At 40.7% G+C, this 288,358-nt stretch overlaps 7 protein-coding genes and 1 long non-coding RNA gene across 21 annotated transcripts; 2 read left to right on the plus strand and 6 right to left on the minus strand.

Annotated features, from left to right (window-relative positions):
• The first annotated feature begins 2,763 nt into the window (after positions 1-2,763).
• Positions 2,764-40,669, plus strand: pdgfrl (platelet derived growth factor receptor like). The gene is given in 6 exon segments (NM_001030415.2): positions 2,764-2,853; positions 11,200-11,491; positions 31,729-31,880; positions 35,904-36,197; positions 36,444-36,583; positions 40,038-40,669. Coding segments are annotated over 6 exon segments (1,122 nt in total). The 5' UTR covers positions 2,764-2,798; the 3' UTR covers positions 40,227-40,669.
• Positions 22,287-25,038, minus strand: LOC116408463. Its single transcript, XR_004220950.1, has 2 exons — positions 24,914-25,038; positions 22,287-23,114 (listed from the first exon to the last, which is right to left on the minus strand). It is a non-coding gene; the product is annotated as an uncharacterized LOC116408463 (long non-coding RNA).
• Positions 40,670-43,331: 2,662 nt separating the features above from the next.
• mtus1 (microtubule associated scaffold protein 1) lies at positions 43,332-158,504 on the minus strand. Of its 6 annotated transcripts, none has more exons than XM_012969443.3 (15): positions 158,381-158,504; positions 125,084-127,411; positions 117,332-117,527; positions 106,796-106,966; positions 101,719-101,859; positions 100,738-100,842; positions 77,881-78,089; positions 61,271-61,337; positions 50,602-50,816; positions 49,687-49,792; positions 49,206-49,279; positions 49,021-49,119; positions 47,748-47,864; positions 46,637-46,734; positions 43,332-45,074 (listed from the first exon to the last, which is right to left on the minus strand). In XM_012969443.3, the coding sequence occupies exons 2-15, from the start codon at positions 127,280-127,282 to the stop codon at positions 44,858-44,860; spliced, it is 4,014 nt and encodes a 1,337-aa protein (XP_012824897.2). In that variant the 5' UTR covers positions 127,283-127,411; positions 158,381-158,504; the 3' UTR covers positions 43,332-44,857.
• An 11,488-nt stretch (positions 158,505-169,992) lies between these two features.
• On the minus strand, positions 169,993-189,746 carry fgl1 (fibrinogen like 1). Its single transcript, XM_002940450.5, has 8 exons — positions 189,643-189,746; positions 183,458-183,533; positions 180,441-180,621; positions 179,414-179,573; positions 176,178-176,275; positions 174,526-174,614; positions 172,166-172,353; positions 169,993-171,038 (listed from the first exon to the last, which is right to left on the minus strand). The coding sequence occupies exons 2-8, from the start codon at positions 183,521-183,523 to the stop codon at positions 170,879-170,881; spliced, it is 942 nt and encodes a 313-aa protein (XP_002940496.2). The 5' UTR covers positions 183,524-183,533; positions 189,643-189,746; the 3' UTR covers positions 169,993-170,878.
• Positions 189,747-200,296: 10,550 nt separating this feature from the next.
• pcm1 (pericentriolar material 1) lies at positions 200,297-251,562 on the plus strand. Of its 6 annotated transcripts, none has more exons than XM_012955659.3 (39): positions 200,297-200,437; positions 206,829-206,957; positions 207,347-207,586; positions 207,685-207,954; positions 209,537-209,707; positions 209,832-209,948; positions 215,633-215,810; positions 215,905-216,014; positions 217,156-217,372; positions 218,073-218,256; positions 219,234-219,410; positions 220,925-221,082; positions 221,465-221,676; positions 221,765-221,919; positions 222,002-222,131; positions 222,797-222,946; positions 223,232-223,413; positions 223,875-224,090; positions 224,553-224,775; positions 225,781-225,926; positions 226,009-226,205; positions 235,592-235,766; positions 237,749-238,104; positions 238,452-238,595; positions 239,472-239,644; positions 240,694-240,828; positions 241,287-241,407; positions 241,498-241,629; positions 242,296-242,432; positions 243,174-243,308; positions 244,562-244,768; positions 244,895-244,957; positions 245,476-245,593; positions 248,394-248,551; positions 248,634-248,700; positions 248,838-249,034; positions 249,930-250,025; positions 250,111-250,240; positions 251,291-251,562. In XM_012955659.3, exons 2-39 carry the CDS (start codon positions 206,862-206,864, stop codon positions 251,320-251,322), a joined length of 6,105 nt encoding a protein of 2,034 aa, XP_012811113.2. In that variant the 5' UTR covers positions 200,297-200,437; positions 206,829-206,861; the 3' UTR covers positions 251,323-251,562. The 6 variants fall into 6 exon arrangements, with proteins under 6 accessions (XP_012811113.2, XP_017951126.2, XP_012811115.2 ...); XM_012955660.3 differs by lacking the exon at positions 200,297-200,437 and adding an exon at positions 205,614-205,742; XM_018095637.2 differs by lacking the exon at positions 238,452-238,595.
• A 1,592-nt stretch (positions 251,563-253,154) lies between these two features.
• Positions 253,155-259,407, minus strand: gtf2e1.2 (general transcription factor IIE, polypeptide 1, alpha 56kDa, gene 2). 3 transcript variants are annotated; one of them, XM_031901750.1, is made up of 5 exons: positions 258,399-259,407; positions 256,173-256,768; positions 255,177-255,378; positions 254,254-254,480; positions 253,155-253,901 (listed from the first exon to the last, which is right to left on the minus strand). In XM_031901750.1, the coding sequence occupies exons 2-5, from the start codon at positions 256,618-256,620 to the stop codon at positions 253,513-253,515; spliced, it is 1,266 nt and encodes a 421-aa protein (XP_031757610.1). In that variant the 5' UTR covers positions 256,621-256,768; positions 258,399-259,407; the 3' UTR covers positions 253,155-253,512.
• Positions 259,408-259,500: 93 nt separating this feature from the next.
• Positions 259,501-268,458, minus strand: asah1 (N-acylsphingosine amidohydrolase (acid ceramidase) 1). Its single transcript, XM_002940448.5, has 14 exons — positions 268,266-268,458; positions 267,132-267,178; positions 266,628-266,718; positions 265,875-265,961; positions 264,984-265,062; positions 264,115-264,189; positions 263,978-264,023; positions 263,010-263,154; positions 262,775-262,829; positions 262,607-262,688; positions 262,026-262,157; positions 261,818-261,941; positions 260,919-260,975; positions 259,501-260,339 (listed from the first exon to the last, which is right to left on the minus strand). The coding sequence occupies exons 1-14, from the start codon at positions 268,347-268,349 to the stop codon at positions 260,250-260,252; spliced, it is 1,194 nt and encodes a 397-aa protein (XP_002940494.1). The 5' UTR covers positions 268,350-268,458; the 3' UTR covers positions 259,501-260,249.
• A 6,177-nt stretch (positions 268,459-274,635) lies between these two features.
• On the minus strand, positions 274,636-281,445 carry frg1 (FSHD region gene 1). Of its 2 annotated transcripts, none has more exons than XM_012960210.2 (10): positions 281,276-281,385; positions 280,708-280,849; positions 279,205-279,272; positions 278,899-279,021; positions 278,618-278,675; positions 277,466-277,580; positions 276,943-277,047; positions 276,085-276,176; positions 275,298-275,408; positions 274,636-274,780 (listed from the first exon to the last, which is right to left on the minus strand). In XM_012960210.2, the coding sequence occupies exons 2-10, from the start codon at positions 280,767-280,769 to the stop codon at positions 274,744-274,746; spliced, it is 771 nt and encodes a 256-aa protein (XP_012815664.1). In that variant the 5' UTR covers positions 280,770-280,849; positions 281,276-281,385; the 3' UTR covers positions 274,636-274,743.
• Between the last annotated feature and the right edge of the window lie 6,913 nt (positions 281,446-288,358).

The raw sequence follows: 288,358 nt of genomic DNA on the forward strand, positions 1-288,358 counted from the left end.
AGTAGATCTGTGCTATAACACATTCCACCTGAATGATAGTCACCTTTTTAAAGGTCTTTTTTTAGGTGTATTTCTACTGGTTGAGAAATCCTAAAATCTCCTATGTTGCCTATTTGTGACTTAAATTGCTCCCACCACCTGTCACTGCTCATACAGGTGCACTTTGGCCTACAAAAGTGGATTTTCAGGACAGAATCCTCTGGTATAAACACCAAGAGGACAGCTGCCAAGGCAGGTGGTGAGAGAAATATCTGGTGTGGCATTGTCCTTAGGGGTAATGTGATATAAGGTGTAAAGTTTCATTCCAGTCCAATCTACTGTAGCAACCTATCAGCAGGTATCATTTACTGGTTATCTGTATAAGAGAAAATTGCTTATTAGTTGCTATGGGTTATTGCCCTGGGCAAACTTTGTGCCTTATTGCATATGAGGGCAAGGCTATGGGCACACAAGGTGTTTTCTGCCTGTGTAGAAAAGGCTAAATCAGCACAGTACAGCTTTAGTGTGTAAACGGCACACTGAGTGGATCTGGTGCAAAGATTCTTTAGTGTTTTCTGTACCAGTCAGCTGCATTCAGATCAGGCAGTGAAAGGGAGCAGATTGGCCTTCTCTCACATATGGAAAAAAAAAACCTCATGTGCCCATAGCCTAATAGTCCTGCCTAAGTGGCTTATTGTCTGGCTGGCCAAATTGTCTCTTATCACCTCCCATAGCCCTTCTGGTTATTACACTTTAGCTCACAAGGGCCATAGCTTTGTTATCAATGTGGTGTGTGAAGATGTAGGTTTAGAATTAGCAAGAACAACCACTAAGTGTATAGAGGTATAACAGCAAAAGTATGCCAACATATGCATCCAAATGCTTTTGCACAAGAATATGTGTATAGTAACTCATTACCCTGCTGCCTTCGCTTTCCCAATTTCATTCTAGCCCGAGTCACTAATACTCCAAAAAAACCCCAAATATATATATATATATAGACAGACAGAGTACCGCACACATAGGGACTTTATAGAAAAAACAAAAAAATTTATTGAAAATAATCCGACGTTTCGAGCACCAAACTGTGCTCTTCCTCAGGGACAAACCAAAAGACAAAGTGCTCCTCATTTATTTTAGGTTTTTCCGTATACACCTTTTTTATTTTTTATTTTTATTTTTACCTGTCCTGCAGCCTCTCTTCATTTGAGGTGCGCTAGCCCCCCTACTCGGTTACGCTTCAGCCGTTGCCATGGTGACGGCGCCGTATCTGACTCCAAATGATGACGTCCCTAATCATTGGGCTACCGATATTGTATTGGGCGGCAGTAACTCCTTCACACAGCAGCGATCTCCTTTCTCTAAGAATGACTGATCTTTCTACCGCTTCCTAGTAGCTATCAATTGACCTATCTTTCCGTTTATTCCTACTGGTAAGTTACATGTGCTTTTGGTGTGAGCTTTCTTATTTCACTGCTCTGCAACACTGTATCTGACTTAACCTGATACCTTGACTGTGAACATCGGCTACACGTATCTTATTTGTTTCATTCCCTTCTGTTTGCTTTTTTAATCACAGTAGTAACCAGGTTTTTATGTCAATACGCCCATTTGATTTCTCACTTTTGCATTTCATTTCTGTATTACTTTATGCTATTTGTTTATAGAGGTTGCTATGGTGACGGCCTACACTTTTTGGCGCCGTTTTTGTATACCAGGGTATTTAAGGGGTTTGTATGCACTTTGTCTTTTGGTTTGTCCCTGAGGAAGAGCACAGTTTGGTGCTCGAAACGTCGGATTTTTTTCAATAAATTTTTTTGTTTTTTCTATAAAGTCCCTATGTGTGCGGTACTCTGTCTGTCTATTGAATTGTTTGACCAGCACCAAGGGCATTTGCTTCATTTAAAGGGTGTGCTCCTTTTTGTTTCTGTATATATATATATATATTTGTGGAGACTGAAAATAACTCAAAAAGGAGGTAGAATCACCATTTATATCTTGAAATTATAACGATACTAGCATGGGGCCTTGTCTCCAACAACCTGAGCCTCCACATCGGAGCTTGTCCTTGCTGTCATTTGCCATTGAGTCTATGAGTTCTCTCTGAGGTCAGGAACTCATCTAACTGGACTTCATGCCTTCTGTATAATGGATCCATTATTAAGTGATCTGTTGATGACTAAAGTCAAGTCTAATAGGGTCAAAGAGGTGGGTACTGTCCTTGGGAGATGTTGTCCCTTATAGCCACAGGTAAGACAACAGAAGGGTTTTTTTTACCTCTCTCAGTGTAGGCAATTTTTTCCTTTCTGAAAATATCTGCTAATTTTAAAGGAGATCATACATTTTCAGTAAAAAATTGCATGTAAATAGAATTTAGCATCATCGCTGCATGAAAATAAGAAGCCTCCCCTGTATTTTTGCACTACTAGGGAACTACAACGTCATTCATGCAGTTGGGCCTTCCGCTAATAATGCACCGAGCGCGTGAAAGCCAATGTAACCACTGATAATGAATAGCCCAAAGCATGTGAGGATCTGATTCCTGTAGTTAAAAGCAGATAAAGTCCATTTTTCTTCTAACCAGCAGAGAGCAGACATGTTTCACATATTTTTAAGATTTTTTTTCTTTCCATGTATTTCTTGAAACCTGATCCGTTAGAAGCTTGTCTTCATGCTTTTGGAAAATACAAATCAGCCGTCCACATTCCTAGCTGCCTTTTTACCTCATCTTTTCACTGACAGCAGCCAGAGACTCTGCTTTTCCCCCTCAGTCTGTTTGGGCTGCAGACTGCATTGGGGACCACCAGCCGACTGACAACATGAAATTGTGGGTCATTTTCAGCTTGATCCTTGTGCACGAAGCTCTACAAAATGGTGAGTTAATTCTCAGAGCCTCCTGAATGTCACATCTATGGACCCTTGTGAATAGAGCAGCCTTTGGTAGATACCAGGCTCAGCTACTGGCATAATAATCTTTCTCAGCACCCAAAAATAGAGCCATGGAATCATAGGCAGGGAATGTGCATTAAGTGAGCACTCTGCTAGCTTACACTTGACTAACACTTATTTTGCAGTGAATACATTCTGACAAGTCAGAGGGAAATGTTCACACTTAGGGGGGAGATTTACTAAGGGTGGAAAAGTCACTTGGGTGAATTATTCTCCTGAGCTGATTTATCTTCTGAAAAAATCACCAAAGGAGAATAATTTGACATGGGAAATTTTCTATCACTGTATCCCCAAGGGGCATTTTATTTTACCTTTTAATTTGACTACTTGCATACCGTTGGGGATGAAGGTAATGTACATTGGTAGGGAAGTAATGAGAACAAATTACAGCCTTGGTTACACCTGTGCTTCTGCATGAGAAGGAGGTTTAATATAAGGTGAAAAATAACTCCAAAAATGTATATTTACTACTTCCTTTATTGCACAGTGCTCTGATTATTCTTATTACCTGTGGCTCTCCTGTTGTTGATACACCAACTCCCATCATGCCACTTAGGGTTCCCATAACTACATTCTAAGAATAGTCTGTAGTACCAAAGATCCTTTGTGTCTGGTTTAACGTTATTATTTCTTATTCTTTTCATTGTGCAACAGTTTTATTCATGGCTTTGCACAGCATGTTAACCATTCCATCATGCAACATGGTACAAATTAGTACTGAATTAGTATTTAATCAGATATCAAGAAGGTGGAGGTCTGTGTATATTTATAATGCTTCAAGGATCCATGGTGAGTTCAGCCAACTCTGTGCCATTGGAGTTGATTAAACCACAACAGGCAAAGCAGCAAGTGCACATCCTTAGAGAGGCCACATACTGACCTTGTAATGTTTCCCATTGCCTTTTATGTTTATACTTGAGAAGTGTAGTGAAAAAAACAAATAATGAAAAATAGGGTTTATTTGACCTTTAATGCCGTTACCTAAATTTGCTAGGATATTTGCAGAGGCTGGGAAGAAAGTAATATAAACATTGCAGAGAAAAAGAAATTCAGAATTGCTTCTTTGCAAAACACAGTGGAAACCCCAAAACAATAAAAATAGCTATAATTAACTATAAATCTCATATCTAGGCCTGTGCCCCAACACCACCCTTGTTACACCCCTGCCTTTTATAGGACTACCCCAGACTTAGTATTACATGGCAGCTCAAACCCCCCCACATGAAGCTAAAGAAATGGATAGTTAAGCATGAGGTGAAACAAAAATGTCATGGAACAGGTATGGGATCCATTATCTGGTAACCTGTTATCCAAATAAACTAAAAGTTATCTCCAAAAGGCTCTATCTATTATTTTAATGAATTAAAATAATAATTTTACATTTTCTCTGTAATAATAAAGGAGATAAAGAAAACTTTCCCCAGCTCAATAAAGGATCCTGGAAAGAAACTCTTTATTAAATAATTAAGACAGATATCTCAGTGAGAGACAGGTACATACATACTACGCTTCTCAGTCATGTTTCTCTAGCACCCCACAGGCTGTATCCAAGTGACCCCAATGTGAGCACAGAGTGTAAACTTGAACATCTCCATGTCAGTGAGTGCAAAGCCATTCTGGAAGGCCATCTTCATCCTATATTAAAGGAATAACATTAAAGGAATAACTTGTTGGTGTTAATGGCATAAAATACAAATGTAGCTTTTAATAGGTCCATAAAATAATTACATTGGGTGCATCCGTACTCACCCTTCTGAAAAAAAAAGCTAATACTGACAGCATTTCCTTATGGATGCAACAGAAACAAAGTCCATGCTACTGGCAATTAGGAGTGAGCGTTAGTATTTTTTCAGCTGTAATGTGATTAGTCTCAGGGGAGGAAATTAAAAATAACTGACTGACCCAGCATGGAGGCTAATTAGGGTGTCCCAGGTCTGGGGAACTTGAGAGTCAAGTAGAAAGGACAATCTGATATTGTTTTCCCATAGCTTAAAACACCATGAGGTGGGGTTATATCAGATATTTGGTAAAGGTACCTTGCATAGCCCCAATTCCAAACAGTTGGGGTATCTTTTATCATTTATATCTAATTACAGGGGGTTGTGGGAGCACACATTCTTGTATGCAAGTGGGCATATTGTCAAAAAAAAAGACTTATTGTTTAACTATATTTTAATTATCACTGCAGTGCTCCCAAAACTGTGTATTTTGCAGTAGTGTTTGTCAGGATTACAGACCAAATTTCCCTTGGTTTGTAGTATCTCTATATCCATCCCCTATAACAGGCTCCCCTGTGCTATAGCAGAGGATGGTCAGGCTGTAAGATCAAGTATATATCAGGTGATATAGTTAGATACAGTGGTGCTTTCCTAAAATATGACCAGGGGTCAACGGAAAGGAGCAGGGATTTTCCCTAATGTGGTAAGATGGCAACTTTATGGCCATAAAAACTCTCAGGCTTGAGTCTGTCGGGGAGTTCTAATCGGCTATCCCTCTGGGTTGTACCAATACTGCCCATCGGCAGACCTGTTAACACAGCTATACGTTGGCTTGATTGGTTTTGCCTGTACAGGCTGTATAAACTGGTCACCCATAATTCAGTCATTAATCATTTAACTGTATAATCCCTGGTACATGTACAGTCTGGCAAACTAAAAGACTGACCAAAAAAATAGGAAACCAGGCTCACACTTTGCTCATGTTTGGGGACAAATGTTGCTATGGAACTAGAGGAACATGTTCTTTTCTGCAATGCGGCTGCTATAGAAAAAACCTAAATTAGTCTTTGTGTTAAAGGACAAGTATAATTTATCATTTTTGCTTGATATTGCTGTAAGTTTCTTTCAATTTTCAGTAGAACACATGGTGACTTGTTCCAAACAGATTTGTTTATTAATATTAATTTTACTTAAAACACATAAAATCAGTGGTGGAAGTTGCAGTAGGCAGTAGAGTCGCCTGCCTAGTACAACTATTTCTACAAAAGGGGTGGTTTTGGTTCCAGAAAATATGTCCCTTCTCAGCTTTCCTGTGGCACCTGGTCTGTGTCCAACACTATCTGTGCCAGACAGCAGGTAATGGGGTGGTGGGACCGTGAGGTAAGTGGGGGCAGATAGCCACCCTCGCCTTTGGTGCCAAAGCTCTGTGCCCCACCTTCGTTTAACATATAGCAATTATATTCTTAAACCTAAACTGATCAATATAAAGTGATTTTAAATGGTCACTATTATCTTTCCTCCTGAATTATGCTTATTTCAGTTAAAAATGTGTTTTCCTGTGGGGTCAGGAAATATCAATATAGCATTTACAAAAGAGGCCATTTTCCTGAATTTTTGGGTCCCCAAAATGATTTTGCTGTGGGCCCAGTAGCTTACAGTTATGTCACTACAGGTAGCACTGAGGCTAAACACCGAGTGCCCTTAAATAGCAACATTTATACCATAAAACACAGATGTCACAAGAGAAGATGTATTACTCTGTCAGTATTTACCTAGTTGAATAGATAATCCGGGTTGAAAAAAAAAAGTCAAGTTCTACGTCTGTAAATGACCCCCAGCGCACATGTATCTAGAGTCAGACTTACCCTATCCAGGGCCACAGATGCATTTTTATACATTGCCAGACAGCTTTTTTTTCTCCATATTTCCTCATTTTTCTTTGCCCTTGGGATAGCTGTGTTTTTGTAACCAACACCATTCTGTGTTTAAATTGGTGGTAGTGAACCTTGACTGTGAGACTGTGACCCAGCAATTGGACTCGGGGGTCTTAAAGATACCAGTCAGTGTGAGCATACGCCATTCACTTGTGTATTTTGTATTTTCCAAAAATCCTGCAAGTACTTAAATCTTTATCCAGGGGGTAGATCACTATTTTTGCATGATGTAGACAGTCTCATTCCAAGACAAATAAATATTTTTATTTTTATATTTTTTTACTTTTTTTAATATTTTTTACTGTTATATTTTTTTTTTATAGTAACATAAATAAGAATTGTTATCGAAATAACATGCAGAAAACATGTTCCTAAGAAGCCATTAATGGGTTTAATTAACACACAGGTACACTGCCTATTTCATTCAGTATCACATATCCTTTGGCTGAAGCTTATTTATTACTCTTTATTACAATATAAATGATTATTATTTATGAATACTGAAAGCAGTAACAATTTCCCTTTTAGAAGAGAAAAACATTTGGTGGTAAATTTATTCAGAAAAATGTGTCTAACCTCCTTTTAGAGAATATGGGAATAAACATTCCAGATGGAACCTTGTCAGTATCTCTGTGTCTGTGTAGAATTTCATGGCACATACGTAGGGTGGGAGCAATACTGCAGCATTTACACCTTATCATTATGCAGATAGCAACTATAGGTATGGGATCTGTTATCTGGAAATTCGTTATCCAGAAACTCCAAATTGTGGGAAGACTATCTCCCATAGACTTCATTTTAATTAAATAACTCATATTTTAAAAACGAATTTATTTTTTTCTGTATTATTAAAATAGTACCTTGTATTTGTACCCAACTAATTAATCCTTATTGAAGGCAAAACAATCCTATTGTGTAAATGAGTTTTTGGTAGAATCAAGTTATAGAGATCCATATTATGATATTATGAAAAGATCCCTTATCCGTAAACCCCCAGATCCTGAGCATTCTGGATAACAGGTCCCATAGCTGTACTATAAATGTAAAGTGGTGTACCATGGATGCTAATCATTTTTGTAGTAATAGCTGAACTTAGCTTTAGGGAACACCCCACTGATACAGAGAATAGGAGACTTGTAAACTGACATGGTCATGATAAAGTCTGTAATGACGACAGTAACAGTGTCAATCACAGTCACTAACACAGCTTCTCTAGTTCTCTGTAGTACACAAAATTCCCAATGATAATATTATTAAACAAAGTATAAGTATCCACAGGCCACTTGGTCCTCTACTACTGTGTATCTTCCTGATACACTTCCGTCAGATCAGGTGACTTTACAGTTCCCAGGTTAGGCTTGTGTCTAGAGATGCCCTCTATCTGTCAATGGAACCTTGCCAATCCTAAGCTCCCTATACACTGGATCCCTGACTGGCGAGGCACTGCTGGGGTACTGACACCTTTCTCACTCCTTGTTGGAGCCATAGCTGCTCAACTAGCTGGTCTTATACCTCACAACTTCCACCAAGCACCACAAATCTGACCAACTACTATATAAGTCTATGAAGATTTTCATTCATCCAGGTCATGGTATATCTAGTATAAATAAATTTGAAGCAACTGGACTTGTTTAGTAATCATTGAAGACGTTTCACTACTCATCCGAGCAGCTTCTTCAGTTCAACTGACTGGTATGGGAAGTCCTAGCATATATACTCTTCCACTAATCCAATCACAATGGCACTATGTAACTCTTCAGAAAGGTGACATCTGAAACTCACAGAGGTGTGAATGCTGTGGAGTTACTTTGAAAGGATTACCCAAGTATCATGCAACTCTTCAAACAGGTGTTACTTGTTAGAGTTGCATGAATGGATGTGTGAAGAGTTCTGAAACTGCCGGGGTACAGATGTTAGAACAGCATTGTATGTAGCAGACAGATGGTGTCGAAGTCCCCCGCCTCTGTTAAGGGATGGTTTCTCCACTTTGACATGAATGGCCTCTTTTACACCTCTTTCAAACCAGCGGTCTTCTTTGTCCAAAATTTGGACATTGCTATTTTCAAAGGAGTGTCCCTTGTCTTTTAGGTGTAGAAAGACAGCAGAGTCCTGGCCTGTAGTGGAGTAGTCCTGGCCAGAGTAGAACTGAAGAAGCTGCTCGGATGAGTAGTGAAACGTCTTCAATGATTACTAAACAAGTCCAGTTGCTTCAAATTTATTTATACTAGATAACTACTATATAACTTAACTATATGGCTCTACTTGGCACCTCTCAGCAGGGACAGACCTCACACTATGCTTAATAAATTATATCAGCCCCTTAATATTCCCACCTATTTAGCATAACAACATCTTCATGCTAATTAACAATGGTACATAACCAGTCTCGCATGAACTCCCGTAGAAACAGTATAATATGGAAAATCTGTAAAATATATCCTTATAAATGAGACAAATACATCAATGACTGAATTGTTTGTACTGGTAAATTTTTTGTTGGGAGGGTTCTACTGGTCTATCTTTTAGTTTTAATTATGAAGGTTTCTCAGCATTTTGAAAGCATTTCTTGACTTTCTGAAACTTTCATGACTTTCCTTGAGAATCAGATTTAATGATCTGGAGCATTTACCAAGGCATTTACTCACTTTTTCTATTGTTTCTATTTTTTTTACTCCATATAGTGTTAAAACATGTTTTATGCAATTTCTATCAGACAACTAAGGTTCAAATTTGTTCACATGGCTGAAATTTCTATCACAGTGTAAGTCTATCAGACCTACACATAGGGGCTGATTTACTAAGACACGAATTCGAATCCGAATTGGAAAAATTCTGATTGGAAAACGAACATTTTGCGACTTTTTCGTATTTTTTGCGATTTTTTCGGCGCCTTTACGACTTTTTGGAAATTGTCGCGACTTTTTTATTACCAGTACGATTTGCGAGAAAAAACGCGAGTTTTTCGTAGCCATTACGATTTGCCAGATTTTGCACAACATTCGGAATGGCAACGAAAAAGTCGCGATAATTTTCCGAAAAATCAACAAATACCGATCATTACGAAAAAAACGCAATCGGACGCATTCGGCCCGTTCGTGGGTTAGTAAATGTGCCCCATAGTTTCAGGAAAAATTCTAGGAAAGAAGGACAAATTGTTCATGATGTTGATTTATGGTGATAAAATTGCAAAAAGTATTAATTTGTCACATGATACATTTACATATGGATTTTAAGCAATGTTCCCTCTTATTCCTTACTGGCTATTATATATGGTATTCTCTTACCTGTCTTGATTGTACTATTTTTTATTTTATAATGTGGCCCTAGGAAAGGTCCACTCGTTTGGTGACCTTGCCAAATGAGCTTATCTTATAATGTTTGACCAGTTTTACTGAGGGATCCTACCAAACTGGCCATCAAGTGTCAGCATTCATTTGATTTAAAAATATACAGGCTTCCTGCACCCTCAGTGAGTGTGAGATGATATTAAAGTTGATGATATTAAATGTAACTGTAACAAGCAATGTTAGTTAACAGCAGTAAGTCAGAGCAAGATATTGTTCTATATTAAAGGAGTATAACTACCCAGTCGGTGGGAATTCTTGCCCTTTATAAAGGACTGGTAAGTATTGGTGAATATGCCATGAAAACAACAGTAAAGAAGTTGCCCTTAAAGAGAATTCTAATCTCCAGTTCTGTTCTACCACATAAAATAAATATAAATTGTACAGATTTAGCCATGCTAGAAAATATGTGTTGGCTTGGTTAGTCCCAGATGTGTTTGCTGAGCTATAGAAGACCGCCAGAATCTCAGAAGCACTCGTTTTCACAATAAATCTGCTTTCTATTTCCTGCTGTCTCTGGTTGGGTTTGTGTTAGCAATTTAATAAGCATCACACCCATGCAAGAGAATTCAGACAGTTACTTGTCTGCAAAACTAAAAAGACTGTCAATGGTGAATGTGATCTGTTTTTGCGTGGACAAAAATGTATGAAATGCTTTTAGAATGATAAGAATTTTTGCTGCATTCCAAAGGGTTTTTTCTGACTATATTTTCAATTATACTAATTATGAGCTAAGGAAATGCAGCAAATATCTAACAGCATTGTGAGTGAATTGTAATTTGAATCCCCATACCTTAAGTCTGCTAAAAAATATTTGAGCATTAATTAATCCAAATAAGATTACTTTGCCCCCAATAAGCATTAATTTTATCTTAGGATCAAGTACAAAGTACTATTTTATTATTACATAGAAAAAAGAAAATCAATTTTAAAATGCTGAATTATTTGATTAAAATTGAGTCTATAGGAAATGGCCTTCTCAGAATTTGGAGCTTTCTGGATAATGGGTTTCCAGGTAAGAGACCCCATGCCTGTATCATAAAAAACATTATTAAGTAAAATTAACTCTCTTGTTGATGCCATATAGCTAGAAATGGCTACATAGAGCTTGGGGCCTACATGAGTGTCAATATGTGGGCATGCCAGAGGAAGAGAGAGACAAAATGAAGGATGGTACAGCTTTCTATCTGTACAAAGATTAATTGTTTTATATTTATTTGTAAATATAATGTGCCAGTAATGTGTCATTTTTTTTTTATTGGATCCTTCTTTTAGTTCTTGGCCAACCAGCTGCCAAGGGTAAACGACCCAAAGAACCAGGGGAAAATAAAATCAAACCGGCCATCAAAAAAGTAAAGCCTAAAGTCACCAAGCTGAAGGAGTCAACGGAAACAGTGGCAAAAGTACAGTCTATTATGACTCAAGTAATGGACAAAGGACGATTCCAAAAGCCACCGGCCATGCTGAGTATGAGTGCTGGTCACAATATGGAACTGAGATGCAAGGGAGAGAAGATCTCATGGAGTTATCCCGCGTATCTGGATACATACAGGGACTCTAGGCTCAGGTATGAAAATTATAATGCATTATGTATCAGTCATATATAAAAGTTTCTACTGCTTGTAATTTTGAAAGCCTAACAATAGAACTGACAGAAATTATCCAATGCAAGTTCTCTTTGTTATTTGCTTTTATTTGGTAAGCATTTAAACTTTATCTTTATTATTATCATCTGCCTCTTCTATTCATAATATAGGGAGAGATAGTGCCTATAGTAGCAATGGGATAATAGCCTCTGGGAAGGGACTGTGGCTGTGGGATAGCAGGTATAGTAGGGAGAGATGGTGCCTATAGTAGCAGTGGGGGGATAATAGCCTCTGGGAAGGGGCTGTGGCTGTGGGATAGCAGGTATAGTAGGGAGAGATGGTGCCTATAGTAGCAGTGGGGGTATAATAGCCTCTGGGAATGGACTGTGGCTGTGGGATAGCAGGTATAGTAGGGAGAGATGGTGCCTATAGTAGCAGTGGGGGGATAATAGCCTCTGGGAAGGGGCTGTGGCTGTGGGATAGCAGGTATAGTAGGGAGAGATGGTGCCTATAGTAGCAGTGGGGGGGATAATAGCCTCTGGGAAGGGACTGTGGCTGTGGGATAGCAGGTATAGTAGGGAGAGATGGTGCCTACAGTAGCAGTGGGATAATAGCCTCTGGGAAGGGACTGTGGCTGTGGGATAGCAGGTATAGTAGGGAGAGATGGTGCCTATAGTAGCAGTGGGGTAATAGCCTCTGGGAAAGGACTGTGGGATAGCAGGTATAGTAGGGAGAGATGGTGCCTATAGTAGCAGTGGGGGGATAATAGCCTCTGGGAAGGGACTGTGGGATAGCAGGTATAGTAGGGAGAGATGGTGCCTATAGTAACAGTGAGATAATAGCCTCTGGGAAGGGACTGTGGATTTGGGATAGCAGGTGTAGTAGGAAATGTCAATGCCAGAAACATACAGAAAGGGATGAAGTTAGTTGGAATTTGCAGAGAGAAGTAACCTAAAGAGAACCTTTATGTTCGGATGTCCCACTTAATCCAGCTCTGCTCCAGTCACAATGTAGCTAATAGTTAAATTCACAGTAAGTGGAATGCTGGGTGGGGAATTTATTTCTCTATTTTCAAATACTGTTTCTTAATGGATAAGCGGAATAATCTGGTTTTCCATGCAATTTCAAATCTTCACATTTCTGGCATTCCATTCTGTCACAGGGTTCCTCCAGTCATTCATTCCTTGTGTTGAATGTAACTTTATTCTTGGCCTGTGCTTTCAGGTTGTTTTTGTATCTTCCCATGTAACACTGGGTCAGCAGTGCAGAAATGACATCAATTGAAGACAGGCAGCAGGGAATAATTCCTTGTAGGTTCATCAGAGTTGCTCCAGAAATGGACCTCCACCCAAGAATAACTTGAATGAATTAAAGCAGTATATGCCTTTATTGTGCTCCTTGGCAGTTATCAAAAGCCTCCTGGCACATCTGCATTTGTTCTGAGAGGACTGAGTGCCAACGGTGTGTCCCTTTTCTATCTCACCTGCAGGCCTACTGGATTGTATATGGTTAATTCAGTTCTTTTGGTGAGGCAGGGGGCAGGTCATGAGCTAGAGCAGCCTACCTGGCTTTGCAACTGCCCCAGTGTCTCTAGTAACTTACACAATATTGTGCATCCCTGAACATCCCTGTCATGGAGGCACTGAGATGTAATAGTCTTTACTGTCCCCCACAGGACATGTGGTAATTACTGGCCAGTGCCCACCAGTGCTTCCTAACTTACAAGTCTAAATGATGCACAATTTACGGGATGGGAGGGGGGGCAACAAACTTCTGCCTACTACTCATGAATAAGGTGCTGCCAAATGCAGGAAGTGCTGTATTCACAGGTTATGTGCAAAGTGAAGAACAGAGGCCTGTGCAGGGTGCATGGGAACCAAATACATGGCAGTTTGTAGTTATTTTTTTGCTCCTTGCCCTGCAATCTTTTATTCATTATTCTTAACATTTTCCTCTGTGCTCAGTGCTATATGTTTTATCATGTACAGAAACCATTTGGACTAAAAGCGATAGCCCTCCCATCTATTATTGGTATCCTTTATTTATATAGCGCCAACATACTCCACATCACTGCTGCCCTAAGGTGGCCCAGTCCATGCTGCCTCCCTGCCCAGTATTTTTGTGTCGGAGCAGGTTTGGGGGGTGGGGGGCACAATATTGCTCTCTGCACTAGAAGAGCCAAAACTCTGATTCAAAGATTGGAATTCAAGCTCTTGAAGTTACCCGGGTGGCATTTTGCTACCATAGGTAACTTGTAGGGATTTGCTCCCTGGGGCAAACAAATTAGTACCGGCACACAAAGTGATGCAAGTGAGAGGGTGATTTTTATTGAGTCACACAAGTAACCACAAGGTTTCAGGGGGCATGCCCCTTTGTCAGGTGCCCCTGTTTACATCAGTCTTTGCCCCAGTTGAGCTTACAATCTAAGTCACAGAAATATAGCCCTGTACTAACCACCAGCATTGATCCAGTGTAAAGTACAACGCAAGGTGTGTGCAAGCACGAGCTGTCCGTTACATTATAAGCTTTACTTGTGGTCATTCATTGCTCACTGTAAATCCTTCACTTCCAGCAAAAACATTTGCATCACATGAGTACAGTTTTACTGGAATGGTGGAATGGGTAAATAACATGGCACTTTATTCTATTTTATGCTATTTTCTATACATAGTAAATGATCCCTCTTGTATTTGGTAAGAATTTTAGAATGTGGCCATTTGCTGAGTATCACTAATTCTAACTGTCAGTTTTCTCCCTTTAGTTTGTGGCTTCTTTTGATCTTTATTCTGATGTTAAATTGTGGGTTGAGCAATTGATTTTTTGCTGTTTAGGCTGGCACCTTTCCAAACGTATATTAAAAGACCTCCATAATATAAATAAAAGGAATAAGCCTGCACCTAATATAGAAGAGCTTCGTGAAGGAATGTGCCTTTCTGCTGGCAGCACGTTACAGAAATCAGGCAGGCCAAGGTAGGAATCTGGGCAGCCTTTATTAGATTACACTGATTTACTTTTTTGGAATACACTTTCCATTTACACAGTCTGTAAAGAATGCGTTCATAGTATTCATCTGGCGAAGGCTGCTCAGTCCTTTGTACAGGACAGGTGGCTACAGGGCTATCTTGCCCTGCCCTCAGTGCTACTGTGTGAGAATTACTATACCTGCTCTCTATACATACGCAGATGGCTGTGCCACAATACATTGCACTGAAGGATCACACATCAGTAATGATGTTACAGCACTCACCTCCCATTTCCAGCCCCAGCAAAAGGGGTAAATTACCTTCTATCCATAGACAGATACACCAGATACAAAACTGGGTGGCCTAATTGCCCCTGTTGCCCCAGCCCTTGACTACAACTGAGTTTTTTAAAGATAAAATAGCTTTTATAGATTTCATGTGCAATTGATTTAAACACATCTTGCAAAAGAGATATACAAGCTTACATCCAGTTATCAGCATTTCTAGAAGGATGCTTAGTCTTTTGTGGGGCAAAGATTTGAAGTCATTTTAGTAAATGCAGGGTAATGCTTTGGGGCTCCCAACCTTAAGAAGGAAATAAATATACATTTCATTTACTTCTTTCCCTTATGCTTCACCTTCTACTTTCATTCCTTACATTTTGACCCCTTCTTACCCTTCTTGCCGTGCTCCCCATATCCAAGCTTGCCACAAACTTTTCCTTGTGCAAAAACTGTTTTCTGATTGCACAGAAGCTTCAACTTGGAACCTTCTGTATCCAACCCAGCTGGAGTGCAGTTTTTGCCCCCCAAAAAGTTTGCTGCTTAAAGGATGCAGAACTGGAGAGTGCAGCCTGGACAATTTGTGGCCATTAAATGCAGGCCCTTTGCGTCAAGCATGTGTCTTATTCTCGGCGATCAGGCCTTGTATGCAGGGAAGGGAATAAGGGTAGATTAGTACAAGCAGAAGGGTTATATTGGTTGTGGGTTTGGATATTGCTTCTCTCTTGCACCTCACAAGTCAAAATTATAACCAGTTCTACTAATTGCAAAGCAACCAGTAGGGGATCCCTGAATTAATCTGACCAAGGACATCAGGCATATTACACCAGACTGCTTTATGTGTCAAATGGTTCCCACTGGTAGTTCCAATCTATTTTAACAAATTAGTACACTAAGACACTAGCAGTTTGTAACTGCTAATATAATGAATATGAATGAAACATTACCAAACTAAACAGCAGGTGGCGATGTTGCCTTAGACTTAATTCTACTAGATAATGTATGTATGACCTGGATGAATGAAACTAAAATCATATTGTCATATTGTTGTGGAGAAAATAAAGCCATTCATCCATGCCCCAATTCTATGGTACCGTCAAGCAACTGTAGTAAAGCCTCCGCTATGCTCCCAGGGAACCTAGTAATCTAGACTTTTACTTATAGCAAGCTGCCTGGGACACTGTGACAAAGTATATAGAGTGCCCCCCCCTCCCCACAACTGTTGCTTGTGCCCTAATAATATAACAAATCAGTGTAAAATAATTGGAATGATATTTTCTCCTGTTTATTTAAAAATTGCCCTGAATCTTTCAGCTACATTCGCTACAATTTCCCCTTTGTGTGTAAAGGAAAAGACTTCCAAACATTTTTGGAACATATGTACTGCATCTGCCAAAACAGCCTCTCTAGGTAACAAATTCCACATGTCCAGTTCCCAATTGCTAAAGAAGTTCCATGGTATAATCCAAACCTTCTTTCCTTTAAAGGGCACTTTCTAATTTGCCCCTGAAATCATATAATTGGGCAAGCAAGTGTCTGTTCTTTCTTTATAGTAGAGCTGCCTGCGTCCAGGTTTTATTGGCCCCTCATAATCATATAATGTAGGATAGCCCAAACTTTGGCCCTTCACATTTTGGTGAAGAACAACTTTAACTTGTGCTTGAAGCTGTAACACACTCCTAGAGAGATTTACATTGGTTATAGTTGCTTTCCTGGACTTTCCTATCTACAACTGCTTTTCTGGGGTCTTCATAACTCTGCAATTGTATATATGGCCCTTTATGCGGAAAAACCATACCATTGCTTTCCCCAACACTGCTGTTCTGTAGTTCTCCAGTTCATTATTAATAGCTGTAACAGAGTACTAGACTTAGTTCTGAGGGTTTTATTTTCTGCTTGAGATTATAAACACAGAGTCTGCTTTTGCTGCCATGAAGAGTGTTGTATCTGTGGATAATTAAAGGGGTGGTTCACCTTTTGTATGTCATAGAACGCCCTGTTCCGATCAGCTTTGCAATTGGTCTTCATTGTTTATTTTTTTATAGTTTTTTTTTAATTATTTGCATTCCTCTTCTACATCTTTCCAGCTTTCAAATGGGGGTCACTGACCCCAGCAGCTAAAAAACTATTGCTATCTGTGAGCTTACAGATTTCTTATTATTGTATTATTATTGTGATAAAGCATGCCTTACTGCCCCCTGCAACTCCTAATCTGGTTTTGTATCTGGAACTCCTTGTGAAAATGAAGAGGTTGCCTTGGTCTGGGCATTGGCCTTTCTCCCAAACTTTTGGTTTGCCAGGTTAATAATTGAGTATTTATAACAGCAGCGTAAAAGCAGTATAATGGCATGACACCGGATTAAAGGAAACATTAAGACGGGACTGTGCAACTGGCAGCCCGCGGCCCCCCTCTGTGTGGCCCCCAACTGTCTGGCTGATGTGACTGTTTACCTTTGTGTAAACTTTAAATGGTATCAGTACTAAGATTAACTGGCCCCCTGCATTGCTCACACCTCAGATTCAGGCTGTAATCCCCCTGTATTGTTTAAACGTGTAATCCCCTGTACTGTTCACGCTTTTTAATCCCGGCATGGTTCACCCCCTGCATTGTTCACACCTCAGGTTCCGACTGTAAACCCCCACATTGTTCACCTCTTCGCAGCTCAGACAGACTGTAGGAACTGTGCCAGCATTGTGTCACTGTATGTACTGCCTGCCCTATGCTGCCTGTGTGAGCCATACTCTGCCTGCCCTATGCTGCGTGTGTCATACTCTGCCTGCCCTATGCTGCCTGTGTGCCATACTCTGTCTGTCCTATGCTGCCAGTGTTTGCCATACTCTGCCTGCCCTTTGCTGCCTGTGTGTACCATACTCTGCCTGCCCTATGCTGCCTGTGTGTGCCATACTCTGCCTGCCCTATGCTGCGTGTGTCATACTCTGCCTGCCCTATGCCGCGTGTGTCATACTCTGCCTGCCCTATGCTGCCTGTGTGTGCCATACTCTGCCTGCCCTATGCTGCGTGTGTCATACTCTGCCTGCCCTATGCCGCGTGTGTCATACTCTGCCTGCCCTATGCTGCCTGTGTGTGCCATACTCTGGCTGCCCTATGCTGCGTGTGTCATACTCTGCCTGTCCTATGCTGCCAGTGTTTGCCATACTCTGCCTGCCCTTTGCTGCCTGTGTGTACCATACTCTGCCTGCCCTATGCTGCCTGTGTGTGCCATACTCTGCCTGCCCTATGCTGCATGTGTTATACTCTGCCTGCCCTATGCTGCGTGTGTCATACTCTGCCTGCCCTATGCTGCTTGTGTGCTATACTCTGCCTGTCCTATGCTGCCAGTGTTTGCCATACTCTGCCTGCCCTTTGCTGCCTGAGTGTGCCATACTCTGCTTGCCCTATGCTGCCTGTGTGTGCCATACTCTCCCTACCCTACCTGGTTGTGCCATACACTGCCTGCCCTATGCTGCCTGTTTGTGTCATACTCTCCTTACCCTACCCTGCCTGTGTGTGCCATACACTGCTTGCCCTATGCTGCCTGTGTGTGCCATACACTGCCTGCCCTATGCTGCTTGTGTGTGCCCTATGCTGCCTGTGTGTGCCATACTCTCCCTATCTTGCCTGTGTGTGCCATACTCTGCCTACCCTATGCTACCTGCGTGTGCCATACTCTGCCTGCCCTATGCTGCATGTGTGTGCCATACTCTGCCTGCCCTACCCTGCCTGTGTGTGCCATACTCTGCCTGCCCTACCCTGTCTGTGTGTGCCATATTCTGCCTGCCCTACCCTGCCTGTGTGTGCCATACTCTGCCTGATCTATGCTGCCTGTGTGTGCCATACTCTGCCTGATCTATGCTGCCTGTATGTGCCATACTCTGCTTGTCCTATGTTGCCTGTGTGCCATACTCTGCCTGCTCTATGCTGCCTGTGTGTGTCATACTCTGCCTGCCCTATCCTGCCTGTGTGTGCCAAACTCTGCCTGCCCTATGCTGCCTGTGTGTTCCATACTCTGCCTGCCCTATGCTGCCTGTGTGTGCCATACTCTGCCTGCCCTATGCTGCCTGTGTGCCATACTCTGCCTGCCCTATGCTGCCTGTGTGTGCCATACTCTGCCTGCCCTATGCTGCCTATGGGAGGTGAAACTGGCAGGGGTTTGTTCTGTGAGTTTGTTAGCATTTGGAAATAGCCATTAAATAGTCCCTAAGGTGTGTAATTATATGCTGGGGGTTGCTGTGCTATCCACAGGGGAGGAGGAGGCATATGGATTTAAGGGTGTGTCTTAATATGACATAATATAATTCTTTCACATATGAATGAAGGGTGACACAGTAACCCATAGCTACCAATCAGCAGGTAGAATTGCAACACTGTAGAAATCACTGTAAGGCCCATATTCAGGAAATATACACGCAGAACAGTAGTTTTAACATGTTCAAAATGACATTATATTTTTTGACATTACCCTTTCATTAAACTTTATTCCCTGCTTTTAGGCAAAAGCACACTTTACCCCTTTATACTCGGTTGATGTTAAGAACATTGCCTGGTATGTATCTTGGCATGTAATCAGCTTTTAAAGGGATACTGATGAGTTTACTTTTTATTTTCTGCTATTTTATCCCCAGGTTCTACTATACCAGGAATGGCACTTTTCAGTTTGATCTATTTTACTGTCAGTATCCCTTTAAGTTTGGTTATTAGATAGAACTGCCCTTGCCCTGTGTATTGCATTGCTGCATACATAAAGCTTTGCTGCCACCTATTGCCAGAAGTAGTTATTGCAGCTCAGTAAATTGGTGGATTTATTTAGCACCAACAGTTAATATAGCAGAGCCGATACGAGACAGTGGGACTCAATAAAAATGACTTTTTTTTAATTGTACTTAAAATATATAAAGTAAATAGCACCTAGTTTTTGGAGCATTAGTGCTAGCACAGGAGTCAGAGCATCCCCCTGGCAATGCAGGAGGACTGGCGTGTATCTAAACTAATACTATTGGCTGCAGCTCACTGTGCCTTTACAGGGGTGCTCTTTTGCCTTACAGTACGGGAGGCTAGGGCTGCCAGCTAGCGGGAAGTGGCCATTTTACACAGTGCAGATAAAGGCTGGGACTGCAAGGCAAATATTATCAAATTCTAGTCATGACCACATTCAAGAGAGCAAGATGGGACTCTGCAGGCCCCCATTTTGATCCGATTGTTTCTGTAGGGGCCTGCCTGTAAGACCTAACGAATTGGTGGCCTTATAATAAAACCAAACCATTTTATTGGTTACTGTGACTTACTGGACTGAGGCTTCCTTAGCCTGTTCCTGCAGAACAACAACAGAACAAAAGCTTGAGGGGAGTAACAAGGCCTCAGAGAACGGAATCATAACTATAATAAAAGAGTATTTATTAGTACTCATGGCGATTAACTGAATCTGCTTGCCACCCTCAAACTTCACACTTATGATAAGGCAGAGAGGATGTGCTTGTTACAGAACAGGGAGCGTTCATGTTTAAACCTTAAAGCTCCACTGACATAGCTGCACATCTTGTCACTATTATACATGATTATATTATATATATTATAAACAGCTGCCCACAGTATATTTCTTTAATCCACCCCGTATCTGCAGTTCTCTCCTCAAAAAGATTTGGTTTCATAGTTACATAGTTACATAGTTACATAGGGTTGAAAAAAGACCATTGTCCATCAAGTTCAACCCATCCGAGTAAACCCAGCACACAACCTATACTAACCAATCTATACACTCACATACATAAACTATATATATATACAACCAGTAATACTAACTGTAGATATTAGTATCACAATAGCCTTGGATATTCTGCTTGTTCAAAAACTCATCCAGGCCCCTCTTAAAGGCATTAACAGAGTCTGCCATTACCACATCACTAGGAAGGGCATTCCCCAACCTCACTGCCCTCACCGTGAAAACCCACCTACGCTGCTTCAAATGGAAGCTCCTTTCCTCTAATCTAAAGGGGGGGCCTCTGGTGCGCTGATTGTTTTTATGGGAAAAAAGAACATCCCCCAACTGCCTATAATCCCCTCTAATGTACTTGTACAGAGTAATCATGTCCCCTCGCAAGCGCCTCTTTTCCAGAGAAAACAACCCCAACCTCGACAGTCTCACCTCATAGCTTAAATCTTCCATCCCCTTTACCAGTTTAAGTTGCAGTCTCTGCACTCTCTCCAGCTCATTAATATCCTTCTTAAGGACTGGAGCCCAAAACTGCACTGCATACTCAAGGTGAGGCCTTACCAGGGACCTATAAAGGGGCAAAATTATGTTTTCATCTCTTGAGTCAATGCCCTTTTTTATACAAGACAGCACTTTATTTGCTTTAGTAGCCACAGAATGACACTGCCTGGAATTGGACAACTTGTTATCTACAAAAACCCCTAGATCCTTCTCCATTAAGGAAACCCCCAACACACTACCATTCAGTAGATAGTTTGCGTTTATATTATTTCTACCAAAGTGCATAACTTTGCACTTATCAACATTGAACCTCATTTTCCAGTTTGCTGCCCAGTTTTCCAATTTTTTCAAATCGCTCTGCAAAGCGGCAGCATCCTGCATGGAACTTATAGTTTTGCACAATTTAGTGTCATCAGCAAAAATAGAAACAGTACTCTCTATGCCCACCTCCAGGTCATTAATAAACAAGTTAAAAAGCAAAGGACCAAGGACTGACCCCTGCGGTACTCCACTAACCACACTGGTCCAATTAGAAAATGTTCCATTTACCACCACTCTTTGTACTCTATCCTTCAGCCAGTTCTCTATCCAATTACAAAAGGGAAAATTGTATCATACTTACCGTGATTTTCCTTTCCTGGGAGTACTCCATATCAGCACTATCCGGGATATCCCCGCCCCCATGCCCCATCAGAAGGATCCTCCCCAAAGCTTTAAAAGCCACCCCCACCCCCTCTATGGCGTCTTTGTTACGAGCTTTAAGACTACCATTGCATAAGGGATGGGAACATGCTGATATGGAGTACTCCCAGGAAAGGAAAATCACGGTAAGTATGATACAATTTTCCCTTTTCCCTGGTCGTACTCCATATCAGCACTATCTGGGACATAGCAAGCTAATACCCAGTTGGGAGGGAAACTAGGCTCTGGCAGACTTCTGGATGGTACTGCAATAACTTTGCTGAACGTCATAGTAACCTATCCATTGTCATGCTAACAACTTCAGGAAAAGAACCTAGCAATGTATTGAAGACTTCTAATAGGATTGGCTGATCTCAAACCAAACCAGGAGAAAGAATGAACAGTGATACTAAGGAAAGAAGATCCTGCTAGGACCCAGACCTACACAGAGAAACACACACAGTGAGTGTGACCCCAAACTGACCATCTCATCGCCACTTGGTTAGAGGTGGACAGTGCCTGACACACCATAAGAACAAACTCCCAGAATTTCACAAAACTATTTAGAGACATACCATTTGACAGCTGTGAAATTCACCGCAAGTGGAAAATACCTGCTAAACCATAGCAGAGAATCCGGTCTCTATACATATCAGTATCTGGAACTAATGCAACATGAACATTACAAGGTAGAAGATATGCATCATGAAGGAAGTACTATAGGCAGAAACCATGTGAGCCCTGTCAGACCTTTATGAGTCCTATATGTGCTTATGCTGACCTCTTGACCGCTAGTAGCACTCTATCCCATAATCTTTAAAGGTTGCTCTCATGCCGAGGTCACATACTAGAATGATAACCCTCCACAAGAGTAACCTAATTCCAGGAATCTCAGGTACTGCAATGACAAAACAGTCCCTAATTTTTGGGCTATATGCTGTCCCTTTATGGGGACTAGCATAAAATGAGACAAGCAGGGCAACCCATGACAGAAGACATGAACGGCAATGCCACTACATATGATATACCCTGGACGGGAAGGCATACTCATAGCCACCATGCCGCTAAACTAATATATAGCATAGGAACAGGAAGACAATCCCAGCCAATGTAGACAACTGGGTAGGAATAAGGAATGTCTTTCAAGTATGAGTTAAGGTTAGAGCTTCTAGACCTAACCAGTGTGTATGCCCTGTATCCGGACTAATTTGATGGAAGTCAAAAACACCCTGTTTCAAGCTTCCCAGCTGGAGGCACCCTCACCCAAGGGAGAATACTTCAGGGCAAGTAATTTACTGTTGCGCAGGCAATACTATGGGCCAGATAACTGGGCCCTAGGCAGGGAGATGTAGGTAGAACTTACCTCTAGAGACTATGATGGCACAGTCCATAAATTGGAAAGCATAGGTCATCCCAAGCAGTGCGAATGTGACATCCCTTGAGAGACCAGGTCATTCCCTGCCATATGCCCTGCAATCAGAACAGTGTATAACAGAAAACCCAAAGAGCAAACACGTGTCCTCTTGGGGGAACTAGGTATGGAATGGCAGCTACCCCAAAACATTTACTTACAGCATGTAATTGGAAGCCAGGTGAACCTTTATATATTCTCAAGCCCTGTAGAATGTATACAATATGCCTAAACAGCTGTAATCCCACAGCCAATTCAATGCAAGGGTTAGACCCTCCGAACCCAACAGAAGTGACAATGATAGCTTAGCAAGGTAATGCATAGTCTATTTAACGGCTGCTTGCTGGGCAAAAAACACCTAACCCCTGTCAACAAAAAACAGCTTCGAAAACAAGCGTTTAGCTGTGAAGCTATTCAAGGCAGAGAAGATACCCAGCAACGTAATTAAGATGTAATGTACATGCCATCTTATTACCCTGCTTGAGCTACTGCGATCCCGCAGATGCCATGAGATTGGCTGCAACCTGCCAGCCTTTAGCTCCCAAGAGGCAATACCAACAAGTGTACCGGCACCTTTCAAAAATGGTTTTATGCCAGGCTCAATAATTACTACAGGCCCAATGGCCCCACAGTTGAACTACAGCATGTGAGCATAACCCTTTTGGTTCAGATGTAGTTATAACCGTAATGCATTCCGCTTGCATACCCACAGGGCCCAATGAAACCTGCAGCTTGGCCCATACATACTACCTGGTCTTAGAAGTACTGCAAAAAAGGCCTACAAAACCCAGAACTGGCAACAGCTTATGAAGCTTATCAATAATAGGACACAGTGAACCATGAATTGTGCTGCAGCTTTAGGCATGCTAATAGCACAGATAAAAGAAATGCTGGAGATAGTACTCTGTTTGGGCTGCAGATTCATAAACATGCACATTGCCCAGTACAGCAAACATTCAGTCAGCTAAAGCTCTAGGTATGCTTACTGCCCAAACTGGTACCAGACTCTGGTTGCTGCAGAAACTAATGAATATTATTTTGTACCCCGGCATTTGCAGTTTAAGCATGCATAATACAGGAACCATGAATTGTGCTGCAGCTTTAGGCATGCTAATAGCACATATTTGGAGATGCTAGAGATGCACTCTGTTTGGGCTGCAGATTCATGAACATGCACATTGCCCAGTACAGCAAACATTCAGTCAGCTAAAGCTTTAGGTATGCTTACTGCCCAAATTGTTACCAGCCAATGGTTGCTGAAAAACTAATGAATATTATCTGGTACCCAGACATTTGCAGTTTAAGCATGCATAATACAGGGTTCTACAGGGTTGCTGAAGAACTAATGAATATTATCTGGTACCCAGACATTTGCAGTTTAAGCATACATAATACAGGGTTCTAAACCTTAGAAAAGTGAAAAAAAAAAAAAAAAAATCTGCTGGTGATTATTGTACAGAGAAACATACAGCATAAGTATAGGAACACTTAATGGCAATGTGCCCATGCATAGCCTGAAAGAAAACTACATGGCAATACACTATTAACACATATGCAGATAATGCTAATCACAAATCAATAATTGTGTTAGTTTACTGGTAGCAACACAAGCCTGGCCTGGGGACCCCAAAGCACGGCCAATAATTGCTGCTAGCTGACAAGGTAGGATTACAGCCCTCTGCAGTGTGCTACAAAACACCTTTAAGTGATCAGAATAAAGGGCTCTCGATTTCTATAATACTATAGCTCTCTAAGCCAATAGTTATGGCCTACCTTAGGCATCAAAAACTGGAAAGAGGTTCCTAAAGGAGGACTGATATAGGAAACCAGCAAACAAAATCAGTATACAGAACCTTACCTTCCCAGCCTATGGTGCTATACTCTGGGAACTCAGGACTGGAATGAGAGCCACAACACCTTTGGCTAATTACATAATTACCTTCAGCAGAGGTACTCTGGTTACACCCCAATTAGCCAGTAGGGTTATACTACAGACCCTTATACAGAGTTTTAAACATAATTAGCCAGGCTACTACTAGCGAGGCACCTGAACAACTTCAGCCCTAATGCAGCAATACAATCTGGCTACAATCGTGATGGCAAAGTACTGGATCCATGTGCATACACATAATTATACCCAGCTAATGCAGATACAGATCTCAGAGTTACTTCAACTCTATAATGCCCTGACTACTATAAACACCTTCCACAGTAAGTGAAATATTAGTGCATTACCTGGTGTAGTAGCAGTAGCCATAACACAGAACTGGTGCAACTCTCTGGGAAGCTCAGCTGGAGTGTAGCTGATCACGTAATCACATTCACCTGAGGCTACTCAGGAATGCATCTAATTAGCCAGTTCTTAGTAGTAACTACACTACAGTGCCCTAGCAACCATAACACAATGCGGGCAGCTGAAAGGAGTTGACGCATTACCCCATGTATCAGCAAGTAGCCATGACACAGGACTGCTGCAATCTCTGGAAAGCTCAGGTAGAGTGTAGCTTAGCACATAATCACATTCACCTGAGGCTACTCAGGAATGCATTTCATTAGGCAGTTCCCAAGGTTACTACATGGCTCTGCCCTAGCAACTGTAACACAATCCAGAGCAACTGAAAGGTTCAATGAATCACCCAATCTGTCTGCAAGTAACCATAATATTTGACTGGTTACATTCAGCTAAAGCTATCCAGGTATGTAGCAACTAGCAGGCAAACTAACCCATTTGTAGTACATAATGCAGCCCAATGTTTAAAGACAGTGGGGTGTCAGGCCCTTTTTTTTTTTTTTTTTTTTTTTAAACACCTCTTAATACAAAACCTTAGGAAAGACTTTGTGAGGGAGGCAGTAGGCTTTGAACTCTGGCTCTATTAAAAAAAAAAATCTCTCCACACAGTAGAACAAAAAGGAATATGGAGATCGCCAGACTCAGGCCACTAACTAAATGTTGAGGACTGCTAACTTCCACCTCCCTCGCCCATCCGCAAAAATATTAAGTGTGTCGGGCCACACACCATTGCCACCAGACACTCACGGCCTGGGAGGGCATACGGATGGGGGGACTAGCACTTGCCATTGGATGCCATTATGACAAACCAGAAAGGCACATGGGATCAAATATACCAACAGCATTGTCCTACCTTATCAAGCAGAACAGAGCCGAAGATCCCAGGATATGAGGTAATGTGCAGGGGAAAAGATCTCATGGACCAAAAAACCCCAGTCCCTAGGTGCCATTTCCGGTCACCTAATGCTTTCCCAAGGCTAAAAAGCAAAAACGTTGCTTCCAATGGAGCAAGGAAAGCAGAAGGAAAAAAAGACGCCATAGAGGGGGTGGGGGTGGCTTTTAAAGCTTTGGGGAGGATCCTTCTGATGGGGCATGGGGGCGGGGATATCCCGGATAGTGCTGATATGGAGTACGACCAGGGAAATATTATGTTCTAGCCCAATATTACTCAATTTGATCATTAACCTTCTGTGAGGTACTGTATCAAACGCTTTAGCAAAATCTAAGTAGATGACATCAACTGCCATTCCAGCATCGAGGTTCCTGCTCACCTCCTCATAAAAGGCGACTAAATTAGTCTGGCAAGATCTGTTACGCATAAAACCATGCTGGCACAAACTAATAGTATTGTGAACTGCAATGTATTCAACTATCCTATCCCTTATTACCCCTTCCAGAAGTTTTCCTACTACTGATGTCAGACTAACAGGCCTATAGTTTTCAGGCTAAGAACGGGATCCCTTTTTAAATAATGGCACCACATTAGCAATCCGCCAGTCTCTCTGCACCATGCCAGACCTCAACGAATCCTGAAAAATTAAGTGAAGAGGTTTGGCAATCACAGCGCTCAGCTCATTTAATACCCTGGGATGAATCCCATCTGGTCCTGGACCTTTGTTTACCTTTACATGTTCAAGTCTCTTTTGAATTTCCTCCCGAGTGACCCATGCGTCAGTAGCTAAATTACTAGAACTGGGCATATTACAAGGGAAGCCTTCATTATCTGGCTCCTCAGATGTATCGACAGATGAAAAATAAGAGTTCAAAATTTCTGCTTTTTCCCCGTTCTCATCAACCAACTTACCCCCCCGTGATAATAAAGTTCCCACCCCTTCTTGCTTCATTTTTTTACTATTCACATAATTAAAAAATAATTTAGGATTCTTTTTACTCCTAGCTGCAATATCCCTTTCCATCTCTATTTTAGCTTGCCTGATAGCTTTTTTGCATGCTTTATTTGCTTCCTTGTACCTGATGAAGGTTTCTGCTGTCCCAGCTAACTTGAATGCTTTAAAAGCACGTTTTTTATTACCAACCTCGACCCTAACTCTTTTATTCAGCCATAAAGGTTTTGCTTTGCGATGCCTCTCCTTGCTTACTAGGGGGATATACTGTTGTGTATACCTACAAAGCAATGTTTTAAAGATGTTCCATTTTCCTTCTGTGACTAACCCCATGAAAAGCCTTTCCCAGTTGACACATTGCAGAGATGCCCTTATACTGGCAAAGTCTGCACGTCTAAAATTGAGCGTTTTAGTTACTCCCTTATAGAGCTGTCTCTGCAGCATTATCTCAAAGGAGACCATGTTGTGATCACTGTTCCCCAAATGCTCACCCACACAAATGTTAGAGATGAGTTCATTATTATTAGATATTACCAGGTCCAAAATAGACTCATTCCGAGTAGGTTCTTGAACCACCTGAAATAAAAAGTTGTCATTTAGCATATTTACAAACCTACTAGCTTTTTCTGACTTAGCCACCCCATTACTCCAGTCAATGTCCGGATAATTAAAGTCCCCCATAATAACAACTTGACCCAATTTTGAAGCCTCCTCCATTTGCAAAAGTAGCTGGGCCTCATCCCCCTCATCTATACGGGGTGGTTTATAGCATACACCAATGATCATTTTCTTTGTGACCTTCAGCCCTACTGAAATTTCTACCCAAAGAGATTCAACGTTTTCATTGGTAATGTCTTTATTACATGGCTTTAAATCTGACTTTACATAAAGACAAACCCCTCCACCCTTTTTAATCCCTCTGTCCCTCCTAAAAAGCGTATACCCATTTAAATTCACAGCCCAGTCGCATTTATCATCCCACCAGGTCTCAGTGATACCAATTAAATCATAATTTTCAATACATGCAATAGCTTGCAGCTCCCCTAATTTACCCGACAAGCTACGCGCATTAGCCAGCATGCAGCGGAGATTACTACTTCTTCCTCTGATGCTTACATTAGCTAAAGGACAGTTAGAGCTAAGGGGAAAATTAGTCTGTTTCCCTTGTAACAATGGAAGCTCCTTATCTGATAAACTATATGCCCCCCTCACTCCTCCCCCACAACCCTTTACTGGTCCCACTGCCCCATCTACACTAGCTCTCCCATAAGAATCTAGCTTACCAACCCCCCCCCCTTGTCTAGTTTAAACACTCCTCCAGCCTCTTAACCATTCTCTCCCCTAGCACAGTAGACCCCCTTCCATTGAGGTGCAATCCGTCAGGGCTGTATAGATTGTACCCCAAGGAAAAGTCAGCCCAGTGCTCTAGGAACCCAAACCCTTCCTTCCTACACCAAGACTTTAGCCACGCATTTAGCTCCCTAAGCTCCCGCTGTCTCCCTAAACTAGCACGCGGCACCGGCAAAATTTCCAAAAAAATGACATTGGAGGACCTTTGCTTAATTTTAGAGCCTAGATCCCTGAACTCACTCTTTAAGGTCCCCCACCTACCGTTCATTTTGTCGTTAGTACCGATATGTACCAAGACAGTCGGGTCATGCCCAGCCCCTCCCAATAATGTGTCGGCCCGATCAACCACATGCTGAACCCTGGCACCAGGAAAACAGCAAACTGTCCGTTTGAAGCGATCCGCTCGACAGATTACCCTGTCCACTTTCCTAATGATCGAATCCCCTATAACCACCATCTGTTTAGGCCTAGCTCTGCTCTCCTCCCCACCATTACTAGAGAAACTGGTCTCCCGGCTGAGAGATCAGCCTCATCTAGAACCGCCAGTCCAGAGTTTCATAAAGTTATTTCTAAGCAATGTAATGTGCAAGCCCCCAAATTAACTGCATTACTGACCAGCTATGAATCAAGTGCATTTTATGGGCATCTGTGTAAAAATATGGATTCTGGCAACCAAACCCAGAAATGACTTGGCAGCCTAAGCTTTTATATTAAACGTCTAGTAAAACCAGCTGATTGCGTTAGATGTGCTTAGAAGTTGAGCCCTGTTGAACTGATATTCTGGCATTCTTCCAGCCCTCTATTTAGTATTCCCCTTTACCTGGGTATGATTATGGAAAATGCCTCGCAGCCACCAGGTTAGATCAGCTCTACTTCATTAGTATCCCAGTGGCAAGATTGGAAGGGACTCAAAAAACTAAGGCAACCAAACAGTACTCTGGGTTTCATAAAAATTACTAATAACTTCAAATTTTGGTTGCTATAGGACAGTGGTCCCCAACCAGTGGCTCGTGAGCAACATGTTGCTCCCCAACCCTTTGGATGTTGCTCCCAGTGGCCTCAAATAAAGTGCTTATTTTTGAATTCTTGGCTTGGTGGCAAGTTTTGGAGGCATAAAAACCAGGTGTACTGCCAAACAGAGTGTCCTATAGGCTGGCAGTCCATATAGGGGCTGCCAAATAGCCAATAACAGTCCTTATTTGGCACCCCAGGTACATGTTTCATGCTCGTGTTGCTCCCCAAGTCTTTTTACACTTAAATGTGGCACACGGGGTAAAAAAGGTTGGGGATCCCTGCTATAGGATATTAATAACCATATGGCTTGCAGGGTGGGGGTGGGACGGACTGTGCGGCTGGGGCAAAGGATTTCAAGTAGGGATGCACTGAAAGCAGGATTTGCTTTGGGATTTGGCCAATATTCTGCCATATCCTTATTTACATATGCACATAAGGATTCACATTCGGTTCGGTATTCGGCCAAAGCTTTCACAAAGGACCCAGGGTTCAGCCACATCCTAAAATGTGGATTCGGTGCATCTCTAAATTACCATAATATAGTTTTCACATAAGAAGTATAAATGTGTAATTATTCATCTGGTAATTCAGTTCTAAATGACAAAATAACCAGCTGAAAGGGAAATAATTTCGGATAGCAGAATAGGCATAACAGTTTAAAACTGAAAACACCACAATCTAATGTATAGATGCGTAAAGGTGCCCATACACGGGCCGATCCGCTCGTTTGGCCATGTCTCCCAGGGACCCCATCAAGGAGCCGATGTGGTCCCCGATCCGACTAGATTTTTTAACTTGCCTGATTTGCCCGATTTCAGGCCAGATGTCGGGCAGGCCCGTCGGTAGTGCCCATACACGGGTCTAAGGGACCGATATCGGCAGCTAGAATCGGCCCGTGTATGGGGAAATTAAGACAGCAATCCAAGCATAAGTAATGGTAATAGAGCTAAATCAAGCATGAGCCATATAAATAGGCTTCCATTTGTAATAGTAAATTAACAGATAAACACTGAACCACAAAGCCTGAACTCATTAGGTACCACGTCTCCCCATCAACAAAGAAATCAGCCCACACTGACCAACACTTTCCAACTTACTTCCACAGAAAGGCCTTTATATACAATATTTACCTAGCTCTATTTGGGGCTGACTGTACTTATAATGATAATGTCACACAAGTCTATGAATATATGAAGCTGTCCTGGAGACTAGTGTATCTAACATGACAATAGGAACCTGCTGAAAAATCCAAAGCTCACCGTACATAAACTTTCAATACAGTACAGAGCAGTGTATTTTAAGATACTTTTTAATTATGCTTTTATCCAACTGATTTTGAACGGTTCTTATGTTCTTATTTATCTTGTCCATTTCCAGCCAGCAACTGAAAAAGTATAGTGGTTGGTTAGGTCACTGACCCCATCAACCAATCAATCACAAGGATTCTGTTTTATTGTTATTTAGATTTTGTATTGCTTATGGTTTCCCATTGACATAAACAGTGAGCTCAGCAAGTTGCCCAGCAGTTTGTATGCATTAATCAGATATTGGGAATGTCCTGCAGTGCTTTCTGTTTATGTCAATGAGGACCTACCCATGGCAGCTAGTGGCAATTTTGATCCTTGCTACAAGCAGGGCCACTGAACCATCTTTTGCTTTAGTCACTACTGCAATGAAACCACTAAGTGGCAGAATCTGAAAGCCAGCAATGAGACAGCATAAATAGGTAATTAGTACGGTTTTTATTATTCATCTGAGGGTTTGTGGGAAACATATGTAAAACACATAAATAAGCCCTAATCCCCGCAGAAGAGATATAATGGGGCTTTTTCAGTTCAACATTCCTCCTCTCTTCTTAATCTTGAAAAAGACTTCATATAATTCGCATCAGTCCCTGCCCCAGTGTAGCTTACTGGGCAGGAACTCTATCACACCCACAATGTAAGCCATAAGCCTTATTTTAAACAGTGGCATAGCTAGAAGTTACTGGACCTGAAAGGAAACATTTAAGTACACCCCCAAATCTGGGGAAAGATGATCTGCTCAGTGCCAGTTCCTGATGCTGTCAGTGGAGTAGCAGGGGGTTCATTCCAGGACAGGCCAGTTAATAGCGTTACACATGGAACCATCTCCGGGGAAGGCTCACAACTGATATGTGCTTTGCTTTCTCTCTAGCATTAAACAACATGACAGATACGGGCAGCTGATCCTTATGAACTCCTCTGCAGCCGACACCGGCGAGTTTGCTTGTTGGGCCCAGCTCTGTGACAGCCGTGGCTGCAGGAAGGACGAGTCCAAGGCTGGCTCAACCTATGTGTTTTTCTCAGGTAATGCATTGGCAATAATCCACTCACTGACTCCCTGATGAGTATGTTTTGAGTATGAGTATGTATTTACCATACACAGATTTATTTTTTCATCAGAATCCCTCTTATTGTCATGTACTGGGTACAGATCAACTGCAGTAATTTAATGGTTACGTTTCAAAAAGAAAACTAGAACCGACTGCCCGCAAACTCTGGTCACTGGCGTTTGCCAATACACAAATCCCACCAACATCTAGCAAAAAGCCTTCCTAGAAGAGCTGAGGGTAAAGGGTGTTTTATCCCTATTATTCACATAAATACCCCTGGTTGTGGAATGAGATGCTGGACAGGCAGGAGCCCACATACTAAAGGCCATATAGTGTATATTATGGGCACAAAGAGTGTCCACGAGGGTCTCTGGGGCTCTCTGCCTATATTATGCACATTTTGTAGGCAATTTTTTGAATAATTGTTGCTGATTTCTTTAGATTAAATTATAAATTATAACTTTTTTAGCATGGAATATGAAACTTTAGTTGCTAATGGCAGCATTACATTTCTGACATTATACATTATCATATAAACCAGTTTGTCACTGGTTGTTATTTTCTTGTTCTATAAATATACTAGTCTCTAACATTTTCACAGGCAGCTTCTCTCTGTTTTCCCAAGTGCCAGGGGACTGGTCAGAGGGCACAACTTCCTCTTGGGCTCAGCCCTAACAGATCCCATGAATGCTGCGTGCTATTCTTAGCCAGACGCACATTTCTCTTAAATAACCTTATAGTGTACAGAAGCTACGTGAGGCTGCATGTACAGCGAAGCCTTGGGAGTTCCCAGTGAGACATTGTGAATTTTGTGTACATGACATTCAGAGGTCACTGACTAAGTTTGGCCGACCTTTTTCTTTAGCCACTACAAAAGAAAATACATTTACAAAGCATTGTATAGCATACAAACATTCAGAACTGTTTCCCAAGTGAATGGGCAGTAACAATGCAAGTAATGCATCTTTTATTAATGCATAATATAGTATTATTTGCCTTTGTCTGGGACCCAGACCCACAGGTAAGCCAGCACCACGCTTCTCGCAAGGGAATGTATTCAGTTCACTGGTTCTGTACTGAAATAGTGTGGCTTATTTTAGTACTTAGCTTGCTATTACCCACGTTTGGCCCAGTGCTCACCTTGCCCTGTACTAATGTCAGTTATTACACCTGCCCCACTCCCCTTCTGTAAAGCAAAATTTGTGACAAATTACGTTTCAAGTACTTATATTGTAATGTCACCCACTGTGACCTACAGCACTTATATTTGCCTATTTGTGTCTGTAAGTTACCCTCCCATATAGATTGTAAGCTCTACGGGGCAGGGACCTCCATCCTGTTTGTATTAATGTATTCTACTGTAGAGCGCTGCGTACATAAGTAGCGCTTTATAAATAAAGATATACATACATACATACATTAGAACAGATACTGCCATTGTTTAGCCCCTTTTTCATTTTGTATATGAGCTTCATTGTTCCATATTGTCTCCTAAACTTCATATTTCATCTGTATAATTTTAAATGTGCAGTAGTGTGTTTGTTCTGCCTCAGCCAGTACCCTTATTTCTTCAACTAAAATTAGATAAAGGCATCACCAGGCAGCAGTGCAGTACATTTAAACTTTTCAGATAAAGGGTATTTGATCCTGCATTGTGTCTGATGAGACAAGTGCTCTGATCCTGAGTGCAAGCTAGAATCTCTGCCATAAAGCAAGACAAAACTGCTGATTTGTTTCTACTAAAGTAAATTAATTTGCTGGCACTCCTCTTCTGTAACATACACATGGGAATTTAGCTTTACTTGTTCTTTAATCAGTCATGGTGCTTGTACAGTAATACAATATGGTTATTCTCATACATTAGTCATACTGGTTCCACATAGTATTTCTACTTTCCAGAAATGCCATTTATAGACTAATAAAATCAATAAAAATGATGCTGCTCTCTGATTTCACTTTGTGTGATAGAACTGAACCCTTTCTGGGCTCTAGACTCATCTGCTGTTTCTATGTTGGTTAGCACAGTGGTACAGAATGGGAGGGCAGGATCCCTACACTTAGGGGGAGATTGATAAACTTTTGAGGTTGGTTTTACTTTTCACGATTCAAGTTTTTTTTTGCAAATTATGCAATTGCAATTATGGTTCAAAAACGCAAATGTCTGGTATTTATTAAGTGAAAAAACCCCAAAAAACTCGATTGTAATACTTTGCCATCTTAAAGCCTGAGAGTTTCTATAGTTAATGGGAGTTGTCTTTGGCAAAGTTAAGCCATAATTTTAGTTTGAGATATTCAAAAAAAAATTGAAATTTCGAGGTATTTGAGTTTTTCACATGAGTTTACCAAATTAACAAATAAGCCAGCATTCAATATGCGAGTTTATTTAATTTAGAAAAACAAGCTCAAATTCACAAACTGCTGAATAAGTCCATTATGTTATACACATAGCAGTCCCATGGCAACAGAGTTTGGATAATGCAATAACAGTGGCAGGAAAGGATCATACAGAACACATTTCCTGAACGAGACTAGAGCTGAGGATGCCATTGTTAAAGCATGGACAGTATGACTTACAGAAGCTCTAAAGCTACTCTTGGATAGTGAGGTGATTTATTATCAGGAAGAGCACTGAGCCCATTACATACGCCACCCAATGTCCTTCAGTGTTTATAGAAACATTATCATTCAGAACAGCCCATCAAGCTCTTCTAAACCAAAATATTGCAATGGAAAAGCTTTGCCTCTTTTGAAAATTCAAGCCACCTCCCTCCCCACCCTATATGGGGTATGTTATAAAGATCTGCCATACGATTACTCAGACTTAAGGGCTTATTTACTTACGCTGTGGGCACATGTGCAAGAACACTAACAGGCACAAATTTGTGCTCATTTATCCAGCTCTTGCACCTGGGGAATTTCTGAATTCCGCACACCAGATTACATGTCCAGTGCAAGGTGCAGAGCACAGCGCTGAAGGAATGCAGGCCCGGACTGGCAATATGTGGGTTCTGGCAAATGCCAGAGGGGCTGCTGTAAGATGCCATAGACAGTCACTAAATATTGCCCTGGTTTGGGTCTCTGTGTACTTGAACTGCCAGGGCAGTTTTTGAATCCCAGTCCGGGTCTGCGGCCCTCTAATAGAAAGGTAGGTGCCAGGGAAGGTTTCTGCTGCACTTTGTGCCTGCTAGTACTCCCAAACTTGCACATCTGAATGGGGCACAAATGGGGCGAAGCCGGTGACAAAGGGGAGATCCCCCCCAGTCCATTCATGGGAGAAGCACAGGTCTTCAGGAGCACAAAGACCTGCATCCAGGGTGCAAAGCTTGAGCAGGGTGCAAAAGTGAAAAAAGACATGGGGGTATTGCTAATATGTTTTACACTTTACACCCTGCCCTGGACTGCTTAAATGAGCCCTATAATCTGCTCACAATTTATTACGGAGGTAAATTGCAATCAGTAGGAAAAGCTCTGCAGATCAGATTTAGGGCCCAGGCTCCACTGCTGTGGGCTGCACAAGTGCAAAGTTTTCTATAACTTTGTTTGAAAGCAAATGTGACAGGATGGACTGAAAGTTATGGGTTACTAGAACTATGCAAACTTAGCAACATTAATTACATTTCCTCCAATGTGTCCTGACAAACTGACTTTTCTCAGCATCCATATAAAGCAGAACATCTGCCAGTCCATATACAATATCTTTACCCTATCGCATAGAGATCAGCTAATTACTGAAAAATACAACCTTTATTACTATATATACGCTCTACAGTATTTATCACTGTAATGAGGATCTCCATGAATCTCTTAAGTACAGGAAATACTTCTGGATTAGTAGGCAAAGGGTTGGCAAGAGGTATGGTTCTGCATTTCTGCTGCCCATAAACCAGTAATGTTTTCTAATGAATACAATTCAATGAATGTCAATCATTGTCTTATTGATTTGTTTTTAGAAATATAAACTTTTTGCAATTTTCTTTCTTTTCATTTGTTGTTATAGATAAGGGAGAGATATTTGTTCCCTCTTCCAGCTATTTTGAGATTGTCTACCTCCACCCTGACAAGCCTGCAGTTATTCCATGTAGGGTGACTGTCCCTTCAGCCAAAGTCACGCTCCACAGAGAGTTCCCAGCAGAGGAGCTTAAAGTCGATGGAACCAATATCATTTATGATGTGAAAAAAGGCTTTGTCTACCAGCATCCCCATTCCAACCATAGCGGAGTTGTATACTGTCGGGCAGAAGCCCGGGGAGCACCACAGATTTCCATTAAATACCAGTTACTCTACGTGGAAGGTAAGTAAAACAGTCATTGTGGACTTGGTACATAAAATAAACCTTAATATTGTTTTGCTTCATGCAACATACAGCCATCAGTTCTTATGAAAATGAGAAAATATTGGGCATGTTCAGCTGGTGGCCCTTAAAAATACAACACAACATTACATTTTTACCATACCTGATGTGATGTTAGCAACAAATCTAAAAGAAACAGTTATGTCCTCTACAGTAAATCCTGTTCATTGTGTTTCGTGTGTTCAGTTCCCAGCGGGCCACCTTCTGCAACAATCACAGCTTCTTCTAACAAGGTCAGAAGTGGAGACGACTTCAGTGTCTTCTGTACTGTTCTTGGGGAACCAGACGTAGAAGTAGAATTTACATGGATTTTCCCAGGCCAAGAAGTAAGATTATCCTCTAAACAGAATGAGTGGAATTTGCACCTGAACATTGTCCCTCAACTCATGTTGCCTTTGGTGGTTTGAGTGTTGAGGGTTGATTGGTTGATCAGTGGTCTCAGCTGTTTATGAATAAGAAAGCTTTCATTCAATAGGCACATATAAGTGCAATAAACACATAAGCTCATGAATGTATTTGAGCGGCCTAGCTGGCAAATCATCAGCAAGGGCCAGTGCTGGAAAATTTGTAAATGTGGCATCCCTGCCTAAAAATCTCTCTCTTACTATAGTTTATATAAACAAAGCTGTTCTGTAGCCATAGCGGTAGACATTCAAACTGAAATGGGCTAAATGGCACAGGCTACATAGCAGATAAGCTCTGTAAAACAGCATTGTATTCTACAGTGCTTATCTGTTATCTGCTATGTAACCTGTGCCTTTTCTCCTTTTTTCCAGCTTGAATGGCTGCCCCCATGGCTACACAGCAGCTTATTTATTTAACTATAGTAGTATTTCTGAAACACACAACTTACCAGTGCAGGGCAACAGTACATTATATTTTAATTACTTTACCCTTTCAAACTTTGGAGTTACTATTCCTTTAACACAATATATAGAGTATCTATTTCCAAGGCCCTGTGCCTTGGAAAAAGATACTGTATACATTGTGTAAACATTATATTTACTTTATTGTTCAGCAGTTATGGGACCTACTATCTGGAATGCTGATGCTTCGTATGTTCAAACACGAGTCTTTTTTCATAAAGCACTTAAACGTTAAATAAATCTAATCCTACTCATTCATATTCTAATCCGGCACACCCAAAGGAGTCCTGGCATGAAAGAGAATCCTTTTCCATTACTGGGCTTTCACCTATTGTGACACGTCTTCCTATTGAAAATGTTTTCAACCTAACAGAAAGTTATGCTAAAAGACATGAAGAGCTTGAAGGGAAAATGTGTACAATAAGCGTCACATTGTCTGTTTGTATTGGCAAACAGAAAAATATTATCGCTCTTCGCAGGCAACAGGGAGCTGAACTAACACTAAACGTCATTGTTCATTGAGAATTTTCAGCCCGTGGTCAGAACATGCTCGATAAGATATAATCGCTTTGGATACTATTCAGCTTGCAAGATGAAAGCCCATCTTCACAGGGAAAAAGCATGGAAATTGACTCTATATTTCAGTATAGTCACTGAAGTTATTTTCTAAAGTGGACATTTAACCTGCCATATAATATAATGATATAATGCAATGTACAATTGCTCAGTGTGTTCTGAGCACTTTTGCAATTTTATGTTTAGATTTCATATTAGCAGAATGTACACTGCAAATATCATGAGAAAGTAACCTCAGTGTTCCCAGCCATTTAGCCCGGCCACGGCACATTATTTTACTGAAGCAAACAGCTTCTTGTGATGCTTCCCTGCTCGGTTCTATCGGTCCTGTAACAGAGTTATAGAACTAATCAGAGATACTTCAAGCCTCAGTTCAATAAGCTTTTGCTATTGTGCCAGACAGCAGGGGGCGCTAAGGTTACACCTTTGATATATTAACAGTGTAAAATTGCTAATATTATAAAAATTGTAGTACTCACAACCACACCGAGCAATTTTACATTGTTATTCTGGGTAAAGATCCCCTTAAAAGATTGTCAAGTTATATAATAGAATATAAAAGAATGAAGGTTAACAATCAGAACCAAAGGCAACATTGTATTTATTGATCAATGTGGTTTAAGAGCTATGGAGTAGCCCCTGCCGACCTCTTTCAACTCGGAGCCACATTCCGGAGTTGATTTCCGTGTACGCTCGGCAGATAGGGATTGTCTGGAAGTGCCAAGGAACCTTCATTAACAGGAAGGATTAGAGCTGCCTTGTAATAGGAGGGAAATGACTCACTTGCCACATGGGAATTAGATATCACAGCTGCTCCAGATGTAAAAGGGTAGAGGCTGCCAAATGTTTCTAATTATCCCTTTTTAACAGGAGATTCTTGTGCACCAAAATGCCAGTCTAGCAGTGAGCACATGTGAGCAGCTCCATCAGTATTCAAAGAATGTGATTTATTGCTTTGTTGTTAGATAAGGTGTGTGGAGGGTGAGAACCTGAGCAACAGATTCTATCAATAGTAATAATTCATTCCTAGCGAGATGGAAAATGTATGCTTCCAGCAATCCAAGGCTGATAATTGAAGGGGGACTCCACCCAAACACAACTTAAGCATTTTGAAAAGAAAACATAATTTCAAGCAACTTCATAGTATACATTAATTGAAAAATATGCAGCCTTTTCATGATCTTTAACGTAATAATATGTTTTGGAACAGTTCCCTAAGCCCCGCCCCCTGTTCTCCTACTGATCTGGCTGGCTACTATTACATTTTATTTGAGTCTCAAAGTAGTCGACTGTCCTTAGCCTGCATCCTCCAAATCCCACAATTCCCTGCACACGTGATGTCAATAAGGAAATGAACATCACAGTGCAATGCATTGTGGGTTATGTAGCTCCTGCATGCTGTCTGTACACGGTTGGGGAGTTGTTACAATTTGTAACAGTGTTTCAGTCCCTTCTCCCCTGCCAGAATTTCAAATGATGCAGAAAGAGAACTGTTTTGCAGTTGAATATCAGCATATAAAAATGGTATTTATTCATACTTTTTGAGGAAACAGATTACAGCGATAGGTATATTAGGGATTGTGTGGGGCTCTTTAACTAATTTTGGTTCAGAAGCCGGAGTTCCCCTTTAAGCAGTACCATACAAGAGAAGCACTGAATCCAGGTTTTGGCTAAATCCATTCCTAGCACTTTTTGAATGATTTACATTGGTCTGATATATTTATTTACAATACTGGAGGAGAAAGTTTAAGAAATAAGTGCCAAATACAGTTCTATTTGTACTGTGGACACATGCTGACAGTGAAACACAGTTAGGTGCTTGCTGGGACTTCAAATTTTAATATAGAAGGTGGGCAAAAGCTTTCTGATTTTGCAAGGCCAAGATAGGAAAGGAAGATAGAAGGGTAGCTACTGACAAGGCTTGAACACCAATTACATATAGAGTATGTGATGAAGGGTCACTAACAGGATTAAACCTTGGCTTTGCAAAATCTACTTCTTCTGGGATGTTTTCCACCGATCTAGGGAACTCATTGGTTGTTGGGGTTGTCTAGTCTTGAACTGGGAGGTAAGAAAATACTTTTCTGAAAAAAAGATTTTGCAAAAACAACGGAAACTGAAATAGAAAGGACAGGTGATAAATATTTATTTGCAGGAAATCATGAAATTGCAATTAAAAAAGGTAGAATTCCATGAGAAACCAGTTACAGAGGCCAATGGAGAGTTTGAAGGAGCAGAAGAGAGGGTAATTAGCTTTGCCAAAACTGTATATCCAATAGCTTTAGTAAAGAAAAATAGGTTTCTTCCAACACTCATGTTTATACAATCAAACCCACAGTATGGAAGGCCTGTCGGCATTCAAGACTCCTGGAGACTCGTAAACAGAGGCATTGGACACACCACCAGAATCTCAAAGAGTATCATTTCAGTGGAAGATTTTGAAACTATTGATGCTGGTTACTATATTTGCAAAGCTCAGAACCTGCGAGGACAGACAACGCTAGCTACAAGAGTGGACAGGGGCTAAATAACTCTTCATCCACACCTACTATGCTTTGATGGCAAAGCTCAACAGACAGATTCCTAGCAGCCAAGCTCCACTGGTCCCGCATACCTACAATTCCCATACCAGCAGGATAACAGCAGTGTCTCCCAATCAGACCCACATGCACAGCGGATTAGATAAACCTCTCCAGATGTAAACACGTTGGACTGGGAAGATCTTTTTGATAAAAGGACTTGTGCTTCTTCCCTGGGGTGTACTCAGTAGCCACTTGTGTTTACTTTGGCAAGAGATTCACATAATGGAATGCTTAAAACTAAGAAAAGTTTTCCTTTTCTTCATTGTCAAATACTTTATGACTAAAATGTATTTCATTTAACCATTTTACATATTAAAAAGGCAAATGTAGTTTTTTTTTGTATAGTTATATTTGAACATATTAAGAAATAAACCTATATTTCAATACACTGACTGACTGAAATGTAAGAAACATATATGAGAAGCGGGGAATTTGATGACAAGTAAAGACCTGCCCGTGATCCTATTACTGTTTTCTTTATAAAAGAGCATTTTCTGCAGCACTATATCCCCCTTGTATGATGCACTGAAGGAGAGGGAAAATGAACAATGAAAGCCACCAAGATCGATCCTACTCAACGCCCATTAAGGGATTTCCACTGCCCCCTTTTTTAACAGACATTTTTATATGAATTATTGGAAGATGTATCACCCAGTAGGAGTAGAACCACAAAGTTCAGTACCTTTTTTTTTTTTTGTTGTTCCTGGTTGTCATGGTGGTTTTCCCTGTAGATCTCCTATAAATTCTCAGTCTTTACCACAATTCACAGAATATGTAATGTAGATTGTACACATTTATAACAATTACTCATTGGTTATTTTCAATTGTATTATATTTAGGATATGGTTTATACGCTGGATATGTCAAACATTTTTGCTCAAATTAACATTTTTACATACTGGGCTGAATGGTGTTCACTTCTTACAGACAGAACAGAAGTCTGTGGAAGAATGGAAGAGATTTGCTTAATGTGAAGGTGTTCTTTAATATAAGCCTCTCCTTTTCTACTCTATTTTCTCATACAGACATAGGAAATGACAATGGCATAGCCATAAAAGGCCAAATGATGGGTGAGCAGTAGAACCAATTTACACCTGGGCCCACCAAGTTATCCTAGTGGACCAGTTCAACAGTGTGTGGCTTTAGGCTAATGCCCCACAGAGAGATTAGTCACCCATGATAAATCTCTTCCTGCAGGAGGAAACTTTGTGTGACTTTGGAAAGCTGAAGCGATGCATAGGTCTTTCCACCAGCGAATTCCTTTGTGGTCAGTGGAAAGGCATTTGGAATAGTTGCCTGCGCTAGCAGAGATAAATTGCGGGTGACTAATCTCTCAGTGGGGCAGAGGCGGGCGCCGCACGAACGAACACACACTGTAGAGGGCGGGAGCACAACGCACCAGCACGCGCAGTCATTGGCACAGAGGTACCTGCCTAGCGTCCCCTCACTGTTGCGCCCTAGGCAGGTGCCTCTTCTGCCTACCCCTTGTTAAAAATAAGGCTAATGCCCCACTGCAGGGCTGGAACGAAATACAGCTCTGGAGATAAGCTAGTCCCATAAAGGTAAGTGATCATTAAACACAGATGATATCATTGAATAGAAAACTACTAGTACTGTGCCTCTTATATAAAAGCAAACCACAACTAAAGCTGGATATACACGTGGCGATCTGACGATGTTTCGTGCAACCATCGGTCGAACGAAACATCGTCAGATCCGCCACACACCGTCAGGGCTGAAACAGCAGATAAGGAGGTAGAAACAATAGGATTTCTACCTCCTTCTGCTGATTCAGCCCTGACGGCAGATTTTGGTCAGGCGCCTTCTATGGCGCCCGATCAAAATTTTCTAACCTGGCCGATCGGCGAGTCGTCCGATATCAGCAGCTTCCTGCGATATCGGTCGACTTGCCGACATGCCATACACGCACCGAATATCGTACGAAACGAGGTTTCGTACGATAGTATTGGTGCGTGTATGGCCAGCATTAGTCATCTTTTCTACATTTTGTTACCCAGTGCCGTACGATCATTGGGCCCTAAAGATACAGCAACATATGACAGATATGGTCTATGACCTAATGTTCATGGTATGTTATCCCTGGAAATGTCAGTCAGTTTATAAGTGCATGTTCCGCAGCAGCCACTTCCCACTGGACGAAATTAAATAGAGCAGATAGAGCAGTAGTATTGAACAGACTTATACTAGTCCTTGTGGGTATGGATTTAACTAAAATAAAATCTAATTTATCATACCTGCTCTCTATGAGAGGTCAATGTTTACACAGTAGGAAGTTTTATTTTCTTTCAGGGCAACCATACCATAAATAAAAAAGATTCGTTATCCATAAACATGCAAAGAGGCCCCCACAACCTGTGGCCCGTAGAGTGTTGCTAACAAGGTAAATGTGCTAATATTAGAACATTGCAAATAATGTATTCTGTATACTTAATAGGGAGTGTAAAGGGCAATAAAGTGCTCGATTTCCATTGGAAAACTACTTGGCTTAAGGTGGCATAAGGTCCCGTGGGCCGATTCGGCAGCTTATCGGGCCGTGTAGGGGCAGGAACGAGGGGCATGCCCGACCGATATCTGGCCAGATATCGATCGTGCAGGTTAAAAGATTTAGTCGGATTGATGCGGTCCCCGAATCGATTGTCCCATTGCCAACCGAATAATTAATTGTTTCACTTGCAAAGACTAATGCAAAATGTTAACAGTAAAAGTTGTGGGTTGAGAACAGTATAAGAAAGGGTTGAATGCATTTTCTGCAAATGAGAAAATTCAATGTTATTGATTCTCTGGATTCGCTGTTGATCTGGGAACTAATCCAATTGCCCTTTTGGAATCAGAAACTGTGGTTCACCTAAGGTTACCTTATTGCTAGGGAGGGTTTAATTTGACAAAAGGATGAACATGATGGATGTGTTTCTTTTCCACCTTCGTTACAACACATGGCCTTCTAATGGGTCTTTATACACTAATTATACTATATCTCGGCCAATACTTTCCTATTAAGTGAAGTAAAGAATACACTGGAACTCTTCACGGACTGTATGAAGTAAATTATTGCACCAATAAATTTATTTTCTTATTACAGATCAGCATATATTTTATCATTACAAACCAAGCAACTACAGCTTTATAATTTCTTTTATACATCCATATTTTTTCTAAGCTACAAACATTTGTATGACACAGATGAAAATGAAAGGGAAAAAAAAAAAAAAACACAACATTTGACTCTTCTGTGCCCACATTTACCATTTCAACTTCAGTGCCTCAGATAATCCTATGATAAAGACGACAATGCACAAAAAGACATAGGTTGATAAACTCAAGGCAATAAAATCTGTAATAATTTATCAAATGTTCAAAAAAATCTTTGGAATTCCTTCTCTGAAAGTGAAAATTAACAAAATGGAGAAAAAAGATATACGTTTTTTCAGCACTGGATTCAAGAAGAGAACAGATAGATTAAAGGCAGTAAATATCTGTGCTGTGGAAGTAAAAGAACTACTAGTTCTGCTGGAGGAGACATGATGGGAGTCACAACTCCGACAGGTGGAGCACCAAATCCTGCATAAATCACTGCCAAAGAGACATGGGGTATAAGCCAGGCCTGGCAAGCACTGTGGGCTTCTGCTGGAAGATGCATCCAGGTTGCCTTTCTTGGCTTAGTTTGCCTGTAACCTTGACGTTTGTGCGGATAAGCTTCTGATCTCCAACTAACCACAGTGCTGCAATAACTACAGGAACACAACTGCATTCATAGCATAGATAATGACTGAAATAAAGTTAAACACCCCAAGTAAACAGGAGTGCCCCTTGCATAGTCCAAAATAATGGATCATTGCTGGAAAAAAAAGTCAGAATTGTAAGTCCTTGTTGTAGCAGGCATGAGAAGTGTTGGTTAGGAATTTGATGTGAGCAGGAAGTCTCTCTGCTAAATTCATGAAGGCAAAGTGAGGAAGGGTAAGAAACCCCTTGGAATATTGTTCTAGTGTTAAAAGGAGTCATTCATAGACACTGAAGTGGCGACCAACAGGAATGGCAGTCTTACCTTGTTCTAAGTTTCATTTAAAATGGGAGTTCTATCCATCAGAAATAACTTTATTGTCCTTTAGAACAAAGAAGGCAGCATGAAGCACACATCATAAAACATCCGTTACATTGACATCACACGCACCCTATCGTAAAGGGGGAAAAAACAATACTACAGGTGAAAATCTATATAAAGGTTGTGATCTTTTATCTACAAACCCTGAGCTTTTTCCCCTATATACTCGCTGTAGGTGAAAAAAGGCAAAATGCAAGAACAGATGTATCTTGCTAGGTAAGTGCTTTGTGCAACAAAGTTTTTTTTGTTATTTTTTTTCTTTTGTTTTTAAGTATAAATGTCTTTTCTTTAAAGGAGGAACATCGCCCCCTTTATTTCCAGTAACCATTACCCATATCCCAAATTCCAGTCATCATAACGTAGCTAATATAGCCTTGACTTCAATGGTTAGTGTCCAGATATATCCCAGAACTCTCCTGAAATGTCTGCTTGAAGTGTTGAAGCATTGGAAAAGTGTCATCTGGGGGACACTGTTGGACTTGAGAAAGTTCCTGAATTCCGTGAAGAATGGAAGGGAATTCCAGGTGAAGATGGAGACAGTTTTTTGGGGCTGCATAGGTCACCGTTGTGGAGTTTCCACAGAAGCTCTTCATTTTCCATTGACAGACGTTTGTTGGCTTTGGATTCTTTATCCAGTGATCGCTGCAGCACCTCCTGCTCAGTAGAAAGTTGCCTGTGGATGTATCAGAAGATCAGTGAGTTCCTTGTAGCAATATTTAGACATATAGTGCTATCTTTACCTTGCCCAGGCATACAGAGGAAGTTAAACAGAGCTGCTTCTATATCAATTTTTCGTTACAGCTGTCTTGTTTAAAAAGTACAGCTATCCTAAAGCAGGACTGGCAATGTGATGCTCTTCTGTTGGGCTCTAAGTGGAGTAACCCATGCCGTAACCTATGAAGTTAGACAAAGGGCCATATTTATATTAAGGCACCCAAGGGCCTGTTCTAGGGCAGCAGGTTTTGGGGGATGGCCCTCGGATGCATTTATATTAGTTTTTAAATTTTACATCACTACCGCAACGTAGGTGGTGACATAACGCGCATGATGTAGGGGTGTATTAGGGTCCAGTGGCAAGGGTGGCATTGGACCCAAATACAGCACATGTTTGATAAATATGCCTGTCTAAATATACAACAAACATTTCAATACATTGACTTTTCCCTTTGAGGGTACCTTTTTAATAGTTATGCTATGCCTTTTATGCCCAACTCCACCCCCCCCCCCCCATGCCTTTTGAGATAGTGTAGAACCTTAAGCTTAAGAAATTATCTTTCAGAGCTTCTGTTTTGGCTTGCTGGCCCTAACCCTTTAGAACAGTACAGCAATGTCAGTAGAGAGAGAGAGAGTGACTGCATGCTGAAATGTGGAAAGAGTCTCTTGGTCTGCTACCCAAGTTTCCCAAAATCAAATTTCTTAATAGGGCCTACTCCTTTCCATTGGGCAGTCTGTATTTTGAAGGGGTCTTGGCCATGTGCCATTTAATGTCTTTAAGCAGTGTTTGTATACCGACAACTTCCTAAGTGACATAATACATGTTTTGTGGAGGAGACTCTTTCCTCTCCAAATATAAAATTACCCACACTTGATAGCCTTTTGGTTATTGCGGAAAACCATCCTATCAATTCACATGCTGGACTGTTATCAACATCTATGATACAAATGACAAAATGCTATTTAAATGACCTGGATGCAATTCCATGCTTCCTACTTTTTGGGGAATCAATTGGGGGGGGGGGGGGGCTTTAGTACAATAATGCTCCTCACAGAAAGCAGGGTCCATACAGGATGGAGTTCCAGACATGCATAACACTTGACTGGCTTGATCAAAGCCATAAACTTAACCCTTCCGTATTCCTGTGGGATGCATTAGCTCAGTATGAGATGGGGGCCAATCTCACAAAATCAGTTATCAGCCTCATCAATAATCTTAAATGGTTAAATAAAAGCAAATCCCACCAACATCCAGTGGAAAGCCTTCCCATTACAGTAGAAGCAAACTGAGGACCAACTTCACAGGTATACCTTTGTAGATATCCCTTGTACATTCTCATGAAGAGCAAACTTTTTACTGTCTGTAAAAAGACGTGCTAGTTTGGTGGCCGCTGAGTGTACCTACTGACACAGAGTACATATTCACTTCTCAGTAATGTGCCCTATGAATTTCTCTTTGACATAAACCCAGAAAACAAAGAGGAATGGAAGCATTTGTTTATATTAGGAGAATAAGTTTACCGTGACAAAGCTACATGATTCGCCATTCGAGCTTTCAGATCCTCATTCTCTTGCTGGCATTTGTTCAGTTTTTCCACAAGGGTTGTATTGGTTTCCACCTTGACAAAAGAATAATCTATATTTAATGTCCACATTGAAAAGAAGCAATAGAAAAATATCTAGGTTTCACTATCAGAAATGATAATTGTGAATGCGTGAGCATGGATATCCTCAGTCATGTCAGAAATATACTTTTTTTTTTATACTGGGTGAGAAAAAACAAACAGTATTAATATAACATGTAACATTAATGTAACAATCTTCTAACACTAGGTACTGTATGTGGCCAAACAAATGCTTACACCTAGCTGTATTGCAAAAGAACGGAACATTTTGTAGATTGTAAGCTCTTTTGGGCAGGGCCCTCTTCACCTCTATCGGTTATTGATTGCTTTATATGTTACTCTGTATGTCCAATGTATGTAACCCACTTATTGTACAGCGCTGCGGAATATGTTGGAGCTTTATAAATAAATGTTAATGTAATGTAAAACATTAATCTTAAAACAGAATGCAGAACAGCATGTAGTAGAACCTTACACTGGAATGAGATGGTTTAAATGCAACATGAAACTCATATCAGAAGTTCCCAGCGAGAATAAAAAGCAAGCTAAGCAGCATTAGCAGAGTATGCTCCTAATGTAATGCACAAGCAGCCAATCACTGGAAGCCTACTAGAAAGATGTATCAGACACACACAAATTGGTTATTTCCTACCAACAGTGCTTGTTCCCATAACCATCTAATATTGCCACATAAAAGAATGCTATTAAAGGCATTAACTTTTTCTCTTTTATGAGAGCAAAAAAAACCTATAATTTTTAAGGTTTATAGACCATGAATATTTTACCTTTGTTTTTGCAATTATTTAGCCAGGAAAAACACTTGGTCTCCTCCATTCTCCCTTTGAAGTTTACCGAGATGAGGTGACCCAAACCCTGGGACCAGAGCCAGTTCTAATTGATAAGGTTTTTGAGGGCATTCAGCCAAATGTATGTGATGCAGGTGACTTGGTTAAACCACAAAGGCTGCTATTATTCCATATTCCTAAGCCAAATGTTGGAAAGCTTACCAGCTTCTCGATTTGCATGAGCTTCTTATCTTGTTGGTGTAACTTCTCATTTTTAATTTCTAACACTGCTTTTAGGCTCTCCAGCTCCTGCTCCAGGTACATGACCTGAGGATTCTTCTGTAAGGGAAGGAATAGTTCAGACACATCAATAACAATGCTAAACATGTCAAGCAGAGATTCAGTGCAAGCCCTGTACTGCTCCCGGCAGTAGGGTGTATGCTGGAATGCCCTCAGCACTGCAGTAATGTAATTAGATGATCGAGTGCCCCTGACAGCACAGTCTGAGCTCACACACTATGTATGAGTCACACTATGCGAGAGTTAAATCAACACCACAATTAACCTAATTTTACAATAATTGTAAATATATATATTAAAAAAATGAATTAGCACTCAGATCAGAACTAATCACAATTAAAAAGCTATAATGTAAAATAAACACTACTAATACAAATAATTTCTGCCCCTAGCTTGGTACAGGAGAGAAGGAACATGAAAAAGCTTAAAAAATGCACATCCCTCAGGGGTTAGAAATAATCAGCCACTTATTTATATGCCTCGCCCCCAACATGAAAGAATAATCTGCTGGCAGTGTTCCATAACCCACTGAACACCAAATGTTATTTCCCTTTCATTTCTATCTGGGTTGTATTAAACATTTTGCATTATTTGTATACATCATGCAATCGCAGTATATAGCATAAAATCAAAATATGTTTAACAAAATATTAGTGTTCTCGGGCACATATACTGCTGCCTGTTGATTGCTCACTGTTGGGGCACTATTAGTGACTGAAACACTTTTAAAGGGGAACTCTATACAAAAACAGATGTTTGCATAATGAAAAAAGCTGGAATTCTAGGCAATTTTTCAATATGCATTATTTATTCAGTTTTTGTTTTTCTTCTTCTAGTCTCTGGCTCTGCCTTCTGAAGCAGCGTAGTCAGTAATGTTTCTGCTACAATGTTTCAGGAGTAAAAAGTGCAGAGTGTGCCAGCCAGAAGAAAGAAAGAAAAAAAAACAATTCTATTTAAAAGAACAATAATACATGCTTTGGACAAAAGCATCAGTCTGTCAGACAAATCATTTTCATTTCTTGGTGTTTCTTGCCCACACCAAACACTATAATATATGTATCAAAGCTGCCATCTATGCCTCTGGCACTGGGTGAAAGAAGTTCTCAGATTCTTCCCTTCTAAGTAGAAAGTAACACCTGCTGGTCCCTTTTCCTCGTGAATAGCCTTGGACTGGATGCAACAAGGAGCTACTTGCCTGGACAGATTTTTCTTTGGATAGTTTTCTTTGTTCTTCCTCATACTTTAGCTTCTCCTTTAAAGATTCATTCTCGTCTTTAAGCTCAAATATCTTTTTCTGGGGGGTCAGAAGAGAAGGCTGTTATTTTATCAGTCACAATGAATGTTAAATGTTCTCAAATAAATAAAATGGCAAACACTTGCCTCCACTTCTGCTTGCTTCTCTTTCAAAGAATCTTCCAATATCTTATTTTCTCTCTCATTGGCATTCTTTAGTTCTATAGAGAAATATGTAAAATGTAAAAGTTACACATTTAAGTTCTCCTTTGAGCTCTAACAAGTGATTTCCCCCCAACCTCCACCTCCCTGAGCTCCAACATGTGGTCTGGTCACCCTTATGTCATAAAAAAGATAAATAAATGCATTGCTGTCCTGGCCTTTCAGCCATAGTTTGAGGAATGTCTAGGACAGCTCAAACCTGACCATTACGGACTTTCAAGCTGGGGTGTCAGAAGTTATAGGCATTCTACCTAAGTCTCACACTGCATGACCTTCATGGTGGGCCTAGCCAATGCTCTTAACCCCCCCCCCCCCACACACACCTTCCCTTGGGGAACCAGTCTCAAACTGTATATAAACTGTATATTGTCCATTGCTATAAAATGTGATTTGCTTCTGAAAATACCTGTTAAAGATTTTTCATAGTCTTCCTTAAGTATATTTATTGTTTCTGCATGACTGGTGTCTGCCTCCAGCCTGTAAGTTTCATGTGTAGCATTGAGGTCATCAACCTAGAAGAGCGAATGAGCAAAAAAATTTTATTTTTGTACACTGTACTACTTTTGAGTAATGGAGTGAAAAGCTAAAAATGAGTAAATCTTTGGGCTGTAAAAACTACTCCTCTTTAGGAGAAAAAACTAACAGCACAATTAGAGGGACAAGGTGTATAAAGCAAGATGTGCATTTGCAAATCACTATTTAGGCTATACTGGAACCAGACACACAAAGGCCATTTTGTGGACTGCTACTTAAAGTGCAGCTTTTGCAGTTCCGGGTCTAATGGAAATCATAAACCACACTGAAGGCCCTCCTGTGAGATTACAACTTGCTAAAACACGCCTTGGGTTAAGACAGTTGACCAGTTAGGAGGCACAAGACTCTTCCGCTCAACACAAACTACTACCTAAAATTAGTGTTTTTGACTTATAAAGGTTTACCTTGCAGAGTCATTGTGGGAAAAGTGTACGTTTAATCTGACCCATTTTCAGGGCCAGGCTATGTGCAATGCCACACAGACAGGGTCGGACTGGGGGGTGCAGGGCCCACCGGGGCTCCCGCCCCAGGGGCCCTGCAGGTGCCCCAGCCGCGTCCCCTAACCCCCCCGAAGGGCCCCCCTAACCCCCCCGAAGGGCCCCCGCCTGACGTCCTCCCCGAGCGTGTATAAATTGAACGCGTCGGGGAGGAACAGTCAGTAGCGGGGAGCGCCGGCAAAGGTCGGAGGGGCCCACTAGGGCCGGGGCCCACCGGGATTTTTCCCGGTGTCCCGGCGGCCCAGTCCGACCCTGCACACAGAGCACCAATTCATGTCATTACCACTCACCTTTTCTTGGAGTTCATTCTTGTATTTCTCAGCCTCCTCAATAAATATGCTCTGCAGTTTCTCACACTCTCCTGTGTAGAACTGTTTTAGCTTCTCCTCAATATCTGAAAGCTCCGCATGGTGTTCCTCTTTCACCTTTTGTAGGATGCCTTCATAAGCTATCAGCAGATCATTCTTCTCCTTTTCCAATTTCTCGCATGTACTGCTTGCACACACTGCAGAACAACAAATACATTGATAAAGCAATGTTGCTTTCTATAACTCAAATAGTCATGCAAAGCTATAAAAGCACTGAAAACACTTATGCTAACTTTATGCTATGGTCAACAAGGCTTTAGACTTCCCAAATTATTGCTGGTCAAAAAAGAACAAATGTTCTACATGTTTATGAATTCACTCACTGAGTGAAGTACAGAAGCCTACAGTTCCTGATTGACCAATGACCACTCATATGCACCAAACTGCTCATCAGCTAGCACAATGTTAATTTTAAGCCACTGATCTACCCATAGGTAGAACAGCCAAATTTTAGGAGCTATGCAGAGGATGAGAGGTTTGCCTGAAATAAAAGTGTGTAGCACAGAAGCACACTTGATCATTGGCTTCTCAATGGAACTCGCTACAATATCAAGGGATACACAAGGTCACCTGGCTGGCCTGGGAGCCTAAAATAGTTATTAAGATTTCCACCTAAATTAAGCAACTGAAGCATTACCTCTGGGGATGGACTATACCAACAGGTAACAATATACAAGAATTAAGGCAAGTTGACTTTCTCAGAAGCAAAGAAATTTTCCATAGCCGGCTGCTCCCATACTTGGTTACAGTAGCCACAAGCACATGAACCAACCATATTACCATATATATGGTATTACCATACATGCTCAACCCTAGTAATGATGGCAACAAGGTACAGGGTATACAGTACTGCGTGGATGCCCGCAATTAACATAAATTAGTGTTGCTATATGAAATGAATACAGTTAAGATAGGGATGCACTGAATACACTATATTGTGATCCGCCCGAACCCTGAATCCTTCGTGAAAGATTTGGCTGAATACCAAACCGAATTCTGATTTGCAAATGCAAACTAAGGCATGGAAGGCATAAAAAGAACTATGCGCCCAGCAAAAAATTTTCAACTTCTGCATTTATGTGGCGAAAAGTCATATGATTTTAAGGATTTGGTTTGGCCAGGACCATGGATTCAGTTGATTCCCGAACCGAATCCTGGATTTGGTGAATCCCTAATTTAAGATAATGGCGCAAACAGTTTAAATGTATGTGTATATAATATATAGTGAGAGATTACGGCTTGCAGGGTGCACATCTGTACCAGTCAGATTTACATTGAATGTCAAATCAGATAGGAGCTGTTAGAGGTCAGTGCAAATAGCTGGAGTCCATAGAGCTTAATTAGAGCGCAACATACACTTGCATTGAATTCAAACTTATTTTATTTCCTGGTATTTTAAGGTAAAGCCTACATATTTTCTATGGCATACACATTTTTGCAAGAAACAAGAGACCACCAATTTCATCATGCTGCATAAATCTGTACAGAAAACCACAAAACCTTGCTTATGAATAAAACCTAATCTCGCATAAATGTCTACAATGAGAAATAAGTAGGCTAAAAAAAAAAGAAATCCACTTACATAACGTCATTGAATCAATATGTGCAATGGCTATTGGTTTACTGATTGGCGAAAAGAGCAGTCTTGTGTTACGCTATACATAACGTGACTGATAACCATGAGCTGGGAAATTAGAAATCAGCCAGATAATTATAGCCAACACAGCCATTGGGAATGGTAGAATGGTGGTTTTCCCCAATGGAATAACAAATTTAATACCTACAGAAAGTACTCCTGACCTCAAGCCAGCAGTGCTAAAAGGGTTTGTTTGTACATATACTCAGTGTAACGGCAAACTAGCTACCGTGCAGGGCTGTCCAACGGTAAGCAAGTGGGCCAAATGTGGCACTCCGAATGATTCCTGTGGCACACAGGCTGCTCAAGAGATCCACTTAGCTTTATGGAGGATTTCCCACTATAATCTGGCCTTGGAGCATGTAGTATAGTGAATAACTGGGCCACTATATGAAAACAGTCAAAAGAGAAAGTGCCACAGGAATACTGCTGACAACACTTAAGTTTCTCAAGAAAGATTCATCTTTGACTTCTCACTCAAATCCTGTAGAGACATGTCTCCCGACTGACACACGTGGCATTCAGACATGTCAGGCCATTTAAGAAATTGGTAGAAATCTGGAACATCTGGAGTGGCCAGCGGGCAGAAGTTGTGTTAATCCTATGACACTACCCAAGTAAATAATATCCAAAGAATCATTTAGGGGATTTCCTATATATATTTCAGTGTCAAAAAAAAAAAAAAAAGTATTGTAGGAATCTAGAAATAATAGCGGATGTGATTAAAGTGGTCAATTCTATAGTAACACTCACTATTTTGGTATGTAGAAGTAATGAATGTACTAGTATACAGACTTGAGATAAATTAGCGCCTGTTATGTGAGTGCAGTGCCCGCTTTGTACAGTATTTGCAGCCTGTAAGCAAACCATTGCTAATATGGATTCCAACTGAATCTTACAAAATGTGTCCCCAAATGGACATTTGAAACCAGGTGGAATATTAAAAAAAAAAAAAAAAAAAAAAACTTATAATTTATTTTAATGAAAATAATAGTAGCCTCTAACAAATGAAACTGAATAAATTTCAAGTGGTAGTCAAGTTATTTTTATTTTGTAAATGGAAGTATTTGTTTTGAAAAGAAAGGTGGTCACTGCCTGTGGTTGGTCCTGGTGTATGAGCACAGCTATTTTTTCATGTGTGGTCACGGCCCAGACTAATTGCCCGGCTCTTTTTACCCACACAACACAGCCTGCCATTTACAAAAGAATATAGTTCTGTCTGTGTCACCTGCTACTCAATACAATGGGCTCTTAAAATCTGAACCTGCAAAACTCATAGCAGACATTAACAGAACCCCGTTTAGTAGTAACCCATGCAAATAAATCATGGAGCAATTGCGAACTCAGTCAAGGAAAGCAATATATACCTTTATTTTCATTAATCATAGCTGATCTAATTAGACTTAGCAGCCTGGACTGTGTCATGGAAAAGTTCTCCTAATTATCTTGTTTGCCTATTAATCTTTATGAATGAATTTTAGCCATTAGACAAACATCAGACAAAAGAGGTATTGCACTAATGGCAAACATTTAGTGGATTTGCAAGAGGATGGCACTTAGCTCTAACACTTTGCCACAGCTGCAAACCTCCTAACAAAAACTTGGATAACAAACAAAAGAAAAGGAAATACATCTATTGACAGCAGAGTTGGATTAGGCCTCAAGGACAATGAGTTTAAATAAAATGTATCAAATAGGTCCTCAAAAATGATAAAGTGGAACTATGTAGAGCATGAGTAGGGCACTTCAGCAGGTAATGTACTAAAGTGCAACATTTCTCACGCACTACATAATTAGTGTGTGCCAGTAAAGAGGTACAGTAAGATGAAAGGAGATCCAGTCGTTCAACAAACAAATTCTTTAAAGCTCCAAAGGTCACCAGAATGCACCCTCCGTTATACACAGTGCCACGGGTATAAATATAGTGCATGGTCTTGGAATCTGAGAGGACAGATTACAGTTTGTAAACTTGCCCAGGATCTGCTTTACAACACCACACGCACTAACACCTACACTGGCGGCAAGAACCCACTCCAACATTGCCTTGCAATGGGGTTTGGCTCAATGCCCCTTTTCTAACACTCCATATCACTTACACATCTCATTCCCTCTTTAACACTTGCCCACTATATCATTTCCAATCCTTTACATCATATTGCAGACACATGCGCTACCATGTTCCTTATTCGGTCAGGTATCCTCAGGGGAAAGAACCAAATGTACAGGGGGGCTGAAGACACTTTATAAAGATGCGATGATAAAAAAACTGCAACAATTTAACAGAGGGCCACAGGCCAGATCGGTCAGGATTATATAAAAATATATATAAATATTTACCAGTTATTTAATTGTGCAATTATTAGCAGGGAAATTTCCTACGACAGGGTTTACTCTATGGCAGGGGACCTGTATCAGATATTCACTTTCCTCCAGCCGTAAAGGCTGCCTGATAAAAGAAATAGTGTCCACCTTTAACTTTGATGCCTTATTCTAGGTATATCTGTGACTTGCCCCGTCTCTGAGATATTACTAAAAGCAAGAGCTAAAACTGAAATGAAAGGTTTGGAGGGAAGGTTACAATTATCACAATTAGGGCAATTTGTAGCTGCCCACAAAACACAGCTGCTACATTATCTGTTATGTGAAACTGCAACACTCACATAGTGGTCTGACTGCTGGCAGGGCTTTTGACAGTGTCTAGCTGAAAGTCTGGCCCTTGCTCAAAGTCCAAGTCAGTGAGCTTGTTGTGGTCTCTATGTTTAGATGGGATGACCCACTAAAGCAGACCTTGGAACTAGTCTGGGACTGCCTCAAATAACCATGGGAAGTGTGGGTAAAATGTTTCTACTGCAAAAGCAAAGACATCTTAGGGCAAACATAACCTCGTAGACATAAGACATTTTTCTTAACCAAAGTGGATCTTTGCCTGATATGGTCATCAAAATGCTGGGTTGAATCAAGTAGATTACATTTTTTGGTCCCCAGACCAATGATCTTATACTACAGGCCAATGGTGACCAGTGGTCCTTCTCCAATGGCATTATCTAGGCAGCTGGACTTACCCACAGGGTAATAAGCTGCTGACTAGGTGTCGAGGGGCCAAGTAGCCAGGTTTTAACGTCTCATGTATAGTTTCTTCTACATTTGTGCTTGGGGAGTGTTCCAAACTAGCAATTAGTAGGTTAGATCTAATGCTTGTAGGCGCATGTGGAGTAAGCAGTCTGTCAGATTGCTGCCCAACTGGTCTGATTACACTTGCACCCATCCAACCCGGTGCTTAGTGCACTAGGAATTTATTAGAATACCCACTGAAGACAAAGATTCAAATCGGTACTAACAGCCTTAGATGCCTACAGCCCTCTCCAAGGAGAAAAGGAATATAAGATAAATCAATGGCTACTAATGTGCTCTGCCCCCAAACGGGACCTGAAATTAAGGCTGAGAGCCTTTCGACAGTTTAGCTATTCTTGGCCAAACCCGTAATGATGTGGAACATAAGCAAGAGAAGAATTATAGAATCATAATGTTAAACGTTTTCCATTACTTAAAAACCATACTGTGCTCACATACATCATTAGGTCTCCAGTATCTGCTGTTAAGCACATCATTCTCACAGAGTCACGTTGATTTCTTTCAGGTTAGTTAATTCCATCTCTCTGCCCATTTCCCATAAGCACTTTTACCTTGCTGTTTTGACACCTAAAACAGACTCTGGCATTAGGGTTCTTTAGAAACTGGTTAATCAGTTTCTACTACCACAGGTCTGTGTGTACATATGGATTTGGGAATGGATTGGGGTTCAGTAACAATGCCATCCCACTATTAAGTAAATATGAAGGAAGGTTTTTGTCCAACATTCAGTGCATCATAGCAAACCCTGGGTGAGAAAAATGTTGCCAAATGCACAGAGGCCATATCATGATTAATAATAGTTAGATATACATCTGCCTAACTTGTGGTCCAGCAGATGGTGTCAATCTACTACTGTAAGGGTTAAATCCTGTAATCTCTGTTCGTAACACCTGTAGCACGAACTGTTAGGGTAAATCTCTGTAACTCTGTCTGTGCACCTGTAGCACTGTCCCTATAAGCAGTCACGGACCGGTCCGATTTAATCTGTGCGTCGGCGAAACATCTGATATCGTCTGCGCATGTGCGCTGATCAGGGAACTTGTACAAACGATACAACCAATATGTGTATTGCAAACAAGTACCAATTTATTTTGTTTTGATATTACTTATATAGTAGATAGAAAAACACATCCCATTATGCTTACGTATCATGGGTGGGTACATTGCAATTATTAGTAGAAATACAGAAATTATTTAATTAGCTGCTGAAGCTTTATTATGATCTCTTAGCCTTGAATATTAGCTGAGATAATCAAGGCCAAGAGCAACTTGGACAAAGACAAGATAATGAGGATAATCATAACAATTGAAGTAACACATTCACAGGCCTTCATGCTTGAAAACAAAATTGTGTAAATTCAGCATTAAGCAATTTAAACCCTATAAATCCTATCAATCCTATCAACTACTCAAAAGAAGAGAAAGAGAGATGATGGTTGGTGAAGGATGTTGGCTATTGTCATGCAATAAGAGCTGAAAGCATAACTTGGGCATGAAAGGATTACTTGTAACTTAAGACTGAGCCACCCAGTAGTAGACCAACACCACCTAGTGCCACAGGGATAACAGAGGCCCCTGGTTATGGAAAGCAAGTCCTTTAGGGCCAGTTTCATATTGACTCCAGCACCACATAGATCACCAAATATCAGGTTGGCAAAAGGTTATATGGAAAGAAAAAGAATTAAAAAAAAAACTAAGAAATAAAGCTCTGACAAGGCACAACCTACAGTACAAAGTCAATGTAACCTTAAGGTCCCCAAACACCCCCATCGGTCCCTTAGACCGATTCGGCAGCTACTCAGCCCGGGTATGGGCACTACCAACGGACCTGCCTGACCGATATCTGGCCTAAAATCGGTCAGATATCGATCGGGCAGGTTAAAAAATCTAGTTGGATCGGGGACCGCATTGGCTCGTTGATGTGGTCCCCAGACCGACTTTGCCTATACCAGTCGTTGGATTCTCCCGATATCGCCCACCCGTAGGTGGGGGATATCGGGAGACGATCCGCTCGCTTGGCAACATCGCCAAGCGAGTGGATCTGAAGGTGTATGGGCACCTTTAGGCATCCTATGCACCAGCTAAGATCAGCAGCAGAGTAAAACAAAAAAAACAAAAAAACAAACGAACAGTATATGTACCAATGCCCCCACTAATACTAAGCCCTAAGCAAAAGCCCTCTCTGCCTTTCCCTTATTTTATACATACACTGTACAATTGCTGCCTGACTGTACAGTCACACTAATAGCAGCAATGAATTCCAGACTTTGCTATGTCCTTGGCACATTTATATGGCACCAGGAGAAGCCTGTAAAGTTTCTGTGCAACTAAAATAATAGGGAATATAGAAGTATAATCTATTTAATGGTGCTCTGTGTTTCAAGTTAACCTTGGCTACTGCTGTTGTTGAGGAGAGGCCAAACTCCTGATAGCCACATGACGTGCCAACATCCAAGTGACCTGATGTAAGGTCAGGCATCGTGACCCAAGCAAACAGAGCAGATCCTAGAGAAGTCACAGGCTTTCTATTGTTTATAATTACATTAATATGGCAAGGCCAGTCATTTACTAATAAAATTCCCCTGCCAGCAAGATTTAGTTAGCAAAGGCAACTATTTATATAGTCTATCTTCCACCTAGACAAATTCAGGCAAACTAGTAATTGATAATATCACCAGAGAACAATTAAAAGACTGATGGAAAGGACTCCAAAATGTTATAATTTTAATGGTATATAAACCATCTTAAAACCAGTCTGAAAATGAATCTACCCTTTAAATTAGGTTTAGTTGTAAACTCTATTTGAGACCAATGCATAACAGAACATATATACAGTGCCAAAAGCTGCTGTTTGCTGTAGGAGAATATCTAGGGGTCTGCAGAGTCCCTGAGAGTCCTAAGGGAAATAGTATACAGTTATGACTGGCACTGGGTGCCACTGGGTGATTTTCATTCTGGTTAACCAGAAGCTTTCTTTGTCATCACTGTGACAACCAGCAGCTATCTCGAGCTCCCCATAAGACCCCCTCAAATTAAAAAAACATTACGGTCTGCATTATAATCCATATATTCACATTACTGACAAATGTAAACGTGCAATTCATCTCTCAAAGCAAGGCCCCCCCATGGAAGAGAAAACAGCCTGCAACTAGAATGTGATTATCTTGGAAAGCAAACTCATTTTCCTACCTACCCAAGTGCTAATAGTACAGAGCAAGGTCATTACAAGGCTAGCTGGCTCTAAACGTAAATACCAACACAGTGATAAGGTAAGGGCTCAACCACTTGCATCCTTCTAATGTGTATTTAAAGCAGCTGGGACACTTCAAGAGCAGATAAACTGCCCACCCCAGAGAGGCCTGCCTGCCTGCCTGCCAGGAGTGAGGGCACTATATGATTCAGTGCAGGGACCACAACATGCTGCTGGTGAGCAACACGTTTCCTACAGAGTTTAGCAACACAAACAAGTTTCAAATGCACAGTGTATAGTATTTAATTTTTAATTCAGCATTGAACCGAGTGGAGGCTTCTATTAGGCATCTATGAGGAGTCCAGAACCAGGCTCCCAGCTAAGTGCCAACTTATGCATTTAGGTTACAATGGGGCTTCATTTGCTCTAAGTTATAGAAAATATGAGACTTAGTTTTAGGATAACCAGAGAGGGCACTTGCCCTGCTGCCCCAGTATTTGAGTAGCACTGTGGGAGGTATATACTAACCCAAGTACCAAGGACATATTGGTGTGACAGTTGTTGGTTATTTTTAGTATATATTGGGGATGTTCAACCTGCTGGCCCCTGGATTTTGTTTCAACTTCAACTCTCACCACCTAGCAGTAGCAACAGATGGAGGGTATTACAACCCTGATTGGGGCACCCAGTCTTCCTTTAAGGCCAGAGATCCTCTATGCCCAAACTGCAGAGCTGACAAAGGAACAAGAATGGCAGAGTCTTAGTGACTTTTAGTGAATGGACAGAATAGGCTCTGTTAGTGGGATGACATTTTCAAGTTATTGAGAATAATTTAACATTGGTTTCCACCGACTGTGGGACAGTCTCCTTCTGGGGGCTCAAAGCAGTGGCTACAGGGGCATCTTGGGGTCACCTCAGTTGAAATTTGGGAAGGTTGACAGTCCTGCCTGAAGGTTAAAATGTAGGAAAATATGGGGCCAACATCGTATGGGTATATATAGGTATTGCAAAAACATTTGTTTGTTGTACTGTGTATTCTAAGTACAATGCTTTGTATGACCCTTTGCAATAAAGAGGAGGGTGATGATCAAATGTTGAAGGTCTTGAAGCCAAACAGCACAGGCTTAACCCAAGGGCCTGTGTGAGTATTTCTGATTTGTTTTGCAGGTTACTCCTACACAACCTCACAGAATGGTTTTACGAGCAGCCTTGAAGTAAATTTAATTTGCAGGGCAATCTGCTTGCCTGAAAATGAACAGAGAAAAGCATTATGTCCTTTTCCCCCAATATCTGAGCTAGAGAAGGGTGTGGGGAGGCAGCCACTTATTCCTTATGCTGAAATAAAAAGCATCTGGCACAGAATCTAACTATGCAGCTATGAAAAGTACTGGAAAAAAACACATGATGCCATTTGCTTTCCATTATAATCAATAACAATCACCACAAGAGCACAATGATTCCTTATAACTGTCCCCACCCATAATTCCAACCGATAATCTTGCCATACTCACAGGAAATCCATGTCACTTCTCAGTGTTTCCTCTTAAATACGTTCCACCAAGAAGTCACTGATATAAAGCGGCCACATGTGACATTATCCTATATATAACTATCTACAGGGCTATGTATCATGTTATGCTAAGGCACAGTAAGTGCAAACCTGTAAAACTGCTCTCAATCTGCTCATTCCAGAGGTGCACTGTTGACCTATAAACCTGGTAATTCCTCCTCATACCAGAAGCAATGCTGAGGATTCCAGTAAACTATCCAACATAAAACATATCTGTAGAAGAATTCTTATTTATTGGGACAAAGTTTGCAGAGACTGGTAATCATTCATATCCGTCCCTGTCCCACAGGGACAGGTTTACACACTAGGGTAGATTTCTTTAGGAGATAATTAACCTGCCTGCATGTGCGATGAAGCCAGGGAACATGGAGAAACCCTCAGCATATTGAGAGAACTGTAGTAACGGAGTATTGTCTTACTACACAACACTCCATTGTTTACCCTCACATGAAGACAAACACTGACTTTACAGTTTGCAGGAACTTAGAAAAGGTACATTTTCCATAATGAATGTAGATGGCATATTAAATACGCAGGCTAGCAGGATCAAGCAATAGCCTGTACAGCAACGGAGCACATATCCATGCACCTTTACTTCCAAGCAGGCCAAACATTGTCTTTTATAAAAACATATTTGGTTTTGAAGCAAACAGAACAGAAACCTCCCAAAGCCACAAAACCTACCTACTTACTAGGTATTATATGAACTAACCAATTTTGGGGGATTATTTTTATTATCAGTATAACAAGCAGTAAAAGGCAGTTTGTTGCTGAGCCTTGGCTGCGAGTAGCATTGCTAGGGAAGCTTGGCTGAATTTTATGGTATTTGGCCGTCCAGGCCCGGCTCCCCGAGGCTGCGCTGTTTAAGCATGAGACAGATAACTGCCAGGAATTAGATGAACTCAGGGTCAGCTAACAGGCTTTAGAGAAATTCAGCCTTAAGGGAAAAGCGACTAAAAAGCAAGACTGTCTTCTGAAAATTCCCAATTCCACAAGTAGGCCTTAAATTAACTATTAGCATCCCAGAAGGCTAGACAATGAATGAATGGCTGTGCCTCCTTACCCAAATCCCCACGTAAGCCGAGAAGTTCTTGAGATAGGGCTTTGCGTTTCTTGAGGGTATCTTCACGCTGTGGGAACACAAATGCAGAGGAGAGGTTATCGATCTTTAAAACTATTGCTTAAAAATGCAAAATTGGTTTGATTTTAGTTACAGTGAAATAATGCTAGCAATGACCATGTGTTACAAGTCTGAGGCACCCTGTCTGTGAAAATTCTGTTGTAGTAGAACTACAACTAAACTCTGGGGATTCTGGGAGTTGTTGTTGAACAGTGTAGGGTCACCCATATCACACAGCCCAGAGTTTAGCAGCTATAGATATTTAGTATACAGCGTTTGGCCATAATTATTTTATTTTGACTTAAAACTGTCAATCAAAATATATATCATGAATAATGCACCATGCATATGAGAGGTGCAGTTCTTTTATCTATTCCCTGCTGTAGGCAATGCAAATGCAACCTGGGACTTACAAGGTCTTTACAAATTCCAGCACATTATAGGAGGAGCCACCTCACCCTTCTAAAGCCAGACATGTATTAAACCCACATACTCTATATAGAAGTCAACAAATGCATATGCACACTCCAGACTACACTGATTTCTGTGCAGCCATTCACTTAATTGCAGCTAATTTTAGAGGAATAAAGTGAGGCTTGGTGGTTGTGGTGGGCCAGTGTGTGTGCCACAGGTTGTACGTGGGTGCTACTAAACAGTATGACTGATCTTTAATACTGGGTTTTTATTATTAATACTTATTTATAAAGCGCCAACATATTCCACAGCGCTGTACAATAAGTGGGTTTCATACATTGGACATACAGAGTAACATATAAAGCAATCAATAACCGATACAAGAGGTGAAGAGAGACCTGCCCAAAAGAGCTTACAATCTACAAGGAGAAAGGGTTTAGACACAAGGTGTGGGTTTCAGATGGACTACTCGGGCTTGTGGCAGCAATAAACACTACTCCTTTAAAACATTTAAATTACAGTTCCTAAGTAACTATCCCATTCCCTGTGTAGCTGTGAGAAATCCCATCCCAACTTTCAGCCCATGCAGCTGAGTGTATGGTTTGCATAAGAGCAAACAGGTTGCAAACATATGGGGAAAAACAAACAATAAAAATGCAGGGGAATGATTTATTCCAAGGCAGAAAGCTCAAAGAGATGCAATAACGTAGGAGAAATGTGTTAAATTATAGCCTTTGGGTGGATTCCAATACAAATTGCAGAGCAACCTGGTGCCAAGTAGTGAATCTCCCCAACCTATAACAAACCTGCACCATAACAGGCTAGAGACATGGTGCTTGCACTGCCCTTGTGCCTCCTGCTTGTTCTGCACACCCACTCCCCATCCCGGCAGCAATTTCTATTAGTGTAATTGAACAGACACTGAACCTTCCCTGAAGGGGGTTAATTCCATTAGATCTGCAGGGACAGGCAAGTTTGCCTCATATAAACCAAAACATGGACTTTAGCTGATTTTACTGCATCGAGCAGCATCTGCTGGTAAATAAACACACAAACCTGCATTTTAAGCTTTACCTCTGCATTAAGGCGAGAGCCAAAATCATAAGAAAACAAAGCATATTGCGTGCAGAAAGCTGAATATGAACAGTCTCACCACTTTATAGTAAATATCCTGCTGGAGACACTCCTAGATGTACACAGTACTGCAAAAGTAGCTCAAGTAACTGCTCCCTGCACCGATCTTCTCCATGCAAGCGTCCTACCCTGGCTCGCTGGGTTTGCTGCATAAAAACAACTATTCCATGACAAAAAAAAAAAGGATAAAAAACACAAAGTGCTTTAATTACCCTGGTGGTGGCGGTGCATGGCGAGTAAAGGCACATTTTGCTGCTAGAGCAGCCCATTTCCCAGCCTGATGGAGCAGTCCCAAGGCAGATAATCCAGGTGGAGGCTGCAGCCACATTTAAAGAGCTGCCGAGAGGAGTTCCATAGGACACTGCCTGCTCGCTCTGTCTCTCACTTGCAGCCCTTACTGTACTCTTTGTACTGATCCCTCCCAGCAGCAGCAGCACATACTGCAGTCCCTACTTCTGGCACCAGCAGCCAGTGATTACTTCAAGCCACAACCCCTTTGGAATATGAAAAACGAGAGGCAGACATCAGCCTGATCGATGGCCACTTACTCAAATATCAGCTGGGAGGGGGGGGCTGACCTCAGTGCTGAGAGACGCTTATATTTAGCCGGCAAAGCACAGCTCCCAGTTAAAAGCCAACTTAATAAAGTTACTGGCCACTTACAGTTCAGGGTTTCATTTGCACAAAATGTGTGTGGTGGAGGCTCACGTCTGACTGGCACATTTATTGGCATCCTAAAAGCTCTCTCTGTACTCTCATAATTCATCTGACTAAGAAGCGCTGTGTATTCATTTTACTTTACAGTTACACAGGCATCTGAGTTGGGGGCTTTCCTTGCTATAACTGCCCCTTCACACTTAGCTGGGTTTTTCACACTCATATGCTCACTATTCAAGCTGGATACAATCACCTCTCTTCTCTCGCTTCATAAAACTGGGTCCATCCATCTGTGCTATGGAATTTTTAAGTTTGAAATCAGAAATGTCCACTGCCTCTGGTCTTCCAGTTCCAACCTTAAGCTTTCCAGCTGTACTTTGTAAACTACAGCTCCCAGTATCCACCAGTAACTAAGCTGTCAGTGGGCTGCTTGGAGTTGTAGCAAAGGATAGCATGAATGCCGTAGCTGGGTACCATGGCCCACACTATGTCTGAAGAACTGCATAGCCTTTGTATGGTTTGTTCATTTGGACCCTGAACCTGTGTACACAGCAGGATATAATTGTAAGACATAGAGTGCTGGACATCTGTGTGCCAAGCCATAGTCTTACTGCCCTAAATGTAAACTGGTTCTTCCCCACAGTATTCCATTGGCAGTGATAATGTGTATTTATTGGGTAGGATGTACCATGCTGCCAGTCTGCAGGGAGAACGGTTACATAACACACAATGTTTGTTCTAGCTAATCACGTTCACGGATATTTGAACCATTTTTGTGGGTAAAGCTGCATTATAGCACAGGTCTAAATATACAAACGGTGCCCAAAATGATCCGCCTCAATATAGCGCAGAAGACGGAACTTTGTGATGTAAATTTCTAGTAGATCATTACTAATTCATCCACCTCTGGCTATCTATGTAGCCCCCTAACAGTGGCTGTAACAGGAGACTCGGGACTCATCTATCCTGTACTGGTGTAACAGAACACCGAGTATTATGCTGGCACACACCACAGCACATACATAGAGCCGCAGTGAAAGATGGACACGCTGTATACAAAGCATGCATTTGCACAAAGTAACCGACAGTGATGTGTGCAAGTCACAAAATAAACAAATATTTTTTAAATGAGTCAGGAGCAAAGGTTATTTATCTGGCAAGCAGCTCCTCTATTCAAATAAATATGCTAATCTCTGCTTACAGAAAGCCAGATACACACATAAACAAGCACTAATTGTAAAGAGGATTCACACTGATTTTACTACACTAGAGGTGTTTAGATAGTGGCACTTTCTTACCCTTATTTTTGTTGTTAATATGAATTGGAGCTACCATACTGATCCTGTGCAGAGCTAACCATAGCCGCCTTGTGTTTCCATATAACAAATATCTTGCAAAGTAAAAGGGCCACACCCTCCAGACAAGCTGGTCACACTGGTTTTCATAGCCATAGGCCAGTGAGTAATACTGATAACAGATATCTGGGCATAAGACAAGAGCCATGACATTCTCAGGGACACAGCAAGTCAGACTATCCATGGTAATAAGTGTGTTGACCACCTGTATAAACCTCATCCATAGATTCCAGGGAAATCGTGCCCTCTGGTGACCAAGTTGCCTTGGAAATTGCTTTGTTTTCCCAAAGAGTAAATTTTGGCTATTGTATTTTAGTCAGTAGATACACCACAGTGCATGGATTTCAAGCATAAAAACTTTATAAATGTTAATTATCCAGTGAGAAAATAATAATAATGTAATAAAAACACAAAAGCACTTATAGCTTGGATAAAAGGGGCACACTTCCCAATAAGAAAAATACCTAAAGCAGGCCATACCAGTGAAGAAGATCAACCTGTTTGGAGAGGTTGCCAAACTAGTGGATGCAGGCAGTAAGACTGAGGAACATATGTACATGCAGATGTGGTCCTCAATCTGACAGGAAAATGCAACCTGTCCAATCGACTTCAGGATGCTTCTTGGCAAGATATTGGTCAGGGTAAGCCCGTTGAGGACCCCCCACACACACAGTTAAGATGCTGAATCGATCTAAAGGGGCTGAATCAGCAGCTTAAGGTGTGACTGTGACAAGCTCATGTCTATGCAATGGGTAGTAATAAAGAAACCATATCCAAACCCCGGGGAGCACACAATAGCTGGCGCAGGATGAGAGCAGGGTACATATTAAGTACAGATTGATACTTTACTGCCACTGGCTACCAATGCTAGACAATGCAAGATGGAATCAACTTGTTAGCCCAGTTCTGTGGCCCTAAATATCTGGCCATAATATCACTGAGCTACTTCCATGCACTTAGTCAAGTTTTACAACTAGGTGCAACTAGTGACTACATTTTAGTTCTAAGCTTATGCCTACACACAGATAAGAAGCTACTCTGGCACATTCCATGCTATCTATCAAGCTGCAAATGGCTGTCACTAATCCCTCAGGGTGACATATACACAACTGGGAGCAGAAATCACAACAGCAAGGGCACAAGGGTACAGCACTGGCAAACAGGCAACTGCCCCAGCACAAACAGAATCTGAATAACTGGGAGGTTTAAAGAATCCAGTGACCTGACCTCAACTGCCCTTGAGGTAACCACTCCAACTAACAAAATTCATCATTGATTCTCGGGCCTTAAATTATTTGATTTGACAGCCTCTGCTAGGCAACAAGCTGCCATCAGTCTGCTGTGTAGGGCAGCCCAGAAGCTTTCACATATATCTGCCATCCAGCACTGCAGCCCCCACAGAAATATATCAGAAACCTAAATGAACATTGTGGAGCTGGGAGTCCGTGCATTCCTTTTTCAAAACTGCAAGGTTTGACTCTTACCACTAAACATTGCTAGCAAGTCCCAACAGCGAAAAAAAAAAAAAGAGTTATATATTAATATATACACATATACATACACACGTGTGTTGAAATGAATGCACCTATATATCCTGTGAAACTGCGAATGAGCCAACCTTTAGGTAGTCAGACTGAGATCTTGCATTGATTTTCTCTATGGCAAAATTGGTATTTTTCACAAAAAGTCAAGGTGGAAAAATGAAAAGAATTACTCCCCACTGTTTTACATGGGAATTTATGATTAATGGGGAATGGGGGGGTTATTTACATAATACTTGTGTGGCAGTGATTTAGGCAGAGAACTACTCCCCACTTTGGAGCTGTAGCCTAGATATCAAGGTGGTATACAAAGATTCCGCTGGGGCTTGGCTAGCTAAAGGTGGCCATACACGCGCAGATCCGCTCGCTTGGCGATGTCGCCAAGCGAGCGGATCTTCCCCCGATATCCCCACCTACGGGTGGGCGATATCGGGGACCATTTAGGTAAAAAAAATAATAATCCGATCGTTTGGCCCTGGGGCCAGACGATCGGATTATGTGGGCGGCAATGGGGCAGTCGGATCGGGGACCGCATCAACGAGCCGATGCGGTCCCCGATCCGACCAGATTTTCTAACCTGGCCGATCGAGATCTGGCCAATTTCAGGCCAGATATCAGTCGGCCAGGCCGATCTGCTCTCCCCATACACGGGCCGATTAGCTGCCGAATCGGTCCAAGGGACCGATATCGGCAGCTATAGTCGGCCCGTGTATGGCCACCTTTAGAATCCAGTTATGGCAGATAGAATGAGAATTAAGCCTTAAGAGGAAAACTAAAAGCTCATTAAAGAACAAAGCTAAAAATGTTATGTTTTGAGTTTCTGTACCCAAGACCTCCACAGCACTTTAACAGAGATCTGTGCCCCTAAAGATGCCCAAGTAGCTCCCCATCTTCTTTTCTGCTGATTCACTGCACATGCTCTATGCTGTTGTCACTTCCCTGAGCTTAGGGATCAATGCAAAATATACAGAATAAAATTCACTATGCAAGGCTGATTAGTCATTCAGATCACATTACACAGCAGCATAGAAACCACCACTTTCATCAGAATTACAAATCAGCCCTGTATCAACTTCTATGAAGTACGAAGCCTTATTTTCTGCAAATGGTTTGCTGATTTTTGATGACCCCTAAACTTCACTTCTCAATAGCAGCCCACTGAGCATGAGAGTACAGTGACACAAAGAAATAGTCTAACCAGATCAGAAGAGAAGGGGGGCTACTGTGAAATCTTCTGTGAACATTAGTTATAGAGCTGCTGAACCTCTGGGTATGGTGTTTAGTATATAAAATGGGATAGCCAACCCCTTGGATGTTGCTCCTAGGGGCCTCAAAGTAGGTGCTTATTTTTACATTCTTGGCTTGAAGGCAAGTTTTAGATGCATAAAAAAACAGGTGTACTGCCAAAAAGAACCTCATCTAGGCTGTCAGTCCACATGGGGGCACCCCCAGAAAGAAGCAGAGGTGGAGAGAGTCAGCTGCTTCAGATTCCTGGGCATCAATATCATTGAGGATCTGAGTTGGTCTCACCACATTGGTGTGATCACAAAAGCTGCAAGACAGCGGCTCTTCTTTCTGCGGCACCTGAGGAGCTTTAAATCCTCACTGCACATTTCATTTACTTCATTTATTTCATTTCAAATACTTCATTACATTTTTTTTACTGTAAATACAGTAAATACTGTAAAAAATTTTTCGTCTATGTAAAGTTGGGAGGAACACGGGTCAAAAAATTTCATAACGGTAATGATGCTTCATTGTTATTTGTATATGACAATGAAACTTGAAACTTATGTGGCACCCCCAGAAACACTTATGCTTGGTGGTACTCCCCAGCTCTTTATAAATTTGAATGTGGCTTATTTAGGGCAAGGTCACATGGGGCAGATTGTAAGCCTGTGGATGAGCGCAGGCCGACAATTGGCCCGTAAACTTAAATTCTAGTTCTGTGCCTATCCGCAGGCTAACAATCTGCCCTGAGTGACTGTGCCCTTAAGTGAGAAAAATTTTATGATTTACTGAGAGACCAAACCATTAAAGTCCCAGGAACAGAAAGCAGAGCATTATGCTTTAAAATGATAGTCTGAAATCCCTGATGGCTCCTTGTGAGAGAGTGCCTTACTGGAAGCTCCAACTGTCAATAGCCAGTCAATAGATTGTTATGGTAAACATGTAGCTGCAATTTGTGGCAGAGATAATCACAAGGGTGGAAAAACAGAAATGTCCCATTGGCTAGTGTAGGAAACAAAAGCCACGCATGATTAAGCTGTGACGGAGGCTGAAACAATACTCAAATGATTATTTCTCTTTGCAATGGAACAAGCCTGGCAAGCTTTCTGGCACTTCAGGTCAATCTGACATCTCTTTGTTAGGGTAATATTTACCAGGCCCCTAGACGGACACATAAAGTGAACACCTAATCCAGCTGATAAGGAAACCTTATTTATTTAGCTTTTCTGTGGTTAAGAAAATACATGGGAAATGTGATAAAGCCAGGAGGACATTCTTTCAGTGCAAGGAGATAATGGCAGCATTCTAACTAGTGCTGACAGCGAGAACAGAAGAATGATGACACCAGAGCCCAAACAGGCCTCACTTTATATATATCTTATCAGGAACAAGGAATTTTATGTTGCCTTCCCACACAATTAGACCTTAAAGGACATGTAAACCACCACACAAAAATGTAATCAGCGAACAGCCTCTTTGAAATCTTTAAATACCTGCCACTCCAGTTGTTAGAAGGTTAATAAGGCTGCTGCATCCCCTTAATCACTTGGGATTCCCTCAACCCCACTAACCCACTCGGTACCCTCCCTTAGGGCTCTGGCACACGGGGAGATTAGTCGCCCGCTAGACTGGAGGGTATGTTTGGTAACCTGAGTTGAGAAAAACTGAGCATGCTCAGTTAGTCAAGAGACCAAGTCAGTTCTTAAGGGCAATGTAAGTCGCCGGTGGGATGGCAGACGCGGCGGGGCGATTTGCGCGAAATCGCGCCGCCGCATCTGCCATCCCGCTGGCGACTTACATGTTCGCCGGTGGGATGGCAGGGGAAGGCAACTCGGGGGGATTAGTCGCCCGCGAACAGGGAGTTTTGCCGCGGGCGACTAATCTCCCCGTGTGCCAGAGCCCTTAAGAACTGACTTGGTCTCTTGACTAACTGAGCATGCTCAGTTTTTCTCAACTCAGGTTACCAAACATACCCTCCAGTCTAGCAGCCAATGTAGAGATTGCACAACAATGAGAGCAGAGTTTCTATAGGAACCAGTGCCCTCTGCTGGAGAAACATGTTTTTTCTTCTAACCGCAATCCAAGTACGATTTTTTTTTTTTTAATCAAAGTAAGTTCTGCCTGTGTAAGCCTGCATTCTTCTTAGATAGCCTTAGCCACTGGTCAAGCAACAAAGATTTATTCAAGTTTTAAACCAGTGAAGGAGGGAAATTTTTATACATCGACATATTAATGTATTCATTAGGCAAATGCCACTGGGTTGTACTGTCCCTTAAAGGGTTCAGTGATTGAAAAAAAAAAAAATGCAAGACTATAATAAACATTGAATAACCCTGTTTTACTATTTATTTATTTATTCAAATATTTTTTGAGATGTTTGATTTTAGAGGATTATTGCAGCAGTAATAGTTGCCCTTTACATAGTATGTGAGTAGAAATGTGGGGAAGAGTGGTGTAACAAGTTCCAGAGACAGAGCAGCTGCACCGGCCCGGGAAAGGATTCCAACATTTATTAACAGAAATCAATGGGCGCACGCATGCTGGGGAAAGCAAAATTCCAAGAGAAAACAATGCTCTTACTGTCAACATATGTTTACATGTTAATGTCACATGCGCGGACCATGAGCCAAAAAGATACATGACTTTATATGGGGAAAGCTTCACAAAGACAGACTAGAGCTTTGAAAATATGTGAAAAGCCTAGCCTCACTTCTGTTAGGAAGGAGTCAGGCTAGGCTCGATCGCCGCATAGTTGATGCATATCCTGATACTTTCCCCGGCATCGCCGTATCGCCTTTGTTCAAATGACAGGAAGCCAAGTTTAACAGGTATTTTCTTCTAAAGCATTCAAAATAACAAATGGTTTTCAGGTTAGGGCAATTATTGGGGGAGGGTAGAATAGATTTTTTAGTTAAAAATTTTTTGTGTTACTTTTCCTTTAATAGTTACAACTTGGCTCTCTGCAAAAAGCTACTTATTTCATTAAATGTGAGAAACAATGTTTCCAAGTGCAGGTGATGCTCGTTAAGATTTCTGGGCTCTCTTCAAAAAGATTCTTTTAAATTAAATTTGTATCTTTTTTGGCTTCAGTGCAGGAGATCAAAAGGGAAATGAGGGACTTTTCAGAAAGAATCTGGGACTGCGGGTTAAGCTGTCAAAAGAGGGACTGTCCCGTGAAAATCGGGACAGTTTGGAGCTATGACAACGTAAATATTTTAAGAACCTATTCTATATGCTTTACTAGTTGGGGTTTTAGCTCTAGACTAGTATGAAGCATATACGTGTACTGTAGCATTCACAGATTTCATTTTCATACACCTGCCAACCTAGGCTGATAAACAGTTTTCTAAAAAGACTACAGGCTGCAATCCCGCCTGCAATAGAAAGGAGTCCGAAAGGTTTTAGCCTGGCCCTCAGCTCCTACTTATGCACTCCTTGGCATAGCATTTATTGGAGGGCAGCGCCACCCGGTGGGTTTCGTCTGTTTGAATAGTGAAGCTGCATACAATCCATCTCTGTGTTCGTTTTGTGATCAGGTTGTAAATAAAGTATAAAGTCACCCAGAGATCTGTAAAGTTTCCATTGTGCATTCCTGTGACACATGAGGATACTGTAGATCTAAATGAAAACACAATGTGCAGTGCTCTGGGCAGAAGTTACTTTTATAGCCAAGGTTCCTCTCCTTTTATCCAGAGTAAGAACAATACACAGACCTCTAGTGTGCTTAAACACTAACACATGAGCAAAGTCAACAAAACATTTAATACTTTTCACTGTTCCAGGAAACACACACCCATCAGCAAATATATTCTGCACAGGCGGATATTTGCCCACAGATGGGACATCTCCAGAAAAACTATTTTTTTTTTTTTTTTTTGCACTAAGAGCTATGGTACACTTGTTATTTTGTATCTTGAGACCTGTGACTACTAAAAATGTGCTAATGCATAAGGATGATACACTGCAGTTTCAAATACCTGAGGCATCACAGTCCAAATGTTTGTTAGTGCACCAGTTGAGGCAATATCTCTTGTAAATCAGTTGTTCTGAGTGGAACAGTGTATATAGAAAAAGCTCAAGGTTAATTTCCATCCTTACCAAGCTGCATAATACATGCCCCCTGTCCCTGAAACAGACAGAAAATGCCTTTGGACAGAACACTGTTTTAGGTTGTGAATATTCATATTTTACCACTAGGGGGCAGTAAAGAAGAGATAGATTAGGATGAACCCTGGTTGCCACTATCCACAACCAGCTGATAACAGCATCATAAAACCCAAATATATATTAGCAGTCTGCAACTCCTGGTATCACTGAGATGGCCTTTTTGGATGCTGCTCCTCCCCAGCTTCAGAGTGGGGCAAACGGGGGGCGGGGGGGGGGGGGAATTTTCTCTCTTAAAGATACCAGGACCAGCTTTTTGCTGCCCCAGCTGCAGAAGCCTGAGCCAAAATTCTCTCCTTACCTCATAGTAGCAGCACAACTCAGATTCCAACTGTCATGTGTCTTTTTCCTTAGAATCACCATTTACATGTACGCGGTTTGGCCCACCAAAGAACATCTGTTAGGGTTACCAGCTCACATGAAAATTCAGAGACGTATAGAAAATACAGCTAGAAGGGCTGCATATCTTGCAATTTCATTAAAATAATTTGTGCAACCCAGTAACATGCATTAATTAGGGGTGTCTCTGCATTTATAGGTGCGCTGAGGACACAGTGCCTTGTGAGTGTAGTACAGCTGTGGGACCCGTTATCTGAAATGCTTGGGACCTGGGGTTTTCTGGATACGGGGTCTTTATGCATATTTGATCTTTGTACCTTAAGTCTACTAAAAAAATCTAATGAACCCAGTAATATTGTTTTGCCTCTAATAAGGAGGAAGACGATTGATTATATCTTAGTTATGATTAGGTACAAGATACTGCTTTAATAATCACAGTGAAAAAAGGAATGCATTTTTAAAATCTTTAATTAAAACAGAATCTATGGGAGATGGCCTTTCGGTAATCCTGGGCTTTCTGGATAACGACCCCATACCAGTACAAACAGACAGAAAAGTTCCTGTAATAACATGGGTATGGTTTAAAAAAGGGAGTGGTCAAAACTGGCTGCCATTATTGGCACTCCACCACATACATCAGGAACATTCCAGCACTCTGTATCACAAAAGCTGGACAGCACTGGCTTAAATAAAATATGTTATTTCCTACCTGCTCTAATAAGATAGAGTAAGTTCTTGAGAATGCTTGCAGGAATGCAGAGGCCAAGGGCAGAAACACCCTTTCTAAAATCAGTAAACAAGAAACTAGAGAGAGTGACAAGAGTAAGTTGCTGGAAGGCAGTTGCGTGCAAACATGGTGAAGATCATCTGACAGCCAAGTGGCCTTTGTACTGAAATATGCAGAGGCATTTGGGAAAGCAAATTATGTTGCAGAAAAGGGCAAAGTGGCAAGAAAGTGCTTTTAACCTAGGAATGAGCTTTAGGCCACTATAGTTAAGGACTGATAAAGTATATATTTCCCTATAAGACCAACCCTAATAAAAGCACAGAAGCTAAGGCAATCACTGCTAAAGTAACATGCAAGGCTCATTCTCTCTAATGCAAAAAAGGAAAGGGACAGTCAGTTGAGCTCAATCCTTACTTTTTAGTGAAAATACTCTAAGAAAATCAGTTAAAGGGGAATATACAGTAAACATCTCATGAACACTGAATAGAATTTACTTGTATTGGTAAAATGTAAAACTCCTGGTCAATGTATATGGCTAATGACCCAATAGCATTACAGTAGAGCTCATTCAAGCATTGTGGTAGATTGGTACAATTGTTCTACATATACAAGAAAGTTTATGTCTTACATTATTTGTGATGGGAAATATATAATATTTACTTATAGTAGCTTCCTTTTATAGTTTAAGAAAAGAGGAAATCATATTGCAAAAGCATAAACCAGCCCTTGCAATTATGGAGAAACCCCATAAACAAGATATTTTAAAGGAGACATATGTCAAAATTAAGAATGTACCAGTGAATTATACTCCTCTAAACACTGAAGGATTGTGCTTAAAAAAAAAGAAGTTGTGTTTCGGACTGATTTATTGAGAAATTCCCCTCAAACCCCACTAGTCCTGTCCATATGTTAAACTTCCTGCTGGCTAAATTCTCTGGATGTGCAGGGGCGCCAGCAGCACTTAGCACTGTAGGATAGGAACCAATCAGCAGTTAGGCTGACCTGATAGGGAGCTGAAGCCTGTCTTTGTATGACTGCAGGGCTGTGATTGGCTATCCCCCTCCTCTGCTTCTGGCAGAGACTGTTAGGACACGCCCACCCTTCCTTTGAAACATTGACAGAGACCTGAGAGGATCTATTGGGAGCTCCAATAAAGGGGCCATTTTTGCAGACATTATTCAATTTTAGCCCAAAGTGAAACCAGCGCCATATATTATTCATAATTGCCTACAAAATTAGTTTTTTTTTCCATTTATCCAATATGTCTCCTTTAATGCCAAATGTTACAATCTACATAGCTCAGGGTGTTCTTATTTCCCATTATATTTCTGAAAGGCTTTACAGCTTTAACTGTGACTACGATAAATAAGGCAATCTTTTAATGTTAGGGTACAGGAGAAAATGAACTTTACAAGGGCAACAGCCTACTGCTCTTGTAGGTTTACAGTGCCAAAACAATAACACTGGGGGGCTCTCTCAGTGCAGTTTCTGCTTCAACAGGGACTTTACCAAGGCAGTAAAAAAAGTCAACCAAGGCACCATCTCTCTCTACTATACCTGCTATCCCACAGTCACAGTCCCTTCCCAGGGGCTATTATCCCCCCACTGCTACTATAGGCACCATCTCTCCCTACTATACCTGCTATCCCACAGCCACAGTCCCTTCCCAGAGGCTATTATCCCCACTGCTACTATAGGCACTATCTCTCCCTACTATACCTGCTATCCCACAGTCACAGTCCCTTCCCAGAGGCTATTATCACCCCCACTGCTACTATAGGCACCATCTCTCCCTACTAGCAATAAAGGAAAGGAAAAGAAAAGCTGTTCCTAAAGCAGCATGGAGAGTGACTCTGACTCTGTGGAAATGGACGCCGGTGTTGGAGTGACTGCAGGGAGCTGCGGAGCTACAACAGAGGCAGACCAGAAGGTGAGAGCAGAGTCTGATGGCTGCAAAATGGCTGCTGGCAGTGAGGAGCATGGAAGCCATGGAGGTTGCAGAAAGCGCTCTGAGTGACCAGGAGATGGTTGCTGCCAGTGAGGAGCATGGAAGCTGTGTGGCCCAGGAGAGTGAGCAGGTAATGGCTGCCGGCCCCCTGGGGAAGGCAGGGGAAGGGCACAAAGGGACTGAGACTGTGATTCAATATGATACAATTATTAATGCGTTGAAGGAATTGAGATGTTTGGAGGAGAAACAAAGCAATTTAAACAGAGACATTGATAGACTCATAAAGAATCAGAAGTTGCTGAGAGGAGAGCGCAGTACATCAGGGAGTTGGCTTTCCTCAATAAGGAGCTGGAAGAGACTGAGATTTACATTAAAGACATTCTGGCTGTTATAGAGCCATGGAAGGAACCGCGGTTTGAGCAGATGAAGGAAGGCAATGTGACTGCTGAGAGACTGCTTAAAGTTGCTGAACTACTGAAAAAGACTGAGTACTCTAAAATTGTTGCAGAATGTAACATTGCTACAGATATTGTGCATAGTAACGGTCTTTCCAATGCTGATAGTGTGTGTGCAGCTGCCGTGAGTGGGGTGAGTGCTGGGGTTCAGGTACATGCAGGTAATGCAATGTGTGTGACTGAAGGGGGTGGGGCAGCGAGTGCTGGGGCAGCTGAGGTGCAAGCGGCTGAGAGTGGTGCAGCTGAGGTGCAGGTGATTGCAGGTAATGCAATGTGTGTGACTGAGGGGGGAGGGGAAGGAAAAAATGTTGTTTATTCTGCTGGGGAAAGCAATGTGCAAGGGGGGACTGAGAGTGTTGCTGGGGCTGCGGGGGGCAGTGTTTGGGAGGGAAGGAGATTCTTTGCACGTGAGCAGGATGATGAGTTTGATAAGAGGAGGAATGTTGTGAAAATTAAGTGGGTGAAAGAGAGGGAGGATTTCCCGGGGCGCAGGTTTGTGGGCAGAAACATCATTAAGTAGTTGCTGGGTTTTACCCCACAGGACATTTATGCCTTGCTGAGTGTCACAGACATGGAGTTTGATGTAAGCTATAAGTTATCCCAAGGGTTAGAGGAGTTCTGGAGGCAGTACCATGTAAGTAAAGAGGCCAAGGTGTGGGAGGGGTTTAGGGTAATACCTGTATCCAAACCCGAAACCAAACTGGTCACCATTATCATGAAGAAAGAGACAGTGCATGAGCAAGACATCCTCATATGGCTCCGGCGCCAGTGCACTGTCCTATCCCCCCTGGAGCCGGTGTTTGATGAGGAGGGATTCTGGGTAGGGGGGTATAAAGTCCAAGTTAAACTGCATGTGGATCAGAATGTTCAGAGGCATCTCCCAAATTCTTTTTTCATTGGGAAAGCAAGGGGTGTCTGTTTCTATGTGGGTCAGCCCAGGCTATGCTATAAATGTGGGTCCAACAGGCATTATGCTGTAAAGTGTAACATACAGAAACGTGCTTTGTGTGGGGAGACTGGGCACCCAAGCAAGGAGTGTGTAAAGGCAATAAAGTGCAACCTGTGTATGCAATCCGGCCATGCTTATAGAGCCTGCCCCGACGAAAGTGTGATGGAGAGTCAGGGGGCAGGTGTGCGAATACAGGTTAAAAGGTCTGCTGGGAAAACTTTGGACAAGTCTCAAAATAAGAAACAAAGATGCCTCCTGATATGTGTTTTATAACCATCTGTAAGAAATAAGATGCTTTGGAGGGAGGTACGCTTTGTTTTTTTTTGATGCAATATTGATTTATATGTATTTTTTGCTTGATTGAAATGTAATTATATTTTTATTGTATTTGTTTAATATATTTTAATAAAATTCTCTCCCTGCTATCCCACAGCCACAGTCGCTTCCCAGAGGCTATTATCCCACTGCTACTATAGGCACCATCTCTCCCTACTATACCTCCTATCCCACAGCCCCTTCCCAGGGGCTATTATCCCACTGCTACTATAGGCACCATCTCTCCCTACTATACCTGCTATCCCACAGTCCCTTCCCAGAGGCTATTATCCCCCCACTGCTACTATAGGCACCATCTCTCCCTACTATACCTGCTATCCCACAGCCATAGTCCCTTCCCAGAGGCTATTATCCCCCCACTGCTGCTATAGGCACCATCTCTCCCAACTATACCTGCTATCCCACAGCCACAGTCCTTTCCCAGAGGCTATTATCCCCCCCCCAACTGCTACTATAGGCACCATCTCTCCCTACTATACCTGCACATTCAAGTTTATATTGTGTGAAACTTGTGATCTCACACATTTAGTTAGTAATTTTGCTGTGTGGGGCCCATGGCGCGGAAACATGCTTGGACCTCCTGTAAAAACAGCTAAGTTATGTAATTTTCACAAAGGTCCTTCAGCACTTGTACTTTTTTTTTTGCATGAACTGTTAACATTTGTAGAATAGAATTAGTCTGTTCTCCTGCACCGGCAGTATTTTAATGATTAAGCCTTTTCATTTTAAACACTACAAAATACCAATGAGAATGGTTTTCACATTCCCTTTGAAGAATATGTAAGCTGGCAATCAGTTTGTTTAAACAATCCTGGTATAGTGCAGTGCCACAGGGGAGAGGAGGAGGGGGAACTATTTTTGGCATCTGCAGCTTACAATTCAGTAGATCTGATATTCTCTTTTGTATCCATTTTCTTCCCTCAGAAAAAGTTTCTCTTAAAGTGTCCTTATGTATTGTAGGCTAGCTTCCCTGCTCTTCAAAACAAAGCATGCATTTTAGTTCTAGTTTTACTTCAACCAAATAACAGTACCAAAATAGCACAAACACAGCCTATTCCTCAAATGGAAAGGAAACCATGCCACTCTGATGAACCATTTCCCAAACCTCTTTGTAATGTAACATCTCCCTTGCATTATGATGGATTCTGGGACTTAAAGTTCCTCTGATTTTCATAGTGGATGTGCACAGATTCTCAGGAAAGCAGAAGGAATGTCAGGTCCCAGAATCCATTTCTTCACAATAGAACAACTATTATAAAATGGTATTGTGATCAACAAAGTCCCACTGTTTAGATTGCACCTACCTGGATTATAAGTTGTTGGACCACCACAGTCAGTGCCTCAAACTTTTGGTTACTGCTGGTGAGGAGATTTTTCAGGTTCTCGATAACCCCTTTCTGCTGCTCACACACGGCTTTGCAGTGGGTTAGTTCAGCTGATTTAGGATCAACTGGAGGTGTCTGTGCTTGTATAACTGGACCTCTTGGGCTCGTCTTCGGCTTATTTTTTTCGACTAAAGAAAAAAAAATCAGCTTTTGAAATATACCACCTAAGTTCCCCTTTTATATAAACGTTTACTTTCGTATACAAAATTACGGTCCATGTCACATGGCCATTTTCTCCACCATTGGGGAAAAAAACCCACAAATCTGCTCCAAGTTAGCACCCTGCTCAGTACATTTGGTCAGGAACAGCATACATATTCGGGGCTAAATGTGCCAAAGTGGACAGGCAGGTGGATGCCATAAGAGTACATGCCATGCATTTCACAGGCTTTAAGGCATTGCCACATCCAGGGATTCCAGGAATTTGCTGGATTCCAGGAATTTGTTTGAGTGTTTAATAGCTTTGTCAGCAAGAATTAAACCGCCGGAATAACTTCCCATTCATCTCAATAGCAATTTCATGCACTCGCACTTAAACACTTCCAAATTTTTAAATGGCCACAATCTCAATGGTGAGGGCACTGCACACGTCCAGGAGATTGGCATTAAGATTGGAAGGGATTCTGGATATTCTGTTGCCAGACAGCAAGCTACTAAACACTCTGGCAGAACGGCTGCTCTTGTTCTTTGTTAATTTAGAGGTTCAGATTTAATTTATTTATATAGTTATCTCTTCACCAATGCACCTTAAGGGCAAAGACAGACTGATTTTTTTAAAAAAACCCATCACAACCACATGGTACAAGTCGCCATTACGGTTAGCTGTGGCGATTAGTCGCTGCATCTGGATTTTAAAAATTGTGGTGGCTATTTGCCTCATCTGTCTTTGCCTTAACTCTCACTGTAACACAGGCTACATGCATTCAAACCAGCAGTGTAGATGTTTATGAGCCATTTAGATATAAGATAGCAGGAAAAGAAAACCTCTGTTTCCAAAGCACTAAGTTATACAATATTTCATACTGTTTGCAGACAAAACTAAACATTCAATTACAAGAACAGTATTTCTTAAAGTTTTGTGTTACATAAATATATGACATGTCTTTCTTGTACAGCAGGTTACCACAGATAGATTTTGCACTAAAAATTCCACTTGATTATATTCTGTTACAAAAGGAATAGATTTGGGTTTGGTCACACTACAAACACCTCAGATATTTGCCAGCAACTTGGCATAGCAGAGCACAGTATTAAAGCTAGTAGCTGCTTAGGTTTGGGTTACATGGGCATTTCTCAGCAAGAGAATTGCACAAAAACTGCTGGGAGTGAAGGATGGAGGAAAATATTGGTATCATTGAGACCTCACTGCTGATAAAAGCTGCCATAATTTTTTTCCTTGCAGGCAATATAAACTCTTACTACAAATACAGAATATAATGCACACACCTACATATTTATACAAGGACGCTTTATCTTTGGTCAAAGCTCATCTTTATCATGAAACCGGATCAAGTCTATAGCCATGAAGGAGGCCACCCTGAAAATAAATAAAAGCTAGGAATTTCCATCTGACACACAAGGATTTTTTTTTAAATCTGCTTCAGAGACACTAATCACAAATTCATATCTATAAATTAGATATGATAATTTCTAAACTTTATAGAAATTACTAGGACTGTGGATTGCAGGATAAGGCTACTGATTATAACCAGGCACTGCTAGGGGTAAGCATTTCTGCCTCACAGCACTAGGGTGCTGGATTTTTAAGTTCTCCCCATGCCCATGTCTCCCACTGCCCATACTAGCAGGTTAATTAGCTTTTAATGTAGCTCCACTAGGCCAGGGACTGACATGAACTATTTATCAACCTCTGTGAAAGAAACCTTGTAATATGTGAGAATTATATTAATATAATAAGTAAAATACCGCCAGCACGTGTAGATCACCCCAGCATAGAAGTACAAACTGTGCACAGTAAGCACCCTACTGTAAGCAATATATATATGTCAAACTAGACTGAGAACTGGGCAAGCCAACCTCTTCTGCCCTCTGCACATTAACTGCCAATTCCCTTCACTCCTAATGAATAAGAAGGGAATCTGACACAAAGTGCCAGACCCAGTCTGTGCTAGTGGAAAAAGTACCTGCTGAAAGTAACCCAGCCAGAGCAGTGTCACATTCCTCTGCAGGTATCATTATGTTCTGGCCTGGACTGGGATTCAAAACAGGCCCCACCAGCACAGTAAATGGTGACTGTCTATGGCATCTGACAATAGCCCCTCTGGCATTTGCCAGAACCCATGAAATGCCAGTCCAGGCCTGATAAGGTTTATCACAAAACACAAAATGGACAAAATGGCTTGTCCACAATGAAATTTTACCTGTATAAATAAATAATAAGAAGAATCCCTAGTGAACATTAAAATCAAATTTATGCACTAGTTACACATTTATCTTGCTATCAACATGTTTTACTGGTAAGTCATTAATCAGCACATAAGGGCTTTGGAAGCCCTATCCCTCTGCCTGATTCAGCACATTATACTGCCTAGCTCTATTTAGGCTACACACAAGGCAGTTACAGATCAGGTTGCCCAACAGCAAACAAATACTGTATGACACGTGCATTTCATTCCTTGCCGTTTACTGCCCTCTTGCGCACTCTTGTACATTAATGTTCAGCAAGCACAGCCACCCAAACTCCTCCACACAATTTAATGGAACATTGGAAGTAATTTTATAAAAAGTCTCATTTAGGTGTGACCGAAAATGGCCCAGGTTTTTACATTGAGAATAGTGGGAGGTATGACCTTCCCTGAGACACAGTTTGGGAGTGACAAAACTAACAGGCAGTATATTACAGGAGTGATGTCTGCATTACCAACTTCTGTCATGTACACCTCCCATGTTCTTCTTCAACGTGTAAAGTAATCACACACATTTAATATTAGCGTATATTCTAAAGATGGCTATTGCAGGAAGAAGCAAACCCTTCCCACCATTCATTCACTCATTGCCTTTTAGGCCCAACTGTTTCTTCTATACATACAGCAGATGCTGAGAGGCTGCACCCAACTAATACTATTTTGTGAGCTGTCTGGCTTCTTTTGCATTTGAGGACAATTATCTTCTTAAAACAATTGAAAAAAAAAACAATTAAAAGCAGTAAGCAATATTTAGATCTTCCTATTGCAGTAACAAGATCGAGATTCCAGGATCAATCACTGGCATGCGTTTTTCTGTTTCAACTATCACAGATTTGCCAAAACATGAATATTTAAGAATAAGCTCGACATCCCATTGCTCCCTATCAAAAATCAAATTCCAGCAATAACAAGCCTCAGATAAAAATAAACATAAAATCTTTTTTCTTGCCTTCAGGACAGAGTGGGGATCTAGGCCCAGTCAGTCACATGCTGGGAAAGAGGGATTGTTTTTTCCTGTGATCTCACAGCAACTGGCCGACCACAAACTGCAGGCAGTATCCACAGCAATAAAAACACAAGTGCTGGGCCACTGGCAGGCCCTGTTTGTGTAGCCTAACTCCTAAGGCTAATGCCACATAAGCTCCTACCTGTGCCTCCACCTGATTGAATAGAATACCCTCAGGTGCAGGCACATGTAGCCGAAAGCCGCATAAAAACACGAGATATTGGCTACATGTGCCTGCACCCGATATCTCATGTTTTTATGTGGCTTTCGGCTACATGTGCCAGCACCCGAGCGTATTCCATTCATTCAGGTGCAGGCACAGGTAGGAGCGTATGGCGCGTACTTTCGGCAAGTGTTTTTCGGGTTGCCGAAAATATACGCCACATACAACGTGTGGCATTAGCCTAAACATTACCACTCAAATAATAATACAATCAGAACACGTGTGGGCTCTGTTAAAGGCACCTACAACAAAGCAAATTATATTGTCCTCCTTCCCACAAAGGCCATCAGCTTATGCTGCAATAAACACAGACATGTTAAATCTACTTAGGGTTGTCAGTCCTGGGGCTCCCAACCTGGGCCCTCCCTAGGGTCCACTTTTATTGATATGGTAAATAACTCCTAGCAAGCAGACAGCTGATGAAAATTCTAGCCTGAGAGGTGTAGAACAAAATTAAAAACATAAAACCCACACTCTAAAAACCTAAGACGAGCTATAAAAAGCCTTAAAACAGAGATGCTAAAATGTCTTTGCTTTCACTGCATTTTGGGGTTACCAGCCATGCAGCTGCAATCCTGAGCCACAACACTATGGTCTATAGTTTACTTACTGCACACTCAAACACAACCACCATGGTTTCTTTTTTACCGACAATGAAGCATTTTTCCCCCAGAATTTCAGAGTTGATGCAGTTGACAAACAAAAAAAGTTGTTTGTTTCCCTCAGAATTTGAACTTAACTCTTTATGTTAGCAGTCAGTCACGTTGCATTTGTCACTATGGGAGGTGTTTCCTGTGTCTAATCTTTGAGGAAAGGTTTCATGGAAAATGCAGGCTTTAATTAGCAGAGACAATTAAGAAGCACAAAGTAACATGCACCTGCTCCCTTTCCAGTTTCAGTCCTTGCCACTGGGGGGACACAGAGGCTGGGAAGTGTCAGGAACAATAGAAAGTGAAAGGCATAACAGATGGTTCATCAATCTGAGCAGTGAGCTGAAAATAGCTGTGAAAGCAGCAGCTGGACAAAAAACAATTGTTTTGATAAATATTTAGGAAAAAGCCAGTGTTTAATACAGCAGAGAAGAAAGCCAGGAAGGGGGAGATACACCTTTCTCGCTCACAGAAAACGTATCTGTCTGGCTGTTTCTTTTCTACATTCCTGAAACAATATAGTAGAATGTAGCTAATTAACAGACGAGGAGAATTGGCTTGTGCTATACAGTTTTATTTAAAAATAACTTTAAAACCACTGAAAATGTTTAATGAAGTTACTTAGAGCTCTATTTTCTTTCATTAGGCAAAACACGGCTTTGGGTGGCCATTCCTTTTCATATGACAATTACAGCCTCACTGACAGTGTGGCATCTGTCAGACTTAGAAGCTCGTAGAGGAGTGGCAGTAACAAGCCTTCCTCCATTCACTGCCAGCTTCCCTTGGAACGATACAGATTCTGACTTGCCGATCAACAGGTGCAGACACAAAGAAGCATCGTGGGCAAAATGATAAGCAAACATGCACACGTAAGCCATACTATCTATTTTAATCCTTGGCAAATACGCGCTGACTACAGTTTTCATGAGGAGCAGTCTAGAGCGTCACAGCTCACAGCAGAAGAACAGAAGATGTTTATAGTAGGGCTCTGACTGATTCAGTAGGAGTACGGTATGTCGGGCCCTACTGAAAGAGAAATATGGAGACTGCCACTGCGTGTTTCAATGTTAACCAAAGCCCTATCCTAAGGAGAATGTTAGCAGTGATTGCTTAGTTACAAGTAAGGTTATATCAGCTTTTTATTCTTTGACAAAGGCTTCTAACCGAGAACTCGTCTTACATGACAACTTCTAAACATGAACTGCTGGGTCAAAGAAATACATGCCCTGCATATTTGACTAATTATTTTCCTGCAGAGAAAAATATAAAGGCCATGAAACAGATTTAGCTCCCTAAAGCCCTAGAAACAAACACTGGAATTAATAATTGTAGTTTGTGAAACTAAAGGCTACTGCCACACAAGGCAGTTATTAGGCCTGCTTCTGAGTGGTGGCTGAGAAAATGCCCATCCGCTCCTACCTGCTCTTCATTGTGTCTACAACCATAGTCACTGTGACACCCTGGGTGCAGACACACAGAGTTGATTTTGCCACTGAAACACAAAAACCCGCTCCATCTGTCTGCACCCACCCGACTCTGGGTGCAGACACAACAAAGAGCAGATAGCGAAAAGGGGCAGTTTCTCAGCCAGTGCTCATACATAGGCCACACAACTGCCCCACGTAGCCTAGAGAAACATCAGTACAGGCGAGGATAAATTTACTTATGAAGGGACAAGGTTTAAAGGGTGCAAAGTGTAATAAAACAGACACAATCAGCCATGTTTATTGCACTTTGTCCCTGTCCTGCCATCAGCACCTCTGGCCACAGGTCCTTCTTTTCAAAGACCCACATTCCCCCTATGAACACAATAGGGATGAGGTGTTGTCCAAAACAAAAAGGAATTCTTATTTCTTGCATCATTGTTTTGTGGTGTGATGAGTACCTTCCACAAGTATAAGTACATATGTGACTTATGGAGACAAACTACTTGTTCCTGAAAAAGTAAATTAAATCATGAATAAAAGTAGCAAATATGTATACGTGTATAGGAAACAACCAGATTTGTGATTAACATATAAAATAAAATGCAACCGAAGCTAAAAGGTATTAGATTCCTAATACCATGCAATTTGAAGCATCTATCGGAAAAATGATTCAATATTCATAATGAATAAGCCATCATTAAAAGTTAAATGGAGATAGTTAAGTAACTCAATGTGGACTCTTTTCAGCTACGGCTATTAGAAAATTAAAGTACAAATATTTTATGACAGTTGCCTGAGGCACTGAAAGTTACATATTTACTAGTAATTCTTCTGGGACTGAGAATAAAGAAAACATTTTCTTTCAAGTAATGTCATTTCCTCCCAACAGTTCAGTTTCATTAAAGGAACAGTATATGCCCTTGTTCAGCATAAGTGCAATGGACAGGGACATACTTTTCACCCAACAGGTAGGTCAAGGTTGGTCCTTGTGCGATATATAATCAGGATACCATTATCCGATCCCTTTCTTTCTCCATTTGTTTGGGGAAGACTACCTGTGCCCATGTAATCTAATTATTTACCTTACAAGGACTGAACATGGTGTAGCTACACTTCCAGAGTATGGCTATCAAATGGAAATCAAGCGTAGCACCTTGCATTTAAAAGAGTCTCTGAATTTCATAACATTTGATTTGTAGGAAATACTGGAATCAATTCATAGTTACCCTGGCTCAATGACTGTACCTATATTGCCAATGCAGGAAAGCAAACTATAGTGGTGAACGTTAAGAACTGGTACAGAAGGTTAATGAGTGGGAAATACCTATCAATTTATGGCCTCTCTTAATAAATGAAATAAGTTCTCACTTAAAAAATATAAATAGGTAGGATGCAAGATTGGCAAAGGTGTCCTGTTCTCTTCCCAACACATTTGTTCCTCTTTCCTTTCTTTTTACTAACTATCACTTTATAATCCCTCTCCCATTCTGATTTCTCCTGGTTGTACACTGTTAAGCGATATAGGCAGCTGCCCTCAAGTTATGATTTCTAGTGTGCTGTAAATCTACAATTAAACTCTTTTCTGCCAAAATTATCTTATGTATCTAATGTAACTTGTACTTCATCTTGTACTTTAATAGTACTTGGTATGCTATCCATGAATAAAAAAATCCCACAATACGCTTACACTTTTAAAGAAATATACAGCACTACCAGAGACAGATGAAATAGCTCCAATGCACAACAGGGCACATATTAGTGGTAGAGCGTTAAAGCGCTGGCTTAATGGCAAACACCAAGTTTAAGCTTGACTTAATTCTGCATTAGGGTGCCCTTATAAGTTATAGGTATATAAGGGTAAAGCATATTATGAAGTACAACGTAATTGTCCATGCAGTAAAAAGCAAGATAGTCAGAGGATGCTGGAATTTCCAGCTTAATTCCTCAACTGTTAAGGATTTATAGAAATTATATCAATTACTTCTTTAAATCTATAAAATCTTCTATAAAGTGCCAGAGTACCATAACATATTGCACATTATATTTAACATGCTTAAGTTTAATATTTCCCCAACATATTTTTGAATTCTACCCAGTGTCAGGCAGATAAATTATACATCAGTAATAAGTGAATGCCTGCACTGATGCCATCCCTAAATGTTGACTTGATTATTACGACAAGCCAGTTTAGTGAGTTACAATTGCTTTGCCAAGGCTGTGTGAGGCTAACCCAAAGCTAACTACTACACTAAGCATAAGACAATTATTCAATTTAAAAAAAAAAAAAGTGTCACTAGATTCTAAAAAAAATATTTGATTCCCAATAGCTACAATAAAAGTACAGCATGTAGAAAACAAATCTATTTCCACAAAGTTATAGGCATCCACTCATTAACCTTCAAAATCCTGAAAGGTTATCTAAAAAGGGACAATGGCCATACAATTCCACTTTGACAACAAAGCTCTTTGTCTCCGCAAGATTGATTTGCCATGTATGCCAAAAGCACAGGTTATGCTGACATTTGACATGATCTGGCTTGGGCTTAATTACAGGCCACTAGATTGCGTGTGGCTGGGAGTAGGGATGGGGAAGCACATATCCAAGGCAAAATTTGGAGGAATAAACTGCCAGAAGTGTACCTACTAAGATCAATGGAATGCTTCAGTAGGAACTCACAGCACTTTTAAAGCCTCTGTTGAAAAGAGTTGAAAGATTTATTTTCTGTGAGATATAAATAGTAAGGAAAGTATAAACAAATCCACACAGTGTGCGTAAGGCACTCAAATTCATATTTAGCTTCCCGTTCCATCTACATAATCTCTTAATGATAATTCCTGGCAATGCAATTCCCTGGTAATATACCCCCCATTGATTTCAAACAACCCCTAAGCCATCAAATTAAGGGGCAGGGAAACATTGCATCATCTTTAGGCTACAACTGAAATATTTAAAAACTTTATAGTATAAATACAGAATAAAAGATTAAAAAAAAAAAATAAAAAAAAAAAAAGGAAAACATTTGTAAAAATTAGAATTATTTGCTTATAATGGAGTCTATGGGAGATAGGCTTACCGTATTTTTGGAACTTTCTGGATAACAGGTTGCCAGATAACAGATCCCATACCTGTACTGTACATACATTTGGTCTATGGCAGTTTGAACAGAGTGCACCTACATTTACCTTTCTATAGTTATTCTAGGTTCTGTACCTATCAGAGGAAAGATGGAGCACATAAATCTTTACAGTTAACACACCCCTAGTAAACTTCGTAAAAGCCATGATTCATACACAGTTTTTTTTTCTGCATATGTGGAAGCCAGTACATTCCAGTGAAGTGCATCAGAACCAGAGGTACCTTGATACAATTCCTTGTGTTATTCCTTGTGGATCCCCATAACTCTACCTTATCACTCGAATCATAGATGAATAGGAACTGTAGGATATAAATACTTCGTTCTATTACCCTGAGTTACTTTAAAAGTAGAAGGAACGGTGGAATCATTGGGGGGTGCCAAAATGCTAGTGATTAAGATCGCTTACCTGATACCCCAAGGCTGGTGCTCCTACTAGTGCGGCTTTTTACTCTACTGTGCGTGTGGCATGAAGACAGAAGACATAAGGGCTCTGGCACACGGGGAGATTATTCGCCCGTGACAAATCTCCCTTTTCGCGGGTGACTAATCTCCCCAAATTGCCGTCCCACCGGCAAAAATCGCTGGTGGGATGGCATACGCAGCGCCGCGATTTCAATGGCAATCCGGGGAGATTAGTCGCCTGCAACAAGGGAGATTTGTCGTGGGCTACTAAACTCCCTCGTGTGCCAGAGCCCTAAGGGGATGGCTGGCTTGGATGAAACCTGGGCCAGTGCGTTTTTTGCTAACAGGAGCACTAGCCTGGGGTATCAGGTGAGTGAATACAATCACTGGGGGGTGGCAAACATTTTGACACCCCCCAGTGATTCCACCTTTTTTCTTCTCCTTTAAAATAATCACTTATGAAATGTGTGTCATATTTGGTTTGATTTATAAATATCAGAAACAAAAACCCACATGTGCAATTGGCCTTGATTTATACAGTCTAGTTTTACAGTCTTCTGTGGGTCATTAACGGAAACAAATTCCCATCTTCCCACTGTGTAAAGGAAACAATCCAACTCAGGTTAGTTATTACTCTAAAGAGATAAACTCTGAAAAAACAATTCTCTGAGCCACTTCATAGCAACTTTTCAAATGGTTTTCATAATTGTAATAGGTTTTGAATAATTTGCCTTCCGGCTCTGGCTCTTTCCAGCTTTTAAATGGGGGTCACTGACCCCAGCAGTCAAAAAATGATTTTTGAGGCTACAATTTTATAGTTCTTATCTCAGGGTCCTATTTAAACCACTGCCTGCTTGCTAGCAAAAATAAGACACTAACAACCAGATAGTTGCTAAAAAAAAACTGAGAGCTGCTGAACAAAAAGCTAATTTAAAAAACAAAATGAAAAAAAAATAAAGAGCAATTGCAAATCGACTCAGAATGTCATTCTCTACAACAGTGCTGTCCAACTTCTGTTGTACCGAGGGCCGGAATTTTTCCGACCTATGTGGTGGAGGGCCGATAATGGAAGCCAGTTTTGACCACTCCCCTTTTTGAATCCGCACCCACTTGAAACCACACCCATGTTATCACATGACCATACCCATATTAATGGTTGTAGTACAGCAAAAACCTGCCATACTCTGCCTGCCCTACCCTGCCTTTGTGTGTGCCATACTCTGCCTTCCCTACCCTGCCTGTGTGTGCCATACTCTGCCTGCCCTACCCTGCCTGCGTGCCATACTTTCACTGTGTGTGCCATTCTTGGCTGGTTTGTGCCATACTTGGCCTGTTAGTGCCATACTCTGCCTTCCCTACCCTGCCTGTGTGTGCCATACTCTGCCTTCCCTACCCTGCCTGTGTGTGCCATACTCTGCCTTCCCTACCCTGCCTGCGTGTGCCATACTTTCACTGTGTGTGCCATTCTTGGCTGGTTTGTGCCAAACTTGGCCTGTGTGTGCCATACTCTGCCTTCCCTACCCTGCCTGTGTGTGCCATACTCTGCTTGCCCTATGCTGCCTGTGTGTATGGCACACACAGGCAGCCTACAGTGACACAATGCTGGCACTGCTCCTACAGTCTGCACAATAAATATATATTAAAAAACTTTTTAATTGCAGTACCACCTCAGTATATGTTCTTTTTGCAGTGTGTAGGGATTATTTGTGGGTTTCTACTGCTCCTGAGGTGTGAACAGGGGAACAATGGGAGTGATTACAGTCTGAGCCTGAGGTGTGAACACTGCAGGGGGTGAACAATGCAGAGATTAAAAGGTGTGAACAACACAGGGGATTACATATTTAAACAATACAGCCTGATTACAGCCTGAATCTGAGGTGAGAACCATGCAGGGGGGGCAGTTAATCACAGTACTGATACCATTTAAAGCTTACACAAGAGTAAGCCATCAAAGCAGCCAGACAGGTGGGGGGCCACACAGAGGGGGGTCGCGGGCCGCCAGTTGGACAGCACTGCTCTACAACATACCTAAAGTTACTTTAAATGTGAACAACCCATGTAAGCCTGTACCCCCTGCTTCCCAGACCAGGATTGGATGCACATACACTACACTACAAAGCAGTGGATGGGGAAAAGGACACAGACTGATGGTCAGTTATGTCAATAATAGAGTTAAATGCTTATTTTCTGTCCTCCTGCGAGAGCAGCCAGGTTGGGATCTGGGGTAGACTGGTCACATTTCTATTCTATATACCATAACAATGCTGGGGGAAGATATTTTTAGCAGAATAACAAGATTTTCATGCAAATGTAAGGTGGCCTTAACCAAATACCAGTAAATTGCCGGTAGGATGGCATACAAGGTCTTCACCCTTAACCTATGGCTGGTTAGGAAGGCATACCACACAACATTTTGAAAATGGAAAGAGGGTCAAAAAAAAAAAATGCCGCACGCAGTGCAGCAATTTTTTGACCACACCCATTTTTGCAACCACACCCCCTAAATACCACTCCCATTTGACTAAATTTGCCAGGTTATTTAAAGTTTGAACACATTTCCGGGAGTTTTGGGGTCCTGTTTTATGTGCTATTACAGTTTTGCTGAAAAAGGTGAAATTGGCCTTTAAGCTGCTAGTCTCCGTTCCCCCAAGAGACCAGTTTAGCTTATTAGTTACAATTGCGGGGGGGAAGGAACTTTTTACCTTTCTGGGCTCTCTGCCAAAAGCCCACTTATTTTTAAATTTGTATCTTTTTTGGCTTCAGTGCAGGAGATCAAAAGGGAAATGAGGGACTTTTCAGTAAGAATCTGGGACTGCGGGTTGAGCTGTCAAAAGAGGGACTGTCCCGCGAAAATCTGGACAGTTGGGAGGTATGGGAAGGGTTACCATGATCCCACAGAAGTCATATTTTCTCCTACACCAGAACTCATTAGCGCCTGCAAACATTCTAAACCAACCTTTGTGTTGTGAAGCTGGTTGCCCAACTTGATTCGAAAATGTAAGTTGCCGGTGGGATGGCACACGCGGTGGCGCGATTTCGAGCAAATCGCCGAAAAAGCCTCGCGAGGCAACTTCGGCGATTTGCGCGAAATCACGCCGCCGCATGTGCCATCCCACCGGCGACTTACATTTTCGCCGGTGGGATGGCAGGGGAAGGCAACTCGGGGAGATTAGTCGCCCGCGAACAGGGAGTTTTGTCGCGGGCGACTAATCTGCCCGTGTGCCAGAGCCCTTAAGAAACACCAGCCTAGACATAAGAAGAGCAGAATGGAGGAGGGACATTAGCACTTGAAATAGCAGAACACAAAGGGCCCACCCACACACTGCAGATAAATGCAGAGCACACAGAAAATGACAGGAGAACGATGCACTGCTGTCAGTTTCCATGACAGACCTTTCACTAGTTGTTAATAATGCAGAGAGAAAAAGGCGGGTGATTGGTAGGGTAAGCGTGTCGTTACTTCTGGTTTACATGCTTCTATATATATTCTCATAACAAACATCAGAGAAGATAAACAATATTTATAAAGAAGCTTAAAAAGGACAGTTTTTGGACATTTTCATATAATAAAGTACAAAAAAAATATAAAAAATGAAGAACAATTACACATAACTGCAATGTACCAAGCCAAAACCACCTTCCATATCCTCCCGATTCCTGTTCTAACTCTAGATTCCATTCTGAATAGTTGCCACAGGAAAAGCATATCAGAAGCGTGAGGTAACATTAAGCAGGGATGAGAATATTTTCCCACATACAGTCAGCTTACAGTAATGTGTGCGCAAGCAAGGCCTCACAGGCAGTGTACAACTACCAGAAACATGCAGAAAACCATCATGGTATTGTGGTTCTAGAGCAGGGGTGGCCAAAACGTTGATCGCGGTCCACCAGCCGATCCCCTGTGGATTTCTGGTGGACCACGTTGAAGCCAGGAAATGCGGAAATGTGGCGGTTCAGTGTGTTTATTGGTTATGTACGTATGCTGCGCCGCGTACATACATGGGGAGGAGCCAAAAGTCGTTCGCCGGGGAAAAAAGTCTGGGTACCCCTGTTCTAGGGCATGCCAGGGAATTCCAATGCTGTGGGCTTGGGGGAGGGTCCAACCTAAAGGCACACAAGGGTGAAATTTGGCAACATTATCTACCTAAGGGGGTTTGAACCCAAAAAATTCCAAACTCGTCTGTCCGAGCACAGCTAGCTAATGGAATTCTGCAAGAGCCCATATCACAACACAAAGTGCATAGTCTTCATCCATATGTGCAATTTTGCTAGCTAGCATCTGTAATCATCTATACAGGTACAGGATCTATTACCTGGAATGCCTGGGACCTGGAGTTTTCTGCATAAGGGATTTTTTTGTAATTTGCATCGTTAAGTCTAACAAAAAAAAAACATTTAAACCCAACAGGATTGTTTTGCCGCCAGTATGGATGCATGCAGCTTAGTTACCATCAAATACAAGCTACTATTTTATTAGCATCAGCTCTCTGGGAGATTGTGGATAAGAGATCCCATACCTGCAATACACTGCAGCAGAAACATAGGCTCTTGACAAAAAAAAAAAAATCTTTAAGCACTTGCTTAAAGCTGATGAATTCTAATCCTTATTCATGCATTATTTCAATAACGCAAAGTAATAAAAAGGGTAGGTGCCTGCGGAACTCTTTTGCACATCCAACTCTTCCATCCTCAGTGGGACACCAGCACAATAGTTCAGAAATGACCCTGCACTCTTAATACATTAATCAATACACAAAGCTGGTATGCTTTTGCAGTTAAGAGTTTAATTCCCCTTGACAAAGGCTTGTGCCAAAATGTTGGAGTAATTCTAATTTACCCACAAGTACCCCCACTTTCTGGTAATCCTTTATTCCTGTTGCTGGATAGAATGTATTATACACATCTCTTATGTAACATTTTGCAAACTGCAGTACTATTGCAATACAATACTATTGTATTGCTATAAACTTTTAGAAAATGGAGTGTTTAACTGCAAAAGCATACCAGACTGCAGAGTATTTTATAAACAATTGTGTAATTTTTCACCTCTTAATTGGGGAGGTGGTGTTTACTCCAGCACCTTATTTATCTATTTAAGCTAAAACAGAGGCAGGATGGATTCTGCATCTGAGTGCCGTCCCCTCATCGTATTAAAACATAAATCCTGTCCCACAAGACCCTTAAAGCACAAGAAATTGACCAGCAGCACTAGGTTATGTAGGCCTGGTTACCCCACAGATTCTGGGTGAGACCCAGACAAAGGAAGTTTCATAAAATGGTATTGTCCCCTCATGAATTAAACCTAAACAACCTGCTGACACAGCAAGAAAATTTTAATGTAAAACAACCAACTCAGATTCAGAACACTGCTGTCTTCAAGGAATAGAGTGATGTCAGTGATACCATGAAATGGTTAAACACTGATGGTTTATAAATAAGGCCAGTGGCACACAGGCAGTTTACATTGCTACAGTACTTCTTCAGGAACATCTCTACATAAGATTTTATAGGTCCTTTTATATGTACATTAATGGAACTATAGTTTATATTAAGATACTGATTCAGCATACCGCCTGCAGTTATGGAAGGGAGTATTTTGAAGAAAAAATTATTATTTACCACTATGCAGTGCAAAGAATATGTGCTCTGCTCAACGTTTATTATGGTCTGATACTACACAGGGAAAGTACTGTGATTTGCCATTAACAATATGTAATTATGGGAAATTATTCAATAAACAAGGAAAGGCACTATGACACAGAATCTTGTAATATAGCAAGAAAACACCATATCCATGGAAACTACTAAGCTCTTCAGGAGTTATTTTGGCCCCTATTGTTCTCTTTAGCAATGTTATAAATATAGGCATCCTGTCTATTTACTGTGCAGCACCAAGGAGCAAGGTTTCCTGTGCTGGGATTTCCTGTCATATTACAGCAATGCAACGAAAGGGTACATTTGGGCTATGCCAGGAGGTGGAACTTAATAATTACTATGACACAATGTTTGGGTAAAGAAGAAAATAGGCCTTTGGAGTGCTACTAACAACTGACTACAATATATGAGCCAAATCTGAGGCTCTGGAATATGTTCATGATTAGTTGGACATAATTATATTGGCCACAGAAGAGCACCACATTTGCTTAGGCAGGAAATAAGCATTAAATAATAATAAACCATTCAACCATTACAACATTCTGTATAATGAATAGGATATCCTGCAACTTTCTCTAATGTATTTTTTTTTTGGGGGGGGGGTTGGTTGAATATTAGAATTACTTTCTATTTTATGCAAACTGAAATTCATCTTCTAAACTGGTTGCTAGAGTCAGAGTTCCAACATTCCAAGATACTGCCTGAATGCTATTGGACTCCACAAATTGCTTTTGACTGTTCTTCTACATGCCCTGGCACTACCTTCCTTCCTCCAGGCCCACTTCATACCCAGTGACAGCAGTCACTTATACTTGCCCTAGGAGATGCAGGTGTATAACCCTGAAGCAAAAGGCAGTAAATCCAAAAAAAGGTGACAATAAGCATAAGGCTGTTGTGACTCTTGCGGTCCACACAGGTAGAGTTTCACAATGCAGCCAGAGTATACTGCCTTACACTGTGTGGAAACAATTTTCTCTATGCAACATAAATGCAGAAAAATAAACCAAAAAAAAGAGACAAAAGATAAAGGCGAGATCCATTCTGGTGGGATCTCAGGTAATGACAATTTTTATTTTTTTAGCATGAAAGAACAAAACAGGAAATATAGCTCTCCTGGAAACTGCAACAAAAAATACATGATGGATAGTGTATTCTTTTAAGACATTTGGGACCAGTGTCTTATGTTAAAGGTCCCAAGGCTTATGACTCCTATACCTTAGTCTAACCATAGTACAGGGATAAAATGAAAAACTCTCACATGGGGAAGATGTACAATAATTGGCATCCACAGTATAGTAATACTTGGAGGCTCTGAACAGGATAAAATACAGCAGAGCAAGTGGCTTCAGAAGGGGTTCTGGAGTATAAAGGAATGGTTGGCATTTTATATGAAGCCTAATTTGAAAATTTGTGCACAACACATTTTTCCCCCAGCAGTTCTTAACTATACTATGTATATTACACGATAAGCAGGAAACTAGATTTTTGTCATAAAGTAGTACTTTCTGGTGTATCTAGCATAGCAACCAAGGCTTTCCAATGACATCTCACCCTTACTGGCCATAAGGCTGAGGCCCCCTAGAAACCACTGTACTAGATTAATTACAGTTTATTGGGGTTGTTTTGTTTTGTTTACAAAAAAAAAGTATGGCCTTGCTGAAAAGTGAGGTTAGGTCAACTGCAACTGCTGAACAGAGTGAACACCAAGCTGACTGAAGGATGTGTAGATATGATGATGATGATGATGATGATGATGATGATGATGATGAACACTCTTGCAGTGCCATCTGCAGGATCACTGCAGACACAGCTCTCATTACCCAATGTCCATGGTAAAATTAAGTATGTATACAGATATAAATGGGATACTGCTATATGGGTGTATAATGCAGGCATAGATTAGATTAGATTCAGTGACTGCATGTGCCTTGGTTAGTTTATATCCGTCATGTGTGTGTAACTCTGCTCTGAATTTATTTTAATCCATTAGGAGTATTTTGATCTTGCAGAGGGTATTTTGGTATAGCATATTAATAACTACTGTTCTCCTGCCAGTTTCCGATTAGACCATATATCATAGCACCAGCAGATAGCGCATAGATCTTCATTTATATGTATACGAAATACAGTGAGTTTCATACATTACCTATCCATTACCTAAGAAAAACACTGTAAATATGCCTGGCACATGAAGGCTTAAGCAACACATGAATGCGTAATTCTCTGGCCCTATAAAAGACAGCTGAGGGGAGTATTTGGTGATGCATAAAAGGTTGTAGCACTGGTGGCAATGCGATTACATGCAACCAAGCGTTAAAATTCCCAAGTGAATTTAATACAGGGACTGGCAGGCTCTAGAATATAATTGGACACTTGGAACCATTTCTGGAGCCCCATCTGAAGAGATTTATGTCTATAATATCTTAATCTAGGATGATTGGGCAATAAATGCACATAAATTAGGAGGCAGGCAAAAGGGAGAATTGAGGTGAAATCAGGAGCCCTAATCATCAGTCCTTACTGACAGCCGGCATGAAATATTAATGAAAAGAAAAACAAAAATCATCCAGAAGGTTTTCCATTAAAAGATCTTAGCTTTGCAAGTGGTCTGTTCAGATATAAACACACAATCAACCAACCTCGGTATTTATTGATGAGAATAATTATAATAGCAATGATAATAATGTGCTCGTTCAAACAGTCTGCAAACGTAAAACCAAGAAAAGGCGACTTGTGTGCCTTGTAGTAAGGTAAGAAATGTGGCACTGCCCACCATGTTAATAAAACACAGCCCCGCGCTTAAAGGGATTAGATTTCTCCCCGGATTAAATGGTAATGTTTGCACTAACAGGTCACAACATGTAAAATGAGGAAGACTGTTACCACTTTATATCATCTCCACATATTTTTGGCCATCTGTAATGTATAATCACTTGCAAATACCTTAATAAGCATGCAAATATTGTACGACTTCATGAAATGTTAGTTTTTAGTATAAGACATCTATCACCTAAACTGGGATGAAGATACACTTCACACACAAATATATTTATACACACACCTACCTATAAACAGCCCTCAACCTACACATATATATATGTTTGTCTGCCTCTATATTGAAACACAGTAGCATACACACACACACACATACATACATATACACATATAAATATACACATATAAATATATATATATATATATATAAATATACACATATAAATATATATATATATATATATATATATATATATATATATATATATATATATATATATATATATATATATATATATATAACCCCAGACACCTAGCCTGGCATGTATCAGTTTCCAGCTGGAGAAGTAAACAAGATGTCCCCCTGCTATTATTGGAAGATGGGAGCGTGCAGACAGCGGAGCCTGTGTGTATAAATGCACTAACCTGTGTGAAATATAACTGGGCTTTTCCTGTATCCAGAAGGCAGCCGTAGATTCCGCAGCAAGCCGCTGGCTGTCAGTCGCACGCGCATATTGGATAAGGAGAATTTGGGAGACCATAACATGTCTTCAGAAGCAGTGGATGAAATTCACGCAAGAAACTGCCTCCATGTACTACCACATGCTATATTTTTAGCTCTCCACTGATGATCCTGGGCCAAGCAGAACACGGGAGGCAGAAGGAAGCAATTGAGAGAGGCAGCTCATTCCATCATCCTGGCTGCCAAGCACACACATAACAGATCCCAGAAAGCAGAAATCCTCTATGCAAATGCGGCCAGAAGCAGCAGCAGCAGCAGCAGCAGCAGCAGCACTCCCCCCCTCCACAACCAGATGTTGCAGAAACAAAGCGGGGCCCTTAGAATGAGCCCTCCTCCTCTCACAGGCAGCAGCAGCCGCTGAATTACATCACACAATGTCCATGCATAACAATCTATTATGCAGGACTGGTTAACCCCTTTCACTGCCTATCATGCGTGCCTTCCAGGAAACTCTATGTATGTACATGAACACAGACTGTCACAGTGTTAAGTATGAATCATTTACATACAAACATATAGAAAAGGGTGGGATGTTAGAATGGTAAGCACTGGTACAAGGGGCAGAAAGGCTGGTGTGCAGTGCAATGTCTGTGCCATTACCAGGAGCTGTGATTAAAATAGAGGGGGGGAGAAAGTGGGTGGCACAGAAGAGGCAAGCTCGGCATCCAATCGTACACTGCCCATTGATCATCACAGAGCCACACAGACAATGACTTTAATAATCCTGCAGGCTGACATAAATGTAATCCTTGACAGCAGAACGCAGGGAATCAAAATGGTGGACTTCCCCCACTAAGGAATTTCTTCCCCACTCTGACCATTCAGTGGGGAAACACAAGCTGAAAATGCTAAAAAAATAAATAAATAATGCTAAATATTTTTTGGATTTATTATTTGTTAAACTGGAATTGGATTTGTTGCAAGTTACAATACAGAATAACTAGTAAATGGCTTGCAAGCATTGTTAACGGTGTTGGTGAGCCTTTAGCATTCTAGTACAGAAATGTCCATCTGCAGATGCTATAAACTACCATTGTTCTAGCCAGTAATTTTATTATGTGCAGTTAAAAAAAAAATAAAAACAAATGAAATGAATATCTATATCTATATAAGTAACATGTACCAGCCCCACAAATTCAGTTTATTCTATTCCTTCTGGTCTAGACATGGCTGAATTTATTGTGTTGTTACAGTTTTAGCCCCACAAGCCAGTAGCAGGGACCTTTCTCATTCACATTTCAGCATTACACCTGCTGAACTGTAGCATGCTTGACCGCACTTAAATACCAAACTATTTCCAGCCCCTGACTTAAAAGCCTATAAGCCCACACCCTATAGGGCAGGTGCCTTGGCTTTATCCCCTTTTTTAAACAGCAACTCTATGAATCACTAAACCTCTCTCAATTGTGATCCAAAGCATTTTATTTTTTAGCTTCTGGAACAGTCTACAACTTATGGAGCTTGTCACAGGAATGTGAGTTCCCACTGGCATGGCATGACAAGTACCCACATAGCTTTGCTTATGTTCTTTCTACTCATAAATCTATACATCCACCATGATGTACGTAAATCAGTCACCTGTACTGTATAAGATATCAAATCATTTCGTTTATTTTGAAAAATAGGGAACACTTCTATGTGTTCCCTATTTTTCAAAATAAACCAAATTATTTGATATCTTGTACAATACAGGTGACTGATCTATTATTCACAGCACTCAGAAACTGCTGTCAGAACACCCCCCATGGCCCCATTAGGTGCCTGTTGCTGCTTGGCACACTCAGTCAGCAAAGCAATAATGCAGCACATAATCCAACATAGCAAAGGGCACAAGCACCCAGAAGTGGGCACCACAGGGAGCATCATATTATGCAGAGGCAATCAATCAGTCAAAAGCAAACACTGGGCTGCTGGATACAGGGGATGGCAAATATGGATATTAAAGTACCTACATCAGTCTTAACCCTGTTTAAAATATTACAAAGATATGGGTCTGTGAAAGAATAAAAAAAAAAAAAAAAAGCATTTACACTGAATACTTCTTCTCCCATTGATTGCTTTTGGTCTGATAATTAATTCCATTACAAACTACAATCCCAGCATCCTCTCAAGAGATTTCCCAAAGAAAAATTGGAAATCTTATTTCTCTCTCTGTGGAAGGTTTGTTATTGACATTTACGGACAATACATATACCTATAATATTGCACAAATCAAAGTTTCTTTAATTTTGCTATGCATATGCTGGCCTGAAAATCTTGACTTATATCTATATGGCTCAGAAGAGCTGCAGCTCCTGCTGCCATAAACAAAAAGAAGAGAAAAGTGGCCAAAACTTGCAAGTAGAAACATTAGCCAAGATTTGGACAATTGCCCCTTATATTGCTTGTCAGCCAGCATGTTCCCCTATAAGACCAAACTGGTTTAGACCTGAGACAAAAGGGAGTGCTATGATATTACCTATTACATACAAACCACACATCCAGTGGGTATTATAAACAGCAACAAGGAAATCATTACCTTTGTTTAAGCATCATTTTAGATCTTCACCAAAGTGCTGCAATTAAGAGATTCTAATACAAATGTATACATTAAAAAAAAAAGCCATTACAACCTAAGAAATGTAATCTCCAACACAAACGAGTCATTATTTAGTGGTGTGGGTTTGTTACAGGATGTAAAGTGACATTTTCAAAGTTCAAACAAGAATGACCTCAAAATGCTGGAGTGTACAATAAGGTCCATTTACAAAAGCGGAGTGACAGAAATTCAGGATTCTATCAATGCCTTTATTATATGTTTGGATTCCATGTGCTTCATTCAGCTTTGGCCTTTGCTAATAAGGCTCTCTAATACAGGAAGAAGATTATAATTAATAAGAAATGGACATTTCTGGACACTACAAACAGTGGTGTAAAAATGCCTGACTTCTAGCAAAATTATGACAAAATGTAAAATGCTCTGCAAGATTAGCTATAATGTTTTGTGTGTAGTTGGAAAAGCAGAAGGGCACCTTGCTAAGTATCTACCCAGAACATTTATAAGCCTTTACAGGACTTTAAGTAACTGCCAATGCCTCCATAGCTTAAGTAGGCTACATGGCCCGTAGAGGTAGTTGTGGAGTATGCAACATATTGACATTGTACAATTTGGTCAGAAACTGAATTATACAAAAAGCCTTTGTATATGGGCATCTTTACACATCCCTATTTAAAGAAGGATAGGTATAATCACTGGGGGTACCTGGAGCAAAACCCAAACTTAGAAGCAAAAAGATGGCTTTTCAGTCTACTGCACATGGCAGCAGCTAAGAAAGAAAGCAGAAGAAAATGGTTTCCTGGTGCTGTGCCCGTGATGTTTTTGCTAAACAGAAACACCTGCCCAGGTTCTCAGGTAAGCAATTATAAATATCACTGAGATTCCCAACATTTTGCACTTTGCCCAAATATTTGTACTTTCTTTTTCCTTTACGGATAGTATCTATCTGTACATGAAGCAGATAAGCTTGTGGTTTAACTTAAAGTTACTGGGCCCCACAGGAAATTCATTTTAGACCCCCCTAAACTTTGGGTGATAAACTTTACCATATATTAAGACAAATGTTTTGTTTCCCTATGGGCCCTTTTTTATCTCCTACTCCCTCCAGCAAATGCTGTAACTTTGGAGAGATGACTTTGTAATTGTGACATTTCGGATTAGGGTCTGCTTCTTCAGTTAGGTGGGGCCCTTTACAGAGACCCTAATCTGCCTGCCATCATTACTTAGTCATTTCATCAAAGTTACAGCATTTGTAGTAAATAATGTAACACCTTTTACTGCAGGGCTAGAACTAAATTGCAGCTTCTATGCTGTGCTATCGATTCCGTGAGAATGCAAATCCCTCAAGGGCCTAGGGCTGTGATGAGTTTCTCACATGAATTCATTTTGGACCAGTGGAACTTCCCATGTAGTGTGTAGGATTAGCGTGAAGAGCAGTTTATTTGTAGTGTGTAGGATTAGTGGGATGAGCAACTTATTTAATCATTTCTCCTCTACAGACATTTGCCTTGCAACACCATATAGGTGATGGTGGATAACAATAGTTACAATTTCCCCATGAGAGCAGGTTGTGTTGAACTAATCACTGACTAGCCAACAGATATTTAATTTCCATGGAAAAAAAAAACCGTTGTATCAACCTTCACGCTATAGTGTTGCCAGTATAGCTTTAGTCATTTAGTTACTGTAAATACAAACATTGTGTCTGCAAGTGCAAGGAAAAAAGCAAAAAGATAGCCCCCGCAGCCACAGCAAACTTAGCATTAATAAGTTGGCCAGAACAATCTGTTTCCTTACCATTCTGAAGTGATTTTGCTTCTAGCTTCTTGGTCAAAGACACTGCTGGCCCAGATGACCGCGGCAAAGCTGGGATACCAGAAGGGCTTTTCTTAGTAACTGTAACTAGAACAGAACAGCAGCTCACTTATTAAGGAGTACGTAACAACTTTTATATCCAGCATATAGCACATAAATGCTTAAAATGCAAAGTCATCACAAAAATACCTGGAATGTACATAAGTAATATTGTAAAATGTAAGGATATTATAAGTTGCAGTGATGGACTGTGGGGCTTGTACATTTTACATTATGCTTTACTAAAGCATAATGTTTACATTTTCTTATTTTGCATTATAGTACTGCAGAGTTTGTCTGCACTCAAGTGCTTATTTACAAGGGAATGCCAAAATTAAAAAGCAGACATTATAATTTACAGGGTATTCATGGCTTTTTGGTGACTTATTATTACTAGGGGGTACATTATTCCTTGTATAACTAAATAATATATTACGATTAATATTATGATTAATGATATCACTTAGGTCCCAATGATCATTCAATTGTATACCCCTGTTGTAAACTATACTCCATGTAACTTGTGCCTGTACATTGCAACTGATCTGCTTAGTAACTTCAAATATATTTTAATACTGGGGGGAAGCCCAAAGCTTTAGGGTCATGTCATATCAGATGTTTTCTCCACTGGTGCATCCACTGTGCGGTAGAAAGAATCAATCCACTTCCTTCTGTCCCGACATCAGTGTGCACTGACAGGCATGTAATCGGTTGGTTAGTGAACTGAAAGGGCATGTTACAGAATGGAAAGCACCCTATCTGTGAACTAACAGGCCATTGCCCTGCCTGCAAGTTTGTACTGATGGAGAAAAGCTAGCAATCACCTGGTATGATATGACTGGCCGCATTCTATGAAAAACAGAAATAAATAGGAAAAAATATTCTGTGCCAGAAAAAAAAAAATCTAGCCCATAGCACCATTACCTGTCTGGGTGACTTTGAGGGACTGAGATCTGCCCCTTGGAATTGAAGTCTTTGCGGTTAGGGCACCTGAGGCAGAGTTTGGTCGTATACATTTTACAGTAGGAACATCCTCAGTTTTGATGCTGCTGGTGGTGGTTGTAGCTGCAGAAGGAAAAACAACAGAGGATCAAAGGATATTCACTTGCAGATAGGCACTATGCAGCCCCACAATCTGGCAGTGCTAAGCAAATAACATGTGGCTCTTCATAAGCAACAAAGTAAACTATGAAAGGACATGAACTACCCACAAGGACATTTTTTCAAAACAAAATAACAATACAAACAACGAGCTTAACTAGTGCACCTTTATTTTAGACTTTATTAATTAAGAGGCCAGCTAGCTTTTAGCCCTCAAGAGAACCTCACTGAATAATATATTCCTTTATTTAGAAGTCATGGACCACTGTTCAGAGCCTGAGCACTACTACTGTTCGTTTCAGGATTTGCCTTATGCAAACAAAAAGTTAAGCAAGACGTCTAGAAAATATATGGTACATAAGCATATTAATAAAATGTAATTGTGCAGTATATTAATGCAATGAATGCACCCCTCCTGCATTAATTGAAGTGAAATGATCTATTTATACCCTCCAATAAAATTGGCTCAATATTAGCTTAGCCAGCCGAGGGCTATGGGAAGTGGAACGTATTCACATCTCCTTGCTTAGTGAGGATACCCGCAGCACCTTAGTTAGTGTATGTAGCAACTGGCACTCAGCATTATGTACCGGTGTCTCACACTCTGCACAGTATTTACTGTAAATTTACTGTCAAATATCCAGTTTATGATGTCACAGGGTTTAAGTGTGTGTATGTATGCGTGACTGTAGGTATATTTATGTTACTGTATGTATATTTATGTTGAATTAAGTGCTACCCTAGTGGCACTAAGTGATTCTAATGTCCACCCCTCAGGGCAGCAAAGAAAGCAGATTAGTTTGTGCTTTCTATCTAAGTGCAAGAGTTAAAATCTAATGAAAGGCACAGTTTCCCAGCCTGCCCTATGCATTCATGTGTCTAACTCACCCAAGCTACCTTCTAGTTGCACTGGAAACTGCTTGGAAGTGACAGTGGAGTCACAGGTCGGATCCAGCAAGCAGTCCACCCAGGGGCTACACATAGTGCCTGAGCACAGATCTGCTGCCTGTGTAGTTCAGTGCATACCTGGCAGGTCACACAATGACAGTGGGGCAAATGACTGGCAAGCCCTCCCACTATCTCACTACAGAAATATCAGCTCACACTACCCTGACAGATTTCTCTTCTTCCCTCCCTTACACATACAGCAAGCAGTTGATTGATGGGCATTCCAGCCAGAGAGCGCAGTCACAGGCAGAGAGAACTGTCCCATCCAGTGCAGGCATGACTGTTTACTCTTAGAAGGGTGTAGTGGTCTCCCATGGTAACCACAGTATGGAAGCAGCACTAACATGGACTAAGATGGGCACACCTATGTCTCAGGCTGGGAAAATTGGGACAGCGCAATAATGGTCATGTAAGAATTTTATATGGTGATATGCAATGTGGCTGAACTAAAGTTCCCAGTATACTCCTTCCCTGTTACAGGCTGATGCCCACCATAGCAACCAATCACATAGCTGCTTTCAAACAACTATCTTGTCTAGTAATTCATACTGATCATATATTTATTACATTACCCCCATAGTCTCTGCTTGCAGTCTAAAGAAGGCCAGTAAATTTCACCCTATCCTCAGTTTATATATAAAAACAAGAAAGCTCATAAAATAAATTCCACAGCGTGAGAGTTTTAGAAAGCTTTGCCTCCCTTCCTAATGCATCCTGGCCACTGGCTCAGCTCCAAACTATTCCAATAGCATTAACTCTTCCCTCTCTTATGGCACACTCAAGGTGTTCTGTTTAAAATGGACATTTTTCTTTTAAAGCTGATCGCCACCTCTGGGTTAGACTCATCATGGACAAGCCATTCTCTGGGTTTCACAGAGAACTCGAGCAGCAAACTTAGTCCTTCCGGTCTCATGCCTGGAGCCCCAAGTACAACTATCAGTGTAAATTCCAATACCAAAACAAAACATGTCACTCTACCAATGTATCATAAGCAACATATAAAAATCTGACATTTTACCAGGCAATGTCCAGTTTCTGTACGGGAAAAGGATTGCAGCCAAGCTTTGAATTAGAGTGGAATTTGACAAGCTGCATCCACACAAGCACATTAATGTACATTAGTGGTTACTTATATATTCTGACCACTCAGTACATTATAAGAACAGGGGAGATTTATTACATTACACACGTGCACTGCTGGCGCAGTAGAAAACCATGCCTGCAACAGACACAGATAAGTGCATGCTGCACCAATCTGCTCCTGAGGGAGGCATAAATTGCTGCGCTGGTGCATTTGTAATGAACACTATACCCTACTTTTCAAGCATTTCTTTGTTAATGCAGTCTTTTATTGTGAAGCACAGTGGTATTAATATAGTATGCTCTATCTGTATATTGGCATTCACTTAAGTGCTGATGCTATTCTGCTTGCTTCAGATAAAATTTACATTGGCAATTGTAAAATCACCATAGATTTAAAATGCAGATGGTGTAGTTGCTGGTCACTTAAGACAAACAACCAATAGAGATATGTAGAGATAATGCTATATACAGCCAATAAACTATGGGACAATACCTACCTAATTAACCTAATAAACCAAGATAACCCTCTACTTATTAACTGGCAATATTCTCCCTATGCAGCATGTCAGTACCAGACATTTTAGGTTATTTTCCTGTTCTGGATCAGATATTTTTTAGGTTAAAGAATTGATTTAATATTGATTGTAAACCATGTTGGCTGCAGTTCATGAAAATGGAGGCATAAACCCACAATCCAATCTGATATATTACTAGAAATGTACACACATTTTTAGGTTACATGCAAATATTACCGATCTTATTCAATAAACAAGGATTGCAAGTGGCTTTACCTAATCAGCAGTTAGATAAAAGGATAATTTAAAGGTGCATTTGGAACTAGTAAAAGGGTGCCAAGCCTAAGGGATGATTTACTCATTGTTATTAATGCAGTTTTATCATTTGGCTGCTAGTATAAATTTATTAGGCCCCGTATATCATTTTTATTTTATAGCCTTACAATAAATCCAATACAATTAATTGTCCATGCAGAAAAAGCTATGCTCATAGGATGTACTAAACAATAACTGCAACATGAATCCCTCTCACTGTGTCCCATGCTGCGAACCTGCTGCAGCAACCTTTAATATCAAAGGGAATCAACTAGTAGCAGAACTTTGATTTACTACACAAGTAGTGGCAATCGGTTAACTTAAGAGTGCAAAAACTCTGAATGCACATATATAATGAGAATTGCAGTATTCTCGCAAAGCATGGCATCCCCCGAAGTACTGCATCCATATTTCTCACCACTCGTCCCTTTGGAAGGATTAGGATAAGATTATTATTAGGCAACAAAATAAAGTAGAAAATGACCTACTTCTTTTCCAAGGGACCGAAGCCAACAAAAGAATTATGGAAAAGCTGCAAGATCCGACAATTAGCAAGGTCAGTATGGCAGCATCATAGAGTGTTCCAGGCTCAACCAGTAGGGTTACTGTAAAATTGCTGGAAAGCTGGAAAGGGAAAGCAGCCTCTGTACAACTGCGGTGCCCGCCTGGTACTGTCATTTACACAGAAAAAGGATCACGGCAAGATGAAAAAGACAGAAAGGCTTCAGCCATGTTCCCCCTCAGTGCTGCTCCTGTCAGCTCTCGATGAATTAGAGTGGAAAGCAATTGCTCTAAGTGACAGGCAGGACAGATTAATCCAGGCTGGAAATCTAACTGGGGAAAAGGCAGCACGGGGTAGGCTGCATAATTTTGGCCACGCGTTTGACAAGGCTTTGTGTAAAAGTTATGGCTAATATAGTAGTGGTTTTGTTTTGTGCAACAGAAAATGAAACAATGAACACATTTATCTAAAAGCTTCTTGTCATAGAGTTGCCTAAATGGCAGGAAAAGTAGCAAAAGGCAGTACATTAATAGTAGAATTTCACAAAATAAAAAATAGTATAGTGAATACACCAATTTAATAAGCAGATCTGTCTTTTAAAGAATTTTTTTTTTATTTTTTAGACATACTGTACATTGTTGTGATCATTACAGTTTGCCATTACCATTTGCCTGAGGCATGGTGCTGCTCCCAGTGGCCTTAAAGCAGGTGCTTATTTTTTAATTCCTAGCTTGGAGGAAAGTTTTGGTTGCATAAAAACCCAACGTAATGCCAAAAAGAGCCATCTGTAGATTGCCAGTCTACATAGGGGCTACCAAATAGCCAATGACAGCCCTCATTTGGCAATGCTTGTGTTGCTTCCAAATAATTTTTCCTTTTTAATGCAGCTCACGTGTATAAAAGTGTGGGACCCCTGGCATAGGGCAAACAATGGCAAAGTTAAGCAGGGATCCTCATTAACAGTCCCTAAGTGAACCCTGCCTGTCACCCCTAGGTAGTATAGTTCCCATTAATATGAGAGGTGAACTGCTTGATGGGCAGGGAGTGCAGTTTAAAACCATTCTCTAAGAAGACCTCAGCACCAAAACCCATGTATATAATTTTCCATAAGCAGCTTGGCAGTCACTAATCATTAAAATCACTAAAAGTTGTGATAGGAGGAAAGGGGTGAAAGAAAAAGAGGACGACAGAATAAAGTAAAAGTCACTAAGCACTCTCAGATTGCAACTGCTAACTAAAAGCCAGAAGTGATGTCCTGGGTGCTACAAGTCTGACATAATTACTGGTAAGTACCATTATGGTGAAACATTACAGAGTATAGCAGTCTATGAAGTTATGGATAGAGTCCTAGTTCAAATGTTCCATATCGGTGCTATCCAACCACCTGACTATCCCACAATAAATACAGCTGCTCAGTAAAACAACGGTGCATGTTGTGATTTGTGAAAGTGTGTAACACAGTAGAAGTGCCATGCAGTACATGCAATGTGCCTGTTACCTGTGACAAAGTGAATACATACACACTACTTACACCTACAACTCAAATTGCTCTGCTCGCTCTGCGTGCTGCACACAGAAGAGACACTAGTTGTTCTCTGGAGTGCGGTTCCTCTACAGGGCAGTCTGGATCTAGGTAAGGATCTCGTCCCATTCGCTGCTGAGGCTTTTAGAGAAATAGGCCTTCCCTTGGGAGAATATAATCCTCCCTCTAGCAAAAATAAAGAGAGATTTAGAATTTCTTTACAACAGGACACCATATACTAAAACAATTCTCACGTAGCTCGCAGCAGCTATATTAAAGCACCAATCATTTACTTTTATCCATGTTTTATGGGAATATATAATAGGGAATTTAGCTTTAAAGGGGTTATTCACGTTTCAGAATTTTTGTATGATGCAGAGAGTAGTATTCTGAGACAATGTACAATTGGTCAGCAGCTCTCCAGTTAGGAGTTTCAACAGTGATCTGTTTGCTGCAACCAGGGAATGGTTTGAAAGAGAGACTGATATATTTATAGCAGAATATATTATATATCATATAATATATATTATATATCAGTGACCCCAATTTGAAAACTGCAAAGAGTTAGAAGAACGCAAATAATTCAAAATGATAAATAAAGACCAATTGAAAAGTTGCAAACAAAAATCACAAGTCAAACAGTTGGTTAAGTCATCCACATTTGTCATAGGGACAATTTAACAGCAGTTACACTGGGAAAAAATGGATGTCTGATAGAAACCCTTCGCCAGCCAACCAACCAACATGACCAGTCAACCAACCATTGCCAGTTCAAGTAAAAGCCAAGAAGGGAATCAAACTCTTCAACCCCTCCCTTCTTTTCCAGATGGCTCCTGTTGTTATGGCTACTTTTATTATCAATGTTCTGTTAAAAGTTTGATTTTCCAAAAAAAAGTTTTACTTAAACTTACTATCGAATGGCAAAGAACTTTGACTTGAAATAATTGCAAAAAAAAGGGGAAATGACGTGGAATTAAGGAATGTGTGTTTAGAAAGGCCAAAAAATGTATCACTCTCTTGTATTAGTCTATTACAGTTCAGGCTGCAAATATTTAGGGAATAGGAAATGCAGGGAAATGACTATGTAGGTTAGATATTTGGAAATAACTCAACATCCCAAATACAGATATTGCTGGTTACCTAAAATTGCTCATACATCCTCTCTAGCAGCTATTTATTAGAAATGGCTACATATCTTGGAAGGCTTCCATTCTAACACACTGACTTACAGATGTGGGAATTTAGTAATTTAGTACACTTAATGGTGAAGACACATGGAGCTCCTATTAGCAGCTACCAAAAAAAACAAAATGCTGATCATTTACTGATAATTGTCTCTACGTGTGTTTTAGCAGAGGCAAGTCTCAGTATTGTCTATGGCAGGGTATTTTCTGGCATTTAGTAGCCTTGAAAAAGTAGCTACTACTAATAGCCCAGTGTGTCTTCACCCTAAAGGCGGTGATTGTTTGCATGAAGGACAATTACACCACTTTGCCCAACATAAATACAATAATTTAGGCTTCTTTTGAACATATTTTTGCACACTGTTTTAATTAAGAAAAGTTTGTCTTTGATATTGCCTGAGCTAAATATGAAAGTGATTATAATTTGTTTCCCAATCCTTTTTTTTTTTTTTGCAAGCAAATGTGGGATAAGAGGGTAATTTATCAGGTTGCCAGTATATGGACAAACTCATGCAGGGTATTGTTTATACAGAGCTAATTATCTCTATTACTAAATCAGATGATTAGGAAGAGGGGCAGGAAAGTTTAAAAACAAGACAATTACGGTATCCATAAGGGCTCTGGCACACAGGGAGATTAGTCGCCCGCGACAAATCTCCCTGTTCGCGGGCGACTAATCTCCCCGAATTGCCATCCCACCAGTGAAAATGTAAGTCGCCGGTGGGATGGCACACGCCGCGCAGGCGATTTAGGCAAATCGCTGAAGTTGCCTCGCAAGGCATTTTCGGCAATTTGGCGAAATCGCGCCACTGCGTGTGCCATCCCACCAGCGACTTACATTTTCGCTGGTGGGATGGCAACTCGGGGAGATTAGTCGCCCGCAACAAGAAAGATTTGTCGCGGGCGACTAATCTCCCCGTGTGCCAGAGCCCTAAGTGTTTTATAAATAAACGTGAAAAAAGAAAGAAATTCACTTTTACTTTAAAAAGAATTGTTGTCATCCTTGTGATACACTATATATTTCCCATTTTTACAGGATTTCAATGTGATGTGCTTAACTCTTTTTGGTTCACTGTAGGTAAACCTAATATGATGGCTACTGCCACACAGGGATCATGCTCAGCATGTGTATAAACGCAGGCCGAGAATCAGCCCCTATGCTGGCATCAGCCAGCTGCACTAGAAGCCTTTGCATTGGCCCAAATACAGGTACACGGAGCAGCTTTCAAAACATGAGGGTATGTGTTTTATGTCAAAATCTGTTCCCTGTGCACCAGGGTGACTCAATTGTTCTGAGAGCAGGCAGAGGGAAAGGCTGATGCAGCCTGAGAATCAGCCCCATGTCGCATTAGTTTTTACATTACTGGCGAATGGGTTGTTTCTAGTCACGTGTGCGTCAAGTAAAACTCGACACACACCTGACCCGAACCCAAAGCGTCCGCTCCCAGCCTGAACCCTACCCGACCTGGCTAGTTCCCTCTATTTATAGACCTGTGCGCGACTTGTGCACCGGTGGCGTCACAAAAGGTGTGGGGGTGGGCACGAGCCTATAAATAAGGGAGCCGGAACTGAAAAGCAAAGTTCATGGGCAGGGAGAGCAAGCACAAGTGCTCGACACCGAACCTGTGCAGAGGTCGGCCCAAACCTGTCCAACCCGGGTCCCGTGGGTATAGGGCCGGCCAGCACATCACTAGTTGTTTCCTCTGTTGGAACATATATATGCCAGCCCTCTATACGTTTGCTAATAGGCATGGGAATAAGCCTGTCACCATGCACACAGAGTGGATTTCACAATGGAAACCCTAAGAGTAATTTTCATTTTGATATCTGCTGTGTATGCAGATTGGCTTTTCTCCATTGGCATGTATACACCAGCACAGAATATGCCCTGTGTGACACTAGCCTAAATGTTTATAAGGAGATGTGTCACACACAGACTTGTTAAAACTTCTAGCATCCTCCAGTAGTTGATGGCTGTGGAAAAATGAAGGCCACACATTAGACAGCCCAAACATAAATAATAAAGGGTACTGTATAGTTATATACGCTTTCCCAAGGAAGTCTCGGTCCATAGGGACCCATGGTAAATAGTCTCATGCCTACAATAAAACTGGCCCATGAGTAGTTCTAAACTGAAACTGTGAATCTGCACAAAATACATGTAAAATAAAACGTTTTGCATCTCATGCTGTGCAGTCTATATACTTTTTGTAGCTTTTAACACATTTGAGAGGTAAACACAGGATAAGATCATTCAGCATGGGTCCAGCAAAATGCAAATGTGCACTTCAAAAGGAAGGACTACTATTTAAAAAGATTCTGTCATGATTTTTATGGTATATTTTTTATTTCTAAATTACACTGTTGTTGGTTCACTTGTAATATTGGTGTGTAGGGACCATCTCAGTGCATTGTGCCTGAGTCTGAGCTTTCAGAAGGAGCCAGCGCTACACATTAGAAATTCTTTCAGATTGTTCTGCTGTTCGGCTGTTGGGGTGAAAGGGAAGGGGGGTGATATCACGCCAACTCGCAGCTCAGCAGTAAAGTGTGACTGAAACTTATCAGAACATAGGTCACATGGCTGTGGCATCCTGGGAAATGAAGAATATTGCTAGCCCTATGTGAAATTTCTAAATTAAATAGAAAAACAGATTTCAATGCAGGGTTCTGCTGAAAAAGCTCTATTAACTGATGTGTTTTGAGGAAAAAAAAAAACATTTTCCCAAGACAGTATTTGTTTAAAATGAAATAAATATGTATGTCACCTGAGCGCCTGGCAGTGGGCTGAACATGGAGACGGAAGTGGATTGGCCATAGCACAGCGGGTCGCCTGTAGGAAGGACTCTTGAAGGTCAGCATTAGTGCCTTAGGCCCATAAGCTACGAGGATTTTTGTGCCCAAAGTCGAAGTTAAAGATGTAGGCAGTGATAAGATGGACCCATGGTCAATCTCTCCCAAGTTACCTCTGCTGGTCTCTCAATATTATTATTTGATTGGTTTCTTCCACTTCACTCTTGCTCATTGGCTAATTGTTCCTAATCTGCAGCAGGGTGCAGTTATTCTTCCTAAGATTTGTGTGTGTACATTATTTTTGAATGTCTATTTATTTCCTCCTCACCAAGACAACAGAACCACAAGGGCAGCTGTAAGCTCTTGGGACCTTCAGTGGGAGTGGACCAGTAACATATGCATGTATCCAGCTGCCATGGAAACAGTTTTTAGTTAACCCTAAAAAACTGAAAAGACTCAAAATAAAATGTGGATTACATTTACAGGGTTTGTAAGTGACAGTGGCAATCATCAGTTAATCTGAATGGACAGTAATAATGTTGATTATGTAAGTGCTTTATTGCAAATTTAATGCAAAGGTATTTTCAGACATTGTGTCATTAGTGCAGGTGACAAAGTGTCCCGTGGGTGCTTACTCTTAGGATGGCTGCTAACACTTTGTTGCAGGTAAAACACTATTCTAGGCTTTGAGACTATGCAGCTAGCCAGACAGACAATTAACTGAACATGCACTTGTTCCTTTTCCCACTAGAAAGCTCAGGTTCTCTGTCTGCAAGTGCTGCACATAACTACTTATGCCCACTAGAGGGCGACAAAGCCAAAAAGTATTAGAATAATGTACCCATAATTTCCATCTATAACTGATAAACCCATTGTATTCTACAGAACGTATCTGTTATCTATGTAACCTGTGGCTTTTTCAGCTTGATTGGCTGCCCCAAAAGCAGCTTTGTTTACATAAACTAAAGTACCGTTTTTAAAGCAAACACACATCTTACCAGTGCATGAAATTACTTTACACTTTTATTTTTTGGTGTTACTGTTCCTTTATGGTCTAATAAAAATGTAATATTGTTTTTACATGAATATGCTTGTCATGAAAAATTTAAAAAACCGATACCAGTAAAAACAGCAACTAGTAACACCAGTAAAACATCTTTCATTAAGCCCCCTTCCAGCTGCACCAGAGTAACCCCTTCCTACAATGTCCCCCCTCAGTTTTTAATCTTCTGTTAAATGATGTCCAAAAAACTGTCAATATCTTGTCCCCATGGCCCCAGGCACTGCAGCTTCTGCCTGAGTGCAGGTAGTGGAAATCGGCCAGAAAACGAAAAAGCAGGCATTTTCGTGCTATTCTCAGCTGTGTGTACCTGCACGCAAGCAGAAGCTGTACTTCTCTTGTGCAGATAAACAGCACTGCGGGTGGGAGCAAATCAGTGTCTCTCAGCTTGCAGAAAAAAGGCAGGTGGAGAGAAGCGGAGAAAATGCTCTGTTTGCCCATGGTCTAATACATTCAGCAATTTCTGTAAATGCCTTCTGGTCTCTAATCACACACTTAATGGTTAGTGGTTTGGGTTGAGTCAGTGGTTAGTAACATCCCAAAGGACTTAAGGTTTAGGGTTGTGCCTTTAGGATAGGTGTTTAGGGTTGGTTAGTGGCTATGGGGTCAGAGTAAATTCCAGTGCAATGTTTTCCATATTACGAAGATTCTTCCATAGAAGGCAGTGGAATGGTTTCCTTATGCACAGGCGGTACTACTGTGCCAATACTGCTCAGTCCACCTAACATTATGTTCTCAGTTGGCATTCGTGACACTGCTCTTTCTTGGTTTAAAACTCATCTTTATGACCATTTCTTTGAAGCTGCCTTCTCTAACTCCACCTCACTCCCTCTTTGTTGGGAGTTCATCAAGGCTCTGTCTCAGGCCCTCTGCTGTTCTCAATCTATACAACTTCTCTAGGGAAACTTATTTAGTCATTTGAACTTCAGCACCACCTATGCTGATGACACCCAACTCTGATGATAAAAGCACAGCAAATCTAGCCACTTATCAGATTCCATGAGCAGAATGGTCCCCCACCCCCTTACTGGGGCTCTTTACTGCATCAATTTCTGTTCAGCATCTGTGAAGCCAGAAGTGGTTCCACCAGTGGCACACTGGGATTCAGGATACCCAATCTGCATACTCCTATATACTGTAAGCGCTTTAGGACAAGGAACCAACAACAACTATATAAAATCTTGGAACGAATAACGTTTTTGCTTTTAAGCTTTAAAGCGCAGCCTCTGATCAGTTTCCAAAAGCAAACTGCTTTTTGTTCCTTATTGGTGCTGATCAGTGCAGGGTTTCCGTATTATCTTGAGAGGGAAAATATATTTAACTGCACTGGTAAATAATGGCCATTAGATGTCTCTCTTCCACCTATTTACACAAGACTAACACAATCTGAAGAAAGAAAAAATTAATATATTTGCTCTCATCTATGACATTGATGGTAATAACACAGAAACAAACAAGTACTCCATTGCTATTGGAATGGCTAATGCATTCCAACAACTGTGTATGCACACTAATAGGCATTATTCATGTATAAATGCCTCGAACTCATACTCTATAAATTAGAAGTTGTGTGACTGCAGGGAACATTTAAATATACTACATGCTAATGCAAACAATATGGAGGTTGCCAAGTCTATGTTCTGTATAGTAAATCTGGAGTGACACTCATTAACGCACCAATTATATCTCATTCCATACTGTATTTCTCCCTAAACCTACTTTTGCAGACCTGTGGAAAGCCACTGTCCCCTTCTCCTCTGGCAAAGAAACCATATTTTATTCAGTTAGCACATTATTGCATGTATCTGAATAATACACTAACTGGTGCATAAGGAGGACTGCTAAAGGAATTGTAAACATTTGTGAACAACTTCTTAGCAATTTACATTAAGGATTTTTTTTTTTGTTTTCAAGACATTAACAGTTATTAAACTGCTAATTTATTCAATACAACATTTAGTCTGTCTGGGTACAGGCAGCTGAAATTAATTTTCTGAGAAGAGAAATGTCTTGTGACGTTGCTCTGCTTAGAACTGACCTGCGAAAGGCCTGATGACTAAGCATAGCAACATCACAAGAAAGTTCCTTTTCTCAGAAAATTCATTTTCAGCCAAAATGTATCCAGCTAAAATGAGCAGCACATGGCATTGTTGTTGATATTTCATTATACTGGCACTTTAATATTGTTTTAACTGCAAAAGTGCTTAGAAGAGCTCTCAGTACATTTACGTTACTGTGTTTTGTGGGATTACATTTCCTTTAAAATTAATATACTTAATGCCTTTTATTTTAAAATCTCAATAAAATTACTCCCTACAGCCTACAGAATATACCTTTCTCCCTGCATGCAGATTTATTGTGTTTTTCTATTACAAGCAGCTGAATTACACCTCTTTTACTGGCTTCCTTGTCTAGCGTGATGTTCCACCCCCTTTTGCTTTCTGAGCACTCCTTCTCTCTCCGACTATGAAGAACTCAAAGAGGTGCCTACTGGGCATGCTCACTGCCTCTGCTCTAATTTAAATCAATCAGGCACAGTAGACATCTCTTTGAGATCATCATAGCTGGAGAAAAAAAGAAAACTCAGAAAGAAAAAGGGGGCCGCTAAACAAGGACGCACAAACTTCAAGAGCCTGGGTGTGTGCAGCGAGTGGGCCTGTACACTAACGTGTAACATAATATAGGATCACAGTTGTTTAGGGCTTCAAGCAGGGAAAAGCAAGGTGGGCACATTAAGCTGAAATCACATTATCCCACTGATTTATAGTTTCACCTGGAGGGGCAGGTTTTAAAAAAAAAAAAAAAAAAAAAAAAAAAAAACTTATAACAGGAATGTATTTGTTTCCAGACACTGGATAAACTGGGCTATTTTTGTGCCAATAAATAGTGATGACAGTGAGTCAGGGCACACACTGGAGTAGACTGATTGACTATAAGGGCTTAGCAGCAAATTCCTTTCCTTCTCACTAGGGCACGCAATGCTTACATAACAAGGGCAGGGCAGGCATAGTAAAGAACAACCGTGAAATTAGAATAAATCACTATCAGCTATTAACTGCTTATTACTAAAGCAGGGGGGCATATTGTATTGAAAATGCTGATATTTTGCGATACTTTTCCTTAATCTCTAATGCCCTATTTATACAGAGGGCTCCAAAAGTGACCTTGTACTGGGTCCAAGTAAACCACTAGCTTTCTAATAGCAGCTCTAGCAAACAGTAGCAGTTCTTGGCATATCAGAATGGAGAAGTTATAAATGCATGTAGTGTGTATCCCAGACACTGCTCTCCGACATCCACTAACCAATCAGCTACACTGGAAAAAAATCGGAATAGTCACGATAATATTGTATTGGTGATCCGAAAGTCACAAACTTTTCGTATCAAACGATCGTAAACGGCGGGAAAACCTTTCCAACTTTGATCCTTGCATGATTTTGGAAGCCTCCCATAGGGCTCAATGGCACTCTGCAGCTCCAACCTGGCCCAAGGAAAGTCTCCCATAGGGCTCAATGGCACTCTGCAGCTCCAACCCGGCCCAAGGAAAGTCTCCCATAGGGCTTAATGGCACTGTGCAGCTCCAACCCGGCCCAAGGAAAGTCTCCCATAGGGCTCAATGGCACTCTGCAGCTCCAACCTGGCCCAAGGAAAGTCTCCCATAGGGCTCAATGGCACTCTGCAGCTCCAACCTGGCCCAAGGAAAGTCTCCCATAGGGCTTAATGGCACTGTGCAGCTCCAACCTGGCCCAAAGAAAGTCACAACACCAAAGCTTGAATGAATCCGAAACTTTCTAACTCGGTGTGACAATACGATTTTGTTGCACAAATTCTGTTGCAAAGTGTGGAAATATGCACAGTACGACCAAATACAAATTTTTTGTATTTCGTACCTGTCGTACTTTAATAAATGTGCCCCTATGAATTCTCTGTACAGAACTGTCCTGTGTCAGAAAAGCCACACTAAACTATAATGGCACTGTATACATAATATGAAACTACCCTACAATCCATATAACCTAGTATATTGCTAGGTAACTATATCAGACAGTAAGCAGATTATATACTAGGAATAATTTAAGTCTAAATTACTAGGCTAAGTCACTTGGGGGTGCAAAATTTTAGGCACCCCCCAAGTGACTTTAATCGCTTACCTTGTACCCCGGGCTGGTGCCCGTTAGGAGAAAACAGCACCAGCCCGGGGTACCTGGAGCGCTTCCTCCTTCCTGCTTCGTTTTGCCAGGACCCCACGACAGGCGCACGCGCAGTAGAGTGAAAAGCCGACTTCTCTGTTAAAGTTCAGCTTTCTCACTCTACTGCGCATGCGCGTGCACAGAAGCAGGAAGAAGGAAGCGCTACAGGTACCCCGGGCTGGTGCTGTTCTCTCCTAACAGGGGCACCAGCCCGGGGTAAAAGGTAGGTGATTTAAGTCGCTTGGGGGTGCCAAACATTTTGGCACCCCCAAGGGACTTTGCCTTTTCTTGTCCTTTAATGAACTGCTCCTAGAGCCCTACAGCAGCTGTACTGCAACTCCCAGAATTCACTCTGTGCCAAGCCATCCAGAAATACTGGAAGCTGCACTGCATACGTTACTGGAAGGCCCTGGGTGAGGGGAAAATATATTAATGCACATTGATCAGACTGGTGTTATTGCTAGAATGCATACCACAGGTTTGCTCCCCAGACCATGCCGCGCAGCTAAAAATATTGCCAGTAATAACCCTATACGACATGAAGGAACAAACTTTCAGCATCCCATGTCAGAGATTTTTGACTGTGGGTGCAGGGCTCTGCTGGAGGGCCTCCATGTTGGGAAAAGGGTAATAAACAATAAGCAAAGGTGACAGAGACAGGAACAAGACTTTCCTCTTTAACATCTCCTACTAGTGCACATATGAAACACATATCCAGCATCCCACGGCAGGTTTTAGACTTGTAGGAGGGCTGCACAGGGTTGTGTATTGCATGTGGCATTAAGCTGATGGATTAAATCCAATGTCAAGAGCATTTCTCCTTGCCCATTATAATAACTGGTACACCATGGTACAAGATGTTCTCGGAAAATCGTAACCTACTCCACTTTAAATATAGGTTAATAAGGTTGAGTGGCAAGTTTCAAATAAACAGGAAGGAATAAAAAGAATTAAATCAGTACACACTGTAGCTGTCATCATTTAAAAGACTGCACTTTGCTGCTGTATGATCATTGTGCGACACACACAAAAAAGGCAAATGGCTAATGTGAACATGAATCTTTGTGACTGAGCAGTCAGTCTAACCCAGGGCATGGAGAAAATTATTGGGGGTTTGCCTTGTTAATTTAGGCTTAACTCAACATCATCTACACAGTAAGAAATACTGGGGTAAAGGTAGCCAGTCAGAACAACCCTGCACAAAATTCATTACTACACATGACAATTCCAAACAGCGCTCATTCATTATACAGAAGATGGAAAATCAGAAACACAAAACTAACACCGGGACTGGGTACAGCCGCAACGAGATCAAGCAGTTGCCTTACCAACAGTCGCTTGCGGTTTCTCCCTCGGAGGAGAGGACACTCTGATGGTCAAGATGTTTCTGCCCAGGCTTCCCCGCCTCTGCCCGGTGGCCTGTAGCCTCCCCTTGGCAGGCTGAGAGGCTACATTCTTGATACCAAGTATCAGCTCCTTATGCAAATTTCTGCTGCTTGGAATTGCCAACTTTGTAGGTAAAGGCTAAAAAACAAAAAAGGAAAGGGGTTGGGGAGACAATGTTATTATCAACTTTCAAAAACAGACAAAGCAGAATCATACTGAATCCTTTAAACCCAAAGCCCCTTAATTCTATATGAAAGGCTAAATAGTTGCTAGCTTACATATGCACTGCCAGAACGGATATGTAATTACTCTGGAAGGATTTTTTTCAACCCATATATACAGACAGAAATTTGACCAATTGTGCAATTAGTAAACAATGAACCAAAATTGGATTATTGTAAGCAGATGCAGCTCCAGATGTTGTGGGTCTGGTCTTTTCTGCTGCCTTTTCCAGCCAAAAACAGTAGAACACTTGCTGCTGACAGTACAAGGATAAAGATAACAGATTGCAGTGCAGGAGAACAATAGACACATTTGTAAAGGCAACCTGGACATCCACAGGATACTTTACTCTTATTAGTATGTAATTCAACTTCTGTGTATTTTATGGCGAAGACACACAAGGCGACTTCCCGCCGATAGAATACAATTGCGTTGCTGCAACAAATCGTGCACACAATTCTGGCTCGCGGATTAGTCACCGCGACTTTTCAAAATGTTGCACCAACTAATCGCACCGTGTGTCTTCGCCCTTAAGGGCCCTAGATTAGATGCAACGCCACTATTAAGGAAAGTCGCCACTATTCTTGTTTGTGAAATATTGCTCAGTTTCAAATTACTGCAAACCACAACATAAACTAAGGCATGGAACAATCACCCCTCTACAGAGAGAGAACAGCAAACAGAAGAATGTTTTAGTACCATTGCCAACACAACGCTATATTCTAAATGATGTTATGGTGAAGTTCCTCTGTAAACAAGGGACCAATCGCAAGTTTTAAAATTTGGGGATTCTACTGCACTGTAGCCAGGAATGGAAACTGCAATCTGGTTGCTAGGCTATTAAAGCTACATTAAATGCTTTTTATTTCTCTATTCAGACCTCACTGACCCTAGTCTTTTATTAAAACTGCTGTTTGCTGTGGATGGTCAATTACAGAACTGCAGTCCTGAGTAAGTATGCAAAAAATCCAGGATTCGGTTCGGGATTTGGCCAAGATTCAGCTTCGCCCAAACCAAATCGAATCCTTAAAATCACGTGACCACACAGTTTGTGTGCTGTTGTCTTTAACCCTTGCGATTTGGTTCGACATTCAGCAGAATCTTTAGTAAAGGATTCGGGGTACAGCCAGACCGTAAAATAGTGGATTCAGTGCATCCCTAGTCCTGAGCAATGATACAAATGGGGGGAGAGTCTGTTCTAGAGGAGGATATGGGAATCACACCAACCCTCATTTCATCCCCCATGTGATTTTGGGTCAGTTTGAAAAATGACACAATGAGGTTCAATTTTAAGTCCAGAGATTCTGGGAATCACAAAACTCAAAAATATCCTGTAAAATGATTTTTCATCATGTGCAACTTCCCTCTGGAATTACTGCCATTCCATGAAACTGCTAATTTGGTTCAACCAATTCCAGGTAACAGGGAATATTTGCTTCAACAGGTCTAAATTAGGAATAATTGGCGTTAGAGCAATAAAGCATACATACTGTCAGGCAAGGGCGTGTTGCTGCATTCACATATTGATCCCTGTCCAACTGTAATTGTACTGCAGGGATATATATGAGGTTTTGGAAGCGGAATTATGTCAGAGTAAAATGTTGATAACAGTGCAGACATGTCTCTCATGAGTTAAGAATTTAAGATTTACTAACTTGTCTAATTTGAAACTTTCAAATAAGGATACAAATATTTATAGTCTTTGAATTCTTATCTAGAGCAATTTCCTCTAAGTCACGTAAAAGCAGAGACAGATTAATAAAGTGGTGTAGTGTATAAGGTTGGGGTACTTTAACACTGAAAAGCAGCCCTTGCACATGATTAGCCATGACCACACAAAGCTTTAGTCATTCTCTATTGTAGAACACTGGAAAGAAAAGATTGGGTAGGCTGAAAATGCCAAACACATTAACCTGTGACAATGCATAATGTTCTACAGCACACAGGCTGGGCATCCTTGCCTTTTGACACCTCTCTGGCCCTGCTCAACTGGGTTCTCTCTCGTGAAACCTGTATCTAAAAGATACACTAATCTTTTTCAAGAGACTAATATATTCCTTATATTAATATATTTTGCCAAATACAAGAATAACTACAAACCATTATTTGTTCTTGACACAAGTTAAAGACATAAACCAGATAAATGAAATGTTCCTGCCTATGGAGACAAGTCAGCACTCACGATAATTTTGCTAAGCGTGCCTGGGTGCAGTCCTTTTACAAAATCAATTAGATAACGCATGTCCAGAAGAGTGAGAAAAGCAATGGCCGAAACATCAGTTTTTGTTCTACAATAAAGATGCTTGATTACACCTAAGACCTGTGAGTGCGGATTCCCACACACACACACACAAGACCTGCTGTCTCAAGCCACAGTGCACCAGCAAGACTCATGACCAACGTACCAAGCAGACTGAACAATGCCACAATATATAGGTGCTTTATTTTTCATAAACGAAAAGCTAATGTTTACTATTCAGTAATTAATCGAGATAATGTACATGTGCAGTCAGGGTTTACAGGATCCAGATGCCTGTAAATAAGGTTAGATTAACTATAAATACATGTAAATAAATGTAGACCATTACGAGTGCAGACACATAATGTCCCCTGACCCTTTGGGCCAATTGTAAAATATTACCTTTGCTAAAAAAATATAAATATAGTAAGCATATGTACAGGTATAGGATTATCCAGAAACCCTTTATCAAAAAAAGCTCTGAAGGCCACCTTCTCAGACTTCATTTTAATCAAATTATTCTCATTTTTAAAAATGATTTCCTTTCTCGCTGTAATAATAAATCAGTACCTTGTAATTGATCTAAACTAAGATGCAATTAATCCTTAGTGAAGGCAAAACAATCCTAATGGGTTTATTTAAAGTTGACTTTTTTTTTTAAATAGCCTTAAAGTATGGAGATCCAAATTACGGAAAGACCCCTCATCTGAAAAACCTCAGAACCCAAGCAATCTGGATAACAGGTCCCATACCTGTATAATATGCAATAGTGTTTCCAATTAAAGAAAAAACTTTACAAATAATAATATAGGTGCACAAAAAATGTACAAAATAGCTACGCAACACCAGCAAGTTGATACTATACAGTAAGGGGCATATTTATTATAGTGTTTAAGGCAACATCACCAGTAAGGTTGCCCATTGTAACCAATCAGAAATTATATTTGTACACCTACAAGTTAAAACACAAAAACAAATATCTTGCTATGGGCAACATCACTGGTAATGTTGGCTTACACACTATAATAAATATACCACTATATGCTAATTCCTAAACCATGCTAAACATCTTTTTAGGCAAAATTGCCATTCAGTCTCCCTATGGAGGAGTTTGAATGACAAATTTAGTTCATGAAGCCTTACAACTAAGCATTTTTTATGAAATGGAAAAATGGAAAGAATAGCGTTTACTTAGAATTCAGCTCTCTATTGGTACTTGGTAGCAATGGAAGGCCATGACAAAGAGCAAGGTACCAGTTACAAGGATTTCTCTCTCTCAGGGCTCAATTTGGTGCCAGCAATGGGCAAAGAGAATCATGGTAAAGGAGGTCACAAAAATGAGGTCTGCTAAAAAAGGAATGGATAGCTCTGTATAGATCACCCAGACAGGACAAATCTACCAAATGCCCAACATATACTGAACAAGCAAAACAAAGATAAAAATAAAGAATAAATGAAGCACCTAGCTGTCAACCTGCAGCACCACATAGGCTTAGGGCTGCTTACAGCCTGCAGATAAGGTAAGGGAAAGTGACACACAGCCTCTGTGTGGGTAATAAATACCCCATTATACTACATTATCTTCTTCACACCACTGTAACCCAGTCACGCTCTTGGAGAGTTTGCACAATCAATCAAATGGACTGATGGCTAACAAATACCACAGTGAAGAGGTATGATATTAAATATCATTGCTTTAAAGATACATTTTATTGCAGCAATCAAGTAAACAAATACCCAGGATGTTGCCAACTCTCCATGCAGAACACACACACCCAGAAATGACAGGATTAAATCTTGAATGCATTCTTTTCCAAGGGACACACAAACCATATTCAACTTAACAGTCGGCTTGTTATGTCCACTGAACTTCCAGTGAGACTGCTCCAACTCCCAGCTAACTTATCAAGCAGGTAGTAGTGTGAGCAACAGATTAAAAGATGAATAGGGGATGGTCACAATAGAGAGACTGAAGGCTGGAAAAGAAATAGTTAAATTGTGATTTTTAGTGCAACGATATTTCACCTATGGGACAGGACCCAAAATCGAGTCTCTAGGATGCTTTTTTATCTTTTTTATATAGAGGCATTGGTCTTTATAAATAGTAAACATGCAATATTGAGTTAATGCTAAACCAACTCTTGCATACAGAGGATGAACCCCAGATTTAGAAACCCTGGTATAGGGCTGATATTTGCACAAACATGATAGTGATTGGCTGTACACAAATACATGCCCCAGTCACACTCTATATACACTTACCATGTTACCAACTTCATCATGAATTGCAATAGGAATATTAAAAAGGGCTAAAAACACAAATCAGATATACCTTGACCTTTTTTTATTGCGGGTAAGTCTCTTTATTTCCAAGAAAGGTAAGCAATAAAAAGCCTTTTTCGCAAACAAAAGTACAGTATGAAACCGATGGTGTACGGATTGTCTCTCTACTGCCAGCGTCAGGCTCAGAAAACATTCAAAGGCAGAACCAATGGTGACAACCAAATTAATAAATAAAAAGCAGGCACATCCACATGGACTTTAAAGGGGCACTCTTGGGTGGGTTTTATTTTGTGCTTATATCTAGACTTTCAACCTTTTCATTAGCAAATGCAGCAACTGTTCAATCTCAGTGATATGTCTACCAGTATATGTCCATCAGCTGCTGTCAAAACCAGCACACAGCATCAGTCATATGCAAATAATAGTAATCCCTCCACATACTTCACTTAAAATTGACGCTTCCAATCTTGACTGGAGTGCAACCCTGCCCTATGGCATGATACATTGTCAAACCATTTAGAAATCTGTAGGGGTGATGGAACAGCTCTATAGAAACCTAAGATATAGCTCCTACAGGAAAATATCCACGCAAGAGGAAAATTGGCACAGGCCCTGCATGGAAGTTTATAGAGCAGTGCAACCTATATGATGAGGGTGTAAAAGAAATAAGCTGCCTTACTATATTCTATGAAGTATAATACTTTTGTTCATTATAATTAGTTCCTATGCTTTATACTTATATGCCAAGGGTCAGGAGAATGTGTTGACCATAACAAAACAAATATTCTCATTGTAGTGCACACAGTGAAAAACAAACTCATAATTTAGTACAAGCAGTACATATGAAGTGCAAGTGCTATGGAATAGTGCTCACACATTGCCTAATGGAAGCTTCCGTCATAGCCTAATTATCTGCTCATTTAAGTTACACCCATGCCCTGACAGTTTTCATTTAACACACATCAACATTCTGCTCTAAGAAAAGATATTTAACAATAAGAATTTTAAAGTGCTATTGTTGCATGCTACAAATCAAAGTAGATTACACTATACATGTGTAGCCTTAAATTATTCATTCCACACAACACACAAATGATTACTGGATCACAAATGCCAGCAAATGACTAAGGCAAAACACACCTAAAAAGTACCGATTGCATGGACTCAACACACGAAAACATGATCAATGTGAGTTTTTTTTTAGAGCATATAAAGTTAACAACATAAGGTCTGTTTAGATGTGTAATATAACTATGCACTGTTATTACCATATTGCACTTGCCTGACTACTTGGTCATGGGTCCAATCACTTCTACTAAATAAACCAAAGGCTAAGCATTAACCAAGGAAGCCCATACACCAAATTCATGTGTTACTATAATGGCAGACTACAAGGAAGACAGCTAAAGGATTTAAATTCTATTTTCATTTCAACACAAAAGCCTATTGCTCCCATAGCCCTGTACTACACCTACATTTAAATGTATTCATTTGCTCCTCAGATTTGAAAACAAAGATGCTGCCTTGCTGCAATGACACACAACATTGCTAACCCTTGACTGGCCACATCAAATCTAGGGAAAACCACAGTCACAAACTTGACTGTGGGATTAAAGCAATTTAGCTATTACAATAACCTTTCCTTGCTTAAATACACAGTATTTAGAGCTAATAGCTGCAATAATGCATAAAACCTATTTTACTTAGCTACATAACCCCAGGAATGACCTGCCATTAAACTTATTTACCTCATATCAGCTAAATACGGAGCTGTACATGCATCCAAAACAAGGAACAATTTACATTCTATGCATAGCAAGGTACTGTCCAAAGGTCACATATAAGGCTGCAGAACCAGCCCTTCTGTCTAAACTGTGCACATCCCCTTAAGGTATGTATAATAAACCTATGTACAGTGCACCTATCTACAGTCATTTGTATGTTAAATGTGCCCTCTTTAGCACTTTCAAGATTAAGGTTCCATATTATAATGCATTTCTACCTGGAGGCCTGGTATGGATCACCAATGGAATGCGATATTAGCCTTTGACATGGCAGTTCCAGTTTGGGTGACTATTCCTGTTTTTTAGTTGTTTTTGTTGATGAACACAAAGTGCTCTCACTAGAAGTAGGTCCCAGAGTTTCTGGTTCCCATTGCCTATTACGGATACATAGTAAAACTTCCCACACAGTATAATAAATTGTAGCTTGGAAGTTCTCATAGTAAAACCATTGGCAAGCCCAGGCATCTGCCACTTGTGTTCCTTCAGTTGGTGCAGGACTACAACTTCTAGGATCCACCAAACTATTGATAAAGAATTCTTGGAGCTGCAGTTCAAAGGAACAGTTACCCACTGAATGTCTGGGTTAGAGACAGAAAAGAAACCTTAGAACACTTGGTTTTGCATATACCATAAAATACCCACTTTACATTTTTCAGGGGACAAGAAAAAATGGTGTAAAAACCGGGAAAATGTAAAATTACTTTCATATTAAATCCAAGAGTGTTTCAAAGCTAAATAGTTATGGGATCTATTATCCAGAAACCCATTATCCAAAAAGTTCCAAAATACAGACATGCCTTTTCTGCCTTGTCAGCAGTCCCATTAGGACTGCTGACAGATTAACTTTTTCTCTGTAATAAAAACAGTAAACTATTCCCCAAGAAATGTTTCTCTAAATTAAAGTCATCTAAACCAAAAACTTCAGGTCCCAAGCATGCCAGATAACATATCCCCTTGCTTCATTTAGAAAAGCTTTGAATATAAACAAGCATCCGAAGAGAGAAAATATTTCACCTTGGCAGTACACCTAAGCAATAAACCTTGCCATTGCTTCCCTGCCACAATACACATAAGACACACACACAGGCAGTTGTGCATGCTGAGTTAAACAAATCAACCCCTCCGACAACTGGACTAGTTGAAGCACAAGATGCAAAAACACTTACCACTATGTTAGCCAAGATGTCCATATCTCCAGGTACAGTGACTTCCTTTGCTTCCTTAAGAGATTCTGCTTTGTCAAGTGGAGGGTGAATTATTCTTTTGTGCTCAATTTTGTCTGGCCCCATAAGTTCTGCATTTGGTGCACTGGGCTTTGCGGAAGTCCTTGCCTTTTCGCTCTTTCTTTCTGTCACTCTGGAGCCTGCCGTGCAAGTTAAGGCAGCAGCAGCAGAGCCAGAGGAGCGTGTTGAATTTGAAGAACTCGCTCTCTCGGTCTCATCTTGAGTGTGCTTTAAAGCAGCAGCTCTGGGAACCTTACCTAAAGCATGTTTTGAATGGGTTGGGACATGTGCAGCCTGGCTAGGGAAGAGCTGCTTAGTAATTGGCTGCTTCTGAGATTTAGCAATAGCTGCTTCAGCTTTCACATCTTGGTCTATCACAGACCTTTTGCGAACAGTTTTGACAGCAGATGGCAATGGTCGTGGAGATTGGGCGGGTGAAGATGTATTCGACAACGATGGAGGTGATCTAGGAGATGTTTTAGCAGCAGACAGATTCCATTCCTTAGCTTGTAAGGATGATCTAGTAAATACTTTTGCTTTGACATTCTTAAAATTGGGTTTAGGAAAGCTTATAACTTCATTTTTCTTTGCTTTTCCAGCTACGGAAACTGCGGCAGGTTTCTTATTTGTTGGTTTTGTTGCTGTATTGCTGTCAGTGCCAACTCCTAATCCTTCTTGGTTGTCCTTAACAGCTTCAAAGTTGTGCTGGAGCTCTTTGCTCTCTGTGATACTCTCCAGCACTGGGACAGAGAAAGTAATATTTTTGGATTCAGGCAATGGCGTGGAGGTGAAGGCTTTAGGCCCAGTTCCTGAATTTGGGCTACATATTATAAAAGTCTCTTCACAGTTTTGTCCTGATACATTACTGAACAAATCCTTGAATTCTGCACTGGAAGAATCTGGTCTAGTGGGAGACTCTAAAGAATGTGCTTCACCATCAACTTCTTGGTTTTTAATACTGTTTCTATCTTTAATTAAATCTGTGACAAGTTCTTCCTGGGCCACCGCAGGGACAGAATCTGAAACCAATTCTTCCTGTGATGCCCCAGGGGCAGAACCCTCTTCATCATTTCCACTGAATCTTAGTTTTAGAAGGTGTGCTTCCTCGGTTTTATCCGTCGCCCTACAAGCATTCACTTCTACCATCACTTCGCTGGTTTCATTCGTAAATACGCTGTGCTCTGGAGTGAGAGAGATCCTACTCTGTGGTGTCTCTTTGGAATCTTTGTGATGAGGAACTTCAAGATAATTCAGGTCTCTTATGGAAAGTTCAGCACCCTGACAAAAACCAGGAATATTATCAGTCTTCTTTACACACCCTGTAAACACATCAATGGAACTATTGGGTAATGCTGAAGCTTCAAGTATTGAAGCGCTATGGGGCTTCTCAGAACCACTTGAAACCAAACTATTTTTCCTCATACACATTTCATCGCTGAAGTCCAACGACAAGCTTAAAATGTCAAAACTTGATTTGCAGTCATATTTGTTATCAGTTGTGCCAGTATCTGCCAAACTATTAGTCTCATTCCTACACAGTTTATTCATATCACTAAGACATGACTGAACATAATTGGGCTCCACGTTGCACAAATAATCAGTGGATTCCTGTACGCAAAGCGACTGCTCCGCATTCTCGCTGTATGCACTGTCCTTATCTGTGATAGCACCAAAACCCTTATTGATTTCATTAGATCCTGAAGTTTGGATTGGTACAGGGGGAGGAAATAAAGCATCTTTTCTTTTATCACAGAGCTCATTGTTAATATAATCAACAGTTTCATCTTCTTCCACTGTATTTTCAAGTGAAAGGCTGGAATTAACAATTTTACATCCCTTTTCAGCTTTTTGGAGAAAGGTATCACAGTATCCTCCTGCATTACCTATATAGTCCAAAGTGCTGTCCAGCTCCAAGGCATTAGGGCTCTGCAATAAATGATGTTTATTAATATCATTGTCACTCTGCTGGTCCAAAATGGAATGGTTGTTCACCCCAGGGCCCTGACCATTAACATTTGCATTCCATTCATATTTTGGGCACCTGGCAATATTTTTACTTTCACAATTATTTCCATTGTTATTATCCAAACACAAAGGGTCCTCAAAACCATTCTTTGTAGTTGCGGTTGTCTGCACACTCATCCTGGTACCTTTCCAGCTTTCATTACTTTTTTCATCACATTCTATTTAAAAAAACCAGGTTCCTCAATGGCAAATGTCTGGCACAGGAGCTTCCATCAGATATCTGCAGAACCAGTTGCTTGCTTCACTCTATAAGACAAATGCAGAGACTGCAATTAAACCCAGCAACGTCACAACTTGACTTTTATTTAAGAGTCAAAGAGATACAAAAAGAATACATAATACTGGGGGTCAGCATGGAGAAGACCACAACACTACAGTATGAAAGCGAATCCAGGTATCAGCTATAGGAAAAAATAAAGTAACTGTAAACTGAAAGTAACCTTGTATTTGCCTTGCCACAGCCTGCATGTGTATGTGCAATATACAACAATGAGAGCTTAGCATTCAGATCAGTGCAACTGGGCCATAATTGTGTGTAAAAAAAAAAAAAAACGCACATCATCCACATGAAAAGCTAATAAATGTCCTACTAGAATAGAGGTCAGTAACCTAAGGAGTCCACTAATTCTTGACCACAACTCTAGGGACCCTCCAACTGCTGACCTTTCAAATTTAGAAGGATCAAGGGCACACTGCAACAAAGCAGTTTGTTAGTACCTTCAGCCTGCTGTCTGGTGAAATGTTAGTAGGAATAGGTTTAAGAGTGGGGCCATGTAGTGAAACATTACCTACGAGATTAGGTGCTATGCCTGGTTGCTGTCAGAATGCATGGGAATAATTTTGAAAATTAAATAAATTGTACATTAAACATAATTGTAAACAATTTGAAAACAAAATTCACTATGGAAAAATCATATTGTAATGTGAAAGCCCATTAGAACTAAGAGAAAAAGCTATGGGATTTTGTGATCATTACGCAAACCAGCAACTTTACAGAGAAAGATGGAATGCTACAAACTGGAAGAAAATCTGTTATGAGGGCTGGGAAAAAAAAGGAGCAGAAAGAAAATCCATCTTGTATATGAATACTTTCCACAGAAGTAAGGAATCCTGGAGATACAAAAGCCAGGTAGAAAGCGCTTTCTTTGTAAGGCAAAGCTGCCTTTGCTTTGTACTCCTAGTGCATGTCCCCCATAGTACTTCATTCTAAGATACCTCTCACCCACTACACATGGGTCATTTCCCACATGAGTATTATTCAGTACAGTATTATTCAGTCAGGAAGAAGTGGAAATTCACAAATAAGTGATCTTTCTGTTTAAGCACCAAAGGAACTGAATATATCTTATTATGGCAGTCTCTATTTTCAAGTTCAAAATGTACATGTTAAACTAATGCAGGATATCAATAGGCACCCAAACTATACATACAAACTTCAGCAAACTGAGTTGTTAATGAGCTGAATTGCAACAGAGACAATATTAACCAAAAATCCTGGTAGAACACAAAACTTTTGGGGTCACTGAAAACACTTATTTGTACAGATACACTTTGCAATTTTAACTCTATTGCCAGCACTTGCGCATTGCAGCACTGCGGTTCCAAGCCTCATAGGTGAATTTTCAATAAGGTTAGGGGAGGCTAAGCCTCCCTAAACCTGCTTTGGCACCTTAAAAAAAAAAAACGAAAAAAACTGGCTTTGTTCTGCACTGTCCTGCAAATCTTCTCCGGGTTCTGCAGAAATCAGCTGTGCTCTGATTGGATCTTTCAGTAAAATTGACCAATCAAGGCGCAGATGCAGACAGGGATTGGGAGGTTTTGCAAACTGGAGGCAGTGCAGAATTGAAGACTAAAAAAAGAAGAATCTGCAGGCTGTAAACTCAAGAACCAACTTTGAACTTTTGCTGCAGTTTTCATCCCACAGGTACTATACTGTATATGTTCTAAAGACTGACCCACTAACTGAAATTCAATTATTTTTTGTCACCTGACATCTAGAATATCCCTATCCCCTACCCTAACAGATGGAGGGTAAGTTAACTTTTCCCCCTGACAAAGCTCATTGTGCTTTTATATATTTGTTATGGTTTTTTGCACTTTCTATTTTTCTTTTACTTTTGTCATTGTTTTTTTAATTTCTAGTTAGTTACAGTGGAGCCAATGTTGTGTATCCGTGCCAGTGTTATAGTGCCAGGGCCTGAATATCTGCCATGAGTACCCGCTGCTCCTCATGGCATATAATATGCTGGTTTTGTATATAAAGACTGCGTCTCACTGTATATAATGTGCCTGGGATGTCAGTACCTGCTGCCTCTCTCTCTATAAAGCTAACTTAAACACATCTAAAGGGGTGGTTTCATTTTTATGTTAACTTGTAGTATGTTATAGAATGGCCTATTGCTAGCAACTTTGCAGTTGGTCTTCCTAGTTAATTTTTTTTATAGTTTTTGAATAATTTGCCTTTCGCTTCTGCCTCTTTCCAGCTTTCAAATGAGGGTCACTGACCAAAAAGTATTGCTTTGTGAGGCTACAGTTTTATTTTTCCATGCAGGCCCCTTAACTATTCATATTCCCATCTCTTGTTGAAACCACTACCTGGTAAATAAGACCCTAGCAACCAGATAGCTGCTGAAATACCAAATGGAGAGCTGCTGAACAATAAGCTAAATAACCGAAAAACCATTAAAAATAAATGAGGACCAATTGCAAATTGTCTCAGAATATCAATGTCTACATGATATTAAAAGTTAATTTAAAAGTGAACTACCCCTTGAAGCTAACTGATCACAAACACAAATGGATGGAGAACCCCTAACAGAAGTGCACGTATGAATGCTTTTACATCCTAAGCATTTTAGGGTTAAAAAAAAGCACCCCCACCCGCACTTGGGGGTCAGTGGGAACGGTAAGAGGTAGTTGGGAGGTTAATTTTTTACACCAGCAGCGAATCCACTAAGTCTCACATTAGCTGTAGGTCAGTCTGTGTTAGCCTCCCCAAACAAAAAAGTCACCCTCCGCCTATGCCAAGCCCGATTCCAGCTTGGGCACTATCTGCAAGGAGTTTGTATGTTCTCACTGATTTCATGATCACAGACTGGAAGATCAATAGGGCGAGGTCCAGAAGAGAAGGATTAATAGTATAAAGTAACAATACTAATAAGATTGCAGCATCACAGAAAAACAGATTACTGGATGCTGGGGTTAGAGAACTCCAACCACCACATAGCCTTAAGCCAGCTTGCCAGTATAAAATGCTAAGAGGAAGGTAACTAATTTAAAAACTATTATAAAAAAAAAAATACATGAAGACAAATAGAACAGAATATAAAACATACTACAAAATGCATTAGTTAATAGCACAGCATCAGCAGAATCATGCACTGAAATCTGTTTTTCAAAAGAGCAGATTTTTTACATGAAATTTGACATGAGGCTAGACATTTTCTTAGTTTCCCTAGCCATGTGACTTGTGCTCTGATAAACTTCAGTCACACTTTACTACTGCACTGGAGTGATATCAACCCCTCTCCCTTTCCCCCCCTATTAGCAGAACACTGGGAAGGTAAGAGGATAGCAGCTCCCTGACCCCTCTGCTGAAGGATTCATCTGTCTGAACTGACAGCACGTCTGTGTTTCTATGCTACAGAGAAATTGTAAGGTTTGCTCACTTGGCAAGGTCTCCAAACAAGTGGATCTTATCTCGATACGCCCACCTATGGTGGCTAATTTGATTGTTTGGCCCTATGGCCAAATGATCGAATTTCGATGGCGAGCATATCAACAAGCCAATGCAGTCCCCAATAAAACAGAAAATCAAACTTGCCCAATCGAGATCTTGCCAATTTTAGGCCAGATATGGGTCAGGTAGGTCTGTTGGGGGTACCAAACCTGTCTCGAAGGACCAGAATCGCAGCTGAAATCTGCCCACGTATGGCTACCTTAACAGCATGTACAGGTTGAGAAACGGGCAAAAACTGCCCCTGCTGCCCTTCTATTAGTGATGGCACTCAGGGAGAGTTGATGCTTTCTGGAAATCTGTACTACCCAAAAAATACCTTTGCATTTGTGTCAGTGGGAATCTTCAGCGCAGCACTAAAACATATGAATTGCATAAAAATATATTGCATGGAACAGCCACTATGTAAAAACCCGCTTCATCTAAATAGTTTAGGTAAAAATTTACTTTTTTTTTTAGTAGTATGTACCATTGGGTAATCCTAAATAGAAAATTGCCATTTTAAGTACTATTGGCCACCCCCAGGATCATACAAGGGCACGCATACATGTTAGGTCACATTAGGGAGGCTTTTACTCCCAACACTTCTTCCCGTTACAGTCAGAGCTGCATTATTTCTGGACAGGTGATCCCTGAGGGAGCACACAGCCCATCACTAAATGGTGGCTCAAGGGAAGGGATGTAAAGAGGTAATAATTACTGCTATATATATATATTCCAGATTGGGAAGACTATTTCATAGTCCACTTAATATGATATAAACGGTCTCCTGTCTGTTGGTTACGTATTTATTATGGGGACACAGTTTTTCTAAATCACAGAAATGTTTGGTTACAAAGACAAGTCACTTGCTTCTATAAAGTGGTTAATATTCCACTACCTAAATCCTGTGGGTAGAAATTATAAGGCAAATTCATAACCTGCACAAAGCTCCACATTCATAATTCCATAATGACTCAACTGTAACATGTGGTTTGCAGTCAGTTTTATCCAGATCTGGCGGCTCTATAGGAACAGGGAACTGAAGCCACTGCCATAAGGCAAATTAATCAGTCACATTAAGGAAAAAAATACTCATTGCCTTTAGATTCATTTTATATAGAGGTATTTCCATTTTTCCAAGGAGATGGATAATAACCTCCAGTGGCTGAATATTTCTGTGCTAAAATACATTTTGAAAAAAAGAGGTTTTATTCCTTACAGACACATGGCTGAAAGCACAAATTCACATTTGGAATTCATTCCATTCAGATGGTGGGATACCTTAAGCACCCATGGGATTTCTATTGGCAATGTAAATGAAATGTAAAAATACCAATTAACCTCAGCGACCCCCACCCCCAGTCCCCTCCCCTGCACTTGTATTAAACAGAGTTGCAGGCAGAATCAGAGGCTGATAGCCCTATACTCCTGCTATGGAGCACAATGCAGAAATGCACAGCTAAATGGTATTTAGGGCTTGCTTTATTTTTGGTTTAATTTTGCTATTCATAGTTTAACAACATAACTGCAACTTTAAATCCAACATGTAGCTATGTATCTTGTTACATCCTATTTGTTCTGTATCTGTAAAAATAGCATTGTGTAGAACGCCATAAAATATCAAGTTCCACCATGGTTAGTGAATTAGTTCTAACTGGTTCAATATAGACAGAAATTAGCATGTCTGTCTTATATACAAATGTACTTTTATACAGATTTAAGATCCCACTAAGTATTTTAGCTACTATCAGAGTTCCTCTACATAACAGAATAAGATTCTATATACTGTCCCTTTCTATAGAGTGACAATGCCTATTTTTAGGCTTTCTGTCTTTAATAAGTAATGATAGCTACAATACTTGTATAAAAGGGCATACTTGGGATTAGAGGTATAGCATTCATTATGTGTGGAACATGGAGTTTTCTGGATAAGGGGTCTTCCCTATTAAATAATTTAACTTAAGGTGACCATATGCAGGCCAATGGCTTATTGGCCTGTGTATAAGGCCCTCCCAAGAGGCCTAGCCAACCAATATCTGGCCACATGTCAATCGACAGGTCTGACCAGATCATTCAGCCCAAGAGCCAAAGATCTGCTAGTTTGACGACCTTGTCAAATGAGCATATCTTTCAGTGTATGGTCAGCTTTAGTCAGCATTAGGCACAAAGTACTGTCTTACAGAAATAATGCAAAACAGATAATGGTTTTAAAAAGGACACTACAAAAGGTATATTGGAGCTTTCAGAAATTCAGATTTCTGAATGACAGAATCCACACCTGTATTTTAAGGGACCAGATCACTAAAAAAAAAAAAAAACCCCACCAATAATTACAGTAAATAATAAGTCTTTTTACTGGCAGTATAATAATCCTTAAAACTGATTGTTTGTGCTATTCCCTTGCAAAAGATATATAACACGGAGTGGCATGGGAGAAATGATCAGCTTATTTAGTTCTATGTGCACTGTTTCTAAGCTGCAACACAAGACAGGCACATATCGTATAGAGAGCATATACTGATAAAATTGGCAACATGAAGTTAAAAAGAGTATGTATCCAACATATATAGAATGAGTCTTATCCATTTTAAAGCACCACATGTTCTAAACAGAAGAAAAACGCAAAGTTCTGTGTTCCGTGTTGTTCTCCACTGCTGCTGTGGGCACAGACCCTCAGGGCAGAATACAAATCAGTAAACACAAGCACTTTTTGTAGCGGACAGTGGGTAGAAACCTTATGCCACATTAGTACCTCTAGAACACTTCTTAAATTACCCATTCATGATGGAATTTCATGTAATCAAGGCCCTTTCATTAGTGCTATAAGTTAAAGAGCAATATGTGAGTGAGATGGGTCATTAGCTCTGCATACTGTGTCCTACTTTGGTTATGCAGCCTAATCCGATGGTGCAGTGATGCCCCAAGGCAGGAGAGATAACCCTTGTAACTTGAATGTTACTAAATACAGGACACTTTCCCAGTTCCCTATGTACGAGTAATCTTATTGGTCACTTTACCCTAACATGGCATAGTGTATGCTGCATTATGATGATTAAACATATAGCTGTCAACATTAAAAATGATTTCTAGGGAGACTGCATATGTTCTAACAAAAAGGCACAAAGCCCACAACCCAGCATATATTAGTGCGTGCTTATTCCAAGGTCATTCTTTTCCACAACCATGTTCAAACCCTGATATGAAAGAACAAAAATATATATATCAAAAAAAGGAAAAACACATTAAGCACTGTTAATGGGCATTTATTTTGTAGACTATTCACAGTATTACATCCTTATAAACAGTGTGTAGAAAGGCCCATCAGTTATACTCTGTGCTTAATAATGTTGATTACATCACAGAACACACTGTATTATATTAGATATAAACTCAGTCCTGAACATGGCTTAGCCGGCTGTACTGTAGCATGGTATTACATTGTATTGGTATCTGCAGAGACTTCTGGAACATGATCACAAGCAAACATACAAGATGATCCATTATCTTTTCAAACTGTAAGAATGGGATCTAATAATCTTTGTAATCCCAGCCCTCATGAATGATTCATTCATACCCTAGATATTTGAGCACAACCCGCACTGCTATTGTGTATGGGCCAGGAATTAAAACAAAGGACAAAACCTAAAAGAGCACATAAGCTGCTGCTGCATATCCCCTTACTACAAAAACACAGACAGTGCAAAATTATAGCAGCATAATTACTGCAGGTGCACTCCATTAACCATAAATCAAGAAAATCAACCAAAAAATATATTTAAAAGACACCCAGCATAACCATGACACTTGCCCCTTACCTCTGCTTAAAAGAATGAACAAACTTTTTTAGGTGATACTAAAAGGACTGTGTCTTTTAAATATCTTTATTAGTAAATGTGAAGAATTCACCTTTTGTTCCATCTTTCTTGTTATAAAGAAAAAGCTAAAGTAAGAAATTGAGACATTGACAAATATTTTTAAAATGTGTCTCAGTTGTTTTGCTACTGGGTTAAGTTGCTTTAGAGCTGGGCGGTATGACCAAAAATTTATATCACGGTATTTTTCAAAATTATTTCGGTGTCACGGTATTTGACGGTATTTTTTTTCCATGCATGATTAGGTGTTAACCCCATTTCCTAATAAATTAGAGAATAATTACTGCAGTATTGAAAATCAGAGTCAGGCAAGCGAAGGATCGGCAACAGAAAGTCGTAAGGTAAATCAGGCAGGCTTAGTTTCCCAGGCAAGGCCGCAGACAACATAGCACAGGAGGAGGCGTTTGATAGCTTTAAATACCCCCCACACATGCGCAGAACCGGCGCCGTCAGCGAGTCATGGATGTGCACGCTTTGACATGTATGTGCGCTTTGACGCAAGCGCACACCGATGCGCGTGCGCAACGACCCGCGGACAACGGGACGCGCGTGAGACCGTGCCGCACGGGTGAGTACCCCGACACCTCGGTATTGCGGTATCTGAAAAATGAATATAGTTTTTAAAAAAAACACCGGTATTCGGTATTAAACGGTATATCGCCCAGCCCTACTTGTGGGCTTATACAAGATAGTTTGATTTTAAATTAACCTTTCGTATGATGTAGACAGTGATAAACTAAAGGTGGCCACACACGTGGCGATCTGCGATCTTTCGTGCGACCATATTAAGATCGTCAGACCCGCCACTAACCTTCAGGGCTGAAACAGCAGATAAGGAGGTAGAAACAATAGGATTTCTACCTCCTTCTGCCGATTCAGCCCTGACGGCAGATTTTGCTCAGGCGCCTGATCAAAATCTTTTGACCTGGCCGATCGGCAAGTCGACCGATATCAGCAGCCTCCTGCGATACCGGTCGACTTGCCATACACGCACCGAATATCGTACGAAACCATCGGTGCGTGTATGGCCAGCTTAAGACATTGTTTGGGGACTTCTAGCATTTGGTTGCTAGGGTGCAATTTACCTTAGCAACCAGGAGTGGTTTAAATAAAAGACTGGAAGATGAAAAGGAGAGGGCGTGCATAAAAAGTCATAAAAATGAATATAAAACTGTAGCCTCATAGAGCAATAGACTTGCCCCGTTTAAACTGGAAAGAAGACTAAGACATATAATTGAAATAGCATAAACTGTAAACGATGACCAAGTGAAAAGTTAAACATTCTAGAATAGATCATTATATATAATGTACAAAAAAAAAGCAAGTTACCTTAAGGGTGAACTACCTCTTTATGCAGTTCACCCTTACATTGGCACACAGACCCCTAACATGGTGATAAGGAATATATTTGGTCTTTGGTATCCGAATTTTCCATAACAATGGCAACTCTGAACCATAAGGTAAGGCACAACTTTACAACTCTGTCAGTACACTGACTGTAACCTGAATAATTGATAAAACCAGGTGCTTGGGTCTCAGTTACTCTTGATTAATTCACTATTCAGCATGGCAGCCGAGCCATAGATCTGCCCTTCTTGTGTAATGTCTGCACTGCACAAGCCCTACACAGATCTACACAGCTATAAAGCTAAATCTGCAGTTCATTAAGCACATTGAAAAGTTTTCAGGGAACGCCCTTAGCATTTTGGGAAAAGTAGGTGGTTTGAAAGAAAAATCCATTTACTTGTAAAAATTTTCTTAAAAACAACGCTACTTGCAAGCAAGAGCTTATGACAATCAAATTCACTTGTTTATCTTGTACACAAATACACAGGCTCTGGGCTCTTCACCAAAGCCAAGACTTCGATAGCTAAGCCATGTGCTACATTAAGTGGAAAGTCACAATGGGTATACTGTGATGTGAAAGGGTGGTATTCTAAACACACAGTTCAACTGGCCTACACTTCCCTGCTTTGCAGTTCTCTGCCCTGGCATTTAAACCGCTATCTTGTTGTTGTGGGCAAGGACCAGACGCCAAACATTAGTTTCAATGACTGACTGATGCAGTGACTACAGGAATGCACAAAAAGAAAGAAATCATTTGCCCAAGTCACTGACACATACAGATTGGTTACATTTAAAACTCCAGGTTACTAAAGCCAATAGTTTTACAAAAGTGTATATAAAAATGCCAAATTGTATTCTAACAAGCTAGCTGCCCCTTTAAGGCTAATTTTTGACAGAGTGATTTAGTCACCCGTGATAGATCTCTGCTTAATCGCTCCAAAATGCCTTTCCACCAGCAACAAAGGTAATCGCCAGTGGAAAGGCCTACACATGGCTTCTGTTTTTCAAAGTCACGAAAAGTTGAAAATTCAATGTCCTGTGTGTCCGAGAGTGCTTTGAATATATACTGAAAGATGATGGGAATTGCAGTCGGACACCATCTGGGGACCCAAGGTTAAGAATACCAGGTGCAAATAAACTCCCATGAAAGTCTAGGGCAGGATTTCGTCTCTAGCCGCCTCAAGGCCGGCATCCTCCAGCGCCCATCCCGCCCACCCTAGGATCACATACAAGCATATCCTTCGTTCTTACACCGAAACGTTGTTCTGCCCTAGGCCCAGGACCAGGCAAATAATGGTCAGTACACTTCCATACTTTTGTTATTGAGCAGACAACGGGAGACCCTTATTCGCTGTATGACTATGAAGACTTTCATTCATCCAGGTCACGGTATATCTAGTATAAATAAATCTAAAGCAACTGGACTTGTTAAAGGAACAGTAACACCAAAAAATGGAAAGAGCTTTAAAGTAATAAAAATATAATGCACTGTTGCCCTGCACTGGTAAAACTGGTGTGTTTGCTACAGTAACACTACTTCTTTAGTTCAACTGACTGGTATGGGAAGTCCTCAGCATATGTACTTATTTACTGTAGACATCAGGGGCAATATTAAAAGCAGGCAGTGCTGGGCCCCCTGCAAAAACATCTTCGGAAAGGCCCGGCACAGTGTAGCAAACCCACCCGGCCCTCTTCCACCTCCCACCTCGATGCGTCTCTCAGACCCGTTCTTATTTAAATCCCCGCTCCCGCCAACTCTCCTGAGAGCCAGCGTGAGCAGTCTGGGCCCCACGACCATGGGGTCTGCTTCCTCTACTGTTATACGCCAATAGCAGCATTTACTACTTCCATCTAGGTATTCACAAGCATCTTTCCTGACATTCACTCATGGGTTCTACATGTTTAATCAAGAAAAACTCCAGTGAAAACTGAAGTTTTGAAATCCTGATTAAGGGCTCTTATACATGGGTGTTTTTAAGGCATTTACAAATGAATGCAGAGTGTAAAAACAGGTAGGTGCATTTTAAAAATGCATATACTTTCAGAATAAGTGTTTTTGTAATTTGAACTGGATGAAATGCAAATGCAATAAAATTTCAACTCTGAATGCTCATAAGTACAACCAGACTATAATGGAATCAACTAGCTGATGTGTTTAAGTGCGTTTAAACCTACCAATCAAATGTGCATTAAACACACAAAAAAAGCCAGTATGTAAACCTGCTCCGATCAGATAGTTTTGACACTCAGAATGCATCATTATATGGACACGTACACATGTATTTTTCCAGAAGAACATAAAGGGTATAGAAAGTTTACTAGTTTAACTAGGTTCAAAAATAACTAGGAACAACAAGGAATGATTTCATGCACACTGGTTACACACAGTAAAGCCCACTTCAAAGTTGAAGACGCAGAAATAAAATTGCAATAAACATTCATAAGCAGTTAAAGTTCCTAAAAATAAAAAGTGCATCAGAAAACGTTGAGGACAGGTGGCACTAAGGGCGCCTGGGTCTCTAGCTGCACCCACCCCCCATACACCAAAGTAAATGCCCTTCAGCTTAAGCACAAAAATCCTGTATCTGCAGAACTTGCACAAAGCAGAGAGTTACAGTTTCTGGACAGGTAAGGAAGGAGCCAGGACCTCAAGATAAATTACTTACTATGGAAGCCAGCTGGAAATGGGTTTTAAAAAATGAACCTTCAACTCACTACATTGGCAAACAGTTAAAAGATAAAGCAGATGTATATGGCAACCTAACAGCTATTCACCAATCACAAGGGGTCTTCTATACCACATTCCAGTGAGTGGTGACAGGCCCAAGAGTGTGTGACATGAAGACTATAATAGAACAGGGGCAAACAGGCTACAGAGTGAGTTATTCAAGTTACACTACAGATTATTCAGGCTGCACTACGTACCTAGACAACTACAGAAACATCTTACTGTTCCTGAGTTTCACTATACTGTAAGCAAGATTTTTTATTGTTTTTTATTCAATTAAACCCAGTAAAAATAATTAAGGAACTAGAAATGGTGAGCTAAACATAGGTGTAAACACATGAGTCCTCCCAATTTACTAGACTACGCTTGTTTACAATATGACATAACATGCAGGAATGAGAAAGTTTTTCCTACTTCTAAAAATAAGAAGCGGGATAAAGTTGTAGCAACAGAATGCCCACTTCCTTTAGTTCTAATGCCAGCGTGAATGCTGTTTGCAGATAAAAAGTTATAGGAAGAAGCATAGGAGAATATGTGCAATGACAAGGCTACAGACACTTTAGTTTATTCTGAGCTATAATACGGCAGTGAAATGTTAGAGAAGGATTCTGGGAATTGTAGTTCAAAACAACAGACACAAGGAATCTGAGTTAAAGTCCTTTTGACCTTTAATGCTGCCATCCCATCTGGAACATAAACCCAGGACAGGGACGTCCAACTTTGTTTTACTACATTTTACTCCATCTCCCAGCATACTGTTGGGGGTTCTGAGAATTGTAGTTTCACAGATGGAGGCAGACACATAGTAAAGTACTATTCTAGAAGCAGTGATATAAACAAACAGAGTGAAACCAACAACTTACCCCAATGACTTTCAAAGGACGAATATCTAAAGAGAAAAGTTCCTGCTAAATCTTATGCTGCTGGGCTGTTTCAGTGAAAGAGGCTCTTTATATTGTGCCTGGGAATCAGATCCAGAAAGGTACAATTACAGCTTAAGTAGTTTTTTTCCAGACTGCAGAAGAATTTCCTGCAGAGCCGCTGCCAGCATTAGTCATGGCCACTGTGTACGCTCACCCCACGCGTCTCCTATGAATCCACCAATGCTTCTCCATCCCAGATCAAGGTCCACTGGAGATGTGTGGTGCATGTCCGAGGGGCACAGTGGCCGCAAGCTGAGCCTATCGGTGCCTGAATAAAGGGGGAGGGACAGGGAGGGAGGCCACAGTCATATCAGCATTTCTAGTTGCCTGGCAATTGCACTGAAAAGGGAAGGATGAATGAGGAAAAGGATCAGGAAGATGACAGCGCTCTGATACCTCTTGTTCCAGTTTCTTTTCAAAGATCACAGTGGCTTCAGCTTACGAGTCAACTGTGTCTAATTATAATCTCCGCTGTACATTCTTGCACACTAAGCATTTCCCCGTGCTCTTACCTCCCACATTTCTACCCAGTACTTGGCACAAGAGCAGGTTATTATGAAACTGGATGCGTACAAAATAGGAACCACACAGAGAAGCCCCAGATATTAACTTTACTGCAGCAAATAGTGACTGGGTTCTTGGGTTCCTTTTGTGGTCTCTTTAAAAGGGGGCAATTCCATTTTGCCCATCATAGCCTATTTTCTATTTAGACACTTTCAGGTGAGAGAATGCCATGGTGGCACATACATAGGAAATGGCTATTTTTGTTCTCAAATAATGTCAAGATTTCCCTCTCCTGCACTTTTGGGAGTTTTTAGTACATTACTGGGATCTAAGTAAGCATAAGGGCCGTGGCAGACGCCCTCTCAAGGCAACTTCCGTGATTTCAGGAAAATGCCATCCCACGGGCGATTTACATTCAATCCAGTGGGATGGCATATCCGGGGGGGATTTGTCGCCCGCGAATCTAGCCAGGGATAGATCAGGACATACCCATGCCAAGGCAGCATAAGCACACACACACCACTTTAAAACATACACAGAAGCAGACAACATTCCTTCTCCTGGATACAACAGTAGCCTGGGTCACTAGAAACACTGCCCATCTGACTTACAGGGAGCAGTGGATAGGTAGGTTCATTAGAAGAATGATGTAAGGCACAAAATAGTGACAGGAGTGATGAAAGAAGCATGAAAAGCAGTGGAGAAGAGCAGGATTGTGAATGCAACAATAGAGAATGGATTAAGGTAGGACTGCTATCAGAAATTTCAGGGACCTAAGGGTTATTAGCCCAGGTAGGGGCCCTGTAAAGTAGAATGGAGCCACAATGAAAAATAAAATGCTCTAAACAATAGTATGCCTGACCAATGTCCTGTGATACCCAAAATAAACCGACAAACCCTCCAAAATCCAGTGATTTTGAGCGAGCAGAGAAGTACCTTGATGTGGCCATGCAGCATGTCACTCACTCGTATATGGTAATGTCAAAATCAGTAACTGGCCGGCTAAAAAAAATGCACATTTCATCACAATCCCATTCAAATACTTCTAAGCCAGTTGAACAATACTGGCAGATACACAGTTGTGCCATGGGGAGTGTCCAGAAGATCATCTGCTTTCCTCAGCAGGCATTTTATATCTAGGCATAGGAAAGCAGATTTTCTCTCATCTGTTTTCATGTAGCTCCATTGAATTGCTCAGTGTAGCTCTGCACAGGACAACACCATGCTTTTCAATGGGGCTACATGAAAGAGCAGGTGACGGCGGATCTGCTTTCCTTCCTGCATACAAAATGCAGGTTGAGGAAAGCGGATGAAATAAAAAAGCATATACTTTCCCTTTAAAGGTGATCCAAATTCTTCAAGGTCAGCCTATTCCAGACCACAGTAATTTGTTTCAAAATGAAGGGGGGGGGGGGGGGGAGATGAAGAAAGTATAATTTCTTCCAGATTCCACATATTACTTGGAGGTAGGGTCATGGCTGAGGAAAGCTGTGCAGTAATCATTATACCTGGCACCAAAGTAAAGAAGAACTGGAGCATGAGCTCTTAAACAGGATTGTTTGTTTTTTTGCAGGGGAATGCAAAAGCAGTTTCTGGGTGGACATCCCCTTTAAAATAGCTATACAGGGCAAATGGCCAAGTTCACATCAGTACAATGCATTCTAAAATAAGTGACACTTTCACCATGTTATGTTTTGCCACAGCCTGCTTCTCCGATTACTGAAGTGCAACTGAACAGAGTTGCACATTAAACACATTCCAGCTGCTCTGAGAAGCATAATGGGATGGGTCTGGAGTGGTGGCGAGGCAGAGGGTGCCTGAGTGAATAAAAACAGTGGCACTCATGGCTAGCATTACTGCCTTTCAGAGCTAGGTGTCAGATTTAATACAGGTATAGGACCCGTTATCCAGAATGCTCGGGACCAAGGGTATTCCGGATAAGGGGTCTTTCCGTAATTTGGATCTCCATACCTTAAGTCTACTAAAGAATCAATAAAACATTAAACCCTATGGGATTGTTTTGCATCCAATAAGGATTATTTATATCTTAGTTGGGACCAATTACAAGGTACTGTTTTATTATTACAGAGAAAAAGGAAATCAGTTTTAAAATTCCGAATTATTTGATTAAAATGGAGAGACGGGCATTCCGTAATTCGGAGCTTTCTGGATAACAGGTTTCCGGATAAAGGATCCCATACCTGTACCAGCATGGGTACTATCTGTAAGTATTTTGTATATTCTCCCTGTGTCTGCAGGGGTTTCCTCCTCATTCTAATTGGCTCCTGATAAAACAGACAGGATATGTGTGACTGTGATGGGGACCTTAGACTGTAAACTCCACTGGGGCAGAGACTGATGTATAATCTGTGCAAAGCACTGAAGAGTATGTCAACGCTATATCAATAAAGCACAAGAAAAACACAGAAAATCATACCTTTCTGAAGCAGATAGAGCAGTTATAAAGAAAGAAGGGGAATGAGAGAGTAAACATTTCATACCTAGGAGGGAATCAGGCTTTACAATCATTGCACAAGATGAGAAATAATAAACAAGGGGTGGGGAGACTTGCATGTGTCACAGAGTAAAGTTCGGTAGCCCCAGGCGGCACAGAGAGGAGGAGCCGCCACTGAGCATTATTTGAAAAATCATTCCCAGCACAAACGGAGCCATGACAGTCAATACATCTACCCACATCTGATAGTCCCAAGAGGCATTAGAATAACCACAAAACAACAAACTCAAGAACAATAAAGTCACTGACAAGCTTGCATTTTATATTTTAGATATTGCACTGTACTCTACAGCACTACAAAGTATTCCTGCCTACTGGAGGTTATCCTGGTGTGCCCCTAGGGGGCTGCAATCTTTGCCCACTGTATCAGCCCTATTGGTCAATAAAAGCCTCTGAATAAAGACATTAATATAAACATAGGGTAAACAAATAATGCAAACGCCAATAAACATGTATGTATAAACATTCAACTCTCAGCACAGGGCTTATTCCCCCGATAAAGTAAAAACAATCCTTTGATACCAGGACTCAAGTGCTTTTTGCCAGGGCATGGATACCATGAGCTACACATGGTGTATGCAACAGAAGCATAGAAAGGGTTATCATAACATTCCACTTGCTTAACAGAGAACAGTTAAGGGAGAGGCCCATAAAGCACTGGAGCCAAGAATTGTCAAACAATGCGTATAAAGAAAATCTGTAACATAGTAACAGGCAGGACACGTTGCCATATTTACTACAGCTGCACGTGGCTTTGGATGGAAAAACCTAGAGCACAAACTATGAACGCTGATTATTCATATCACACAGCGTCCTTCTTATAACAGCTGCCCATACACACGCCAAAATGTAAGGTTTTCCTTGGCACATACAAAATGAGCGCCACTGAAATAGAACGGCTAAAAAGCCAGTAATTAAGGAGGAGTTGAATCAGGAGCCGCACACAGTGGATAAGGGTTTTTTCTGTAATTTGGAGCATCATGCCTCATGCATTCAAAACATGCTTCATGTTTAAAAATCATCTTCACCAGGTAGGCAAATATAAATATATAGGGCCTGTTTTAAATATGGGCTAAAAAGGAATCACTAATTTACAAAATTACACTGATCCCCTCTGGTCTATAAGTGCATTACAAATGGGTGGTGAGCGTGCCCCAAGTCTTCCCCCCAAAAACACAGTAGGAGGTGGGCGTCCAATCACAGCCCTGTCTTCATAAAGAGAAACAGACCTACAGTTTTCTCTCAGGTTTGCCTAGGCAGCCACTGGTTCCTCCTACACTCCTATACTGGGAAAGGCTGGTTGGTACCAGCAAGGTTTTTCGTTAAATTGTCTTTAAAGTAATATAAAAAGCATAATGCAAATAAACAACATATACAGTCATATTATATTTACCCTTCAAAAACCCTATCAGAATTATATATTGCCATCAACATGGGGCTATGCTTAGCTAAAAGGGGCACCTATCGCATAAAAAAAGGTTTTTCCCACTGGAGGGAGGGGGATGTTTTTTCATGAAACAGGTGTTCTATAACAATAAGTATAAAATACTTGTTACAAAAAAATTTTTTTATTTAGGACACTAGGTGAAAAATGATACTGTAGCATTTTGGAACTACCTGGATAACAGATCTCGGCAAAAGATTCCACACCTGTAACAAAAGCAGTTTGGAATAATTTGTTTTTTTAATTAATAATGTAAAAGCTTTCATGCTTGCATATTTCCTGGAACACATAGGCAACTTTCACTTATAGTCCCCCTCCATTGTTGTATTTCACAGCCATGACTTTATGCAAAGGAAAAGTGACAGCAGAATTAAAAAAAAAAAAAAAAGTCCAGTGAACTTTGTGTATGCAATATTAAATACAATGTAGCGAAACATTTATTAGGGCACCCAGAGTCCCTTTTCTTATCTTCCCACGGTACAGGGCTGTAAAACATTAGTCATTTAGATAAGGGCTGCCATTTACGGCTTTTTATGCTATACATACATATATATATGTATAGTCCCATGCTAAATCAGAAAGTTTGATTTTGAGTTTGTCCATTTTCCCAGAAGAAGCACCCCTACTGTGAAGGGAAAGTCTGCAACTACCAACAGCACAAAAGAAAACCTCCTCAATAACATTTGTTTCCATTATTTGTGCAGTCTCAAGAAATTACTGAAGTTTTGGGAGAAAATGGCATTCAGGGCACAATGATCTCAGAACTTATCACAGAAAATCATGGTGCCCAAAACAGTAATAACTGCAGCAGATCAGTACCCAGTAATGTCTGCAGAGGAATGCAGCTTATAGCACATGGGAGAATGCATACCCTAACACACAGGGGGAGATTTACCAAGACATGAACACTCCGAGCGTATTCTCGACGACTTTTTCGCGCGCCCGCGTGAAAAATTCGGAGAGGCTCTGCTCTGCTCTTACAATGGTTCGGTATGAAAATTTAGTGACTTTCGGATCGCCAATACGATATTATCGTGACTAATAAGATTTTTTCGTAAGCATTTTCGTGTCATTTGCGACTTTTCGAAATTTTCGTTTTTAATCCGAATTTTTCCCATTCGGGATTCGAACTCGTGTTTTGATAAATCTGCCCCTAAGGGTGAAGACACATAGAGCTACTAGTAGCAGCTACTTGTCGTGGCTACTAAAATAGACAATGCTGATAATTTACTGATAATTGTCTCTATGTGTGTTTTAGAAGAGGCAGTTCTCAGTATTGTCTATGACAAGCTATTTTCTGGAGTTTAGTAGCTGTGAAAAAGTAGCTGCTACTAAGTAGCTCAGTGTGTTCACCCTAACAAACACAAGTCCACATTTTCCCATGAACCATTCTCGTCTGACTGTCAACCTGGTGAGCTTCAAGGAGATCAGACTGCTTGGGATTCTGCTAACACAACCAGCAGCACAATTAGTACATTTCAATGTTACCAGAAAAATAATTTGTATGCTTTGTCACAGTAAAGTTACACACCAAAGGAAAGGTGTATCCACTGTACCCATATGGGGTAATTTCCATTAGAGAAATTCTGGACTTTTTAAAAGTAATCTGTTGAATGCCTTTAAATGAAGGTTACCAGATTTTGAAAGTGAAGTTCAAAAACATGAACAGCAACTGCCCCACTAAACAGACTAACAAATGGTAAATGAACAGATAAAAACATTAATATAAAAATAGTGTTTTTTTGAAAATGTGTTTTTTTTGCAAAGTGCTATGGTGGTGGGAACCTGAAAAATGTAATAGACTTGGTCTAATAAAGCAATGAAGCTTACTCAAGGCCGCCCTTCCTATCTCAACAAACAATATTCGTCTGCAGTCAAAGAAAAGCATTTCATTGTTTACTTTCTCCATATTTATATATGCCCTAAGGCCTTTACCTGTTTGACAGTTGCGCTGGCAACAGTGTGTGTGCGTGTGTGTGAAAGGTTCAATATCCTGATAAAAGGTAATGAATACAGAATGTATTAAGTACAATGTTACAATGTGCTGTTGCTGATCTTTGCCAGCCCTCTGGTGCTTGAGACACTGCACATACAATATATACTTAGTGCTGCCTAGTTACAGGGCTGACATGGGCTAACATGTTCTTAGTATGTAGGACTCCATTGAGTATAGCGTTGCCACCTCGCCTGCCCGCAGAGCGTGATGTCACGAGGGCAGGATGTGACATCACAGGGACAGGACTAGGCAATTGCCGACTGCCCAATCGCTGCATTAATCTTCGAGAGTCCTGTCTGGTTTTCCAAATCGGGAAAACCGGGCAAGTAGTTTTGCCCCTGACAGCCCTACCGAAAACCGGGCTGTCCGGGTCAAAACCAGACCGGTAGCAACCCTTATTGAGTATACGACACTCATTCAGTACATTTTTGGTACCAGATAGTTCCTGTACATATAAAATAAAGCAAGTTCATGTATAATTTCTAGCTACATCCTTTATTAAATTGTCTTTAATTTTGGCCTAGTAACTCTGACACCAAGGATCAATGTGTGTTGTATCCTGTTGATTCCAATAAGAATGCGGTCATCCCAAAACTCGCAAAGGTGTGGTCTTAGCTTTTACAATAAGATGACCATGAAATTTCAGGGACACGTCTAATAAATGCATGTTGCAGGTCAGCACTGATACATTTAAATTAAACTGCAATTTGTTCAGCCCTGCTAGCTGGAATTTCTAGACGTAAAGGAATACTGTCATAGGAAACATGTTTTTTTTAATCAAAACACATCAGTTAATAGAGCTTCTCCAGCAGAATCCTGCATTGAAATCCATTTTTAAAAAACGTAAACAGATTTTTTTTTATATTTAATTTTGAAATATCACATGGGGCTAGCCATATTCTTCATTTTCCAGGGTGCCACAGCCATGTGACCTGTGCTCTGATAAACTTCAGTGACACTTTACTACTGAGCTGCAAGTTAGATATTTATGTCAGCCCCCACTCCCTATTCCCCCCAGCAGCCTATCAGCAGAACAATGGGAAGGGGGCAAGAAAGCAGCTCCCAGTAGATATCAGAATAGCACTCAATAGTAAGAAATCCAAGTCCGGCTTGGGACTCCTCCAGTTACATGGGAGTAGGAGAAATAATAGGTTACCTAAAAGCAGTTCTAATGTGTAGCGCTGGCTCCTTCTGAAAGCTCAGACTCACGCAAAATGCACTGATTTTACAACTAAAAATTTGTTGGTTCAAGAATAACAGGGATGTCCTCCCCTGACGCGGTTCACTTACACGCACTCATTGGAGGACGTTGGGCGGGTGGCCCCTGGAGGGGGTTATAGCGGGAGTGGGGGGGGGCACCTGGGGCGGCAGCCCCGGTAGACTCTGCACCCCCCCAGTTCGACCCTGAAGAATAATATTTTAAATGGTAGAGTGAAATATTTGTTAGGTAAATAGTGTAATTTAGAAATAAACCATAAAAAAATGACAGTTCAGTCTGTAAATGTAGGTCAAAGGTTTAGGTCTATTCAGTCTTTAGACCGATTTTCAATGAGTACGCCTCCAGCAACATGGCGACTAGACAATGGTCAATACAGGATTAAAACACGTATGTTAAAGAGATATGGACACCAGAAATTAAACCTTTTTTAAATCTATCATAAAATTGCCTTTGCATGCTATTTATAATTTTGCCCTAAAAGTATTTGCCCAACGCCTTTACATTACTTATTCAAACCCCCATGTTCCTCTATGAGGAGGCTGCCATATTAGTGCAGCAGGAGTCAGTTAGCATTAGAAGCTATAACTGACAGGTTGAGAAGGGACAGTAGGTTGGCAAAAGTCAGGTTTTAGGAACCTCAAATAACAATCACTTTCACACAAAAGCAGCACTATCAGCCAAAAACAATTAACACGACCTGTAGGTATTTTTTTATATACATATATCTTTTGAAGAGTAGTTTTCTAGTGTCACTATCACTTTAAGAAACAAATGCAGAGCACCAAGACTGGGCATTAAAATTGTTTAAAGTATTTTTTCTTGAATACATGTAACCAGTACCATTCCTCCAGCAACTTGGCTAAGGAGGAGAAGCTTGGACACTTACACAGTACAACTAATAAAGCTGGCCATATATTGAAAGATCCACTTGTTTGGCAAAGTCCTCAAATGTGCAGATCTTTGTGCAGATGCCACACTGGGGAGAGCGATATTGGATTGATCCAATAGTTTGGCACAAGAGCCAAACTATCTGACCACATTTAAGTGATACAGGCCATCATAACAAGGATCAAATCAACATGCCAAAGTGCTCCTCCCCCAAACAAGATTTTTAAACCTGCCTGGTCGATATCTGCCCGATTTTCGGCCAGGGTCCCATACACAGAACAATAAACTGCCATCTCAGATCACCAGACCGATTGGTGAACAAGGGGGTCAAACAAGTATATAAGTTTACATTAACACTTGCACTGCCAACTAGGACTGAACCTCTAATTGACTAAAGCTTTGTCCTAGCCCTGTGCAATTCAAATTTGATGACTTCAAACAAGAGGTTACAAAAAGGGCTTACACCAACATCTAAATCTACCAGGAAAAGTACATTGGTATGGTAAGGGGGGTGGGGGGGAAGTACAGGGAGTAACCTACTGCAAATGTTGCACCAGGGCAGGAGGGGCACTGGCAAGCATGCAGAAGAATATGGCAGCCTCTGTAGACACCATTCTCTCATTATAAAAAAAACACCACTATCTTTGTGTGGGGTTTCTCTCTTACCTAACAACTTTTCCTGTCTACTTTTTCAAGGACCCTGGTTAATAAACAACAGAGATTTTATGTGCGTCACCTCCTGAACTAGATTAGTGCAGTTTATAATTCAAAAATCCACATGAACAGAAACATTATGTAAGTGCCAGGTAAATGACGTAAAACAGGTTTTTCAGGTCACTTAAAAAAAGGCACTTTAACTTGTAAGATTAAGTTGCAAAAAAAATTTCACAAGATCCATTAAAAAAAAAAACTGAAAAAAGTGCTCCTATTTGTAGGAGCTACAATACAGCATATACAGCTATAGTCCTTTTTGTTACCTAAACAGCCAATTAGATAATCTAAATGACAAATACAGGCTATCATAAATATCTTACTTTGCATTATGACAGGTCGCTTACCTTACTAATACATTCCTAAGGTACAGGGCAACTTTAGAAAATGAAGGCATGAGGAGACAAGCTCAAAAAAAAAAAAAGACTTGGAGGCAAAAAACACATGCAAGTGTGTCATAAACATTGTAAAATCAACACACTGTGTTAGGCTTGGGATTTCAATGGTTGTTGAAAGAACACACTACGTATGGCCTCTTCTATGGTATCCATTTGTTCTGGCCATGGGACAAATGGTCAGATACCAACCTGCATACAGCCACCTTCAAAAGAACAATATTTCAGAAATTACCTAATAAAGCTTACAAAAAAATTTTCAGAAAGAAAAGCCCCAAACCCAGTTGTCTCAGAACTCAGTTTCTAAGCATACAAGCATAACCTTTGGGACCAAGAAATCCAAAGGAACCCCTATCTGATAAACCACATTTTTGGTACATACCTGAAACTAGTTCTCCGACTGTATAACCTCACAAGAGATTGATATGGTTTTTGCCATATGTATCACTAAGGATTATTAGCACACAGAGAGACTGTCCTTAGGTCCACAGCACAAGGGGGAGAACCTGTCAGTGCAGCCTGTCCATTACTTAAATGGGATCAGTTTGACACTAGATATCAGCATGTATTCAAAACACCACACACGCATCGGCACCCAGGTACTGGCAGCACACAAGTCAGTCAGTCTTCCCTATCTGGAACTGAGCCATCGCATAACTTCTTCCTGCTGCGTCAGCACAAATGCCTTTCCGTTTCTTGGTGGCATGCTGTGGGTGCCTTCGGGCTTTCTGAATGGGGAGCCAAAAATATGGGCTGGTTTGAAGACAAGTTATGGCATGCAGTCTCAGAATCACAAGGATTTTGTGAGCAACAGTTTCTATATAAACTCTAATTTATTAAATAACATCGCTTTGCATTGTTGTGTCTGGGGACAGCTATGACCAACATAGCCTTTCAGTCACTTTACTACGGTTGTTCTGCAGATCCAGATTTTAAACTTATTAGTGCCAGACGATTTTCACACTTCATCTGCATTTAATGCTGATTACCACTTTAATTACAAGAAAACCCACCATTGGTACGTCTTTCTGCAACGCTGCTTCTGACACTTAAATAAATAATAAAAATAATTAAAAAAAAAAGGATTGGCCTCTGTTTCCAACAGCAACATCTTGTAAATGCAAGTTAGAAAGCTATATTTTCTTCTACGAAGCAAAATTTAGGGGAGGAATTTACAAACTCAAATTTTTAGCAAAGGGGCCAGATTAATTTTGGCAGGCAGCTTCATGCCCTCAAATTGGTTTACAACTATGCACATCATTCAAATTACTATCGTAGAAAAATGGAAAACTATTTTGCAATATTAAATGAGATCAGAGACCCATAGTTTACAGAACCCACACTGTAGATACTTTAATGTGGTTAGAGTAACTTCCCAGACAACAGCTAGTGCAGCTGTTTGTGGCCACCATTGGGGTACTGTTATCGCATAAGAAAGCTCAAAAATATCCTAAGCTAACTGCATTGTTTTCTGTCCAGGGATCCATGTAGTTGATGTTTGGTGCAGGAACGGAGACAAATTACATAAATGGATACCAATCTACTGCTCTCCAGCTGTTTTAGAACTACACTTAGGCATGTGACACACGGGGAGATTAGTCACCGCGCCACAAATCTTCCTTGTTGCGGGCAACTAATCTCCCCGAAATGCCATCCCATCGGCTAGGTCGTAAATCACCGGTGGGATGACATATGCGCCGCCGCAATTTGCCAAAGTTGCCGAAGTTTCCTCTCAAGGCAACTTCAAGGAAAGACAGGAGTCCCCAACCTTAACCCATGAGCCACACTAAAATATTAAGAGTTGGGGAGCAACACAAGCATTAAATTGTATAGGTACTTGTATTGTATAGGTACTTCCAGCCCCCCCCCCCTTTAAATGTAAACAATGAGAGAAAACATGAATGCCATCAGTAGCCATAATAAACAAAAGGCAACACCTAAACAAATTGCGCTATCAGTATAAATATAAAAGTAGTACAAACAAGAAAAAAGTAAACCAAACACTGAGAAAGACTGAAAATTATCAGACTAAACCAAAACCAAAAAAAAGTCCCCACTGCTCCGTACGGGAGTAAAACTTCAAAGTTTCACTGCGGCGGGACGGCATGCCGCCCCTGAGATTGTGCCACCTTAGGCCCGGGCCTTTGTGGCCTTGCCACAAATCCGGGCCTGTCAACATCATACTAAAAGTTTATTTAAAGGTGAAAAACCACTTTAGGGTAATGTCCCACAGAGCGATTACTTGCCCGCGATAGATCTCTGCTACCATGGGTGACTAATCTCTCTAAAATGCCCTTCCACCAGCAACAAAGGGAATCGCTGGTGGAAAGGCCTATGCATTGCCTCAGTTTTCCAAAGATTCACAGTTTTCTTCTGCAGGCAACTTCACGAGGGAAACCCAAAGTGATGTGTAGGCCTTTTCACCAGCGATTCCCCTTGTTTCGGTGGAAAGGCATTTCGGAGAGATTAGTCGTCCGTGGTAGTGGAGATCTATCGCGTGCGACTAATCTCTCCGTGGGACATTACCATCAAGTGCTAAACAGTTGATTTAAGAGCAGAAAGTCACCTGGCAAGTTTGGCACATGAGATAATGGCAACTCCCTCCCCAAACTTTACTTCACACACAAACAGAATAGCTTTGTCTTAGCATCAAAAACAAACTTATATGGGGCAAATGCTTTTCCCCCCTTTTGGATATTCTGCAAAGGGGACTTGAATCCAAATTATCAGATAACTCTACTCTACAAATTAAACCTGCATAAATATATGGCCCCACCAACACATCAACATAAAATGACCTCTGCATTAATATTAATCTATTCTGATATTGGTGGTGACAAATACAGCTGCTCCTCACATCCACTGGAAACCAAAACGGATTCACAGATGGCCCCACCAACATAAAATGACCTGCAGCCTTCGCTTTAAAATGAACCTGTTCTGACATCGTTGGTGACAGGTACAGCTGCCCCTCACATCCACTGGAAGCCAAAACAGATTCACAAAGGCCCCATTTACAGTACGTAGTGGAGTTTGGTCTCCAGGACACAAAAAGTCATTATGGTATAGTGTTGAGGAATTGGATTAAGCAAATAATTATACAGGGGGTTTCATTTATGGGGACAGTTGAGCTATCCATCTTCCCCAGGAAATCTGTTTCCTATGGGGCAAATAAAATGTACTACATCTAACAGTGTTCTTCACTTACTCACATGACTTAAGGCTCAACCATTCACTGTGTGTGGTCTCTTGGCTCTGGGTGTAAAATAAATTCCTGAAGCTGTTTACAAACTACTGAACCAAGAAATATTGGTTGCACTACAGAAGAAAAGAAACCCCACTGCCTCCTGTTTATTTTAAGGGATGGTCACTGCTTGTCCCTACACTCAATTACAGAACAGCTACTGCAGGACAAAGACCAACATCTGTGGCCTAAGATTCCCATGCTCATAGGATACTTGCACAGTCATATGCTGATTTATTTAAAACAGTGGCAAACAATATATGAGATGGACAGAGCTAAGGGGTTGTTTACCTTTAAGTTATGATGTAGAGAACAATATTTGTAAATTTGTAACTGGTCTTTGTTTTTTTAATTATTTAACTTTTTGTTTAGCAACCATCCCGTTTGAGATTTTATCAGTTACCTGGTTGCTAGGGTTCAAGCTACCTTAGCAACCAGGGAGTGGATTTAATATGAGACTGATATATGAATAAGAGATGACCTGAATAGAAAAATTAGTATTATAAATTAACAATAAAATTGTAGCCTTACAGAGTAATAGTTATTTGGTTGCTAGGGTCAGTGACCCCATTTGAGAGTTGGAAAGAGTTGGAAGAAATTTTGTATAGTATTTTAATCAAGACCAATTGAAAAGTTGCTTAGAATCAAGCATTCTATAACAAAAGTTAACTTACAGGTGAACCACCCCTTTAAGTGTGTGCTTAAGACAGTTTGGTTATATTCTGAAAGATTTACAGAAGGAGCACCAGTAAATAGCGCAGTGCAAAGTAGCAAAGCAAAAGCTCTATGGCAGCACATTCCCATGCTTCTTTCAACGAATGCCACCCAGCCTTGCGCTGACATACAAAAATGCAGGCAGCTCTCTATACAAGGGAAGGTTGGTCAAAGGCGCCACCATGGCTTTAAGTTGCATTACTGAAATTTTCAGAAACACAATTACAATTTCAAAAAAAAAGGAAAAAAAAAAAGAGAAAAAAGCACAACATTATTCTGGCTCGTGACGTGTTTCTTAATCTGTAGGGTGCGAGGTATTTCATTTAAGTAGATTCTTCAGCTGTCAGCTCAGTTCATGTCTAGCAGCATGGCTGGGGGCTGAAAGATTATATGTACAGAATGCATACAGAAGCCATTCAGGCAATCCCGCAGAATGACCTTTAGGTAAGAGTTACACGGGTTAGTGTAATGCATTACATTTTTTTGAATACACTGGACATAGACTTAGAAAGATTTACTGGATAATCACTCAAATTACTCCAGGAATAGAACTGCACAGCTACTTAATGTATACCCTGTGTACTAAGCCTGCTTATAGTTTCTGAACAATAATTGAACTTAGGTACTACATGCATTGCTGCAAGCAGGCACAAACTGCCTAAATATCTTTATCAACATTGCAGTATCAGTATACACACAGTACATAGGGGGCATTTGAACAGGACAGAAGCAGAGTATGCAGCAATGTCAGGAGCTTAAATGCAGGACAAAGTATTTAATTGGCCATGTCAGATTACGTATTAATTTGTGCAATAATTGTTCTTTAGAGTTCACAACCACAAGCTTTGCAAGTTACCCCTACAATCACACTAGTTACTCTGCCATACTGTCATTGCAACAGGCAAAGGGCAGATTATTGAATGGGGTTTATATTTATATTACATATTACACTAATATTCTAACACAGTATGCAATTGCCTATGGTTGAATTATTTACCTCCATAACATAGGGCAGGTTGAGTATGGAACACACAGGCAGCATAGGGCAGGCAGATTATGCCACACAGGCCAAATTACTTGGGAGTTGTAGTTTAACAGATGCCAATCAGCACTGTCCAGGCTGCTTTAAAGGGGTTGTTCACCTTTGATTAACTTTTAGTATGATGTAGAGACTGCTATTCACAGACAATATGCAATTGGTTTTCATTTTTTATTATTTGTGGGTTGAGTTATTTAGCTTTTTGTTCAGCAGCTCTTCAGTTTGAAATTTGAAGATGAGTTATAAAAAGTAATAATAATAATACAATTGTAGCCTCACAGAACAATAGGTTTTTCGCAGCTGGGGTCAGTGACCCAAACGATGTTAAGTTACAGAAGAAGGTGGTAAATAACTTAAAAACTATAACAAATATAAAACGAAGACCATTTGAAAACTTGCTCAGAATTGACCAGTCTATAACATACTAAAAGTTAGCCAAAAGGTTAAACCACTAACTCCGTCCCTGAGCAATGCATTACTAAGCACAATTGCGTGTGCTTCTCTGACCTGCAGGCTAAGTGATCTGGATGGGCATGACGCAGCTGATTTAGCAGACTAATAGATTACAGTGCCCTTGATAAAAGGTCTTCAGCTGATAAATTATTAATGGGGTTATTGATTATGCGCTACATGCATCTTGCTTCTAGAGTAGTACTACTAATGAAATCTACATATTAACCATTTGCTTTGCCTGCAGGACACTAGCCCAAGCTCACTGTAATGCAGCCTGCAGGACATTAGCCCAAGCTCACTGTAATGCAGCCTGCAGGACATTAGCCCAAGCTCACTGTAATGCAGCCTGCAGGACATTAGCCCAAGCTCACTGTAATGCAGCCTGCAGGACACCGGCTCAAGCTCACAGTAATGCAGCCTGCAGGACACTGGCCCAAGCTCACAGTAATGCAGCCTGCAGGACACTGGCCCAAGCTCACAGTAATGCAGCCTGCAGGACACTGGCCCAAGCTCACAGAAATGCAGCCTGCAGGACACTGGCCCAAGCTCACAGTAATGGAGCCTGCAGGACACTGGCCCAAACTCACAGTAATGGAGCCTGCAGGACACTGGCCCAAACTCACAGTAATGGAGCCTGCAGGACACTGGCCCAAACTCACAGTAATGCAGCCTGCAGGACACTGGCCCAAACTCACAGTAATGCAGCCTGCAGGACACTGGCCCAAGCTCATACAGATGATGCCTTCAGAAGCCTACCCAAAGTTAAAAGGAACACTGCCTCTAGAAAAGTAGCCCAGGCTCCAAGGAATGCGGTTTGCTAGGGGCTAGCCCAATCTCACAGGAATGGCAAACTAAAGAAAACTGGGCACAGTTGCTGAGTGGTTTGCCCTGCTAGGGTCTTAGATTTAATTCTAATCAGGACATTATCCGCAAGGGGTCTAAAGGCGGCCATACACTGGAAAATGTGCTCGCGAAACAAGCAAATCTCTCCCCCAATATGCCCACCTAAATCCTTTGTTAATCTACATGGGTTTTTCCCACACTCCACATCATGCCTAAAATAATCTTAATGCAGCATGTTACTGTCATATAAAGGATGTATGTATATTTTTGTTTATATTGCATTACTATGAAAGAACACTGAACAATAGAAACAGGATTAGGATAACAGAATGCTTATACATATTACATAAAGGACTATGCTCTAAGACTTAATAAACAGGAGGATGCATGCCCCTGTCCCATACAGCTTACTATCTAAGTATTATTGTACAAATGTTTGGTGCAGGATTCTAGCCACAAAGCTTATCTCCTACTGAAGCTCTAAAAGCAAGCACTATGTTGCAAAGAAAGAAAAAACAATCAGCTGTTGTCTGCTAATAGCAAATAATACTGTCCCTATGACATGAAAGAGTTAAGCAGCACTTTCCTCTAACATCTGGGGCAGCAATTACCAGCATTTCTATCAGCAGCCCCGAGCCCCAGGAGAAAAGGCACACAGCTATCCAAAAGAATTCAATATTTCTCCGTTATATAGTACTAGCAAACCGCAAACATTCAGTTACTTAGCACCACTATCCAACTAACGCCCCATTTCTCACTTATACTGTACTAAAATTGAATATTTATCACTTTAACGGCTTTTTAGTTATACAGAATTACTGTGCCGGAGAACTTTCCATTGCTCTACTGTACAGTACTAGCCAAAAGAATCCAACATTCTCAGCAAATGGTTTTTATGGGGTCCAACCTGGAGTCAGCGCCCAAAGCTTTAAAGATAGTTGGCTCCTCAAAGCAGCACCTGAAGGTGGGCAGGGGTAGTAGTTATTGTGCAGCAAGGTGATGGCACTATCAGCAATTCATCACTCCCACCCCACCTGCAGCAGCCAGTGATCAAGTTGATAGATAAAACAATTGTACATCATTTAAATACAGGGGCACCACAAAATCTACAAGGAAAAGACAGCCTGACTGTTAAAACTGCAGTCAGTGCCTTTACGAACTACAAACAGCTTATAAATCATAAATAGACATGACAAGTGCACAATTAATAACTGATCCCCGAAGGAGCACAATATTTTGTCCTGCCACAGACAACTATACCAATAATTACTAGTACAATAGTTGAATGTTAGTACTATAAGAGGCGTAACAATAATGATGCTCATTTAGCATACCTTTCATTCAGTCTATGTTGACAAACATGCGGGCTTAGCCCTGGTTAGTGCCCAGTAAGAGGGGCAGTGCCAGCATTATGTTGGGCTGCTAGAGACAAGCATAGGTTTCCCTGCAGTGTATCCCACATGCAGCATTAGGGAAGATGCTCCATAGCCAAAGAATGCATCTAAGCACATTTTGACATAAAGAACCACCGTTGTCTAATAAAGTCTGCTATACTAGCTAAGTAGGTTGCCCAAAGCACTGCAGCTCAGAAAAGAAAGGGGGTTTTCAGGTAAATAGCCCAAAGGAAAGTACCGCATCAGAACAACTTACCACTATCTGTTCCAGTGGCAAAGGACTGCTACATCCCCCTCGACTGAGAGGAGCAGCAGCCTGGGATTGTCATTGTCTGCATCACAATAGCACAGAGCGGAGCAGGGATGAGAAGGAAGGGAGCAGAGGAGGTACAATAATTAGAGCATGTTGGAACATACCAGCGGGTGGGGTGGGGAGCAGATACACACAGGACAAAGACAAAATAGAGGATAAAAAGATAAACATGGAAAAGTAAAGCCCCCAAATGATATAAATCTACTTTTCCCCAGAGGAGTTGAGCTGGCACATTATAATGCATATACACCAACACAGCACCCACATTATTGTGAGCTCATAATTTAAACTCATGAAGCAATTAATGTAGCACATGGGCTGCCCTAAACAGATTTTCTTACTTGATTACCAGGCATTAACATATATTCCAGTGTTGCTTTAATTGCACCACCGAGATCTATTTACACAGAAGTTCTAATTTACAGATAAATCCTGTTTAAACAAACCCCTTGCTTTATTGCTGGGTATGCTTGCTGGCAGGGTGGCCAATAAGGCATTAATCTGCCTTTGAATATAGCAAGGTAGATATGTAAGCATGCATGGCTCTAACACATACTAACTAGGGAATGGTACAGAGGGATGCCCAGCATACAGAGCTTCAGCTGTTTATCATTAACCTATTACTGGGGATGAACGTGGATTGTGGGAATTGTAGGCTGGAAGGGCAGGCAGGGGCTTTAGGATATTTATAAGGAATGCTCAAGGACTTCTAAGTCACTGGTTCAGTTGCAGAGATTCCAGCAGGGAGCAATAAACGCATGTGAACTGTTTGCTAATGAGCCCAACAATGCCTTCGCCCAAATGGCAGGTATGTCAGGCAGGGCACCCTTGCTGTAAGGGATAGCACAGGATGCACGTCAGGCAGTCGCAATGCAGGTAGTGGGGGGCTGGCAAGGAGGGGGTTACACTGACAAGGTCGGGCAATAGCAGGGGAAGCTCCGCGCATTGCACCTGCCTGTTCCCGGCGTTTCCCGCAGCCGTAAGGCACTTGCACATGTGCTGTGCTGTGCTCAGCTTCCTGCCGCTCTCCTGCACAGGGCCCGGTGGGGGCAGCTCCCTTATATCACTTCTCTGCTCACTGGCGCCCCCTGTCCCACTCGGCACTGTGCAGCCCTCTCTTAATTCTGCTCTGGTCCTTACTATTCACCACACTCACATCCTCCTCTCTGGGGGGGCCTTATCGCACCCTCCCCTCACCGATACACTTTCTACTGCAGTAAAAACCCCTACTCTGCTCCTCAGACCTACTCCGCCCCACCTCCCCACACACACATTTTCCACCAGATTTTTCTTTTAGGATAATGTCTCAGAAGTAAAGTTAGTTGACCAAAACACATGAATTATTCCTGTTACTGAGCACACCAATGACCCCACCCCATAGCTTACCATCAGAATTATCACCACACCAGGGCCTTGCCTGCTAAAAATGATGCTTGCTGCCAATGTTATTAATAGGAAAGAAAGTTAAAATTATAGGGTGGCTGCTATTTTTTCCCAGAAAGGTAGCAAAATGTGCTATATCTACTGCCACCTGGAGAGTGTGTTTGCAAAATGAAACCACAAATTGTATAGTAGGTGAGAGATAGCTTGCCAGGTTTTAAAGATAACTAAATCCTAAAGATGAATATGACCAGAAATGCCATATTCTATGTCCTGACTGTACTAGCTTAGTTTCAGCATCTCTATAGTAGTAACAAGATAGATCTTAACAGTTGCCACAGGAGCTCCCCATCTTGGATTCTCCATGTGTTTGAAGTGTTGGTTGGAGAGAAGGACTACCAGGCAGCAGACCCTATGATCCAAGCCTCTCACTGTATGGTAGGCACGCCAATGAACTCATCTGAACTCAATCTCCTGCACTCTGGCCGGTTGGCCCACAGGCTGGTCACACACCATATAGCCACCTTCAGTCTTCACAATTGGAAAAGGGGTGGCTCTTCGTCACTTTCACACACTATATATATGGCTATGGATCTGGGTTGGGGGCCAGCATACATCCACAGATAAAATCTGACCACCCCTACACTACAATTAGCTGCTGCTCTTAAATAAGACAGCTAATTTGAGATAAAGTCAGTGCATTGAAATTTAGTAAATGTGAGAACAACATTAATTTCATTGTAGAAAGGATGCCCATGACTGTTCCCTACAAAGGGCAGCTGTGTCACCTTGTCTTCACAATGCAGTCCCTAGCAAAATTCTCAGTCATCTGTTTGTCTGTTCTGAGAGATATTTCATTGGTCCTTTTTGCTTTTGGCAGAGATCTCATATCAGTTAATACAGTGACCACAATGATGACTGATTGGGAAGAATTATTGTTGCTATTAATTTCTTTACCAGTCCTCCCTGAACCAGCCTCCAGTATACATACACCTGAAGATATGCTCGTTACTGGTATGCCAAATGAGTGGATCCTTCCATGATATGGCCACCATGAACTATCCACTCGTTTGGCCCTCAGGCCAATTAGCAAATCATAGCAGTGGCTGCATATGCAGGGCTGTCAGAAAAGGACTGCTTCAACACGCCAATGCAGTCCCCACCCCATGTGATTTTTTTTTTAACCTGAGTTTTGTCCATATGTCTATTTGAGAGGCAAATTGTAAAGGGCCCCTACATAGGCATATAATATAATATGACGTACATGGAGAGCAGCAGAGCAAAATCCATCCTGCCCTATGGGGCCTTGCTGCCTGTATGCAACAATCAGTACCTCCAAAACTGCTATGTCAGATGGAGATGTGTAGACTGCTGCGTCATACAATTTACCCAATATATATATATATATATATATATATAGATTGTTCTACTACAAGAAGAAATGGTGCATACACTGTATAAACTTCTTTCGGAATTTTCCACTGTGCTAAAGCCGGTATTTATCTACCCGAACCAGTTAACCCAAGACCTCTGTTTACCTTGTCGTACAACAAAGGCTTTATTTAGAGAACTTAATATTGGTATCTGCCGTTTGCTAGCAGGTCATGCTACTTGGAAGGGATTTCCCTTTTTCTTCTTTGAAAGAAGAGCTCCCGCTGAGTCCTTCTAATCCACCTGAGAGCTGGATTTCCACTAATTCAGCCTGACTCTGAGGGAGGCTCTGTTTACTGGCCTGAGAGTATCAGTGTTACTATACTTGTCAGAGCTGCAGAGAGCTAAATATTATTGTTCTGATATCATATACAGGTACAGGATCTATTTTCTGGAATGCTTTCCAGCTGAGGTTTTTGGATAAGGGGTTTCCATCATTTAGATCTACATCAAAACATCCCATGTTTCCTCTCCATCACGTAACAGGTGAATTGCTGCATAAGTGGCGCAACATTTCCAAAAGTTTCCTCGTGAGGAAAATTTAGGTCACTTTGGAAAGTAGCTGCATTGTAAATTCACGTGATTCACGTTAGCCAATGAGGAAGAAACAAGGAACGTTTTGTTGCCTGCTGTATACAAAATTAATTGCGGACGGCAAAAGTCCCTCTGTCATTGCACGTAACCGCTTTTATCTCTCACCCTGGTCTGTATAACTACATTTTATAGAAAGCAGCTGCAAATGCTTAGGATGGCTTCCTTATGGCTATAGCCAGACTGCAGGCACATCAGCAAATGTCACTATACAGACTCACTAGTGAATATTGTAGACTGCATTCCCCAGTGACACTTAACAGATATATATCAACGTATCAGCCTGTCTCGTCTGCTGGCCAAAGACCAGAGTTATTAGCAGCTGTGAGATTCATGTTAGGTAGGCATATAGCCTTTCACATGTAGTCTACATTAGATAAGGCCAAGCTGGGTAACTTGGTTGCCTGTTAAATCCAGGCCTCAAGGTAAGTTTGCTTTTCAGATAAAGGATCATTGATGTTGCCAGAAGTCTTATGCTAGCCACTAGCTGTTGGCATATCCCACAGATAAGTCTGGTGCACAAACACCTATAGGTGCCCTAGCCATGTGTACTGGCCTAAAAGACAGCAAGGTATTATTAAATATATGGTGACAACCAGCTCTGTATAATAAAATAAATGGAAACATTCAGAATCCATAGGCAGGCTTGTGCAACTTGTCCTTTTGTAGGCTCTCATGTTGCCAAGGAGGATATTATGGTACAGAGAAGTAAAGGATTGTAATAAGATAATTCTGCTACAGACCATTTCTAAGTACATAGTTGAAGTGAACAACATTATTTAGAATTACGGTGTTCATTCATATGGCCAGCGACAAATGTCTGAGTGACAGCAGCATATGTGTATATCTTTTAAAAAATATCTCCCATCTTACCCAGATTCACAGGCTAGCCTATATTCCAGCCATTGCCCTCGGGTGCATGCTTTCTGTGCCTTCTCTGACCACTGACTGACCTATCTCAGTACTGAAATGCATGGTGAGAGATGGATAGGGATGAGGTTGGGCAGCTAGAGCTACTACTATACCTATGGTTAATTACAGGTGGCAGTTTTTGAAACAGAAAAAGTACCTTCAATGTTTTTCTCCTCTTGTTTCAGCATCTTGATAAAAGGAGTCAGTATACTATCCCTGGGGCTGTAGGCAGCTCCTCAACCATCACTATACATGAAGTCTATACAAGAGGTGAGTGGTAGTCAATCTAATCTTATGGGCCATAAAACTTCTAATCGACAAGTAAATCCACAAGTGCCTGACCTCGTTCTTATCTCTGTGAGTATGACCACACAGCCCCCTAAAAGCCAAAAACCTTCTGTCACTACCATAGTTATAAAATCTGTAAATATTTAGTAACATATTGCCTTGGTCGGTTATTCTGCCCAGATGTATCTGCCTGATTAGTATATTCATATGGGTGAAAACAGCCAGATTGGGTCTGACAAGCCATCTTCATCCTTGGGCCAAGATAAATCAGTGCCCAGTTGTGGACAAATTGCCATGTTTTATATAGATAGATAGATAGATAGATAGATAGATAGATAGATAGATGATAGATAGATAGATAGATAGATAGATAGATAGATATGTGCCAGGAGTTACCAAGCAATAACCTGTACAGTATGTGCCCCTCAGTAGGGCTAGTGTTGCAAGTGGTTTTGAGCACATCTGAGAAAAAATGTAATAACGTGATTAGAAGACAAGGATTGTTATTGACATTTTGCACTGATACACAACCATCAGTTCTCCTATGTACCTGCAATCCAATGTTCAATGATATTTCTGCCAAAAGCACTTCTATATTATATTTGCCCCGGTGATGATAGCAAATGACAATGTCCCTCTTTGTTTTTTGTATTAGCACTCTGTATGGCATGAGTATAATCCTTTATAAATATCCCTTTTAGTCTGTTTAGTTAATCCCTTTGCAGACTGAATTCTTTTTCCTTGGAACAATGCGGAAGTGATTTTACAGTTCATTGATTTGGCCCATTTTCTTTCTTATAAAATCTGAGTTACAGAACCATTTTGTGTATGTGATATACAGTAACATACATTACTCACTGTACCAGGTCTGGACTGGGATTCAAAACAGTCCCTGGCATTCCACATTTACACAGAGGCCCAAACAGCCCCCACTGGCCCACTAATTAGTAACTGTCTATGGTATCTTAAAGCAGCCCCTCTGGCATTTGCCAGAATCCACAGATTGCTAGTCTGGGTCTGCACTGTACTCTTGAGGAGAATCTAGGTTCCAAAAAGGTCTTATATGTAGTGTTGTTTATGGCTAAAGGTGGCCATACACATGCAGACAAATGCTATCCAACCAATCAGTGTGAGTGGCCTTCCACATGGGGAGGGGTCATATAATACTGATTCCTCGTTTTGGGACAAAACAAAGTGGATCTGCAGTTTTTCTCACGAACACACATGCCATACACTTGATGAAAAAAGTAAATAATCTTTTCAGTTTGGACGATCCAACTGTAATCTGGAATCTTATGGTGGTCTAATGAAACTGCCACTCTGTGGTGACATACAAGTCATGTCAAGCCTTTTAAAGGGAAAATAGTCCACCCCTGTAAACATGGGCTCATTCAGTTAGGTGTACGTTTCAAAAGGTGCATAAACCTTATCTGAACTTCCAAAAATAAATATAAATATACATGAGACGTACTCATTTCAACAAATGAAAAGTATACCATGATAGCCTCTTTGTGCTAATATGCAACCATTCCCCCACCCCCATGGGCTCACAGTGTAATGCATCCCCTGATGCATACCTTGTTCCATTGTGAAGTGATGGAGTCCCTCTGCATTTCAAACCTAATTATCTGTCGCGAACATGTAGGGCTGCCATAAGAAATCACGGGCCCCTCACAACAAAATTTTCTGGGCCCCCCCTCTTCCCACACCCCGCCCCAATGGCCCCTCCCCCAGTGACCCCTCCCATCAGTACAAAGGACACACAGACATTGGTAGCCAGGGCCCCCTAAAACATTGGTAGCCATTGGTCCTGCCAACATGAGCTTGGTGTACACCCGGTGGGGTGAACATGGGCATAGTTTTTTATTAAACCCCCCCGACACAGAACAATGAAGAATCTTTTCATTATGTTGTTCAATAATCTTTTAAAATAACCCTTATAGTTGTGTTAGCAGTCCTTCTGTTTGCAATGATTACGTCACATCAAAATGGATTATGCACCCCTTTGGATGACATTAGTGCTCCTTAATTGAGCTGCTTAAAACTATGTAATGAAATACATACTACATTAAATATTAAATCTTTCAGTTCAGCGTCGGGGCAGTCAGTCCGCAATCAGGTAGTTTGTGCTGTCATGGACATTCCTAATTTAATGGTTTTATCCTTTGCTATCTACATTTGGACTAGAATTTCTTTGCATAGTAGCAGCAAAAATAGGCATAGTACTACTGGTCAGATAATTATTATAAACATAATTATTATTTATAAAGCGTCAGCATATTTCAAAACAGTACAGTAGAAAGTGCATACATCAAACAGATTAAAGACAGACTGACCAATACAGGAGGTAAAGAGGACCCTGGTTTTTAGAGCTTACAATCTACAAGAAGAAGAGAGTATAAAATTACAAGATGTGGGAATGGGTAAGATCAGCTAACAGCAATGTAAAAGATGTGGCACTAAGTGTTGCAGTGGCATATACTGTAGGGTACACTTCTTGAAAGAAAAGTGGTTTTTGAGAATATATAAAATGAATGTTTTCTATTGCTAGTACAGGTTTGAGATCTGTTTTGCAGAAATCCATTATTCAGAAAGCTACAAATTATGGGAAGGCCATCTCCCATACAATTAATTTTAATCAAATAATTCAGATTTTTTAAAATGATTTCCTTTTTCTCAGTGCCTTCTACTGAGATATACTGTAATTAAAGGACATGGAAAGGCAAAGTCACTTGGGGGTGCCAAAATGTTAGGCACCCCCAAGTGACTTTAATCGTTTACCTTTTACCCTGGGCTGGTGCTCCTGTTAGGAGAGAACAGCACCAGCCCGGGGTACCTGCAGCGCTTCCTGCTTCCGTGCGCGCGCATGCGCAGTAGAGTGAAAAAGCTGAACTTTAACAGAGAAGCCGGCTTTTCACTGCACATGCGCCTGTCGTTTAGTCCCAGCAAAACGAAGCAGGAAGCGCATCGCTCCACGTACCCCGGGCTGGTGCTGTTTTCTCCTAACAGGGGCACCAGCCCGGGGTACAAGGTAAGCGATTAAAGTCACTTGGGGGTGCCTAACATTTTGGCACCCCAAGTGACTTAGCCTTTCCTTGTGCTTTAATCCCTATTGGAGACAAAACAATCCTATTGGGTTTAAAGATATTTTAGTACACATAAGGTATGGAAATCCAAATTACAGAAAGACCCCTTATCTGTAAAACTCCAGGTCCCAAACATTCTGGATAACAGGTCCTATACCTGTACAGCCCTATAGTACAATTAAGGTCCCCATACACGGGCCGATCCAAACGATCGAATGGTTCCTGATAAACATCCTTCAATGCCTTTTGTAATGTCAGTAATGAAGCTGCTTTCTGTTTCATTGACTGGGTGATGGACAAGTCTGTTTTTTACAGGGAGGTTTAAGGATCAACAGAAAACTGTTTACTCCAGTGAAATTGATCCGTTAGTGAAATAAAATCTTTCCCCCTGTAACCTACAAATTGTAGCCTGATCTGCCATTATTAAATATTAACAGTAGTGTTCCATAAAACATTGCTTTTTCACCCAACATAATTAGTGCTGTGACTAAATTGAAAAGAATGTACCACTGCCCCTGCTGAATTGGTCAGGCTGATGCCACACGCGGCGTAGGGCTGATTTTTTCGGCAAGCGGAAAAACGCTTGCCGAAAAATCAGCCCTACGCCTGCTACTTGTGCCTGCACCCGAATGAATGGGATACGCTTGGGTGCAGGCACATGTAGCCGATATACGCATGAAAACGCGTGAGAATGCAAAGTCTCGCGTTTTCTTGCGTATAACGGCTACATGTGCCTGCACCCGAGCGTATCCCATTCATTCGGGTGCAGGCACAAGTAAGAGGCGTAGGGCTGAATTTTCGGCAAGCGTTTATCCGCTTGCCAAAAATTTCATCCCTACTCCTCGTGTGGCATCAGCCTCAAGGTTGCCGTGGATGCCCAGAGCCGGATTTCTCTCTGAGGCGCCCAGAGGCCGCCCCTGTGGGTGTCCCCCTCTGCGCATGTGCGAACGCGCCCCCCAGTGCGCATGCGCGAACGCGCCCTCTCCCCAGTGCGCATGCGCAAACACTCATTTAAACTCCCAAACGGAGCAGTGGGAAAAGGTCCTGACTGCTCCGTATGGGAGCCAGATTTAAAAATTTTCTTGCGGCGGGGCGGTGTGCCGCCCCTAAGCTTCTGCCGCCCTAGGCCCGGGCCTTTGTGGCCTCTCCACAAATCCAGGCCTGTGGATGCCCAGTATAGATACAGTTCTGCCTGTATGGTATAGGCTAAGAATACAATAGACATGTTTTTATACAAAGGTGTCAGGGGTTAGTTCTAAACATGCTTTTACTGTAAAGTTAAAATATACTTAAATACTGCCACCCAGTTTTCTCTTACCCAGGAAATAAAAGATGTTTTAAAGCATTGTCGCCATGTTTGCTTTCCTTCTGTTTTGCTGTTGTTAACTACCATGGTTCCTTTCCACAGACCCGGCTCTTCTGTCAGAGCCTTTGTTATACCTCACTCTCTAAATGTAGCAATGAACCAGCTTAGAAATGGAGGGTGCCTATGCAATTATGGATTTTTGGGTGATCGGAGTTCTTCTAAATGGATTTCACTTGAGTTTTTTATGTGCAGCATCAGTCACAATTGTTTCAAATACCTGAAATGCTTTTGGCACCTATAGCGGGTAAGCTCTGAGCCTGCAGGTGCCCAGTGCCCAAAGGAGCCTAGGCAGAAGGTAAGGAGTTCAGTTAGGCTTCTTCACCTGGTGCCGTGGTGTGCATTGTGCAACCCCCTTTTTTTTTTTAATAAAAAAAACATTTTTAGAAACACTTTTCCAGATTGTCAGATTAAGTGGCCTGCAATTGGCTGAGAAGCTGTTGCAGCTGGAAAAGGCCTCCTCTGTCTTTGTTGGCCCTGAGCTAATGCCCCATTCATTTACTGAGACAGCAGATAGCTTAGCTTGTACTACTGCGCTTTATAACTTTTACAGGGATTTTGGGAGATATAGTTCAGCAATGATCAAAGGTCCCCCTGTGTATGTTAAGACTGTTGAAAGACAGCAAATACTGATGTCACGTCTTGCTTAACATTAAAATATTTTCCTTGTTATGTTTGATTACCAGTGCAAAACAACATTTTGTTTCTTCTCAGCATTAAAAAATCAATTCAAGACTTCTGGCAGCCTGTTAGTGATCTGAATTTATTACAGCTCGCCACCTGCTGGTGACTTTTAGTATTCTTTTAGACAGCAAAAATAGGGTTTTAGCCTTCAGGGCAAGTGGGGTAAACCCACGCTCTTTATCAAGCTTAAACTTCAAGGTGTGTCCCCTAAAGGTTGCATTTACATGATAAACACACCCATTTACCCCACTTACATTTGCTGTGTTGTGATGCTGCATTATAAAATTTCTAAACTCTTTTGCTTCTGCTTAAGGTCAAATTTCTAATTCCCATGGACCTTCCTTAGATTTTAGGGTTTGGTAGTAGCCATAGCATGTGCACTCTAAGTAGTTATGACTCTAGGTATAAAGAGGCTAAATCAAGCATATATGTATTAAAGACATCATAAAGGAGAACTCAACCATAAACATAAATATGGCTAGAAATACCATATTTTATATACAGAATTTACTGCTCACCATCTCTATAGTAGTAATGATCCAGGCCTTCAAAGTTGTCGCAGGAGCTCCCCATGTTTGATTTTCTTAGATGTGTCAGTGATATTGCTCATGCTCAGAGGGCTCTGGGCAGCAATTCGGGTGGCCAGTCATATAAGCTGATGCTACAGGGCTAATTTTTAAATTTTGGCACAAATTGCCCTGGCTGCAGTGTTGCCATGAAGTAATTATCTGTATTAATTACTAATCAGCCTTATATTGACATTTATATTCTATATATACAGTATATAGTGAGTGGGTCCCTAAGCTCAGTAACTGACAGCAGCACAGAGCATGTGCAGTGAATCAGCAGAAAAGAAGATGGGGGGCTACTGGGGCATCTTTGTGGGCACAGATCTTCCCTGTTAAAGGGCTGTTGGTGCCTTGGGCTGGTACAGAAACCCAAAATATAATGTACAATATTTCTAGCCTACTACTTTAGTTAAGCTTTAGTTTTCCTTTAAAACCAAGTGTGTGGGCTTGTATCCCATTAGTATGCAGGATGATGTAGAAGAAGTATGAGCTATTTCAGCACGGTTTCATTTGATTATAATAAATATAAATAATGTACAGCATAGTTACTGGGGAAAAAGCAGGTTACCTAATGTAGACAGAGATTTTACTCCACTACAGATTTGTAGGGGATTTACAACAAATAAAATCTGGCATGAGTACTGAGCACCATTTAGTGCATCCAGTGATAATATAATGCTGATCCCTATCCAACACATTCTTTCCATGCTTTCTTCAGATTTTGTCCAATTATGGCTAAAAAAAACTAAAGAGAATTAAATATGATAACATATCCTTCACTTTACATTTCTGGCAGAGCAGCTACAGATTTGTGTGTGCATGTTTTCCAGCTATTTATTGTACAGTACTTTTTGGGAAAGTCTGCATCCCACGCATGTTTGTGCCTGTCTAATCTAATCTGGAAATGCCAGGCTCCACACAGAACTTTCACGTGATTCCACTGCCATTCCACCTAGTGCTTTATCTCATTAATTATACCTGAAGGTGTCACGTGGCCCAGTAGCATTTAATTCTTAAAATGCTTTTACATTAGCATTTCCAAAAACAACGAGTAGCAGTCTCTTCAATACCGTAAAAATAGAAATAGGGCAGTTTGCACTTTGTCTGATGACCCTCTGCACAGGCCAAAGGTGGTCGTTAGCCAATTAGAATTAGTCTTTTGAGTAATCATTATTAAAATGTAAGTTTGCAGTTGTTTGCAGTGTTAACTGACAAACTGTTTTGCAGAGCAATCACACCTAATGCAGTTGCCCCGGATAGTTAGGACTGTGCAAGATGCATAGTTTGGCTAAAAGTGCCAGACCCTGCACTCCGCATGCTGCCAGCTTAAAGCACACACGTGAGAGGCTAAGGTCACATGAGGCAGATTGTCAGACTGCGGTTAAGCACAGGATGACAATACACCCCTGCGCTTAAAAATACTTGTAGTTGTGCCTACATTGAATCTGCCTGGGTGCAGGCACACGCAGCCGATATCACACAGACCATCTTGTGTTTGTTGGTGGATATCAGCTGTGTTAGCGTCCACCCAGGCACATTCCTGCACCCAGATGGATTCAATGGTTCCAGGCGCAGGCACATCCAGATATATTTTTAAGCATATGGGCAGATTGTCAGCCTGTGCTTATCCACAGGCTGACAATCTGCTGCATGTGACCTTGCCCTAAGACACCGGGATGTTGCCTGATATGCCATTAGCCATAGAGTAGCCCTTTGTTGCAGTTAATGAGTAAGTCAGTGATCCCCAACCAGTGGCTTGTGAGCATCATATTGGATGTTGCTCCTGGTGGCCTCAAAGTAGGTGCTAATTTTTGAATTTCTGGTAAGGAGGCAAGTTTTGGTTGCATAAAAACCAAGTATAATGCTAAACAGAGCCTTCTGTAGGCCAGTCCACATAGGGGCTATTAAGTTGCCAAATATAACTCTCATTGGCACCTCCAGGAAGCTTTTTTCATGATTGTGTTGCTCCCAAACACTTTTTCCATTGAAATGTGGCTCATGGGTATAAAAGGTTGGGGATCCCTGGAGTAAGTGATGTACGGAGCTAGCTTTTTGCATGATTTATTGGCAAAATATCAGCACCCTCACAGCTGTTACGGAAAGGGAGGAAACCTATACAAGCCTAAACATGTACAGCAACTTAAACCATTCTCAAGTCAGTTTATAATTTGAGAACAATTCAGTTGTATGATTGATGGTATTATAAAGACATGTGATACAGGGCTAATTAGCAAATTTCATCAAATTACACAACAAAATACAGTCCATTGTACAACATTGTGTTGTTTTATTTGTTCTTTTCCAGTGCAATTATAGAATACAAAGTGACATTGTAATGGTTTGTGATTGGGTTTACTAAGATTGCAATGTTTTTAATAAAGAAATGTAGTTTTATCACCTATAAAGTGCAGCCAGACTCCAGTGATTTTTAAATGAGCACTAAGGGTCATACTTTTCTGCCCCTTAGTTCTTTAGCACTTGCATCCCGGGTCATAACAAACTACCCTTTATATGTTTCTTGACTCAGTTGTTGCTTTATCCTTAGAGGAGTAGGAGCTGCTGTTCTATTGTTCAAAGAGGATGCTTTAGTATGGTAGTTCCCACTCATTCTAAAAGGAGTGTTCTGTGCACCTAAAAAATAAAACCCTTATACAGATATACAAATATATGAAAACAAAATCAAACTTATAGGGGTTGTTTACCTTTATATTAACTTTTAGCATGATATAGAGAGTTATATTCTGAGACAATTTGCAATAGATCTTTATTTTTTATTATTTGTGGTTATTGAATTATTTAGATTTTTGTTCAGCAGGTCCAAGTTACCCTAGCAACAAAGTAGTGGTTTTAATAGGAGACTGGAATATAAGTAGGAGATGGATAGAAAAATAAGTAAAACAATAAAAATAAAATTGTAGTCTCACAGACTCCATTTGAATGAAAGAAAGAGCCAAGGCAAAAATTCAAAAACTATAAAAAAATATAAAATGAAATCAAATTAAAAAGTTGTTAAGAACTGATCATTCTATAACATACTAAAAGTTAATGGTACCCCTTTAAACATGGGTTCTTCCTTACTTTATGTTTAAACAGGTCCCACAATTTCCTGCAGGAGAGCTCACATTCACAGCCATCCAGAACAGAACAATCTAAACTACATTTGGCTCAAAACTAGCAGGTCTTATCTTCATGGTAACAGATTTAAGGGAATACCACCATCCATGCCATGTGTACCAGACAATGCCATCATCCGTTTTAGATGTGTAGGGTCCCTTGTAATACCAACCATTTAGGTTGGCAGCGTGGCACCTTAAAGAAAAGCAAATGATATATATCACTGTATGATACTGTCTAGTAATAACCTCGCTCAGCTGATCGGACTAGTCACTGTTAAGCAATAAATCAAGGTAATAAATAAAGGACATGTGTTTGCAAGAAATGATCTCCCAACCCTGTCCCATACACTCCAATATTTATATTTAGGGGTTCATTTACTAACCATCGATTTTTCATTTTAGATTTGATTCGTATTTTTTTCAAAAAAGTCACCGAGAAAAACTGCGGTGACTTTTCCTAGATTTACTCAATGGCAAAGATCGCTTTCCTTGAAGTTTATTTTTTGTCTCAGAACATTGCAGATTTTGCTGGGTTTTGTCCAAAATTCTGACTTTTTCTAATTGTTGCATCGACAATTTGATAAAATGGGGATTTTCACAGCGACAATTTGAAAATGTCACGTTTTTTATTACTTTTCTCGTGACTTTTTTTTATTAAATATTAGACATTCAGGAAAACGTTTAGTCAAATTTGAAGATAAAAAAAATTGAGAAATTATGGTGTTTTAGTAAAACTGCCTCTTAAAGGAGAACGATACCCCCGGGTGCTAAAAGCCCCCTTAACTATCATTGCCTTGACCCTATGCATTTACTATGCATTTTTAGCTAGGGGTTAGCAATAGGGATAGCATTTAAACTTAGGAACTATGAGATAAGGGAGAGGTGAAGGGGGGTCAAAGCAATGATACTTAAGTGGGCTTTTAGCGCCCGGGGGTATATTTCTCTTGTGAGAGGTTAAAAAAATCTAAAAAACTGCAGGCAAAGATGCAGTTGAAAGACAGACTTCAGGAAACTTGAGCAGATTTACCATATTACAGTAACCCATCACATTTCTTCCTGCAGTTGCCTAAACAGTGCCAATAACTGATTGGGTTACTCTCCAGCTGCACATGTTTCCAGTGTAAGTAGGTGAATGTTTTATATGGATGGGAATCCATATCTCCAGAGGAGCTTATGTTATGCCAATGAAAACAGACCTGCAATAGGGCAGTTATCTTTTCCCCCATATAAGTTATATTTACATTCTATTGTAAATACAGTAACATATTTTCCAATTAAATCCTTACTGTACAAGAAATGTAATATATTTATTCACCATACCTGTTAAACCACCAGCCTCCTTTGTCCTCCTCGGCACAGTTTCCCTCATAATTATCATTGTCTCTGTCTTGAGTACTGAACTTCATCCCACTGAGGTTTGCCCACCACGTGACTTCTGGGTTGAAACCTGCAGTAATGGAATCTCCAGCTGTACCGGTGTACTCTCCGCAGCTCATTTGATATGAGGTCTAAAATAATTAAAGCAAATATTAACAAGATTTGCACTACAGCATATGCATCTTAAAAATGAACCAAAATTTCACCCTAAATAACCTTCAATATGAGTTTTTTGAAGTCTCTAGGACAGCAAACATTAATTTACCCTACAATTCAGGGTAAGCAGCCTTTAGACTGGGCAACCCAGGCACTACTCAGACAGTACCCTTTATGCCATCAGTGTACAATTCTTGACACACCAGCTCTTAGGGTACTCACAATCATAATTATTCAATGGTTCCAAAATCTTTTTTTTGTAAGCAGTGGAAATAATGCATTTTATGGAAATAGTGTTATTTCTTTTCCAATAACTAGACGGCGTTGTTAGGTAGAGGATCCCTCTGAGGAGGTTCTAGAGCAGGTTCCTCTTGGTGGCACATGGAGGGAATGACAATATTCTAATGATAATAACCATGTAATGATTACTGTCAGAAAAGATATGCTGGAGACTGTGAATAAAGTTGTCCTTGTGTTCATCTGCAAAACTGTGTGCAACAAGTCTCTTCTGTATGTGACGGTGGTACGTGCTCTAAAGGGTTAATTTGGTCAGTTAAAGGTGTGGTTCACATTTAAGTTCATTTTTAGTATGTTATAGAATGGCCAATTTTAAGCAAATTTTTAATTGGTCTTCGTTATTTGTTTTTAATCTGTGCTTAATCTATTTGCCTTCACTGACCCTGGTAACCAAAAAACTATTTCAGTGAAGCTATAATTTTGTTGTTATTGTTATTTTTTATAACTTATAGCTTTTTGTATTCAGATCCTCTTCTATTTAAAAATGCAGTCCATCATTCTAACCACTCCCTGGTTAATAAGATCATTTGGACCCTAGCAACCAGATAGCTGCTACCTGAACTGGAGAGCTGTTGAACAAAAATTGAAATCATTAAAAAAACTACAAATAATAAAAAATAAAGATCAATTGCAAATTGTCTCAGAATATTACTCTCTACATCATACAAATTGTTAACTCAAAGGTGAACAACCCCTTTAATAATAAAGTCTTAAAATCCTTTTCCTGCATATTCTCTCTGATATCCACAGCTGATGTCTTAATTGTCTCAAGCCTTATACATTTATCTTTAACTTGCTTCCTCCTCTTCCATCCATCAGGGGTCATACTGGGAAATCTATTTCAGTTAATGAACAGGTGCTTCTGATGTATTATACTTTCAATGTATATCAGCAACAAAGAGAAAACCCTTTAGTAAGTTAAGTACATGGATGACCTTCATACTACTAAATCTGTAGGATTCAGCCCTGGCCAATATGCTTTCGTCAACAGACTTATCTATATACTATTTGGTTGAATATAATCCTAAATGAATGTAAAATCCTGTTCATGTGAGCCTCTTAACAGTATAAAAGTACTTATGTGCTTAAACACAAATTTTGGACACAAATCGTCATGTTAATGCAGCATGAATAAGGCATCCTCCTAAGTGACCCCTGAAAATAAGTGGGGCATTTTACTGCCAATAGATTCGCCACATTAGTGCAAGCTAGAATGCTATATTCATTCAGCAGAAAGTTTTGCCATACCTAAGTAAAGAGCTCCCTGATTGTTGAGCTGTTTGTTTAAAATAGCAGCTGCCATTTTAGCTTGGTCTCAGTAGCTTCTCTGCTGCAGATCTGGTTGCTGGTAGCTCAGATTAAACAGTTGGGAGGGGGGAGAAAATTCTTATGGGAGAGGGAGCAAATTCTTATGGGAGGGGGAGAGGGAGAGAGGAGCAAACTGAGCAGACTTGTACCCATGCCCTAAAGAGTTTTTCTGAGACCAGTAAGTCTAATGCAGAATATGTACATGTTTACACAAAAGAAGAAAATAAATCCTGTGTTTTTTTTGATAGAGGACTATATGAAAGTGCTTATGGCTGTATTTACATAGACCTTTCTGATAAAGCTTACTTGGTGTTTACCTTTCCTACTCCTTTAAGGCAGATGTGAGATTCCCTTGTGTCCTGAACTTTACAGCTTACTTGAAATTTACCCGTGTCTCAACTGGGACATACTTGAAAAACCTTTAAATTAGCATTTAAAGTGCACATTTTAATGTCCGTCTTTAGGCTTTGCATGTGTATTTGAAACTAAGCCTTATGGTGTTTGCTCACGTGGTAATTAATAAGGGATTTAAAAATGATTACCTCTTCATCACCAACACTAAAACTTTTGTACTGTGCAAACCGTCGTTGCCCTTCAAAATCCACAAGTTCAACTCTAAGGATATAATCTCCTAAAAGAAGAAAAGTAAGAGGTAGAGCTGAGGTAGCTGGGGGCTTATTTAGCTAGGAATTCAATACCCTTATACATTTGGATGGGAAAATACATTTTAACAAATTCCTCATGATTTCCTTGCTAACTCCACCCAGTATCACTTTCTCTTACCTCTTAAGTAAGTAAAAGTAAAAAATACAATTAGTATTTTAAGATCTTGTAGTACATATACAGAGGACCCCTGGCCCCTGACCACAGAAAGGGGATTTAACCTATAGTAAAAAAAAAAAAAAAACACTGGTCTATAGGCCCCAGGATAATATCTAATTTTGGCACTGGTATTATTTATACATTTATGTCTACGAGGATAAAACTTTATCTTCTAGGCAAATAGTTTGTACTACTGAAGTTATAAATACAATACAAATAACAAACAGTTTTAATGAGCTTAATTGGGGAACCTGTCCTCTCCCCCTTTTGGGGGTCACATGAAATCCTTTTGTACCTGAGCTACAGGATAGTATTGAACTTTTACATTGTGACTCCCTTTCTCAGCTGGGCCCTCAAAGAGGCGTTGAAGGAATGGTTTTGCAGTCTAAACCATAACACTTGTCTCATGAACAACACAAATGCTAAGGCGTCAGTGATTGTTAACCACAGATGTATCTTACTAAACAACAATAAAACAAACTGAAGTGCTGGCCATGAAAAATACGGCCAAATACTCCAATGGGTGCAAAAAAAGTTTGGCAGAATGGAAAAAGTCAGAATGGAAGCCCATTGACTTCAATGCATTTTTCAAATTCATGATGAGTGACAGATTCACTTATGACTAGGGGTTTTGCAAAATGTAAGCAGTTTACAGATGTTTGTGCACCATTACCCATAAGAGATTATGTTGAAATAGTCCCACCACTCATAAACAGTTCAGTGAAATGGATCTCTTTCAGTGGAAAACTCTCAGGGATGAAAGATAGCCATAGCCATAGTCCATTCCCAGCTTTGGTTCCTACACAAGGAGGGTGTTGCCTTGGGAATACTACCTTCAGAATACTTCTTGTGTTTATCTCACAACTCCTATAAGCGTCCTACAACAGAAGCTGCTATCCACTGCCTTTACTTTGTTCAAGGGGTACTTTCTCACTGACTTCACCAAGGCAGTTGGTCACCTTCAAAGCTTGGTACTGGAGCCTTATGCTCCAGGATACAGAGCACTTCCACCCCTGATATTAGGTGAAGGCCAAAGAGGAACAGCCATGGGCTCCCTCATCTTATATAAACTTGGAACAGCAGAGGCAAAAAGCTGCTACTGGTAACTTTTAGGGCAGAGAGTACAATAGCACTCTCTGCCTCTCTGCACTAGCTGCGAGCTCGCGGTATGGGAAGGCTCATCTCAGAGGGGAATCACCCCTGTGTGACACTACTCCTGGGCCAGTGGGAAATTCTCCCTCCCACAGGGTATAGGTTACAGGCTGGGGACTTCCTGATACTGAGATACTGAACATCCTGTTTAAATCTAGCAATAACAATACATGGACTTTCTGATTTATAGCCTAAATAAAATCTTTTGAATTCAGTGTACCTTGTAATGTCAGGTAATGCAGATTGTCATTCCCAAGCCAGTATTCCCCTTTTGCAGAAGTAAAATCACCAAATCCTTGCTTATATTCAGTCCAGTTCCTTAACGAGAAAATTCAATAAATAATTTAATTTCAAATATAGTACAGTTGTATTAGGATTTTTTTTTTCAAGTAATATTCTGAAAATTAAATGTCAGAAACCTGGACTTATGAGGATACCTTCCATTTTGATACCTGCAAAGAAGTGATTGTTATGATTGTAAGAAATCTACAGAGTAATTTCACATTCAAAGCACCCACTACACACTGCTCCTCTTCTAATACCTACATGACTGGCGAAATATATCAGATAATAGGGGGCTGATTTACTTACCCACGAACGGGTCGAATGGAGTCCGATTGCGTTTTTTTTTGTAATGATCGGTACTTTGCGATTTTTTCGTATGTTTTGCGATTTTTTCGGATTCTTTACGAATTTTTCGGATCCAATACGATTTTTGCGTAAAAACGCGAGTTTTCCTATCCATTACGAAAGTTGCGTAAAAAGTTGCGCATTTTTCGTATCGTTAAAACTTACACGAAAAATGCGCAACTTTTCGCGTAAGTTTTAACGCTACGCAAAATGCGCAACTTTTTACGCAACTTTCGTAATGGATACGAAAAACTCGCGTTTTTACGCAAAAATCGTATTGGATCCGAAAAATTCGTACAGAATCCGAAAAAATCGCAAAACATACGAAAAAGTCGCAAAATGTTCGTTTTCAAGTCGGAACTTTTCCAATTCGGGTCGGATTCGTGGGTTAGTAAATCAGCCCCTAGGGCTTATATACATGGTGCCAAAACCCAGAGGCACATTTCCATTCAGTAAAGGTTTTGTGTTTGTATGTGCTCCTCTATTAGTTGCATTTTGTGCTTATATACAGTGGCTTGCAAAAGTATTCGGCCCCCTTGAACTTTTCCACATTTTGTCACATTACAGCCACAAACATGAATCAATTTTATTGGAATTCCACGTGAAAGACCAATACAAAGTGGTGTACACGTGAGAAGTGGAACGAAAATCATACATGATTCCAAACATTTTTTACAAATAAATAACTGCAAAGTGGGGTGTGCGTAATTATTCAGCCCCCTTTGGTCTGAGTGCAGTCAGTTGCCCATAGACATTGCCTGATGAGTGCTAATGACTAAATAGAGTGCACCTGTGTGTAATCTAATGTCAGTACAAATACAGCTGCTCTGTGACGGCCTCAGAGGTTGTCTAAGAGAATATTGGGGGCAACAACACAATGAAGTCCAAAGAACACACCAGACAGGTCAGGGATAAAGTTATTGAGAAATTTAAAGCAGGCTTAGGCTACAAAAAGATTTCCAAAGCCTTGAACATCCCACGGAGCACTGTTCAAGCGATCATTCAGAAATGGAAGGAGTATGGCACAACTGTAAACCTACCAAGACAAGGCCGTCCACCTAAACTCACAGGCCAAACAAGGAGAGCGCTGATCAGAAATGCAGCCAAGAGGCCCATGGTGACTCTGGACGAGCTGCAGAGATCTACAGCTCAGGTGGGGGAATCTGTCCATAGGACAACTATTAGTCGTGCACTGCACAAAGTTGGCTTTATGGAAGAGTGGCAAGAAGAAAGCCATTGTTAACAGAAAACCATAAGAAGTCCCGTTTGCAGTTTGCCACAAGCCATGTGGGGGACACAGCAAACATGTGGAAGAAGGTGCTCTGGTCAGATGAGACCAAAATGGAACTTTTTGGCCAAAATGCAAAACGCTATGTGTGGCGGAAAACTAACACTGCACATCACTCTGAACACACCATCCCCACTGTCACATATGGGGGGGCAGCTTCATGCTCTGGGGGGGCTTCTCTTCAGCAGGGACAGGGAAGCTGGTCAGAGTTGATGGGAAGATGGATGGAGCCAAATACAGGGCAATCTTGGAAGAAAACCTCTTGGAGTCTGCAAAAGACTTGAGACTGGGGCGGAGGTTCACCTTCCAGCAGGACAACGACCCTAAACATAAAGCCAGGGCAACAATAGAATGGTTTAAACCAAAACATATCCATGTGTTAGAATGGCCCAGTCAAAGTCCAGATCTAAATCCAATGGAGAATCTGTGGCAAGATCTGAAAACTGCTGCTCACAAACGCTGTCCATCTAATCTGACTGAGCTGGAGCTGTTTTGCAAAGAAGAATGGGCAAGGATTTCAGTCTGTAGATGGGCAAAGCTGGTAGAGACATACTCTAAAAGACTGGCAGCTGTAATTGCAGCAAAAGGGGGTTCTACAAAGTATTGACTCAGGGGGCTGAATAATTACGCACACCCCACTTTGCAGTTATTTATTTGTAAAAAATGTTTGAAATCATGTATGATTTTCGTTCCACTTCTCACGTGTACACCACTTTGTATTGGTCTTTCACGTGGAATTCCAATAAAATTGATTCATGTTTGTGGCTGTAATGTGACAAAATGTGGAAAAGTTTTGCAAGCCACTGTACGTTGCAGAATAAGAAGCAAGGTGCAAAATGCAGATTTCTCTGGTGCAAAGGAGCCCCTGGTTTACTCCTATCCTGAACAGATGGCAATTGCTGGGTGCCCTTTGCATTTTATGCCTATAGGCATTATAATATATATTGGACAATAAGGTTAATTTTTAATTGTGTCTAATACTGCAAATGTAAACAAAAGCTAATATTTGATATTTGTTGACAGGGTTGGGATGAGCTGGCAGGACACCAGGGAAAAGCCTGATGGGCTCTGCTCTTCGTGAGCCCCGCCGACCCAGGCCCGATCTGAAGCATTGGCCCTCCTCCCCCAACCTCCCTCCCCTGATCGCGGCAATGCTGGTTGGCTCATAAATTGTTGTTACACTACTGCAAGTTTCAATCAATCAGTTATTATTATTTATTATTAACACAATGTTATTATTATTCATTTACAGTGCAGTGCAATTAAAGGGTGTTTTCATATACATTACATACAAAATTAAAGCTGATAACTGATACAAAAGGTAAAGAAAGCTCTGCTGTCTCAAAACAGTTCCTGAGATATATATATGTATACACACACACACACACACACACACAGATAGATATAAATATATATAAAAGAACTGTATTGACACCATTTATTTTCCCAAGGTCCTTTAGAGAGAATGCAATGATGCCCATCTGGGAATAAGCAGCAAGTGGAAGGTAAAAAAGATTTTGGGTAAATTCCACTCATACCTATTGAAGTTCTGGCTTCCATCAGAGCGCCTCTGAAAAACAGTCCAGCCTCCTCCCTCAGACATATCACAAAAAGCATAGAATGAATCTGTGCTCTGCAAAGGCTTTATCTTGTAGAATGCACTCTGCTTATGTCCATCATTATAGATCTCTGCACAATCTGCACCAAGACAAAACAATTTATTGCTAATTATGCAACTTCAATACTTCATATAAACCCAACTATTTCTGTTAGCTGTGTATCTATTAATGTTCTGTTGATATTTATACAGTTAACAGAGCATATATGTATTTACACAGAACTGCAGAAATATCAGTACAGGTATAGGATCTATTATCCCGGATAAGGGATCCTTCTGTAATTTGGCTGTCCATATCTTAAATTTGCTAAAAAATATTTAAACATAAAAACCCAGTAGCACTGTTTTGCCACCAAAATAGATTCACACAGATTAGTTGCCATCAAGTAAAAGTAGTGTTTATTATACAGAGAAAAATAATTTTCTGTAGAATCTGTGGGAGATGACCTTCTTGTGGTTTGGAGCTTCCTGAATAATATGTTCCCGGATAAAGGATCCAAAATCTTTACTATATACCAGTATGGGATCCATTATCCAGAAAACAGTTATCCTGAAAGCTTTTAATTATGAAAAGGCCATCTCCCACAGACTCCATTTTAATCAAATAATTAAAAATGTAAAAAATGATTTACTTTTTCTTTGTAGTAATAAAACAATTCCTTGTACTTGATCCCAACTGATTATTTTTTAGCAGACTTAAGGTACAGAGATACAAATTATGAAAAGACCACTTATTTGTAAAATCCTGGGTCCCGAGCATTCCCATACCACCCAAACCTGTAGTAGATATTATGCAGGCTTATGGGAAAATATTAAGGATTGGGGAAAATAACAATGGTGGATTAGTCGACATTTTGAAGAAATGAGTCAAGGAAGCAAATATAATATAAGATAAAACAATAATAATGGAGTATGCTACAATTTAAGAATTTATATGAGTCTGTAACCTGCGTAAACCCTTTTTTCTGCCAGATTAATAACTCTGTTTTCATCTCCTCGGTCCATTAACTGAAGTTCCTTTTCTTGGAGCAGATTCTGAATTTTTATTTGTTGCACTTTCACCTGATTCTCCAAAAGTCTCACTTGCGCCTGTAGCCGTAGCTGTTCTTGAAGGCAGCTCTCCAGCGCCTAGGAGACAGAGAATATGGAATGTTTCCGAAATATGGGTCATGTAAGAAAGCATTTTATTAACATTTACCTGAAATTTGAAGAGATGTATTCACATCATTTCGCAAAAATAACACAAAAACAGGGATTGGATCTTTCAAACCAATGGAGATATCTAACCAGGTCCAATCATGTAAAATCACTCTTTACACATCTTAATAAAAATTGAGGGATACTTTTCATAACTATTTATCTGAGTCAGCATATGGCTTATCACAGGCATTATGAGCATAAGCTCACAAACAGAGACATCATAGTTTATTCTCATATGTAAGAGTGGTAGAGCTGCCATATTGCTTGGTTCAGCTGCATTCTCCAGACAACAACAACAACCCCTATATGGGCACAGTTGTTTCTGAAGTCTAAGGAACATGCTTTTGCCAATACATTAAAGGGAATGTTCACCTTTAGCAAAGTCCTACCAGAGTTCTTCTAAAGAAGAACTTTACCCATTACAATCAGTTGACACATGCCTTCTTTATTAATTAAAATAAGTCGCTTACCCCAAGCAGATGCAACTGCTGTGAAGTATTTTGCAGCCACAACAAGCAAAGCCTACATATTTAACACTGTTTAAGAAAAAGATATATATGTAAAAATGAGGTAAATAACATTTTCTATGTAAGCTTTTTGGGCTGGCTTTGATTGAAAACAGAAAGAACAAGCTGTACTTGTAAAGTACATTCCTTTACCAAACTATATCATACCGGGAACTGGAAGATAAATACGAAGCAGCTGCACTCAAACTTGGCATCTAATTATTAAGAAGAAATGCTAACTTCATCACATCCAGTTCTGTTCTATCCAAGAGCAAATAGTAATACACTGTTTACGCATAACATTTAAGGTTGTTATGTGATTATTGTGATTCACTAGCTGAGCACAAAACTTCAAAAATGAGGAAACAATGCACCATTAATTCTAACTAGAAGGAAATCCAGTAATTGTTTGGACCATGCAGAGACAGCCATTGCTGCTTCCATCATAGGCTAATGGTTATAACTGGCAATAGAGACCTTCAGTGGGTGCATTGTCATCCAGTACAAGTGACTGACCCAGAGATACAGAGGTGCAGGCACATTCAGGCCTCGGTACTGGTTTTGTGAGATTGCAATAGTGTTCCACCTGCTAGTTTTCTTAGAAGGGATCTCAAGGATACAAATTATACAGTTTGTTTGGAAATGAATAAATAGTATTAAACAATTTGTCTGCGTGAAACCAAATGAAAAAAGTTTTTTGTAGTCTTAGTTCCATAATTTAATGAAAAAGTAAAGAGACATAACAATTTGGGGCTGATTTACTAATCCACGAATCCGAACCCCGAATGGGAAAAAATCGTATTGGAAACAAACATTTTGCGACTTTTTTTGTAATTTTTTCGTCACCGTTGTGACTTTTTCGTAGCCATTATGACTTTCGTGCATTGTCGCGACTTTTGCATAGCCATTATGACTTTCGAGAATTGTCGCGACTTTTGCATAGCCATTACGACTTTCGCCAATTGTCGCGACTTTTTCGTATTGAGCGCTCGAAAAATCTGCGCGAATTCGCGAAAAAGTCGCAAAATACCGATCATTATGAAAAAAATGCATTTGAACGCTTTTCGGGTGTTCGTGGATTAGTAAATGTGCCCCTTTATGTAGAGACTTAAGTATGCCCCATTTAATTTATAAACATAGCAGATGGTGTTTTCCCCTTCATAGTATTCACCATTAAACCAATACAACTTTATACTCCATTAAATTTACAGGAAAATTAGACAACAGAGAAAAACTTGGGAGTAAAAAGCAACTTTTATAAGAACATTATCCTGGAGTCTTTGCAGATTTATACACTGTAAACTGACTGCCCATTTTATTTTAATTTCTGCCTTCCTCCAATCAGGTGGGACTTGTGTGTGGGGCAGATATACGGGTATTGGATGCATTATCTCAGAATGTTCCGAATTATGGATAGACCATCTCCCATAGACTCCATTATAAGCAAATAATTCAAAATTTTCAAATTGATTTCCTTTTTCTCTGCAATAATACATCAGAAGCTTGTACTTGATCCAAGTTAAGATATTATTAATCCTTATTTTAGTCAAAACAATCCTATTTGATTTAATTTATGTTTAAATGATTTTTTAGACTTAAAGGAGAAGGAAAGGTAAAAACTAAGTAAGCTTTATCAAAAAGGTCTATGTAAATACAACCATAAGCACTCACAGAAACACTGTCAAAAGAAACACTGGATTTCTTGTCTCATTTTTTGTAAAAAAAAACTCACAAACTACTTAAAATGGCAGCTGCAATCTTAAACAAACAGAGGTAGCTTCTAGGGCTCTTTACTCAGGTATGGTAAAGCTTTCTGCAGAATAGAAATAATGTTCTAGGTGGCTCTAATGTGGTGACTCTATTGGCAGTAAAATGCTAAAATGACTTTCCTTCTCCTTTAAGGTATGGAGATCGAAATTACAGAAAGACCCCTTATCCGGAAAACCCCAGGTCCTGAGCATTCTTGATGACATGTCCCAAACCTGTATTATCAATGTTCTTTGTGAACTGCTGCACTGAAGGCAAATATATCCTATATATAATTAGGGTTTAAATTCACTTTCACAAGAAGTTTTGCAAATGAGAATCGGTGCACATCAGTGTGGTAGGTATGGTGAAAGTGGAGGTTATTGGGGTTTAAGTGCTGTGTTCAATGGTGCCCTTTATGACAATTTTATAAAGAGGTCCATAGGCCTCTAAATAAGTGGCACTTCTGCCTTGCAGCGCATGGGTCCTGACTTCCATAGTTGTTAACTTACCAAGCTAGGTGAACCAAAGAGAGCCATAATGACAGCCATATACGGTAAAAAGCATGAATGTTTCATCTTGAGGAATCTGGAAATATAAAGTAACATGATAAATAGTACTGATACAAAAATGAATCAGAAGGAAATAAAGGATATCTGCAAAGTTAAATTATCATTTAAGCCATGTGGCAAATTTTAGGGTGAAGACACACAGAGCTACTGGTAGCAGCTACTTGTTGTGGCTACTAAAATAGACAATGCTGATCATTTACTGATAATTGTCTCTACATGTTTTAGCAGAGGCAGTTCTCTGTATTGTCTATACCTGGGGATTTTCTGGCGTTTAGTAGCCATGACAAGTAGCTGCTACTAAGTAGCTCTGTGTGTCTTCAACCTTGTTGTAATCTGAGTAGGAAAGGCCAAATAGAGAGACCCACCAGGCCAAATCACAATTGCACACAATAACTGAAACAAACAAAGGCATGCACTAAAAGACTTGGGGAGGCATAATTATCAAAATTTAAAATTTTTCATTTTCAAGGTTAAAAAAAAAAAATCTAAAATGTCTGCTTATAACATTCCAGGTACACTAGGCCCTATGTACCCTAGTCTCTATTCTTCTGGGTCCCTAACTGGAAGAGTACCATTGGGAATATGGTCCCACTTGCCCTCCTCCTTGGAGCCTCAGCTGCTCATCTCTCTACCCTGTCACTAACTCTTCCCAACTGCAGTGAGCCTCAACAAATCTCACCTATCACTATCCCACCTAATCTATCCTGCCAGTTACCCTACTGATTTGGCCTACCTCAGGCTCCCTGGTATCATGCACTATCCCCTATTGGCCAAGGAGGGGGTGGCTCACTGTACCTACTCTTATATAGCTTTTCTTGAGGATTTCTCTTCCCAACACTGACACCTGGTAGCTGAACCGGAAACTATAATGATTACAATAAAGACATTTTCCCAGTCCTTACATTCTAGAGTTAGTAGCTAGAAGAATCATTAAGCTAGTATTCTTTACTAAATGACTGCACTCCTATTGACATTTTATTATTTATTCCTTGAAGGGGTGGTCCACCTTTAAGTTAACTTTTAGTATGTTATAGAATTGGCAATTCTAAGCAACTTTTCAATTGGTCTTCATTACTTTTTTTAGTTAATTTTGTTATTTATTTGCTCAGTGATCCCCAACCAGGGGTTCATGACCAAAATGTTACTCACCACTCTCTTTGATGTTGCTCCCAGTGGCCTCAAAGTAGAGTTTGGCTTACAAGTAAAAAAGGTTGGGGATCCCTGTTTTAACTCCTTGCAGCTTTCAAATGGGGGTAACAAGAAAAAATGTATACATCTCTGCACAGACTCACCCCTTCTTATATGCTCTCACAATATCCAGGAAACAGGTTAGAGATGGGTGCTGCCCATATTCATGCAGTGCTCCACTGCCATAACATCATGGGAAAAAGGTTGCACTCCTTTCTCTAAAAAAATTATACTTTATTCCATTAAATTTAACAACATAGATAGCTGCTGGGAAGCAAACAGTCTGAAGAGTTTCGGGAAGAACCCTTAATCATAGGCTCTATTATGACATAGTTACATAGTTACATAGGGTTGAAAAAAGACCAGAGTCCATCAAGTTCAACCCATCCAAGTAAACCCAGCGCCCACAAACCCACACCTACCAATCTATACACTCACATACATAAACTATACATACAACCACTAATACTAACTGTAGATATTAGTAACACAATAGCCTTGGATATTCTGATTGATCAAGAACTCATCCAGGCCCCTCTTAAAGGCATTAACAGAATCTGCCATTACCACATCTCTAGGAAGGGCATTCCATAACCTCACTGCCCTCACCGTGAAAAACCACCTACGCTGTTTCAAATGGAAGCTCCGTTCCTCTAATCTAAAGGGGTGACCTCTGGTGCATTGATTGTTTTTATAGGAAAAAAGAACACCCCCCATCTGCCTATAATCCCCTCTAATGTACTTGTACAGAGTAATCATGTCCCTTCGCAAGCGCCTATTTCCAGAGAAAACAACCCCAACCTCGACAGTCTAACCTCATAGTTTAAATCTTCCATCCCCTTTACCAGTTTAGTTGCACGTCTTTGCACTCTCTCCAGCTCATTAATATCCTTCTTAAGGACTGGAGCCCAAAACTGCACTGCATACTCAAGGTGAGGCCTTACCAGGGACCTATAAAGGGGCAAAATTATGTTCTCATCCCTTGAGTCAATGCCCTTTTTTATACAAGACAGCACTTTATTTGCTTTAGTAGCCACAGAATGACACTGCCTGGAATTAGACAACTTGTTATCTACAAAAACCCCTAGATCCTTCTCCATTAAGGAAACCCCCAACACACTACCATTCAGTAGATAGTTCGCGTTTATATTATTTCTACCAGTGCATAACTTTGCACTTATCAACATTGAACCTCATTTTCCAGTTTGCTTCAGGCTGTCTGCTTCCCAGCAGCTATCTATGTTTTTATATTTAATCGAATAAAGTATAATTTTTTTAGAGAAAGGAGTGTGACCTTTTCCCCATGGTTTCAAATGGGAGTCGCTGACCCCAGCACCCAGAAAACTATTGTTGTGTGAGGCTACAGTTTTATTGTTATTGTTACTTTTCTTAACTTATTTTTGTATTCAGGTCCTCTCCTATTCATATACCAGTCTCTCATTTAAACCACTCCCTGGTTGCTAAGGAAGGTAATTTGGACCCTAGCAACCAGATAGCTCCTCAGAATATTAAGCTCTACATCAGTGCTGTCCAACTTCTGTTGTACCGAGGGCCGGAATTTTTCCGACGTACGTGGTGGAGGGCCGATAATGGAAGCCAGTTTTGACCACTCCCCTTTTTGAAACCGCACCCACTTGAAACCACACCCATGTTATCACATGACCATACCCATATTAATGGTTGTAGTACAGCAAAAACCTGCCATACTCTGCCTGCCCTACCCTGCCTGTGTGTGCCATACTCTGCCTGCCCTACCCTGCCTGTGTGTGCCATACTCTGCCTGCCCTACCCTGCCTGTATGTGCCATACTCTGCCTTCCCTACCCTGCCTGTGTGTGCCATACTTTCACTGTGTGTGCCATTCTTGGCTGGTTTGTGCCCTACCCTGCCTGTGTGTGCCATACTCTGCGTGCCATACTCTGCCTGCCCTACCCTGCCTGTGCCATACTTTCACTGGTGTGTGCCATACTCTCTGCCTGTGTGTGCCATACTCTCTGCCTGTGTGTGCCATACTCACTGCCTGTGTGTGCCATACTCTCTGCCTGTGTGTGCCATACTCTCTGCCTGTGTGTGCCATACTCTCTGCCTGTGTGTGCCATACTCTCTGCCTGTGTGTGCCATACTCTCTGCCTGTGTGTCCCATACTCTCTGCCTGTGTGTGCCATACTCTCTGCCTGTGTGTGCCATACACTCTGCCTGTGTGTGCCATACATTCTGCCTGTGTGTGCCATACACTCTGCCTGTGTGTGCCATACTCTGCCTGTGTGTGCCATACTCTGCCTGTGTGTGCCATACTCTGCCTGCCCTACCCTGCCTGTGTGTGCCATACTCTGCCTTCCCTACCCTGCCTGTGTGTGCCATACTCTGCTTGCCCTATGATGCCTGTGTGTATGGCACACACAGGCAGCCTACAGTGACACAATGCTGGCACTGCTCCTACAGTCTGCACAATAACTATATATTAAAAAAACTTTTTAATTGAAGTACCACCTCAGTATATGTTCTTTTTGTAGTGTGCAGGGATTATTTGTGGGTTTCTACTGCTCCTGAGGTGTGAACAGGGGAACAATGGAGGTGATTACAGCCTGAGCCTGAGGTGTGAACACTGCAGGGGGTGAACAATGCAGAGATTAAAAGGTGTGAACAACACAGGGGATTACATATTTAAACAATACAGGGGGATTACAGCCTGAATCTGAGGTGAGAACCATGCAGGGGGGCAGTTAATCACAGTACTGATACCACTTAGAGCTTACACAAGAGTAAGCCATCAAAGCAGCCAGACAGGTGGGGGGCCACACAGAGGGGGGTCGCGGGCCGCATGCGGCCCGCGGGCCGCCAGTTGGACAGCACTGCTCTACATCATACAAAAAGTTAACTCAAAGGTGAACAACCCCTTTAAAGAGGAACTATTACGAAAATTAAGATTTAATGTTTTATCATACTGAAATTATGTTTGGGCCTGATCAATTTGAGTCAGCTCTAATACATCTGCTGGAAAAAAGAGTCCCTATGAAGAGATATATGAGACCTAACTGTCAATCATAATCTGAATCAGACGCCTGCATGAAAAGTAGTAACTTGGTGATTTCAGAAACGGCAACAATGTCTATATTTAGAAAGTTTTTTATTTCACTATGATGATCAATCAATGATAAATTGATTTCTTGATAGTTTTCTTTTAATATAAAGTTGGGTAGCTAGTTGGGTATTTTTATTCTGAGCCCTTCTAAGCAGCAGGGCACATGAAAAGTAGAAGCACTTCTTGGTATTGTGTAGCAGGTTTCCATCTCTCTTCCTACAATAACAGGGGAAGATTGCCTGACAACCTGCAGCTAAATGCCACCCTAGTGTAATTCTAGTAATAGGTAACAACATGCCAAACTGCAGCTACCCTATTGCTGACAGTTTATAGCTCGGCAGTACAATGAGTACATGATATTGGTTGCTCCGCTGCTGGTCTAAAACCACTATAAACAATGTAAAACACTTCTGGCACTTGTTTATGACAGCTGGAATTAATAACAAGTGAAAATTCACTCTGTAGGCTAACATTTTTCTTTTGGTTTCACAATGGATATTACTTTTTTATTTACAAACATTACTCTTAGGGGCACATTTACTAATCCACGAACGTCCGAAAAGCGTCCGAATGCGTTTTTTCGTAATGATCGGTATTTTGTGATTTTTTCGTAAATTGTCGCGACTTTTTCCATAGCCGTTACGACTTTTTCGTAAATTGTCGCGACTTTTTTGTAGCATTACGACTTGCGCAAATTGTCGCAACTTTTTCTTAGCCATTGCGCCGAGTACAAAAGTTTCGGATTCAATCAAGCTTCAGTATCGTGACTTTCCTTGGGCCAGATTGGAGCTGCAGAGTGCCATTGAGTCCTATGGGAGGCTTCCAAAATCATGCAAAGTCTGAAAGGTTTGCCCGCCGTTTCCGAGCGATCAATACGAAAAAGTCGCGACAATATACGAGCAAATCGTAACGGCTACGAAAAAGTCGCAAAATGTTCGTTTCCAATCCGAATTTTTCCCATTCGGATTCGGATTCGTGGATTAGTAAATGTGCCCCTTAGGTTTATTTATGTTTTTTAGGTATTTGCACACAGATTTAACAACCCCCAGTCTGATTATGATATGACCTATGGCTACTGTAACCTATCCGTGTTGTAAGGTGATAGATATTTTACTTGATATGTTGTCCTTGTGGTGCCTACAATTTCTTACAATGAGAAATGATCCCAGAAAATGAAATGCAATTGCTGTTAATGCAGTGGCATAATTTGATTGTCTCTAAAAAAGAGAGGCGGAGGGATAACACCCTATGGCACTCAAAATGAAATGGAAAAAAAATAACAATGAAAAAAGTGATTAGCTGCATGGGGTGCAGACTAACTAAAATTGAGTATTTACTGACACAACCATGGCAAAATATGCATCTGGTTGGTATCTTAATTTTACTTATAATAACATTCACAGAGGACAATCTGCCATTTTTGGGAAAACGAGGACAACCTTTTGGTGTAAAATCCGAGAAAACATGATGTAAAATCAGGGAAAAGTACCCAACAAAATACATTTTTCTGTAGTTGCTTTTCACATAATGGCAGTTCTAATTAAATTGCTATTACTATAACCAATAAACATGCCAGGAATCACAAAATGAAGCATCCTGCATATTTGCAATATGTAGAAGACAGTTTCCATTGTGTTTACATTAGTTACATAAATAAAGCACAACATGCTACATACAGAGAAGTACAAGCATATTATCTAATGCAAATAAGCAAACAATGGATCAGCATTAGCAAGTCCCAACATGCAGTCTTCATCTAAGCCTTTTATAATTGTATCAGTGCATCACTGAGAAAATAAGGCACATTTTTTAAGCATGTACTTAACACAACAGAAATAAAAGGTAATTAGCCTTACCCTTCGGCCAGAACGTTCTGCTGCTTATTTGTTAATAATATGTGGTGCCTTTCCCAGAATGATGCAGTCTTGTGGGCAGTCTTGTAACTTGAATCGAATGTGAGTCACAGGTCAGGTATGTTCTGGATTATATAAATTCACAGAGAAAAACTCAGAACATGATTAGAGCAAATGTTAAGAAACTGGGAAAAGTTTCCTCAGTGGAATGTGAATGCAAATCTACATCAGTTCCTCAGCTGTTGGTTGCTATCCCCTAGACTTTGTCTATAATAATAACAACAAATCATGATTATATGTTTGAATTACTGTATTTTCTTTGCAGCTGTTCACACTAGAGATAATGTACACATCCAGTGGCTCACCAGCACTATTTAATGTAAATACCAACCTACTACTTGCCACATCTACTCATTGATGAAAATAACTTTCCAGCGCTCCTCCTTTCTTTTATTCCTCTTCCTTTTTTAATTTTACCTAATCTATTTTTTATTTAGTGTTTAGAGCAAGGGCACACATTGACAGGCCCAGCGTCGGCCTGTATGGAGCTACATGAAGCAGATATATGTGCAAAAACTTTTGTGCCGGTATGTACTCTGTGTGCATGCCAGGCCTGTCAATGGAGGTTCGGAGGTGTGTTCCTAAGGGCAGATCTGCTTTGCTTTAAGTCTATACAAAAAATTCCTGCAGAGGAAAACAGTAAATCCACTTTGGGGCAGATTTACTAAAACTCTCATTTTTCTTATTTTGTTTCATTTTAAAAATTTGAATAAACTAATGTCCACGAATGTCCAACATTTATGAAAAAGTCTGAACTGAAAAAGCATGTGAGGCAAAAAGTCGCAATAATTTCAAAACCAAATACCTCTAAAGTTTTGAAGCAATCAAAGACCAGGGAAGGAAAGGGACATCTGCCATTGATTCTATGTACATTATCTCAACAAGTTTTAGATAGCAAACTGTCGGAACTGTTGCAGTATTGTCGCATAGTAAATCTCAAAAAAGTTGTGACTTTTTTTTTTGGTGACTTTTAGGACTAAAGAATCCGAATATGAAAAAAAAATTTGACTGTTATTAAATGGCCCCCTTAGTGTGCCCTTGCCCTAAAACTCAATAAAAATGATTCTTTAAAAAAAAATCATACAGCCCTCCAAATTCCAAACTGTGTACTAATAGATTTCTGCTCCCAGTTTTGCCTCCCCTGACATGCACTGTTGGTGCAGAAGGGAGTAAGTACTGTTACGATAGGCTATATGAATAATGTATAACGCTTATGAAAGTGTACTGTGCATATAAATTCAATGCTGCACTTCTGCCAAGTATTTTAATTTCCTGTTAAAACCACTGTTTTTTCTGTTTATCATAACATACTTGGAACATGGGTGTAGTTCTGCTCCTAAATGTACTAGTAATTTTAGAAATGCAGATATTTACTAGGGTGAGGAGTTTTCTTACTTTTGTAATTATTTCCTGCGCTTCCATCAGTTTTCCCTTTTTTTCTGTGCATTTAATTATTTCTTCTGATTAGTACTAGACACTTACAGGGTCATTTGCACAGGCCTGGATTTGTGGGAAGGCCACAAAGGCTAGGGCCTAGGGTGCCATGCAGCCCAGCCCCATCTGTAATTTTTTGTTCCTACAGACACTCAGAGCATTGGAGACTGGATACGTCTGAGATTTTGATAGTTATTTAAATTTTTCATGCCCAGTCCTAAGTGCTGAGTGTGTCTGTAGGAACTAGTGAAGCAGCTGTACACATGGAAAAGGGAACCAGAACTAGCACGTGTGTATGCTCATAGAAGCAGTAGGCCACATAGGGGAGTTCTATTTTAGTTGGTGAGGGGCACATGTTGACATGCACATAGATAAAGGACAAGATTAACTGCACCTCTTGACACTGCAAGAAAAAGCCTGCAGCTTACATGGTGGCTCAAGTGCTTCTTAAGTGAGGACTAAAGTGCACGCACTTGTACCCTTTAACTTTCTATTACTTGCGTTGAGTAAACAAACCCTTCAGATTGTGAACTCTACAGGGTATGGATTTCCTTATAACTGTATCTGCTGCCATGTGACACATAGGACAGAAAGTTACAATTTGTAGTATTTTCAACAAATTTCCCCACAACACCTATTCACTAAAAGCAAAGTAGGCCGATTTTTTACAAATTACCTTTGCCTTAATTTGTCATCATATTACACAGCACAAAAGAAATTTAAAATGTACCTTTTCTTGTTTTCTTTGCCATATAAAAAAAATAGTTAATAATATTCCAGAATTAGAGACAAACTGGTGTTTGAATAACAGGCAATGCTATTTTAGACATGACTTTACTTATATTTAGTGACATCTAGTGGTTCCATAAACAATTTTCATTGCAACAAAACATTGCTTTCAGGCTACAGTATGCCTATTTTATCTTTCCAGCATTTTACAACATTTTTTATGGTCCCATCAATATAATTTATATATTTTACACCATTTTTTTTCTGGTCCCCTGAAAAACCTAAATGAAGGCTCTGCTGCAGGGATCCCCAACCTTTTTTACTTGTAAACTGCATTTAGATGTGGTGAGCAACACAAGCAATAAAAAAAAGTTCTTTGGAAATGCCAAATTCTTATTGGCCCACAAGGATACCAGGAAAACTCCAGGTGGGCTCAGGTGTCAGGGGGCCCTCCTGCTCCTAACCATTTGGCCTAATTCATGGTCATTATTTATTTCTGAATGGGAAGAAAGAGGAGAAATAGATGGAGGAATAGATGCTTGCATGTAAATAAAAGAGACTAGGAGAATAAAGAGGCTGGGTGAGGAAACAAGGAAAAATAGTTTGGAGAGGGGGCCTATGGTCTAAGGTTTTCTTGTGGGCCTCTGGGGTCCCAGTCCGACACTGTTTTTGGTTGTCTCATGTGGACTGCTGGCCTACAAGAGGCTCTGATTGGAGTAAAACTGTGTCTCTTTGCTTCAGTCAGTAATTTAAAAATAAGCATCTGCTTTGAGGCCACTGGGAGCAACATCAAAGACTTGCCTTGAAAACTTGAAGAAAATTTACAATATGCAAGCTTTAAGACTCAATGAGCCCTCAGTGAGGGCTTGGCGACACAGTAAGTACTCACATCTGATGAGTGAGAAGTTGGGTTGTGCATGAATAATTTTGGTTTCAAAATTTTTTAAAATGATGTCTAACTACAATAAATATACTTTCCCCAGTCATCCTCTCAGCACTACAAATAATTGTATTTTAGTTCTCCTTTAAACAATCACAAAAAAATTCACGAAACAGCAAGAATTTGTGAAATGCATTAAAGTCAATAGGTGTATTTTTTGCAGCCACTGATGTCGGGCACTTTTTCATGGCGAAACTTGTGAAAAAATTTCACTCATCACTAGATGCAATCCATTTATACTAAAAGAACAGTAAATTTCCTGACAGCTTGGCAAATCACTGGTAAATTAACTGATGCACCATGATTGCAACTCCAGACAATGTTCCACACTTTTTCTCCAGATACTCTTGTATGCACAGCCAGACAGTTTTAAAGGTCTCACTGCAATGTCTTGTTTCCATCGTAGATGAGTTATTTTCTATTCTACATGTTTTGCTTCCAGATAATAAAAAGATGATGATGTTTACAAAAAGAGATCAGTGAGCTCTCTGGGAGTGCATAGAAGTGCCCGAGAGCCTCCAGTTGGACAGTCCTGCTCCAGTCCATGGTCAGGTCAGCCACTGGCATGAAAATTGGGGCGAAATACTAGAGGTTACATATCCCCAGTACAAAATAATTTTTGTCCCAAGAAAGACATTCCTGACAAACTTATATTCATACTTCTAATCAGCAGCAAGACTCTACATTATACCATACCCCCCAACTGTCCCGCTTTCCGTGGGACTGTTCCAGTTTTAATAGCGTATCCCGCTGTCCCGGATAGTTCAATGAATGTCCCGCATTTACGTAATAGATTACGGAACCTAAGTGTGTAAGTGTGAAGAATAAACAATGGGGTAGTGAGGAAAAAATTGCACATGAGAATGAACATGGTAAGAAAGAAATGTCGTCAGTACCTCTATATAATGTGCTTGTAGAGTAATTGACTATTGCCCCTTACTATAAATGTCTCTGGGTTGACTCTCACTATATATAAAGTGCTTGGGGGGGGCAGTATACAATGCCTTTCATTTCAGAAGATTCCAGTTCTAAATGCATTTCCTTGATTATTTGCTGGGATGCTATTCCATTACCCACTGATCACACTTGTGACATACTGACTGCCTGTACACGCAATTTTGGGGGAATTAGCAATGGTAGGCAGGCCGGCATGCAGAGGATCTGGAGCATAAAGACAGGGACACCACATCTTCAGGCAAAACACAGGTTTATTTGGGCAAATTCTTCCCCACATACAGCTTAAAGGAACACAGTTCATCAACATACAGTTCATGGATGTGATTTGTCCCTTCTTCAGGGCTCTCACCTTCCAGGGTTAGTTCCACCCTCTGGAACAGTCAGGCTTCACATTAAGCCTTGCTGAGTCCTCTCAGCACTCAACCATCTGGTCACGACTCCCTCTGCTCCTTCGCAGTGGCAGGAGGCACCCCCAGCTCCTCTGGGAGTTCCTGACACAGGCAGCCCTCCTGCCCTGTGCCCCGCTCTGAGAGTGACCTTCACTCAGTCAAGGATCAACCTCCAACCCTCTCTCTCTGTGTGAGATCCCACAGCCCTTTTATTGGCTGCTCACCTGCAGCCTAATCAGGCAGCTCCCTACAGCTGGCCAACTGAAAATACCCAAAGGGAGTTTGGAATGGAGGACCTACCCAATTAATCCTCCATTTACTTCAGGGACCTATTAAATTTGGCTTTTCCTAAGCCAGTAACATGAACCCAGCATCACCTGCTGCAAAACCAGGCATTTTACCTGGCGCTCCTTGTATCCCACCTTCAACACTGGTGGAAACACACCAAATAATGATCTTTTCCATTGCCTCTCTCACACACTGTATAACATGCTCTGTGTGCTATTTTTTATTGTTCTCGCTGTATAATGTGCTGGGAATTCTCTTGTCTATTGCTCTCATTAAATTATGTGCTAGAAATCTCGATGCCCATTGCTGGCAAAGAGGAATGTGCTGGGGATATCATTACCCATTTCTGTAGCTGTGTAGTATAATGGGGTGCCAGTATCTGCTGTTCCCACTAATGTTCTGGCATTAAACTAACAATCTGAAGGACAATTAGAATTATTTCTTAAGGTGGCCACACACCATCAGTCGCACGAAAGATTGTCAGACCCGCCACTAACCTTCAGGGCTGAAACGGCAGATAAGGAGGTAGAAAGAATAGGATTTCTACCTCCTTCCGCTGACTCAGCCCTGACGACAGATTTTGCTCAGGTGCCTTCTATGGCGCCGGATCAAAATCTTTTGACCTGGCCGATCGGCGAGTCGACCGATATCAGCAGCCTCCTGTGATACCGGTCGACTCGCCGACTTGCCATACACGCACCGAATATCGTACGAAACTATGTTTTGTACGATATTATCGGTGCGTGTATGGCCAGCTTTACGTTAACATTATGTCTTCATAAAGAAAGCACAACATAGTCTACATTAGGAGACTTACTTTATATCTATAAAAATCTGAGTGTGGCATTTAATATGGTAGAGCTCTATTATTTGCAATGACAAACTTAATAGTACATATAGTATATTTCACTCAGTTCTTCAATTGGAGCAAAAAAAGTGGAGGGATGCTATGTGCATTGTGCGTAGAAAGGCATGCCAAAAATAAGCCCACCCCCCCACTATTACAAGCCACATCACTGATATAATATGCCTTGCCCGCCAACACTTTCTGGTTTTATCCACTTTTATCCACTTTCTGGTTTTATACACAATCCATGTTACAGTAGCCAGAACTGCAAGAATTCTAGCTGCCGATATTGGTCCCATAGACCAATTCGGCAGCTAATCGGCCCGTGTATGGGCACTGCCGATAGGACTGCCCGACCATTATCTGGGCTGAAATCGACCAGATCTCGATCGGGCAGGTTTAAAAATCTAGCCGGATCGGGGACTGTATTGGCTAGTTGATGTGGTCCCTAGACCGACTTTGCCTATGCCTGTCATTATAACTTGATCAATTGGCCCCAGGGCCAAACAATCGAATTAGCCTGGATTCTCCCGATAGCGGCCACCCGTAGGTGGGGGATATTGGGAGAAGATCCGCTTGCTTGGCGACATCGCCAAGGTGTATGAGCACCTTTAAGGTAGGCACCCAAGTCTTGAGAACAACCCAGGGCTCCTGGTTTACAATCTGCCCCTGCCAAAAACCGTAGAATTTTTCTTATTAAAGCAATAAGTTCTCTTCATTGCACTCATGTTGAACAAGAGGGTATGCTGCCTCTTTAATGGGTACTAACCAACCCAGAGTGGTAATCTGTGGATTTGGATCTGGCAAATGCCAGAGACTGCTGTAACATGCCATAGACATAGATATTGTTGTCTTCATGAGATGTGGATTAGTTTGGCCAGTATTTTGTATGTGGAACTAAATGTTCTTATCTAGCAGGGATCTCCCTCATATCCATGTTACCTGCACATGTTACAATATGAAGGTTAAATTAGTTTTATTCAATACTTCCTACTCTGTATACATCAGTTGGCATACATATTTAGGGAATAGGGGTCTTTAGTGGAAACTACATTTTAATTAGGACAAACAGTTATTGTATTTACCATTAAATGTAGCTGTCATTAACAGAATTGTTGCGGGCAGCCTCAGCCTTTGGATTGTTTTCTGGACTCCAAATTAATACGACCAAATCTGTTATCTTTCCCATTGACCCCCTCCCTGATGCCCTACAAACTCACATTGAAGGACTACAAGTGGTATCTTGCTTCAAATATCTAGGAATTATGATTCACAAAGACTTCAAAACATTCGAAACCCTCAATCTCGCACCAATTATGCAGACCTCCCCCTTACTCTCCCAGGTAGAATCAATTTGCTTAAAATGGTATTTCTCCCTAAATTTAACTATGCCTTCCACAATTCTCCGATTATCCCCAAAGCTCAATGGTTTAATCACCTCAATAAAATAATTCAGGGATTTCTTTGGGCTGGGGTACACCCCCGCCTCAATATAAAAATCCTACAAGCGCCCAGAAATAAAGGCGGGCTGGCATTGCCAGATATCAAAGCCAGTCAGCTTGTCTATTCACACTGGTGGTTCACGCCAGCAGCAGACAATCCAGCTGTCATGCTTGAAGCTGCGACCCTACGCTCCCTAGAAGCCCTAGCTAAACTCCCATACCGGGGCCCCTCTCGCTACTACCGCACTACTACCCCAATGCTCACTGTGATTACGATCTTCCAAAGATCTCTCCAACAGTCACAGAAATCCCTCCAGATATGGTCCCCTCGAACTCCTTTATGGGGTAATCCCACACTGGCCCATTTCGACTCTATGCCAGAGATTAGTCAATGGGCAGGTAAAGGCATTAAAACATTGCAGGATATTGTGAAAGATGGGGAATTGAAACAATTCAATACCCTTAAAGAGGAATTTGAGCTTCCCCCTGCCATGTATTTTTGCTACCTACAACTCAGGCATGCTTTTTACGCCCAGTTTCCTATTAGACCTATACAGGTGACAGACACCTCGCTTGAAAAATACCTGCATAGACCGGACTTGGGGAAGGCTATGTCATGGTTTTATAATCTACTATGGAAATCTACCCCAAACCCGCTAGCTAAGACCAAGGTTAAATGGCAGAGCGACATACCAGACCTGGACGACGAAATGTGGAAGGATGCTCTTGATCAGATTCCCGAAATAACAATGTCAGTCAGAGACAGGTTTATCCAAATTAAATTTATTAACCGTGCTTACTTAACACCCCACAGATTAGCAAAGATATACCCTCAAACATCAGACTTATGTCCCAAATGTAATACAGCAGTAGGCTCGTTTCTCCATGTATTCTGGGAATGTCCAGCCATTCAACAATTATGGTCAGCAGTATTGAAATACATCAATGAAACATTGGCTTTCCCTAACATACACTCCCCAAAGTTATGTTTACTGGGGGTGCTAGAGGACCTGGGGCTATCGTCATATCAACGGTTATGCTATTTACAATTGCTATTCTATGTTAAAAAAGCCATTTTGCTAAACTGGAAATCGACATCTGCCCCCTTGCTTACCTTTTGGAAAAAACTAGTCAATGATGTGTTACCTAAACAAAAATTGGTCTACATTTCCAGAGGCTTCCAGAGGTCGACACTGTCCCTGATGAAAGTTCCAGATAGGAACTGAAACGTCGGACTGAATAAAGCCTCACATTTATTTATCTAAACCTCTGTGATTCTTCTTGAAAAACATCCTGCGTGTGCTGTCATTCCAACCCTGTGTATCTACGCTTTCAGCACTGGCACCCAGGTATTATCTTGCTCTTATGGTGTGCAGCTTTCCAGCAACTCGTTTCTATATATATATATATATATATATATATAAACATATTTTCCTTTCTACAGCTACAGGTAGGTATAGTTAATCGTTTCAGTTAATCGTTTGGAGTGAATGGTGTGTGACTGTGTGAGTGACTATGAGATATGAAAGGCCAAGGGTGAAACAAGAAGGCAAGGGGGTCTAAGATTCAATCTGCTTTGCCTTCATACACACGTCTATTGATCCCATACCCTGCTTTTTTGTAGCCCAATGTTCATCCATGTGAAGGTTTTTTTTCCCTATTAGATGGGTTTTTTTTTTACCTTGCTATGGATGAACTAGAAGTTTATTAGGAATAATTTGAGCAAAGGGTAAACGTCCTAGACATGAGTAAGCCTCACTATTTCCCTATGATGTTATTTATTCACTGTTGCTATATTATTAGGCCCCCTGAGGAATGTTCCACCCGGAGTGAATGGTGTGTGAATGGCCAGTAACAGGGTTGAAGCATTGATGTGGCGTTACTGCTCACATGTGTAAACATGTGCCAATTCAACCAATTATGAGACAGCGGGTATGGTACTGTTGCATTATCAGGATCTTTGGTCAGAGCAGAATTTATTATTGTAGAGTTTAAAGATTTTGTAAAAACAATGTAACATTTTAGATTATAAAAGCATATTTAATTCTAATCAACTTTACAATATAAATGAATTAGAAATGTTCTATAATTTTAATTGTATATGTTAACATAACTGATACTGAAAACATTACCTTTTATCTTATACTATACTAAATACACAAGTATAACAAAGCCACCATTATCCTCCAGATGAGCAGTTTTGGCTGAAAGAGTTGATTATTTGAACACTGTTTCAGTGAGTTGGAGCTTCAGATTATTTATATTGATGTCAGGAGCACTTTGTTACAGAGCACTCTGTTTGACAACTCCCATGGCCTTGTAGTGACAACATCACGCCATATATTCAAAATAAATAGATGTTAAAGTCCTGGGTTTAATGCCCTAATATAGGACTTCTTTGAGCACAAGGGTGCGCTGTAAATTGTTTGTTTTGAATGAATTGCCGGTTTTGACCCTTTTGCCTGATTCTGATGCCACTGATTGTCGCCTGAACTGATCTGTGCCTGAATATTGACTAGATACTCTTGGTAACCTTTGAATACTGCGCCTGGGACTTTTTGTACTGCCTGTACCCAGTCTTCCTCTTTGGTCCTTACTCCAACCCCCGGCAGTAGCCGAGCAGTCCCTGACAAGTGAGGTATCTCAACAAAATAAAAACATTTATTTACAAGTGAAAAGTCGTCCCCAGTGTAACCTTCTGATGTTTTCTGTTTGCATTTTTCACATATTTTAAAGATATTTCCAGCTGCAAGTCTAATTTAATGCTTTACATCAGGTGTATTCTATTATTTCAAAAGTGACAGGTCCTCTTTTGCCCTGAGCATTTCATGATAGACACAGTGGTGCCTCCAAACATATCAGTATAGACACAGTGGTACCCCTGAGCATTTCGTGACAGAGTGGTACCCCCAGCATTTCATGATAGACACAGTGGTGCCCCCAAACATATCAGTATAGACACAGTGGTACCCCTGAGCATTTCGTGACAGAGTGGTACCCCAGCATTTCATGATAGACACAGTGGTGCCCCCAAACATATCAGGACAGACACAGTGGTACCCCAGCATTTCATGATAGACACAGTGGTGGCCCCTAAGCATTCTATTGATGCTGTGATACCATCCAGTGCCCCCATATTAACTAAAATGCTGTAAGAACATATATTACTATATATATGTTATTATATTACTATAAATATTCATTTTAATTTCAGTTCTAACACCTTCATGAAACATGGTCGGTTCTGCAGTCCATTTTCATGCTATTCCTTATTCCAGAAAATATAAAACTAGTCAATGCCTGCCTGCATAACATTATAAGCGCCAGTCAGCGAACCTTTTCAGAAAATCTACAAAACCAACTGCTGAGTGGAAGAGCATAGGAATTTACGTTCATGTTCCATTTCGCTGACTTAACCCCGCACTAAGGCTCGCAATTGTTTTTAGCACTATTTTTACATTCAGCGCGTCCCACCGAAAATCCTCTAGATGGCGCTGCCTGCTTAGGGCTAGACAGGACTCAGTGCCACTTGACTGCGTCAAATTTTCATTTTTTCTATTGTGACTTGCGCTTGCTTGGTTGCTGGGGAAACCGGAGTGTTTCCGTCTCCACTTGGGGTCGCGAATCGGAATTCAATATGGCTGATGGAGAGGCGGGAGTCTGAAGGCTACGTGAGCCGCGCAGTGGAGACACGGTTACCCTGACAGACAAGGTGACGATAAGGAATCTAATCTGGCTGTGTACATGCCTGCTTGCTGTGTGCTTTCGTTTTACAGTGATATATTCAGTTATACAGCAGGGTGTCCCCACTGGCTTGTGGTGCAGGTGTGCATGGTGCCCAGGAGGCATTCGCTCTGCCCTGCCATGGGAAACTACTGCAGGGGTGCTTGGGTATTCGGATTTGCTCGGTTTCCCATGCATGGGCCTGTAATTGGATATATATAATATTATTGTCTGAGCGCACCTGAACGCACCTGCTGCCGTTAGGGGAGTTCTTCATGGGGATACATGGCCTGGAATAGCAGGGGTAGGCAGCTAGAAGGTTAGTGTGAGTGCGAGCTAGTTACTGCTTGAAGTTGTTTGAATGGTGATTGGTTATTAAACAGTTCCAGTATGGGGACATAGCCAGAATCCCAGCTTCTCATTCCCTGCCATCTAGAGCTGTAAGGGAGGCACACGGATGAAGCCCAGGGATATGAGGCACAGGGATATGAGGCACAGGGATATGAGGCACAGGGATATGAGGCACAGGGATATGAGGCACAGGGATATGAGGCACAGGGATATGAGGCACAGGGATGGAGGCACAGGGATGAAGCCCAGGCCTGTGGCAGTTTTTAGAAGCATTTGCCAGAATATCCAGAGTGCCAATCCCTGCAATAAGCTGGTGACAGGCATACATACATGAAAGCTTTGCAGCATTAGCTAGGCAGGCATTTTCAAAAGAATATCCAAAGTGCCAGTCCTGTTCTGGGCCCTACGTTAAGGTGGTATATATAGACATATATACATTAAACTTTGCAGCATAAACTAGGCGGCCGTTTTTCAAAGAATATCTAAAACAGCAAGTAAACATTGGCCCCAAATCTCACTGTATAAACCTTGATTACCTGAGTACCTATAATAGCAAATAGGCATTCTTCTCAGATCTTACCCTAACTACTTCACAGGCTGGGCCATCTACCATTAGCACTGGGTCCTGTTTGTCTGCAGCCCTAAAGCCAGTGAGCCCATTGGCAAGTGATTACAGTTTGGTGTGAATGTTTATTATAACTGTTCCATAAGTTCCAAATAGTATTAAACTCCTGCCTAAGCCAATCTGTGCTTGGCTGTCTGGAGTTTATAAAAAATGAATGGGTTCATGCTATAAGAGGGAATTTTTAAAGAATAAGTTATAATTACTGAGCCCCCCCCCACAGTTACCCGAGACCCTGGGATACTTGGGTACTATCATCTTTTCCTTCCTGGATCTCTACAGTTTGGGTGCACATGCACAGTAGAGCGAAAAGTTTTTTTTTCTTCTTAGTTCAGCTTTTTACTCTACTGCTCATTTGCACCCAAATTGTAGAGAGGATCCAGGTAGGAAAAGATGATAGTGACTTAAGGTGGCCATACACGCACCGATATTATCGTACGAAACCTCGTTTCGTACGATAATCGGTGCATGTATGGCATGTCGGCGAGTCGACCGATATCGCAGGAAGCTGCTGATATCGGACGACTCGCCGATCGGACCAGTTTGAAAATTTTGATCGGGCGCCATAGAAGGCGCCTGACCAAAATTCTCCTTTCAGAGCTGAATCGGCAGAAGGAGGTAGAAATCCTATTGTTTCTACCTCCTTACCTGCCGATTCAGCCCTGAATGGTGTGTGGCGGATCTTACGATGTTTCGTGCGACTGATGGTCGTACGAAACATCGTCAGATCGCCACGTGTATGGCCACCTTTAGCGCTTTTACAGTAGTAGTGGGGCGGTTCGGGTTTTAGCAAAAGAGCACTGGTTCATGGTCTCAGATAAGAGATTGCAAGTGTGGGACCTGTTATCCAAAACCTGGAGTATTCCAGACAAGGGATCTTTCTGTAATTTAGCTCTTCATGGCTTAAGTCTGCTAAAAAATAATTTTAAATATTGTATAAACTGAATGAGATGTTTTTGCCTCCAATAAGGATTAATTATATCTTCATTGGGATCAGGTACAATGTACAGTTTTATTATAACACGGAAAAAATGAAGTAATTTTAAAATTGTCATTTATTTGCCTATAATGGTGTCTATGGGAAATGGCCTTTCCATAATTTGGAGCTTTCTGTATAACGGGTTTCCTGATAATGGATCTTATACCTGTGTAATCACTGTGGGTGTCTAACATTATACCTTTCCATCTCCTTTAAAGGCCATTAAGGCAGGGGCATTTATGGCCCCTGAGGCGGCTCCTCTGATGCTGCCCCCCCTCGCTTACCTTTACTGCGTCAGGGGGAGCCGCATAGCTAGTGTAAAGATTGCAATTGCAAAGGAACACATTTTACTGGAGGTTTTCCTTGGACCACCACATTATATGTTTTAGGGATATTAAGTAAGTAAACATAACAAGGGACATAGGGTTCAGGAGCAGGTGTGTTAATACACTGAAACTTTTCAATTGCCTCTTTGCTGTCCCAATCATTACCTGTCACTATCACTACCTTCTTTTGCCACGAAAGTTGGGGATGGTCTTCATTAAAAACAAAATAAGCCAATTACTTGGTGTTGTAAATTAGTTAAACTGCATAGTTTGCTGCGGGTCAGTTCACATATATCGGCTAATTATCAGGTGCTATTCACTGGTCATCTGTTTAATTCTTTAAATTCATTTCATTTGCACTTACTGCCAGAACATTTGGCCATGAGCACAGGTAGCATTAGTTCTTATTCCCTGCTGAAGAAAAATGCAGGCTGGGAGAAACAGATCCCCACTTCTGCAGCTCCATTTATCTGCGCTGAAAAGTATAGCTTCCACTTGAGAGCTGTTACATGGAGCGGACCGGAGGTAGGCCTAAATAATGCAAAAGCGGACATTTTCTGGCCAATCTCCGCTCTGTGTACTGTGGGAAATTGGGTGACCATTATGGGTTTCAAATGGGTTTCGCTAAGATCGGGGGAATTAAACTCCTCCTCTGTTCCGTAGACAGATGTAGCGTACAAAGATGCAGGTGTGATCCTACAATGGCAAGACTTCATGGATTAAGGTTTTGTGGCTTAAGGTTGGGCACAGTTGAAGCTGATCTGGTTTTGACTTTAACTATGCATGCTTATGTTTGGCAATTGTCACCAAAAACTTGGGGAAAGGTAATGAAGCCTCTAGACGTGGTGGCTGCCAACTTGCCTGTACTATTGCCTTTTATTAATTGGTATGCTAAAATGGGGCACTAAAGGGGAGAGTGGTTGGTGAACTTCAGCAGAGGGGAGAGGATGTTTAAATGGCTTTCCTTGTCCTTTAAACAAGAACAGATTTTTTAAAATGTATCTGATTGTGTGTAAAAAATAATTGACACCAACAATTCAGCTGGATAATGGTTTGTACCAACTGTGATGTTTTTTCACTACATAACCCACAATACATTGCACTCTGATGTTGCTTTCCTTATTGCAATGATGCCCAACCAGTGGCTCGTAAGCAACATGTTGCTCATCACCCCTTTTGATGTTGCTCCCAGTGGCCTCAAAGTAGGTGCCTATTTTTTTAAAATCTCTGACTTGGAGGCAAGTTTTGGAAGCACAGAGACACTGTTTTATTTCAAGCAGAACCTCCTGCAGGCTAACAATCCACATGGGGCTATCAAATAGCCAATCACAGCCCTTATTTAGTACCCCCAAATAACTTCTTTCATGGTTGTGTGGCTCCCCAACACTTTTTACATCTGAGTGTGGCTCATGAGTTAAAAAGGTTGGGATCCCTGCCTTATTGATATCACGTGTGCAGGGAATTGTGGGATTTTGAGGATGCACGTTGAGGACAGTCAGTTACGTATACATTTTTTTTTTTTTTTGGTAATCTCAAATTAGCCAGCCAGATCAGTAGGAGAACAGGGGCCAGGCTTAGGTAACTGTTTCAAACCATATTATTACATTATCAATCATAAAAAGGCTGCATATTTTTAGTTATTGTATATTGCAGACCTGCTTGAAATTATGTTTACTTTTTGAAAAGCTTAATATGTGTTTCCTTGGAGTTCCCCTTTAATTATGGCCAGTAAAAGTGTATGGTTCCGCAATATGAACTAGGAAATATGAACTAAGCCACATAAGAACCCACAAGCAGGTCTTTAGGAGCAACAGTCAGCCTTTCTATCTGTAGTGATGTCCCCTGGGTCTTTACTGCACTGACAGTGTATTGAGGCATTTCTTCCCCTAGGCACTACACACATGCACACCACCATACATATATGCACACTACACACACACCACCATACATACATACCCTACACACATTCACACTGCCATACATACATACATACATACATGCACACTACACACATACACACTACAATACATACATATATGCACACTACACACATTCACACTGCCATACATACATACATACATACATACATACATACATATATGCACACTACACACATTCACACTGCCATACATACATACATATATGCACACTACACACATTCACACTGCCATACATACATACATACATACATATATGCACACTACACACGTTCACACTGCCATACATACATACATACATACATACATACATATATGCACACTACACACATTCACACTGCCATACATACATACATATATGCACACTACACACATTCACACTGCCATACATACATACATACATATATGCACACTACACACATTCACACTGCCATACATACATACATACATATATGCACACTACACACATACACACTACTATACATACTATCTACACACACAAGTCCGTGCCGTTTTGGCTACACATAGAGGTTTTTTTAAGTGTTAGCGCTGGCGCAATTACAGCAGTACTGATTGGCTGAACGTGGAAGCCCCGTGTTCATCCTAGCATAGCTATCTGACAGCTCCCTATTGATGTATAAATGGATAGTGCCAGTCTGCCCGATTCCCAGTGTAGTAAAATGCTGTGTGATTGTGCCTGTAGGGATTAGCGCCCAAAGCATTTGCACTTATTTATGTTGGATTGATGGAAGATTTACATGAGCTACAGAGAGATGCTGATCGCTAATGGGGGTTTGCACACATAAAACTTCCAGTAGCCTGTAAGTTTGCTGCCGGGCCGGGTAAGCAGACTTGCTATTGCCTTTGTGTGAGAGCGGGTCAGGCTCCCATACACTTTGCTTTGCCGCCTCCGAGCGGCGGGTTTTTGCTTTTCGCGGACTAAGACCGGTCTGGCGGGATCCGTCCCCTTCTGCTGATTGTTGTGTGTTTGGCTGAGGCAGTTACAGTAGGGAGCTGTTCTCCCCACGGTGCGCACCGGGATCCCAGGCTGCAGCACGGCGGAGCGCTTCCAGCAGCAGGTAAGCTCGGCCATAGCTACTAGTAATACCCGCATGGGGCTGCACTCCTTCATTAGCTGTAGCGCTCAGCCCATGGGCCGCTGCTTCTGCCGGGGTTTCTGCACTCTACCGTTAAGATTTATATATATATATATCTACTAAAATCAAGAACGAGTACCGGCTACATCTTTAGCCCACAAGCGCAATATATCCAAAAGGGTTTAGAACTTCATGGCATGACTTCAAATATGTACTTGTTACCTGTACACCTGCCTTGTTGCTGTGGTTACAACAAACACTGCATGCAGGGCCTTTACTAGTTCTTTAGGTACCAAACAAATACAACATATATTTTTATATAACATATCATTCCACCTTCTAAAAGTAATATGAAAAAGTGATATGGTTTCTCTTTTTTTATATACATATGGTATGTGAGTATATATATATATATATATATATATATATATATATATATATATATATATAGATACAATTCTTACTTATTGAATACAATTGCAATTGTAAGCATCAGCATCCCTGAACTGATTACAGTAACTATTCAGCACTGTTACATGTATTAAAACCCTGCTGTGATCCAAGGATTGCTTTGTGACATTAAAAATAAGCTTTTACTTGTTTTTACTCAGATATGGTTTATTTATTACAAAAACTAATATAGCTCCCATTTATCATAAAAAGTAGTCTCTTGACCATAAATTACAAGGCAAGTAGGAAAGCACATTTGTCACTGAGTAAGGTCCCTGATATGTTTTCAGCTTTTTAGATTACATGGTGAGCTGGGTTTGTGTTCTAGTCTTATGCAATCAAAATAGTTAGTTGTTGTTTGCCTTGGTAAAGGATATGGACATAGACTATAAAACTGTTTTTTAAAGGGCATATTTAAAACAGTTATTGGAAATATTTTATGTTTTTTTTTAGTTAAAATGTAGTTCTGTTTATTAAATATAGTGACCCAGTTACTAATAAATATATATATATATATATATATATATATATATATATATATATATATATAATATTGGAAAGTTGCTTGGAATTACATATTTGGGTGGAGGTTCACGTTAACTTTTTTTTACCCCACAGGCCAGTTATTTTAGTGAAAAATTTCCATGAACCATGGCCACAGGAGGAGGTCCACCAGATGAGGCATTGAGCGACCAGGATTTACCTAACTGGAGCCATGAGTCTCTTGATGACAGGCTTAATAATATGGTAGAGTTTTTAACTTTTTAACCACCATATATTTGTATCATGCCAGTTAGCCCATGTTAAAGGAATAATAATAACCTTGTTTTTGTGTGATATTGTAAGGTGCTCTTCATTGAATATTTTATTTTTAAACCTTGCACATAGTTTAAGGGCCTTCAGATTTTCCAACAGCAGCATGCTGGGTCACCTTACTACCCATCTTTATTTACCAAATGCCCCTACACTGGTGTAACACTTCCCTACTTTCTCTAAATTTCCCGACCCCAGCAGACTGCATCCACCAATGCTTCTTTACTGAGCCCTCCTGCTCCAGCTCTCTGCTTCGTACCTTTGCTTCTCTTCCAGATGTCTCCGCACCGAGCGCCACTCTTATACTTTGCTTTTTATTCAAGGACTGGAAAGGGCAGAAGAAGGCCAACAGATCAACAGAGAAAAACAAGAAAAAGTTTGTAGAGTGTGACTTACGACTTACAAATGATATCTCTCCTGAGTCATCTCCTGGTGTTGGTCGGAGGAGAGCCAGAACACCACACACCTTTCCGCACACCAGATACGTTTCTCAAATGTCAGTTCCAGAGCAGGCAGAACTGGAAAAGCTCAAACAGAAAATCAATTTTAGTGACTTGGATCAGGTATATTTTGCACCAGATTTACTTCAGTTCTGGGCTTATGCATTTCCCCAACAAATATGTCAAGTTTATTTGCTCTTAATATAATTTTCTTTCTACAGAGGAGCATTGGAAGTGATTCTCAAGGCAGAGCTACAGCAGCAAACAATAAACGTCAGCTTGCTGATAACCGCAAGCCATTCAATTTCCTGCCATTGCAGTTAAACACAAACAAGGAGAAGTCTTCTAAAAGTCCACCCAAGAGGGAATCCAGTACTATTTCTTCGACAAAGGATTTTCTGGCATCGGCTTTCAATAAAGATTTTTTATCCAATTCTCAAGCATTCCTGGAAGAAGAGAGTCAAAGGGAACCAGCTATTGATAGTAGTCAGGTAGGATTTAATATTCTAAGTTAAATGGTGTGCATTTAAAGGTAAAAGGGGTAGATAATCACTGATGGTTCTAGCAAGCCATAATGCAATTTGTTCACATGCAAAGCATTACACTTATGCCTTCCAGCAGATTAAGTGTCAGGTTAGTAAATACTAATTTCCTTACTTGGTTTTGAAGCTTTCACGTTCAGATGAAACTTTGCTTTTTTTCTGAACCTGATACATTCACAGTGATTCCTAAGCTTAGGCTGACTAGGATTACTAATGGGTGTACTTCAGTCATAATTTCCTAGCGGTTGGAAAGATGATCCTTGTTGCTTTTGTTGTATTTTTTAAAATATTTTTTACTTGGAGGTAGAAATGCTCAGATCATGTTTTTTCATGCTGGAGGTGTTGCAATCTGTAATTGTTTCATCTTATACAAAAAGTGTAATGTATATTAGCCTTCTATTTTGGAGACTGTGCCCTGTAGCTGGCATTACAAAGTCCTTTTAATGAAATACAGTCATTTATTCATACATCACAAAACTAACTGGAGCACCGTGGGATGTCAACACATTGTACAGTACTGCAGAATAACGACAACATGCAAAGGGGGTGTCCCTTTTATTATAGAAAGGAATAATAACTTCCAGGCTGGCTGGCATATCTATGTGATGTGCTGCATTATATCCTGGGTCTGAATAGGCACAGACATAACATCAGTCCTTTAGCCCAAACAAATTTTTGCACCAAAATGTGCCTTGTGTCTACATCAGCAGCCTGGATGGGAGCAAATGGTAGTTTCTCCTCTGATGTAAATAACACACTGTGCTCTGTAATACTTAGGCTGATGGCACATGAGCCACTTCTTAGCCTGGCATGTTTGAGCCTCGTTGCAACTGTAAAACAACTGAATGGACCAAAAGAGCAAGTTTTTAACTTCAAAATTCTTTTGTGGTGTTTTTTAGCCAGCTAAAACATGATAAGCAATATAAATCTTATTTTGTTTGGTAAAATTAATGATTAATAAATTGTGCATTTAAAAATAAAACTGGTGCATTTTGATTGTTGGTGCCTGTTTTAATTTGTAAGTCGTGCAACTCGGCTCACTTTTGTAGCACAGGATTATGTAATGTAGTGGATAATGGAAAATTACCTGTGGGGATGCCTGAAATTTTGTTGTTGCAATCAAAATGCCATTGTTCCACAGCCCTTCTGCTGAAATGAGTTTAGGGATAAACCATTAGGATTGTTTTGTGTTTAACATGAATTTAAGCCGCTTAGTTGGCATCAAGTATGTGAGGCTTAAAAAGAAAAATCACTGTTGAGAGAATTTTTGCACTTTGTATATATAAATGGTAGTAGCCATAGTGTTTCTTTGACTAAACTAGTGCATACAGTAGTATTCATTTCGGCAATAAAGTTCTGGCTGCACAGTTAAAGTTATCAGTTCTAAGGGAAAGTAAATATTTATCCTTTTTATATTTTCCTAATTATACTCTACTAAGAAGTGTTCATTATTAAATATATATTTGTTAGCTAAGTTTCATCGCAAAGAAGAAAAACCCCTTTATCTACACTCTCGTGCCTTTTTCTGTAGGTTGTGAGTAGACTTGTTCAAATTCGTGACTATATCACCAAGGCCAGTTCCCTGAGAGATGACCTTGTTGAGAAAAATGATTTGTCTGCAAATATTGACCGATTATCAAACTTAATTGAGCACCTGAAATTCCAGGAAAAGTCTTACCTTAAATTTCTTCAAAAGATGCTTGTAAGTGTGACCTTTATTGAACATGTTAAAGTATGCCTTGCATGTGGGCTATTACGCTTTAGCACTGCTTCCCAGTTCTTTTCTGATTTATCACTTGGTTGTTTATGCTAATGCAATATTTCAGGCTAGCGAAAATGAGGAGGATGATGTTCGGACAGTAGATTCAGCAATGGGATCTGGTTCTGTAGCTGAAAGCACATCATTAAACATTGATGTGCCGTCTGAAGCTTCAGACACCACGGTAAGCAGCTCTCTATAATGCTAGCTGAACAAAATGAAATTGAGCTTTTGAACTACAAATGCGTAACCATGAGGATCCCAGTCTTGAAGGGATACTATTATCCTTATTTACCCCTTTTATTAAACCATTTCTTTGTATACAAAAGCTGTAATAGGGCTTTAAAAGCTCTGATTTTATGTATTATGTTGTTCAAGGGCAGTGGCACACTAAGTTCTATCTGCCTGTGTGTTTTCTTGTGGATGGGGACCAAACTCCTGCAGATACACATCCATAGGCTAACCTAAAAATCTCTCACGCCCTGCCTGTGTAGTCGTTTAAAAATTTGTGAGCATAATGTGGGAAAGGGGATACATTATGGAGAAAGAACCGTGAAATCTGGCATCATAGTTCAGGGTAAGGTTCAAGGCTAGAACTCAAAGTTATAGGCAGGAACATCGGAAAGAGTGGAAGAGGTTGCTGGACTTTTGTGTATTTTATCTTGATGTTGTCTGTTTGTGATAAGCTCTGCATCCTTTAGCAATTATATACATGCTTTATTAGATTCGGTAATGCAGGATGTTAGGGCTGCCACAAAACTACCAGGAAACTACCAGAAATTCTCTACATAAGCCCAAAAAGTGTTTCCAAATGCAGAGTGTTGAGTTATAAAATCAGATCACTCATAAGCCAAAAGTTGGAATTGTATGTGATTTTCATAACCATCTTTGCAATGATACACTGTCATGCAGCCACTGTAGAAGAGTGAGTTACTATTAAGTGTTTTTTAAAGAACAAGTAAACTTTAAAAAAAAAATATATATATTTATTTTGTTTCTCTGTCACAAGCAGCAGAACTTTTTTGCTGACTTACTTGTCTAGCTTGAAGCCCCGCAACCTTCTGCTTTATGAGGACTCCTCTCTCCGACTATGATGATCTCAAAGAGGTGCCTACTGCGCATACATGATTGGTTTTAATTAGAGCAGAAGCTGTGAGCATGCCCAGTAGTTGAGGTCTTCATAGTCTGAGAGATGAGGGTCATTTTAGGGGATTTCAAAATAAAAAGTTAATAAGTTATGTGACTAAATCTAAACATTCTGTTGGCATTGTACATTTATTTGTATTAACCATCAAGACCTAAACTTGCTTGCATGGGATTTTGGATTTCAGTGCAAACTGCATTTGAGCCTTTATCTGCTGGTGTGTAATTTAGACACATACACGGACAACTCAATCACATCAGTTTGGCCTGCTGGAAGAAAAGTCTAATCCACCTTCAGGTCAGCTGGTAGTCAGGGGACCCCCTACTCCACTGTTAAAAGAAAATGTGTTGAATTTCAGTAGTTAAAAATGTTTGTGTTAATTCCAAACACTGAATAAGATTGATTGCCCATTTTAAAGGGGAGCCTTCACCCAGCAACACTATCAACAATGGCTAAGGGTTTATCTTTGCCAATTTCTGCTGTAGGGCTGAGCATATGGCCATTAATCCTGCAGTCCTGGTGAATCTTCAATCCCCACTGTTCCAGTCATAATTAACCAAATAAAACAATGGTGGCTATACACGTATGAGCCCCTCTCATGGTATTCATCCTTTTGGCACAAATACCATATAGATTGGCACATGTATGGCAGCCTTAAAAGACCAAATAAAATGAAAGTATTATTTCATATACATTGTTAGTTTGTATCAGTGATCCAGCACCTACAAATAAAAACAATTCTTTGCAAAACATTTCCTGTTTTATATAAGTGTTTTCAGTCTGTAATCCTCTATGTCAGTGCTGTCCAACTGGCGGCCCGCGGGCCGCATGCGGCCCGCGACCCCCCTCTGTGTGGCCCCCCACCTGTCTGGCTGCTTTGATGGCTTACTCTTGTGTAAGCTTTTAATGGTATCAGTACTGTGATTAACTGCCCCCCCTGCATGGTTCTCACCTCAGATTCAGGCTGTAATCAGGCTGTATTGTTTAAATATGTAATTCCCTGTGTTGTTCACACCTTTTAATCTCTGCATTGTTCCCCCCCTGCAGTGTTCACACCTCAGGCTCAGGTTGTAATCACCCCCATTGTTCCCCTGTTCACACCTCAGGAGCAGTAGAAACCCATAAATAATCCCTGCACACTACAAAAAGAACATATACTGAGGTGGTACTGCAATTAAAAAGTTTTTTAATATATAGTTATTGTGCAGACAGTAGGAGCAGTGCCAGCATTGTGTCACTGTAGGCTGCCTGTGTGTGCCATACACACAGGCATCATAGGGCAAGCAGAGTATGGCACACACAGGCAGAGTATGGCACACACAGGCAGAGTATGGCACACACAGGCAGAGTATGGCACACACCAGCCAAGAATGGCACAAACTAGCCAAGAATGGCAAACACAGTGAAAGTATGGCACACGCAGGCAGGGTAGGGAAGGCAGAGTATGGCACACACAGGCAGGGTAGGGCAGGCAGAGTATGGCACACAGGCAGGGTAGGGAAGGCAGAGTATGGCACACACAGGCAGGGTAGGGAAGGCAGAGTATGGCACACACAGGCAGGGTAGGGCAGGCAGAGTATTGCAGGTTTTTGCTGTACTACAACCATTAATATGGGTATGGTCATGTGATAACATGGGTGTGGTTTCAAGTGGGTGCGGTTTCAAAAAGGGGAGTGGTCAAAACTGGCTTCCATTATCGGCCCTCCACCATGTAGGTCAGAAAAATTCCGGCCCTCGGTACAACAGAAGTTGGACAGCACTGCTCTATGTAATCATTGATGACATTTGAAGAATTTGAATAGAAATTTTTGGTGCTTTTCTTTTAAAGTGGTGAATGTAAAACAATTGTATTTCTCAAATAACTAGAATTAGTTATTTCACAAGTAATATTGTGCTTTAGGCATTTAACGATTAACTTGTTAGTTCTGCAACGTAATTGTGAAAGGGATTTTTAGACACACTTCAGTTTGGCTGCATGGCTGTAATTACAGATTCTTATGAGATGTATCCCCGTATGTGGGGAAGTTCTCCTAAAAAATAACTTGAATATCAAAGTAACTTGTGTATTTTTCTGTCTCTCAGACCTAAAAGGGAATCTGGGATGTCTCTGCTTGCGTCATGTATTAATACATCTGCAATGTAAAGTGGTGTACTCCCCTGTGTATCAACTTGGTATTAACTTGGAATGTGTATTCTGTAAATGTCAGAGTAGCTCAAAACATTCATTGCTGCTGGTAGAATAAAATATATTTGAATATTGTCACTTCTGTAGTAGTTTGGAGTTTTTAGCAGTTATTTGGTTGCTAGGGTCCAAGTTACCTTAGCAACCAGGGAGTGGTTTGGATGAAATAAATAGAAAAGAAAGTTACAAAAAGTAACAATAAAACTGTAGCCTCACAGAGCAATAGTTTATTGGCTGCTGGGGTTAGTGATAAATACTTAACTATAACAAATAAATAATGTTCAGTTAAAAAGTTTCTTAAAATAGGTCATTCTATAACATACTAAAAATTAGCTTAAAGGTGAACCACCCCTTTAAGCAAAGTCTTATCATAATATATAAATACTATGATAAAAATGGGCTTAAAAAAATATATCCTTTTGTTGTGGTTCTATCCAAAACCACTGCGCTGGACCACTCAGTTTAAATACGTTTATAATCTAGAAAGATATGAAAACCTGCCATGTCAAATTACACTCAATAGAGACCAATTTTTTGAATAAATTATTCTTCATGCTTGAATGATTCACTTGCCAGTGTAAAAAGACAATGCCTTGTACTTGATCTTAACTTATTTATCAAAAGTTGATGTTATTGGAAAAAGTTATTTTCATGTTGTTTAAATGTACTTTGGTAGATTCTAGACATTATTATATTTAAATTTTGGAAAGGCCACTTATTTGGAAAATCCACATTCCATGCATTTTGGTCATAAATCCCATATGAATGTTTCAAAGAAACTACGTGGCGCATATGTTTACTCACCAGATAATTACATTAATGCGGGTCGGCCGGTGACTTTGGAAGCACATTAAGCACAAGTGACAAAACGTTCTCTCTGCCATCACCCTAATAAAGTAGCCTGGACTAAGTACTGTCTCCGTAGAACTGAGCTTCCTTAATTAAATTATTTTCTCACACTTATAAAACTTTGCAGCAATATGGGGCCAATAGCAGAGCCAAATCTCTTTTCTTCCCCTTCAGTGGTGCCCCAGCCAAGAAGAACACAGGATATGTTGCAAGTTTAACAGGTCCCCAATACATATCTGTGAACTCCAATCTTAGACTGGCGCTCCAACTTGTGATAATTGTTAATTAATACCTTCTGTTATACGCACTAAAAGCCTCATCACTTTTTAAATGTAACTGCAATTGAATTTTTTTTTTATCCCTTTCTGGTTCTGACCTTTGAAACAGTGTAATAGAAATCCATTCACCACCAGGTGTTAAGCAGCTTGGTTTTACCACATTATACAAAATCTAATTCTAAATCACTTTTATGTGGCGTGTTTGTGTTGTACACTTTAGTGCTCTAACCTGGGGCGACACGTCTTTTTATAAACTACACTGGCCCAGGGATACGCCGTAGCACGTCGCTCAATTTTTCCTTTGTTCAAGGCAACCCATGCACTGCCCTAGATGAGTGCATTCATCTTTGCATTCTGTACCTGCTCTGTGCTTTGTTAGGCGCTGGGACGGTGGAACAATATGGCAGCATGGTGCACCACTGCAGTTTTTAAAGAACAGGTGGTCCAGCACAGGATAGAAAGTAAGCATCTGAAATCCTTGGGGCAGGGGTTCTTAACATTCTGACACTCTACAGTGATTCTTCATTTTGTTCTCCTTTAAACAATTTACACAGTCTCTTTCCTCAGTGATTGGCTATGTGTTACTTGACATAACTAATATAACTATATGCAGTTCCATAATTGAATTCATTTTTCAGTTAGTTAAATTAGTTTCATATTTAAGTTTCTAAATTCTAATCTAAGTTGTTAAGAAATATTGTAATGAGTTGTCATGTCGCAATGCAGATAAATACCTCAGTATGTAATAATGTGTCTAAATTATTTGAGCAGTTAAACACCATTCTCCCCTCGCTGCTTGGTAACATTACCAGCATTTGTAAAATTGGCCCAAAAGTATGCAGGCCAATACAAAAGATATTTGGTAACTTGTGGCTGTTGTATGTGATACAACTGTAGAATAAATGAAGCATCAAAGATGTTTGAGGCTTCAGATCACTTTTTTTTTTTTTACTGATCTTTACCTTACTGCAGGTCTAGAAATATTGCATACAGACTTTGCATCCCTTGTGTGAGCAATTCAGATTTCATGGATGTTTCGGTCTAGATCTTAAAGGACAAAAAAGGCACCAATATGTTACACACCCCTCCACCCTAGTGAATTAAATTAACTTTTTCTCCACACCGGAGCGCATTTTTGGGGAAAAATGCACTGACTTTTCACTGATTTTTTTAAGGGTTTTAAGCATCACTCTGACGTCTTTCCTGTATTTGCCAGAGATCCCCAGACTTGGATCACCAGCCCAGGAAAAAAAATACTGATTTAATTCACTGGAGGGTGCCAAACATATTAGCACCACCCAGTGAAATAAACTTTTAAAAGGGGAATAACTAATAATAAAATATGGTATAACTGAATTAATGTTATAGTTTCTGATAGTGTTATAGGTATTTAGCAGATTTGTTTTTCCCTTCAGGGTGTAGATCCTCAGCAAGAGGCAAAGGAAGAATTGAAGAACATGAAGAAGCAGCATGCCTTGCTTACTAGGATGCTTCAACAGCAAGAGCAGCTCAGGGCACTAAAGGGAAGGCAGGCAGCCTTACTTGCATTACAGCACAAGGCTGAACAAACTATCGCTAAAATGGATGAATCTGGTAAATACAACATTTTGCAAATATTCACTTCCCTGACATGTTGTTGTAAATTTTGATTGTTTAGGGTTATTCCTAATCGTATTTTCTTTCTTAGTTGTGACCGAAACCACAGGAAGTGTGTCTGGTCTTAGTTTAGCATCAGAACTCAATGAAGAGTTGAATGATCTGATCCAGCGCTTCCACAACCAGCTGCATGATTCTGAGGTAAACTGTGTGTGCAGAGCAGTGACTGATATCTATATAAAGGCTTACCTTACTGTTTTTATTTCCCTTTATTATGGCATTGATTGCCAATTCAGCTTTCATGCTAAACGTGCTAAATAATCCCAGTGGAAATGTATATCAGATGACTAGTATATTCTGGGGACTGTTTTTATACTGTTAACTCCATGTACCCAAAGACCTGTATTTAGCATTGTTAACTATGAGTTAAAATTATGGATATGGGGCACTTCTTTATAGAAGGGGAGTAAATGAGGAGGAAAATATTTCTTTTCTGTAAAAGTAAGGATTTTTGCATGGGATAAATAAAGAGGGAAGAGAAGCATGGGATGAAGGTAATTGGGAAATGAATATATATGTATAGAATGATGGAAATTGAGGGCTTTTGGTGTAAAAGGGACAGGGTAACCAAGTGGAATGTACATGGGGAAGGATGTATGGAGTAAAGAGGAAGAATTTCTATACTAAATAAGGTTGGAAGGATTTTTTTTCTTTAAGGAAAAGAAAAAGAGCTTGGGTTTGATACTTATACCGGCACTTTAAAGGAGTAGTTCACATTTAAATTAACTTTTAGTATGTTGTAGACAATTAAAATATATTTTTATATTTGCATTTAGTCTTCATTTTTATCTTTTGTCGTTTTTGAGTTTTTTTAGTTTTTCAGCAGCTGTCAAGTTTCAAATTTTATCAGATATCTAGTTGCTATGGTCCATTGTACCCTAGCAACCAAACAGTGGTTTAAAAGAGAAAGGTGATACAAAATAATTAAACTGAAAAAATTTACCATTGGAAAAGATGCTAAGAATAGGACATTCCGTTACATACTAAAAGTTAGCTTAAAGGTGAATTACACACTTAATATTATATATATATATATATATATATATATATATATATATATATATTAGATGTATTATAGTCTGTAGTTTTTTATTGTGAGAATGTATTTGTTTTCATTGTATATAATGGCTAATTCTGTCAGTAGTATATAGTTATCGATGTGTATAGTAGTATAGCAATGTATGTAGTAATGTATATAGTATTATAGCAATGTAAATGGCATGTGGATTGTAAAGATTAATGTATAAATAAGAAAATTATTCAATGGATATTTTCTTTTTAGGATCCACCTGTGCCAGATAACAGGAGGCAAGCAGAAAGCCTTTCACTTGCTAGAGAAGTTTACCGAAGTAGAAACTCCTCCTCCTCAGATACCCCTTTAGAAGACAAAAGCCCCCTTTTCAATAAAGTTGGTGTGCTGCTGGAGAAAAAACAGAAAATGGATACCCTTTTAGGAGAACTACACACACTCCATGACCAGCACCTGAATAATACTGCATGTAAGTTGTGGAGTCAAAAATGAAGGACTTTTGTACTTTTGCCCTGCAGTCAAAAGCCTCTGGGCTGCTTTGCAGGTTACATGTAAGCATACATTTACATTCCATATTTTCTGGCCAAGTCAAATATAATTTAAAAGATAATTCAGATAATATTAAAAGTATCGCTTTAGCATACTTTTGCTCATACTAAAAGAACTTGCATTGAACAGTGACTCGGAACTCGCAGTGCATATTTTATAGATCTCCCTTTTGTGCCTATGTAGAACAATCAGTCACTGTCATTCTGAAATGTACACTAGTGATTAATAATAGAACCACCTGTGCTCTGGAAGCCATAATGATAGACATTGTTCTACTCTAGGAGCAGGTTTGGCAATATATACCTCAATGTCTTCCTTTTGCATATTGCAAGCTGAGTTCCTCTATTGTTCTCGAAAAACATGAACTGTTTCAATACAGAAGTGTTTCTGGTCATTTATACCCCAGAATATGGGGCATATTTATTATAGTGTGTAAGCCAACATCACCAGTGATGTTGCCAATAGCTACCAATCAGATCTTTGCTTTTGTTTTCTAACTTGTAGGATACTGTTCAATTCTAATTGCTGATTGGTTGCTATGGGCAAAAAACTGGTGATGTTAGATGCACACTGTAATAAATATGCTCCTATATCTTTATAATTGTTATTTCACATTGTAGTTATGGTGTCTTCAGTCTCCCCTCGAAGAAGCACAGACCAGAGAACTTTGGGCTGTGCTATTTCTGCTGCATTATCTTCTGATAATAGGGCAGCAAACAGCCCAATAACTGTGGGAACCTATCAAGCGGCATCTGTTAATGAAAGTGAAGATGAAGAGAATCAGAACCCTGCTGAGAAACTTAAGTATGTTTAATGGTGACGGCACCATATTTTCTTTCAATACAAAAAAAATAATTGTGATATTGTATAGACTCCTGTAACTTATTCTTTGAGATGTGGGACATCCAAGCTCAGCATATGTAGTGCCTGTGACTTTGCATAGTGCATAGTGCCTGTGTTTTAAAATACACATATTGGTGTATTTAAAAAAAAAAAAAAAAAAAAAAAAAATGAATAAACTTTTTTTTTTAAAATCTCTAAAAGTACTCTATACAGCCCCCAGAATAACATACATTTTTCCTGCACCTAGATTTATTACTCCATATTACAGCCTGCACATGCCTGATTGATTTTAATTGGAGCAGAGGCAGTGAGCCTGCCCAGTAGGCACCTCTTTGCGATCTTCATACAGACAGACAGAGAAGGAGTGCTCAGAAAGCAAAAGGGGGCAGGGCTTCACTCTAGACAAGGAGGCCAGTAAAAGAGCTGTAGTTGATGCAGGAAAAAAGGCATGTTTTCTGGGGGCTTACTTATCCTTTAAATAAACTTCACACACTTTCCAGATTTTTTTTTTAAATTAATAATGGATGGTTCCAAGAAAAATGATCTAATGGAGCTGTTTGTGGACAATGTTCTACAGCTGTGCCACAAGTTCATCATCTACAGATCCACCCATAACAATGGCATCCACCTGTCACTGTTCACATGGGTGGAGTTTATTGGCTGAGATTCACCCTTGTTTGCAGCGACTTGTCATTTAAGTTAATTGCAGCAACTATGATCATCTAGGAGTGGTATAGCATATTATGGCAGAGGAAACACACTCTGTAGTATTAGGATATTTGAAGAATATGAAGAAACAAGGAAAGAGGTGTTTATATGGATATAACCAATGAAAAGAATAAATTGTTTTGTAACTAAGTTTAATTTAGCTGTTACATGAAAATTCCAAACCTTTTATTTTTAAAAACTTCATTTTTATTTCAATTTTCTGTTCCTAGGAAGCTAAAGGAGGTTAGAAAAAGACTAAATGAGTTGCGTGAGTTGGTTCATTATTATGAACAGACTTCCGATATGGTGACAGATGCTATGAATGAAAATACTAAAGATGAGGATGAAACTGAAGATTCAGAATACGAGTCTGAGCAAGAAGATGATGAACCAGCTACCAATATAAGGTCTAGAAAACATATTAAATTGACATACAATGGCACTTATTGTATTTGCATTTCATTGTTCTTTTTTATGGGAGTTATAAAAAAAAAAAAAAAAAAAAAATTCTTAATACAGAACTGTAATACTCAATTTTTCAAAAAGTTTGTTGATAAGGAAGTCATTGCGGATAGCACTCTGGGGGAAGGTATTTTTGCCTTATAAGGGCAGGGGTACAGGGGGAAATTAGTCACCCAGCGACAAATCTTTGTTGTTGCGGGTGACTAATCTCCCCGCAATGCCATCCCACCGGCTAGAGTGTAAATCGGCAGTGGGATGGCATACGTGTCGCTGAGATGTCCCGCAATTGGCCAAAATTGCCTTGAGAGGAAAATTCGGCGATTTTGGGGAAATCGTGGTGCCACGTATGCCATCCCACCGTCGATTTACATTCTTGCCGGTGGGATGCCATTTTGGGGAGAGTAGTCGCCCGTGACAAGGGAGATTTGTCATGGGCAACTAATCTCCCCGTGTGCCACAGTCTTTAGTGGTGCCAAGCTTTAACTGTTGGTTCCAGGGCTGCAATTTTTGCAGTGGAACTTTTGGAGCAGGCAGCAAAAACAGATTTAGTAGAACTGTACAGCTATGTCTCTGTGGCCGAGTGGACATTCCATAAATTACTTACATAAATCTGACTGTTCTGAGGAACTGAAATGGAAGTTTCTGTCTTAATGAATGTATTTCTTGGGGGGGAGGGATGGTTGTTTGTATAGTGACCTGAGTGCAGTGGTGGAGTGGTTGCTTCAATTTGCCAGACTAGACTAGATTAGATTAAAGAGATCTTAAAATTTACTCTGCACCAGCAACTGGTCAGTCCTCCAGTAGGAATGATGGACTGAGGAGTAGAAGAAAAAATATGTAATATGTAAACGTCCACAATAAAGTACAATTTTTGTGAGTTGTGAAAAGGTTTTATTCAATGGTTGGTTTTGGAAAGCACTATGTAATTGTATTATGTATATTACTAGAATATGCCTACTTCGTGATTTCTGTATGCAGGTGTATGCCTGGAGATCGAAGTGTCTCTTTTCATGGTATTCAAGTGATTTTCTTTAGCACTTGGAATGTAGCCCTAGATGCACACCCTAGGGATAGGATGAAAAATAATTTTTTTTTATGCAAAACAAAAATCCAATTTAACTTTAAATGTTGAATTTTTGTTCAACAAAATGTAACCTCTTTACAAAGGTCTGAATTTGTAAAGATGTTTGTGTGTAATTCAGACCTTTCTGTTATCTTTCTATTTGATGCTAAATTTAATTTTATGGGCTAATGAAAATAATCACTCCAGGGGTTACTTTGACATTGAGGCTCTGTAGGGAGCCATGAATTTCACAAATTCTTATTTGTATTTTTATTACTAGTTTTGTAGATATAGTAAGACAGAAGCTACATACAACCTTTTCCCCTTGTCATTGTTCACCTTTTGCAATTAGTTTGTGTTTTATGTGTTTGTAACACTCCGAATTGTTTTCTACAGAAACCCTCAGTATAGGAGTGGCTGGGCACAGATGAATATCAACTCTAATGCCCAGAGTGGAACAAATAACCGTGATGAGAGGCAACTGAATACTGAATGTGAAATTAACAACAGATCTGCTGTTAATTTAAGATCTATCAACATGTCTTCAGCATTAGGTAAGCTTAATTGAGGTACAATGTAATCATGCAATATGATATCGCCAGTGTCAATTAAAGGTTATGTCACAGAAATAAACGACTTTACTGTTTGCTGATATTGCTAAGTGTAAGGTCACTTGGTCTTAGATGATTTTCACCAACATTGTGTTCTGTAATGGAGTTATGGAGGCCTGCATTGGTAGATAAATGGATAAGGGATAAACCACAAAACAATAACCATGCAACCCCCTCTAACCTTTCACAAATTGTAGAAAAGTGTCCATGATTCCAGCACCCATTATATTTATCTCACTAAGCATCTGTCTAAAAAGCTTATCACTACCTATATATATATATATATATATATATACTGGGTTAACAAATTTCTCTGTCTGTTTAGATTGCTTGTATAATATAGAGCATTCTGATAAAGAAGAGGATGGTAACGGAGAACCTGACGATGAAGATGCAGAAGACCAAGGGAGCAGAGCCTCCTTGTCCAGTCAAAACAGTGTTGCAGATGATGTCCAGAATGTGGATTTTGAACAGAAATTCAATCGACTCGTAGCAGCAAAACAGAAACTAAAACAACTTCAAGACCTGGTGGCAATGGTAAAGTTATAAAAGAGGGTATATAAACCTATTGTTAACATATGCTCCAATGCACAGAACCAAGTTTGTTTTTCTTCTGTTTTATTAGTATGGTGATGATTCCGAGTCAGAACCTGTAGCACCTGAAAGATCTTTTAGTGGTGACCAACTTCCACCTGAAACAACAACACTGAAACAGCAACCAAATAACACTCGCCCAAATGCTTCAAAAGCAAAAGATATAGCACTTAAAGAACAAGCAAGGTAATGGTCTATTCTTCTACTTATATTTTGTGAGTCAGTATTTGCTGATCTGCTACTGATGGGTGATGTTATTCCCTTACAGAGAAAAATTCTATGAGTCCAAACTTCAGCAGCAGCAAAGAGAGCTCAGGCAGCTACAAGAAGAAAGGAAGAAGCTTATTGAGATTCAAGAAAAAATCCAAACCTTAAGGAAAGCTTGTCCTGACTTACAGGTGTGTGCAATGCATCATGGGGCATATTTACTCAAGGGTGTTTGTGTTTGGCTAAAATTTCTAAATTTTTCTCTTATCAAGTAAATGTGTATTAAAGTTTGTTGCCATTATTTGCTATAAAGTGGCAAAACACAATCTGGTGCAAACATAATGCTAGCACATAATGCTAGCACATTATTAATTTAGCAATCTCAAAGCAGGGGCAGGGTTTGCTCGACATTTAGGAGTGATACCTGTATTTCTCTTTGCTTAAAAGGAAATAAGCTCATTGATCAGTAAGAAATTAAATGGAAAAATGGGGCTCAATTTAACATTTCACATCAAATTAGATTAATAATAGATAGAGTAATATAGATTACAAATCATCTTATAGTCTATAGAGCTACCTGCATCTGTGAAAATTCTGCTCCATTTCTCACATGATATAGCTTTCCTATTTAGAGAAACTATCTATCATCCTTTGACTGCTGTGAAACAGGGGCCTCTAGTTGTCTTAACAGATGTTAAAGATAGCAGAATACTTTTAGCTGTACCAGTTAATTTTGAATGCAGCTCTTCCCTGACATGGATCTGCTCTCATTTTACCTGGATCTCAAAACCGAATTACAATGTTATACCTTTAAATGATGGTCATTTTCAGACTAGTAACACTTGTCTCTGTTCAGCTGTCCACCTCTAGTGCTGGAACCAACCCTAGAAACAGACAGAACAGACAAATGACAACTACAACTTCAACTCCTGAAGTCACTACAAACAGTAAAAATGTTGTCCCAGCAATGCCAGATCCTGAAGATTCATCATCTATTGATAATGAGGTAATCTAATATTGGTCTGTGAAAATACAATTGAAAGGGACAGTTCACTTGATACCTCACTTTTACTATAATGCTAAAAGTGATATTCCAAGACAGTTTGACACGTGTCTACATTTTTACATTCAGCAGATTGCTGAAGCAGCAGAAAGTCTTATGTTAATAATGTAGGTCATGAGCACTGTGCTTCTAAAGCAAGTAAAATGGGTCAGAATAGTTATCTTAGAGATTATTTAAATGATTTAAGGTATATGTAGTTTTTATATTCTTTTTGCCTTTTTTATGCAGGTTTGGTCAGAAATTCGTAAACACCAAATTTTACGAGAAGATTTGAGGCAGAGAAGAAAGCAACTGGAAACTTTGATGGCAGAGCATCAGAGGAGACAAGGACAGACTGACACATCTGGTGCTTCAGTAAGGAGTGATGACTCAGACACTCAAGGATTTCAGCAGCAGACTCGAACTGAGAAGTGAGTGTTTTGCAAAAGCTGTGGAAGTGTGGGAGAATACTTATTTTATCATTTCTGCAGTGACAAACCCATAAACAAAAATGTTAAGCATTATCTGCAGAGAACCTTTCACTTATACATGTGTGTATGTCTGTGTGTCATATACACACACATATACACTAGACATTATGCTTCAGGTACAAAAAAAAAAAAAAAAGCTATTACCCATTAGCAGCTGCAGACAGTGTTTAAGAGCATAGTATGCCAATAAACTGTAGTAGTATATATGCTGAATTAAGAAACTGTTTCATTTTCTTCTTTCAAGTCTTTTAACTAAGACATTTTTATCAAAAGTTTTATTTTATGGCCTGAAAAATTGCTGAAATTAAACAGGTCAGTAAGAGCAATTACTGGGATGTCCAATAGACTAGATACAAATGTTTTGTTAACCATACACAACTATTCTGTTTTTGGTGTTTTAGAACTACAGCCACTTGGGGAGGGTCCACACAGTGTGCCCTTGATGAAGATGATGATGATAATGAAGATGACGATGATGATGATGAAGGATGCCTGTCAGATGTACATCAGATAGATATTGAAGATGATGAGCAAGGCAATACTTCCTGTGAAAACAGTTCTTATCATCAGAATAGTATTAGAAAGACTATGTTAAATGGAAGAAGCAGCAAAAATGGGTTAGTTGAAATTTAATAAATAACAGTTTTTCTCTTTATGGTATATGTGTGTGTGTATATAATGGCATTTCTAATTGCATGCACTGTATACAAAAGTCAAATTTTTTGCAAGTCCAGTCTTTGGTGTTGCCTAGACAGGAGGAGAATAAAAACAACTTTGAATGCATTCAAGCTGTGGCAAATATAAATAAATAAATAAATAAATACAAAAATGTACATGTAAACCATCCACAGTTTGACCAAGAGACATGAGATACCAGGTAAAAAAAAAAATCATATAGAAATATTAAACTGGACCAAATTTCAGGAATCCCTTTAGTCCTTAATAAAAATGTATATATTTTGGTGCTATCACTATATGGATACACCATGGATACACATATATCCAAATTCATATATACAGTGCACATATATAGTTCCCTCCACAAGGACTTTTCAAATTATTTTTGCATTTATTTTTAGGTGGAAAAACCAGCGTCCTTTTTCAGTTGAGGGCAATCATCGCCCATCTCCTAAAACAAGACAACAGCAGAATGTTAGTATGCGGCGGCAAGAAAATTATCGATGGATGTCAGAGCTTTCTCATGTTGAAGAGAAGGAACACTGGCAAGGGCAAATTGATCAGATTAAAAAACAGCTTGACTACAGCACCAATATATGTCAGACTTTAATGCGTGATCAGCAGGTATTGTTGAATTTCTTTTTACTTTTTTCCTGTTGTCTAAAGGCAGATTTGTTGAAAATAGAGGCCTTCTCTGCCTCTATTCATAATACTTGCTGCAGCACTATAGTTGTGAATCCCTGAGAAGTAAATATAGCAGGATAAAAAAAATCCAGCTTTGATGTATTCAGGGAAGTGTCAGGCATGAAGCTGTGTGGTAGCCATGGGATAGATATAAAGGGGTTATTTCTTTTCTTTGCTTTCCATGATGCATAACAGCCATAACTGGGACTATCCACCTACAAGGGAAATAGACTCAAGAGACAATAGTTTGCAGAAATGTACAACTTTATATCTGTGAATGTGTAATCCACCTAGTTTGTATTATTACTCATTTGCTCAACCAGTGTTTGGTTTTGTTAACTATATGAAATAATATGAGAATTTGTCAAGCTGATCCTTGGGCTCATTTGTCTGCCAAATGCAAATTACTTGCTGATTCATAGCCATATGCAGATAGAATGCAACTGTCCAGGGGCACTTCTGCCATAAGGCGAGTTGAGAAACACACCTCAGGAGGCAGCGCCCAGCAAGTAACTTAGAGCTGAAATTCTGATTTTTGAAGTAGACTTTCGCCTCCTCTAGCGATGGGCACACCTCTCGCCCCGCTCTGACACAAAACAGGCAAGTGAGAGGGGCAGCGGCATTAACTTGCCCACCTTAGGCGTCTAGGATTTAGGCGTCTAAAGGTACATAACATGACCTTACCATTGCCTTCTTTTATAATCCAATATTTGAATAGTGAGGCCTACTCTAAACAAGGGCAAACACTGTTCAAAGCAGCTGTACTCTTATGTGAGTTTTATTTCTGCAGAACGGTTTGTTTGTGTGGTTTGACAGCAATTGTGGTCTGAAAAAAAAAAAAGGGTTGTAAAAAGGGGTTGAGAATGCCTACTGGGGACATAGGTGCATCTCGATCAAAAGGACACTAAATTGAAAATATTTTAAACCCTTTGTTTAATATTTTAGACCCTGTCTTATTTACTCCAGAGCATGATAACGAGTCCCTACAGTGTATTGCCAAGTAATGTTGGAGCACCGCAGGTACAGCTTATCATGCATCAGCTTAACCAGTGCTACACTCAACTCAACTGGCAACAAAGCAATGTTCTGAGGTATGATCACCATAGCCTGGGTATTAAAGACAGCTGTAAAGTTGGGTGCTTTAGGAACCAGACTAATTTCTAATATTTTCAGGTTGAAACAAATGTTAAATGATCTTCTGGCACAGCAACAGCAGCACTTGCAGGGAGAAAGCCAACAGAGAGAAGACAGAGGCAGCAGTGCACCTCCTCCTCTTACATCTCCTAACATATTTACAAACTTCGGTTTCCTCCCACCAACCATGAATTTACTGAACATGCCATTTGGCAGTATTCCCAGTGTCGTTCCAGGTAAAATATATTTTTTGCTCTTGAGTAGAAGGAATTGGGTGTGTACTTTTATCAATAATATATGATATATCTCAATAGTTAGATACTCATTGAGGTAACTTGCACTGGCCACTTCTCATGGCAGTACTCTATAAACTCCATCAATAAAAAAAAAATCAGGCATTCATACTCTGGATGTAGGTAGTCATATATACTTTATTAAGATTCCATAACAGCATTTTAGGGCAGTCATTTTCCTTCAGTATCAAAAGAAGCACTGTGTGGTTGTTGACATTAAAAAATCTTCTAGGAGTGACTGATAAAGCTGACTAGCAAGCTTATTCCTTTTGTCCCTGGATATCATGGATTATTCAGAAAGAGTGATGGAATATGACTGGTTCGGCCAGATCTTGCTAACGAACATTTTTCTAAAAGAGATAATGAAATGTGTTCACAGAAAGTTTATTGAATGTCTCTGGATATAACAATAATTATAGTTATTTACATTTCTAAGGACAGAAAAGAAGAAGCAGTTAAAGAAGTAAATCAAATTTAATTTAGCCTTTAGTATGATATAGACATTGATATTCTGAAACAATTTGCAATTGGTTTTGATTTTTTTCATATATTTAGCTTTTCTCCACCGTCTGCTTGGGGGACACAGGAACAGTGGGGTATAGCTGGTACCACTAGGAGGCAGGACACAACAACTAAGAATGACTTTGGCTCCTCCTCTACTGGCTATACCCCCAGCAGGCGGAGCCTAGGTCAGTTTTTGTTGTGTCCTCAGGAGGTTAGGACGTTTTATTATTTTCTCCTACAATTTAAGTCTGCTATTGACTTTGGGGGCAGCCAAGACCCCTACACTGAGTAGGAGGTCTCCTCCTGGCACCCCCCCACGTGGGATTGTCTCCGGGGCACCAGTACCATTAATGCCTGCAGCTACTTCACCTCTTCTTCCTCCTTACAGGAAGAGAGCCAGCTGGACGACAGAGAAGGACCTCAGGGAAGTGGATCGCTTAAGGTACAGGGACAGCCCCCCCCCTCGACCCCCCCCCCCCTGTCCCCGGTTATTCAGCAGCCCCTGCCTTCTCACCATCAGACCTGGAGCAGGGAGACCCTGGCAGCGCGGGATGCGCAATGTGGCACGGGAACCCGCCATCATTCAGGCTCTAGCCGCCCCCTCAAGCGGTCGCACGGTGGCCTAAGGGGGAAAAATATTCAAAATTGGCGCCGTTTTTCTCGCGCCTTCCAGCGATAGTGCCAAGCCTCGCGCTACTTCCGGGTTTCGCGCCCTACTTCCCCCGCTCCCGGAAGTGCGGCCATCTTGCCCCTAGCGTGTCTAGCGGTAGCTCAGACCACGCTACCTCAGGGTGCGACTCCTTTCACCGCTACCTACCCGCTCTCCTCCAGCTAGCACCTGCAGGAATCCTGGGTGTCTGACACAGGGGACGCTGACAGCGTATCAGCCGTCGCGGATTCACCTCAGGTCAGAAGGGTTAGCTGCTGCCACTACAGCAGACACTTCAGGGGCCCTCTATCTAATCCCTTGCCCCACTCTCCTGCTATCCACCAGCAGGCCAGTTGTCAGAGCCTTTTTTACCATATATATATTATATTACAAAAAAAAAAAAAAAAAAAATTTCCTTAACCCAGTAGCGCTGCGTGAGCTTCCGTCGCAGCCCCTCACCATGTCTGAGGGTTCTAGCGATAGCCTTTTTTTCAGGGGCGCTACTTCAGCACAAATAAAGTATTTAGCCTGTGCCAGATGTCGCAAACGACTCCCTGCCGGTCACAAAGACCCCATTTGTGCTTCTTGCAAGCCTCGGGAACCAGATCCGGAACTCCCAGGGCCTGCTCCCCCCTCAGTGAACCTAACAGAACAGGAGGAACCCCCAGCCCCTGTGGAGCCGCCTCAGCCTGAGACGCAACCCATACCCGCGTGGGCATCCCAATTGGCAACAGGCATCCCACTACTGGCTTCCTCCCTAGACAAGCTCCTGTCACGGCTAGACAACCCTAGGGCAAAACCGTCCAAGCGCAGAGCCCCCTCACCCTCAGACGAGGAGAGCGAGGACGGCTCCAGAGCACCCTCTCCCATACTTCCAGAGGCCAGTTTATCTGAAGGTGAATTGTCTGGCTCATCCGACCTAGAGGAGAACGAGCCATCCAAACACTCCTTTGAAGCGGTAGACACTCTCATTTCATCTGTCCTTGAGACGCTACACTTGCAGGAGCCTGAAACCGCCTCGGTCTCGGCCAAAGCTCTATTCAAGAGGCATAACAAGACCTCACCTGTGTTCCCTACACACTCCCAGCTGGACCAAATTATACAGCAGGAATGGGACAAACCAGAGAGACGTTTTCAAGTTAATCGCAGATTCTCAAAGCTCTATCCCTTCTCCGCAGACCTCATCGAAAAATGGTCTTCACCTCCGGCAGTGGACGCTCCGGTATCCCGCCTCTCTAAGAACACAGCACTACCAGTTCCTGATGCTTCTTCCTTCAAGGACGCCATGGATAAGAAGATGGAGAGTCTCCTCCGCTCCGCCTTTGCGGCCTCAGGCACCTCCCTTCGTCCCATACTGGCCACAGCCTGGGTCAGCAGAGCCATACAGTCCTGGGTGGATTCATTACTTCAGGGAATCATTTCGGGAACCCCTCGTCACGAACTCTCCCTACAGGCCACCCAAATTAAGGAAGCTATCGACTACATCTGTGAGGCATCTCTAGACGCGGCACAACTGACCAGCCGCGCCTCCGCCCTGGCGGTAGCGGCCCGCCGTTCACTCTGGATGAAGCTATGGACAGCAGACTTCTCTTCCAAAAAGTCTTTGACCTCTCTCCCATTCAAGGGCAAGCTCCTCTTCGGACCGGACCTTGACAAACTCATCAGCCAGGCCACAGGGGGTAAGAGCACCTTACTCCCACAACCAAAAGCCCGCGCAACCTTTCGCAGGGGAAGGTTTTTTCGTGGCTCACACAACAAGCACACAAGATCTTCCCCCACACGCCAGTCGGCATCGGGCAAGAGTCGCTGTCTCCGCCAAGACCTACCACAGGGTATGGTCCACCTACCACCAGTGGTGCGATAGAAAAGGGGTGGACTCCACTACCATCTCGGTCCCCAACATCCTTGACTTCCTACAAGCAGGCCTTTCCATGGGACTCTCCCTCTCATCGATCAAATCGCAGATCTCCGCCCTCTCAGTCCTATTCCAAAGACGTCTGGCCATTCTCCCGGACGTGAAAACCTTCATACAGGGGGCTACACACATAGCTCCCCCATACCGAGTCCCAACAGCTACCTGGGACCTCACCCTAGTGCTAAGAGCCCTCCAACACCAGCCCTTCGAACCAATGGCATCAATCTCCCTGCAATGGCTCACCTGGAAGACAGTCCTGCTCTTGGCGTTAGCAACAGCAAGAAGAGTCTCCGAGATCAGCGCCCTGTCATGCAAGGCTCCCTTCCTAGTCTTCCACCACGACAGGGCAGTCTTACGCACAGTGCCTCAATTCCTGCCAAAGGTGGTTTCCGCCTTCCACCTCAACCAGGAGATAGTTGTTCCCACCTTTTGCCCCGCTCCAGCCAACTCCAAGGAGGCAGCTCTTCACTCCCTAGATCCGGTGAGGGCACTCAAGTTCTATCTACATAGGGTCTACGACATCCGGAAGTCCGATGCCCTGTTCGTCCTACCCTCGGGTCCACACCAGGGCACCTCGGCATCAAAATCGGCTATATCTCGTTGGATAAAACAAGCAATCCAGAAAGCCTACACAGCCCAGAACAGGGAGCCCCCTCCGGGCCTAAAGGCACATTCCACCAGAGGGATGAGCACGTCCTGGGCCTTCCGGAACCGAGCCTCAGCCGAACAGCTGTGCAAAGCAGCCACATGGACATCTGTCCACTCGTTCACAAAATTCTATCAATTCGACACCTTTGCGGCATCTGACACCCGCTTTGGCAGGAAGGTACTCCAAGCCGCAGTGGAATCTTCCACCTAGGCCTCTTCCCACCCTTCCTTACGGGGACAGCTTTGGAACGTCCCCACTGTTCCTGTGTCCCCCAAGCAGACGGTGGAGAAAAGGAGATTTTGTGTACTCACCGTTAAATCTCTTTCTCTCCAGTCGCTTGGGGGACACAGGACTTCCCGCCCAGAAGAGGCCATCGCGGTATCATCAGACATGTTACATAGTTACAAGTTTCGGTTCTTTCGTTTTTTCTGGTTATATACAATCCTGAGTACTTTGGTACAAACTGACCTAGGCTCCGCCTGCTGGGGGTATAGCCAGTAGAGGAGGAGCCAAAGTCATTCTTAGTTGTTGTGTCCTGCCTCCTAGTGGTACCAGCTATACCCCACTGTTCCTGTGTCCCCCAAGCGACTGGAGAGAAAGAGATTTAACGGTGAGTACACAAAATCTCCTTTTTGTTCAGCAGCTCTCCAGTTTGGAATTTAATCAGCTATTTGGTAGCTAGGGTTTTGTTTACCTTAGCAATTAGACAGTGATTAGAAAGAGAAACTGTAATATGAATAGGTGAGGGACTGAATAGAAATACAAGAAATAAAAGGTAACAATAGAAATAAAATTGGAAGCTCACAAAGCAATAGTATTTTTGGCTGCAGGGGTCAGTGACCCCCATTTGAAAGCTGGAAAGATGTAGATGAGGAAGGCAAATAATTCAAAAATTATAACAAATAAATAATGACGAATAATTGTAAAGCTGCTAGGAATAGAACATTCTATAATAAATTAAAAGTTAACTTTAATATAATGTTCTAAGTTAGCACAGTCACTCTTGCTTTCCCTACACACTCCCAGCTGGACCAAATTATACAGCAGGAATGGGACAAACCAGAGAGACGTTTTCAAGTTAATCGCAGATTCTCAAAGCTCTATCCCTTCTCCGCAGACCTCATCGAAAAATGGTCTTCACCTCCGGCAGTGGACGCTCCGGTATCCCGCCTCTCTAAGAACACAGCACTACCAGTTCCTGATGCTTCTTCCTTCAAGGACGCCATGGATAAGAAGATGGAGAGTCTCCTCCGCTCCGCCTTTGCGGCCTCAGGCACCTCCCTTCGTCCCATACTGGCCACAGCCTGGGTCAGCAGAGCCATACAGTCCTGGGTGGATTCATTACTTCAGGGAATCATTTCGGGAACCCCTCGTCACGAACTCTCCCTACAGGCCACCCAAATTAAGGAAGCTATCGACTACATCTGTGAGGCATCTCTAGACGCGGCACAACTGACCAGCCGCGCCTCCGCCCTGGCGGTAGCGGCCCGCCGTTCACTCTGGATGAAGCTATGGACAGCAGACTTCTCTTCCAAAAAGTCTTTGACCTCTCTCCCATTCAAGGGCAAGCTCCTCTTCGGACCGGACCTTGACAAACTCATCAGCCAGGCCACAGGGGGTAAGAGCACCTTACTCCCACAACCAAAAGCCCGCGCAACCTTTCGCAGGGGAAGGTTTTTTCGTGGCTCACACAACAAGCACACAAGATCTTCCCCCACACGCCAGTCGGCATCGGGCAAGAGTCGCTTCGGGAACAAGCATAGACCAGCTTGGCAAGGCAGAAAGACCTTTACCAAGCCTACCGACAAATCCCCCTCAGCATGACTACGCACCGCCCCGGGACCACATAGCCATAGGAGGAAGACTTCGACACTTCTCCAACGCCTGGCTCACCCTCACCCAGGACACATGGGCCCACAGGATCGTGTCCTCCGGCTACCACATAGAATTTGTGTCCCCCCCTCCATGCCGGTTCTTCATGTCCCGACTACCGCAGGAACCAACAAAGCGCAAGGCTTTCCACGACGTGATCGCAAAACTCCTAATCGCAGAAGTGATCACCCCCGTTCCCCAAACCGAACGGTTCAAGGGATTCTATTCAAACCTATTCGTAGTCCCCAAAAAGGACGGATCAGTACGCCCAGTCCTCGACCTCAAGGAGCTGAACAAAATCATCCGTCCGCGGAGGTTCAAGATGGAGTCCCTCAGGTCAGTCGTCGCGGCAATGTCCCCGGATCAGTTTCTGACATCGCTCGACATAAAGGACGCCTATCTACACATACCCATCTTCCCTCCCCATCAGAGGTTCTTGCGTTTTGCCTTCCAAAACCATCACTACCAATTTACGGCTCTTCCGTTCGGTCTATCCTCAGCCCCACGGGTCTTCACCAAGCTTATGGCCGCAGCCACAGCAACCATCAGAAACAAGGGAATATCAATTACCCCTTACTTAGACGATCTCCTCATCAAGGCACCGTCCTATCAGGAGACACAGGTTGCACTCTACTCTGCCATGGCCACACTTCAGGAACTCGGATGGTGCATCAACCTGAGCAAATCCTCTCTACGGCCCAGTCAATCCATGATATTCCTCGGCATGGAATTCAACACTCAAGCCAGGAGGATCCGTCTTCCTCAAGACAAGATTGCTCACCTGCAATCAAGAGTCAAGTCCCTGCTCTCCAGGCCGACCCACACGATAAGATTCTGCATGAGGGTGCTGGGCGTAATGGTTTCCACCATCGAAGCAGTCCCCTTTGCCCAACACCACCTCAGGGAACTCCAGTGGAATATTCTCGCAGGCTGGAAAAAGAAATCCCTACTGCAGGAGATCCGATTGTCACACCAAGCCAGAGTGTCACTATCCTGGTGGCTACGGACCAGCAACCTCTCCGCAGGCAAACCCCTAGGCGACCCTCGCTGGCACCTCATGACGACGGACGCGAGCCTCTTCGGATGGGGCGCAGTGCTACAGGGCCGAACAGCCCAGGGACAGTGGTCCCCGGCCGAAAAGACCCTTCCGATCAACATTCTGGAGATCAGGGCAATCCGACTTGGCCTACGCCATTGGCAACACGAACTGACAGGACAAGCAGTGAAGGTCCAATCGGACAACTCCACGGCAGTGGCGTACATCAATCACCAGGGGGGCACAAGGAGCAGAGCAGCGCTAAACGAAGTCAAACTAATCTTTCACTGGGCGGAAAACAACCAGACCCAACTGTCGGCCATCTATATCCCAGGCCTCCTGAACTGGGAGGCGGACTTCCTCAGTCGGCAGTCTCTAGACCCAAACGAATGGTCGCTAAAAGAGGAAGTCTTCCAAGACATAACAGCAAGGTGGGGAGTCCCAGACGTGGACCTGATGGCGTCAAGACACAACAGAAAGGTCTCGAACTTCATCGCCCGGTACCGGGACCCTCTGGCATTGGACGTCGACGCCCTAACAGCCACGTGGAACTTCCGCCTCGCCTACGCCTTTCCCCCCCTGCCGCTCATTCCCAGAACAATCAAGAAACTCAGGACGCAGAACACGACCCTCCTGCTCATAGCTCCCAATTGGCCCCGCCGAACGTGGTTCTCGGACCTCATCAACCTATCGGTCGCAGAACCCTGGACCCTCCCAATCCTCCCAGACCTGTTAACTCAGGGACCCATTCGACACCCAAACCCATCCAGCCTAAGCTTGACGGCGTGGCTCTTGAGACCCAAATCCTAAGGAGCAAGGGGTTCTCTGAAGCTGTGGTCCAGACCATGCGGGCAGCTCGCAAGCCTGTCTCCGCCAAGACCTACCACAGGGTATGGTCCACCTACCACCAGTGGTGCGATAGAAAAGGGGTGGACTCCACTACCATCTCGGTCCCCAACATCCTTGACTTCCTACAAGCAGGCCTTTCCATGGGACTCTCCCTCTCATCGATCAAATCGCAGATCTCCGCCCTCTCAGTCCTATTCCAAAGACGTCTGGCCATTCTCCCGGACGTGAAAACCTTCATACAGGGGGCTACACACATAGCTCCCCCATACCGAGTCCCAACAGCTACCTGGGACCTCACCCTAGTGCTAAGAGCCCTCCAACACCAGCCCTTCGAACCAATGGCATCAATCTCCCTGCAATGGCTCACCTGGAAGACAGTCCTGCTCTTGGCGTTAGCAACAGCAAGAAGAGTCTCCGAGATCAGCGCCCTGTCATGCAAGGCTCCCTTCCTAGTCTTCCACCACGACAGGGCAGTCTTACGCACAGTGCCTCAATTCCTGCCAAAGGTGGTTTCCGCCTTCCACCTCAACCAGGAGATAGTTGTTCCCACCTTTTGCCCCGCTCCAGCCAACTCCAAGGAGGCAGCTCTTCACTCCCTAGATCCGGTGAGGGCACTCAAGTTCTATCTACATAGGGTCTACGACATCCGGAAGTCCGATGCCCTGTTCGTCCTACCCTCGGGTCCACACCAGGGCACCTCGGCATCAAAATCGGCTATATCTCGTTGGATAAAACAAGCAATCCAGAAAGCCTACACAGCCCAGAACAGGGAGCCCCCTCCGGGCCTAAAGGCACATTCCACCAGAGGGATGAGCACGTCCTGGGCCTTCCGGAACCGAGCCTCAGCCGAACAGCTGTGCAAAGCAGCCACATGGACATCTGTCCACTCGTTCACAAAATTCTATCAATTCGACACCTTTGCGGCATCTGACACCCGCTTTGGCAGGAAGGTACTCCAAGCCGCAGTGGAATCTTCCACCTAGGCCTCTTCCCACCCTTCCTTACGGGGACAGCTTTGGAACGTCCCCACTGTTCCTGTGTCCCCCAAGCAGACGGTGGAGAAAAGGAGATTTTGTGTACTCACCGTTAAATCTCTTTCTCTCCAGTCGCTTGGGGGACACAGGACTTCCCGCCCAGAAGAGGCCATCGCGGTATCATCAGACATGTTACATAGTTACAAGTTTCGGTTCTTTCGTTTTTTCTGGTTATATACAATCCTGAGTACTTTGGTACAAACTGACCTAGGCTCCGCCTGCTGGGGGTATAGCCAGTAGAGGAGGAGCCAAAGTCATTCTTAGTTGTTGTGTCCTGCCTCCTAGTGGTACCAGCTATACCCCACTGTTCCTGTGTCCCCCAAGCGACTGGAGAGAAAGAGATTTAACGGTGAGTACACAAAATCTCCTTTTTGTTCAGCAGCTCTCCAGTTTGGAATTTAATCAGCTATTTGGTAGCTAGGGTTTTGTTTACCTTAGCAATTAGACAGTGATTAGAAAGAGAAACTGTAATATGAATAGGTGAGGGACTGAATAGAAATACAAGAAATAAAAGGTAACAATAGAAATAAAATTGGAAGCTCACAAAGCAATAGTATTTTTGGCTGCAGGGGTCAGTGACCCCCATTTGAAAGCTGGAAAGATGTAGATGAGGAAGGCAAATAATTCAAAAATTATAACAAATAAATAATGACGAATAATTGTAAAGCTGCTAGGAATAGAACATTCTATAATAAATTAAAAGTTAACTTTAATATAATGTTCTAAGTTAGCACAGTCACTCTTGCTTTAAATTGATAAAAAACTGCTAAATTACACCATCTTTATTTACTACGTGTGTACAATTTTTTGTCTTGCCTCAGGGGTGAATTTTAATCCTGGTTTTCCGCATGGCTTTGAAAATTTTGCCCAAAATGTAACTTCTCATGCTGACACCCCTCTCCAGCCACACGATCAAAACACTTCTGGAAAGACTGAGTATATGGCCTTTCCCAAACCATTTGAAAGCCATACATCCAATTCAACAGAAAAGGAAAGGTAATTGCACAACTGATTTAACACTTGAGACCTATGCACTATGAAATGTCTAGTAGATAGACCTAATTTATATATATTGCTGTTCTCTGTAGTTCATTTTTAATTCAGTTGCTGAGGGCAATTTTATGCCTGTTTTTTTGTGAAATTGTGTTCTGTCTTTCTTCATTCACATAAATCAGCACAACTGTATAAAGGTGTATTTAACATTGTATGATGAACCTTGATGCCAATCTAATTTACTACTTATTCTTGGCCTTTAGTAGACATGAAGACCATAAACAGCTTTGTCCAGAAGGCCAAATTCATAATCAGTCAGCAGGGAGTTTGTTTCTAAGATGACATCATGTTTACAGGATAACCCTTTTGAAATAAAAAAAAATAACAAAAGTGGTATAAAGGTGATACCTTTATTGGCTAACTAAGATAATCATAGCAAGCTTTCAGAACATTTTAGTTCCTCTTTCAAGCTGATTACAATGAAGCGGTGGTGCTCTCTGATATATATATATACAACATTCAGCTCATAGATCAAATAACCAGAAAAAAGGAATATCTGTGTGGAAGGTGTTAACAAAGTCATATAAAGAGGGTCTGCAAGGGACAAATAGATATGGTACAAGATAATGTGGATCAAAGTGGCTTGATATAAATTAGGGTAAGTTAATTAAGTGTGAAGTAAAAGGAATTCCATGTGATTAACTGGCCCAGTGTCTCTACATATGTTTGTATTTCTGGCTTGGTGCAGGCAGTTCTTAATCTATATAATTTGCCATAAATCAAACGCCCAGGTTCAGTCCCTTCTCCAGAGAGTTGAAAGTTTTCATTAATTTGTACTCCCATACCTTCCTTTCATTCTCTGTTTTAAAGTTTCCTTTAAGGACCAAGATTCTTAAATCGTTTATGGAGTGGTGAGGGCTGTTAAAATGGTTCCCTACTGGTGTGTCTAGTTTTTTTTTTTGTTCTGTTCTGAAAGCTTGCTATGATTATCGTAGTTAGCCAATAAAGGTATCACCTTTATACCACTTTTGTTATTTCAAAAGGGTTACCCTGTAAACATTTTGACTGGCTAGCAAGGTACATCACCTTTTCCTGCATCTGAGATTACATCATGCATGCACTTAAATTTTAATCCATTAACAATATATAGCTGCATGATTTGGCTTTTCATTTATGGCTCATCTTTACATCAGTAGCAGTAGTGGTAAATTGCCAGAGTTAGGCAATCTTTTGGTTACCATAGAAGCCCCTTATTAAGGTACAGACTATCTGGGTGCATGGTGAAGAATCTACAGTGGCTTATCCACTTTCACTCAGTCCTCACTCAACCCTTCTATAGGGGCATAGTAGTTGAACAGTAGGCCTGATTTGAACATTAAAGGAAGGTAGGAAGACTTTGCTTTGTCCAAATTCAGATTTGAACAATTTGATGTTCTTGTTTTGTCCTATGGCACAGAGTTCCTTGCCAATCTGTATTGATGGGGGATGGAGCCTGCCTTGAATTAAAAGTACATTTATTTTTTATAATGAATGTCTATGAATTTTGTTCTGATGAAGATGCTTTTTCCAGTCAAAGTCCTTAATTTTTCAACATTCCTGTAACGTAAGAATTCAGTTAGATGATGGAAAGGTGGCTTTGTAATTATGCCGCCAGGGTGATAAGTGCAGTTATGACCCTAAGGAGCATGTTGTGTTCTGAATCTTTCTATAAAAATGCTTAACTTAATATGTACTTTTAACTAAAGTTAAAATTCCATAATTATCAATGTCCCTATATAGGAATACAGTATTGTCCTTTTCTTTCAGGACCTTACCATTGATTGGGTTGAAAATGTCCTCATATTGTCTGATTAACACTTTTATTGTCATCTTTAAAAAAAAAAAAAAAAAAACCAACAACATATGTAATATAATTTAAAACATAGACATGCAATAATAGTTTTGAAATGAGTTGGATATAAAAGATGTATTGTTTGCTTTGTAAGAAATGAACCTAAGAAACCAGATGAGGGCGAGCAAGGTCGAAGAATATGGGTGGAAAATCATCAAAAGAATGATCAAGAGAAGAAAGCAGGATGTTTTGGTGCTGGAATTTCAGAAGGAAGCGGTACCTCAGCAAAGCTGGCAGAAGAATCCTGGAAAGGAAAGCAGTTTGATGAGGTGTCTGTGGAGAGTCTGAGCAGTATGCCTGATCCAGTGGATCCAACAACCGTAACTAAAATGTTCAAGTCTCGAAAAGCATCTGCACAGGCCAGCCTTGCATCAAAAGACAAAACCCCCAAAGCAAAAAATAAGAAACGGAAGATTTTTCATCAGAAGAGTAAAGGAATAAAGAGTATTGGTAAGTTTTAAAGGACTATACTACTAGGGTGCAAAGATCTGATGGGGCCCAAAACATCCCTTGTTTTTGCTTGCCCCAACAATTGTCTCCTAATATTGTACTTTTTTTATATAGGACACAGGAGTAATGCTAAGGGCAGGGGTACACGGGGAGATTAGTCGCGCCGGGACAAATCTCCGTTGATGCGGGCAAAGTTATACAATTAGTGCAACATATATGAAACCAGACATTAATTTTATTTGAAAGTTGTAGAGTAGGATTTATACCAATAACCATTTTTTCCTGCTTATGAACGTAATGATAAACTACTAGACAAACCACCATATGTTTGATGTAATCACTTCAAGGTGCCAGTGGGTTCAATGTGTCTGAACCTAATCAAACCGGTTGCAGACATGCTCAGACAGAGGGAGCTACTGTGGGGAAAGTGACTACAACTAGCAGTGCACAAAGAACAGAAAAGGAAAGCAAAGCAACGGAATTGTCCTCAGGTATCTTGCTAGTGTTCCTTTTACTTCAATCTGCCATCATATGGTTATCTAACACAGCAAAGACATTCTAGGATACACTGTGGGTTTTATATTCCTTTAGACACAATGCCCTGTTACAATGCAACTTGTTGAGAATACAGTGCTTTAGTACTCAAATGGAAATACACTGGGGTCAGATTCAATTCATGGCTCTGTTGGTACTCTAGGTATTTAAAATAGGACTGTAGCTGTCAATAACTATTTGTATTTATTGTAATTAACATTTATAACCATTTATGGCAGACCAGGACAAATTCAGATGCATTTAAAACACATTATGCAGGGTTATCCAGCTTTATTGCAGGAAAATGTGAAAGAAGGTAAAGGTTAAGAGGAACGTATTTCCAGGAAATTTATTGCTTGTGGTAGTACAGATTTATCACTGGCAACAAAAATTCTGGTCTGCCATTGCCCTTAAATTGAATCAAATAGGCAGGTCTTATTTGGAAATTAAGGTGGTCTTTCTTTCAACCTAAACTACTATGTCAATATATGTTCCTACCAACATATGCAGTTTTAATTTCCAGTTACACAGTTCTCAGCCATGATGAGATATGAGCGAATCTGTCTCGTTTCGCATCACTGAAAAATTTGCGAACTGCAAAAATTTGTGAAGTGCCATGATGGGAGAGGAAAAAGTTGAATTTTATTGCAATAGTGCTTCCTTAAGAATTCTAAACTAGTCCTCTGATAACCTTATTTGCCCTGACTCAGTCCTACTCTCTGATGGGCAGAAATGTTCCAATGTTTCTAAATAAATAAATAAAAAAAATATCTGTATTCTCTTGGCTTGAGATAAAACTGGAAATGGCCTTTTTTCCCCCCTGCACACTCTAGAGGCTGGCAGTGATGTGTCAATGTTTGAAACTCTGCGGGATACCATCTACTCTGAGGTTGCCACACTAATTTCACAAAATGAGTCCCGGCCTCACTTCCTTATTGAGCTGTTCCATGAGCTGCAACTTCTAAATACAGATCATCTGCGGCAAAAAGCCTTGTTTGCACTACAGGTAATAATATTTCCTTGCTTCTCTGTATTTATTAAAGGAGACATATATAAAAATTAGGAATGTACCAGTGAATTATGCTCCTAAATATAGAAGGATTGTGCTTAAAAAAAGTTGTGTTTTGGACTGATTTATTGAGAAATTCCCCTAAAACCCCAGTAGTCCCACTAGTCCCACTAGTCCCCATTTGTTCCACTTCCTGCTGGCTGAATTCTCTGGATGTGCAGGGGAGCTGACGGCACTCTGTAGGATAGGAACTAATCAGCAGCTAGGCTGACCTGATAGGGAACAGAAGCCTGTCTGTGCTTGTGTGACTGCAGGGCTGTGATTGGCTTTTCCCCTCCTACTGTGCTTCTGGCAGGGAACGTTAGGACATGCCTACCTCTCATTTCTAACAGGGACAGAGAACTGATAGGATTTATAGGGAGTTCCAATAAAGGGGCCATTTTTGCAGACATTATTAAATTTTTTTAATCAATTTAGTAAAACCAGCACCATATATTATTTATAATTGCCTACAAAATTAGGGGTTTCCCATTTATCCAACATGTCTCCTTAATTGAGAAGGAAAGGCTAATGTGTTAATCTCAAGCTGCAGGCCTGCCTTCAGTCCTCTCAGCAGTGCTCTTAAGTGGGATGATCAGAAGCCTTATAGGAAAAAAAAAACCTGCTGAGCTCTGTAAACAAATTGCCAGGCTCCTGCACCAATACAAAGACCCTTGTACATACACAGTACATGCATACTCAGTGTGGCGTTTCTGTGAGTGCTTATGGCTGTATTTATATAGACCTTTCTGATAAAGCTTACTTAGTTTTTACCTTTCCTTCTACTTTAAACCCTTAGTTAAATGCCATTTTGCTAGGATCTTAAACTGTGCATCTGTCCCTACCTGATTGGTGGCACAAAGCATTTTAATGGGGATTTGAAGACTATGAAGTGTGAGATGATGATTGCATATTTACTGTCCTGGGATTTCTGTATGAGGGGAGAGACCTGAACAAATGTTAGACAACAAAAGGAGTTCAGAGTCTGAAAGTATCATTCTTTGCAGGACATTGTAACCAGGCGTATTACTGAAAGCAATGTGAAGAAGCATGAAACATGCACTAAGCCTCTGGAGTCAGCTGGGTGGATGGCTTCAAACTCTGAGCTAACACCAAGTGAAAGTCTGGTCACCACTGATGATGTGTGTATACAGTTCTATAATTTGTCATTTAAATAACCAGTATTAAAACTGCTCCTTTCTCCTCCTTTCTTCTCCTTCCTCCTTCTTTTTCCTTCTTTTGCTTTCTCCCCTTCATCCTTTTCATTCTTTTTCTTCTTTTTTTCTTATTGACATGTATTTATAAAATGCCGACATATTCTGCAGTGTTGTTCAATACATGGTTGTATACATTTTAACATACAAGAAAACATACAAATAACCAACACAGGACGTTAAGATCTATTATCAGCTTTTTAAATGAAGACTCAGTGGAGGGCTGTAAGTAGCACTCCAGCACTAAGCAAATAAGAATTTCCAACATATCAGGCCTTACCAGTGTAAAAGTTGCAATCCATTAGGACACTACAGGTCCTTTTGTATTTTATTCTGCTTTATATTCCGGCAGGCAGAATTAATTCTGATCTGCCATTCTGTTTTAGGAGCTGTATGCTAAAAATTCAGATGGTCCAGCATGCCAGGAAATTGAACAGAATGATGCGGATAATATTAGCTCTTTATCGACCTCATCAAATTTTGAGCCATTTGCCACTGATGACTTGGGTAAGTTTTACTTATTGGTTATTTTTGGCCACATTGTCCATTAGTGAGGTCCTTGCTGATACAGCTTCAAAAATGTATTTTTACCTTTAGGCAACACTGTGATTCATTTTGACCAAGCACTGGCTAGAATGAGAGAATATGAACGCATGAAAAATGAAACTGAAGATAGTTTAGTTGCAGACTGTTGCAACCATCTCAACGCTGCTGCCTCAAGTTTGGAAGGTAATCATTTACAAGGTAGAACTTATGTTTACTGAAATTAGTGTTTTTCTTATACGGGAAGTCTACAAAAGGCAATGTTTCTTGAGGGCAGAAAAAGGTTCTCTTGTTTGTTATACGTTCTGATGCCTGTGATTTTCCCAACATGGGGAATACCATATTTTGCAATGTATTGCTAGATTCTGTTATAGATTTGTAAAAGTTAGGGATGCACTGAATCCCGGATTCGGTTCGGGATTTGGGTGAATCCAGCTTTTTTTTTTTTTGATTGATTGATTTGGTTTTGCCCGAATCCACGGTCCCTGCCGAACGGAATCCGAATCCTAATTAGCATATGCTAATTAGCATTTGGAACGGGTTACATTTTAGGGGGGGAAAATTTTCGCTGCAGACTTTTAACCCAGGTTTGGGTTTTGGCAGAATACGTCAGGGTGGGTTCGGGGGTTCAGCTGAACCCAAAAAAGTTGGTTCTGTGCATCCCTAGTAAAAGTGCATGTAGTTATGAAGGCATTTATTGCACAGAAATACTGTTTTAAGAAGAAAGGTCATTGTATAGCAAATCTTAAATGCGTTTGATAGTCAGCCTTCTGTGAGGCATTCATAGATAGGTGCAGACTTTGCTTTACCAGTGAAACTGCTTTTCATCTCCTCTTTTGTTTTTTTGAAAAGGAACAAATGATGAATCAAGAGGACATGCCCAGCATTCTGCAGATGATGCATCTGCAATTCCATGCCCCTATATTGATTCCAAGCAGCTTGACCGGCAAATAAAAGCAATTATGAAGGAGGTTATTCCATTCTTAAAGGTAAGCTCTATCAAACTTTATGATTGTGTTAAAGGGGATGTTCACGCTAAATTATTTTTTGTACAGGTATGGGACCTGAGGTTTTCTTGAATAAGGAGTCTTTACATTTTTTGGAATTCTGTACCTTAAGTCTACTAATAATTCATTTACAATTATATAAACCCAATAGGATTATTTTGCCTCCAATAAGGATTAATGATATATTAGTTGGGATCAAGTAGAAAGTACTGTTTTATTACAGAGAAAAAGGAAATTGTTTCTAAAAATGTGAATTATTTGATTAAAGTGTAGTCTATGGGAGTTGGCCTGCCTGTTATTCAGAGCTTTCTGGATATTTGGTTTCTGAATAACAGAACCCATACCTGTACTTGAACTGTGACAAAGTGAATGTGTAACATAAGAGTAGGTACAGTTTATGTTGCATATTAAGAGAAAAATACATTTCAGCTAAAAATAATGGTGATGCCAAATTAGTTTGAACCCATTTGTGCAATAATGCAAATTCACTACAAAGAGTAATGTCTCTTAGTTGTACTCTGGTGTTTGTTTATTACATCTCTAGCCTTAAAACGCAAATATGGCACAATTAAGGTATAATGTATAGTCTACAATATAACATGGAGAATTTAAATCATTTATGCTCTGTATTATAGTTTAGTAGCTATTTGCTGGCATGCTGTATTGTACTTGGTGCAGCTGGTCATTAACTGTTTATTATTTTGTATATTGTTTGCATTCTAGGAACACATGGAAGAGGTTTGTTCACCTAATTTACTTACATCAATCAGGCGGCTAGTTTTGACACTCACACAGCAAAATGATGAAAGCAAGGAGTTTGTAAAGTTCTTTCATAAACAGCTTGGCAGCATTCTACAGGTAAAAGTTTGCAGAGGTGATCTTAATATTGTAGTGACATACTATGGTGGTGATGGAATTGCAATCTTTTAAAATATAAACATTTCTAAACAGATTAGATTATGGAAAAAAGCCAGGGTGGCATGTCATATCTTACAGGACTCTAGATAAGAGCCACATGTAACAAAATGGTTAATGATTATTATGCATGTTGCTAACGAGCAGTGACTAACATCTTTGCTAGCTAAGGCTTAACAAACTACATAAGTTTTGTTATTTTGGTGTAATTGACAGATGTAATGTAATTACTGACATATTGATTAGCTATCCCTGTGTTGTACTACACTAATTCCAACACTCACATAAACCCTCTTCAGCAAGTCTTGATGAACTATTTCCCCTGACACATTAGCCCACATTGAACATGAATCTCTGACTATTATCCTTTGATAAATGTACCCTTTAGTCAAAGGCTAGTGGCACACGGTGCTGCTTTTCATCAGGCGCACATGCAAAGCACATCTTTGTGTGGAAACATGAGATGAGTGTTTGGTTTTTTTTTTTTTTTTTGCCCCCAAATCTGCTCCGCTAGTAGGCTAGGAGGCGGGACATATGATTTACAAAAGAGTGGGGGCGTGCCTGAACTACTCTGGCTTTACACCCTAGCACTTCCCTGGAAAAAGGAGCCCCTCGGGCAGTGACTGTGGACGATACTTGGGGCAGGGCTACCCATTCTCTACATGTTAGCCCATGTGGCAAGAGTACATATTCCTGGGATTTTTATCCTCCTGGGATATTTATCCTGTGAGGAATTCAGGAAACCTGGCTGGGGGGACAAGAGCTGAGCAGTATGTACAATATCCTGCTGCTGATGTGATAGCCATGATCATGTCCCAGCCCACCCTCCTGCACCAATCTGCTGGTCTGACTACCTAATGGCGCTCCACTCATACCAATGAACGTACCTGTACCAGGCAGCCACTTACTACTTCTGGCACTCCAAATATCAGACATATGCCAGAAGGTCGGACAAGGGGGTGGGTAGTTTTGGAATGAGTCCCGGCAACAGCAGCACAGGTCCCCTTTTTTGCATGCACCAAATTCTATACCAAATTTCTAGATGGTTAAACATACCCTTTGTACCACTCCTGCTCGCCTGGTTTCAACTGCATTCCTATGCAGTCAGGGAAATAGCCATGTGTGACACTAGCCTAATACTGCAGTTTGTTCTTTCTATTTTACTGTGGTTAAATGTATGTTGGCTTTGTGCATAGGACTCGCTGGCAAAATTCAGCAATAAAAAGTTAAAAGACTGTGGAGAAGATCTGCTCGTTGAAATTTCAGAAGTTCTGTTCAATGAATTGGCCTTCTTCAGACTGATGCAAGACCTGGATAATAATAGCGCAGCAGTTCAAGGGAAGGTTTCAAAAAAGCCTGATGCAGCTGTGGTTTTGGAGTCATTTACCAAAGAGGGTGACAAAGTAATTGGATTTTATATTTTTTGCATATTGTGTCTTACTTTTATATGCTTGGTAAAAACTTACACTAGATGCAATTGTTTGTCATTTTATGTATCATGATTACAAAGGTTACTTTTTGGCTTTCAGGAAGAGAAGTTATGTCAGGATGAAAACTTTTCAGCTACTAGAGAAATTGATGATGAAGATAAAGTATGTATATAGAAGATAATCTGCACGTTTTGTAAAGTGATATTAACAAAACACATAGGAAAAAATGTGTTTTGGTTAAGACATTTTTTACTACAACTTTTGTTGAGACAAAGAAAGCAAAAAAATTTACCAGTGAAATACATTCTTGTTTTGCCTTAGAATCATCCCTCCAAATATGCAGTTATTACTCATGGATCAACATTCCTTCAAAGATTTTAATGGCCATTTACTCCCAAAATTTTTTATGCTGTCCCAAAGGCAACCACAACATTGTCCAACAATGTTACAAATATTCTGCCATATTCTGTTTCTGTTGCCAAAATGTTATTCATTGATTAGTTTGGGGCTGTCAAATTTTTTTTTTTAGACGCCTACTTCCTCCTCACTCTTATCTTTCCTTGGAAAGCTGTACCTCATTTACTGAATCAAGTCTTAATAGTGTCAGGAAACGGTGTGGCACATTTGTAAAGGGAATTTAAAATGAATTTGTCTTTACTACAGTTTGTTTATTCTGCCAGGACAAGGATGACACAGAGGCAGCACAAGAAAGTAGAAATATTGATGCTGAAGTCTTGAGTGGAAAATCTGACATTTCTGAGGAAGATGATGTAAATGAAAATCTGCCTGTATCTATAAGTAAGAACAAACGATATCATAAGGAATCATGTAATTTGTATTTGCATTATATACACTTAACTGTGAATGCTGGATTCATCTTAAGGGGACAGTATTTCCCCTTTTCTCAGGTATTTGTTGGAGACAGGCACCATGGGGTATAGTATCTAGCAGCAGGAGGTAGGACACTATACCCTCCCCCCATCACTCCCTGGTCTAGCCACTTTTTTTCTAGTGTCCCTCAAGGAGACAGGACCTCTGTCTTGCCTGTGGCCAGATTAGATCTGGCACCAGGGGTTGAACTAGCGGCCTCCAACAACAGCTTCAAAAACCTCCACTACCAACTCTCCTCTTCGGTCTCATGTCGGCACCCAGGGTCTTTACCAAGATCATGGCAGTGGCTGCTGCCGCACTGAGGTCTCAGGGGATATCTATCGCACTTTAGCTTCTTAAGGCTCCTTCCCTTTTTGATAGCCACATCCCAGCTGTCCCTGGTCATGGATACTTTAACCAGTCTGAGATGGACGATCAGTACAGCCAAGTCTCACCTGGCAAGCCGGTTACCTAATCAACAAATTGATCCAGGAGAGTGCGCTGAGGTCTTCCAAGACATCATAGATTGGTGGGCTTTCCAGAGGCCAGGTGCTGCGACCCACTGACACTCTCGGAAGATGCCCTGACGGCCATGTGGGATTCGACCTGGCTTATGCCTTTCCCTTTCTTCTTCTACTGCCCAAAGATCAAGGAAAACTGTGTGGTAATCCTGGTGGCTCTCCATTGGCCCAAGAGAGCCTGGTTCACCGACCTAGTGAATCTCAGCAAGTCCAAACCTTGGCACCTGCTTCAGCTTCCTGACCTCCTGACTTAAGGTCCAATCTGAATTTGATGTCATTGCTGTTGATTTGCTAGTTCTCCATCATAAGTTAATTTCCCCAGGGATCATAAACACCGTGATGGTGGACTTACCATCGTGTATGGAACACCTACATGGAATGGTGCAAGTCCTCAGGCTATGCCTTAAACAATGTTTCTCACCTTCTCTCCTTCCTCCAGGCAGGACTGGAGAGGAAGCCCAAGGAGAGACCCTTCAAGTCCCAGGTCTCAGCCTTTTCAGTCCTTTTTCAACAACGACTTACAACCCTTCCTATGTGGTAAATTTTATTACAGGGGGTGTCTCAAACATCCCTGTTTGTCCTGTTTTATGGTCCTCTAAAGGCTTCCAAGGCCTCCTTATCCCACTGGATCAGAGTGGCCATCCGCCACTTGCGTTGCTTGAGATTAGTCACCACCACTGCGCATCACAGTGTTCAGGAACAAAGTCTCAGCCGCAACTTGATCGTCCATTCATTACTTCACAAAATTCTACAAATTTGAGGTTTTTTTCAGCATCTGAGGCTCATTTCGAGAGAGATTGCAGGGAGAAGGGGTCCTCCCTCCTGCTGCTAGATACTATACCCCATGGTCCCTGTGTCCCACAGACATCCTAAGAGTAAAGGATTTAAAGATGAGTATCAAAAAAATCCCCTTTTTAACATTAGTTCAATGATTAGGGCTTGTGTTGAACATACTTTTTGCATATTGTTTTGCTTAGGAAAAAAGTATGGTCTCTTTTGTTTCTTGCCATATTCTGCTTCCTTGTCTTAATGTGCAGAGTCCAACAAATCTGCAGTCCATGAGAAACCCTTTTATATAAGTAAATACCTGCCACCTCTGAAAATGTAACTAAAGTCACATACTCCTTCCTGATCCCAAATAGCAAATCAGTTTCATTTTCAAAGATTGCTTTGTTTAGTGCAAGAAACAGCAAATCCATACATATTTCCTAAATAAAACGATAGGTAAAAAGTATCCCCGGCACAAGCCCTGTTTATTGAACCAATGTTGAAAACTGGTATATACTGTCCCTCTAAGATCTTCAAACTAAAGATCTTATCTCTCTCCAGAGCTGCCTCTGTTTTGCAAGAAAACAGTTGTGCTGTCCTTTCTTTACCATACAGTTCTTCTTCAGCCGTCTTTGTAACAGCAGGGGAGAGATGAGGGCTTTTTGGGGTGTCTTGTTCAAGATGCTTTCCAGGGGAGATAACTATTACTTATTATCTTTTTCTATATCTCATTGACATTCTGCAAATCTACAGAAAATATACATTTGTCCCTCTGCAAGTGAAGTCTACACTCTGCACTTGGACAGGGACAACCCCTGCACACCATTCCTCTGGCAGGACTCTGATGTCGCCTCTTTCCTTTTGGTTTTCTAGGTTCAACAATTATATAGTGCCATTCCCTGGATATGAGCAGGTTTTTCAAGGATGCAGATTAGTCATTTTATTTATTAAACGGAACCATAAATTCAGAGTTTTACTCTGTCTTACTTCTCAGTCTCTATGACTCAGTTTGGGAAATTGTTTTTTTTAACACTGATGTTTAATATGACCCTTTTGAAGTAATGGGTGTTTGCTGTAAGAGGTATCCTGGCTTTCCTAAAGTGTTTTTCCCTTTTCCCTGAAATAAGAATAGGGTGTTTAATCATAGTTTTACTCTCAAAAGGTGACTGTTTGCTCATGTGGAGAATGTTGGTGAATGTGTGTCCTGTGCCTTTGCTCTAAGCTGGGTGCAGATGTCCAAACTTCCCCACAACCGAACAGGATAATCACATTACTAACCAGATTAGCCAGTAGAGGTTTTGATCAGATTTCTTGGCTCCCAAACTGATTGGTTGCTGTGGGTAGCAGTTTCACCAGCTCAACATTAACATACTGATTTTTCAAAATCTAAAATGATTTGGGCTTTGGTTTTATTGACTTGTATATTTAAAATTATATAGGTTTATCAAAAGCAGAGACACAGGCCTTAACAAATTATGGCAGTGGTGAAGATGAAAATGAAGAGGAGGAAAATTATGAATTTGAGGCCAGGCCTGTGGATGTCCAAACATCCCTTGAAACCAGCAGTGAAATTGCAGACGAAACTGAAAAGGAAGAGGTATTCATATAAATATCTGTGTCTTTCTAACTATAAAATATATGGAATACTTATTTAATTGTAATTATGGATTTCACTCTAGATGGAGAGCAGACCTGAGGCCGATATTGAGACTGAAAAGACATTGTCATTAGCAGTTCATGAAATGGGTATTGATCTTTAACTTTTATTTTCATACAGTATCTAACACTCTACAATGTTTTATTGCTTATGCCTATGCTTGACAATGATCTAAACTGTTTGGGTGGCAGCAAATGGAAATATCACAATTAAGTTCTTATTCTAGGAGAACTGTCAATTCATGAAGATCAGCTAAAATCTGATAGCGATGTTCTGCCTCATTCTTCACTGCTTTTAAGCAACGGGAACACTACAGATTTCTCAGGGACCGCACCTGTTAATGTTAAGTCACCTGTGGATTCACCTGGCACCTCTGGAGCTGGCAGTTCCGACACAGAGTCTCCTGTCTTGGTTAATGACTTTGTGAGTTAAACAGCACACCTTTCTTGTTTTATTGAAAATGATGAGGAGTTTTTTTTTTTTTTTTAAGGGATGTCAAAATAGAGACTTCTGTGGAGACCAAGATTACACAGGGCCTAATGGGGTTTGTGGTTATGTTGCTTTTTCATTCCCCAAAATAAATGAATGCACTTGTGTGTCTTGGCATTTTTCTTTTTCATGTTATATAAAATATCATGTTATACCATTTAAAGCTAATAGTGGCTAGAGTGGTTGGCTGGTTTGGGTGAAATTGGGGAATAATGTGTACTTGTTTTATTAGATACCTCTGGAAGCTCAGCTTAAAGGTAATTTAGAGGCACATACTAAGCAATTATGAGATAAAATTGGATTTTTTCTTCCAGATAATTTCGAGATTTACAAGTGGGTTTTCACCAGAACTTGATTTTTTCATTATTTCACATAATAACATTAAGCCCTATTGAGGCTTAGAATAGTCAGTGAAAGCCTGTCCTTCAAGGAAAAGTTAATCCCCTCATTGTTTTCAGTTTCACCAGTTTCAAGGGGAATTTAAGCCCCTCATTGTTTTCTATTTCACACCTTTCAAGGGGAAGTTAATCGCATCATTGTTTTCAGTTTCATCCAGTTTCAACTGAAACTTAGACATTATTGTTTTCCAAGAATGAATGCCAATGCTCCTAAAATGGCTGCTGGAGCAGTTCCTTTTTGGGGAACAATAAAAAGGATTCATGGAAATTAATGTCTGTTTAAACTCAAATTTTTCAAGTTGTAATAATGCTTTCAACTCGAAAAATTTAAGCATTATCTTAACATTTTTAATTTGCTGTGTTCCTATTTACATATATTATTATGCTTTTAACACAAGTTATATCCACAATACATGCTTATCTTTCTACAGGAAACTGGATCAGGAAACCTAAGCCAGAAGTCTGATGAAGATGATTTTGTGAAAGTCGAGGATTTGCCACTTAAACTTACCATGCCAATGCCAAAGGTATTAAATGACTTTAATAGGTAGTAGGTAGTAAGCATCACATAGGAGTATAAAATGGTTTAACGGATCCTATTTCTCATGTCAGGAACAGATAATGAAAGAAATGGAGGAAGAAGAGAAAAAAAATAACTTGTGTGATGAAATTCTCAATACCAGTGATGAAGGAAATGGCGCAGATCAATTGGCAGGGGATCCTGGTGCTTTAAAAGAACCTGGTAAGCATGACTGGAAGCAATCACTAAATCTGTGTATCATTATTAGCTTTGTAATGTTATATTGTATACTTTGCCTTGTATACTGGTAGTAAATTGCAAATTGGGAAAAAGGCACGTTTCTGACATCCTCTTGATTATGGATATCTCGATATTGTCATTAGCATGCTGCATTAAATATTGCTTAAAAGAGAAGAATAGTCAAATACACAGGGGGCGGCTGCTCATTTTTTCTATATAAAATAGGGAGAAGGAAATGTTAACTCACTGGGGGGGGGGATGTCAGAAGTTAGGCACCCCACTGATTGTTATGACTTACCTGATACCCCTGGCCAATGCTCCTGTTAGCAGAATACGTCCCCAGCCCGGGGTATTTCTGCAGAAGTTCTTTGGAGCAATCTTTCTTCATCTTCTCTCTTCTTTTTACGGGTCTGCGGATGTGCGCACTAGAGTGAAAAAGCAGGCTTTTTGTTTATAAGTTCAGCTTTAATTCTTCTGCACATGCTCCTACCCGGACTGGAACAAAAAGAAAACAGAAGGCTCCGAAAAAGATGGTGACAAGGGTCTTCTGCAGAAATACCCTGGGCCGGTGCAGATTTTAGTGAACAGAAGCAGCGCCCCTGGGTATCGGATAAGCAATTTGAATTACTGTGGGGGTGCCTAACATTTTGACCCCCCCAGTGATTTAAACTTCAGTTCTCTTAATTAAGCAAATTGTCCCACCACCTCCCAATGAATTTGACTTTCCTTGTACTTAACGCTTTCTGTGGTCTGACTAATCAGTTATTAATGAGCCTAACAGTGTCAGTGGGGACACCTGCGGGTAAAATCCTGAGAGACCAGAGATTGGCATTTGTGAACAACTTTTATTTGTAACACCAAACATGTTTAGAGGGCACAAAGGAGAGGCAACACCAGGGTACAGATGTTTTTTCTTACATGTGATAAAGCTAGGGGTGAGCATGCTAGAGCCTGGTACAATAGTGTCATTTGATTTATGCTTTAACGCCTGCCTTCTCAACCATTCATTTTAAATACCTGATCTTTGCTTAGTTCCAGATAGTCCCGGCATCAACTCTGCATGAGCAGCAACTGACAAACAAGATGATCACATGATGTACACGTGAAATAAGTCTGCAAATGTATTAAACTTTTTGATACTGCCTCTTGGGCCAATTCTGCCTGTGTCAGGTGTTTTTCAATAGCAAGCGTATATTGATCCACAAGTCTGTTTCTTTCCTCTCTCCAATGTTCTTGTTTTTTTCCATTTTGTAATTTGAAAAGTGTTGGAATGAAGTTCAAAATAAAGTTTTGGTTTGTCTGTAGATTTGTTCTTAGTTTTTTTTATAAACCTAATTGCTCTCTCTGAATTTAAGATGCAGAATTTTTTTGCAGTCTGTCTGCACATTCCGTTTCCTGCTCTAACCCACTCGGCCCCTCGCTTAGAAATTGACTTTGGCTCTTGTCTAACTGAGCATGCTCAGTTCTTCTCAACTCAGGATACCAAAGACACCCCCCAGTCATGCAGCCAATGAAGAGATAGCACTGCTGGTTTCTATAGAAACTGCTGTAGCTGTGCACTCTGCTGGAGAAAAATGTTTTTCTCCTAACTCCCCCCCCTTAGGAATGTGGATCTGAGCCAATCAGCAGGAAGCTGACTCATAGTCTAACTAACTGAGCATGTTCACTTGGTCTGAGTGTCTGTGCAGGAGTGAGGCATTATGGGAACTTTCTTTACACAGCTAAGCGTTTTTTCTTCCTGTTTGGCTTCTGATCATCTGAACAGGTGAAATATGGGGAGACTTAAGGGCAATATTGAGACAACTGAAGGTATGCCTGCAGCTTGAGATTAACTCTTTATTAGCATTTCCTTCTCCTTTAAGTGTAGAACTGTGGTACCAGGCCCAAATATATCCTGGGATTTCAAGTACATAGGGTCCCAAACTTTCCCCCAGGAGCCCAATAAATAGTGACTGTCTGTGGCATCTTGCAGCCGCCCCTCTGGCATTTGCCAGAACCCACAGATTGCCAGTCTGGGCCTGGTGGTCAAAATGCTGGATAAGGTGATTGTACACAAACCTTTCCAGCAAGTTTAACTAGACGGTAGTTGGTGGGAGGCTAGGTTTTTTTTTTTAGAAGTAGTACTTGGTGTTTAAATGAGAATGGAAAATACCACAAGAAAGGGTTTCCAATATAGTTTGCTCTGCGTGAGTATAATAGTGTATTGCACACTGAGCGGTGGGGTTAGAGAAGAGCAGAAGGTTGGTAAGTGCACCTGCTGTAGTACGTGAAGGATGTACTGGCGGATCCTGGAGGAAATTTCCTGTTACTGGTTTCTTTGCAGATAGATATTTTCTACCAACCTTTATTAGGATTGCTCTGGGACAGCCCTGGTACCATCGTGTAAATAGGTATTACTGAAAAAGAGATTTTTTTTTTGTTTCCAGTAAAGGCTTTTCTCTTTGCCTGTAAGAGTAGGCCTAACCCTCTCTAGGACATGGGTGCCAAGTTCTTGCTTGTTCCCTTTGGCCAGTAAGAGAAGTCAGGGCTATATTCTGTGCTTATTTATATCCAGGGGCAGGTTTATGACAAAACAAAGGGGTGGAAGGGAGAGGTAAGAAGCTACTAGCTGCAGTTACTGCTGCCCCAGAGAGAGCAAGTTAAGCCCAGATGCCCTGCATTGCTAGAACCTATGAGAAAATGATATACCTGGAAAAACTGTTCTTACACCACTTACATTTGCTCAAGGTCCTCTTCCCTTCTTTGCACCACATGCACATACAGTATTTGCTTTGGCTTTTACTGAAATTCAATCTGCTATGGACCTCTACCCAAAAGCTGTGGGTCTTTTGCTATAAAGGAGACAAGGGGTGGTGGAGATTTTAGAGGTAACTGGCCATAAGAAACGATACTGTTGTGTTAATGCTGTATGTGCACATTTATTTACAATACATAGGCACCACAAAACCAACACTGTTCCTCTAGTTCTTTACCTTCCAAAATGTAGCAGGAACTAAAAACTGAAGGTTCATCTGTCGGCCATTTTATCTCAGGCCACAGTCCAGAGTGCAGAGCTGTTGGTTGGCAAATATTGGCAGAGAAATGGCAGAGCCCTTGTATGTAATTCCAAACATAACGTGAGCTTTGTGATGCAGTGTGTAGCCACACTGACCAAACCAGCTAAAATGAAAATAATATATTTTTATACTCAAAAAATCAGTCAAAAATCAATATGTTCAGCAGCCTTTTGACGGCTTTACCAAATCCACTTAGTGTCATTCAAAAACGGACTGGAACATTTTCTGTCCCACTGTGATATAGGCTTCCCTCTCCTCCTCTGTCATGAAAGATACCAGGCTTGGGTTCTGGCTCACCTCACTATAGACATGAGGCTGCCCACTGACCATAACCACCGGATCGACGGTCTCCGACTCCTCCTCCTGTTCTGCATTGCTGTGCGATTCGCCCGGTGCCGGTTTTGTGCTTTTTTTCTCTTCGTCGGATTCGCTGGTATCGCTCCCTGAATCACTTTTAGGAAAGGAATTGACAGCTGGCCCAGACATGGATTTCATCTCATGGATTAGAAGAGTTCTGATCACTTCATTATCTGGGTTATCTTCCTTCAGGTTTGCATTCTCATCCTCAATCAGCGGGGCTTCAGTTTCTGTGTAAGTAGATAGGAGTCAGTGAATTGCTGGTAGTGCCATTGTTACTATTGAATAATAAGGGTGCGCCCATTCATAGCATTACAGGGTTAGCATTGGGCCTCCTCTTACTAGAGACCAGCATCTCCTATCTAACCCAACATCATATTATAATTGTAACATTATTCATGTTATAGATTATATACAAAAACACACGTGTGGAAGTTGTCATCACAAAGTGCCAGAACCTGCACAGAATCAGCCATTTACATACTGCTCATTAGCACAATGCACCAGTGGCCCTGGACTAATCACCCCACACCCAAGGTGAAGCCATCCACCATCTTGTGTGACAAGCACACCCATACTCACTGAAACTAGCACTGGATTCCTCTGGGGGGCTCCCATGCACAGTGCTATCCTTCATCCACACCGGCTGCTCCTTTACCTTCCTCTCTTTGCCTTTTTTCTTAAAGTCAGATTCTCGCACATTTATGGTCACGTTCTGTACGTACATATTGCCTACAGAGCTTTTGTTGGCCCACTTTCCTTGTTGTCCTTGGAGATCCAGTGCTAGTGAACTAGACTGTTGGTCAAAGCTAAGACAAACTGGGTTTACATTAACCATTTAGTATATGGGATGCCCCACAATTTCTTGGCTACAGTAACTATAATGGGCCTTATTTACTAATAGTGGCAAACCAGACAATTATTAAGACACCTCTACTCAAGGTGCACTGACTTGGGTTATTTTTCTGAACAACCCGTAAGACTATTAACTCATTTTTTAAAGGAGAACTAAAGCCCAACAAAGAGTTAGGATAGATGTGTTACATGATATGTTTTGGGCTTATGTTTCATCCCATGGCCACAATAGCCCTTTAGCAGGGAAGATCTGTGCCACCAAAGATGCCCCCGGTAGCCCCCATCTTCTTTTCTGATTAACTGCAATGTTCTGTGCTTATGGGACCAGCAATACATAATATAGAAGTTGTGATAGAAGGCTAATTAGTCATTAAATCAGATTTACATATACACAGAAGCTCAGAAACCAGTGCATTCTGTAACAGCATTTTCAAACTGCAAACTTGAAATTTGACATATCTGGTTACTGGGGGTCAGCAATGGGAAAATATAAGAAAACACATTCATTCAAAGGTCCATCAGTACAGACCCCATAGAAGAGACCAGGGTCAACCAACTCCTGCCTTCCTGTGAAATGTGCAAAAACGCTGGAAATGTAATTACAAATGCCCCCCATGGAAGGAGCACGTAGAACTACACCAAGCACCTACCTTCCGCACAGCTCTGGGATCTCTGTAGGCTGGGGTTCAAGCAGTTCGCATGGAAGGATAATATCTTCTGTTTCTTGAAGCAGCACAAATATGGGCTCAATCTGCTCGTTGAACCGGGCTAGTAAAGTCCTGGCATCTCTTTTGGGCAGGGAGGAAGAATCCTCCTCAACTTCAACATTGCAATATGTGCAGCGGAAAAGTTCTACAAGAGAAAGACTGGCAGTTATTTCAGCCATTGCTGTGTCTCAGCACTCCGCTTGACAGCACTGATGAGAAGAAGCCACTAGTGAAAAGCAAATCTAAACCAAATATGCAAGTTCCTTTCCTGTGAGCTGGCCACATACACACAGATACAATCCCACAACGGATACCAGGCAATTTTATTAGAAACTTTTAAACTGGATTTTTTTATAGTTTTTGAATTATTTCACTTCATCTTCTTACCCTTTCAAGCTTTTAAATGGGGGTCAGTGACCCCAGCAGCCATTAAACTATTGTTTTACGAGGCTACATTTTTATTATCATTGTTACTGTTTATTACTTATCTCTATATTCAGGCCTCTCCTATTCCTCTTCCACTGCCTGGTTGCTGGGGTAATTTAGAAACTAGCAACGAGATGGCTGCTAAAATTCCAAACTGGAGAGCTGCTGAACACAAAGCTTATTAATTAAAACAAAAAAAAAAACTAAATATGAAGGACAATTCCAAATTGTCTCAAAATATCACTTCCTACATCATATAAACTAACTTTTAGAATGATGTAGAGAGTGCTATTTTGAGACAATTTGCAATTGGTCTTCATTTTTCATTCTTTGTGGCTTTTGCATTATCTGGCTTTTTGTTGAGCAGCTCTCCAGTTTGGAATTTTAGCAGCTACCCATTTACCTGGTTAATATGTGGTTAAAACAAAAAAAAACACCAAAAAGATGTTTCTTTAAACAAGAGTGTCACCATGCAACCGATTGGCCAGGCCCAGACAGATAAAGAGCAAATACCTGTGAATGGATCAAAGAGCTGGTTGACCTCCAGGTCCGAGTAAGTGCTGAGGCATCCAGGGCACTTAAATGAAGCTCTTGTGGTGGAATCCCTTTCATCGGATTCTATTTTACGCCGAACATGGTCCAGTTTGTACTTGACTACATCTACCAGAACTTTGTAATTAATGTAATAATAATTATGCCTGGTGCTCTTGCCATTTGGGCCGGTCTCCACTCTCATGCGGCACTTGATGAACTTGTCTGCCTTCAGAGTATTAAGGATGGTCCGAAGCTGCTTCTTTTCGAACTTCAGAAGGAGACCAATGTCGTCCTCTTTCACACATGGATATCGGATCAGAACATCGAGGGTCAGGGAGTACTCAAGCCCATAAAAGCCACGGACCATATACTTGGCAAGGCGCTTCAGGGCTGCAGGAACCTCAGTCATGGTTTCTTGGTCTCCCATGTTAATAATCTGGTGGCCCCTACAGTCTGTATAATCAGAAAATACAATAGCTTCCTACTATGCTCATTTATCAGATCCAATATGTACTTAGGTATAGAAAGAACTGCTATCCATGAAGCCTGCTGGGTTTCACTCAGTGCCAATGTTCCTACAGTAAATAAGAGATAGCCACAGGAATATCAGCCTATAGGGCACAACCAACCTCAAGCCCGGGTGGCTTCAATAGGCACAAGCCCAGAAAGAATATTCAATAACATGCAGAGAGATTGGGGGGGGGGGAGCCCATAGGAGGGAACATAGCTGAATGGCAACAGTGAGTCAATCTTTTGGATTTCAGTCCTTTGCATCATTCTATTAAGGGAGTTTAGTATCAGTGCATGATCTGGAGAGAGCTCATTGGAGCAGGCACAATTATCATGGGATAAATCTCATATGTTTGCATGCCTGCTAGGAGATGCATTATGCAAGTGATTGTTGTGCCTTATCTACAAAATAAATGTCAGATTAGTGTGAATTCAGTGCAGATATTAAATATTTTCATATTATACCCACAGCATCTCATCAATACACCCACTCATGCTTTGTGTGTTACATTTTCACTAAGTTATGCAAAGGGCCAGCATAGTTATAGGTTTAAATGAGACGGTTTAGACCTCTTTTTAAAAAAATCTGACCCATTTTCATTGTTTCCCTCTTTTATTTGTGCACTAACGGAGAGCTGTTGCTTCCCTTGCTGCTGTAATTCTTTTCTATGGCCAGCAGAGGGCACAGATGAACATCAGAGGGCTTTGGCAGTAATGTGCAATGTATTTAAAAGTCTAGTAACCCACAGCAACCCATTACCGGTTAGCCTGACTTTACCGACACTGTATGGTTTAGTACAATACAGTTATAAGAACTGAGACCAGCTGTTCACTCTATGTAGGGACAGGGCTGTGCGGTTTGTTTTTGGGCAGCTTTACTAGAGATTAGGAGCAGTAAGGTGACTGAGTGGGTAGCACTTTTGCCTTGCAGTGCTGGAGTCCTGAGTTCTACCCCAGCAAGGGCACCATCTAAATGGAGTTTGTATTTTCTCCCTTGTCTGTGTAGGTTTCCTCCCACACTCCAAAAACATAGAGGCAGGTTAATTGGCTTCTGCCTAAAATGATCATGTGATAGGGGCCTTACACTGTAAGCTCCACTGGGGCAGGGACATGTCTCAGAGCTATGTAAATACCAGGAACATAATACATCTAAATGAGGATGTATTTAATAAAAGGAATTTATTCACAGGAATAAAAAAAGCCTTATTTAGGGTTATCAGTACCACACAGAGAGTACCTTTGAATACTGCAGGTAGCACTGGCATTAATATTATCCCATTGCATGTATTTTCATAGGTGCATTCTATTAAAGGTGACATTGGGACAACCTACCTTTATTGAGGGATTTTACAGGTAATATGTCAGCCAAACAGAATGATCAGTGTGCACATGATATGAAATAGAAATCCATTAGTGTAGGGGCGGTGTTTATACATATATGCTCATTTATGCTAGGCTAATTACTGCACACAAGATCTCTTTGCAGTCTAACATTTGGGAATATAATATCATTGTCACAACACTCCTATAGTCCTATAGACATTCACCCCAACTGGCCTTCAGACCGGGCCCCTCTTTTACTTTTTCTGCCCTACCCCCGAAGCAGGACAAGCCCACAGTTTGAAACCCCTTAGATGTACTGTTTCCATGCAGTTTAGAAATGGAAAATGCTTTGCTCATCTACATGAGATTTACCTGTGATCCACCTGTGTGTTTCTGTTACCTGTCCATAGGCAAAGTCTTGTTAGGGACTTCCCTGCTGAAATCCAGGCACGAGAACGAAGCTGATTATAATGAAGAAGAATGCTGCTTAACTAGGAGCCAATCAAAGCTCACCTCACAGCTGAACCGTGCAGCCTTGTAGCAGCAGCAACTGGCCATACAAACAGAACCATGTTCCTTACAATGTAACCACAGTATTCTGAATTTTGTGCCTTAAGTTCAAAAGAAAGTGTTACACCGGCTCTAATTTGTAGTAAATTCAAGTAACCTTGCCGTTTTAAGTACCTGCTCCATATATGTTTTGCTGTTGTCTGTGCAGAGAACTAACATAAAAGGTTAATTCTATCTTCTCTGGGCAGCTTTGTCTGTCATTCTGGGCACTAGCAATCATTGCCAGATTTCATACTAGAAGGGATTCCCCATGACAATCGCCTTAAAGAACCACTACGTACACTGCACAGTGGAATCCCAGCTGCTCCACAGAAATTGCATTTCGTGTTTTCTTTTCTTTAAGTGCCCTGCAAACAGCATTTGTCATAAGTGTAAAAATACAAGTGGAATTCCCCAGACAGCCAGAAGGCAGACCTGACAGGGAACTACATTTCATATTTTCCATGCACATCTGGCAAAGATGAACATGTGGGCAATAGCCATTAAGAGACAGGCAGAGATCAGACAGGAAGTATGGGAAACTCCAAAAAGGTGTCACTTTTAGAAACGGTGCTTCATTTCATTCTTCCCTCTCGGTCTGTACCCAGAGGAACTCATACCAACTGGAGATGATATGTTAAATGGAACGTAATGAAATGGCTACATGCACTCTTCTAGTCACTTTTGTCCTTCTTAGCAATTTTACATTTGTTTTAAGGGTTTATATTTCCTTTAAACACAGCAAGAAATTGTTACTAGGGTAAATATGCCATGGGTTGCAAAAATAAGTGAATAATCTTGGCCACATCTGAAACAAATGATTTTGATTAGCAATCAGCCTGAAGTGTCTTCTAAGCAGCCATGTACCATAATCGTAGTTTCTGTTAGTTAACAAATAAAAAAATAAAAACACCACAAGAATAAATCAGAACAAAGACAATAGTATTTAATAAAGAAACCTCACACAATAAAGAAATTACTTCTGTATTAAATGAAAGAAAGTAAGGAATAAATATAAGTATAAAATGCATCAATCTCTGTGTGTGCAGCACCATTCACTGTCTTAATCTCCTTTAGTAAATTATAAAGTCATCATTCTGACCCTGAAAATAGATCAATAACTTTCCTTTCAGCTAGGGAATATCTTGGTAAGGAAGCAGTTTCGTTATAATAGGCTTATGGTGGTAGCATTGTTATACGCTTAGGGGCCTATTTTGCTCAGGTAACCCATTTTTTGGTCAGGATGACGTGCCTTCTGCGCATGTGTAGGCTTACCGTCTCACACTTATTAAACACACATGCTGCAGGTTGGATGACGACTGCACACAAATCCTTGTTCCATGCATCCAACTTGGCAGCATGTGTGTCCAATAAGTGTCCTTTTTTAAAGGGGTGAGGATGGTAACCTTACACATGTAATAATATATATGGAACGCTGCACAATTATTTCAATCTGATCCTTCAGAAAGCAGAGCAGAAATCACAATATTCAGTAGTACGGAATGATTTGTTCTTTTGGTCTTATGAGATAAAGCTGCAGACTATGTCAAGTAGTAGTTTGTCCGCCCCAGACTGTCCCACCAGTAACTCTCCTTTGTTCTGTGTGTGCCACAGGCCACTCAACCCTACTGGCCAGATTTTGGCCATTTTCAATCATCTTTTCTTACTTTGTCCTCACCATGGCATGCAGGGATCTGGGCAGATGCGCAGGTACGCTTCTAGCTTGTTATCAGAAACCGACATCAGTGTTGTATATGCAGTGAGCTGCAGAGAAGCAAAATGCTGTCAAATAATTCGTTACCTCAAACAGCACCAGATTTCTTTATGGAGACAAGTTCACCAGATTAAATAGAGGGCTTTGGTGCCCATGCCCAAGCCTTTCACTAGAAATGTTTACTCCATTCAATTAGCCACACAACTCAGAAAACCTTTAAAAAAATCTTTAAAAGAGTCAGGTCACTTGACCGCTCCTTATCAGTGGTCCGGGTGCAATGCTCCAGACCCGCAGCACAGGGAGAAACACAGAATCAAAGCACCATGTGGCACGCACTCCATCAGACACCAGGGCAGCGGTTAAGGTTAAACAGCTTTATTCATAAATACATTCTAAGCATGTATTTATGAATAAAGCTGTTTAACCTTCACCGCTGCCCTGGTGTCCGATGGAGTGTGTGCCACATGGTGCTTTGATTCTGTTCATCTATAGACTGATCAAAAACCCAGTATCTCTAGGAAGTTACAACAGGAGCAACAGAAGGGCAGAAGTGGGGGCTCTGCTTTACTTTTGTATTTTAAATACATGAATCAATTCTGTATTCTCAGCCCTGCTGTAATCTATATTACCTTGTTGAGGACAGGTTTGGTTGAAAGCATATCATAGATGGTTCCAAATGAGATGTTCTGCAAAATGTAAAAGCAAAATGTCATTAGTACAAGATTATGTCCATAGGAAAATGCATGTAGAAGCATTCATACAAACAAAATTATATTTACTGAGAGGGACCCACTAACACGGGCACATACAATAACAATTAAAGTATACGTGAAGTCTTTACATATTTTCTGTTGAGTTTTTATAAAGGTAGGAGACTTGCATTACGCTGTGTTACAGCAGTGGCTTCTATGGGCCAACTGTAGTTCCAGAGTTCCCAAAACAGGTATTGAGGTGCAGATCAGGCCTTTCCTCTCTTCATGTCTGCTCTAACCAGAGACCACCTGGATCTTCCCAGTACACTAGCTAGTACAGAGTGACATAGTTTCCTTTTATTTTCTGCACATTGTACCCTCCCATAGCTCACAGATCCTATCCTACTAACCCCCAAGAACTTTATTTATAGGATATTTTGCTCTCTGTTTCTGTATCTTGCATGAAAAAAAAATATACAGCACAGAGAAATGGCACATGATGGCTGTATACTTTCAATTTTAAACAGAGTATTCTCCTAATGATTTTATAATTACTTGGGAGACTACAAAAAATGCAAGAGTGTAATCTCAAATGGGAAGTAGCATTTAGTCTTAAAAGGGCATTATTTATCAAAGAGTGAAGCTTGAGATTGCCACAGTTTGGTACAGGGGGTAATTTCACAGCTCTCTGCACTTAGGGGCATATTTTATAAGTGAAAATAGAGTAAACTTTGTTACAGAATTGAAAGCAGAGGGTTTCATCTGCTGGAGTTTATTTCCATGTACCCTTAAGTGTAGTTTTAAATGAGAAATTATTAATAAAGTGCATCATTTACCTGTTGAGAAGTCCTTCCCATGCATTTCATGGCTGGGTCCCTTCTGTTATCAATGGGTAGTGGTGCCTTCCAGCGGTCATAGTTTGTTTCCAGGACATACCATCTTCCTTCTTTTAAATCCAGCCTTAAAGAGAAATAGTATGTAGGAAATGATTAATGTATATAGCTCTTTGATTGTCTATACTACAGTAATCCAGTGAATACTCACTCCCAGATATCAAGGCAGGACGCCCTGGAACGTGTGATCACACAAGCCTCTCCGGATTTGTTGCCTCCCAATATAAAATACGCTGGAGCCAGCAACTTTGTTTTGGATAAGAGAGTCTTAGCTTCCTCGTAACTGCAGAGAAAAGAAAATGCTTATTAAGTTCTTCACAAACTTCAGCTGTAGTATCAGAGACTATAACAGCTGTAATGTACAGACTAGAACATCATTTATTTCCTACTTGCGATCCATTTATGTGAACTGTGTTCCCTAAAGGCATCTATTAAATCCTTATGCTTATTCTGTTTTTCAAGTTAAACAGAACCATGATATTTTTAAAGGAGGACTTAAGACTGGTAACAAATCCCAGTACCAATTCTGAAAAAGCCTCCTGAAGGCACTTTAAAAATGGAAGTGAATAGTTTTAGATAAGAAAAGGCTTCAAAGGCCTAGTTTAGTGAATTAAACCCTAAATGTCCCTCTGTGCAGCAATCTTGCAGGTTAAATTCGCCTTTACTATTTACTTAATTTTACCAGCATTTAGTTCCTTTTTTATGTTTGATGAACAATGAATACTCCCATGCCTTGTTGAATTCTCTAGTACACTTCTAGTGAGAAAGCTCATCCACATGCCATCCCGCTTCCCAAGGATCCATTCAAAGACACCTGTGTTTGAAAAACAAAAGAGATCAAACTGGGACTCAATGGTGCTACAGCCAAAAAATAGAAGAATAAGACCATAAATAACTCACCAATGAAACCTCCATCAACGCTGAAGCGCTCATTCATTGTTAGAGAAAAGACGCCCTAGGGAAAAATATTCACTACTAGTCACCACTTGATGATCTTTATATTTTACACACATACTTTCAAACAGAATCTAAATATTCAGTTTAACTTGACTTGCATATTCAGTGTTTTCTTGATATCTGTATATATTCATGGCATCAAAGCATTTTGTACAATAATATATCAAGAGACACTTACAGGTTTCATTCCAGTTAGCATCCCAATATATCCAGCAAAACTGGTGGACACAAAAACCGTTTTCCCATTTCTCTGGAAATCCACATTAACAACCAATGGCCTTAATAACTGTGTGACCATCCATGAGTTGTTCTTTACATCCCATCTAAAAAGAAGATTAGAGAAAGTGAAAACTAAGTTTATTGTGGTGTTGTGTTTATCTGTGTTTTAAAGAGATCAAAACTTTCCCTCCCACCTCAGACTTCCTGCAATACCCCCCCCCCCCCATCACCAGTTAAGGTGGCCATACATGGGCTGATAAAAGCCGCTAACAGTCTAAGTCAAGGTGGGCATATCAGTGAAAAATCAACTCATTTTGTGACCTTTGACAATGGTTTGGGAGTTATGGGAGTTACTAAAAAGACCCTTTATTGTAGTGGAGACAGTCCCTGGTTAAAGGAACACCATACAACGAAAGCCTTTTAAAGTAATTAAAATATAATGTACTGTTGCCCTGCACTGGTAGAAGTTGTGTGTTTGCTTTAGAAATATAAATAAGCTGCTGGTTAGCCATGGTGGCAGCCATTCAAGCTGGAAAAAAAGAGAAAAGGCACAGGTTACATAGCAGATAACGGATAAGCTCTGTAGAATACAATGGTGTTTTAAAGAGCGTAATTGTCTTCTGCTATGTCACCAGCAGATATGTCATTGCTATACATAAACAGATGAATAATGCACTTTGATAATTGGCAGCAGAGGCTGTAAGGGTGATGACACATGGGTGGCTTCATCGCGTGACAGGGAATCTCCTCTTTTGTGGGCAATGAAGTGCACGACGACATTGCAATATTAAGTAGATTTCTCACCACGTGGTGAAGTGCCCCGTCTGTCAGGGCCCTTAGATGAAGCTTTCCTTTGTTGCTATCAGTGGAGATCAAAAGGATAAAAGGACATAGTGTATTCAGCCTCCCACAACAGTCAATACTCACCCAAGGAATAACCCAAAATCCAGATTTCTGGCATGATATAACTTTCCTAGAAAAGTATAGACAAGAAGTAGAAAATAAAACAAAAATGAAATAAAAATTGCCAAATTTAAAAAAAAATAACATGAAAATGAAATTACCAGATTTATCCTCTGCCACAACGGAAGTACACACTGTGAAGACTTCATAAAATATGTTAAATAGCATCACCTCCCCTGGGGAAAAAAAAGATGATTTAGAAGAATTAGGGAGAAACTGCATTGTTCAGCATGTCTTCTATTAAACCTTGTAAATCCCAAGCAAGATTAAGATAACAGTGGGGAATAAGTGCCACGGATATTACAGTGCAGAGCAATTCCAGGTTTGCACTAAGTACATGTACACTAATGCAGAATTTGGTACGGGAATCGGCATAAAGATATAGCATTGGGCCAAACTGAATCTGAACCCACGTGACGTTTAAGCACTGGACAACTGGATGTTGATTTTGTTGGCAACAATGGTGCACAAGAAGTGTCTGGTAGCAAAAGGGTTAATATACCTGGCTTCCCCACCCCAGCCTGACTATCTATTTCTGACTCCATGTGCCACCTCATAAATATCTCTGCAGTCTAATGTCAGTGGATCCTATTCTTGCATCATGGAGTATCAAGTTTTCAGTTTGATTTTCTGCACAATAAAGAATATTTTGCATGTAGGGTAACACTCTCATTCCTGCTGTATATTAGACAATTACACAGGAAATAATTTAATGAGTGCACTAAGCATTTCATCTGAATAAAAGAGGGAACTTACATGCTCTGGGCTTTCAAGAAATTAGACCTTCTCTTATAATCTCTGTGTCTAAATTGTGCATATATTTACATATTATGTCCGGGCTTAAACAACTGCAAAGTGCAAAATAGCAATTCGGTCCACACTCGATTCACAGGAATAAAATAAGAGAAATGCTTTCCAGACTAAATGAGTAGACATGATATTATTTCATGACATTGAGACATTACCATACCTAACGGCAGCCCAGAGGCATCAGCAACTCCTTTAATCTCTTCACCAAATGGAGAAGGAAGTGTTCCAATAAGGAGAGGCTGCAAAACAAACATGTCACTATCAATAAAGTGCAATTCCAAGTGTTCTACAATGCAGGAGTACCATGTTTGTTTAACACTCACTCTCATACGGACTGGTTGTCCAACACTTTGTGATCAAACCTTTACACAAGGTCTGCTCAGGCAAACACGTGTTCCTTTTACACAACTGTTATGTTCAAGAGGCTTAAGTTGTGGGGAAGGGGGCTGCTCTATGAATAAGGAGTAATACAAATGCATGACTGTTCTGCTGAACAGGGTACGGTGATAGGATTTTCTTTTTTTTTTTTTTTTTTTTTTTAGAAAAAAACTGTCCCATAACCCTTGTACAATATTCATTTGTAATTTGCCTTGATCTGAAACAACAAGACTTACATTGTGCTCGTCATATGATTTGTGTGCTGAAGAAATTCCATTTATTGCTCACACGAGGATTCATTTTATTTCAACAAAAAGACTGATGACTATTCTAGCAGCAAAACACACATATCCACCACAAAGCTGAACAAGTCTAAGGCCAAAAGCAGACAGGTTGTATATATATAAGTGGGAAAACACATCCTTTAGTGTCCCCACCAATATCCACTTTGTGTGTTCCATAGTTGGCTGATTTCTATATCCGTAAACACAGAAGGCAGTGAATAAGCTTATCTTGTTTTCTTGCCATCCAAGAAAACAACCCATCTGCCATTGTCCTAAGGCTTCCAGAAAATTCTACATGTGCCTTTGGTATTAATATTGCTACTCATTCCTCACTAGCAGTTTATTGAGACTATAAACATGCAAGCAAAGTTATTTTACAATATACATACCAGTTCCTTATCTACTAGCTGTATTATCTTTTCACCTGGGAAGAATGACGTTGCCAGATTTTTAATTGCTTGGATTAAATTGTTTAGCTGTAGGGGAACAGGAAGATAAATATTTAAACTAAAAAAGTAATAATAAACACTGTTACATACATTTACTGTTACAGTTCATTTAGAATGAAAACAGTACAAGGTGGTTGGTTGTTGGAAACTGCTGGTGAACGGAGAAATCATTGCTAGGGCAGGGTATTATTCACAAACACAGATTCCTCAAGGCTAAACTAAACCACTTTGTTGCTGCAACAGGTCATCCCGTGGGCTTCAAAAAGGGTGACCAAAGCATAGACTACTAAAAAAAATGAGGCCTGTACCACTTGATCAGATAGTGCTGTTGCATTTAGCCCCATCAAGTTGTCCTTAATCTAGAATCTCTAGGTCAGTGCTGTCCAATTTATTACATGTAGTGGGAAGACTATTTCATCTAAAATGATGATGTGATATAGTGAAGCCTATTAGCAGACTAGGGGCCATATAAAACCACTGGACATCAGGCCCACGGGCCTCCATATGGGCAGCCCTGCTCTACTAAGCAGTGTAAAAATGTCCTACAAACCACACAGACCTTGATAATGACAAAAGTCTAAATGTGTAGTTCACCTTCAAATTAACTTTTCAGTAAAGCTTTCTGTGGTGAGGAAGGACAGAATAACTTTGAGTGTGGTTGTGTGAGTGTGATCATTTTTCACTATTACTTACTGCTGTTTTCTTTTCACTTATAAGCTTTTGCCACCTTTCCTGTGGCGCCTGGTCCAGATTTACAGTATACCATGATATATTTCCTTTGAACCTTAAAAAAAAAAAAAAAAAAATTCTATATAAAAAAGCTCAATAACAGCCCAACAGATTAAAGGGCAATAAGTATTAATTACAATTACATGTCTGCAACAGTATGCTCTTTGGGTGATCACTTCAGAAAACTACATCCCCTCCCAGCTCCCCCACCCCAAAAGGCCTAATAGGACAAATACATCTCACACTTTTGTTTATTTATGTTATCTTCCTTAAAAATAAATTTCAGAAGCGGCAAATTGCCAGAAGATTATCCATTTTACTTTGTTCTGATAGTTATGTGTAGCAGTAACATTTAAGTCTATATATTCAATATATTTTCCTTTAAAACCACCCTATTAAATGCTATCAGAAAATGCTCTTCTGCTTTTCTCCTGATTATACACAGTCACAAGTATTGTTTTAACTCACGTGGGGCCCGTGGGTGGGTAAGTTCCACTTCTGCAATCCTCTGTGTACTGAAACAAAGGTTACACAAAATTCAGGTTACACAACGTCCTCAACACAGGCACCACTCCTTGGCGGACCATATATGTACAGACATATTCATACATATGAAATAAATTCAAATATAATTCACATTGTTGATATGTTGATATGATATATCACCACACAGAACAGGTTTGTTCTATAAATCATAAAATGGATCACAAACCTCCAGAGCAGTGGAACCCAAACTGCGGGACTGTTGGAGGGGGAATGCCTATTTGATGCCCTATATATGACTAAAGCCCCATATTGAACAAATAAGGTTACATTTGGGTTGAAAACCTTTTTGCTGTCCCAGATTTTCTAGAAACTATGGTTGAAACATCAATGATTTTCTGTATCTGTAACCTGACCAAGGTATGTATGTATGTATGTATGTATGTATATCTTTAGAAAGCGCTACTTATGTACGCAGCGCTGTACAGTAGAATACATTAATACAAACAGGGGATTATTAAGATAATAATAGATAAATACAAAGTACAACAATAAATACAGATAAATACAAGATAAATACAGTTGCAATAAGTTAAGAGTCAAAGACACAAGAAGATGGAGGTCCCTGCCCCGTAGAGCTTACAATCCAAGGTGGGACTTAAACCAAAACACTGTAACATACACTGCCCTAGACTTACAGAGCAACTGCTGGAGGCTCACTGGTTTGACAACTCTTTATTCTACAATATTTCCCCCCTTTGGACTAAGCAGTCAGGACTCCTGCAATGCCCATGGCCCTGCAGCCCTTACCACCCCTTCAGCACCTCCATAAACTTACACAGGGCAACCAAAGCTGATTTCCAGCACAAATACGTCCCCAGCACCACTGACACATATAATAACACTGACCCCCACACCCAACCCAATGGCACCTATAGAGTCCTGTAACAACCCGGAAGTAGGTGCGAGTAATACTGAACAGGGTAGCGGCGCAGCACAGAATCCCCATTGGCCCGCACTACACTGGGTGGCCAGCTGCATGGCAGTCAGGGCATGGGGCAGCGACTTGGGACTCGTGTAAACAAAGCAGTTTGGTATTATTAAAGGAAACTGACATACCGGCGGCACGTCCTGTGCGAGTCCGATTATTGCTGCCAACACCATACACAGTAGCAGCCGCAGCAGCACGGAGCCCCCAGCCATTGCTGCACTTAGTACACAACTCCGGGACTGTACAGAGAAGCTCACAATCACATGACAATCCCTGCCCGCACAGCTAAGGAGGAGCGACTGACACTCACTGACAGCCCTCACCCACAGGCGCGCCAATCATATTAGGATACGTCATCAATGACGCGATTAAACTCCGGGCAACAGAGGCAACTATGGGACTATTTCCATTTCCAATGGAGGATTTTGTATAGTCGGGTCTGTGTGGAATTCCTGCCCGCTGCATAATGTACCTGCCCCAACTACACAATTACCTTTCTAATAAAGCTAACTCTTATCTGCCTCTATTAACAACCCCGGGGAAGCAATCAGTCAGTAAAGACTTTAGTTTAGACAAAACTGTATAAAGTAAAGTAAACTTTAGTAAAGCAAAAATTTTATTAGTTACTGGTTGCTGCGAACTTGCCCACTGTCCATATGAAAAAAATATCCAATTGAGGCACTGGGTATTAGTTATCCTTACTAAACTGCAGGAGTATGTATAGCAGCCAGTAAGAATGTCAAAGGCTAATAGGTCTGAAATGATGGAAGAACAAGGCATTTATAGGCTAGGGCAGTGCTGTGTGACAGGAGCTACATCTCACCCATCTGATTGGATGACTTGGAGCAAACTTTGATTACATGTATTTAAATATATACAGGCCATTTCTTTTCACAGGTATATAATTGCCTGGTTATGTCATCTGGGTTTCAGTCACTAAAAATATAAATCATGTGATTGAGTCATGGACAAGTTACATATACTTCCATAATAGCAGCTCATATAAAAAAAAGTTCTAGTTGTTCAGGTTGTAGAATACCTTATTCTTTTAGTTCCTTTTGGTGGACCGACTCAGGCTAGTTAGTTGGCCTTTGGACCAATACAGACTACATCCAAGGTCCAATGTGGTTGTCTGTCTACCTTCCAGGTCAGTTTCTGAGGCAATAAAACAAGTGGGGATGGGATCATATGGGGAACATACCTGAGCTAGAAAGCTCCACTGTCAGGACAGAAAGTGTAAAGGATCAGGATCAACTAGAAAGGGAAGTTTGAGAACAAACTTCATGTTGGGTTGAAAAACATGAAGTCACTGAATGAGCACCGCCCACTTTCTCTAACCTTGGAGCACAGTAATACAGTAAAAACCACTGTGCAAAGTTTGGGGACCCTGCTTTTAATAGTGTCTGAATGGCAGGAACTTAAATTTCCCCACTGAAAGTCAACGAGTGACATCTGATTGGCGGTTGGTGGCTCCACCCCCTTTTTCTAACCTGGAACTGCAGTTACCCAGTGACTAATTCTGCAAAGTTTAGGGACCCTAGGATTAATAGTTAAAGAACGGCAGCAGTTTAAACTTAAACCAATAAAAGTCAATAGGTGAATTGTGATTGCCACCCAGTGACAAACAGTGGGCACCCTGGCATAAATAGTGTGAGAATGGCAGCATTTTAAATTTAAACCAATAAAATTAAATGGATGAAATCTGTTTTCCTATTTTTGAACTGCAGTCCCCCAGTGACCAACTGTGCAAATTTTTGGGACTCAGACATAAAAATTGTGAGACTGACAGCATTTTACACTTCACCATTGAAAGTAAATATGTGAAATGTGATTGGCTGTTGGTGGCTCCGCCCACTTTTTTTTTTCAAACTTTGAACGGCAAATACCCAGTGACTAACTCTGGAAACTTTAACAACCCTGGAATTAATATTTAAATTATGGCATCAGTTTAAATATAAACCAATGAAATCTAATAGGTGGAAATGGATTTGCTGTTGGTGGCTCCTCCCACTTGTTCTAACCCTGAATATGTAGTCATCCAGTGACTGACTGTGCAAAGTTTGGGAACCCTGACATAAATAGTGTGAGAAAAGCAGCATTTTAAATTAAAAAAAAAAAAAAAAACAATAGGTGAAGTCTGATTGGCTGTTGGTGGCTCCACCCACTTTTTAAAACCTAAAAATACAGTCCCCTAGTGACCCTGGTGTTAATACTGTGAGAAAGGCAGCAGGTTGAATTTCCCCATTGAAAATCAATAGTTAAAATCTGATTGGCTGTTGGTGGCTCCACCCACTTTTTCTAACTCTGAACTGCAGTTACCTGCTCTGCAAAGTTTGGAGACCTTAGTATTAATATTTAAAGAATGGCAGCAGTTTAAATTTAAACATATGAAGTATATAGGTGAAATCTGATTGGTTGTTGTTGACCCCGCCCACTTTTCTAAACTTGAAACATAGTCACCCAGTGACAAACTGTGCAAAGTTTGGGGACCCTGACATTAAACATGTGAGAATGGCAGCAGTTAAAATTTCCCCACTGAAAACAATGAAAGAAATGTTATTGGCTTTTGGCGGCCCCGCCCACTTTGTCTAACCTTGAGTACAAAGTCACGCAGTTACTGTGGAAATTTTGCGAACCCTACCATCAAACCAATAAAATTCAATAGGCGAAATCTGATTGGCTGTTGGTGGCTCCGCCCACTTTTCAAAACTAAAACTGCAGTCCCCTAGTGACCAAGTGTAAAAAGCTTGGGGTCCCTGGTGTTAATACTGTGAGAATGGCAGCAGGTTGAATTTCCCCATTTAAAGTCAATAGGCAAAATCTGATTGGTTGTTGGTGGCTCCGCCCACTTTTCAAAACTAAAGCTGCAGTCCCCTAGTGACCAACTGTGAAAAGTTTGGGGACCCTGGTGTTAGTACTTTCAGAATGGCAGCAGATTGAATTTCCCCATTGAAAGTCAATAGGTAAACTCTGATTGGCTGTTGGTGGCTCCACCCACTTTTTCTTACCTTGTACCACAGTTACCTGGTTCCTAACCATGCAAAGTTTGGGGACCCTGGCGTTATTACTGTGAGAATAGCAACAGGTTGGATTTCCACCAAGTCAATAGGTAAGATCTTATTGGCTGTTCACAGCTCCGCCCACTTTTAGGCATCCAACAATCATCATATTTTCATTCAGGCTGAGCTCATGACTATGTGATTCAAGTTTGGGGAGTGTAGCCTCAAAGCTGCAAGATTGGCTGCAGTTCCAATTTTCCCATGAAAGTCATTGGGTAAAATTTGATTGACTGTTGTTGGCCCCTCCCACTTTGCGTTTTTTAAAAATAAAACTTGAATGCGTAGTCACCCAGTGACTGACTGTGCAAAGTTTGGAAACCCTGGCATCAAACCAATAAAAAGCAATAGGTGAAATTTGATTGGCTGTTGGTGGCTCCGCCCACTTTTCAAAACTAAAACTGCAGTCCCCTAGTGACCAAGTGTAAAAAGTTTGGGGACCCCGACGTTAGAGAATGGCAGCAGGTTGAATTTCCGCCAAACCAATAGGTAAAATCCGATTGGCGGTTCACAGCTCCGCCCACTTTTGGGCATCCAATAAACATCCTATTTTCATTCAGGCTGAGCCCATGACTATGTGATTCAAGTTTGGGGAGTGTAGCCTCAAAGCTGTAAGATTGGCAGCAGTTTCAATTTCCCCATTAAAGTCAATGATTAAAATTTGATTGGCTGTTGTTGGCCCCTCCCACTTTGGGGTCATCCAACAAATGTTGCTGTTTGATTTGGGGTGACCCCATGATTATGTTATTCAAGTTTGGGGGGTGTAGCTTCAAAGCTGCAAGTGTGGCAGCAGTTTGAAAATCTTCCCTGTCAAAGTCAATGGGAAAATTGGGGGGTTCGGAGCGGCGCCACAAAAAGACGGGGGGCACAATCGCTTAGAAAAGCACAAGCAACCTGCTCCGCTATAGGGCGAAGATGTGTGGGGAGTTTGGGTGCTGTACCCCTAAAACTGTAGGAGGAGTAGCGTTTAGAAAATGGGGGGTGCTAAGAATAAGAAGCGGAAGAATAAGCCAAAGTAGAAGAACAGTATATTGGGGTTTTCAACCCAACATAATAATGTATAAAAGTATAACCTCACAGATACCAAGAGGGCCTACCAGCAAGGTTAACCATAAACCACAGTGGTGCTTTAAAGGGATTTTCATGCTCTTGGAGCATGCTGACATCACCTCCTGCAATATCCCTGGTGTATAATGGGCATGTCTGCTCCTTAGCACATTGGCGCTGACATTGCCATCCCATACTGGCTCAGGGACATCGCCAAGCACCAGAGCAGTGCAACCACTGCACCACAGCATGGTAAAAATTGTCACAGAAGCCAATACAGATTTTATTAAAGCTATCTTAATGGCAAGCAATAGTTGGAGGTTATTACAAAATCTTTACCACGGCAACTGTTGCCAGCAATGCAGCTACAATGTAAATTTTGTACTAAAAATGTTTTCTAGAACATAATGTTTAGATATTCAGATAAGAAAAAAAAACAGCACCACTATGACTATTGCTAACAAGATTATTGGCCTGTAATTTGTTAGTGATTTTTTTATTTTTCCGAAAGTACCACTTTAACTTTATCAACCCACATATACAGCAGTGTTTAACATTAATTCCAAGCATACAAACACTTTATTTTGTCTTGAATCTTGAAAAAGAAATGTGAGCTTGCTCAGTGTGCTCTACTGCCACTTCCCTACAGTTTCGAAACAGCAAAATATTGGGTCCGTTGAGCAGTTCGGCTGGTCCTTTTAGAAATCCTAATGTGATGACTGTCCTTACATGGAGAGGCTTGATAAAGGGCTGGAGTGAAGCCCGAAACGTTGCCTTTGGCACTTAGTAAAGATTCACATTTTTCAAAACAACCGGAGTGCTGCTGTTTTCTTCATTCTTGTCCTTACATGGAGGGTACTGTGCAGAGTGGGGTCTAATAGAGATGGCGATTTATAGGTCAGGAAACCCAAATGTGCAAAGCAGCTCTGAATGATAGCTGCTGAGCTGCAAGCATGTTACTTGCAGTGTAATTCTGTTTATTTATCAGAACTCAACCCTTTTTGTAAATTTAAAGGAGAAGGAAAGTCATTTTAGCACTTTACTGCCAATAGATTCGCCACATTAGTGCCACCTAGAACACTATATTTATTCTTCAGAATGCTTTAGTATACCTGAGTAAAGAGCGTTGGAAGCTCCCTCCATTTGTTTAAGATAGCAGCTGCCATTTTAGCTTGGTCTTTGTAGCTTTCTGCTGCTTGTAGCATAGATCACACATTCTGATGGGAGGGGGAGTGAATTCTTATTGGAGGGGGAAGCAGGAGAAGGGAGAGAGGAGAGACCTATACAGATTCTGGCCCAGGAATGAAGGATTTTTCTGAGAGAGGAAGTCTGATACTGAAGAACATGTTTACAAAAAAAGAGACAAGAAATCCTGTGTTTCTTTTGATAGAGGACTCAGTGCAGCTTTTCTGTGAGTGCTTATGGCTGTATATACATAGACCTTTCTGAAAAAGCTTACTTAGTTTTTACCTTTCCTTCTCCTTTAAAAAAAAGAGAGACTATATATATATATATATATATATATATATATATATATAAATATATATATATATATATAAAATAGTCCATAGGGTGCACACCATTTGCAGCAACAAAACCTGGGTGCTAGTACAAAAAAATGCACTGGAACAAGGACAGCACTCCTAGGATTTAAAGAATTGTGAGCAAAGTATACATGCAAAAATAGGAATGTTTATTACTCAACGTTTTGGTCTCACACAGAAACCTTCACCATAATATATATATATATATATATTTAGAGCCATTCGACTCTACTTGGGATTTATGCATATAGATCTTTACGAGCAGCTGAAGTAACAAACAGAGTACCACTTATATCACTGATTAAGAGACAGAGTTCTACACAGGAACATATGTATTATTCTTACATGTATGTATGCATAACATTATTTCTATAGCACAACGAGTATACACAGCGCTGTGCCATTTTACACTACAAAAATTAGTAACAGGGAGGACAAACACTGCAATGAATAAATATAAAAATACTTATATATAAGATATCAGATAGAGGACAGAGAAGATCCATGCCCTGTAAAATGTACTACAAATATGCAGTGTTTTTTTTACATTATGTGTGCATGTAATTGCAATTAAAAGCAGTATCCCAATTTACAAAAGACGGTTTCTCCTCCAGGCATATAAACCAGCTGGTATTTAGGATTCAGAGCCAATAGTGCAGATAATATTAACAGCAAGACAGATACTACTTTTAAAAGCAATTACATTTACAAATAACATTCAAAACAATGCATATAGTTAATTAATGTATAATCAAAAGTTGCTTACAATTAAATTTTTAATGTTTAGAGTTACAATGAGCCAAGTAACTTTTGTTATCTGAAGGTAAATGAAAGAAGCCATCACTACTAGATCTTGTTGTTAAAAAAATCGTTTTAATGATGTAATAGTACAAAACCTATAGCAATAAATACTTATAGAACAGAAAGAAATATTCACACAGCAGGTCAAGCACAATGTTTCATTTGCAGTATCGATCTGCTTTCAGTTTAGATCTCCTATAAAATAAAAGATACAAATTATTTAAAAAAACAAAAAAAACAAACAAAACTCCATGATGCCAATTTATACAGTGTTATCGCTTTATATGAGGACGGAGTCAAGTGTTATAGTGGGGCTGGTCTTATATGATTAAAAGGTGTGATGGATATTTATATTCTTGTTTTGTGGTGACAAATAAAGACATCAATAAAGGCAGCAGGGCTGCTTGGAGGGAAAGCACTGCTTTCATAAATATAAAATAATGCAAAAGGTATTTATAATTCCTACATTATATGCCAGTATAAATTGATGGAAATTAATAGCAAGGCATTTTCACAATGGAAAGGAAAAAAAATAAATGTTCTGCAATGCTTTCTACATTATTGTTTGCACTATATAATAATTGCTGTTTGCTACAATAGGGCTGTCCATTTTATCCCAATATAAGTGAGTCAGATATCCACTATAATGAATGTACTATAATAAAATAACGATATAATTCAAAGAAATCTTTGGATCACCACTAATTTTTACCGGTCTAGAAGTGTCTCGTGAAAGTTTCCTTCTTTTCTGGCCTTTTTTAGATCTTTGTTGTCTTCCAGACTCACTTTGAGTTTGTTGTCCTGGAAACTCTGGAATTTCTTTCTGCAAGACAAACATATAATGTTGGGCATTTCAGAGAATAAAGTGTGTATTATTGTTACAACCACACTGATGTTAAATTAATGCGTAGACACACCCTGAAATTCACTGTGATAGCACCTTGTACCAAATGCATTTGTATTACTGCAAATCCTTAAAGGAACCAGTAATACCAAAAAATTAAAATGTTTCAAAGTGATTAAAATGTAATGTACTGTTGCCACGGAACTAGTTTGCTTCAGAAACCCTTCTATTCAAGCTGGAAAAATGGAGAAAATGCACAGGTTACATAGCAAATATGCTCTATAGAACACAATGGGAATCTACACATCTTATCGTTTATCTGCTCTGTAACCTGTGTATTTTCTCTTTTTTTTCCCTAATTTGTTTATATAAACTATAGTTTAAAGGAAACACACAACTTTACCAATGCAGGGCAATAGTATATAATTATTTTAATATACTTTCATTTCCTCTTACAAGGCGTCAGTTTTATAAGAAAACACATTACCTAAAAGAAAATTTAAAATAAACCTCTGTGAACTAATTTTACCCAGCAAATAAGTACCTGTCCCTGTAAGTACCTGTCATTGTAATGAAATACGTTTACCTACGGGAAGACTAAATATATTAAAATATTGATTCAGGTTTAGAAATACAAATCTCCAATCATACATACACATAGTTTATTTCACATTGCTTAACATTTCCTTTATCTTCTTTGGGAATTTCATCTTCACTTTTTCCATCTCTCTCAACACATGAGCGGATCTAGAAGTAAAGACAAAGAAATGCATCAAAGCTTCCTACCTTCCATTTTTCACCAGTGCTGGGGCAGTTGCATTGAATAAGGAGTACCTGAAATTATTTTTTGTTCTGCTAAAGCTACACTGTGTAGGGTTGAGTTAACCTGTAGCCAATACGAGCATTAGAATGTTTACAAAATAAAGGGAATGGAGAATTCCAATTATGATAATAGACCTTTAAGTCTATTGCATAGGGGGGGTTATTTCATATGTTTTGCCCACCACATTTTTCTCCTGGGGCAATAGGGCACTTGTGTGCAATATGCCTTACATTTTAATATCACAGTAAGCTTGCTTATTAACCAACAGATCTTTCTAGTGTCCAGCAGCAGACACTGCCAGGTTAGGTTGGGCTAATGATAACATCACCTGTGAACACATGTTTACAGTACGAAGAAAGGTTGGGTATCGCTTTCAGAAAGTGAGAGAATCCAAGGCTATAAAAGTACAGATGAGATCAAGAGACCAGAGTTATTGTTCTGTTGGATAAAAAAAAAATTTTTCTATCAAATTATTTCTTCCCATCTGAAGGACAAATCAGTTGTAACATTTAGTTAAGAAACAGGGTGCCTCAGAGGATCACTTTAAACACTGACAATTATCACCAGGCAGCTCTCCAATAATAACAATCACACAATGAACTGTACCCTAAACATGAAAAAATTTAGCAGTTTGCATCTGAGTGCCACAGCCCTATAACACTACATACACTATAATACTGCAGTTATTACCTTTATCATTTCTCCTTCACCAGCTGTTTTACTTTGTGCTATTAAGTCACCTTCTTCATTACATCCAACAAAACAACTGTTTGAAGCAAGAAGTGCCATTTTCCCCTGTAAAAAACATAAATGAGCACATTAATATCTATGCCTTTCTTTGGCCACATACATCTTTTAATAAACTATACTGTATTTGGAAATAGGGGTATATGTTTTATCTGCAATGATTTTGTGAGAGCATCCAATCTGGAAAAAAAGGAGTAGCTACAGAGATTTAAAACATTAGGGAACTAATTAAATATTGTTATTTAACTGGTTGTCTGCCATGTACCAAATCCACAGCCTTTAAGATTGTGTTATTTAAACTTGAAAAAAAAACTAAATTTCTTTGCTGGAACACATACAAGCATACCAATACCGAGTGATCAGTTAAATGTATTGCTTTAGGCATAAATTCACATTTTTGGTGCCATGTTTACAATCATTCTAAACTTTCAGCACACTCTCCACTTTGCCAGTACATTTTACTTACATTTTCAAAGACTGGTTCCCATTGCTCTCTTGCTCCTATGGCATCAGAACGCCCAATGACAAGGCCATCAGAATTGATACCAAGATATTTGCCATAGCCAGATTTTAGTGCAATTCTTTAACAAAATATAAAAGACTTATGTTACTTTTTAAAAAGAAAGAAAGGAAGAAAACAACTGAATTCAAATTTGAATCTGGTAAACATGGGGGCATGAGGAACAAGAATGTAAATAGAGACAAGGGGAAGTATACAAAAGTTGGGGGGTGGTGAATAATAAGGAGGGTTTATTGAATGGCAAGACGAAACAGAGAAGTTACAAGTAAAAGAGTAAGAAGTGGGGTAGAATTGATGAATAAGGAAAGTAAGGTGGAAGAACAGTTGAAGCAGGGATGAAAACACTTGAAAACGGTAGGAAGGAAATTCTAGCAAAGTAAGGAATGGTGCCATTTAATTTAAAGGTTATCTTCTGCTAAAAGCAAACACATAATAACGATAAAGTTGGCCAAGACTGATCATAAAAGGATCCAGACATATAGACCACAGAAAGGAGTTTACACTTCTGGATGGAACATTCGGCTACATGGTGGTCATGCCCAAGCCCAGATTTGTGGAAAGGCCACAAAGGGCCAGGTCAAGGGTGGCATGATTTTAGGGGGCACAAACTAAATCCTGGGTTGGTCAAGCTGAATTTTAAAATGAATCATGAAGGGGGCCCATATTTAAAGCAAAGTCAACATATTTGGAAAGAAAATTACCAAAATGTCTCATCTCAATATGAAACAAGACACTATAACAGGCTGCATAAAAGAGGTTTTAATATAGTGAGGTTTTGAGTGCTTGACAACAATGTATTTATAAAGTGCCAAAACACATATTCTGCAGCAATGTATAAAAGATTGCTGTTAGTTATGTAGTTATGATTAGTCCTAAATCCCAACGGACAGAGCCTGTCTCTGTCATTTTGGATTCTGGATGAAAGTTTAATTATATCACTATAAAAGGAAGCATATTAGATATTTTGTTACCCTGGGACTGGCAGATCAGCAAGTGCCATATAACGTACTGGGAAGGTAAAAATGTATTTTGGCTACCAATGCTATAGAACATCACTTGTTTAACATCAGAAACCAAGAGAAGCAACAAATTAGTTACCTTGAATCGGACAACTTGATTGCTGTGAATTGCTCTGGAGGCGATGGTCCATCATCATCTGTATTTTTGTGAAGAAATTAACTAAATACTAGAAAAACAAATCCTTAAGTGCAATAAATATTCTAGTTTGCATAAAGTGTAATCAATATAACTGTATAGCCAAGTTACTGTAGCATTCACCACATACATAATCCTAAATATTAAATGACTGCATTAAAAAATATATAAATAATTTAAAATATTATTTTTATAAAAGCGTAGCTGCAACTTTTATTACTGACCTTTATGGGGAGCTCCAATAGTAAACAGGCCAGTATCTAAAGCATGAATATAAGCTCCTTTGTCCATTTCAATAGCCACTGTCCCAGAAATTTCTCCAAAGTTCTTAACAGTCCACCAATTTCCTAAAGAAACAGAACAGTTTGCTAGAGGAATCAAATATTTTTTTTTAACACAGCTACTAGCGTGAATTAAAATGAAAAAATCCTAGAATATAAACACTACATTTCCTTTAAAATTGTGACTGTAAAACAGAATTCTGTGTACTTTACAATCAAAGTTAACCCAATAGGATTGTACAAACTGACCAACTACATCCATCTTGTCCTCATCAGATTCTTCTCTTTTCCTTTTTTTGTCTTTGTTCTTTTTCTTACTGTAAAACATAAGGCAGACCAAACAACAATTTATATGCTAAACAACGCTGGACCAGGATAAACATTTGATCAGCTGACACATGTTAAAGGAATACTGTCATGGGAAAACATGTTCTTTTCAAAACGCATCAGTTCAATGCATTGAAATCTGTTTTTCAAAGACGCAAACAGATTTTTTTATATTTAATTTTGAAATTTCACATGGGGCTAGCCATATTCTTCATTTTCCAGGGTGCCACAGCCATGTGACCTGTGCTCTGATAAACTTCAGTCACACTTTACTGATGAGTTGCAAGTTGGAGTGATATCACCCCACCCTCCCAGCAGCCAATCAGCAGAAAAATGGGAAGGGAGCAAGATAGCAGCTCCCAGTAGATATCAGAATAGCACTAAATAGTAAGAAATCCAAGTCCGGTTTGGGACTCCTCCAGTTACATGGGAGTAGGAGAAATAGGTTACCTGAAAGCAGTTCTAATGTGTAATGCTGGCTCCTTCTGAAAGCTCAGACTCAATGCATTGACGGAGCCTACACACCAATATTACAACTAAAACAAATACATTTGTTGGTTCAAGAATAAAAGTTTGAATGGTAGAGTGAATTATTTGCTATGTAAACAGTGTAACTTAGAAATAAAAAGTATATCATAGAAATCATGACAGTATCCCTTTAAAATAAACTGAAGGCACTGGATACATTTCAGTGCAGGAGAATTCACCAAAAATTCTTGGTAGGGTTCCCTGTGGCTGCATTACCAAATGTCAACTGACTGGTCACCCCTGCATGCAGCATTTGCAATAGATACTTGTTTCTGCTGAACACTAAGGTAGCCCTAGACTAGCAATGTGTGGCTATCTGTGGGGCAGCCAAACAAATAAGCAATGATATTTGGCTCTGAGGGAGTGTGTTTATTTTAGTGTACAAGAGCAGTATTACAGTAGTCTGTATATCGAAGGGTATCAAAATGTACATGCACTTTAAAGGAGAAGGAAAGGCTAAGTCACTTGGGGGTGCCAAAATGTTAGGCACCCCCAAGTGACTTACATGACCTACCTTGTACCCCGGGCTGGTGCCCCTGTTAGGAGAAACCAGCACCAGCCCGGGAAACCTGTAGACACCGCTTCCTCCTTCCTTTGCGCGCTGCTGCCGAAATCCATGGGCTGGCGCATGCGCAGTAGAGTGAAAAGCCGACTTTAATGTTTAAGTTCGGCTGTTCACTCTACTGCGCATGTGTGCGCAAGCGAGGAAGAAGCAGGAAGCGCCGGCAGCTGCCCCGGGCTGGTGCTGTTCTCTCCGTACGGGGGCACCAGCCCGGGGTACAAGGTAGGCGTTCTAAGTCACTTGGGGGTGCCTAACATTTTGGCACCCCCAAGTGACTTAGCCTTTCCTTCTCCTTTAAAGGCAGCTTCATGCACTGCATGGTGAGCAAGACTTACCTCTTGTTTTTCATTCCCTTCAGCACTAGCTTGGTAGATTTCACTTTTGAATATTCAGCCATTGTCAGACAGAGTAATCCTGGAGGTTATACTTTCTGTAGTTACAGTGGAAGCCCAACACGATCCTGTCTCACTATTAAACCTTTTACACAAAACAAGAAAACAAACAAAACCAAGTATGAAGCAAATACAGACTGGCATTCAGGAAAATAATTGGCATTTGGCGTTAAAAGGGGATCGCGGCTGCAGTTTCTGACTGTAAGTGCCTATAACCAACACATAAAGAACAATGAGCATCTATGTGCAACTGAGCAACAGGGGCAGCCATGGCCAGACTTGGATTCAAAATGAGCCCCGGCATTCCAAGCACACAGGGGCCCAAACAGCCCCCCAATAAATAGTGAGTGTCTATGGTATCTCAAAGCAGCCCCTCTGGCATTTGCCAGAATTCACAGATTGCCAGTCCCAGCCTGGCCATGTTCAACATGTGCCCACAAACATGTTCAAGGTAACTATATTCCCAAGATGATAAAGTGCAGCGGCCGAAGCGGCCTCCCAGAACACCCACCTAATGCTCCCTAAATAAAGAAACAGAGGTGCTAGTTCAGGTGTATACATCTAGCTGAACAGCACCCACTCGCTAGAGGGCTAGCAGGCAAATGTGTCCCGCTTTACCCTGATACCTACCCTAACAGGAGATGTTGCTAAACTAGTTGTAAACAGTACGCGCTTCCGGACAGCGAGCCACAGGCCCGTCTCATCTCGCGAGATTTTGACGTCACGCTAATATATACACGCCCACTTGCTACGCCTAGTCATAGGATGAGTGGGGCAGCCTGAGTATGTTGTGCTAGCGCTAGGGAGTGCAAGCCGAGGGAATCCGCACACAATACCCTCTGATCCTAGAGCCTGCGCTAGTATAAAATAAAAGCGGTTTAGGGCAAACAAGGCCCAGAATTTTCTTGGTTTGGAGACAAAAAATGGGCTAATTAAGAGGAGACTGAAATTGAGCAAAGTTTATGCTTCAATTATCCTGGTTAAAACTATGAAGTGTATAGGTTCCCTGTCAGTTACGCAGCAAAAAGTCCTGAGGCCCTATAGAGACGTCAATAAAGACAGGTTTCCCCCTATGGGGAAGTGCTTACCAGCTCTCTTACCCATGGTTCCCCATTAAACAGATATTGACACCAGAAATGAAACCTTTTTTACATCTGTCATTGTCTTTGCATGCTATTTATAATCTTGCCATTAAAGTATTTGTCCAAGCTTTTACATTCCTTATCTGATGCCCCATGTTGCTCTATGAGGGGGCGGCCATATTTGTGCAGCAACTTATTGTACAGCGCTGCGGAATATGTTGGCGCTTTATAAATAAATGTTAATGTAATTAGGCCGTTAGCATTAGGACCTATAACTGACAGGCTGAGAAGGGACAGTCAGGTTGGCAAAACAGTCAGGTTTAGGAACTTCAAGTAACAATTACTTACAAAAGCAGCCCTATCAGCAAAAAATGATCAACACGACCTATAGGGAACTTTTTATGTACATTCATATTTTAAAAAGTTGTTTTTTCGTGTCAGTATCACTTTAACACTGTCACTGTTTTAGTCCATTGTTTTATGTGAAGACTAGCGCCATATTTTTTACAATTTAGCAACAAACAGGGCTAAATTTACATCATTGGAATATTGGGTCAGATTATGCTAATATGCTATGTAACGGTGCTTTCTAACTTCTGTGCTACAGAGGGCCTGAATTTTTCTGGCCTACATGTTGGGGGGCCGATAATGGAAGCCAGATTTTATTTTGGTGAAATACTTTAAATGTGCAGCCCCATTCCCTCGCTCCAGGCCCCACCCAGCTTACTTCCTCTCTTAAAATTGCCCCAAAACTCACATATAATACAATAAAACATATCAGTTTATGGGGTGTCCCCAAAAATCCTATGTGAAAATCCAGCTCCTGTTACAGGTCACACTAGGGGGGACATTTATTAATACACGAACGCTCTGCGTATTTTCGGTGACTTTTTCGTACCTTGCAACAAAATTTTTGCGACAAAATTGTCGTGCCGAGTACGAAAGTTTCGGATTCATTCAAGCTTCGTTATCATGACTTTACTTGGGCCAGGTTGGAGCTGCAGAGTGCCATTGAGCCCTATAGGAGACTTTCCTTGGGCCAGGTTGGAGCTGCAGAGTGCCATTGAGCCCTATGGGAGACTTTCCTTGGGCTGGGTTGGAGCTGCACAGTGCCATTGAGCCCTATGGGAGACTTTCCTTGGGCCAGGTTGGAGCTGCAGAGTGCCATTGAGCCCTATGGGAGACTTTCCTTGGGCCAGGTTGGAGCTGCAGAGTGCCATTGAGCCCTATGGGAGACTTTCCTTGGGCCAGGTTGGAGCTGCAGAGTGCCATTGAGCCCTATGGGAGGCTTTCCTTGGGCCAGGTTGGAGCTGCAGAGTGCCATTGAGCCCTATGAGAGACTTTCCTTGGGCCAGATTGGAGCTGCAGAGTGCCATTGAGCCCTATGAGAGACTTTCCTTGGGCCAGGTTGGAGCTGCAGAGTGCCATTGAGCCCTGTGGGAGACTTTCCTTGGGCCGGGTTGGAGCTGCAGAGTGCCATTGAGCCCTATAGGAGACTTTCCTTGGGCCAGATTGGAGCTGCAGAGTGCCATTGAGCCCTGTGGGAGACTTTCCTTGGGCCAGGTTGGAGCTGCAGATGGCCATTGAGCCCTATGGGAGACTTTCCTTGGGCCAGGTTGGAGCTGCAGAGTGCCATTGAGCCCTATGGGAGACTTTCCTTGGGCCAGGTTGGAGCTGCAGAGTGCCATTGAGCCCTATGGGAGACTTTCCTTGGGCGGGGTTGGAGCTGCAGAGTGCCATTGAGCCCTATGGGAGACTTTCCTTGGGCCAGGTTGGAGCTGCAGAGTGCCATTGAGCCCTATGGGAGACTTTCCTTGGGCCAGGTTGGAGCTGCAGAGTGCCATTGATTCCTATGGGAGGCTTCCAAAATCATGCACAGAAGGATCAAAGTCGGAAATGTTTTCCCGCTGTTTACAATCGTTCGGTACGAAATTTTTGGATAGCCAATACGATATTATCGGGACTAATACGATTTTTTTGTAGGCATTTTTGTGATATTTGCGATCTTTAGAAATTATCATATCCAATCCTCCTAGGTGTGATTGACAGGCAGGGCTATTTAGTGAGCAGCTTCTAGCTCTGACAAGTCTGGTGTATTGAGAACAGCTCCATGGTATAGTGTTTGAAGAAGAGCTCAATGGTCTGGTTCATTGAGTGTAGCTTATTGATCTTGTTCAGTAAGTGTAGCTAAATGGTTTGGGTCAGTAAGTGTACCTCAGTTGTCCGGGTCAGTAAGTGTACCTCAGTTGTCCGGGTCAGTATGTATCGCTCCAAGGCCTTGTGTGCAGCTCAGTGGTCTAGTGCAGTGCTGTCCAACTGGCAGCCCGCGGGCTACTCTGTGTGGCCCCCCACCTGTCTAGCTGCATTGATGGCTTACCTTTGTGTAAGCTTTAAATGGTATCAGTACTGAGATTAACTGGCCCCCTGCATTGCTCACACCTCAGATTCAGGCTGTAATTACCCTGTATTGTTTAAATATGTAATCGCCTGTTCTGCTCACACCTTTTAGTTTCTGCATTGTCCACCCCCTGCATTGTTCACACCTCAGGCTCAGGCTGTAATCACCCACAATTGTTTATCTGTTCACACCTCCTGTAGGAGCAGTGCCAGCATTATGTGACTGTATGTCCTACCTGCTCTATGCTACCTGTGTGAATGGCACACACAGCAGCTTAGGGCAGGCAGAGCATGGCACACACAGGCAGTTAAGGGCAGGCAGAGTATGGCACACACAGGCAGGGTAGGGCAGGCAGGGTATGGCACACACAGGCTGAATAGGGCAGGCAGAGTATGGAACACAAGCAGGGAAGGGCAGGCAGTGTATGGTGCACACAGGCAGCATAGGGCGGTAGAGTATGGCACACACAGGCAGCATAGTGCAGGCAGAGTACTGCCTTTGTGTTCCATACTCTGCATGCCCTATGCTGCCTGGGTGTTCTATACTCTGCCTGCCCTATGCTGCCCATGGGCCATACTCTGCCTGCCCTATTCTGTCTGTGTGTGTCATACTCTACCTGTCCTATGCTGCCTGTGTGTGCCATACTCTCCCTGCCCTATGTTGTCACTGAGTGATGCTAAGTGCAGCTTAATGGTCTGGGTCAGAGATGCTGTTAATTATTCTGGTTCATGGAGTCCAGCTTATTATTATGGATTTGAAGTGCAGCTCAGTGTTCTGTTTCATGGATTGTAACTCACTTTTGTAGTTCATGAAGTGATGTTGTGATGGTCTTGGTCAGCGAGTGCACTTTAGAATTCTGGTGTATACAGTTTTTCATGTAGTGCGGCTCATTTTTCTGGATTATGGAGTGCAGCTCAGTGGTCTTGGTCATCAAATTCATCTCAATGGTCTATGTCAGCGAGTGCATCTTAGTGGTCTGGGTATGTGAGTGTAGCTCAATGGTCTAAGTCAGCGAATGAATCAGCGAATGAAAAGGCCTGGGTCAGCGAGTACAGCTCAGTGTTCTGGGTCAGTGAATGCAGCTCAGTGGTCTGGGTATGCAAATGCAGCTCATTATTCTGGTTCATGGAGTGCAGCTCAGTATTCTGGTACTTGGAGTCAGGGGCGGGCCAAGTCGACCTGGCGCCCTAGGCAACCCGGTCAGCCACCCCCCACCCCCTACCCCCTTGCGTGTACTTAGGCATTCGGCCACTCCCCCTCTCCCCGAACGGCGCATGCGCGCCAAGGCAAACGCAAGGGGGGGTAATTGCCTCCGCCGCTAATGACAAGCGGCGGAGGCAATGACAAAGTAGCACTAGGGGTAGGCAGGAGAGGCTCCTGTCTGGCGCCCCCCAATCGTTGCGCCCTAGGCAGCTGCCTCTTCTGCCTACTCCTAGTTCCGGCCCTGCTTGGAGTTCAGCTCAGTGGTCTGGCTCCGCGAGTGCAGCTCAATGGTTTGGGTCAGCGAATTAAGCTCAATTACCTGGTCAGCGAGTGCAGCTTAGTAGTCTGGGTATGTGAGTGGTTTATCAAGTGCAACTCACTATTCAGGTTTATGGAGTGCAGCTCAGTATTTTTGTATGTGGAGTGCATCTCAGTGGTCTAGGTTAGCGAGCGATGCTCATTATTCTGGAATGTAGCTCAGTTTTCTGGTTCATAAAGTGCAGCTTATTGTTTTGGCTCATAGAGTGTAGCTCATTATTCTGGTTTATGAAGTGCAGCTCACTTTCTGGTATATGGAGTGCAGCTCACTTTTCTGGTATATGGAGTGCAACTCAGTATTCTGGATCATAGACTGCAACTCATTGTTTTGGTTCATGGAGTACAGCCCAGAGCTGCACTCGCAGAATAAAACGACTGAGATGCAATCTATAAACCAGAATCATGACTTGCACTCGCTGACCCAGACTATTCAGCTGCTCTCCATAGTGCTCTCCATAGTGCAAATGCCACACCTTTCCCATACGGGGTTACCCCCTAATTTGGCTACATTTGGAAAATATAGATTTTCCCATAGGGGAGTCTGGGATAGTATGTTCTTAAATTGCATAATATGTAACGTTTTTTGCCAGATATGATGTACATGCAAAATAACCTGATTGGGGTAAGCTATTGGTTGAGGTCTTTTAATAAGTAGCCACTGAAAGGGGTTATGGTAGGCCCCTAGCAAGGCTTTATATAGATGGTACAGTGACTGATGGCTTGCATCCTCAACCCAAGTTGCTATGTGGCTTAGTTGAGCTGCTATATAATATAGATATATATTTGGGAATGCTGCTCCCCCTTGGGATTTGCCTTTAATCAGAGTATTCAGGATTTAGCAATGACGGGTACCAGCCCATATTAGTTGTCTAAATATTGTATCTAGTGTAGTAAAAAACCCCTTTTTAATGACACACGGGGCTTGGAGGAGGGCATAAGTTAGTTTGATCAGATGTATTCTGCCCATTGGGCCAATTAGGAGAGATTCCCAGGCTTTATTTTTCTTTTGTATATAGTTTTTAACCGGTAGTACATTTAGGTTGTAGTATTTGGATAGGGGGAGTTTAATTACAACGCCTAGGTAAGTGAATTGCTGAACCATAGGGAAGGGTATATTTAGCAAATTGTATGTTTAACCCTTTTACTGCCAGCTGTTTTGGTCAAAGCTTGTATTGCCAGACAGTTTTTGAACATTTTTTTCACTTTAGGGGCCTTTCCTCGGGGGGACTTTTAGTTTACCCAGGAAAACAATATAAAGTTTTTTTCAGAACAACCTAAGCTTTCAAAATATGGTAGAATTTTCAAGATATAGGCTTCTAAATGTCTAAAAATGCAAAACAATTTTCCATAATATAAACACATACTAGAAACAAAAATTATTTTATGCACGAATATACAACTGATTTGGAAAGTCCCATGTCTCCTGAATGTGCCAATACCAAATATAGTTTTATGGAGATTTCTCACTTGTATAGGTCAAAAACTCCCAGCAGTACACTACCAAATTTCCAAAGCACTGCTCCAGAAAGCTGCATACTTTAGATTTCAAGGACAACATTTCCACTAACAGAAGGTTTATCCCAGAAAATTGTACATTTTTGGAAAGAACAGATTCTGGGGAATACAGAATAGGTACAACTGTCTGTCTACTCCAAACTATCAAGTCGCAATGCTTTCCTAAAGTTATTGGTATTTATCAAAATTTGTGATTTTTTTTTAAAATTGCTTCAAAGCTTCCAGTCTATAGTATCTTATCTCCTACAGGTCATAAAGTAACCAAATAAAACACCCTAAATATGAACGCCAGGGGTCCACTGAACAGTTTGATGCCCAATATGTATAGGTTTAGCTAAGTATGTGGCATGTAGGGGCCTCAATGTGAACATACCCCCATATGATCTATAATTTCTGTCATTTCAGCTCCTACAAAATCAACACATTTACATCATTATATGTGGGATAAAGCTAGTAAAAAGTACGCTCACCCCAGAAAGTCATATATTTTTGGAAAGTACACATTCCCCCGAATCTAAAATGGGTACCCATGTCTTTCTACTCCAAAGTACCAAGCCTCACACCTTTTCTAAAGTTAGCAATTTTGATGACATTTCCAAAAATCCCCTCAAAGCTTCCAGTTTGCAGCATCTTATCTCCCACATATCATTAGGTACCAAGATAAAACACCCCGAATTTGAACGCCAGGGGTCCACTGAACAGTTTGATGCCCAATATGTATAGGTTTACCTAAGTATGTGGCATGTAGGGGCCCCAATGGGAACATACCCCCATATGATGTATAATCTAAAAAAAAATGCTCAAAACTTTAATTTTGCAAGTTAGCATCTCCCATAAAGCATTAGTTACCAAGAAAAAAACATCCTAAATATGAATACCAAGGGTCCACTGAACAGTTTGATGCCCATTGTACATAGGATTACCAATGTATCTGGCATTTAAAGACCCCAAAATTAATTTAGTGCATACAAATTGCCCTGGATATCACTTCTGCTACTGAAAGTTTAACTCAATTACTGCATTTTTTTATGGGATAAAACACAAAAAACAATGTTGAGCTCCCAAAACCATATATATT

Source organism: Xenopus tropicalis, chromosome 1 (assembly GCF_000004195.4).
Source record: "Xenopus tropicalis strain Nigerian chromosome 1, UCB_Xtro_10.0, whole genome shotgun sequence".
Classification (NCBI taxonomy): domain Eukaryota; kingdom Metazoa; phylum Chordata; class Amphibia; order Anura; family Pipidae; genus Xenopus; species Xenopus tropicalis.

Excerpts from the sequence above, each read along its gene's own strand:
- mtus1 (XM_012969322.3), bottom strand. The coding sequence starts at position 127,282 with ATGAGTGTGCAGACAACCGCAACTACAAAGAATGGTTTTGAGGACCCT. Across the intron at positions 49,280-49,686 it reads CTATGAAAAATCTTTAACAG|AACTAAAGAATGCCAATGAG; the intron begins GTATTTTCAGAA and ends ATTTCTCTATAG. Across the intron at positions 45,075-46,636 it reads AATCATGTAGCTTTGTCACG|GCAACTTTCTACTGAGCAGG; the intron begins GTAAACTTATTC and ends ATACATCCACAG.
- fgl1 (XM_002940450.5), bottom strand. The coding sequence starts at position 183,523 with ATGAAACATTCATGCTTTTTACCGTATATGGCTGTCATTATGGCTCTC. Across the intron at positions 179,574-180,440 it reads AGAAAAAAGGGTTTACGCAG|ATTGTGCAGAGATCTATAAT; the intron begins GTTACAGACTCA and ends GTCTTGGTGCAG. Across the intron at positions 176,276-179,413 it reads GGAAGCCAGAACTTCAATAG|GAACTGGACTGAATATAAGC; the intron begins GTATGAGTGGAA and ends TTTCTCGTTAAG.
- pcm1 (XM_012955659.3), top strand. The coding sequence starts at position 206,862 with ATGGCCACAGGAGGAGGTCCACCAGATGAGGCATTGAGCGACCAGGAT. Across the intron at positions 245,594-248,393 it reads AAATCTGCCTGTATCTATAA|GTTTATCAAAAGCAGAGACA; the intron begins GTAAGAACAAAC and ends AAAATTATATAG. Across the intron at positions 248,701-248,837 it reads ATTAGCAGTTCATGAAATGG|GAGAACTGTCAATTCATGAA; the intron begins GTATTGATCTTT and ends TTCTTATTCTAG.
- gtf2e1.2 (XM_031901750.1), bottom strand. The coding sequence starts at position 256,620 with ATGGGAGACCAAGAAACCATGACTGAGGTTCCTGCAGCCCTGAAGCGC. Across the intron at positions 254,481-255,176 it reads ATCCCAGAGCTGTGCGGAAG|CTTTGACCAACAGTCTAGTT; the intron begins GTAGGTGCTTGG and ends AGTTTGTCTTAG. Across the intron at positions 253,902-254,253 it reads GGAATCCAGTGCTAGTTTCA|AAACTGAAGCCCCGCTGATT; the intron begins GTGAGTATGGGT and ends CTACTTACACAG.
- asah1 (XM_002940448.5), bottom strand. The coding sequence starts at position 268,349 with ATGGCTGGGGGCTCCGTGCTGCTGCGGCTGCTACTGTGTATGGTGTTG. Across the intron at positions 266,719-267,131 it reads TACCCACCCACGGGCCCCAC|GTTCAAAGGAAATATATCAT; the intron begins GTGAGTTAAAAC and ends TTTTTTTTTAAG. Across the intron at positions 262,158-262,606 it reads GTACTAGAGAATTCAACAAG|TTACGAGGAAGCTAAGACTC; the intron begins GCATGGGAGTAT and ends TTTTCTCTGCAG.
- frg1 (XM_012960210.2), bottom strand. The coding sequence starts at position 280,769 with ATGGCTGAATATTCAAAAGTGAAATCTACCAAGCTAGTGCTGAAGGGA. Across the intron at positions 279,022-279,204 it reads GGACAAGATGGATGTAGTTG|GAAATTGGTGGACTGTTAAG; the intron begins GTCAGTTTGTAC and ends CTGTTTCTTTAG. Across the intron at positions 277,581-278,617 it reads ATCAAGTTGTCCGATTCAAG|AATTGCACTAAAATCTGGCT; the intron begins GTAACTAATTTG and ends ATTTTGTTAAAG.